The 280,943-nt window shown below is 52.2% G+C and overlaps 8 protein-coding genes, 3 long non-coding RNA genes and 1 pseudogene across 25 annotated transcripts; 3 read left to right on the top strand and 9 right to left on the bottom strand.

Annotated features, from left to right (window-relative positions):
- Positions 1-4,276: 4,276 nt before the first annotated feature.
- SLC5A10 (solute carrier family 5 member 10) lies at positions 4,277-65,179 on the top strand. Of its 2 annotated transcripts, XM_019753759.2 has the most exons (15): positions 4,279-4,437; positions 9,428-9,499; positions 9,746-9,850; positions 10,232-10,291; positions 10,985-11,089; positions 18,605-18,710; positions 19,042-19,122; positions 20,576-20,781; positions 24,321-24,456; positions 57,457-57,564; positions 59,905-60,055; positions 63,904-64,072; positions 64,210-64,425; positions 64,657-64,714; positions 64,832-65,179. In XM_019753759.2, the coding sequence occupies exons 1-15, from the start codon at positions 4,324-4,326 to the stop codon at positions 64,936-64,938; spliced, it is 1,794 nt and encodes a 597-aa protein (XP_019609318.1). In that variant the 5' UTR covers positions 4,279-4,323; the 3' UTR covers positions 64,939-65,179. The 2 variants fall into 2 exon arrangements, with proteins under 2 accessions (XP_074176983.1, XP_019609318.1); XM_074320882.1 differs by lacking the exon at positions 57,457-57,564 and having other exon boundaries at positions 4,277-4,437.
- On the bottom strand, positions 20,337-50,321 carry FAM83G (family with sequence similarity 83 member G). 2 transcript variants are annotated; one of them, XM_074320880.1, is made up of 6 exons: positions 47,979-50,321; positions 46,905-47,541; positions 33,439-33,606; positions 26,979-27,103; positions 25,199-26,225; positions 20,337-21,346 (listed from the first exon to the last, which is right to left on the bottom strand). In XM_074320880.1, exons 2-6 carry the CDS (start codon positions 47,424-47,426, stop codon positions 20,954-20,956), a joined length of 2,235 nt encoding a protein of 744 aa, XP_074176981.1. In that variant the 5' UTR covers positions 47,427-47,541; positions 47,979-50,321; the 3' UTR covers positions 20,337-20,953. The 2 variants fall into 2 exon arrangements, with proteins under 2 accessions (XP_074176981.1, XP_074176980.1); XM_074320879.1 differs by having other exon boundaries at positions 24,983-26,225; positions 47,979-50,319.
- Positions 65,180-65,182: 3 nt separating the features above from the next.
- On the bottom strand, positions 65,183-88,949 carry GRAP (GRB2 related adaptor protein). The gene is made up of 5 exons (XM_019753760.2): positions 88,745-88,949; positions 82,980-83,077; positions 78,400-78,522; positions 68,625-68,793; positions 65,183-66,635 (listed from the first exon to the last, which is right to left on the bottom strand). Exons 1-5 carry the CDS (start codon positions 88,820-88,822, stop codon positions 66,450-66,452), a joined length of 654 nt encoding a protein of 217 aa, XP_019609319.1. The 5' UTR covers positions 88,823-88,949; the 3' UTR covers positions 65,183-66,449.
- Positions 88,950-139,453: 50,504 nt separating this feature from the next.
- Positions 139,454-217,085, top strand: EPN2 (epsin 2). 4 transcript variants are annotated; one of them, XM_019753743.2, is made up of 10 exons: positions 139,475-139,612; positions 172,301-173,064; positions 174,961-175,131; positions 193,218-193,330; positions 195,533-195,625; positions 196,562-196,736; positions 209,282-209,440; positions 209,965-210,051; positions 212,009-212,224; positions 214,326-217,085. In XM_019753743.2, exons 2-10 carry the CDS (start codon positions 172,470-172,472, stop codon positions 214,622-214,624), a joined length of 1,908 nt encoding a protein of 635 aa, XP_019609302.2. In that variant the 5' UTR covers positions 139,475-139,612; positions 172,301-172,469; the 3' UTR covers positions 214,625-217,085. The 4 variants fall into 4 exon arrangements, with proteins under 4 accessions (XP_074176309.1, XP_019609302.2, XP_019609305.2 ...); XM_019753746.2 differs by lacking the exon at positions 174,961-175,131; XM_074320208.1 differs by lacking the exons at positions 172,301-173,064; positions 174,961-175,131 and having other exon boundaries at positions 139,454-139,612.
- LOC109459366 (uncharacterized) lies at positions 159,540-164,289 on the bottom strand. 2 transcript variants are annotated; one of them, XR_002139390.2, is made up of 4 exons: positions 164,168-164,289; positions 162,847-162,986; positions 161,694-162,199; positions 159,540-159,969 (listed from the first exon to the last, which is right to left on the bottom strand). It is a non-coding gene; the product is annotated as an uncharacterized LOC109459366 (long non-coding RNA). The 2 variants fall into 2 exon arrangements; XR_012492077.1 differs by having other exon boundaries at positions 159,540-162,199.
- Positions 217,086-218,668: 1,583 nt separating the features above from the next.
- B9D1 (B9 domain containing 1) lies at positions 218,669-237,443 on the bottom strand. 9 transcript variants are annotated; one of them, XM_074320210.1, is made up of 9 exons: positions 236,992-237,442; positions 235,308-235,376; positions 232,870-232,981; positions 232,565-232,666; positions 227,905-228,001; positions 226,268-226,330; positions 222,534-222,601; positions 221,551-221,689; positions 218,669-219,926 (listed from the first exon to the last, which is right to left on the bottom strand). In XM_074320210.1, the coding sequence occupies exons 2-9, from the start codon at positions 235,361-235,363 to the stop codon at positions 219,826-219,828; spliced, it is 738 nt and encodes a 245-aa protein (XP_074176311.1). In that variant the 5' UTR covers positions 235,364-235,376; positions 236,992-237,442; the 3' UTR covers positions 218,669-219,825. The 9 variants fall into 9 exon arrangements, 4 of the variants coding, with proteins under 4 accessions (XP_074176311.1, XP_074176314.1, XP_074176312.1 ...); XR_012492258.1 differs by lacking the exon at positions 218,669-219,926 and adding an exon at positions 219,938-220,953 and having other exon boundaries at positions 236,992-237,436; XR_012492257.1 differs by lacking the exon at positions 218,669-219,926 and adding an exon at positions 219,938-220,882 and having other exon boundaries at positions 236,992-237,436.
- LOC141568927 (uncharacterized) lies at positions 228,840-232,558 on the bottom strand. Its single transcript, XR_012492260.1, has 2 exons — positions 231,516-232,558; positions 228,840-230,930 (listed from the first exon to the last, which is right to left on the bottom strand). It is a non-coding gene; the product is annotated as an uncharacterized LOC141568927 (long non-coding RNA).
- Positions 237,444-238,987: 1,544 nt separating the features above from the next.
- Positions 238,988-241,099, bottom strand: LOC109459378 (tryptase gamma). The gene is made up of 4 exons (XM_019753774.2): positions 240,996-241,099; positions 240,043-240,193; positions 239,703-239,962; positions 238,988-239,178 (listed from the first exon to the last, which is right to left on the bottom strand). The coding sequence occupies exons 1-4, from the start codon at positions 241,024-241,026 to the stop codon at positions 238,988-238,990; spliced, it is 633 nt and encodes a 210-aa protein (XP_019609333.2). The 5' UTR covers positions 241,027-241,099.
- Positions 241,100-253,209: 12,110 nt separating this feature from the next.
- On the bottom strand, positions 253,210-253,309 carry LOC141569127 (U6 spliceosomal RNA; annotated as a pseudogene).
- Positions 253,310-254,094: 785 nt separating this feature from the next.
- LOC141568818 (uncharacterized) lies at positions 254,095-258,408 on the bottom strand. The gene is made up of 2 exons (XR_012492033.1): positions 257,402-258,408; positions 254,095-254,316 (listed from the first exon to the last, which is right to left on the bottom strand). It is a non-coding gene; the product is annotated as an uncharacterized LOC141568818 (long non-coding RNA).
- MAPK7 (mitogen-activated protein kinase 7) lies at positions 258,407-263,681 on the top strand. Its single transcript, XM_074319539.1, has 7 exons — positions 258,407-258,786; positions 259,074-259,310; positions 259,980-260,145; positions 260,773-261,854; positions 261,964-262,583; positions 263,004-263,137; positions 263,267-263,681. The coding sequence occupies exons 2-7, from the start codon at positions 259,079-259,081 to the stop codon at positions 263,418-263,420; spliced, it is 2,388 nt and encodes a 795-aa protein (XP_074175640.1). The 5' UTR covers positions 258,407-258,786; positions 259,074-259,078; the 3' UTR covers positions 263,421-263,681.
- Positions 263,682-263,861: 180 nt separating this feature from the next.
- MFAP4 (microfibril associated protein 4) lies at positions 263,862-267,009 on the bottom strand. Its single transcript, XM_019753777.2, has 6 exons — positions 266,905-267,009; positions 266,526-266,607; positions 266,103-266,257; positions 265,519-265,615; positions 265,264-265,446; positions 263,862-264,915 (listed from the first exon to the last, which is right to left on the bottom strand). Exons 1-6 carry the CDS (start codon positions 266,908-266,910, stop codon positions 264,668-264,670), a joined length of 771 nt encoding a protein of 256 aa, XP_019609336.1. The 5' UTR covers positions 266,911-267,009; the 3' UTR covers positions 263,862-264,667.
- Between the last annotated feature and the right edge of the window lie 13,934 nt (positions 267,010-280,943).

The raw sequence follows: 280,943 nt of genomic DNA, 5'->3' as shown, positions 1-280,943 counted from the left end.
TTAAACTTGGCAAGAGTGGAAGTGAAATCAGGGACATGTTAGTCCAAGTTTATGGGGATAATGCCACAAAAAAAATGGCAGTGAACAAATGGATTAAACATTTTTCTGAGGGGAGAGAGCGTATCACTGATAAAGAGAAGTCAGGGCAACCAGTAACGAGCAGAACTGATGAAAACATTGCAAAAATTAGTTGAATTGTGCGTCAAAATCATTGGCTGACTGTGAGAAGCATAGCAGACCAGGTAAACATCGATAGAGAAACAGTTAGGAAAAAATCAAAAACTTTGGCAAGAGAAAGGTGTGTACAGAAATGGTCCCAAAGGAGCTCACCGATGAACAAAAGCGAAGGAGAGTCGAAGTTTGCCAAGACGTTTTGGGCCGTGTTATCACTCGTGATGAAACGTAGGTGTACCAATATGACCCTGAAACAGAGCATCAAAGTGCACAATGGAAGTCAGCCAATTCTCCATGACCAAAAATGTTCTGTCAGTCTAAACCAAGAATCAAAACAATGTTGCTGACCTTTGTTGGTATCAGAGGGATTATTCATTATGAATTTGTACAAACTGACAAACAATTAAGTTTACTATTTGGAAGTGCTCAAAAGACTGCATGAAAAAATTAGACAACCTGAACTTTTCGCCAACAATTCATGGCTCTTGCCTCACGACAGAGCACCAGCTCACATGGCACTGTCTGTGAGGGAGTTTTTAGCCAGTAAACAAATAACTGTATTGGAACACCCTCCCTACTCACCTGATCTGGCCCCCAGTGACTTCTGTCTTTACCCGAAGATAAAGGAAATATTGAAAGGAAGACATTTTGATGACATTCAGGACATCAAGGGTAATATGATGACAGCTCTGATGGCCATTCCAGAAAAAGAGTCCCAAAATTGCTTTGAAGGGTGGACTAGGCGCTGGCATCAGTGCATAGCTTCCCAAGGGGAGCACTTCGAAGGTGACCGTAGTGATATTCAGCAATGAGGTATGTAGCAAGTTTTCTAGGATGAGTTCGCAAATGTAATTGTCAGACCTCGTACTGTTCTGCAGTTTGCTTTTTTCACTTAAAATGTATCATCCTTTGTATCACTATATAAAACCACCTCATCTTTCTAATGTTCACAGCATTCTACAGATGTAACATGATTCACTCTACCACCCCTTTGATGGCTATTTAGGCAATTTCCAATTTTCTGCTTGTACTTCCTTACATGTGTAGCTGGGGACACTTCTGTGTTTCTATAGGGACAGACAGGCAGGTGACATTTGATATGAATAAATGATAAGTCCTGTCTGCGTTCATTGCAAAAGCAGGAGCCACAGGTAACCAGCCAGATGGAGGGTTTAGTCCACAGGCTGGTGCAGAAGAGCTGTGGGCAAACACCACTCGTGCACGGCCTGTTTCAGTTCTTTCTGGCTCACCCACATGGTTTAGCTGAGGCAAGCCTCCTGCACAATTCTGAGGCACTAAGAAAGAAAATAAATTCTTAGATATCCCCTCTCCCTACCCCCCAAAAGAAAGAGAGGGTTCCAGTCCTCCTGTTTTGGCCCTGGCCAAACCCTCTCCCGCCCAGCCCCTAGTCCTTGTCCAGGAGATGTTTTTCATGAGTCTGGGACTGTAATAAATACAATAAAAAAATGAATCCAGTCATGTGCCACTTAATGACAGGGATACATCCTGAGAACTGCGTTATTAGATGATTTTGTCACTGTGCGAACATCATGGAGTGAGGGCACTTACACACACCTAGGTGGTGTACCCACTGCACACCTGGGCTCGATCCTATACCACCTTCGTATGCGCAGTCCATCCTTGATCAAAACGTTATATGGTGCATGACTGTCTTTGGTCTTTGTCCCCAGATTCTGGCACACAGCTCCTAAAAACCTTGGAATTTCCAGAGTGACAAGAGTGTCTTTTGTATGCTAATGAGACGACTGGCAGCTGGGGCCCCTAGGTAACTTAAGAATGGGAGATAGTCACCAGAAAAACCAAGGTAGGATTAGAGGGTGGGAACTTTCAGCCCACCCCCCATCCCGAAGGAGAGAGGGGCCGGAGATTGAGTTAGCTACCAATGGCATGTGCCTCAATGAATCACGCCTGTGTGAGGAAGCCTCCATAAACCCCAACACACTGAATGGGGTTCAGAGAGCTTCCAGGTCAGTGAACACACGCACGAACCCAGAGGGTGACGCACCCCAATTCCATGAGGACAGAAACCCCCGAGCTCGCGACTTCTCCCCACCCCAAAAAAGATAGAGACGGTTCCTGTCCTCTCTGGTCCTTTCTGGACCTCACTGTACATATCTCTTCATCTGGCTGTTCCTCTGTATCCTTTATCATATCGCTTATAATAATAAGTAAAGTGTTTCCCTGAGCTCTGTGAGCTGTTCTAGTAAATTATCAATCTGAAGAGGGGGTTTTGGGAACCCTTGATATCTAGGCAGTTGGTCAAAAGCACGGGAGGCCCAGGCCTTGCGACTGGTGTGTGAAGTGGGGTCGTCTTGTGGGAACTGAGCCCTTAAGCTGTGGATTCTGACACTGCTAACTTGAGTTGACAGTGTCAGAATGGAACTGAATTACATGACACCCAGCTGGTATTCAGAGTGGTGGAGAACTGGTTGGTGTGGGAAAACGCACCCATTAGGTGTCAGCATGGTGTTTGAAAACACCACACAGGCGCTTCCTCCTGGCATGGATGCAGCAAGCTCACAGGTGTGACATGGATGGCGCCTCGGCTGGGCAGGTGCCCGCGTTCTGTGCTGGGCTAGTTGGACCAGAAGAATTAGATCCGTGCGTGTGGTCATGTTGGGTCAGGTGGGGTGGGAATGTGGAACGTGACTGGAATTTCTCCCTCAGGTCCTCCACTGGGACATGCCCGCCCATCAGCTCCTGGATCACCTTTGTCCAGGACTTTTGATCAGAAGCGGGAGAGGGTGGGGGGTTCTCGCTAAGTGAGTCATTTCCTTCTGAGACCCGGGCTGAGGCGAGGGGAACAAATACTATTTTTTTCAACTGCTTTAGCTTCGGGAGACAGGTTTAATAAATCTGTGTCCTTCGACTAGTACAAAGTGACTTCTTGATTTACCGTATATTTGTAGCAATGGCTTAGGCAGTAAATGGCATTTGAGAAGCTGCTTGGTTGAAGGCGAGGGTGGTTGGGGGTAGGCAGTCTGAACCTGCCTGAGTTTACTATAAGCAGTGATTTAATTTCTTTTCCTCCTTTGTCTCGTCCTCCGTGTGAGGGGATTAATCTTTAAATCCTCCACCTCGGGTTACCTAATAACAGGCACACAGCTGTTTTTGCCAGCCAGCGTGTTCCCACTGACAGCCGCTCACTCATTAACACCTCTGGAAGGGCTAAGTGTCCCGGTTAAACTCCAAATGCACTGCAAAGCCACAGACCATGTCACCGAGACACCCGCCCAGCTGTGCACACTGATTTAATTAGTGAGCGGGTATCAGGGCATCCGATGGAACCAGATCCATCACTGCTACCAGTGGGGAGGGTCCAGGGCGATCTGAGCTAAATCCCAGCTTTGCCCTCAAGAATGGCTGTGAAATGACAGGTGGCTCAGCCTCCATTCCTGACTGGGATGTGATGTCACCAGCCTGAGTGGCTTGCTGAGCACAAAATGGGGCAGTGCAGCAAGGCGAAGGCAGGCACTGGCTAGGTGCTGGGTCCTCCCTGGTCCTGGGGAGAGCATGGGGGTCTGAACAGAGGGTCAAGGTGAGGGGCTTGGTCCTGTTTCACTGGTCTGGAGACAGAGGAGACTTGGCGACAGCTCTTTATTGCCCACATGGAGACCTTCTGGGACAGAACTGTCATGGCTGGAAGTGAACCACGTAATGAGAGAGTCACCATCCCAGGTCCTTCTCGGTCCAAACGCGGCCCAGTGGCTGCAGAAGGATGCAGCTGCTCATGAAGGCGGTGTACCCAGTGGGGAGGCATCTTCCCTAACCCCACACTTCTTGTAGGAATTAAATATAGGTCGAGTCACCATTAGGTGACTAAACCCTTTCTGGGAGTTCCTGGTTGTCTTTGGATCCATTAAACTCCCTTTCGTTTTTCCAAACCTCCTCTGAGTTTAAGGAGGCACCCCCCCTCCTCCCTCTTTCTCAGCTCTCCCCAAGGGGGCGGGTGGGGAGCAGAGGAGATGGAGACGCGCTTGGAAGCAGTTTCCTGCACGTGGCCACACCGTGGGCCAGGGATGCCTCTGTCCCGCTCTGTTTAATGATCAATTTTTCCCCGGCAGGAAGTCCGACACAGCCCGGTTTGGGCCCCATTCTCTGTGACACAGAGCAGGCACCTGCTGCAGGATGGCGGGGGACAACTCCACGAGTGACACGCACGCCCTTGGGCCGCAGCTGAGTGTGGCTGACATTGTCATCATCACAGTGTACTTTGCCCTGAACCTGGTCGTGGGCGTATGGGTGAGAGAACTGCGCCAGGGGACGGGAACCAGGGGGCATTCCCTGCTGCGTCTGTAGTGTCTCTGGGGGCGGCTGGGGCCCGCTGGGGCCCTGCTCCCAGCCCCGGGGTAGATTTGTCCGAGACCTTGACTCACCTCCCTTCTCTCTGTGGACAACGGTTTCTCAGCCCTTAAAGTGAGGAAGAAGAAGGTCTCTCTGAGGGGTAGGCAGTACAGGAAGCTCACTGGGCGTTCATACGGCTGGGGGCCCAGGCACAGCCTGTCGTCTTCCTGGCCTCCGTCTCTTGGGTGTCAGATGGACTCCCATGGAGGACATCTGCCTGAACGACAGAATCACAGAGGTTCCCGGCAATACCCCAGACTTGCTGGATCAGAATCCAGAGGGAGGGAGGGGCATGCAGGGCCTGGGTATCTTGATTTTTAAGAATCTCCCCAGGGTACCTGTCTCTGCCGCTTAGTCCCATTCATAAGCCAGTTCCTCTTGGTCTTGATAAGAAAGAGCCACGATTTGAGCCCATCACAGAACCCAGTGGAGTGGGGGCCTGCTATGCAGACACTGCACACGTCACCTGTCCTCCCATAGCCCTGAGCACAGACGAACCTCGGTGCAGGTGAACTGTGGGCTCAGAGTACTGGGCTTGTTCGGTGAGCCCCAGGTCCCCACAGACAGGGCAGGTGCTGTTGTCTATCCATGCTGCTGACCTCGGAGGCTTCCTGAAGACGAAGTGCATATAGCAGGCCGGCCAGCTTTGGGTCTACAGAGGTCAGGCTACCCTCCATGTACCAAGGGTCCCCAGGCCAGAGTCCTGGAGCCCTGACATGTTGTGGTCTTCATCTCCTAGGGAGAATGAAAATCCGTTCCTATCTTCCTGGGCCCCCAGTCTGATTCTGAGGGTTGAGGACGGGTCCCCTGCTCTGGCATCCTAGGAAGTTGCTTGACTTTCTGGGCCTCAGGGTCTTGATGTGTAAGATGGACACACCATGTATGTCCCTAATGCCACGCCCCTGAGATGGGGAGGTCTTCCCCCTGAGGGGCCCACCTGGGGCTAGACCCTGCTGCTGGTTCAATAGTAGGACTGGAAGTGGTGGTGGTGGAGGTTGTGGTGGTAAGAGCAGCAACGACAGCAGCAGTAATTCGAATTTATTCTTTTGTGGTCAAATAGTAAATCATAGTGGTGGCCATTGGGAAAGCTGGGTGGTAGTCCTGACTGGCTGTGTACTTGGAGCCCATTACTTAACCTCTCTGGGCCTCAGTTTGCTCAAACACACAACATGAATGTCTGTGCAGCCCACCTCCCAGGGCTGTTCCAAGGACCTCAAGGGGCAAGTGGATGTGAGAACCTGGTGCCAACCATAGTGGGCAGTATTCCTGGGAGAGCTGGTGGCTGGGGATTCAGAGGAGGGGCGTTCACACGGCACAGAACTGGCACCAGGGGCTTTCTGGATGAGATGAGGTGAGAGCCAGGCTGGGAGGTCAATAAGATCTCGTGCAGGAAGAGGAGGGGAGAGGCTTTCCCGGCCAGCACCAGTGGGGGATTTAGCTGGAAGTGCACACCTAAGAAAGGTGTTTTGAGCATCTGAGGCCAGGCCCTCTGCTTCCCAGGGACTCACCTCTCTTAGCTCAGCCTGGCTGGTGACCAGGCAGTGGGGTTGTGGGAGTTCTGACCTGTCCCTCCAAGAATGAAGCTGGGTGCAGCCAACAGAGAGCTGTGAGCACATGCAGAAAAGAACAGGGCCAGGTGAGGAGGGTGCAGGAGCCAGATCCCACAGGGATCAGATGCAGTGCTCATGGCCCAGAGGCAGAGAGAGCAAGCTCTGCAAAGCTGTTCTGATGGTGAAGTTAGGAGAGCCAGGGGAAGGCCTTCAAGGAGGTGTTAAACCTTTACATCCATCAGGGTATCTGTTAACAAGTGACAGAAAACCTATTTCAGATGTGATCAAACACTGAAGGAAATGTAATGGCATCCATACTGGAAAGTCCAGCAATAGGGAAGGCTTCAGGTACAGTGTGATCCAGGGGTTCGCAGTATCATCAAGGCTATGGCTGCACTTCCCTGTGGTTCTCTCAGCCTCCTTCCATGTGTGGCTTTGTCCTGAGCCCAGTTTCCCTCATGGAGGCAAGATGCCCAGCCTAATGGTTGAGCCTAGATTTAAATCCTGACTCTACCACTTACTTCCTGGTTGTCCTTTCACCTCTGAAAGCCTTGGTTTCCTTGTTGGTAATGTGGCAATGATCACGGTACCTACTGCATGGGGCTGTTTTGAGGACTAAACACCTCACACAGATAAAGCACTTGGAACCAACTCTGCTACAGAGGGGCTCTCAGTGGATATTAACATGGTTGCCGTCCAACTCCCAGGAGGCCAGGAGCAATCCCAGTTACACTCTGGCTACAACCTCTTAAGTCAGGGACTGTTCCTGAACCATGTGTGACAGCTAAGGAATGTGATAGGCTCAGGGCCCCTGAAGCTAGAGATTGGGTTAGGACCACTTGAGCCAATTGCTGGAAAAGACGGGCTCCTTTAGGAAGGAAAAGGGAAAGAAGAAGGCAATTTGCAACACCCACTATATCCTTGAAAGATGAGAAGGCACGTTAGGAAAAAGCATGGGTTAAGGCCAGAGCTGCTCTGGAGTTGTACAGTGCACAGACTACACAGCTGGATGCGGCCATGTTTGCTGAGGCTGTCAGAGCCCCCAGACTGCACTGCGTCAGTGTCGCTACTCACAGGGACAGAGAGGAAGTGTGGGAGTTGAGACTGGAGGGAGGCAGGGAGAAACCACACACAAGCTATGAATGGCAGGTCCAGACAATTTGGCTTAATCATCTTGAATACGGTATATGGGGCAATTAAAGTCAGGAAGAAAGAGGCTTATCTGGTGATTGATATTTTGTCATCCAGCCTTATGTTACAATACGTACGTTGTGAAAAAAGGAATGCAAAATATACTGGGGGTGCCAAAAAAATGTAGACACGTGGACACTTTGATCAACGTTGCTCAAGCAGTAGTTCGCCATAATCAGAAGTGTCTGGACGCTGATGGTAACCACTTTGAGCACCTCTTGTAATTGCAGAAGTCAAACGTGATTTGTTTTCATCTTTTGTTATTGGTATATATTGAGTATTACAATTTTAATAGTTTTTTTCCTTTCTTAAAATGTGTATACTTTTTTTTTTGTCACCCTCTGTATATACCGTGTTTCCCTGAAAATAAGACCTAGCCGGACCATCAGCTCCAATGCATCTTTTGGAGCAAAAATATAAGACCCAGTCTTACTTTAATATAACATAAGACGAGGTCTTATTTTAATATAAGACCGGATCTTTATAATAATATAATAATAAAATATAATATAGAAATATAAATATAATACCGGGTCTTATATTAATTTTGCTCCAAAAGACACATTAGAGCTGATGGTCCGGCTGGGTCTTATTTTCGGGGAAACACAGTATCTAAATTCACCACTTGTGTCCCTCTTTTCAAATATTTTCTGTTTTCAGTCTCACATCTTTTCAGTTTCTCTTGTTCAGATGGCACTAAATGAAAAAGGCACCTAATCACTGACCCTCATTGAACACTTACCAGGTCCCGGGCGCCGTTTCAGCATGGTACGTGTATTGACTCATTAAACCTCATAAAAACCCTACGAGAAAAGGAGTCCTATTAGGCCCACATTACAGAAGAGGAAACTGAGGCACAGAGGTTAAGTCACTCGCCCACGGTCACATGGCCAGGATTTGCTCCCTGGCATTCCGATTTTAGATTTTTTATTCCATACACATGGAGCACAAAATTCTATATTCCCTCCAAAACAAAAGCATACAGGAATACTTGAGCGATAATTTATTGAAATGTGTTACAAATATAAATATTAGAAGTAAAAGATCAAGGCCAAAGGGCTCTCAGATTCTTTGGCTCAAAGTCTTCGTTAAGAGACAAAACAGGAAAGCCCAGCTCAGCTGCTCACTGCAGAATGATCTCAGGGAGGCCAAAACCTAGACCTGACCTTCAGGGCGCAGTACCTGCCCTGAGGCTGTTTGACGAGCCAGGGATAAGAAGCACGGAAGAGCCTGATTCAGCCAGACACATAGCACCCCAGTCAACAGTGGCCAGCTGTGCTCAGGGTCACCGGCTCCCTGCTGTATCTGTTCTTGCCTCCCCCAGGCTGAGAGCGCCCTGAGGGGGAGCCCCCCAGGAGGGGTGGGTGATGGTCTGGAGTAGGCTAGAAATGAGTGAAGGCCGGGAGAAGCTGACCGCTGGACCCAGGAGCAAGGGGGGCAGGCTGGATGGGGAGCTGGCTGCCTGTTTTTTTGTTTTTGTTTTTTAAAATTTAATTGAGTAATATTCGCACAACGTAAAACTCACCATTTTAAATTAACCATTTAGAAATAAAAATATACAATTCAGTGGCATTTAGTACATTCACAATGTTGTGCAGCCATTATCTCTATCTAGTTCCAAAACATTTTTGTCTCCTCAAGAGGAAACCCCACAGCTATTAGCAGTCACTCCCCATCACCCCCTCTCTCCACCCCTGGCAACCACTAATCTGTTTTATGTCTTTATGGATTTACCTATTCTGGACATTTGTATAAACGGAAACACACCACATGTGGCCTTTTGTGTCTGACTTCTTTTACTTAGAATGTTTGCAAAGGTCTTCATTCCTTTTTATGGTTGGATACTATTCCATTGTGCAGAGAGACCACATTTTGTTACCCATTCGTCACCTGGTGGACATTTGGCTTGTCTCCACCTTTTGGCAGTTGTGAATACTGCTGCTGTGGACATTCGTGTATGAGTTTTGTCTGAACACATCAGTTCTCAGTTCTCTTAGGGAGGAACCTAGGAGTGGAATTTCTCGGCCCTAGGGTAATTATATGGTCAATTCTTTGAGAAACGGCCAGACTATTTTCGCAGCAGTGGCACCGTTTAACATTCCCCCCAGTGATGCATGAGGGTTCCAATTTCTGCCTCTGTTCCGTAGTCCTCCTGTCGAGCCAGCAGGAACACAGTGCGCGGCTACTTCCTGGCAGGCCGGGACATGACGTGGTGGCCGGTGAGTGTACCTGGACACCTCCGCCCCTCCTTCCAGGGGGACCACATCTGACCTCTAGTCAGCCAGCATCTGCATCCCGAAGGTCACCGCCCAGCCCAGCTCAAGCAGGTGGTGATGGGGCAGGCTGAGGTGTCAGGAGGTCCCCAAGCTGGGTGTGTAGGGGTGAGGTGGCTGGGTATTGTGGAACGGCGGGGATTTGGAGTCTGGGGGGCCTGCAGCTGATTCCTTTCGCTCTCTGCCTTCCAGATCGGAGCCTCCCTCTTTGCCAGTAGCGAGGGCTCAGGCCTCTTCATTGGACTGGCGGGCTCGGGTGCGGCTGGCGGCCTGGCTGTGGCGGGCTTCGAATGGCATGTGAGCTCCTAGAGAGTGGGTGCAGGCTGTGGGAGGGACGGCACAGCCACCTTGAAAGGCACTGGATGGGGGCTACATTGGAGTCCACCCCTCGATGGCCAGAGGGGCACCTCCCAGCAACTTGGGCCAGCCAATGTCCAGATGGTGGTATTCCTGTGGAAGTCTGGTCCTCAGAACACCGAAGTGCTGGACAGACCAGCAGGAAAAGAGCTGTGAGCCTGGGCCCAGGCCTCCTATTTACAGAGGTGCAAGGAGGGGAAGGGGCTGCTCCAGGTTCTCGTGGCAAGTCAAGCCCCCAGACCGCTGGTGCCAGCTTCATCTCTATAGCAGGGCGTGTGGGTGCTGTGCCCACTGTGCTCAGCCAGCCTCTGTCTTCCTCAGGCTACATACGTGCTGCTGGCCCTGGCGTGGGTGTTTGTGCCCATCTATGTCTCCTCGGAGGTGAGTCTGCTCCTGGGGACTCAGGGCAGCCTCACCCGGGTCTGGGCCGTGGTCTGAGTTGGTGGAGGTGATGGGGACCCGCTGGCTTCACTCACAAGTTGGGGAACTCTGAGAGCTGGATTTGTTACTAGTTCAATTAACATTCCTATCAACCTACAAAGGCAGGTCTGCTGGGACATCAGCCCAGGTACCTTCTCTGCTGGTTGCCACTGTCCTTGCATGCTCCATCTACCTAGGCACACAGGCTGCACGCCTGGGTGGCATACCTGGGCTGCACATGTTGGTGGCACACCTGAGCAACACTTGACTCTTCCCACTCCTTTGGTCCCAGCCGAGCTGTCACTAGTGCAGTGGATCCACTTCCTGGATCTCTCCATCTGTCCCCTGCTCTGGCCCTCACAGCGACCTTCCACATCCAGCCTCAACATGGCTCACCTGGATTTGCCACAACAGCTTCCAAACTTGTTCCTCTGTCCCCAGCCACAGCCCCTCCAATCCATTCCTCATATCAGCCCTGAAGAGCCAATGTAAGCTGCCACTCCCCTGCCTAAAACCTTCAGGATATGGTCAGAACCCTTAACCTGAAATTCACGGTCCAGTGTGGGGCTGGGCCTTGCCTGTGAGGAGCTCCGTGCCCTGCATGCACGGTGTGGTCTTGGAGGGTGCTTAGCCCCTGCCCCGTGTCTGCCTCAGATCGTCACCATGCCTGAATACATCCAGAAGCGCTTTGGAGGCCAGCGGATACGCATGTACCTGTCTGTCCTGTCCCTGCTGCTGTCTGTCTTCACCAAGATATCGGTAAGCTCCCCACCCCCACCTTCCGGCCAGCATTGCCTGGAAACGTCCTGCTCTGGGAGGCCCCTGAAACAGACTTGATATTCTCTCATCCATCTCTGCTGTGGAAACTGAGGCCCAGAGAGGGACAATGTCTTGCTCAGGGTCACACAGTGAGTTTGTGAGAGCTGGTCCGGGGGGCCCCCAGAATGTAAGTTCAGCACTTGCATAGTTGGGGGCAGATCATAAGTCCTGTGACTGCTGTTTCACTTCAGGTGCTAGATATGGGAGCATCAGGGGGTTTCTCTGTATCAGGGGTTGGTGGTGGGGGTCCCAGGTCCATCTCCCATCTTCCCTCGGCCCCGCTCCGAGGTGAGCCAGGACTGCCCACTAGGCGGTGTTGAGAGCCTGCAGTCTGGGCGGTCCAGAGGCTGCATGGAGCCCACCTCCTGCCTCTCACCAGTGACTGGTCACTGCAGGATAAACTGGAGACAACAGGAGAGCAGCACTGTCTTGGCATTGGGGCTCCCCTGCAGTGGGCATCTCCAGGCCTGTACCCCTTGGGGCTGAACCTGTTCCCGCTGGAAGGTTAAGAGCAGAAAGCACACCAGAATGTCAGCCAGGACTCGCTGATGGCTTGTCTTGCCCAAGCCCCTGATTTTAGAGATAGGGAAACCGAGGCCCAGGGAAGGGACTTCTCCCAAGGAAACTGGTGCCAAGCTTACCGGTGACTTCATGGCAATGCCAGGCCTTCTGGTTCTTACTCCCAAGCCTGTGGGCACTGAGCTTTTGGCCCCTGGGGCCATCCAGCCTCCTGCTCCAGCTTCTGACAGGGCTCTGGATGCAGGGGAACCTGGGCCTGAGTCCTGGGCTGGCTGGCTTCTGGCTGAGTGACCCTGGACTGGACCCTGAGCCTCGTTACTGAGTGTGGAGGACGAGTGCTGTGCCTGCCTTTCATGGCTTCTGTGGCGGGTGAGGAGGGCTGGTATACCTTGTCGGGCGGGACGTGCTCAGCGAGGCCCGGCTTTCTCCTCACGTCAGCTCCGGGACTAGGAAAACCCAGAGATGCCATCAATTCCACGGAGGGCTTGGAGGCTTAGAGGCAGGGCTCTCTGGAAACGAGGCCCTGGGAGAGTGACTGCTCCGCAGTGGCCTGGCGTCCACCCCAAGCCCTCACTGAGCCCCGACTGGGGGTCTGACCCGGCATCTGACCTGCCCCTCTCCCCACCTTGGGCGTGGGAACAGTGGCTGGCGGCTCCTCTGCAGACCCTGGGAGCTTTGACTGGGCCTCCACATGTGCTGTGCGCCCACAGGACGACTCCAGGGGGCCCCAGAGCATCTTGTTCCTCTGAGCAGGTTTCTGGGGGGACTTAGCAAGGAAGCATCACACCACCTTCCATTCTAGATGCTCTCAGAGTATCATCAGAGGTTTTCTTTCTTGGGGTTTCCCCTCAGAGACCACAGGGACCTGGCTGCGTGCTGCTCTTGAGTCCAGTTCAGAATTCCCCACTCGTGCTCTTCCTCCCTCGCGTACACTTCCTAGCCCCCCTGTACCAGCCACCCCCTGACACCACAGACACAGAAGTAAATAAGACTCGGTCTCTGCCCTCCAGGGGGTGGCACTACACAGGGAGGACACGTGTGGACCTCAGAAGCGGAGGTGGCATTTAAGGTTGGGCTTTAATGGAGAAGGGGACACAGACATGGGAGTGGGGAACAAATGCCAAGGAGAGAGGTGGGGCAGTGCAGGATGTGTGTGGGGGTGGTCGGCTCAGGAGGCCTAGACTGCAGGCGTCTCTAAGTCAGACACTTTTGGGCACCAGATAGGAAGCTGTGAGGAGGAGCTGGGAGCGAGGTGAGAGGGAGCGGGGAGGCCTGAGGCAAACCGGGGACTGTGCCCTGGCATTCATGCAGAACAGACCTGTGTGCCACGCTGGTTCTCACTCGGGCTGCAGTGAGGGACGAGGCTACCCAATGGCACTGGGGCTGTAAGCAGGGCAGTGACACTGGCAGGTTTCTCTTAGTGCCTCAGGCACTTCCCAGAGAATGGACTGGGAGGGAGAGAGGGGAGGGGAAGGAAGGCCCCCCTGGGGTCTGGTGAGGCCAAGCCTGGGCCTGGGGGTTCTCGTATCCCCAGGTTTGTTGTGTTGATACTCTGTGGTAGGGTTTATGTCTCACACTCAGAGCAAGCTAAAGTGGGTGGCTTGGCTGGCCCTTCCAGAATGGTGGAGGGTGACGCGGGAGGGCCTTTGGAGGCTACCGTGTCCTGCAACCCCAGTTTGTACATGAGACTATTGAGACCTAGAGAGCGGGCATCACTTGCTCAAAGTCATGATGAATCAGGCAGAAATCAGTTAGAACCCGGGCCTCTGCCTCCCAGGTCAGGGGCCTGACCCTTGCCCTGCTGTGCTGAAGCAGCTGGGATGTGACAATTCCACCTCCCTTGTGTGGTGGGGGCGACTCCGTTTACCCACCTATAAAATGGGGAGCAACCCACCAATGTCAGGGCTGGGGCTTCCACACCAATGCTGGGCTGCCTGGATGAAGAGAGAGAGAGAGAGAGAGTACTAATTGCTGGGCTGGGTTTGGGAGGGACTAGGGCGTCCTGGCGGATGACCCCGGGCTGAAGCTGTTTGCAGTGCATGTACCCAGCCAGCCCCACAGGCCCTGACCTCACTGGGCTGAGCCCCAGGAATACCTCATGTGTCTGCACTTCCAAGACCCAGCCCAGCTGCAGCCTGTCCGGACACAGACCACAGGGCCCACCTGCTGCCATCCCTCAGGTGGGGACACTGGTCCGCAGAGAGAACATGTGTTGGCAGGGTACAGACATCACCACACTGACCCTCACATGGGGTGGGAGGAAACCAAGGTCCAGCTCCGTCATTGTGTGGCTCTGGGCTAGTCCAACCTCTGGAAAACAGAGAGACCTGGCATGACAATCCAGGCCGCTCGGAGTAAAGGCCAGTCGTGGTGCACTTGCTGTGGCCTCTGCCTGGAACCTTCTTCCCTTGGACATCCACACACTTCACTCCCTGACCTCTCTCAGGTCCTTCAAATCTCACCTCTTCAACGGGGCTGGCCCCGCGCCAGCAGGCCCACACCCCTTACCTGCTCTCTCTTTCTCATACAGGTGCTATCTCGCAGAAGCTAATAGTTACTTGGAGTGTCTATTGTCTGTCTCCCCCATTTTGTCTCTTGTTCACTGAGGTAGCTCCAGTCCTATCTCATGGGACTGAACGAGATAATATATACCAGCTAATTTTTTGTAAAGGGCCAGATAGTAAATATCTGTACGTTTGCAGGGCACGTGCAAACTACAGTTCACCCTTGAACAACATGGGTTTGAAATGCACAGCTCCACTTATATGTGGATGTTTTTCAACATATATACAGCTGGCCTCTGTATCCCTGGGTGTTGCATCCACAGTTGGAGGTCCAGGGATGTAGAGGCCGACTGTACACATTGTTCTTGTGCCATTTTATACAGGGGACTTGAGCGTCAGTGGATTTTGGTGTCCACAGGGGTCCTGAAATGAGTCCCCTGCAGATACAGAGGGACTGTAGTTAAATCTTTGGGGAATCAGAAGTTACACTTGGATCGCTGACTGTGGGGGGTCAGAACCCTTAACCCCCATGTTGTTCAAGGGTCAGCTTTATTCAAGTTTGCTGCTGGAGTGTGGAAGAATATAGCAGTGCACGTTACTGGATTTGGTCTGGGGGTCTAGTGTGCCAGGGCCTGATATATAATGTGCCTGTGTACTGAGCGCGTGTAGTGTTCCAGGCTCTGATATATAATGTGCCTGTGTACTGAGCACGTGCAGTGTGCCAGGTCCTGATATATAATGTGCCTGTGTACTGAGCGCGTGCAGTGTGCCAGGCCCTGATATACAACGTGCCTGTGTACTGAGCATGTGCAGTATGCCAGGCCCTGATATATAATGTGCCTGTGTACTGAGCGCGTGCAGTGTGCCAGGCCCTGATATATAACGTGACTGTGTACGGAGCGCGTGTAGTGTGCCAGGGCCTGAGAGAACGCAGATGAGGAACATATTTCTTGCTCACAAGGAGCTTATGTTCCAGTCAGATAAGTAAACAGCCCAGTGCAATCACAAATTATAGAAGTGTGATGAAGGCAGCAAACGCAGGGCTGTAATCTCGAGACAGCAGGCATGCGGACCAGGCCTGCATTGGAGAGAGAGGTCTGGAATGAAAGTGCAGGGCTTGCTGTGGTGGGAGGAAACTGGTGGGGCTGCAGCAAGTGGAGCCAGGAGCTCCCGGAGAGGGTGAGGGATGACAGGAGGGCCGCCAGAGGGCACAGGGCCTCTGGGCTGGCAGGTGGATTTTATTGTGCGTGCAGTGGAGGTGCAGAGACCGCTGACTTTCCTTGGAACAAGCCAGTGCTGGAGGGCAGGTGAGGGGCTTCCAAAGGGATGGGCCCAGGGTGGGGACAGCGGGGGTGGGGGGAGGAGTATTTTGAAAAGAGAATCAACAGCAGTGGCTGGTGGGTCTGGTGCCGAGAGTGTGACAAAGGCAAGAATTTTCTGGAACCCCAAAGGGACAGTGATGGCCTTATGGAGAGGGACAAAGTTTGGGAGCAGGGGACACTAGGATGATTTATAGGGGAAATCACATGGTTAACTTGTGGTAAATTTCAGTGCAGGGACCACCCCACCCACAAAGGGAGGGGAAAGGGGGTTTGTGTCAGAAGGTGGCCAGTGCAGGGGCAGGGCAAGCACCGGGGAAGGTGTGGCACATGCTGCCGGGGAACCTGCGACTCAGCAGGTCAGCCCGGCCTTCAAGCGAGCTCAGCGAGGCAGCCCCTCTCACGCGTTCTCAGCCTCGCTGCCTCCCGGTGCTGGGCCTACGGTTTTTGCAAGCTCCATGAGATACTGGCAGGATGGGGTCTGCTCTCTCTGGGGACCTGGTGGCTCAGGCCCCAGCGTTAACCCAGCGGGAAGCCTGTGGCCTTGGGCCCCACGTGCTGACTGCAGGGCTTTGGGCTGTTTCACTTCGCAGTGGTGCCTCTCTGTGGGGGGGACTAGATCATGACACCCACCTCTAGGACGTCCACGCAGTGATGAGACACTGCGAATAGAGCTCAGGGCAGCATGTGTGGGTTACCAAGCACCCCAGTGGGGAGCTTCCTAGGGGAAGGGGACTTGGAGGTGGCAGGGTTTCCGAGTATGAGATGGACAGAAGTCAGAGCATGGGGACAGCCTGGGCCTCACGTACGGAGAAGAAGGCACCGGAGGTGGTAGGACAGTTGGTGAGGAATGGGTTCAGGGTCTGACCCTGCACATCAGCCTGCAAGCAGTGGGGAGCCACAGCAGGTGTCTGAGTGAGGGTGGGTCAGTGGCTCCAGCCCAACAAGGCCCCAGCTCGCCTGGTACCCTTGAGACTCGGTTCCCTGCTACGGTCCTTTTGATTTTCTTCATAGGGTTTGGCCACCATGGACAAGTTCTTCCAGCGTGGCCTCTCCATCTGTGCCCCAGGGGAGTTAGATTAGCCTCTGCAGCTACTCCTGGGCCACCAGGGAGACACAGAGGAAAGTTGGCTCCCTCAGAGGTGTCATGTCCCCTCTCCTGCTGGCAAGGTGTCTGCAGAGGCCAGAAGGGATGGAGGGGGCTGAGTGCTCCTGCCACGGGCACATGTGCCTGCGTTCTTTCCACAGCCACTCCCCCATTTTACAGATCAGGGCCACTGAGGCTCAGGGGGTGAAGTGACCCGCTCAAGGCCACCTGGCTGGGACACAGTCCACCAGGGACACAGGTCCAGGTCCTGGAGGCTCTGGATTTAGGGCTCTTAGCTTCTGCCAGGCTACAGCTTTCCTGGGCCCACAGGAGACAGAGCTCAGTCTGCAGAAGGAGAGGTCAGATCAGACCTGGTGATGGACCAGGTACCCCAAATTGCTTATCCGGGGACTCCCTTGTACCTGCAGGCAACTGCACACTTGCCGCTGCACCTCTAGCGGCAGCAGTGAGCCTTCACTGGGCGCTGTGTAGGATCCCAGAGCGAACATGGCCACTAGCGCCCCACCTCCACACCTTTGCCTGTGCTGTTCCTGCCGGCTGGCAGACTCCTCAGCACTCTTTGGTGCCTACTACCATGGAAGAGGGAAGGAAAACTGTCCGAGGAGTCGAGGGGTGAGGGGGCAGGGCACCTGGGGAGACTGAGTCTGGAAGATGAGGTACCGAGACTGGCTGAGCCGAGGCGGGAGGCAGCAAAGTGCTGGGTGTGGAATGGAGGCCAATCTGGTGGGACCAGTCAATTGTGCTCACAGGGAGGTGTGGCCAGAGCCTGAAGGTCAGGCACACAGACCAAGGCTGTGCCTGTTTCTGCTCTGTCTCATGGTGGCTGGAGGCAGACGTTTCCCCCCGCCCCCCCACCACCACACACGGTGCAGGAGCCAGGGACCAAAGTGAGGGGCCACTGTTCTCCTGAAAGCACCTTGTCAGTCTCCACACTGGCTGGGCTCCTCTCCAGAAGGTGAAGAAGGGTCCTGGAGGGAGGGGTGCAGGAACATGGGCTCTGGGGGGCTCAGTTTCTGCCTGGGCTTTGCGTCCCTGAAGCCTGGGGAGCAGGGGGTCCACAGCCTCGTTCCGAGCAGTGCTGGGTGGCTCCCGATTGGGCCATGTCCTGGGGTAGCTGGAAGGGGCTGGTGCCTCCTGGCAGACTGGCCCCATAGCATGCCCAGCCTTCTCAGGAACCTCTTGGCCCCAGAGGCTGTATTTTGGGTTATCTTTCCTCTACTGAACCAGCACAAATGGCAGGCTTGGAAACTTGGGGGGTGGCGCTCCGGGCTCAGCGCCCAGATCCTGCAGGGTGGGGTCCTGCCCTCCTGCTCGCTGGGTATCCACTTCGTAGTGAGGGAGGGCCTGGTCCAACACTCATCCTGGGGCTGATTGTTGCCCGTCATGCGTCCTGGGACAGCAGGGGCTGTGTCTAGTCCAGCCCGAGGACCAGCCTCAGCTTAACACAAGGTCCTGGCTTCAGTTCCAACCTCACGGGTGGGGTGGGGGGGCAGTAAGCAAGACTGACCCTCTGTTCCCCCAGCTCGCCCCTGGCACATGCCTGGTCTCTTCTCTGAGACCACCTGCCCAAAGGGGAGCAGAGTACAGGAGGTGGACCCAGGCAGACTGGACCTGGAGACCGAGATGGGTGCACCTGTTTTCTGAGTCCCCTTAGTCTTTGTGGGCCTCCTCCAGGAAGCCATCCTGGACTCCTCCTCATCAAGGACCCCCTGGGAGCCGAGGGGACAGGGCTCTGCCTATCACATCCCAGGCAGAGACCAGATTTAATAACAGCGCTGCTCCCTGGTGGGCATTGGCCTTAGGACTTTATTAACAATAGCCACGTCCCCTGCACACAGCCCATCCATAGCCAGGACGTCCTCCCACCCTCATCCAGTCCCTGGTGTGTGTGTGTGGAGGGGGTCTCCCCATCTTCATCCACTCAGTGAGTGGTGGAGTCGGGGGCTCACTCATGCTCTGGTCCTGCGGTACCGGGGGCCTCAGCTGGACTCCTTTCCCCTCCCAGATTGACCTGTATGCAGGGGCTCTCTTTGTGCACATCTGTCTGGGCTGGAACTTCTACCTCTCCACCATCCTCATGCTCGTCATCACAGCCCTGTACACCATCGCAGGTACGGCGCCTGGGCAGGGTTGGCTGGGGGTCCCGGGGAGAGCGGGCCTGACCACTGGACTGGGCATTGGTGCAGCTGGGTGGTCATGTGCTGCAATCTGACCGGCGAGGGGTGTGAGCAGGAGGCAGAGGGCCACCTCCTCCCACAGCCTGGGACATCGCCAGTGTAGTCAGGGATCGGCAGTTTGGCTCTGCGGGCCCAGCGGCATCATCCCACAGCTCACCCCCCTGTGACAGGGCAGGGACCCGGATGTGAACAGCCGGCCCTCCCTGGAGCTCTGGTGTTGCTTCGCTGGCCCTCCTCCCTCCAGCTTCTTGACTTCCTCCCACAGGAGGCCTGGCCGCCGTGATCTACACAGATGCCTTGCAAACGCTCATCATGGTGGTGGGGGCTGTCATCTTGACTGTCAAAGGTGAGGGCTGGGGCTGCAGCGGGGGCCGGGGAGGGCTGGAGGTCACGCCAGGAGGCAATCAGCCCCCTGCTGGCCTTCCCTGGGTGATGGATGGAGGCTGCCTGCCCCTCTCCTGCCCACATTGCTCAGCTGTGTTTCTGTCACCAGCTCCTGGCCGGCTGGGTCTGGTTGGGAGCTGACTCAGGAACACAGGGCTGGCTGCACCCACCTGGCTCAGGGCTTGAGGGTGAGGTGAGGCCCAAGGCGGGTGTTCAGACACACAATTAGGAGACTACAAAACTGCCTGCGTGTCTGCACCAGTTTAGAATAATGTACAAGATCCCAAGCAGTGCTGCTACGGCTGCTGCACAAAGCCAGGGAGGAGCGCAGGGGATTTAGATCTGTGAGGCTGGTCTGGGAACAGGCAGGAAGCTCAGAGGTCTGTCTCAAGAGGTGGTGAACTCCCTGTCCCTGGAGGTATGCAAGCAGAGCCAGGAGGATCCTACAGAGGGTGAACAGAGGCTTTAAAGTTTCTTCCAGACTCAGACTGTAGGATCCTGGGGCCCAGCCATTTCTGACCCTTGTGTGGTGTCTGTACTTTGCTCTGAGCACTTGCCCCAGCCTGGCCTGCAATGATGCTGGAGGCCCAGAGTCTGCGCAGCAGGCGTTCTGCTTGGGAAAGGCAGGAGAGCAGGGCCTGGGCTGAGACTAGGGTTTTCCTGTGTCCAGGTTTCTGTGTATCTGCCCCCTCTCAGATCAGGAGCCTGTGTCCCTGGAACCACTGCAAGGAAGGGACTCAGGCAGCCAGGCCCACTCTGGATGGTGGGGAGTGACTGCAGACCCAGCAAAAGCCACAGATGGGCCAGGGCTTGGCCACACAGGGCCACCCCAAAGTGGACAGGAACAGTAAGGGGGTGAACAAGGTCCAGGCTTGAGAGGAATGACCCCTGGCTTGAGCCCCAGCTGGCTGGCCGGGTAGCAGTGGTGGTGCCTCTGCCCCTCCTGGGACCTGTTTCCCTTCTCAGGTGGCATCACCCCCAGCCATTCTCAGCTCTGCCTAAATCACGTCCTTTAGAAACCCCTGGGTCAGGATGTTAACACTTTAGACTCCTTGGCAGGTCCTCAAATGCCAAAACAATGTATACTTCTGCTTCCTTAAACCGACAGTTTGGAGCGTGGCAGAGAACCCCTTGCCTGAGGCCAACCAGCATCCAGAGGCCAACAGGACACGGGGCTTCCCACGTGCAAAATGCTCATTTAATAGTATTATTTTAAATACAAATAAAATAGTCATTTGAATTCACCTTTTAAAAATACCCTCTACCCTCCATACCTTTCCAGACACTGGGAAAGCAGAAGTGGGAAAAAGTCAAGTTTGACGCATCAGGTAGTTCCTTGTGAGATAAGGGCAGTTGGGGCCGGGGGTCAGGGCCACCAGCCACCAACCAGTCCCTGTCCTGCCCCAACCCTACAGCTTTCAACCAGATCGGCGGGTATGAGCAGCTGGCGGCAGCCTATGCAAGGGCCATCCCATCCAGGACTGTCCCCAACACAAGCTGCCACCTGCCACGTGCAGACGCCATGCACATGTTCCGAGACCCCTACACAGGGGATCTCCCGTGGACTGGAATGACCTTTGGTCTGACCATCATGGCCACCTGGTACTGGTGCACCGACCAGGTGAGTGTCCGCATCGTTGCCCACACCACCTGCCTGCCTTCCAGGGTGGGCTCTGGAGGGTCTTGGTGGCCCATCTGCCAATCCCTGGCGTGGCCCCACGAACACCTGCACGGTGAGTCTGGGCGAGGGCAGAGGCCGCAGACGGGCTGGCTCCAGGCCCGGGGACACGGTGCTAGGGATCCTTGCGGTCCCGGGGGGCCTGGACCCTCCGTTTAGAATCAGATGAGGCCCACTGGCCGTCGCCCGTCTTGTCCTGCAGGAGCTTTGACTGGGACAGTTTGGAGAACGGTATTCCAAAAGGAGATAGATGTGCCTCGGTGGCCTTGCTGTCGGTCTGGGGTCTGGTGTTTTGGGCCAGCCTTGGACTCCCAGGATCTGGCAGCGGGCGGGGCACAAGGCCACCCTTGGCCTGCCAGTGATGGGGGCCCGCTTTCCTGGTAGAGCTCTGGGCGCCCTCGGCAATGGGGCAGCACTGCGGGGGTCTTGGGGTCTTCACCAGCTGAGCGAAGCCATCTTTACCCTTGGTTCCCGAGGGCCGGACTCCATGATGGTGGAACTGCTGGTCCTGGGAGAGAGAGAGCAGACAGAGTGAGATCCCGAGGAGCGTTTCCCTCCCTTTCCACAGGATTCTCACCGGGACGTTTCAGCCACCGCTCCTGGGTTTGCTCCCTGTCCCTGCCACTCACTAGCTGGGGGTCTTAGACGAGTTTGTTTTGCTACTCGTGTGGCATATGGAAATAATCCTGCCTTTGGCGGTTGCGATAAGGCAAGTTCCCGCTCTTCCTCAATGCCCCCGTTTCAGCCTCCTCCATCTGGAAACGGGGCTGGACAGGGCTGTCAGAGGCAGAGCCTCAATCTGGGCCCCGAGTTCTGGTGAGTGCAGGGGGTGAGTCTTCCTCTGGAGTCTGACTCCAGTCCTGTCTGAGCTGTGAATGTACCAGGTAACATCAGACAGCCACCTCCCCTCTCTGGGCAGAAGCAGATAATGCCCCCCGTCCTGCTCGCCGTGGAAGGCTGTGGGCAGTTTCAGGTAGCACTCAGGTGGGAAAAGCCCTCGTGAAGCAGCAGAGCCTCAGTGGACACAGGCCTGACAAGTGTCCTTGCCTCTGGACCCGTGCCCCTGATGGCCCCACCGAGGAAGTGAGGCAGCCAGGCACTAGGGCCAGCCCAGCCCAGCAAGTCACTGTGGGGTGAATGGGGACAGCCTCCCCTGTGTGTGGGGCAGGCTCCGCACCTCCATTCACACCAAGCGAGGCCCATGGGCAGGACTGGGCTCTGCACCCAGTGACCTCCCAATGGGGCCACGGCTGCCTACCCAGCGAGGGGAGTGCTCAGAGGGCTCCCCTTCTCCTGAGCAGTAGGTGCTCGGTGTGCATTTGACGAAAGACCCTCCCTGGGCTTTGACAGTGGGAAGTGATCCAAGTTGGGAGGCTTCAGAAAGCCTGAGAGGTTGGGCCTCAGTTTCCCCATTTGTAACACGGTGCCCCGAGATTCCCACATGGGCCGCGCCTCACACGTGGGCCTCCAGAGAACATGTGATTTCATAGCCCAGCTCCCCCCGGAGAAGGCTGAGGGCAAGCCTGGGTGGGCAAAGGGCTGGTTGAATGGCTGGCTGTGGAAGGTGTGCTGGGAGTCCCGGAACTGCCCTGCTGGCCCAGCCCACACACCTTCAGCCTGGGCACCGCTGTTTCCTCCCCACTCAGCACAGGCCTGGCCTGGCACTGGCATCTATGGGTGGGATATCATTCAGGAGATTTTCCCATGAAGACCAAGTGAGTCAGCACACTGGGCGTGGCCTCAAGGTCAGGGCTGAATGGCTAGCAGGGCTGCACATGATGCGTGTGGAGAGGAGGCAGCACACTGTTGATCCCGAGGTGGTCCAGAGGACCACCGGCATTGGTGGCCTACAGCCTGGCCTCGGCCATGCATCCCCGTCCTCCCCTCACCCAGGCAGGGGGAATGGGGCCTTGATCCACAGCACCCACAGGCAGGGCCGCTGCACTGGCTCCCGCCTGCCTGGTCCTTCTGGGCCTGCTCTGCTGTGACCCTCACTGGCAACTGGGGGCTCTGGAGGGGACTCGACTGAGCCCCAGGCCAGGGCGCCTCTCCAAGATGCCCAGTCTGGTCAGCACCGGGGCAGCTGTGTGTGCTGGGACCATGGGTGCTTCTCCTTTTCTCCTTTAGATTTGACTGTTTCCTAGCTCGTGCATAGGTGACACCTGTGATCAGAAACAAACAAAAGCAATGAAACAGGAGGCCTGATGGGTCCCGAGCCTCACTGCACCTGTAGAACAGGGCGGCAGCACTGGTCCTGCCTGCCTCCCCGGGCTGGCCACTGAGCACAGGATGAGATAATAGAATACAATGTGCAGGGTTTTAGGGAAATGCTTCTCTTCTGTCATGAAGAGTGGCCCCGGATCTTGTAATCACAGGACATCAGAGGGGAAGGTTCTAGAGAACCATGTCTAACCCCTCATTGTCCAGATAGGGAAACTGAGGCCCAAAGCGAGGCAAGGACTTGTCCCGAGTCATCAGAAGCTGGTGGAGACACAGGACTGAACTCAGCTTGTCCCACATACCCAGCGCTACCACCCCCGGCACCCTCTAATGCATGTGTCACCAAGGGCCAAGCCTTAGAGGGAAATGCTGGGGGCTATCCATGAAGCTAGCATGTTTGGGACATAGTTACGATCACAGATAATTCCTACTTCTGAATTGCTGGTAGTGATTTAAACTGCAGAACAGCAAAGGGAAAACACTTATATTTAAAAGTTATAGATCACACAACGCTGTGAACATACTAAAAGCCACTGAGACGTGCACCTCGTGTGGTTGAATCATAGGTGGATTATACCTTGGTAAAGCTGTTTTTAAAAAAATTTGTTGTTAAAAAAAAAAAAAGTTTGTTGTTAAAGTAGCATCATAATGTCGGAGTTTGGAGGGTTCCCAGATGCCACCAGCTCCCTCTCCCCCTCCCTACCCCTCCCATTCTGCAGACCTGGAAACAGAGGTCCAGGTAGGATCTGCCTAAGGCCGCCAGAGGGTCCCTCAGGCAATTCTAGCACCCCTCCACTACTGAACTGTACGCGTCCCCAAACCCCAGGTCTGAAAGCGCCCGACCTCTGCCAGTGACAAAACACAGCGGGTGCTAGTGTCTCCTCCTGGCACATGGACGAGCATGCCAGCCATCCACCCTTGTGAGGGCGCACAAGATGGGAGGGGTCCTCCTGATATTGTCCCACCCAGGGTCTCCTTCCAGTTGCCTGATGCCGGGCTGGGCAGCACACTTTCCCTATTCAACAGATGGGGAGACCAAGTCCCCAGAACGAGATACCTTGGCGCCAGTTGCTTGGCCAATCGGGGTGAGCTCTGCTTCTTGGGGAACCATTAGGTGTCACGCTCAGGCCGCGGTTGTCTTGGTGGGTCTGGCACTAGTGGGACAGCATCGCGTCTCCTGCCACACCCTAAGGCGCACAGGGAGCCATCCTGCCACAGGTGCCCCTGAGGAGGTGGGACTCACTCCCTTCTCGGGCCCCCAGGTCATCGTGCAGCGGTCGCTGTCTGCGAGGGACCTGAACCACGCCAAGGCGGGCTCCGTCCTGGCCAGTTACCTCAAGATGCTGCCCATGGGCCTGATCGTCATGCCGGGCATGATCAGCCGCGCACTGTTTCCAGGTAGGACAGGGGCGGGCTGGGCCGAGGCTGCAAAGGTCACCGGGAGGCGCCAAGGAGGAATGGGAGCCATTTCTTGGCTTGGTGGAGAGGGAAGGACAGTGGTCCCCAGGACCAAGTCAAAGTGACTGACATGGAGGTGACTTGGCAGAAGGCCCAGACAAGGACCAGTTACTGCTGTGTGGCCTTGGGAGTGTAAACGAACATCTCTGTGCCACTGCTGTTTCCTCGTCTGAAAACTAGGCGTCAGCTTCCCACAGCACCATGTGTCTGAAACCTCTGGGTGTGTTACGTGCATTTTCATTCAGCTCCCAGTAGCTGGCACAGATTGCCTTTAGGGCACACTGGGGCCGACGGCCTCTAGCACAGTCAGCGACCACCTGCCACATGTGTGGGTGGCCCTGGGTGCTCCCCACCCACGTCCCACTCCCCGGTCATCAGTTTCCCTATCTGTAACAGGAGAGGAAAGACCCCAGCAGAGGGCTGCTCTGGGCTCACAGGCCCTTGGTGCCCAGGGCCCCCGACCCACCTGTGCCTCCGTGTCCGTGGAGCGCAAGGCCTGCGTCCTCCTCAGAGTGCCCGCCTTTTCTCTGTCCCGACCCTGAGCCCACGGTGAGCCACAGAAGGGTCCACCAAAGGTCCCGCGGGTCGTGTGTGGGGCACTCAGCCTTCGGCGGGGGGGCCGAGTCTGCCCGTTGGCCGCCTGTTCTGAGTGGCGCCTCCGGGGGTCTGAGCGCTCCCTCACCTCGAAATACTCATCTGACACGGAAGAGGAGGCCACTGATGGCTGCCGGGGACCAGGGCCGAGGCCAGAGCTGCCCGAGAGGCTGTCCTGGTCACTGAGGGTCACATAGTCGTCGTCGTCTTCCTCCTCGTCCCCATCTAGCCCGTTGGGGGTCACCGACCGCCTGCCATCAGGGTCATCCTGGGTCATAGACCTCTGTCGCGGGGGTGAGGCGTGGCCTGCCTCGGGGGTCCTGGGCACCTCGTGGTCTGCCCCGTTCTGGGGCACCGCCTCTTTTGGGCTTTCCGGGGCCCAGCCAACACCACTGCCATCCTGGGCAAGCACGTCTGCCACGGGGACTGTCCGGGGCTTGGGCACGGGAGGCTGTGACTCACGGTCCTCCTGGGGGAGGCCATTCCTGGCGGGGACCCCGCCCTGGGGGGCGCTGGGCTCTGGGGTGCGGATGCCATCCTGGCTAGGCTTCCAGAGCTGGGCGCCATTCTGGGATGTGTCTCGGATCTTGATGCGGTTTATCTGGCTGGGCTGGGGGTTCCAGATATTGGGGTCGATGATGTTGATGTAGCCCAGGATGTCGCTGCCCGGCTCTGGGTCTGGCTCCACCCACGTGGGCAGGTATTCGAACATGTTGGCCCGCTCCAGGTTCAGCAGCCCCGGGTGAATGGGCAGGGCCGGCTCAGGGCCGTCTACTGGTTGCTCGGCCAGAGCCGGGCTCCGCAGCCCCGGGGGCTTCCCCACCTCCTGCTTCTCAGAGGAGATCTTAGCAATCTCCTCAGCACTCTTAGCCTTGACCAGCGCATACTTGGGGTTGACGAGCTTCTTGGCCACGGTGCCCGAGGGCACCAGCGGGACCACAGAGGGCAGCACGATGGGCTCTGGCTCAGGCTCCTTCTCCATGGAGATGCCTTTGAGGCTGACGCCATGTGACATGAGGTACAGCTCCTGGAACTGCCGGTCAAATGTCTCCACCACCTGGCCGGACAGCACTGAGATCACGTTCCGATCCGTCCTCGCAGCCGACCATGTGAAGCTGCAACAAAGGGGAAGGGGCTGCCTGGTGAGGCCTGCAGGGCCTGCCTTCTCCCTCAGGCCCGGGTCCCCCTGCAGTGGGCATCCGAGCGAGCCACTGTATACCCCACAGGCTGCTGTTCCTCAGACTATGGCTAAGGGACCCTGCATGGGATTGAGAAGGGAGCGGGGACAGAGGACAGGGCATAAGCCTCGGGCCAGACCTGAGTCTGGGACCTCAGGCACGTCACTGACACCAAGCCCTGTCCCACCTGTGTGAGACAGCACAGAGCCGCGTCCCTATGGGGTAACAGCATCCCATGAGGCCACTCAGAAGGCCCAGAGCAGCCCTGGACACCTGGTGTCGTTGTCACCACCAACATCCCACATGGCCGTGGGCAGCACCCCCCCACCCCCGGCTGCCCCTGCATGGTGGGGGGCTCACAGAGATGGGCCACAGCTGTCCTTATCCTGCCCTTATCCCTGAGGGTGGCATTCAGAGTGACCACCTTGGGAGCCTGGGAAGACACGGCCTGGATGGTCCACACCCCATGTCTAGGCTGGAACAACAGTCTCACAGACAAAAGCCCTCCTCTGCCTGCTTTTGGAGAAAGGTGGGTGGCGTGCGGGCGTGCCCCAGCCCCGCTCACACCTCAGCAGTTTTGGGACCAATGAACCGGAATAACCAGGGTGTCATAAGACAGTATTAAGTGCAGAAACCAGCTGGGAACTGGAGCCGCCTCTTCCCCCTGCTCCCAGAAAGCTGGGGAGTCACCTGTAGGAGCCACAGATGGCCCGGTCTCCATCCACGAACATGAACTTCTGGGCCAGGGTGCCCTTGAACTTGGTGGACGACCTCGTGAAGAACTCTGTTCCCCCGCTGCTCCGCACCCTGAGATTCTGTGTTGGGGGACAGGAGAGAGAATTACAGGACCATAGCACTGAGCAATAGGGCAGAGTGGGTCTGGGTGAGCGTTCCAGACGCAGGAACACGAAGGCCTACTGACAAGAGAAGCCATGTGTTGAAGACATACAAAGACCTGGAAGGAGGACAGAGCCTGCAGAGCCTGCAGAGCGGCCCGGCTGGATGCTGACGGCACAGTCTTATCTGCTTAAGGGCCTAACTGGGCCCTAGGGGCCGCGAGAGCCACAGGAGGATTCAGAGCAGGGAGTCGTGGAGTTGGAGGTGAATCTCAAGAGGCTGGCATCCAAAGGGAGGACGCACGAAATGAATGAGGAGCTGGAGGCAGGGGACAGGGAGGAGGCTGTTGTGGGTGGGGGGGGCTGAGCCAGGGCAGGGGCAACAGGGAGAACGGGCTAGGCCTGCAAGAGCCGGAGCCTGCGCTGTACTCCTGCCCATGCCCCCCCGGGCCCCCCTACTCAGCGGGCCCAGGACAATATCCTCAGAGGTTGAGGGGTGGGCCCCCATGGATCCCCCCGTGGCTGTGGGGTGAACAAGTGTGTTATTGTTGGGCCTAGCCCAGAAGGCAGATAAGCCTCTGCTCCCAGGACCAGCTCCCCCTGGCCCCCAGGCGCCTGTCTGCACACAGCCAGCTCAGCAGGAAGCTGGCCACAGCCCAGGACAATTAGTGCTCGTGACTTTGTACCCAACACAAAGCACGCTCAGGGACCAGAAGTCAGAGCAAAGATCCTGGAGGCGGTACAAGGCCCTCCCTTGTCACCTGTACCCAACCATAGCCGAGCTCTGCGGCTCATGTGGGCTCCTGGCCCAGCCCTGTGTGCTGGGTCCATGGGCGCCCCCTCGGCCTGGAAGAATAGCCACCAGTCTTAATCCCCTCAGCAGTGTCTGCTCCCACCCACCTCAAACCTTGTCCTGAGACGAGGGGCTCCTACGTGTCAGTGACTCAGCACCAAATTTGCTGTGTGACTCGAAGCAAGTCTCTGGCCCTCTCTGGGCCTTAGTTTCCCTGTCTGCACGCTGGAGCTGGCCTTGAAACTAAGGTCCATTACCCCTAGGGCTCAACAGCAGGCGGGGCCTTGTGGCAACTGCCACGCCCCCCACCCTCCCACCTCATGTGAGCTCCAGGCCTGTTTTCCTGGGTGGGCCCCACCCCATGGGGCCTGGCCCCGATGAGGTAATGTCTCAGGAGTCAGGGCTCGGGTAAGCAGTGGAGGCTTCCACAAAGCCACATTGTCTCTGAGTCCCACGCCACCCCTGGCAGAGGGCACAGCAGATAGGGGAAGGACTCCTAGGCTGGCCCAAATGGGGTGCCCTGGCGAATCCTTGGACCCTGTGGAACCCCCGTTTCTTCACACCTGAGAGGGGACTGTGATGAGAGGATGTCGGGAGGATGGCAGGCAGCATGTCACCAGCTCCGAAGGTGGCTTCTGCCCCAAGCGTGTATGGGGCAGGGTGGGGTGGACTAAGGGCTGGGGTAAAACTAGCATTCTGCCCCCCGCCCAAGCCTCCTGGGCTCATGCAGACATGCCTTGACCGTGTGCTAAGCCCACTGGCGCCCAGGCCTGGGCTGGGGGGAGGCAGAGAGGACAAGCCCAGGCTTCCCTGGGGCAGGGTGGGTCCGGGGCATTGTCGAGCGCCGGATAAACATGGCTCCAGTCCTGGCGCCAAATGACGCCGGCTTGGCCTCCACACCTCAGTTTTCTCATCTGTGAAATGAGCCTCCCTCTCCTTATGCTTCAGGGCTGCTGTGAGGACTGAATGAAGCCATGGTGCACACAGGTGGGGGCCAGAAGTTGCCTGGCGCTTAGTAGGTGCTCCATAAATGCAAAGCGACAAAGTGGGCTGTGACTGCGCGTACTAGGAGTGATCCCTTCTGTGGGGGCGGGGACAGGTGAGGGAACAGAAAATATCTGGCACGCTGTGGACTCAGGCTCAGGGAGGCCAGGACTGTCAGCGTACGTGACGGCCAAGTGGGCTTAGAGGGGAGGAGTGACTTGCTCACAGTCCCCCAGTGGGTGAGGTCCAGCCCCTGTGACCGAGGACAACCTTTCAGCTGTACTATGGAGGCTCTTTTGGGGCCTGCTGGCATCTCCTGGGCCCAAGGAAGCGTGGGGAGGCCCAGAGATGCATGCTGACCAGGCCAGGCCGGTGACAGCAAGATCAGGCCATTATGCAGAGCACATGGGGGGTGCCTGGGAGCCCATGTGAAGGACCTATTTCACTCTGTAATGGGGAGGGGAGCCAACGCTCACCCTGGCCTCCACACCAAGCTGTTGTGAAGCTTTGTGAACACACCTTTGTGAACCACTTTTGGGGACAGCAGACGGGGTAGAGCTGAGCCAGCCCAGCTCCAAGACCTTGACGGAGGGACTCCTGGCTCTTCCCCTAGGCTGGCCTTGGCAATGCTGACATCCTGGGCAAGGTGATTCTCTGCTGTGGGGCTCTCCTGTGCACTGTAGGAAGTTCAACAACATCCCTGGCCTCTAACCACCAGATGCCAGTCGGGACCCTTAAAAACGTCTCTGGACACCACCAAATGTCCCAAGCCAGGCAACCTTCCCTGGCTGAGAAGCACTGCTCCAAGGCTTGATCCATTACTGACTCAGGCCGGGGTCAGAGAAGCAAGGAGGGGAGGGGAGGAAGCCCCGCGCACCAGAAAGGGCTGCTGGGACCCGAGCTGCAGGCCAAGTCCTCCCATCCCCACCAAGCACCTTCCCATGGCTACCCTGGCCGGGATTCCTTTGTTCATCAGAAATGGGTCCGGCCTTTGCCCAGGTGGCTGCTGGTTTTTCCAGTTTGGCTGCACAAAGCCGATTACCTTTTCAGATCAGCCAAGCATCCCACAGCTTCCATCCTGACCTAAGCTATGAGCCTCAGGCCCAGCCTGGCTTCCACTGGCTCTGGGGCATCCCCTTGGCACCCAGTCTCACCCCCAAATGTGGCCTGGTCACATGGCCTGGCCCTGGGTCCTGGTGGGGGAAGAGCCTCTTGGGTGAGATAGGTGAGTCTTCTTCTTAAAGCCTATTCCCCATCTGTAATATGAGGCCATCATTCCCACATTCTCCGTCTGATGGGCCGTCAGGAGCCAGCTGAGCCGGCAGACCAGGGTGCTCAAGGGCAGGTGGGAACCTCACACCTGGGGAGGTGCTGGTATATGTTCTTCTACCTCAGCTGGAAACCAGGAGAGGGGTTGGCCCAAGCAATAGAGCAGCTGTTTCCAGAATGTGTTGGTAAGAGCACAAAGCTTGGGAGGCTGGGGAGGTGCTGCCTGGAGCGGGGGGGGCATGAAGGTGGGTCCCAGCCAGACCACAGCTCAAAGGGAAAGGGAAGCCCCTTGGCACTCAGAGCAGAGCTGGGGTCTCATGGGAGGAGCCATACCTGTCCCCAGCCAAAGACAGGATAGGAAGGGAGTGTCCTGCCCCCACATGGCCTCCTTTACTCATCACAGCAGCCCTGTCAAATAAATGATATTCCCATTTTTCAGACAGGAAGACTGAGGCCCAGAAAGATTCAGTGTCTGTGTCCAAAGTTACAGTGCAGGTGGCACAGCTGGAGATCAGGCCTGGTTCCTAGCACTGCACCCAGACTGGCACCCGACACTGCCATGGTCACCATGTGCAACCTGTACCCTGGGCCCGTGGGATAAGAAGGCAGGTCGTAGCAGAGCTGGGCAGGGGCGGCAGAGGGCAAGCCCAGGATTACTGGCAAAGGAAGTGCTCCCGAGACAGGTTCGGGCCTAGCCGGCTCTCGGGCAGGGAAGTGGGCTGTGTGGGCAGGCCCTTGACAAGGTGACACTTGGCCAGGGCTGGGCCCACAGGAGCCCCTGGCCAGCTGCCCAGGCTGTAGAGGGGACGGGCTCAGGTGAGAATGAGGAGACCAGCATCACACATTCTTTCCCATGAAGGGAAAGAGGCTGGCTCTTGGGCACATCCCCCTGCAGACCCTGCCACCTTCCCCAGTGCAGGGAGGTGGGTAGTGGAGCAGGCTGGGCCAGGGACGCCCAGTGCAAGCTGCCTGTGCCCTCAGCTATAGCGTAATTTTCAAGCTGAAGGCAGGGGGTGGGGGGAGGAAGCCTCACACCCACACCCCGGCCCTAGCCCAGGGCCTGGGGATTATAATTTCTTGTTATTGGCAGCACCTGTGTAACTCCCCTTAGCTCATGGAGCACTTTTACAACCACTGTCTCCTCTAATTTCATCCTCAAACAACTCTATGAGGCATCATTATGGGCATGAGGCACTGGAGGCTAGAGAGGCAGGGCCACGCGCCCAAGTCCCCTCGCAGCTGCATGGTGGGTGCCGCCTCAGCCAGGGACACTGGGCACCAAGGGTCTGTGCCCTCCTTGTCCATGCTGATTGGCTTTTAGGTTCAGCCCCTGCTTGGTGGAATGGCTCTGGGCACGTCACAGCCTCGGCCAGGCCTCAGTTTCCCCGTCTGTCCTGTGGGAGCCTAGTCTCGATGGCCTCAAGGCCCCTTCTGGCTCAGGCATCCCAGGCTCCCACAAAGCTGTGGGCTGCAGCGGGTCCCAAGGCCCCCACCTGCACTGGGGAGCAGAGGGCAGGGTGGGTGGGTGGGAGGCGCAGGGCCAACCTCACCGGGAGGGATCGCGCAGCCTCTGGGCTGCGTTCCCAGCCCAACTCCGCCTGCCTCTGACTTCTGGGAGCTCCAAACACTCCAAGGAGACTTGCGTTTGGGGTTTCCCTACTGAGAAGAGGCCTGGGGCAGCGACCCCAGGTTCAGGTCCCCACTCAGCAGACATACGTCCTCCTGCCTGAGCATTCCACACACTGGGAATGGCAGGGGCCTGAGGGAGGTGACATGTGTAAAGCCCCCACTGGGCGTGTGGCAGGGGCACATGGGAGTGGGCCTACAGGGCCTCTTCCCAAACATGGGGAAGGGGCTGGACAGAGAGCCCTGAGCTTCTCTGATCTGCTGCCCACAGCCTGAGGCCTCTCAGCCACCTTTACCGCGCTCTGGACCTCTCTGGTATGAGCTGTCTGCCCCGGGAGTTGATCCTCAGTGCTAATTACACAGTGGGCAGTACAGTGGGGAGCGTGGGGCTTGGGGGTCAGGCCACCAAGGAGACCACATTAAAATGTCCCAACAGCCAGAGACTCGCTGCCTGGAGAGCTCACAACCACTTGAAAGGGCTCAGTTGAGATGGGGTCACTCTTGACAAATGCTGATAAATTACAGGCGTGGGAGCCCAGCCATTTGTTAACCAGCCTGGCATCTCCCTTTCTCTTGGGACTGTGCTCAGATGACAGGCCTAAAGCCCAAGGAATTCTGACCTCTCATGGGCTGTGCTCAGCCAGACGGCTTTGGTGCTGGCTCCTACTCCCCTTCTCTTTAACTTTCTAGCCATGAGTGACACCTGGGCAAGTGCCTCTATTTCCTCATCTGTAAAATGGGAACAGTTGGGCTGTCCCGAGTAAATAAGTTAACCATGTAAAGTGCCTAGGACAGGCCTGGCACATGTCCAACGTTGTAAAAGTATTAGCTGCCATGATGCATACTGATCTGTATTCTCTGGGGGAACTGCTGCACACAGTGGGTGCTAAGCAACGGCAGGGGGGAAGGAGGCTAACCTCTACTGCCAAGCAAGGTATGAAACGCCAGCGTCTGTGCAGAAGAGGCCAGCCACACTGGCCCACATGCCCATCTCTCAGACCAGTGAGATCCTGGAGCCCAGAGAGGGGAGGTGATGTGCTCAAGGACACACAGCAAGCAGTGTGCTGAGAACCCAGGCCCATCATGATCCCCTCTCCTCTGCTCCACAGTGTCCCCGCTGGAAGGCTCTTTCTACTCTGCTCTCATTCCTCAAATCCATTTCAACTCTGCAGCCATCACCGAAGCCCTCCCTGGGAGCTTCCTTTGTCAGAGCCAGATACTAAAACCTGGGGGTGGATGCATAAAGACAGATTTTGGCTTAAACCTAAGAAAGAACTTCCTGGGAGTCAGAGTTCTCCAGATAAGACATAAGCGGCTGGAGTCAGGACAGTGAGCATGCTGTCACTGGAGGTGTGCAAGCAAAGACAGGTAACCAGTGCGGCATGTGACGTAGCACCGTGTGTAGGCTAACACCTAGACAGCAGGCCCTTAATCAATGTTTATCGTATCTCTGACTGTTGGAGGTAGTTACTGTCCTGTCCCTCAGGTCATTTAAGCAGAGGCCAGGTGACTACCTGGCAGAGGCTCCAGGATTATTGAACTCTGTGTGCCTGGCACAGGGCTCCATCCCTAGAAGGCAGGTGCGGACGTGTTTGTGGACCTTAGAGAGGACGAGTTGGTCATTCATGAGCAGCTTGCTCACCTTCAGGTGTCCTGGGTGCATGCGGGCCCGCTCACACATGTGAAGGAAGTACTTGACGTTACTCTCGTCCACAATGATATACACGGCCACCTTCCTCTTGAAGCCGGCGTCTAGCAGGTCCTTGAAGATGTCCACATCGGTGAACATGTCCATGACCACGGCTATCACCTGGGAGCAGAAGAGAGACCGGGGCTGTCAGGCAGCGCGGCAGTGGGGCCGGGTGCCTCGCAGGACGCCCAGGCCTCCCACACCCCCCATCCTCCATGGGTGCCACTCCAGCCCTGCTCCCCGCAGCCTCAAGACTGGCGGCCTCTCTGGCTCCGAAGTTCTAGGCTCCGTATTCCACATTCAGGACATGAGAGTCTCACTCGGTGGCAGACTGGACTCTGGCCGCAGGGAGCGGAGGGGAAGCACATCCAACGTGCCTGCTGTTTCCCTAACACAAGAAAACCCAGGCCAGTAACCTGGCAGGTGAGGAGTGTAGAGGGAAGAGTGAGAAAGCTGCACCAGGAGTCTGGGAGGAGCTGGCTCGCAAAGGTCTTGGAGTCAGGAAGGGTCTAGGTCCTGAGAGTCTCCTTCCCTGCAGGTGTCAGAGTCAGCTCAAGGGTCCTGTTCTAGTTTGTTCCTGGTTTGCATTCCTGAGCCAGGGCAGGTCCCCGCCCTCCGTGTGCTACCCCAGGGTGCTGAGATGAACCAGATGTGTCAACAGCTGGGGGCAGGGCAGCAGCTGGCGTGGTCACTTGCTAGGGTCGCGGTGTGGACTTCGACAGCCTCCCTCACCGACCAAACCAGCACATGTGCTCTTCCTGTCACCTGAAGACCTCTGCCCACAATAGCTGACCTCTACCCAACAGGACCTGGCTCAGGGCAGGGCCCCAGAAGTCAAGGTGCACCTACCCCAGTGCCACGCCTGACCTGAGGAGGGGAGAGGCGCAGAAAAAGGACAAGGCAGCGTGGACGAGCCCGCCGGTCTTGGGAGAGGTCAGCAGGCGCTTGGGCCTTAGTGGGGCCCACCAGGCGCTGGCCTTCAGTCCCTCTCATCCCTGCCCTCTAGGCAGCAAAGGAGAGCACATCAGACCAGGGCCCAACAGTGCAGCTCAGACAGATGTCCAGCCCCTCCCCCCCCCCCAAGGCCGGCAACACGGCTCCCTCCCGGGTCTGAGAACCTCCTGGAGAAGCCTTACAGAGAGGCGGGGAATGTGCTCTGGGCCACCCAGTGAGCGGGTGACACTCAGGCTAGAGCCTACCCAGGCCCATCAGGCAGCTGAGCTCACCCCCGGCCCCGGCATGAGGGTGGCCTGGCCGGCTCCTCTCCCTGGGATCCGTGGACACAGGGCAACAGGGGGGCAGCCTGGTGCCTGCTGGCGATGAGTCTGCACATTCCAGTGAGCGCACCCGGCTGGCGGCCCCTGCAGCCATCTAAGCTCCTCTGGGGCCTCAGGCCCCTGCCCTGCCACTGACATGACCTTTGTGTGACCCTGAGCAAGATACCGAGCTTCTCTCAATATGAGAAAGGGCCCAGCTTTCTCATTGGCACAACGGGTGCAGTGGAGCCGTGGGACCCAGACCGGGCTCCCTGACGGTTGAGGCCTAGGGTTCTCTCCATCTCTGGGAGACAACCGCTCTGTCTTTGAGTCTGCAGGGCTGTTCCAGGTGCGGCAGAGGGAGCGGTACAGCCCATGCAGGGGCTGGGACCAGCAAGGGGATGCAGGTATCAGCATCAGATGAGGCAGTCCTTTCTGACCCAATGTCAGGGAGGGGTCTGCAGAGGGAGTGAACGCCCCATCCCAGGAGATGTTTAAGGAAAGGCCAGATTACTTGGCAAGGGGGTGGTGAGAGGACAGATGACACACAATGTCAGAGCTGAGTGGATTCATACGGCCTCGACTAGACCAGTCGAGGATGACTTGACCCTGGGGTGGGTGGGGTGGCAGCAGGGACTTCCTCGCCTGGGACCCCACAGCCCCAAAGCCACTCCAGCCCTAGAATCCCCTTGGATAAGCGGCTCCTGCAGGCTAAGAGCCTCACGTGCCACCCTGGGAAGGGTGCAGGCAACACGCTTCTCCTTGGGGCAGCCACCACCCCTCATCCTTTTGCTCCCCTGCCGTACTGGTCAGGCCTGGTTCCAGGTTCTGCCTCCTGTGGCAGATGGGAACTTGCCCCGGGCCTGGGGGATGTGTCCCAGCAAGACCCACTCCACATGCATCCTTCCCCACGTCACCCTCAGGCAGGCAGGATGCCTGGTCCAGGGACCATCTGCTGTCGGGCGGGATCTGTTGGGGCCTGCTCCCCATGGGGGATCCCTCATGGGGTCCGGGGCTGACCACTGGCTCTATCCAGGCATTGACGTGCTGGAGCTGGTCAAATGAGGACTTGTAACAGGTACCAGCTAAAGCTAGGGAAGGGAAGGGAAGGGGATGCGTGGCACCCCAGGGCGGCCCTCCACAGCTTGTTCAGTTACAGCCCCAAAGGCTTCCTAGAGGCCCCTTGAGTCCTGCAAACCCTTCCCCATTTTGTACATGGGAAAGCTGGGGCCAGAAACTCAAGAACCCTGGGTCCCACACCCCCACCTGGAGCACCTTCTGCCCAAGATAGTACAAGCCAGCTTTAGTACAAGATAGTACAGCCTTACACTGCATGAGGGTTTGTAACAACCCCAACAACCTCTATCTGTTCAGTTTTCACTGAACAGGTGGCAGTTATTCCCATGTTACAGGTGAGGAAACTGAGGCACAGAGGGGTTCACTCCCTTGCGGCCCAGCTCACCTGTGACACTGTGAGCTCATCAAGGGCAGAGCCTCGGCCTGGGCCCAGCATGAGGCCTGGCCTGAGGAGGGCCTCAGGGAGCTGTTGCCAGCCGAGAATGGGACCAAATGGCTTGGACTACAGGAATGAGGGCAGCGGGTCCTCAACCCTCGATTTGCCATCTGCCAGTGGGGTGTCAGCCTGGCTCACTCCTGTGGTCTGTGCAGCTCACACATTCATGGCTTGAGTGCAAAGCTGCTGGCTCCGCCTAGAGGAAAACACCAGCCACTTCCTGTGGGCCCAGTCTACACGTACCCCACAGGGGTCTTAAGGCCAAGCCCAAGGCTGTGGAAAAGACAGAGGGGAGGCTGGACTCTGGAGACTGCCCCTGCCCTGATGTGTGTTAGGAGACCACACGGGACACGAGGCAGGTGCCATGGGTCCCAGCTCTGAAGCTCTGTCCTTGTGACCACAGGAACTGGCTGTGTCCATATGAGCACTGGACCAGCTCCTGGTTCCTATGGGGTGGGGACGGCAGGCAAGTGTGTGTCCCGTACTCTAGGCCTGGCACTGCCAGGGAGCTGATGAGGCAGCACCGGCCCCACAGCCCAGAGCCTGCACAGATGGCACAGGACAGTTCCAAGGGAAGGAGGGAGCCTGGTGCTCCCCACATCTTACTGACAGGAAAGCTCCCTCAAAGATGCAGCCACAGGAGTGGGAGGGGCCAAACACCATGACAACCGTCCTGGTTCCCAGCCCCAAAGAGCAGCAGGGTGGGGTCTGGATGATGCCTGGGGGTGTGTGGGAAGATGGCCATGCCAGGGCTGGAGTGGAGGGGGACACCGGCAGGGACTGGCATTGGCACTGGGCTTAAGTACACCTCGCTGTACCCACGTTTCTCGGGTGTGCTACAGGCGCAAGCTCCCAAAGCGCGCCCCTATGGGAGCTCCCACACCTCCCTTTCCCTGGCTGTACTCTTCCCCCTCCAACAGATCTGCATCCTGCCTCCTACTGGGTCCCCATGCCCCGCCTCTCTCCATGTGGCTAGCACTGCTCTCAGGCCTCCTTTAATCCCCCCACCAATCTCATGGAGGTTTCAGAATCCCTGCAATATCCTTGGGATGGGTGAACATCCACCCCCTCATGAGAGATGCAGAAACTGGCCCAGAGAGGGGAGGGGACTGAGTCCAGGTCCCACCTCGAGCCAGTAGCATGGTGGACAGGGGTATCTGGCCCAGGCCCCTGATGCCTCGCCACCAGCACCTCCATCTCCCCGGTTACTGGGGTGGGGGTGTTCAAGCGAGGGGGGCAGTATCGGAGCCAGGGATACTGGAGCAGCAACACCTTACCTGTGGCCACCACCCCCAACAGACAAGGCCTGAGGCCTGTAAACCTACTGCTGGTGCTGGTGGCGTGGGCCAGGGACACTGTAGTGAGTGTTCTCCCATCCTCCCTGGGCCCAGCAGCAGTCTGAGTCCCTGGGCAAGGACAGAGTGGGACCAGAGTTGGAGCTCTGGGCTCCAAGCCACAGACTGGCTTTGGGTGAGCTGTGTCCCTTTCTGGGTCTCAGTTTCCCTCATCTGTAAAATGGGCAAACTGTTGATGTGACTCCCAAGGTTGTCCCTGCTGAAGGATCCCCAACATCCTGTGCCCTGTCCGGGTGGCATTGTGGGTTCTAAACTGTCCTGTGGGAAGTTGTGTGACCTCGGGCAAGTGCCTTAGTTCCCTCCTGGGGTAATAGCAGTGGCCACTCCATAGGGCTATTGGAGGGTAAAGGGAATAAATGCAGGCACACAGCCAGTGCAGGACCTAAGAGTCCATGTTCAGCAGACAGCAGCTGCCACTTTCCTGCCACATCCTCATCACACCAACCTGAGAACTGTTCCACCAGACCCACAGCACCCTCCAGGTGGACAGGCCGGGAATTATCACCTGCCCATCTCCTGCTTCCCTCTGTGCCAGCTGCACGGTGGTGGAAGGCAACACCTCACCTTGAGGGAATGATGCAGACTGTCCTAAGGGTTGGGACAATGGCCATCAAGACCTTGGATTCAACTTCCTCTTCCTGCCATGACAGAATAACAGAGCCTGCACTTACCCTCCTGCCTTAGCAATAAAAAACCCAGGCAAAATCTATGAAATCATGGCCAACAGGCAGCACAGCAAGCATGCGATCCCTGAGAGAGAGAAGGGAAACAAGTGAGGCAAGCTGTAGGGTTGTCCCAACCCCCTCCAGGCTGTGGCACAGGGAGCAGGCCCTGGTGGAGGCCGGGAGTCTCCCTGGGTTGAGGAGACAGGGCTTGCTCAGAATTTGCAGGGCAGAGTACTAGAGGAGAGAGGGCCGCACAGAGCAAGTACCAGAGACCTGCAGAGGGCTCCCCCTTGAGCTTTCAGTAGGTGACCGGGCAGCACGTGCATGGGAGGAAACCAGAGAGGGGGAGAAACCTGCCAGAAAGGAGCGGCTAGAACAAACCCCAGTGCTCACACAGGACCAGAGAGTGCTTACGTCCCCACAGCCAGGGTACAGACTCCGCTAACACTCAGGGTTTGCAGGAGAGTCCTCAGAGGTTATTACGTAAGTAGTAAGTCCTAAACAGGAGTCACTATACTTTTTCTGTAAAGGCCAGGTAGTAAATATTTCAGGCTTCGCAGGTCCTATGGTTTCTGACACAACTACTTAGCTCGGCTGTTATAGCAGAACACAGCCGTAGACACCACATAAACAAATGTGTATGTCTGTGTTCCATTATTTACAAAAGCAGGCAGTAAGCGAGACTTGGTCCATAGTCTGCCAACTCCTACCCTGGATTAAATCTGCTCTGGTCCCACCTAATACAATTTAACAGCAAGCCTTTAAAGTGTTAAATTGTTTTCAAGCAACTTTACTGTATCCCAGAACAAAGCTCAAAAATAGTTAAAGGAAAAAAATCAAACTCCAGCACCGCACAACATAAAATTGTCTGCCATCCAATAAAAAATCACCAGATACACAAACAGGAAAAAAAATGACCCACATGAGAGAAAAAAAAACTATCAAAACTAACCCAGAATGGATATAAATGTTACAATTGGCAGATGAAAACAGTTATAACTGTGTTTTATACATTCAAAAAGTTAAAGACATGGAAGATATTTTTAAAATAACACCATATTGAACCTCAAGAGGTGAAACAATTCAGTATTTACGATGAAAAATACATAGGATGGGATTAATGGCAGATTAGACGCTACGAGAAAAGATTCGTGACCTTGAAGATAATCAATAGAAATGATCCAAAATGACACACAGAGAGAAAGAAAAAACAGGACCAGAGCATCAGTGAGCTGTGGGTCAACTGCGAAGATCTAATATATGTGCAATTGGAGTCTTAGAAGGTGCTGAAGTGGGGAGGGAGACAAAAACATTGAAAAAAGAATGGCCATAACATTTCCACATTTGATGAGAACTATACATCCACAAGTTCAGGAAGTTCAATGAATTCTGAGCAGAAGAGACAAAGAAAACTACATCAATGCACATCCTAATCATGTTACTTAAAACCAATGATAAAGAGAAAATCTTAAAAGCAGCCAGAGGGGAAAAGACCATTACCTACTGAGGAACAAAGGTAAGCAGGTTTCTCCTCAGAATCGATGCAAGCCAGAGGACACAGAGCAAACATCTTTAAGGTAGTAAGTGGAAAAACTGTTAACCTAGATCCCATACCCTGTGAAAACAGCGAAAACTCACCAAAACTGAAATCAACATTACAAATGCTGAGGAATTTGTTTCCAGCAGAACTGCGCTGCAGTTATTGCCACCTCCTGTACAGATGGCGTGGCTGAGACCCCAGGGAACTGCAGCTGTCTCCGTGGTGGAGGCACAGCCCCCACCCTCTCACTGGGGATCTGAAACAGACACAGGAAGTGCTGCTCTCCTGTCCTCAACCCCTCCTCCAGCTGGAGGGCTGGGGCAGACCTGGCTGCAGTGCCTGTTTCCCATGTTCTCGACATGGCTCCTCCTCCGGTGCTGGCTGGATTACTGAGATGCCATCTGAAAGGCCTGGAAGGTTCTCCAGGCATTGAGGGATGCCTCCTGGGAGCCCCTGGCCCTACTGTGGGCAGTGTCCCCCCGCCGACTCCCGGTGCTCCAAACCAGTTTGCCCATCCTCTGGCTCTAAAGGTCTGTCACCAAGTGTAGTCCTGCCTCCCTGGTAGACAGGGAGGGAGTCTGGTGACAGTAACAAAGCCTGACCCAAGCCAAGGCCAGCTCGCTGACACTTGTACGGGTGTCCCTTTTCCTGGAGCCAAAGAGGGGTAATGATGACCACTCAGATTTTCCAGAGGGAGAGTCACTGCCAGCTGGTGTCATCCTGTTTCCAGGCTCCTCTCCTGGGGTGGGAGGGGTCCTACCCATCTTCTAGCTGTGACTCCACTCTCCACCTGCCAGAGCCACTCTGGGTCCTGAAGCAAACCCCTGGCCATCAGCACTGCCCAGAGGGTAGATGCCCAGGGCTTCCTGGTTCTGCCACTCTTCCCCTGGGTGGCCTATGGCTGGGCACTTCCCCACTTGAAGCCTCAGTTTCTCTTCTGGGGAACATTGGGAGTTGGATTGAATGATCTGAGGTCTCTCCCCCCCCACACATTCATCAGCTCTGGCACGTTCCCCGCCCTCCACAATATTAAGCCAGAAGCCTCTTTAAAGCCAGTTAAAGAAAGCTCAGGCATCCTGATACCAAATGGCTGCAGCGGGATGGGGTCAGAAGTGGACCCTGGTGCTGCCCTGAGCCGGCTGCCTAGGAGGCTCGGCCCGCCCAGCACTGCGTCCCTGCCCTGAGTCTCCAGCCCTCCCCAGATAGACATCAGTCTCCTCAGCATGGTCAGGAATGCTGCAGAGACAGGGGCTGGCAGAGCATGGGGAAAGGCTCCCAGGTGACCAGGGCTGTGCCCTGCGGATGACACAAGAGGACAAGCTGCTCTCTTTACCCGCCAGCCTCAAGGGGCCTTAGAGTCCTCCGAGCTACCAGGCCTGCAGGTGCGGGGTCCAGCCAGCCAGACCACCCCACAGCTGTCAACAAATGGCACAAACTGAGGATTTGCAAATTGGAAAACCTCAGACAAATAAAATCGAAAGCCTTTACAACCTTAGCTCCTCCAGGGCCCAAGAGCGACAGACACCATGGAGTCACTGAGCATCTCAATCCCCCAGGAAGACCGGCCTGGAAAAGACTTGCCCGAGATCACACAGGCGAGCCAGGGCCGGGCTGAGCGCCAGCCCTGCGACCACCTGCTGCCCACGTCCTCTCTACTGCATCCCACCAAGCCCCTGCTTCAACTCCTCCAGGATGGGGAGCTCACCACCCCTCAAACCGGACTTGTCTCAGAGAGAGGCTGTCGAGAGAGGGGTGAGGGAAGAGAAGTGGCACTTCCTGAGGGCCAGCGACATGCCAGACACCACGCCACGCGCTTTACCCCTCTTCTTGCCATTTGCTCTCACCACGACTTTGAGGCAGGTGCTGCCATCACCAAGAGGATGGACAGGAGAGTCAGAGGCGAAGCAGCTGTCTCCGGGCAGATGGCCACATACCAGCAGAGTTGGGGCTCAGGCCTGGGTCTGCATAATTGCAAAGCCTGTCTTCCCACTGCCCCACACGGCATTTCACCTGGGGATCATGCGGACCCCACGAAGGAGGCTGGTGCAGCCCACCCAGGCCAGGGCCGCCAGGACGTAGGGCGTGGTCCTGGGGCATCAGTGTCTTGTGGGCACTCACGACTGTTACTGCCTGAAGACAAGTGTCACATCCCCATTTTACAGATGAGGAAACTGAAGCCCGAGATCCCGCAGCAAGGAGGTGGCTGAGCCAGGCACGGGTGCTGGGGCTCTGAGAGGACCAGACCCCCCTGCTGGCCCAGGGGAGGACCCTTGGCTTCAGGATGAGCCTGTCACACCAGGGAGACTGGGGCTCCGGGGAGCCCGGTGCAGGCTGGCCATGCCAGAGAGCCTGGTGTGACCTTCGGCAGGCCCTGGCCTGCTCTGGGCCTCGGTATCCTCATCAGTGACATAAGTGTGACAATAGGCCCCACCTCACAGTGACAGGGGAGGGCACTGCCTGCAGGTCTGAGGCTGTCTGCCTGAGTGCTCCTGGAGCCAGGCGTGTACCCAGCCCAGAGGAGCTGGTCCCCCTTCCTGGCAAAGGTGCTCCTGGCTCTCCCCAAATGCTCGGTGAAGATGCAAATGGCGATGGGTAGGAAGGCTTTGCCGAAGACGGGAGCCAATAGCTGCGATTATGTTATCAGATGGTTCCCCATCTGGCAGGTGAGGGCTCTGGGCCCTGTGCTGGCAGTTGCCAGAGCAGGCAGGAGGCAGCTGCCCAGACCCACTGTGTGCCCCTGGGAACAGCTGACTGGGCCACGCTGGGGCCTCTCGAGGCACTGAAGCTGTCCTGGTGCTGCCCAGCTCAGGGACAGTGACAGCCTTCCCTCCTGGTCCGCTGGGACCCGCAGTGGCCTCAGCCCCGTCCCCTGTTGTCACCAATCCTGTGGTCAGGCTGCTGCGCCCTCCTGGAGAGCCCAGTGTTTGGGAGCCTGATGGGGACAAGGAGCCTCGTGAAAACGCTTTTACTGCTGAGTCAAGCTGGGGGCTGGCAGCGAGTCTCCATTGCTCAGGAGGGGCCGGGCTCAGAAAGAACAGCCAAGACGCTGCTTTTCCTGGGAAAAGGGGGCTTAGAGCCTGCACACTGGGTTCTGGGCCCAGCTCCTCCAGTTATCAGCTCTGTAACCTTGGGCAAGTCATTTGCCCTCTCTGAGCCCTATCAGGCCTCAGTGTCCTTATCTGGACAGTGGAGACAACACCTACTTTATTCCAGTGTAGGTAAAGTGCGCACTCAGCACTTGGCGTGTAGCTGGTGTTTAATAAATGCCTCATTAAGTTGCTTTTGTTCTCCTGGAGCTGAGCCATGAGCCAGGACTTCAGTGTATGAAGAAGGTGGGGACCTGACAGAAAAGATGTGGGCTTAATCGGGCATCATGATGTCTGGTTCCTGTCCCTTCCTGCTGTGTGGCCCTAGGCAAGAAACTTAACTTCTCTGGGTCTCTGTTCCCAAGCCCTGGCCTGGCCGGCATGAGATCTGGGTCCTAGTCCAGCTTTCATCACTCATTTTCCCTCAGTTTCCTCATCTGTACATGACTCGTTCCTGCCCTTGGGCCGTCCGCCCCCCAAGCTGTGAGGCTGGTGAAGGGATTGTACTAGGAGCCGGGTCGCATGTCATGTATGTGTGCGCGCGCGCTCACGCCCTCCCCCGCCTCCTCCCCACCCAGCCCAGCCTCACCCCTGTCTCTCAGAGGCTGCAGCTGAGTGGGGCCGGGGCTCATCCCTCCTAGGCGTGATGCTACAGGCCCGGCCTCTGGTATGCAGCTGGAACCCCACAGCAGGTTTTTTCCCCAGATAAATCACTGGCTCCTGGGGGCTGCGGGCGGGGCAGGCAACTTGGTAAGTTGGAGCCCACTGGAACTGGAAGATATCTCTGAGAGCCCAAACTGCCTGCTCAGAGCCCCACAGCCAGTGGAGTCCTCTGAGACCCAGGACCCACCCATCTCTTGTCCTAGAGGCGTCTAGAATCACAGGGCAGCAAAGTGTCGGAGCTGAAGGGACCCTAACAGTCTTCAATGCCTGTACCCATTTTACAGATGGGATGCCTGGGGCTCAGAGAGGAGCTGGGGCTTGTGCCAGGTCACACAGTGGTGGAGGCAGAGCTGGGACCTGACCCCAGCACTCTTGGCTCTGTATACTGTGGCCCTTTAGTTCCATTCTAGTCTTTTGGGAAAGAGGGGACCTGGTGGTAGCCCTGACAGGAACACAGCTTCCCAGGTGGCCGAGTGTGTGCTATGTCACTTCCCTGCCCCAGGAGCTGCCTGCGCTGATGACAACAGGCCAGGCTGAGGAGGTGGTAGGCTGGACCACTCTGACTCGGCGACAGGAGCCCTGGTGGGAAGAGGTCCAGGGGTCGGGCCGGGCGAATGGACACTGGGATCTCCGTTCTAGAGCTGGGAAGGGGGCGTTTCCCCTGCATTGCTACCAGGGGTGAGAGGAGGATGCGGGGGCCAGGGGAAAAGAGGTGATTCATGAGGAGAGAGAAGGCAAGGAGAGCTCCCGGGTAGGCGGATCAGGCAAAAGGCTCCGTCAGCATTTGTCAGCATCCGTCAGCGTCACGGCCCAGCCCCTGCGAGCCTGGGAAGCAGCCAGAGCAGGGGAGATGGAAGGATTGCAGGAGCTTGGATGACCGGCCCCTCCCTGCCCGCCAAGGCCAGGCAGGATGGGCAGGGGACCACACAGGTCTGGTCCCCACCCCTCCACCCAAGAACTAGCTAGGTGACCTTGGTAGGGACTAACCAGTCAGGCCTCAGTTTCTACATCAGAGAAACGGGGCAGATAACGCTACCTGAGATTATAAAGTGCCTCACGCTCAATAAACAGTAGTCAATGTTATTGTAGATGGCCCACGAACACACCTCGGATCCCAGGATGGATGTGACAGGGAGGCAGGTGGGCTGGAAAGCAGGGCCTTAGTGTACCATGGTGCGTGGGGTGTGACTAAAGCCCTGTCTCCTCTGTGTCTCAGTATCCCCATCTGCAGGATGAGGTGCGTGGCCCCTATTGGCTCCGAGACCCCTCCTGTTGGGCCGGTGAGGCTCCCTGCCTGCTCTCTGAGAGGGCAGTCAGTCTCAGCAATGAGCCCCCATTCTTAGAGGGATGAAAGCAGGGGACAGTGCGTACCTGTTCGGGGACCTGCAGCAAAGCACCGACTGTGCTATCAAACAGATCGGGGTTCAAACCTGAGATGGACTTCTTCCTGGCTATGTCACCTTAGGCAGGTGATGCTGATACCCTTATGGGGCTTTTGTGGGGAACAAATGAAATCATGGGGTGGGGGTCCATGAGACTACATGGAGTGGCTGGGTCTCAGCCCCAGCCGTAGAGATATGGGGAGGCTGCCCTGAGTGCCCAGTCTGGCCCTGGACACCCCTATCTGGCCCCATCACTGGGCCAAACTGTTTGTCTTTCTGTCTGGGGGAGATTAGACTCCGGCTATTCCCATGCCACGCTGGGATCTGATGTCTGCCTCCTTCCTACTCCTGGTGGGGAGGACAAGAACAGATGAAGGGGAACCCTGGCTTAGCAGGTCATTTCCTTGGGGCTTAGTTTCCCCACTTTCAAAAAGGGAGTGGAGGCTGGGTAATGGGATCCGAACAGGCCCTCCCATGGGACTGGGTTCCATGATCTCAAGTCAGGCACCCACGTCAGCAGCACCTTCCTACCCCACAGCAAGTGTAAGGAGGGTTCTTTAGCCTGAAGGCTATGACGGCCCCTTCCTCCTCCCCCTTCTCCTCCTCTTCCTCTATCTCTTCCACATTCCCTCACCCAATTCCGTCTTCACAACAGCCAAACACGCAGCTTTTATCCGCAGCACCTCCATGTTACCAACCAGAAACCTGAAGCCCCAAAGCTTCCTGGGACAGGCCAGGCTCCTTGACACAGGCTCTCTGACTCGCCTGGCCCCTCAGGGGACAGAGACTCAACATCTCTGGAAACCTAAGCTGTGGCCACCTCCTCAGCTCCTGACCCACTTCTGGCTTCTTTGCCCAAGAGCTCCCCCAGGCCCTGTCTGTCAGCCAGGATGGTCCCCAAAGCCAGCATCCAAGTCTTGTGTGATTTGCTACCCTGCTCTGGGCCTGGAAAAATGAAGGAGTTAGATTCCACTAGAATCTAACCCAAGGCCAGGGCAGAGATTGCTAATCACTCACTGCTCTCTACTGAGCCCAGACCTGGCCTCAGAATCCTTCTCATCAGTTATGTCAGGATGTGCTCTGAAACCATGAAAGGGCACTTCCTATAAGCAGGAAGAAGCACCCACTCAAGGTCATGGCTGTCTCTACAAGCAGTGAGCTCCTCTTAGAATATGTGTCAGTGTGTCAGCCGAGAATGTCTATCCACATTGGGGACACTGCACAGCTTGGCTGGGGTTGGGAAGGGGAGTTCCAGACAATGCTTGAGGTCCCTTATAATGGTGAAATTCAACCCAGGTGGACAACCTTTGGCTGAACTCACGTGGCTTCCACCCTTGAAGAATAAGCCATCCCCAACCCCATCCCAGCCTGAAAAAGTTTTGCCATTGCAAAGCTCATGAAGAGGCTCAGAAAGGGAGAGCAACTGGCTCTCAGTTGGCCAGCACACCCCGGCAACAGGCACATTTGAACTCAGGCCTCCAGGCCAGCATCAGATGGACTCAGGTGAATTCTCAATCTCCATGTCTACTCCCCGACCCAACAAAAGCAACACCAGAGAGCTCATGGTGTGTGTGAGAGCCTGCACTTGTCAGGGGTGAATCACAGCCATCCCCAGGGACAGTGAGAGAAAGCCCCGCAATTCCTTCCTGCCCCACCCCATTGCAGAGCCTTCTCCTGGGTAATCTGCTCACCAAGCCTGGGGAAATCAGAAACACCCCCCAACAATGCACAAAGGCCCTTTGAGATGAGGCAGCCCACTGTTACCTGCCAGAGGACCCAGGCACCCTATCCCTTTGCAAAGAATGAGGGCCCTCACGAAGGCAGGAAGGCAGCCAGGAGACCCACAGGGGACTGCGGTGGACTCTCCGTGTTGGTCTCCGAGTGCACACGCACTGAGGTGGGGCGATGCTGGGGCGGGCCAGCATCCTCTCCAGGGACACCCACCAACGCTGGCTTACCTTCTGGGCCTGGCTGATCATCTTGCGCACCACCTCTTTGATGTGGGCCTGCCCGTCGATTGGGGGCTGCATGTAGACACTGGCCCGGGTCACACCACGGTAGGCAATGGTGTCAGGCCAGCCCAGGTCCAGCTGTGGGATGGAGCGGTCTGACTTCTGGGGCCAGTACTCCAGCGAGGGTGGCGGCTCGGCCTCTGTGAGGGCCCCGCCTGCCCCACTGGCCTCCTCACCGTTCCCGACTCCATTGTCCTCCGGGCCCTGGGGGCAGCTTGCGTCCCGAGGGTCCTGGGAGCCCGGATCATACACCTCGATGGTCTCCAGGATGCGCTGGAGCTCCAGCTCGGAGAGGAAGTCGCGGATGTTCTCCCTCTTCAGCACCTCGTAGAAGGCCTCGGGGCCCTGGGCCACCAGCGCCTCCAGCGCCAAGCGCTGCTCTTCGCTGTAGAAGAACTCGGGCTTGGACTCGCTGGAGCGCCAGTTGACATGACTGTTGTCCAGACACTGCACCTGGGAGAAGGCCATGATACCACCTGCCCAGTGCTTCTGCAGAGGTGGGCAGGAGAGGAAACACTCACAGCACGCTCTGGGGCCTCAGGGCTGCCGCTGCTCCTCAGCTTCTCCTCTGCCCGTAAGGAACCTGAAGGAGAGACAAGGTGAATCCAGGCGTCAGGTCAGAGTGCAGGTGGGCTGGGGAGGGGCGAGACAGGGCAGGGGTGAAAGAGATGGGCGGGACACGTCCCAGGGCCCAGTGTCCTGTATCTGTAGGGGACAGGGGACCCACATCCCAGAAGATTTCTGCAGCTGCCTGAAGTCCTAGGGAACTTCTGGGGGGTGAAGAGGGCTTGCAGGGAACTTCCCATAAGTTTCCAGTAGTGGGAAGCAGGAAACAGAACCGCCGGCCTCTGGCCCTGCTCAGTGGCGTCCCAGGGCTTCCGGGAACGAGGAGGGAGGGGAGCGGGGGAGGGGGTCTTAAAAAATCCCTGGGCACCTGGGGCGGCAACCCGAGGAGCCTGCGGGAGGAGGGTAAGGGACGCGCGGCAGGTGGGCACTGAGCGCGGGCCGGGACTCGCTTACCCGGCGATCGCGGGCGCGGCGCAGAACAGGCGAACAAGCCGCGCGGGCGGAGCGCTGAATACAGGCAGCGGCAGACCGGTGACTAAGTGCCACCCCGCCCACCCCGCCGCCGCCACCGCCGCCACCGCCTCCACCTGCGGTCACGTGCGGCCCCGGGGGCGGGGCCGGAAACTGATTCACACCGCCGTCGGACACAGACGTCCGGCGGGTGTGCGCCCGCCTCCTCTTCTGCCCCCGGTTCCGCGTAGAGCAATTCTGACAAGCTCAGGGACTAAAGTCCAAGAGCTGATGGAACATTGCTGCCCAGAGAGGGACAGTATTCTTCCTGAAGACACACAGCGAGTCCACAGCCTTGGCACTCCTCTACCCCCAGGGCCTGGGGTAACCTGGTCAAATACTCACTACCTGTGCCCAGTTTCCTCGGGTGGGATGGGAAGTACATGCAGATGCCCGGTTGTCTAGTTGTGGAAGTAGAGTTGGGCTACTAGGTTGGGAGTCCCCAAGGCAGGGATAGGGCACCATCTGACTCAACCTGAGGAGCCTTCACAGAGCTTGGTGTGGACAGAGCAGGTACCAAGTTCTCAGGAATCTGTTCCCTGCTGGGAGAGTCCCCCTCCCCCAGGACTGGTCCTATGTGGTGAGCAGGGCCCCACCTGAACGCTGGGGTGAGAAGAGCCAGAAAGGGCTGCTGTGGGCTGGGGTCAGGCCCAGCTCTCTGCTCGGCGTCCCTGGAGCTTGGGACCCCAGTTATGGGAGGTGTGGGGACCACATCTGAAAGCAGGCTGCCAGGGCGGGGACAGCAAAGCCCATTAAACTGGCTGGACAAACAGCCCCCACCCCATCGCGTGCCACAGCCAGTCAGCCATGCACCTGGCCCAGCCCTTCCTGTCCCCCACCCCCTGCCACTTGCCCTGGATGGGCCTGCTCTGTGCTCTGGCGGGGATTGGGTCGCCGAGGACAGTGTTCTGTGCTGCTGAGGGCTACAACCCTGCCCCCCCAGGACTCTCACGGCCATCTGTCCGCCTGTCAGTGGCTTCCATCTGAGCAGGGACTGTGCTCTCCCAACCCCAGCACCTCTGTCCTGCACTCCACCCTGGCCCTGGGGCACCACACTTTGTCTGAACATGGGCCCAGAGCCCAGGCCCCTGCACTCTGCTGAGTACAGTCCGACAAGTGCCCCCAGCCCTTCCCAGGTCGTGCATACGTACCTGCATCCTCCCCACCACGGGTCGTTCCAGGCGGCGGCCACTGCCCTGGGAGGCTTGAACCTAGATTTATTAGCCTCTGCCACTGGGGACCCAGAGCATGACCCTCTCTGGGCCTCAGCTTCTCTTCTCCTTTGTCGTTATCACAGCACAGAGGCCCTGGGGCTCATAAGGGAGTCCTGACTCTCAGGGCTTCAACCCCTAATTATACTTTCACAGGAATTTGTTTTTAAAAAAACCAACAGAGAGCTTGTATGCAGCCTTCACCCACTGCCCCCCATGGTATCATCTTGCTAACTACAGCACAAGACCATCACAGCCAGAAAGTTGATGTTGGTTCGATCCAGAGCTTGTTCAGTTTACACGAGCTCGTGTGTGTGTGTGTGTGTGTGTGTGTGTGTAGACGTATGCAACCTTATCACAGCCTTATTACAGATTTGTGTAACCACCACCACAATCAAGATGCAGAACTATTCCATCCCCACCAAGCTCCCCCTCTTTATAGCCACACCACACCCCTACCCTCGCCCCTGGTAGCCACTGGCCTGCCTGTTCTCCATCTCTGGAACTCGCCCAGGTGGCTGTGTGAAGCAACAGCTTGCTCCTTGCTGTGGCTGGCTGGCATTCCATGGTGTGGATGGACCACAGTCTGTTTAACCATTTCACCTGCTGAAGGACAGTTAGGTTGTTTCCAGTTTGGGGCTATTATGAGTACAGCTGCTATGAACATTCATATACATATACATATGAAATTATGTATATTCTCCATTCCCACCAACAATGTATGAGTGATCCAATTTCTCCACATCCTTGCCCACATGTGATGTTGCCACTATTGTTTTGTGTTAGCCATCTCAATAGGCGTGTAACAGTCTCTGATTGTGGTGTTAATTTACGTTTTCTTAATGACTACTGACATTGAACATGTTTTTATATGCTTATTTGCCACTTGTATATACTTTTTGGTGAAATGTCTGTTCATGTGTTCGGCCATTTTCTAATTGGATTGTTTGGTGTTTACTGTTGAGTTTTGAAAGCTCTGTATAGAATCTAGATACAACGTCTTTGTCAGGTGTGTGATCTGCAGATATTTTCTCCTAGTCTGTAGCTTTCCTTTTCTTTTCTTTTCTTTACTTTTTTCCCCCAAGTATATAATACAGTTGACTCTTGAACAATGAGAGAGTTAGGGGCACTGACCCCACCCCCAACCCCAACCCCCACCCCACTCCCTACACAGTGGAAAATCCACATATAACTTTTGATTCCCCCAAAACTTAACTACTAATAGCTTACTGTTGACTGGAAGCCTTACTGATAACATAAACAGTCGATTAACACATATTTTGTATGTTATATGTATTACTGTGTTTCCCCGAAAATAAGACCTATCCTGAAAATAAGCCCCAGTTAAGATCGTCAGCCAGATGGATGCATTTACTACATTATGATGATGTTCCAGAAGAAGATGACATGACTGTATCTGAATAAATGTAGATTGTTGTACATGAAAAAATAAGACATCCCCTGAACATATGCCTTAATGCATCTTTTGGAGCAAACTTAATATAAGACCTGGTCTTATGTTTGGGGAAACACGGTATATACTGTATTCTTACAATAAAGTAAGCTAGAGAAAAGAAAATGTTATCAAGAACATCATAAGAAAGAGAAAATACATTTATAGTATTTATTGAAAATAATCCACCTATAAGTTCAAAGCCATGTTGTTCAAGGGTCAACTGTACAATATTATTAAGTGTAATCACTATGCTGTACATTAGATTCCCCAGAACTGACTCATCTTATAGCTGGAAGTTTGTACCCTTTGACCAACATCTCTTTCCTTCCACTCCCCAGCCCCAGGTAACCATCATTCTAGTCTCTGTTTCTACCTTTGAATTCTGCATATAAGTGATATCATGCAGTATCTGTCTTTCTCTGTCTGACTTATTTCACTTAGCATAATGCCTTCTAGGTCCATCCATGTTGGTTGCAAATGGCAGGATGTCTGTCTTTCTCATGGCCAGATACTATTCTTTTTTATATATATAGTATATATATATATATATATATATATATATATATATATATATATATATGTTTATCTGTTGATGGACACTTACGTTGTTTCCATATCTTGGCTATTGTGAATAACGCTGCAATGAATATAGGAGTACGGATATCCCTTAGAGGTAGTGATTTTGTTCCTTAAAGATATATAACCTAGAGATGAGATTGCTGGATCATATGGTAGTTCTATTTATCATTTTTTTGAGGAACCTCCCTATTTTCCAGAGTGGTTGCACCAATTTACATTCTCACCAGCAGGGCACAAGGGTTCCCTTTTCTCCACATCCTCACAACATGCTGTCTCTTGTCTGTTTTGATAATAGCCATTCTAAGAGCTGTGAGGTTTAGATTTGCATTTTTCTGATGATGAGTGATGTTGAGCACCTTTTCATTACCTATTGGTCATCAGTGTGTCTCCTTTAGAAAAATGTCTATTCAGTTCCTCTGCTAATTTTTAAATCAAATTGTTTGTGGTTTTTTGCTATTGAGTTATATGAGTTCTTCACATATTTTTTTGATATTAACCCTTTATCAGATATATGGTTTGCAAATATTTTTTCTCAGTTTGTAGGTTGCTGTTTCATTTTGTTGATGGTTTACTTTGCTGTGCAGAAGCTTTTTAATTTGATGTAGTATCACTTGTTTCTTTTTGGTTTCTTTGCTTTTGCTTTTGGTGTCAAATCCAAAAAATCCTCTCCCAGACTGATGTCGAAGAGCTTACTCCTGTGTTTTCTTCTAGGAGTTTTACAGTTTCAGGCAGGTCTTACTTGTATGTTCAAATCTTTGCTCCATTTTGAGTTGATTATTGTGTATTGTATAAGATAGGGGTCCAGTTTCATTCTTTTGCATGTGTCTATCCAGTTTTCCCAACACCATTTATTGAAGAGCCTGTCCTTTCCCCATTGTATATTCTTGGCTCCTTTGTCATAAAGTAATTGACCATATATGCATGGGTTTATTTCTGGGCTCTCTATTCTCTTCCATTGAGCTATGTATCTGCTTTTGTGCCACTACCAGACTGTTTTGATTACTATAGCTTTGTAATACAGTTTGAAATCAGGAAGAGTAATGCGTCCAGCTTTGTCTTTCTTTCTTTCTTTCTTTCTTTCTTTCTTTCTTTCTTTCTTTCTTTCTTTCTTTCTTTCTTTCTTTCTTTCTTTCTTTCTTTCTTTCCTTTCCTTTCCTTTCCTTTCCTTTCCTTTCCTTTCCTTTCCTTTCCTTTCCTTCCCTTTTCTTTTCTTTTCAGGTTTGTGCACTTATTACTGCTTTATTTCCTAAGCTGGGCAGGCGGTGATCCTGGAGCAGGAGGTCCCTGAACAAAGGTGTTTGGAGGATGGCATGTCACTTAGTAGGGGTAAAGGAGTTGGAGGATGAGGAGCGATTCTTACGGGCAGAGGTGGTGCTGGTAGAGCTGGTGGTAGGGGGATGGCCCTCCACCTGCCTGTGGATGTGGTGAGGAGGTCCTGGGATTTATGAACAACCTGCAAGTCCATGCTCCTTGGTTTGATGTTGCTGGAATTCTGTCCCAATGGCTTTGAATTTTATTCCTGTTTTTGCAGCTCGTCTTGGTTTCTGAATTCTTCATTTTTCATGTAGTGACCATGACGAGCAGCAGTGTGAGGTCAGTATCAGATCTTCATCTGTGCTTGAACTATGGGTCCACCCACTGCAGCATTGCACCCACTCCAGATCATGCTCTTTGGTTTGCTTACAAAACTGCGACCTGGCTGAGGCCATGCCAGAGAGAAAGACCCGGTCCTCTCTGCTTCTCCTGCGGGGGCCTGCGGACACCACTGCTTTTCTTTCTTAAGACTGCTTTGGCTATTCAGAGTCCTTTATGGTTCCATACAAATATTTTGGGATTGTTTTTTCTATTTCTATAAAAAATACCATTGGAATTTTGCTAGGGATTACAGTGAACCTGTAGATGGCTCAGGGTAGTATTGCTGTTTTAACAATATGAGTTCTTCCAATCCATGAGGATGGAATATATTTCCATTTATTTATATCTTTTTCAATTTCTTTCATCAATGTCTTAAAAGTTTTCAGTGTACAAATATTTCAACTCCTTGGTTAAATTTATTGCTAGGTATTTTATTCTTTTTGATGCAATTATAAACAGGATTGTTTTCTTAATTTCTTTTTCTGATAGTTCATTGTCAGTGTATAGACACAAAACTGATCTTTGTATATTAATTTTCCTGCATCTTTACTGAAGTCATTTCTGTAGCTTTTCATTCCTTTCACAGATATCTTACACAGAGCACAAGTTTTTGATGAGATCTAATTTATCAATTTTTCCTTTTATGGATCATGCTTTTGATGTCAAGTCTAAAAACTCTTCAGCTTGCCCTAGGTCTCAAAGATTTTCACCTATTTATTTCCCTAAAAGTTTGATAGTTTTACATTTAAGTCTGTGACCTGTTTTGAGTTAATTTTTGTGTAAGGTGTGAAGTTTAGGTTGAAGTTAGCTTTGGCCTGTGGATGTCCCCAGGAGGGTTTTACAGTGGAGGAATAATTTCCTAGGATCCCAGAGTGAGGGGTTGGGAGAGCTGAACCCAGGTCTCTGTACTTTTCTTCTGCTCCCGACTGCAACATCAGCATCTGGACTGGCTCCCAGGCATGAGTCAGGCCTAGTCAGGGATCGGGAACATCTTGATTAGCCCTCAAGGTGGTATTTCAGTGGCCAGTTGGGAAAGGATCATTCAGTCAATCAACAAACATAGGCAGAGCCTACCATTCATTGGCTTGTGCTGGGTACTGCTGGGGCCTGGCTCCTCCCTGGGCCCCACGGTCACAGACTATAGGGAAGCAGGACAGACACAGGTCACAGAATTGCTGGTGCCATGGAGGAAGTCGTCCTGGAGCCTCAGGAACCCAGACATCCACAGAGTTGAGAGGAATGAATATGAGTTCCCTGGGTTTAGGCAGCAGGAGAGGGTGTTCCAGGGAGAGGGAACAGCAAGCACAGGGGCCCAGAGGTGTGTGTGAAATTGGTGGGAGTGAGGGTAGCTTGGTGGGTGGGGGCTGTGAATGGCGGTTAGAGCCTCATGATTCCTCCTGCAGGCGTGGAGGGCCGCGGAAGGGTGTGCGCAGGGAGGAGCATGAGCAGACGGATGGTTTTACAAGTTCCTTCTGCTGCTCACAGGGAGGGTGGCTTAGAGGGGCCAGGGTGGTGCAGTCAGGAGGTGGTGCAGTTTCCCTGGTCACGATGCCCAGTGGCTGGACTTGGCATTGGCCGCAGGGAGGGAGGGCTTGGGAGAAAGGAGAGGAGCAACTCCCAGGCTTCGAGTGTGGGCCCTTGGCTGGATGCGGGTGGTGACGCCAATGTGGTGACGCCAATGTGCAGCCCACAGAAGGCGGTGCTCTGGCAAATCCAGAAGCCCCTGCCCAGTTCCCTGGCCCTCACTGTCCCGCAGCTGCTCACTCCTGAGTTGACACATTTGGGGACTCTGTTCAAGTGGCAACACCTTTGCTGTTGTCATAAAGGAGAGGTTGTTTTTTCTTGCTGTTCCACACAAATACTTGGGTGGGCAAACTGAGCTCGCAGTGCCCAGAGGTGAGGGATGCTCCAGGGGGGAGCCTGGAATAGGCTGAATAAACTTAGTCAGAATCTCCTGACTCGGGCTTTCTGAGCCGTGATGTAGCTGTGACTCTTCGTTTGTCCCTCCCAAGACGGCTGGGTCCTCATGCCGCCAGAGGCAGCTGGTCCAAGCCCAGAACCTGTCAGGAAGGGCCCATCACCTAGCCTCTGAATGCTGGACCCCAGTGGCCACAGAGTCCTGCCGTGGGCTGTCCTGGGTCTGACTCTGAGATCCAGGCAACCTATGCCCTTTCTGTTCCTGAGTTCTCGCATCTGCACAACAGGTGGGGGTGGAGGTGGTCGGGTAGAACAGCTGGATCAAAGGGTGCCTGAGCTTCTTTAGGGTTCTTTCCGGGATCCGTTCTCCCTCTCTTTCCCTTTCTCTCCTCTGGTGCCTTTCTTTCCTCCTTCCTCCCAACTTTCCCCCTCTGGGCCCAGCCCTGGACGACTTGATACCTGGGATTGGGAGATGATTCAAACCCATTGTCCGCCCTCAGGGAGCTCCCAGTCTGGTAGGGGAGGTGAAATGCACAAGCACACAATTGTGACCCAACCCTCCGCCTAGAAGCCTTATGAGGAAGCTACTTTGCCCTGGGAGAGAATGGGGAGAGAGTCAGGGAAGGCCTTCGGGGACAAGCCCTTTGCAATGGGCCATGAAGCAGGAGGTAAACAGGGGGGGGCCGGAGCCCTGGGAGGAGGAGGCCTGGGTGTGTATGAGAAAATACAAACAGGTCAGGTTTGTATTGGCTGGCGGATGGGCGCCAGACGGGAGGACCTGGGATCCCTTGTCAAAGGCCATGGAAGGGATTTTTCTTCCCAGGAAGTTATGGGCTCCAGGGATGTGGGGCGTGCTGGGGGTTCCTGAGAAGTAAGTGGTATGAACAAAGCTGTGATTTGGAAAGGGTGGGGAGGACGGACGGGAGGAAGGCAGTGAGGAGCTGGTGCCCAGGCTGCATGCAGAGGAGATGGAGCCAGGGCAGGAGCCGAGTGAGGCAGGCAGAGCGATGGCAGGAGAAACCGTAGGACTGGGGGCGTGGGGGAGGTTGGGGGAGGGAGGGGGAAGGACAGGCGACCATCCCTGGGGCTCGTCCTGGAAACCTGGATGTCGAGAGGCTGGACCAGGCTGGAATGTGGGGTCCTGGGAGGAGGGTGACCTGCTCTAGCCTTCTTGCCTAGAGGAAGGGATCCAAGACACACAGCCCACCCCCATGGGCTGGCCATTGAAGGAACTGCCTTTCAGAAGGGGCGTTTGGAAGGGACAGTGCTTCACTCAGGAAAGCCCTGTCTCAACAGGGAGCAACGTGGCGTGGAAACATTGATGTCTGCCATGTGGGAACTTTACACCCCTCACCCAGACCCTCGAATAGGCCCCCGTGGCCCAGCAGCTCCATTCCCGTCCTCTCTGGGCACCATCGGGAAGGTTCTGCTTCTGAGCTTTCCCATAACTGCCATCTCCTCCTTTGCTCTGTGCTCCGTGGGCCTCTGCTGAAAATCCCAGAAGGACAGGAGCCAAAGGTGTTTAGAAAGTGTTTCCTGGAGGAACAAGTGAACATGGGATTGGCTCTGCCCATCACTAGAGTGTGCGGGTGAGCCAGGCAGAGGTGGGCCCCCAGCTGCCACGGCGGGTAGAGGAGCAGCCCCTGCAGGAGCCGGAGCCGGACTGAAGCTCTCAGGGGGGCTTCCCGCAGGGTGGCCCCTGCACAGCGCTGACAGGGTTTTGCTCCAGCGGTTCCATAGGGAGGCCTGGACTTAGGGCACAGTCCTGACTGGGCTGAGGTCCAGGACATTCATTAATTCCTCCATTACTCACCAAATGAGCAGTGCGGCTGCTCCTGCCACTGGGGGGATGGCCACGGCAAGACCAAGTCTCCGTCTTTGCCGGTCCCATGGGGAAGAGGCAAGAAACAAAGAAAGTGCCCAAGGCATCCAGGGGAGGAAAAGGGGTGTGAGGGAGGGGACAGGCAGGAGTGCAAAGGGGTGATTTCAGCTGGAGGAGGTGACCTCTGAGCCAGTTCCCTGAGAAGGCCTGAGCAGAGGGGCCACAGAGACCAGATGGGAGGGAGGCTGGTTGGAGGAAGGGCTGGAAGGCCAGCTGGCTGGCACCTGGGGGGAGGGAACCAAGGAAGGAGATGAGCCCTTCGGCCCTGGGCATGGGTCTGGGTGACAGAGGGGCCTGTGAACTGCTGAGAGCCTGAGCCACCGGAGAGCTCTGGGGAGGGGGTGATGGGCTCCCCTGTTGTTTTAAGAGTCATCTGGAAGTTCCTGAAGGCAGCTCAGGGTGGGGGCCAGGGAAATGCCTCTGCCCTGAAGCTACCTCCCCCAAGGGTGGGAGAAGGTTCCCCTCTCTAGCCTCCATCTGCCCCTTTGGGGCCGGGGGCAGGACGAGGGAGGGAGACTGGTCAGACCTTAGGGGACAGAATAGTTTGCAGAGGCTAGCTCCTTTCTTATGACCCAGACTGGGACACTGAGGCCCAGGGCCCAGCAGCAGCTGGTCAGAGGCAGTAAGACAGCCAGGGCAGGCTCCTACCCCAGCCCCGGTCTTGCCCAGCCCAGGTATTCACATCTGTCTGGAGGGGCACTGTGGGGCAGGTGTGGGACTCTGGGCCTCTCTCTCATGCAGATGACGTGGGTTGCGTGGTGCCATCCGAATGCCTGCGGGCCTGTGGGGCCGAGATCGGCTGCTCCAACATTGCCTACCCCAAGCTAGTCATGGAACTGATGCCCATTGGTGAGGCTCTGGTGGTGTCCGGGTGGGTAAGGGGGACCAACTAGGGTAAAGGGCCCTGAGGGCTGGGGTTGGGGCACTCTGGATGCAATGCAATGCTGTGTGGCATCCGGGGGGGTGTTCTGCTCATCAGGGAAGAGAGGAAAGTAGTAATAATAGAAAACACTCACATGGCGCTCACCACATGCCAGACACGATTCCAACGGCTTCACGTGTGAGTGACTTGCATCTTCCTCTCAGGAACCCTATGTGCTGTTATTGTCATCTCCATTTTAGAGACGGGGAAACTGAGACCCAGAGAGGTTAAGTGACTTGGCCAAGGTCACATGGCAAGTGAGCTGCAAAGCTGGGGTCTAAACCTGGAGAATCTGCCTCCAGAGCTTGTCTTCTTAACCTGTGCGGTCCCATCCCTTGAGAAAGGGCACAACTTTCTCTTCTTCCAGGCCTACTGGGTGCCAGGCCCTTTTGTACACTGCTTCTCCTTTTAGCTGTGAGTGAATTATTAGCTGCGTCTTACAGACAGGGAAAGTGATGCACAGAGAGGGGGAAGTGCTTCTCCAAGGCTACAGAGTGGCTGAGACACAAACTCCAGTCTGTCCAGCCCCCAGCCCACTGCTTACTCTGCTGGGATCAGGAGCTCAAGCCCCCTTGTGAACCTGCACCTTCCGCCTTCCCCTGTGACACTGTGGGCCAACAGATAAACTACGGGGCAGGTTTTGACCTTTTCCATGTTTCCCGTGGCAGTGGATATGGGTGGTGAGGTCCCAGTCCCAGAAGGTGTGCAAGCAGAACTAATATGGAAAGGGGAGTGGGAGGTCCCACCAGTGTGATATGCGGTGGTGAGGTCCCAGTTACAGGAGGTGTGCAAACAAATGAACGGCAAGGGCATGGGAGGTCCCACGTAAGCAAAAAGAGCAGACAGCTTTCTGAGACCCTCTGCAGCCTGGTTTCACCTCCAGATTCTCAGACGCTTGAGTGTCCACCTCCCTTCCTCTGGCCTCCCAGGTGGAAGCTGTCTGGCCTCACCCTGCTCTCCCTCCCTCCCAGGGAGCTGAGGCCCTGGGGACATGAGTGCACAGACTGGGATCAGAACTCGGCTCTGCTACTGGTTGGCTGAGATATTTGGGGCATGTCACTCTCCACTCAGAACTTCAGTGTTCTCATTTGTAAGTTGGAGACAATGACGCTTACCCACCCCTCAGCGTTGCTGCTGGGATTAAGCATCATAATTTAGGGAAATTGCCTGGCATAAGGCTTGGCTGCAGGTGTGGAGTCCCACCGCTGGGCCTTGCCTTCCCTTTCTGTTTTAGAGGGGCTTGCTAAGCTCCCAGGGCTGACGCCCAACCGTCACTGGGCCACACCCTCTCTCTAGGCCTTGAGCTCCCTGTCTGAAAAATGGGTGGAACATAAACCCTGAGTTAATCCACCTCCCCAAGCAAGATTAGGAGGGTGGAAAAATGTTTTGGGGAAAACACTTTTTGAACTCACTTCCCTTTGGGCCACATCCCAGTCAGACTGATCCATGAACAGAGAGGACCTGACTCCTACCACTCACACCGCTGGTCAGATGCAGAACCTGGGCCAGGCCACCGAGCCAGACAACAAATGGCACCCGTAAGGCTGAGTCCTCAGGAGGTGGCCCGGTCAGACCCACCTGAGGGTAGAGGTTGGAGGACAGACAGGCAGGGAATCTGTGGAAGTGGGTGGGTGGGGAGGTGCTTAGATGCTTGAAGAAAAATCGTAGGAGGCCTTGGAGAGAGACTAAGACCCAGAGAGGGGAGGTGATCAGCCTGAAGCCACACAGCACTGAATCCTCCCCACCCTCACTCCCTTTCCAGCCCAGGACTCCTGGAAGCCATTGCACAGCAGTGCCTCACCCACCTCGATGTGGACCCCTCACTCTTTTTCAGCCAATCAGAGGGAGGGTGGATTTTTCTATCTCCTCTTCCACAGAGCCAACACGAAAGGGGATTCCCTGTGCCTGCTGGGGCTTGCCATGAACAAGAAGGCCCCAGATGCTGGGCCACTGAGCCCTGCCCAGGGTGAGACCACCAAAGCCAGGGTCCTGCCCCAGGCCTTCTTGACTCCCCCACACCACCCCTGAGTCCTACCTCTGGCCTGCTGTGGGACCCTGGGCACCTCCCTTCCCCTCTGAGCTTCTACTTTCTCATCTGCCAAATGGGTCAATAATTCTTCTGTCAAATGAAGTTACGGGTGTGAAGGGGCCCTGCCAACTGCAGAAACGAGCAGGCTGAGAACGGCCCCCACGACAGAAGCAGCTGCAGGTGTGACAATGACTGCCAGCACGCCACAAGGCACGCAGCAGCTGTCCCTCACCCACAGGTCTGCGGGGGCTGATGGTCGCAGTCATGATGGCCGCACTCATGTCCTCGCTGACCTCCATCTTCAACAGCAGCAGCACACTCTTCACCATGGACATCTGGAGGCGGCTGAGGCCACGCGCTGGCGAGTGGGAGCTGCTGCTGGTGGGACGGTATGGTGGGTGGGTGCTGGCCCCAGGGAGGGGCTGAGAAGTCCCCAGCCACATGACCAGCCCGTGAGGCCCCACCAGAGGTGGGCTTTGAGGGATGAATAGGAGTTTGCCAGTTGGAGAGAGGAGGATGCCAGGAAGGAGAGGAGCGGAGAGGTCAGAATATCCTGTCCATCCCTCCTCCACGTCACTCTGTTGGCCACCCCTTCGTAGTCCCAGCCTTCATCTTGGATGCAGCTCTTACCCTGAGTGGCATCTCTGAGTGAGTCTGTCGGGGACAGCGTCCTCCCCTAGCCATCCCAGAAATCTCTCTGTCTTTCAAAATCTGAGCCCCTAACCCTCCGGATGGTTCCCAGCTGCCCCAAAGAGGGCCCTGAGCCAGAACTCAGGACTGGCCACAACTATCCCTCCAGCCCCCATACCCCTGCCCCCACTGAGCTTCTGTCCATTTTCCCCTAGCCCTTCTTGTCCCCTACTTATTACCTCGATGACTCACCACAAGTACCCCCTCTTCCATGCAGCCCTCCTTGATACCCCTGACCTAGGAATGAGCGCCTTGCCCCTCAACACCTCCCACAGGGGACTATCACCAGATTCCTCCACAGCACAGGTGGCCCTTATAAGTCCAACTTGTCTCCGCAGTGCTTTTCCCCAGGGGGGCGGGCAGGGGCTGTGTCTGGCCCATTCCTCAATCCTCTTGTTTGGCTGGGTACCTGGAGTCCTTGGGGGTGAACTCAGCAGTGGATGATGAGCTGGTCCCCAAGTGTGTGCATGTGTCTGTCTGTCTGGGCCCTCTCCCAGGTCCCGCCCCTCCTGACTCCCTCTGAGAACATATGGCCCCTACTCTGCTGGTCGAGGGGCCCAGCCCTCTGGTGCTTAGCTTGGCTAACAGTGCTCTGCCCGGGAGCCCATGGCACTCATTGGCAGGGTGGGGTCTCCCCCAGAGCTCCAGGCAGTTGTCCCAGCGATGCAAAGCAGCCAGCTTCTGTCAGAAGGGCCCTGTTGGGACACGCCAGACAGTAGGCAGGTGTGAGCTCATCTGCAGGCTCATAGCTTCCTCCAAAACAAGGCGCCTCTCCCTCCCGCCTTGCAGGACACTTCAGTGTCAGCAGTCCTCCCCCGGACCACCTCTCCTCCTGCATGTGTCCCCGCCCTCCTCTGCCCTGGCCTAGAGCCTATCCCCTCTGACAGACTCCTCCCTAAATCCATCCACGCTTGGCCATCCTGGAAACTGGGACGCACACGCCCTCCTGTACCCAATGTTTGCCTCAGCCCTCTGGCCTGGGACACTAGTAGCCGCAGTGCCCACCTAGTAGCCCTATGTCCCCTGCCTACTACTTCCCCAGCTCTTCAGAAGCAGGCTTCTTTCCTGCTGCCACCTGAAGCAAAGTCCTGAACGGGTCTCCCCTCTATGCCAGCTCACCCCCGCCACTTCCTCCAAGTGAAGCCCCGCCCCGCCCCTCCTCAGGCCCTGCCAGCCTCCTTCAGGCGCATGGCTGTGTGCTGTGGGGCACATTGCTCCCCTTCTCCAGGTCCCAGTTCTCTCAGCTGCCAATCTGGTGGAATGCAAAGGCCCAAAGTTGGGTGCTGGGCCGGGATTCAGCAATACCGCACCCCCTCCAGAAGCACTGGGGCCCCCGCTAACACCTCCTGCCTAAAATAACACCGCTCGAGCTGTGTCTCCTAGGCCATGTTAGGGCTTACATTTCTGCAGCCTCGATCGAAAGAGATATGGGATTAATAGAGAGGAGGGCAGCAGAAGGCACCCCGAAGCCTAGGGAGGAGGCCATCGTGGGGCAGAGACGAGCAGGGACATGCTGGGGATGCCAAGGTCTCATCAGGGTGGGGGTGGCCAGAGGAGCTGTCACAGGCCTGAAGGCAGGGACAACCCCAACTCTGGGGCCCTTTGCTAGCCCCAGGCCCACTCCCAGTCCTCCTCTTCCTTCATTTCCTTCCCCTGCACCCCTTCTATCTACCCTTCTCTAGTGTTTGCAAATAGTTCCCTAGGCCTCCCTGGTACCCTGTGTCAAACTGAGCAATACGGGAATCCAGAGAGATCAGAACGCCCCCAAGCCCCACCACCCCCACCACCTGAGGGTCTCCCATCTGACCACAGCTGCAGCCCAGGAGCAATGGAGGGGGCCAGTCATCCTGTGGGCTGTGTGTGTGTGTATGAGGGGGAGTCAGGAAGGCTTCCTGGAAGAGGAGGAGGAGGAGGAGGGCCTTGATCTGGGCCTTGGCAGATGAGGGGCTTTGCTAGGGGAGGAGTTGAAAAAGGCATTCCGGGCAGAAGGAACGGCCTCTGGTTTTGCGGTCCCTCTGGCAGCCAGGTGGTGTCAGAGTCGGAAGAGGAAACCCTAGAGGGCAGCAAGAAGGCCAGGGCCCCACTCCAGGCTGGTGTTGGACTATGGGAGCCTATGTGAGGGGGGCAGGGTGGGACAGGTGTTAGTGGAGTCTGCCTGTGCCTTTGAAGAGGGCAGCGCCTGCACCTACCAGGCTAAGGGTTAATTAGCCTTAATCAAGGTGGCACCTCCTTCCTCCCCCCCCCCCACCTCAGGCCTGGAAGGGAAGAAAGGGAGGTGGGCAGGCAGGCAGGTAGGCAGGAAGTAGGACCAACCCCAGCTGCACACGTAACCTTTGTTGCCCCTGCTGTCCTGTGCAGGATTCCAGGGGGTCTCACCCACCACCCACCTCGGGAATGAGGGGCACCCAACTGACACAGGGTCACAGGGTGCTCAGCTAGGGAGGAGCAGATGGAACACCTCGCCCAGGCTCTGTCCCCTTAGCTGAGTCGCACACCCTTCAAGGCTCCAGGGCCCTCTCCTTCTGGAAGCCTTCCTGGATTAATGCCTCCTCTGGGCTGGCCCAAGACTCTTCAGTCCCTTAGCCCAGCGCTGAGCTCAGGGTGACAGGCTCGTCGGCTTTCTTTGCTCAACACTGAGTGCTGGGCAGGGACCAGGGCCCGCTCATCACCGAGTCTGGGCTCCTAGCACAGTGCCCTATACTCAGGTGGGTTCTTAGTGAATAGTTTGTTGGATGAACAAGTGAAACATGTTGGTGCTGTGGACGGGCCCGCACCAAGAAGGGAGGCAGGCGGGAGCTGAAAGGCGTCCTTACAGGGTAGGGAGGGGCAGGGGGCTCACTCTCGCTGGTTGAGGTCTCAGGCTTTGCGGCTGAGGGGTCCAGGTCCTAATCCAAAGCCAGATTGCCTGGCTCCAAACCTTGCATTCTTAGGACAGAGTTCGCCCTGTGATGGGTGAGCCAACATTCAAGGGCTGCAGCAGGCAGAGAATGTGCCAGCTAGAGGTCACAGCTCCTGCCAAGACCCACAACTATGAGAGAGCGTGATGTGTTAGACGACCTGCCAGGAGGTCGGTCTGGCCTGAATGTGAGGGCAGCAGCTCATTCACATAGTCGCCAAATGTTTACTGAGTACCTACTGTGTGCCAGGAGAGGCAGCAGTGAAGTAAAGACCGAGACTTCTGCCCTTTTGGTGCTTTCAGCTGGGAGGGGGAGACAGACGGTAAGGAAGTAAGCATCCAAATATATGTGCACATAGAAGGTGGGACAAGTGCCTTGAACACAAGTGGGAGACCCTGGGGGTCACGGGGAGGTCTCTCTGAAGAGCAGACAGGCTGAGTCGGAGCTGTCCCTGCAGGTGGCCGGGAGCCATGGAAGGGTTTGGATCGGGCAGGACTGGCCACGTCCCTGGAGGAGTGGCCCAGGAGCCAAGGAGGAGACTGGAGCTGAGGCAGCAGGGCACAGATGGAGAGCAAGACTTAGTGAGCAGGGGACGTGGGGGAGGGTAGTGGAATGGCCTTGAGTGAAGAGCACCCACTGCCGGCCCGCAGGCTGGTCATCGTGGTGCTGATCGGCGTGAGCGTGGCCTGGATCCCCGTCCTGCAGGGCTCCAACAGTGGGCAGCTCTTCATCTACATGCAGTCGGTGACCAGCTCCCTGGCCCCCCCGGTGACTGCCGTCTTCGTCCTGGGCATCTTCTGGCAGCGTGCCAATGAGCAGGTGGGTGGGGACAGGATGTGAGGTCCCCCCTGGGGTGGGCTGCAGCTTGTCTGAATCTTCTCCTGCCACCTGTGTGCACCTGGGGGAACCTTGACCTTCCTGAAGCAGCCCCCGCTGCCTCACCTCCTCCTCCTCAGGGAGCCTTCTGGGGCCTGATGGCAGGGCTGGCGGTGGGAGCCACGAGGCTGGTCCTGGAATTCTTGCACCCGGCCCTGCCCTGCGGCCACGCAGACACGCGGCCTGCCATCCTGAGCAGCTTCCACTACCTGCACTTTGCTGTCGCCCTCTTCACACTCAGTGGCGCCGTGGTGGTGGCCGGAAGCCTGCTGACACCAGCGCCCCAGAGGGCTCAGGTGAGCCCGCCCTGAGCCCTGACACCAGACCCGTAGCAACTTCTGAGTTGGGTCCCATGCTGACCCCTTACCCTCTCTTACTCAAGAATTTTCTAGTTCTTGACCCCTAACCCGGCCTGCCCCAGCTCCTGGCCCTTTTTGAACCCAGCTACCCTCTTTCATCACTGACCCCTAATCCTGTATGGGTCCGCCCCCATCCGGTAACACCCCATCCCTACCCATTCCCTGCAGATCCAGAACCTTACCTGGTGGACGCTGGCTCGGGACCTGCCTCCGGGAGCCAAAACAGGTGCACACGTGACCCTCAGCACTCCCTCTCCCTCCCATCCTCAAGGGCTTGGAGTGTTGGGAGCTGGCTGTGGCCTTGGGACCCTCATCCATCTCTCTCCTTCTCCACCTCCTCCAGGTGACGTCCAAGCAGCCCAGAAACATGCTTTCTGGGCCCGTGTCTGTGGCTTCAATGCCATTCTCCTCATGTGCGTCAACATCTTCTTCTATGCCTACTTCGCCTGACGCTGCCCCCGGGCAGGAAGGTGGGAGCCCTCAGGTCCAGTCTTTTCCCCAATGAGGACACCAGGTCCAGAGAAGGGTGACACTCCCCTCCCCCCCGGCTACATGGCGGGTCAGTGCCCAGGGACTGGCTGAGCCAGCAAAGCAGGAACCCTGAAGAATTAGGGAGGAAATTAGAGAAAAAAGTGTGATACTTCAAAAATGGTAGTCATAATTGGAAAGAAAATTAGATTTCTGATGGACATCCTTGTATTTTATTACTGTTTTTATTTTGAGTATATGGGTCCAGGTAAGGAGCAGTACAACCTGCCAGAGCTCGGGGCTGAGGGGTCTCAGGCCAGCCCTGGGCAGAGGGAGAGCCCTCCCCAACTTGAGGCCGCTCTCTGGGCTCCTTCTCCCGTCCTACCTGCTCCCAGTGTCACAGGAGCCTCCTCTCCCTCCGTCCCTCCCCCTCTCACACACACCACCACCAGGCGGGCACTCAAAGCCCTTTCGGAGTTCCCCCCACTCTTCCTGCTCACAGAGGTGCCCAGCCTCTGCGCAGGTGTTGCTGAGAACCCCCGTGCAAGGTGCAGCCTCCACGTGGACACCCTGTCTTCTCTCAAGCTGGGGCCCTCCCCAAACCGCCCACCCCATTCTAAATGCTGCTGGGCCTCAGATTCCAGCTGTGGCCCCAACTTCCCACTTGGCCTGTAGCTGCCACCAATTCCCCAGGGTCTGGGCAGAACCTAGGCCTGAACAGACAAGAGCCAGCGCGGCCGATCCCCCCAGGTGGCTGCACCCAGGGCCCCCCAGAGCTTGTCTAGTGCATGGGGAGCAGCTGCCTCCATCCGTTTCGTTCAACACTGCAGCCCCTTCCTCAGGGCCTCAGGGCCTCCAGTCCTTCCCCAGTGTCTGTAGTGGGATGGGGGGTGTTGGATACCCAAGTGGAGGCTGAAGTCATTGTGGGGCTGCCAAGAAGTCGGTCTCCACCTGGAGTCTGTCCAGTGAGTCCAGGTCAGCAGGCGTGCAGTGTTCTTGCGGGTCCCTTACACCTAAGCCACCTCCCTAACAGCCAGAACACCTCACAAGTCCCTTTGAGGGAAGGTCAAGCAGCTCAGTGAGTCGTCACCCAAGGTGAGCCCACCCATCAAGCTCGAGCTGCCTTGGGTTGGGCCCCCAGTGGGTGGAACTTGGGCCTCAACCCTTGTGGAGGAGGGGCCGCTCAGGTTGGAGTGGGCGGGGCCTTTGTCAGCCCACCTATGACATCACAAAGCTGGTGACCAATGGAGAGAGGCTGGTGTGAAGCCCTGGGAGCTCGCCTTGCCTGGCAGGCACTGAGCGTCATGGTGGTTTTGGGCGCTGGGGTTGTCCCAGTTCACGGGGAGCAGCAGTGAGGAGGCCCACGGTCCCGTCCAAGGCCCTCGGCTGAGCCCCGTGGACCCAGAGAAGGGGGACGGCAATGACTTCTCCCTGGACCTCAGTATCGGGTAGACAGAGGGCTTGCCGACTCTGCCCCCTGGGCCCCACTCTGGTCAGAGGTGCACCGGCTGGACGTAGCTCCGTGGGAAGAAGCCAATGCGCCCACAGAACCGGCCCCGCCACCAGTGGGGGTCCAGGCACTCCAGTACTTCGATGATGTCACCCCGGCGGAAGCTGAGCTGTGAGGGGTCCTGGGCTGAGAAGTCAAACTGGGCCTGGGCAAAGCAGGCCCGGGGCGACTGCAAGGGAAGGAAATGGTTAGTGGGGTCCCTTCAGGAGGTCCCAACAAGAGACGCGATTTCCCACAGTTTGGGGAAGGCAGAATGTTCGAGGCAGAGCTGAGGTTGCACTTGCTTCTGCCTCCAAGGCCAGATGGGTGAGCACCACCCCAGGGGCCTCCTGCTGCCCACCCCATTGCACGTCTGCCGCCCGACATCGCATGTACACAGGACACCGTGACTGTCCTGCTGGCCCAGCTGGGACCCCACCTGGGTCCTGGTCCTCACGGAGGGACTTTGGTTAAGTCCCTGTCCCTCGTGGGGTCTCATTTCCCTGGTTCTGCAGCAGCCATGATAACTTTTGACTCAAAGCCCTGGAGCCACAGGAACCACAGGGCCTTACAAACTAAAGTGCTGTGTAGCTAAAAGCACAGCTTACTGCTGTTGCCCTTGGCCAGGCTTTGAGAGAGAGGATGTCACTTTGAGCTGCTCCCAGCTCTTAGGCCTGGCTTCCAGTCCTACCTGTGCCCCAAAGTGACCATGGGTAAGTCCCTGCCCTTTGTGGGACTCAGTTTCCCCACCTGGGAATGGCAGCTGGACAAGAGCTCTCTGCAGACACGTCAGCCTGGCGCCATGACAATTACGCTCAGCACTCTGGCCCTGCTTGCCCCACCAGGATCTCTGCTCTGAGCCTTCGGAATCTCATCCAGGATGGTGATAGGATCAGTGGACAGGCTGTAATTAGCGGTTCTCTGCCCATGAAGGAGGAGGTGGCATGCGTCCCAGGAGACTAAGCCAGCTCTGGAGTCACCCCACAGGGTGGGTGACCCCAGGGCTGGGCCAGAGTGAGAGGCAGTGGGTGTGGGGGAGCCCTCAGGCAGCCCCCTCAGCTCCATCCTGCCTCCCCTGCCTCACACTCTTCAGTGTCGGAGCTGGAGGTCTGGGACACAGAGCTCCCAGCCGACCTGGCCAAGCACCTGGTGGGACACAGCCGCACTAGTGGGGTCTCCTGAGGCACTGCTCCACTTTCCTGGCACATCAGATCTCAGAGCTCATCCGATTAGACGGAGAGGAAACTGAGGCCCAGCTGAAGGATGAACTGGCCCTAAGGTCACCCATGCTGAGGCAGCGGGGGTCTAGGAACATGGCAGGACTGGAGCTTCTCTGCAGCAGCCCCTCAGCCCCTCCCCAGGCCTTGGCCATGGCCGTGCTCCCTATACCCTCTGCAGAGCCCAAGTTCAACTGGGCTCACCTCCAGCCCCAGGCCTTGCCAACACCCCGCTTCCAAGGAAAATAGCATGTTGGGGCTAATAACCCCATTGGCTGTGTCATCATCCTAATGAGAATGAGAGCTGGTCCTCAGGGGCCCTTTGATGAAAGGGCTGGCTGGTAAATTGCTGTTATTGTGAAGACGAGGGGGGGCCAGACCTCCCCCTTCCCCCACACACCCTGTGTCCAGCTAGAACCTCACCCACGAATGCTCACACTGCCCCACACCCCACCCAAGCCAGCTCCTCAGGAGCAGAAACCAGGACTGAGCCTCTCTCCTAGGTGGCCTTGGATGAGTCACATCACTCTCTGGGCCTCAGTTTCCTCACCTGTGCAATGAGGACGATGAGCTCCCAGTGCACAGAGTGCCGCTCAGTGCACGGCACACAATAGGCTCAGTAGGTGGCAGTACCTTCATTCAACAAACATTTATTGAGCACCTACTGTGTGCCATGCACTGCTGAGGACAAGCCAGACGTGGTTTGTCCCATGGAATTTCCGGTCTGTTCCTTTTCTTTCCCTCTTCTCCTTTCCCACCCTTGCTTATCTCACTGCAATGCCGTCAGAATAGAACTTTACAACCTGGGCTGGACCCCTCCTCCTCCGACACGGGGCTGCTGGGGAAGGAAAGGAGGCCAGACCTGTGCCTGGCCCCCCCAGGGCTCATTGCCCCTGCAGATGGCAGCGGGCACAGGGAGGCTGCACTGGGCCAGGCTGCCGTCCCGGCCTCCGCTCCCCTACCTTGAGCAGGGGCTCCTCATCCCGCAGGAAGATCTGCCGCTTCTTGGCGATCGTGGTGGTGCGGTAGAAGTCGACCAGCTCGTTGAGAGAGTTGAACTTCTCCTCCCACAGGAAGTACTTCCCCGAGGCCTCACGCAGCACCTTGAAGTGCTGCACCTGGTCCCCATAGCTATGGGAGAGGACACACGGCCACCTCAGACCAGCCCGCAGTGGCCAGGGGCCGCTCCCAGCCCAGCACAGCCCTGGGGCCTCCCTTCTCACAACCACCTGGAATGGGCCTTGCTCTTTCCTGGTGACACCTGCTTGCAGGAGAAGGTGCAAGTGGGGGACTGGAGTCCCAGGCCTCACCGACCGGGCTTCATGTAAGACCTGGGTAGTACCCCCTGGCAGAGGAGTATGGAATTTAAGGGTGTGGACCCTGGACCAGGCCACTTTCTTACTGTGTAACCTTAGGGAAATCACTTAACTTCTCTGAACTTCCGTTTCCTCATAATACCCCTCCCCCTTCTAGGTAAGTGCTCAGAAAATGCTGGCTATTGTTTACTGGTAACATTAAATGGGTTTCTCTGAGAGGTGATCAGACAGCATCTCCTCTCTCCAACGTCCCCTCAGCCTGGACATTCTTCTCTCTCTCCTGGCCCCTCCCAGCCCTTGCAGGCCCTTGAGGAGTGAGTCCTAAGAGCGTCCTTACTCAGACCAAAGCCTGTGGTATGAAAGGAGCTTAGGCATGCTGAATGCTCCACGTCCTTCCCACTCACATGCACACCCTTCCCCCTCCCTCAAGAACCGTCTATGGCTCCCATTGCCTTCAGGATAAAAATCTTAACACCTCAGACTCAAGACCTGACTCAGTACAAGCCCAGCCTCGTGTTCTTCGTATGCTGTCTGATGCAACCAGTGAGCCCCTTTCTCATCTTCCAGCCTTTGCCTCGCTTTCCAACCCACAAATCCTCTCACATGCCTGCTAGCCCAGCTGAGGAGACAACCTGCCTCTCCAAACTAGCCAGCAGCAGCAGGGTGGAGCCTGCTCTGGCTGGGACGGAGCAGAAGGACCTGCCTGGTGCCTTCCCACATGGGGCATATCCCACGCCAGGACAGGCCATGCAGGATTGAGGCCAGAGGTGGTGCCAGTGTGGGTCAGGGCACTGGGCAGCCCAAACCACCGTGACTATCAACTCTGCTGCAGGGGTGGCCGGGCCCACGACGCAGACAGGAGGAGCAAGTCAGGCCCTTTGTACAGTGGGGAAACAGAGGCCCTGAGTGCAGCCATGAACTGCCCAGAGTCACACAGACACAAAGGCCAGAGCTGGGGTCACATCTGAGCTGCTACATGTCAAATGCTCTGTGACTGGTTATCATTGTATAACAATACTACTGATTCAATTGTGATATTGATAGTGTCCCAGATCTTGTCATTCCAAGTCCAGTCCTACTCTGCCGTGTTGTTACCTAGGCTGTGACCCCCAGGAGGCCCTCCCCCTCTGTCCTCTCTGTCTGGCCAAATCACAACCACCCTTCCCAGCTCTGCAGTCAACCCACCTGGACTTACACCCCAGCCCACCATTCCAGGCCTCCGTGTCCTCACTGGCCCAATGGGGGGCGCTGATGCATTCCCCACAAGTGAGGTGAGGGAGGCCTGGGACTCTGGACATTCAGATGCCACCAACAGGGCCACCCAGCACCCACCTGGCCAGGCTGGCAGCCTCGGGAGAACATAAGCCAGCAAGAAGCCAGTTTAGGAATCTGTCCGTGGGAGGGCGTCCTGACCAGGTGGCTGCTGGGGCTGACAGCAGGGAAAGCCTGGAGCCCCGTGGGCATGGCCAGGTGTGTGTGTTGGGGGCAGAGGATAGCCGCTGGGAGGGAGGGAGCCACAGGCTGTGTTCTCATTTTGTTTGGGACTAAATGAAACCAAACACTGGTCTGGAAACTTGATAGTAAAAAAAAAACCCATCTCCTGGATTCTAACTTTAAATTTTGTTAAACAATTCTGACACGGTGTGTTTACAAGCCAGGGTTTGCCCATAGTCTGAGCTCCTGCAGGCAGGCCCACAGCCCGAGTTCTCCTAGGACCTGAACAGGAGTGCGGGGCCTTGCCCCCTGCTGCCCAGGCCTGCTGCTCACTGCCTCCACCCGTCAGCCTTGGGTGCTACTTTGTTACAAGTTTAAAATTAAAGATAAAGAGTGGTTTAAGGTAAACTCCCTCTAGTTTGGGGGGCAGAGGGGAAAGTGGAGTTCCCCCACCCTGCCCAAGTCAAGGGGTCCAAACCACACAGAACCTCTCTCTCCACTTTCAAAGACACCTCCAGGCCTTTTCATATACGATTTCTTCCAAAGTCTCCTAGAGTTTAACTCCTACTCATACTTCAAGGCCCAGGCAAAATGGCCCAACCTCTGAGAGCTGCTTCAGAGCCCCTCAGTCAGAGTCAGGGCTCTGTGGGCTCCGTGGGCTCCTTAGCCCTTGTACGACCTTCTTAGAACCTGCTGCTCATAATGGCTTGCACACCAGGCACGGAAAAGCCAGGGAGGCAGGACTAGGCCGAGAGGGTCCAGCCCAGTTGGGAGGGCTATACCGAGGAAATGGCTTAAGTGCTCATGGGGGTGCTTTGTTCTTGAAACCCTCTTCTGTCAGCTCTAAGGCTCTAAGCTGTGATTCCAGCCCTCCAGGGGTCCAGGCCCTGACAGACCTGTCTTGCTCTCAGTTCACTCCACAAGAACTGAGGCTAGAAAGTGCCTGAGGCTCTGTGACCAGGTGGACCAAGGATCCCCTACTCTCATGTGCCGTCAGCAAGCACTGTTCCCAGGTGACTAAGCCATTGATGATGCTGGCTGTGGGACACACGTGTGCATGTTGCTGGGATGGAAAAGAGGGTGGGCAAGCAGATGGCGCCTCCTGCCCTGTCTGACCTGCAGCTCCCAGAGGCCATGACTCCCCTTGAGGCAGCCTCTGAGCCCAGTGACTTCCCAGTGCCCTGGCCCTGGGAGCACAGGGTTTCCTAGCTCCTGGATTTGGTGGTGGTGCACAGGAGGAGTGTGACACCGAGAGCAGAATGAGGAGACCAATGGCCAGGCAGGTGAGAAGCCAGGAATTAGGGACGCCGCTGACTCCACCCCGGGGCCACCTGGCGCAGAGGCAGAAGGCTCTGACTTGGTGCTGGCCCCAAGGAGGAGCCTGGGGTATGGTGGCCCCTCTCCTCTGGGTAAGGGGGCAGACGGTGTGGCAGTTTGAGAAAGATCTCAACCCCAAGTGACCACAACGTTTTGGTGTTTCAAGGTTATCCTCAGTCACCTAGAAAGTTATCCAGAGCAAAGCATTCCCTGATCTTATAAGAGGGTCAGGGAGTAGAGAACAGGAGATGAGAAAGGGGCAAGAGACCCAGGAATTTAGAACCTTCCAACCAGAGAATTCCAGAATTTTCCAATCTGGGAAGCCTGCCTGTCCCAGCCCCTAGCCTATGCACGGTACTCAGTAAATGGCAGGACTAGTTCCTGCTCCCCCTGGTCCGAACTTCCTGTTCAACAGTGAAAAGAGCAGGGCTGGGAGAGGAGAGGGGCCTGAGCTTAGCCAGGGGTGTGAGTCCTGGGTGTGGCCCCTGCCGCTGGGACAGCCCCTGGCCTAATCCGTAACAACACCTGTCAGGCCAGGCAGGGCCATGTCCAACTGAGGACCCCAAGGACTCAGCACCTGGAGCAGTCTCTCTCTCTCCCAGCCAGCCTGTCTCCCAGATGCCCCCGACCCTCACCCGGTACTTGCATCAGGAACGCTTTTTCCCTTTTGTTTGTGTGGTCTTGGCCTTAGCCATCCTTCAAGTCCTGGGGGAGCTTTGAGGTGTCTGAGAACCCCTTAGTCCAGGGGTTGCCCTCTGGGGACTCTCCAGACCTTGACCCCCACCTCCAGACCTGGGGAGCCGCAGAGTACATAGGGAGAACTGAGTCTGAGTCCAGATGACCCCTGAACTGGGAGGGACGGTTTGAGTGCAGACGGCCCTGCTGGGTGAGCCCTGGAGGAGGAAAGGTGTCTGAGCCCGGGCGTGGCCAGAAGAGGGGAGACCTGGAGCTGGTCCATGACAGTGGGCAGCGCCTGGGCATGTGTCCTGGCCTGCGTGTGCCAGCTGTCTGTCTTCATTGTGTCTGGGCATATGCGTGTGTCCCACGCTGCTCTGTGTGAGTGACTGTGTGTGCGTCTCTTTCTGAGTAGCCATGGCTGCATTTCTCTCTGTGTGTGACCCCCACACCCACCTACCCCGGGGGATGAGGGGCTGGGCTTGTCCCTCGGGCTGTCACAAGTTCCAAGGACCAGGTCAGGCCTGATGCTAGCAGCAGTCAGTCCTGCCCAGCAGGTTTTTCTGGCCTGGTGGCGGCAGCAGCAAAGGTCATAGTGGCAGCCCAGGGAGGATAAACAAGGCTGGGGTAAGGTCAGAGCCCCATGACAGCCCAGCGCAGGGGCCCGGGTGCTGACTTCCCACTGGGCGATCTTCATTAGGCGTGGTCCTTCTCTCTAGCCTCAGTTTCCCTTTTGTGAAAAGGGATGGGGTGGTATCCCTATTGCAGCAGATGTGAAAGAGAATCAAACTGACCTTGGGTGGGGGCCAGTAGAGACAGACTCCTGCTGGGTCTTTGGGTCTCAGGGAAGGTGGATGGAAGAGTAGACCAGGTCTGTCAGGGTACAGAGGGTCAGTGAACACCAGCTCTATTCCTTGCTGGGTGACCTTGGGCAAGTTACTGCACTTCTCTGAGCTTCAGTTTTCTAACCAGCAAACCGGGTTTCTTGGGATCACTTCTTCCTGTCTTTGCGTGCATAAAATTGTGCGCTTCCCCATTTCTTTCTTGCTTTATTTTCCCACGAGCCTTTATCATCTTCCAAGATTTTACGTAATTTACTAACCGTTTATTGTCTGTCACACCAGTAGAACGTGAGAACCTGAAGGACAGGGAGCTTTGTCCCATTTTGTTCATGGCTGAATCCCAAGCACCTGGTACAGGGCCGGGCACATAGTAGGTACCCAGTGACCAAAGAAGCAGAGCAAACACATGCACATTGATTCCAGGGCACCTCTAGCGTGAACGCATGCAGAATGCCTCACTTGGGAACAAACTGTCCTTTGCAACAGGGGAGTCCACACAGTTTGGATTGACGTGTGGGGCAAAAGTTACACAGCCCAAGCATTGCACCTCAGCCTTGGCCCCTGGCCTGCTGGCCGCCAGCTCAGACGTGCTCCTGGAGGCGGAGGGAGACAGCCCTTTGTAAACTCATAAAAGGCAGCCGGCCATAGCCACTGTTGCTCCATGAGGCCCATAAACCCCGCTTCTGACAGCTTTATGGGGCTTGGCATGAGCATGCCAGAGATGCCACGCGTAGTAGTGGGGTGAGAGTCCCCAAGAGCCAAGCCAGTGAGGGTGGAAATGCTCTCACTCATGAGTCTGCGCAGCCATCACTTTTCTGGGTGGCCACAGGTCACTGTCACCATGGTATAGATGAGGACATTGCAGCCAAGAGGGAGCGGGGTCCGCCAGAGGTTACACAGCAGGCCCAGAGCAAAGCCAGGAGGAGAACTCGTTCCCGCCTCCCCATGCCTCTGCCCCTTCTCTAACAGCCCTGGATTCATGAGGCACGGCCAGGAGGGTTAATATAATGACAATTGCTATAACTGGCACTTATTAATACTTACTGTCTGCTAGGCATCCTACTAAGCACTTTACATAGATGTTCACTTCACAGATGAGGAAAGTGCGGCTCAGAGGGTAACTTGCCCAGGGTTGTATATCTAGTAGGTATCAGAGCTGAGATTACTGCTCAAAAGCCCATGCTCCTAGTCACATGTGTCCTCTGAGTCTCAGTTTCCTACACTCATCCCTGCCTGGTGGTTCTCCAAGGGCCACTGAAAGGCCCCAATGAGAGCCAACGGACCCAGAGTGAGAGCAGGAGCTGGGAGCCCTGACCCAGCTGGAAAGAAACCAAAGGTGGAGGACACCACCTGGTGGGGCTGTGCACAGACCACAGCCAGTGGGCCCAGGAAGCTCCTGCTGGTCTTGGCCTTGGGGGTCTTGGCCAGGATGTCTCTGAGGGACGCTCCCAGACCCCTTCCCAGGACAACATCGGTGCCGCTCACGAATGGCTCCCTCATACTGCCCATCTCCCTCCTGGTCACACTTGTTGCTGCTCTCACTGGCCCACCACTGGGTCTTTGCACATGCTGTTCCCTGTGCCTGGCATACCCTCTTCCCTCTTGGTTCACCCAACTCCAATTCACGCTTCAGGGCCCAGCCCAGCTGTCACCTCCTTCACCGTCTGGAATATGTCTGCTGTCACTGACTTTCCCTTAGTCATTCATTTATCATGGACACCCCACCACACTCCTTAGGTTGGACTCCTGTTGCTGTCCTGCCTTGGTTCCCACACACAAAGTAGATTGAGATGATGGGGTCTGAACCTGTACACATGTACGGACCGGGCTGCATTTACAGAGAGCTGCCAGAAGAGGGCAGTGCAGGAGGCACTGATGGCGGAAGCTCAGGCGCTGTGGTTTGTTAGCAGAGGCGGGTAAGTCAGGTGGGGGTTGGGAGGACCACGACCTCCCCTCCGCTCAGGCTCCAGAAGCCATCCCAGTGACTCCCTTGTGCCCCTGTTTTGCTGGGTGGCCTTGGCCTTTGGAGTTGATTCCAGGAGTCATTTAAAGCCAGACCAGCCCGCCTGGCGGGCGCCATTCCCAGGAGATGACGGGGTCCCTGGAAAGCCAGCACATGGGAAAACCGCCATTTCCTGCTTTTGCAGGGAACCGGGTGGGAAGTGGGGGCTGGGCTGCGGAGGTGGGGAGGTGAGCCAGGGGCACTCCAGATACCCAGACCATCCTGGGAGGGGGTTAGGGCCAAGAACTCACCATATCTCTACCTTCCCCACACATTCACTGACAGTGCTCCCATTTTTAAGATGGGGAAATAGAGGCTCAAAGAGGGTAAGAACCATTCTGTTCTTACCCTCTTACCCAGGCTAACCAGGCTGTTCCCAGGGGAACAGAGAAGTGAAGAAAGCTGATGGCTGGCCACAGAGCTTGGAGGGGAACGAGGTGGGCAGGCTTCCTGACTGCAGTGACCCCCCTCACGTGGGTGCCTCCAGGCCCGGATGGGGAACTCAGCACCTTGCAGGGCTCCAGTGTGCTGATCACACAGCACCATGGGCTCTTTATGGAAATGGACAGCGAGCACAGCAGATGTCAGAGCTCACCGCAGGGCCCTAGGGAGTCTGGAAGGCATCACCCTGAGCTGCGCTGCTGCGAACAGGAGACTCGCGTGGGTCATTATGGTCTAGCCTGTTTGGAACTGCCGAGGGCACCATGAACCCTCCTTGTCTGAGTCTCTTTCTCTGCTTCACTGGAATTCTTGTGACACCTGCGCCCCTCACACTCAGCGCCTGCATTAACCATCAAAGTGGTCCCGTGTTCATTTATCCCTTGGAAGCTCATTGAACCATTGGCATGAACCAGCCCAGTCCCAGGCAAATGGACATCCTGGTGGAGCCACAGAACACAGTGAGCAGCTACCGCTTCCCAGAGGCCACGCTGCTAAGCTCCAGGGTCCACCGCGCGTCCCTCCCTTCCAGCAGGCCGCTTTGCCGCCACTGTACTGCTCTTCAGGATAGTAAAAGCTGGCAGAGTGAGCACCTCATCCATGTAGGGGTGTCCTCAGCACCCCTGTCAGTCGGTATTGCTGCTGGTGTCCACTTCACAGAGCCGTGCCACTTCCCTGACCCAGCTGCTTTTCATCCCCTCCGCCCCCACCGTAGTCCCGGCCGCCATCACCCCCACCTGGCTGCTCACTGGTCTCCCAGAGCGCCCGCTTACTCCCAACTATGCTTCCTCCACACAGCAGCCAGAAGGATTGGCTGAAAAACGGAAGCTAATCTCACCTCTTTCTGCCCAAGGCCCTCCATGGCTCCCTACTGTACTGAGATAAACCCGACCTTGTCAGGATCTGTCAGGCCCTTCTTTGACTATACCACTCACCTCTCTCCCTCGCTTCCTCTGCTCCAGTCACACCACCTCCTGTGGGCTCCAGAGCACTCCGAGCACATTCCCACCTCAGGGCTTTGGCCTCGGCTGTTCCCTCTGCCTGGAAGTCTCTCTTCCCAGGTCCTCCTTCCTGGGGACCTGGGCAGTCTCCACCGCCAGGTTCCGGTCTTTGCCCCAATGCTACCTTCTCAGACCGGCTGTTCCTGACCGCCTTGGCTCCTGCTGTATTCATTCCTTTTCTGTCTACTGTCTGTCTCCCCTACTAAGACAGAAACCCAAAGGGGTTTAGCTTTCTCATTGTCATCTCCCAATCCCTAGAATAGCTGGGCACTTGGCATGAAGCTCAATGAATAACCCTTGAATTTATGCATCTAGATCCTACTGGTCCAGGTGAAGGGGAGCAAAGATTGCCACCCCACAATTTGCTTCTTTGGGATATTGATTATTTTAAGCTGGTTATTTTTAAGAAACAAAAGACTCAGAGAGAACCTTGGGAGCACCCCCACCCAAACCCAGTCCCCCCAAAAAAACTGCCTAAAATAGAATTAAGATAGAGAATCTGCTCCAGGAGTCATCATCGTAGATAACTATATGCATTTAATATGAACTGGGTGTGGTAGGGAGGAAACTAGCAGGGCCCTTTGACCAAAGCCCTCTCTGTGTCCCCTTGTTAAAGATGGCCCAGCAAACATTTATGTTTCCTCTCCACGTGAATGGCCTTCCTCCCCTTTAAGTCCCAAACCTTCCTTTCTCTTTAGCTCAAGATGGCATATAAGCCTTAACTGCCCAACCTCTCCTTGGGTCCCATATTCTTATGGAACCCCTGTATGTACATATGGAATTAAATTAGATTATTTTCTCCTGTTAATCGGGCTCATGTCACCTTAATTATTTGACCAGCCAGAAGAGCTAGGAGGGGAAAGGAGATTTTCCCCCTCCCCACACAGGCACTGGGAGTAGGAAGGAAAGACCTGCCAGAGGACTGATCCCTTCACCCCCACTTCTGTTTCTACCCCTACCTTCAAGCCTGGATTCCTTCATTGCCCCCGTGGGGGCTTTGGGACTAGATTCTGTACTGCCCAGAGGCTGCCACACCGTGCCTGAGGAGCTGCTTTGTTACATCACAGCCATCCTACCTCAATGCCAGGCACTATTCTACTTGTTCTAAACGTATTGACTCATTCATTCCTTGCAATAACCTATGTTACATGTAAGGAAACAGGCATAGAGAGGTTAAATGACTTGCCCAAGGTCACACAGCCAGGAAGTGGCAGAGCCAGAATCTGAACCCAAGCAGCCTAACCGCAGCATCCATCCTCCCAACTATGTCGCCATATAGTGGGACCCTGTCCAGAGAGCAGCCTAGGCACCTGCCCTAGAGCCTCGGGGCTCTCCCACCCCAGTCGCTCCCATCACATCAACTGCCAGTATCCTTCTTCCTCCCCTGAGGACGAACCTTTGATAGCTCCTTACTGGTCCTAGGCTAATGTCCAGACCTGCCCTCCGCCCCACAGCCTAGAGCTTGAGGTCTTACAGTCAGCCCGAGCCTGCTTTCTGAGCACATCCTCATCGATCTGGGCCACACCCTGGTGTGCACGTCCTTCCCCAACCCCCACAGGGTCTGCTGCTTCCAGGCGTTTGCTCGGGATGCTGCTCTCCAGGGATCTCTTCCTGCCACCTCAGCCTGTTAGTCTGTCCCATACTTAGAGACCCAGCTCAGATGCCACCTCCCTGTCCACCCACCCCACATCCTTCCACTGGTCAAAACTCACTTCACAGAGATGGAGAACTCCCCTGGGGAGCTCTCGCTCTCCCGGATCAGGAAGGCTCCCAGGTGGTTCCGCTTCATCAGAATCTCTTCAGCCAGCTGCCGGGAAATCCTGCCCGAGTACCATCTGCAGAGAGAGGCAGCAGGTGAAGGCAGCAGGGAGGCCAGACTACCCCCTTTCCCATGCCCAGGCGCTCAACATTGCTGATCCTCACAGCAGTCCTGACTCAAGAGATATGATTGCACCCATTTTACAGATGAGGAATCTGAGGCACAGACAGGTGAAGCAATGGGCCCAAGGTTACACGCTGTGGCAGGCAAGAGCTGGGACCCAACTCCAGCACTTTGTCACCCGAACCCAATGCCAGGCAAACACATGCCATTAGGAAAATAGAAATATCAAACCTCAGTGAACTTCCACCCAGCCAACCTCAGCAGAAGTTTTCCGTTTTAGATGGCAGGTTCTTAAAAGTTAAAAAATATAAAAATGGATAACAAAAACAATAACAGCTTTGACCTGGTGAGGAAGGATCTCTTCCTGTACCCATTTCACAGATGCACAGACTGAGGCCACCTAGACTTTTTCTCACAGGTATAAGTCTCTTTTCCTGTTGACCAAACAGAACTGGATATACAGAAGGTGCCTGGTAAATGCTTAGAAACTTGCAAGATCCCCACTACCCCTAGGGCCTTGGAGTGAAAAGCTGGGATCCAGCTTCTCTTCCAGGCTTGCCCACCTTGCTGTGTGATTCCAGGCAGCCCCCGCCCCCCACGTATGTAGGCGTTGTCCACCCTCAGAGGGTCCAGGTGGTCTCTGACTGGCTCCCAGCTGTCTAAAACACTGGGTCATTGTTCAGATGGAGAAACTAGGCCCAGAGCAGCCGATGCCTCACGATGGGACCATGGCCAACCAAAGGCAGGGCCTGCAGCCTCCGTTCCCTGTAACGTTACCTCTGTCAGTAAACGCTTCCTGAGTCTGAGCTTGGCCCAGGGGGAGGATGTGAGGTGGGACTTTTCCTGTTCACTCAGGATGTTGATGAGCCCTCAGGCTGAGGGCATCAGTTGCATGGCAGACGCTGGTGTTGTCCCATCTCCCCACTTACCACTCATGCCCCACACGGCCCTCTGTGATTGCAAACACTGGGGATTCTGCCCAAGGGCTTTTCCTGGTGACTAATATGGTCGGCCTGTGTGCTGAGTCCATGGATCATTCTCAGGCGATGACTGAGGCAGCAGGTGGATAAACAGCCAGCTCCCTGCCCCCCATGGGACATTCTGGAGTGCGTGTGTCTCCCTGGCTTCACTAGCGGTGTCACCAACATTCCCCGTTGGCTCCTCCCTGCCACTTCCCAGTCTGAAGCAGTGCCAAGTGTCTCAGGCACTGCTTCTGGAGAGCCCGTACCCCTAGAAGTGGGGTTCCAGCCAACTGCTGCCCCCAAACTGATGGGAGCCCTGGACCCGCCTCAGGTGGGTGTCCCTGGGAGGGAACGGGTCAAGGCAACCATCTGGAGAGCTTGGCCTGGGTCTCTGGAGTGTGGGAGTCCTGAGCGGAGGCCCCCAGGCCAGAGGCTGAGCTGGGACGGGAGGGCCGGGGCTCCGGGGAGCCTGGAATCCCCAGGAGGACACAGGTGCAGGGCTGTGCTGAAGGAGCAGGGGCCCAGTGAGGCCCCAAGTGGGCGTTTCCTGAGGGCCTGGGTGTCTCTAAAGAACCCACAAAACCCCACAGGAGGAGGCAGTGTGTGGGTGCCTGTCACCCTCAAAGGGTGTTGCAACCGCACCCTCCGAGAAAGCCAGCCCTGCCCCCACCGGGGGAGGCAGGGCTGGTCCTCCAGTGGCTCGAAGGACAGGATTCTGGAGAAACAAACATTTCCTGCTGCCCCAGAACCCAGCTCTCTCCACTGCTGGAGCCATTCCACTGGAGGCCGCCTCACCCAGTCCCCCATTTTACTCGTATGGAAACTGAGGCACAGAGAAGGTCAAGGATCCCCTGAAAGGTTGCACAAGTCCTTGGCCTCAGACTCTCCCCTACCCCCAGCTGCTCTTATGGGGTCCCTGCCGCGCCTCCTGGCAGGCCCAGCCAGTGCCCACAGCACCCAGCTACAAATCCCACTCTGTCTCTTGCCAGACGTGTGACACTGGACAAGCCACTGACCCTCTCAGTGTCTGTGTCCTTGTCGGGGAGATGGTGACGACAGTCCCAGCTCGCAAGGCCCTCAGGACCATGAGAGCAGTGTTGCACGCAGTGTCTCCTGCTACTGCTGCAGTGAGGCGGGACAGTCCCCTCCACACCTCTCGGTGAGGCCTGCCGGCTGCCCTCCCTGACAAACTTCTCCTCTAACTTCCAGGCCCAGTGGACCATGCCCTTCTTCTGGGCAGTCCTCCTTGACCCCTACTGGACACACAACTGGTCAGGCGCCTCCATGAACCCTGTTCTGAGAGCACGTGGTCTGCCTCATGCCTCCCCCAGGGGCGCCCTGGGCAGGCGGGGGTGAAAGCGGGTGCTCAGGGAGAGAGTGGGTCTGGTGTAGGTACAAGGCCTTCTGGGACCCTAGCCCTTCCCCCGCCCCACACCCTGGGGCCTGATGGGCTGAGTCAGGCACTGAGCTGGAGTTTCCCCACTGCTGTTTTGGGGCTCGGGCAAGTGTTGAGGTTAGCCAAGCATGCACCTGGGCAAGGCTCTGGGCGGGTTGGTGGGGGGCCTAACCCCCATTCCTGCTCTGCCCCAGACATAAGTGTCTAGAGCTGATCCCAGGAACCCCGGGGGCATGGGCGACTGGAACCCTCCATGATCCCCAACTGCTGTGATGGAGACTTGCCTCAAGCAACGGCACTGCCCTGACAGGCCTGGCCCAGCACCACCAATTTTGTCTGTTTTTCTCCCCTCTGCTCAGGGCTTCTCAGCATCTGCGGGCCTTCCAGGTGTCTAGCCTCTGCTGAGCCATTGCCTGCACCGGGAGTCCTCTCATTGACCGGCCAGCCTGCAGGGATGGCTCTGTTGTCCTGTAGATGCCTGTGGCACCTGGCCCCATCTTGTGGCCCTGGGCTGGGTTCTTACAATCTGTTCCCCTCATTCTGTCCCTTTACTGATAGAAAGACTGTAAGACCAGAGGGGCAGACACCAGCCCAATGTCACATAGCCCAAGGGAATAAGATGTCAGCTAGAGGCTGCAACGTCTGTGGGGGAGGGTGGGGTTGCCTGGAGCCCAGGCAAAGTGGCTGGGGACCTGGGTGGGATGGAGCTTTGCCCAGCACAAGAAGCTGGAGGTGGTGGCAGCTTTGGAAATAACTCGAAGATGGATAAAGAGGAAATGCCCTCAGACCCCACCTTGGCTCTGTACCTCCCTCCCCTTCAACCTCATAGCCACACATACATCGTGGCTCCCAGACTGCCCCTTCAGCCTGCCTGGCCCTGTCCCCTGCCTCCATATTTGATTGAGTCCCTCCCCTGCTCAAATACCTCCATGGCTCCCCTCCACCCTGGGCCTGGCATTTGAGGCCCTCCTGGCATGGGTTCTCGCTCATTGCTTTCCCTGTCCCTGCTCCCAGGAGTGTTTTTCTCTTTTTCTACTTAGCTAACTCCTACACATCCTTCAAAACCTCACTCGTGGTCACCTCTTCTGAGAAGCCTTCCTTGGTTAGTTACCTCAGTGTTGATTACCTTCCTGCGTTGCACTTTCTTTATGTCCTATCTCTCCCATAGGGCAGGACGGGGCTGCTCTGACCCCAGCATCTCATCATGTATCTCCAGTGCCACCCAGGCCAGGCCCCTGGGACTGTGGCTGGTGTTTTGTCAATGACCGAGTAGGTTGGGGTACCTCAGCCATCATTTCAAGCATATGCAGTTGACTTTCCATAGATTCTTGGCCATGTATGCCTGTTCTGGGGCCGGACTCTGCCCCAGCCATTCTCAAGTCAGCAGCATTGGATACCACATTCTGAGAGCCTGACTGGGGGCTTCCCTGGGCTAGCAGATTCCAGGCCCCAGGGTACTTGCACCCACACATAACTCCCACTCTACCCTGGTCCCAGATTCTGCTTGGCCTATGTCTAGCTCCTCCTCATACCCCAAAGGCAGGTCCTACAGAGTCTGCTTCCTGCCTGCCTCTCTACCCCTCCATTTGCACCCATCACCCCCACCCTCATACAGGGCTGAGCTGGTCTCTTAGAGCTCCAGAATCCTCCCAGCTTGGAGCCGCAGCCCTCCTGCTACAGATAAGGAAACTGAGGAAGAGAGAGCAGGGACCTGTCCAAGGCCATGAAGTAGTCAGTGGCCCAGCCAGCTGAGAGCTGGGGTCTCTTCTCCAGGGCTCTCCAGGACATTCTCTCTTGTTCCAGGTCCTCGGTATTGTGGCCTGGGCTGGCCCTGACTCTGCCACCACTATCTCTGTCCCTTGTCCCTGCTTAGGGTAGAAACTAGGGCCCCCAGACAGATGGACGGAGGCTGGGAATGAGTGGGCCCCAGGCCCAAGGGATACACCGTGCAGCACAGCTCAGCTTGGGCCAGGCTGGCTGGGGACATTTGGCTGCAGGGGTGGGGTGGGGTGGGGGGCTTGAGGTCACACGGCTGGGGTGATGGCCACTCACGGGTGGGGCTTGACACGGATGTAGTTCTTGGGAATAAACCCCTCGGCGCCCCGGAGCTCGGCCTTGTACCAGTTCTGGTCGTCTTCCATGTTCAGGATCTGTGGGTAGGAGAGACATGGCCCCTTGGTCACCGAGGAGAGACAGCTGTCAACTGCTGAGGGCCCGCTGCTCAAGTGCTCTACAGGCTTCACCCAAGCCAGCCCTGGGGCCCAGTACACAGAAGAGGGGGTGGGGACCCGCCAAGGTCACAAGGGCCATGTCTGATTCCACAGTCCTGCTCGTTCCCTGGCCCCAGACAGCCTGTCCCCAGAAGGGTCACTGCTTCCCCGGGTAGGACAGTTGGGGACCCAGAGGAGGTTTAGGTCCATGGTTTGAGCTTTGGTGGGTCTGGAGCTGGACTCTCAGGTTCTGCCACCCAGACCCCCACCTAACCGGGGGTCTTGGGCGGCAGATCTGGGATGCGTCAGTTCCTGAGCTGTGACCCTGAGCATGGGGGTGCCACAGCATTCGCACACCAGGCAGTGAGCCATGGGCACAGGTCAGAAATCCCCAGGGACGTCAGGGAGCCTGAGCCTGAGCCTGAGTTCAGCACCTAGTGATGGTCACCTTGGGTCACTTGCATTTAAATATCTCTTACAGCCTGAGTTCAGGGTAATGATTCAGTGAGTGTGTGTGTGTGTGTGTGTGAGGGGGTGGCTGATGTTCAGACACCAGGGTGCAGATAAGGGAGAATTTGGGCTGGGCTGAGGTGGAGGCCTGCCTGTTCAGGCCACAGAGCTCCTCATCCATGGCGTGACGCTCTTGCAGCCCCCAGGTGGGCCAAGAGGAACTGAAACAGCCAGAGTGGGAAGGCAGCTGCTGCGCGTGAGCAACCAAGCGGCCACAGCGGGTAGGCCAGGCCGGCAGAGAGGCTACAGCATGAAGCTTGAGGCTCCTTCCTCTCTTTTCTGGACAGGGTTTCCATGCATCACCCCGATTCTCAGACAGCCCTCTGGTCACAGCTGAGGGAACGGAGGCTCAGAGAGGGGAAGTCAGCCAGGCCCACAGCAGGGGCGAGGCAGAGCCTACGCAGCAAGCCAGGACTCTGGGGCTGGGTGTCTTTGGCTCAGCTGCTCTAAGGGGGACCCTGACCCACCCATCTTCCCACTTTGCTGGACCCATGCCCAGGGGAGCATCTCTCCTGTCAGTCTGGCAGCAGGTCCCAACATTGGCTCAATCCTAGCAGGGATATTTGTTGAGAGAAACTGTTGGATGTAGAACAGCATCCCAAGTTGGGGTACTGCAGGACAAAGCCTTGGGGGCAGGCCGACACAAAGTTCAATTTTCTGGAGTAGCTGGCATTGACGCCCTTGGGCCCAAGCCTGAGCCCCCACCCGTACAGGCAGGCACCCTGTTGTCTATCCACCAGGCCCCATTGAGTCCCTTCCTTCCTGCCCCTGTAGCCTGGGCAAGGTCAGCAGCCCTGGGGACAGACGGAAGCAGGTGGCTGACTTAGGAAAACTTTTGCTGAAAACAAAAACTAATTCTCCCAACTTAATGAGAAATTAAAGCCTGTGGGCTACTTTCCATGGCCACAGATTCAAGGAAGATGCTCTGGAGTCTAGGGCTTTAGATCACTCTTCCCCTAACTCTCCCTAGCCTTGACTTCAGTTTTCTCATCTGCGAAATGGGCACATTTATGGCCTACTCTGAAGGTGGCAGTGTCTTGTGAACAACAAACTCCTGTGCAGACATGTGAATGTAATGTATCTAATCCCTGTTTTTTCCTACTGTCTTTACTCCAAGGACCCATAAATGTTCTCATTGTTTATATTAGCTGAATTGTTACTGTTAATGTTGTTCAAAAGCCCCAGCCTGTCTGAGACCTGGGAATTCCCACACACACAAAAAGAGAGCTGCTCCTCCTGGTGAAACTCACGCTCTGGCTGCCCCCAAGCCTTTGCCGCCACAGTGCTGTCTACTCCTCTGTGCCTTGGTCAATGTACTCACTCATCAGCTATTTACTGAGCACCTACTGTGTGCCAGGCACTGTGCTAAGCCCTAGCAATACAGCAGGGAACAAGTAGCTTGCATTCTAGTGGGCAAAGGTAGCAACAAACGACGAAGGAAACAAGTAAACAAGGTAACTTAATGTAGTGGTAAGTGGTCTAAAAATTGCGTATGCATTCTGTTTTTTGCCACTTAACATTGCAGCATTTTTACGTCACTAAGCGCCTTCTCCAAATAGCACTTTTAGGGCTATATATTATTTTGTATGCTACTGAACTAGGTTGATTCTACATTGCAAACTCTCACCAATATTCCCCATCCCCCACCTGCTTCATTTTTCTCCATGTACTACCTCCACCTGACAAACTGCGTTTTACTTATTTATCTGGTTTGCAGCCTATGTCCGCCACCAGAATATCAGCTGCATGAGCAGCAACTGTGTCTGTTTTCTCCCTGCTGATTCTCCAAGGCCAGGATCAGGACGCACTGCACGTTCCCAAGTCCTTCACAGCTGAATGCACAGACATCTCTGATTATGTCTCAGTTAACCAGCAGCAGAATTTCTGGGTCAAAGGGCGTGGAGATTTTTAAGGCTTTTTATATGTTTCCCAAGTGCTCTTCAAAATAACTGTCACTTCACCTGTCCATATAAAAGTGCATATTGCCTCACACCTTCAACAACCTTGAAGATTCTTTTTAAAATAAAATTTTGCTAATCTGGCAAATAGAAAATATACTTGCTTTAAGTTTCACGTCTTTTGTTACTGGTGAAATTGGGCACATGCTTGCATTGCTTCTTTGGCAGTCTTCCTGTTGGTATCCTTTGCCCATTTTTCTATTATGCTATTTTTTATTTTCTTGTTGATTTGTAAGGCACTCTTTACATATTAAGGACATTAATATTTTGACATTTTTATCATGTATTTTTTCTTAGTTTAAGCCACCTTCATTTCTTACCCAGTAGATTTCAACAGTCCCTCCCTGCTTCCATTCCTGTCACCTATGTTATCTTTTTAAAACATAAATCTGAGCAAGCCTTTTCCCTGATGAAAATCCTTCAGTGAGTGCACCTCACATTTAGAATGAAATCAAAATCCTTCACTGCTGCCTACCTACCAGCCTCATCCTTACCTCCTCCTTCTCACTCACTGCTCTTCAAGCAGGCTTTTCTCTCAACTCTTCAAGCATATTAATATGACCCTGCCTCAGGGCTTTTGCACCAGCTGTTTCCCCAGCCGGGTACTCTTGGCTCTTTGCATGGTAGTTTCCTGTTCATCCTCCGGCCTCAGCTCAGGGGTCACCTCTTTCGAGAGACTGCCCTGACCGCCCGCTGGTCACTGTGCTCCGTCTCCCTGTGTTGATTTCTTCCATTCACCTCGCATCTCCTGATGCCACTTGCCCTCTGGAATGTCAGCTCCAGGACTTTGCTTTGTTCTTTGCTCAGCACTTAGAACAATGCCTGGTACAGAGTAGGTGCTCCATAGCTCAACAGAGAACAGATTGGTGGTCACCAGAGGCAGGGGGTGGGGGAAATGGGTGAAGGCAGTCAAAAGGCACCAACTGCCAGTTATAAGATAAGGAAGCTCTGGGGATGTAATGTACAGCATGGTGACTACAGTTCATCATACTGTATTGTGTATTTGAAAGTTGCTTGGAGAGTAGATCTTAAAAGTTATCATCAAAAGGGAATAAATATAACTATGTGAGGTGATGCATGTTAAATAAACTAATCGTGGCAATCATTTTGTAATATAGACATATATCAAATCATTATGTTGCATACGTTAAACCAATACAATCTCATATGTCAATTATATCTCAATAAAACTGGAAAAAGTAGCTCAACAAGTGTTGAATGAAGAAAAAGACAGCCCCTCCACTGCCTTCATTCCTCCCTCATGTTTTGAGCTTTAAAGGTCCCCTCCTCGGTCTCCACGAACATGAGGTACAAGTCCCACTGGGAGGGTACCCCAGTTTCAGCTAACATTTTAATTCTTTCCTTCCTTCCTCCCTTCATCCCTTCATGCTTCCCTCCCTCCCTCTCCCCTCCCTCCCCGTCTCCCTCTCCCCTCCCTCCCTCTCCCCTCCCTCCCTCTCCCCTTTCTCCCTCCCTCCCTCCCTTCTCCCTTCCCCCCTTCCTTCCTTCTCCATGTCTTATTGAAAGCCTCCTATATGCCAGGCACTGTTTCATGTCTTGGGGCTCCGGCGAGGTCCCTGCCCTCATGAGTTCACTCCTTCCTTAACACACCTGGAGTTCGCTGACACTTCAGCAAAGGTTAGTGGAAAACCTGACTAATCTAGGGGTAGGGATGGTGGGCGCAGGAGCCCGGGAGGGAAGTGGTGATGTGACGTCTTTGAAATTGCCTTGGAGAATCCCCACTGATCCATTCCGTCCACTACGAGCTGATCACTCTGAGCCCATCCCATTCCTATTCCCTCACTGTTCCCCTCCCTCCCAAGCCTCAGGTCTGGCTTCAGAGACCCCAAACTGCTCTCAGACAGTAAGTGAGGCCTCTGGCTGGCTCTCAGTGTCGTGCCCTGCCTGGACAGTCCCGGTGCTAAGCCCGCCCCATGCCCAGCTGGGCACATGTTCATGGGGCCCCAACCAGCAGCTCCAGTGCACACAGGTACCAGCATCTGGCATAGAGAAAGGGGGTGGTGGTTTCTCAAGGGGACATGGTTCCTCTTGGGGGACATCAGCCTCCCCAAACCCCCAGCTCAGCCCATTCGGCCTCACAGAGGACAGAACACAGTTTTCAGAGTCAAAGGACATAGGTTCAAATTTGACCCCATACCAAGCAAGTCATGGCATTTTCCTGTGCCTCAGTTTAGTCAGCTGTGAAATGGGGATGCCAATCTTCCCCACCTCAACAGCTTAAATGAGACACAGATACATCATTGCTGAGCTTGGGACTGGATAGCGCAGGATGCCAGCAAATGGGAGTTCCTATCCCTTCTTGTGCTTGAAACTTCAGGCCAAGAACAGGGCCCAGGGCTCAGAGTGGAGGGACGTCCATGCTAATGCCCGCAGCTACAGTGCAGGGACTGAGGCCCAGGGACAGAGGGACTTTCTCAGCATGAGTTAGTGGCAGTTTCCGTGCCTAAGTCTTGCCATGGTCACTCCTGAATCCAGCCCCTGAGCTCTGCTTTCATATGCAAACTTGTAAGCAAGGACATTTCCAGAGAGAGACCTCATGGATCCATCTGTCTGGAACGCCCCTGGAAAGCTGCAATGTTCATTAAAAGGGCCCCAGACAAGGAGAAATGAGCTGTGGCAGGACTCTATTTTCTTTTTTCTCCATGGGGCTGGGAAGCTCGTTCCTGACACTTAAATCACAGCTATTTGTATCTTAATAGGTTAGTGTGTGTACTTATTTCTTTTCTAAGAACTTCCTCCTTTCCGCCTTCTCCTTCTCTGTCTCTCTCCCTTCCCCCACTCTCTCTTTCTCTGTCTCTCTCATTTCAACAACTGTCTTCTCAAATTCTCTGGAAAACTGGGTGTTGAACCAGCTCCTGCCAGGCACTGTGCTAATGTTTCCTTGAATCCTCACAATGGCCCCCAAACAACGGGTCACTAATTATCTCCCTGTTTCCTAGATGGGGAAACTGAGGCTCAGAAGGGAGAAGTGGCTTGTCCTGAACCACATAGCTGATGACTGGAGAAGCTGGGCCTGTCCTCCAGAGACTGGACTCTGTTCGGGGGGCTCTCCTGGGCCCCTGGTTCTTAAAGCCCCCACCCCAAGTGGGGCCCACTCAGCCTACCCCGGCCACCCTACCTTGAGTGTGTCCCCCTTGCTGAAGGCCAGCTCGTCGCTCTCCGTGGCCTGGAAGCTGTACAGGGCCACAGACTCCATCCCGCTGTCCCGGAGCCCCAGCACTGGGCTCAGAGCAGGGCTGGCAGCTTCCTGCTTCCTCCGCAGTGGAGGACCGTCTTCCTTTGTTTTGAGAGCTTGTTTGTTCTTTTGAAGCTGAGACTGAAACTGCCCCTGACAGGGGAAACAGGAAGCAAAGATATGTCACAGAGCAGGGAGCGTGTGGGAGCAGGCCTGGCCCCACCTCAGACCCCAGACTCCCCTTGGGGAGTATCCAGGCAGCCCTGGGAATGGGTCTCCCTCCTTGCACCCATGTTACAGATGATAACACTGAGGTCTCCTGAGGATAATGCTGCAAAGCCATCCTGCCAGCTCAAGCATTGTATCTTGTGGTCCCAGCCACCCCCACCGCTTTGCCAATCTGTCCATCACATTTCCTAGACTTTGATACCTCCTATGACTCCCAATGTCCACAACATCAACCCCAATCTCTTTTCCTGGCATTCAAGGCCCTTCCAAGCCACTGCCTCCACACATCACCACACACTTCTCCAGACTCGACTCATCCTTTGTTATTCTCCTTCCTTCTAAACAAATCTTGGGCTCAGCCCCAGCTGGGGACACACCACACTTTCATTTCATTCCCTGGGCTTTTGCCATGCATGTCCCTCTGCCTGGTGTTCTCTCCCTCTTTCTCCTCCCAGAGAAAGACTCCTATTCATCCATCAATGCCCAGCTCAGAAGGTGTTTCTTCTGGTTTAAACACAGGGCATCTTCAGTGGGATGGAGACCCTACAGTGAAAAAGAACTGCAAATAAATCTTGACCTTTCCTCAGTAGGTTTGTTATGGACAGTGGTATTGGTATAGCAATTCTGATTACGTGAGTATTGTGGCAAAGAGCATACACAGATAAATACGGTGATGTTGTTCTCTCCAGGAAAGAAAGGAGACACAAAACTGGAAGTGGAAAGTGAGGAAGAAGCCTGTGGTGTTAGATGGGAAGGGAATGAGATGGGCCAGTGTGAAGCAAGATTAATTTTTTCTGTAAAATAGAATTTTTCCTCTTTCATTATATCAGTATGGTTATATTATACTTTCATATTTTAGTCAATGGATAATAATCCGTTACTATCATTATTTATTTTTGATGCTTAAATTGTCCCTGATTTGGGCTGTGGAACCCCCTTCAAGCTTCCTCCTTGTCCTTTTGACAAGACCCCATCGTTCCCTGAGCACGTCCTCACTTTCTGACAACATGTTTCAGGCTCACCCAGGACCTTTTTTGCCCCAGCCCTGAAATCAGCCATCTCTCCAAGGAGATGGAAGATGTTTGGAGGAGGATGGTGTTTAGAAATGAGGATTGAGCTGGAGTTAGGTGTGCTTATTACTACGGTGGTGTCATTGTGTGTGGGCCCTCTCTGCAGACAGAGCTAGAGAAAAAATAAATATGTATATATTTTTATACATATAAAATAAAAAATTTATAAAAATATAAAAGTATATATATATACTCATTTATATAAACATACTCATTTTTTCATATAAATTCATTATATATGTGCTTTATATAAACATATATATATTTATATATATATACACACAAACTCATTATATATACAAACTACAAGTATGTATACATATGTATATGATGAGTTTTTAGAAGAACTGTATTTCCTAGAGGACAGAGTGTGCCCGTATTTCTATACTTATTTCTATGAGTGTGTCTACGGTTATGGATAATAGACTGAAAACCATGAACTCAGTCAGACATGAAGTAGCGGACCTCGGTGAGGGTGCCTGGACGTCTGTGCCCCGTTCCTACAGACTTTCTGAGGATCTGAAAATTTTCTCTATAAAAAGTTGAGAAGATATATGTGAATCTCAAAATAGAAGGTTTAGGTTGTTGTTGTTGTTGTGTTTTGTTTTTCAGTTGCAAGGAAAGAAGAGGAAGACGGCAGAAACTCGTCGCCTGGAGCCCCCAGGTGGCCCGGCAAGAGCCGCCCAGGCCTGGCTGGGCCCATCCCAGAGCCTCACAGGTCTCAGCTCCCAGCCCCTTCCTGTCTTCTGCCGGCCCCAGACCCCAGCGGGACAGGATGTAATATGGCTTCTCTTTCCGGCTCAGTTTCGGCTGAGGTTTCAAAGCCTCAGAATGGTGCTGGGGGGGGGGGGGGGTTGAGATGTACTCCACCCTAAATCTGAGGCACCGGGAGGCGAGCAAGCAGGGGCTCCCTTTATGAAGCTGAGCATGTGTCCTCTGGGGCTTGTGAACCAGGTGGGTGTTTTATTCTATGTAGGTTTTTTTTATTTTTTCATTCTATGTTTTTCAAAGTACTTATTCTGTGCAAGTCATGCATAAAAAGATCGTAAAGCTAGTGAGTGGCAGGGCTGGGGTTCAAATCCAGGCTGATCTGAGCCCAGGCCCATGACATAGCCCTGTGCCACGCGGCCTTTGCCTGGAGCCTGGGCTGTCTGTCACACAGTGACAGTGAGTCAAGATAGCCGTGCGGGACTGAGCAGCAAGTCCTCATTGGCGGGCCAATGGGCCCAACTCCAAGACCACACAGGACCCCACAAATCAGACTTGACTGAGAGGACCCTTCAGGGGTTCAGGCACCCAAACTGAGGGTGGGTGCTGGGGCCTAGAAGGAGGGTGCCTCAGAGCTGGCATCTGGGGGAGCATCAAGCCCCATGACAGAGCTGCAGCTGGGGTCACCATGGGAGGTCCCTCAAAAGCTGCCACAGGAGGAAAAAATCAGCGTTGGCCATTGGTCACTGGCCACAGCAAACCTGCCATGCCCTTAGTCCCTAACCCCTGTGCAGGCTGATGAATGGTCCAAAGACATCCAAGTCCTAATCCCTGGAACCTGTGAACGTTCCCTTAGATGATGTGGGGGTTCAGAACAAACCACCCCAAGATGTGCCTCAGTGGTATGCAGATTATTTTGAACTAAAGGCAATTTTAGCTTTGGGTTCAAGAGAAACTTCTGCCCTTCCCTTTAACTACCTAGAAGAACTTTTATTAGGGGTCTTGCCCATAATAAAAGATTGTCAGGGAATATCTTTTTGATATTCTATGGCAGAGAAAACTTTTATTTACTAAACACCTGCTCTTATTATAATCCTGCAATGACCCTTTGCAGCCCCCAAGGTGCATTGCCTCATCCCAGGCTCAGAATGTCTTACATACCTAGATCCCCCTTCCTGTCTGTGAACCTCTCCTGTCACTGACTCTCATATATGCGGTGTTCCCATACATAGGTTTATATTCAACTTGGTATTTTTCTCTTGATAATCTCTAGACCAGCCCAAAGAACCATGAGGGTAGAGGAAAGTTTGTTCTTCACCTACGATGACAAGGTCAGGGTCTTGAGATGGGGAGATGATCCTGGATGATCCAGGTGGGCCCTAAATGTCATCTCAAGTGTCCTCACGAGAGGAAGCGTGGACACAGAAGAAGCAGGTGATGTGACTGAAGCACAACGCTACACTGCTGGCTTTGAAGATGAAGGAAGGGGCCACGAGCCAAGGGACGCAAGGAACACAGTTGTAGAAGCTGAGAGAGGCATGATGGGCCTCCCCTGGAGGCTCCCGAACGGCCAGCCCTGCGACGCCCCGACTTTAGCCCAGTGAGAGTGGTTGTGGACTTCAGAACTTCAAAGTAGATAATCATTTTTGTTGTTAAAACCACTTACACTTGTGGTGACTTGTTGCAGCAGCCACAGGAAAGAAAAACACCCCCTCTCCTTTGGGCTGAGCCTAAGGGGGTGACTCTCAGAAATGGCAGCTTGAGACTAGGAAATGGAGACAGAAAAGAAATTGACCATGACTTCCCATTCCAGGACCAGAGCTGAGGCGGAAGGGTGGGTGTCAGGGACTGTAATTTCAATGAAGGTTGGAGTTCTGTAATTGTTAGATGAAACTAGACCTTTGAACACTCCGAAGAGGCTGGTGGGTGAGTATTTTTTATCACCTAGATTGACTGAAAATCTTAGGGACCTCCCTAAGTTTTCATCCTGGGGCAAGGAAATTCAATAAGAGAGTGGAGAGAGAATCTAAAGAACAGAATAAATGAACAAACAAATCACAAACAGGCACATAGATACAGAGAACAAACTGATGGTTGCTAGATGAGCAGGGGTTGGGGGATGGGTGAGAAAGGTGAAGGGAATAGGAAGTACAAATTGGCAGTCACAAAACAGCCATGGGCATGTGAAATCCAGTATGGGGAATACAGTCAATAACATTGTAATAGCGTGGTACAGTGTCAGGTGGTTGCTGGACTTATCATGGTGATCACTTCTTTAGGTATATAAATGTTGAATAACTGTGGTGTACCCCTGAAGCTAATATAATATGGTATGTTAGTTATATTTTTAATAAAAAATTAAAAAAATAAAGTTCTCCCTAAGTTCCTTGACCATCCTTATAACCATTGTTTTGAATTCGGTATCTGGTAGGTTTCTTGCCTCTATTTCATTTAATTCGTTTTCTGGAGTTTTGTCCTGTTCTTTCATTTGAGACATATTTCTTTGTTTCCTCATTTTGGCTGCCTCTCTATGTTTGTTTCTATGTATTAGGTAGGTCTGCTATGTTTCCCAGTCTTGCCCAGGTGTTCTTATGTAGTAGGTGCCCTGTGGGGCCCTGGTGCAGTCTCCCTGGTCATCTGCTCCAGGTGCTCCAAGAGTGTCCCTTGTGTGGGTTGTGTGTGACCTCCTGTTATAGTTCAACTTTGATTGCTTTTGGCACATCAGTAGGTGGGATTGACCCTCGGGCTGATTGGCTGTGGGGTTTGGCCACGTCCACAGCTTACGGGCTGCTGTGTGTGGGGGTGGGGCTTAACCCACTCAGTTGGATTCATCCCATAGGGCTCTGGTGCCTGTTGAGACCACCTTTTGTGTGTGCCACTTGTGCGGCTAATTGAGTGGTGCTCTGCTGTGGTCTGAAACCAACCTCCAAGTATGTTGGTTCTGGTGCCTCTTGGGAGGAGCTCCAGTGAAGGCGCAGGTCACCCACTGCCTGTGACTGGTGGGAGTACATGGTAGGAGCTACATAGCAATCTGTGGTTATTCTCTGCCTGTGCTACAGCTGGAGGCACTGGGGAGAGGATGAGAACCACGCTGCGAACTGAGGATGCCTGCCACCAGTACCAGGCCTGGGGTAGTTCTGCAAAAAGCCAGGACAACCCAGACCTGCTGCCACCTGCTGTCTCCCTTAAGGTTCAACGACTGATAAAGCCTCAAGTGGTATGCAAGTTGGGTGAGGCAGGGCCTCAAGTAGTCACTATAGTGGGAAGAGTTGTGGCCATCAGGTTAATGTAGATTCTTGTTTGGTGCCAGTGCTGAGTCAGAAGCTACTCAGCAAAAGTTGCATGGCACACTGAGGCCAGTCGCTGTCTGCCTGGGGCCCCTGGACACCAATAGCTTCCCAAGAAAAAGTGCAATGTGGGTGGGGCTGGCTGCTCTCTGAGAAAGTGCCTGCAGCAGTGGAGGAGTTGTGTGAATCGGGTCTCATCTGAGCTCATCAGATCAATTCAGATTCAGATATGGCCATGGGCATGGAGGAAGGGCTCAACTCAGGAAAGATGTCACCTGTCTGCCAGCTGCATGGGAGAAGGACTCCATGTGACTGTCTTTCAGCCCTCACCCCAAAGCCACACACCTCAGTTTGCCTCACATATGCCTTCGATGCCCCCTGAGTCACCATCCCTCTGCCATAGACCAGGATGAGTGCCTGCAAGTGAGTGAGTCTGTGCATGGGCCCTTTTAGAGGACATCTTGTTTTCCCACAGCCTTCCAGGCCAACCGGAAGGTCAGAATCCCCACTGTTTTTCACAGGCTGATGTGGGGACTCCTCTTCCCAGCACCATTACTCCAGGCTGGGGAGCCTGGTGTGGGGCTGGGATCCCTCACTTCTCTGGGAGGAACCTCCACAGCCAAAAACCCCTCCTGATTCTCAACCCACACACGGAAGTTTGGGGCCAGCCTGTTTTGTGTCTCCACCCCTCCTTCCAATCTCCACGTGGCTTCTTCTTTATATCCTTAGTTACAAAACTTCTGCTCAGCTACACTTCAGATAGTTCTCCAGGTTGATTGTTCTATAACTTACTTGTAATTTTAATGTGTTCATGGAATGAAGCAGGCACAGTGTTTATCTACTCTGCCATCTTGGATCTCCCCTCTGCCTTTCAAGACCAACATTCGGCATGTCCAGGATGAGAAGCCCTGCTGACAAATTCCCCATAAAACTCATGAAAATTAACAAACAGCAAATATTTAATGCTCGTGGAAATGGTCCTAAGATGGGACAGAAAATGGAAAAACATCTATTGAAGAACACTTATGAAACTTTTGTAAGAAAGGCAAGTTTATGGTATTTGAACCAAAATTTTTCCCTCCCTTGACCCGCCTCCTTGCTCAGTGAGGCGGACTCTATTCCAGATTGCTGTGGCCAAGAACACAGGGCTCTCCTCCGAGACCAGGAACGTAGGGCACTCCAACCAGAGAAGAACACAAGGTCCCTCCACCCAGACCAAGAACATAGGTCTCTGTACCCCGAACCAATAACATGGCCCCTCCCCCCATGCCAAGAACACAGGGCTCCTCTCCTTAGACCAAGAACACAGGGCCCCTCCTCCAAGACCAGGAACGTAGGGCACTCCATTCAGATGAAAAATAAGGAGCCCCTTCCCCCAGACCAAGAACACAGGCCCCCCTTCCTAGACCAAGAACACAGGGCTCCCTCTCAAATCCCCTGACTAAAGCACAGGACTTCTTTGCCACCTACACCATCTACCTTTTGATGAGACTAAGTCCAGTTGAGTGTAGTCGAGAGGTGGGGCCTCACTTCTTCTGCCAAGCCCCGACTCATGGGCTAGAGGCTCTGCCTTGGGTGCAGTGTGTTGAGAAAACTGTGGCCCTGATCACCATACCCTGGCTCTGAGGCAGTGATTTCACACTAGGAGAGGCAAGCCAAGATCTCAGGCTGATACTGACCCCTACTCCCCACCAGTGCTCAGCTCCTAAAGGAAGAATATCACTCAGAGAGAAGTTTGCCATTGTCCCACTCCCAGCTCCAGAGCGCTGGCTCAGAGATTTGGCCTGGTGATAGGGTTGGGGTTCAGAACAAGTCACCCCAAGACGTATATCTCTCATATGCAGATTGTTTTGAGCTAAAGGCAACTTTAGCTGCAGGCTCAAGAGAAACTTCTGCCTCCTCACCATTAACTACCTGTGAGAACTTGAATTTGGGGCTTTGCCCTAATAAGAGATTATCAGAGATAACATGTCGACCTATCGATAGAGCAGGACAAACTTCTATTTACCAAACAGCGGCTCTTATCATCCTGCAATGATTCTTTGGAGTCCCCAAGGTACGTTACCTCCTCCCTGGCTCAGAATGTCTTACATACCTATGTTCCCTTTCTGTATCTGAACCTCGCGTGTGTGGAGAGTCTCTGACTCTTTCAGGACAGAGTTACCATACATATGTATGTATTAAATTTAATTATGTTCTCTTGTCAATCTGTCTCAGGTTTATTTCATTATTAGATCAGCCCAAAGAACAGTAAGGGTAAAGGAGAGTTTCCTCCCCCCCCCCAATAGAAACCAGCCACAATAGAAACCAGCCATAAAACAGATAGCTCCTACTCTTTTGCCAAAAGGAACTGACCTCATTTGCAACAGAGAGTGAAGAAGCTCAAGCTTAAAGCTGTTCTCAAGAATAGTGGAGGTTCTGGAGAAAGGCATTTGGAGGATATTCAAGATACAGGCTAACCTGTAGGCTAGATAGCTTCCAGGAGAAAACAAGGGAATAATACAAGTAGCAAGAGCCCTCCTAGGGTCAGAACAAATATTAAATACGGACCTCACACACTATTCCTTCAAAGGAGCCAGAAGTTGATCGGATTAATTTGTGGAGAAATTTATGCCCTCAGGTCATTGTTGAAAACAGTAGACAAATCAGAGGGAAATTAATAGAGCTTAACTGGGTGTGGCCAAAGAAAAGAGAAGAGAACCCTGCCTAAACCACTGCCATCCCTGGGTGTGGGTATACCCAAAGCTGAGCTTCTCCAAGGAACAACAACAGAGGCTGGACTTCACAGGGAGGAAAGACTTTCCTAAAAGAATCCAGTCAGTCACGAAACAAGTAAACAAGAAAATAACAATAACAAGCCCCAGGGTAGGGAAATCCGTACCTAAAGTTACTACAAGGTATTATCTGAAATTCTGAAGTGTCCAATTTCTGAATATGTATATTTACTTGATATATATTTGCATTATATATATATATATATATATATATATATATATATATATATATATATATATGAAAGAAAAAAAACACAGGAAAGCATGACCCATTCCATTCCATATACTGGGGGAAAAAATCAAGCAACAGAAACTGCCTGTGAGAGACGAGATATTTGAATATTTTAAAAAAAGAAAAGACTTTAAAGTACTATAGTCATTTAAAACATGTTCACAGAACTCAAAGAAACCATGATTAAGTAAGGAAATTATGATGACATATTTCATCAAATAGAGAATACCAATAAAGAGAATTAAATTATGAAAAAGAACCAAATGGAAGTTATGGCGTTGAAAAGTATAATAACATATATTAAAAAATTAACTAGAAGAGCTTGACAATAGATTTGAACTGACAGAAGAAAGACTAAGTGAACTTGAATATAGATTGATAGAGATTATGCAAATTGAAGAACAGAGAGAAAAAGGAATGAACAAAAATGAAGAGAGCCTCAGAGAAATGTGGGATACCACTGAGCACATCACCATTCACATAATGAGATTACCAGAAGGAAATGAGGGAGGGAAATAAGCAGAAAAATATTTAAAGAAATAATGTCAAATTTACCGAATTTATTGAAAAGTAGTAAACTACACATCCAGGAAGCTCAACACATTCCAAGTAAGATAAATACACAAAGAGACAAAATACACAAAAACAGACACATCACAGAAAAATGCTAAAAGTCAAAGACGAGAAAATCTTGAAAGCAGCAAGAAAAAAACAACTAATTACCTGCAAAGGAACCTGAATAAGACTAATAGCTGACTTATCAACAAAAACCATGGATAACAGACAACAGTGGGAAAACACAAAAAGCACTTAAAGAAAGCTATTAACCAAGAACCAAGTATCCACCAAAGCTATCTTTCATAAATAAAGGTGAAATAAAGACTTCCCCAGATAAACAAAAAAAATGAGAGAATTTGTCACCAGCAGATTGACTCTACAAGAAATATTAAAGGAAGCTCTTCAGGCTGAAAGCAAGTGATTCCAGATGGCAATTTGAATCCACAAAACAAATAAACAAACAAAAAAAACACAGGTATGCAATTATAAAAAATAAAAGTGCATTTTTCTCCTTTCTTCTTCTTATTTATAAAGCAACTGTATAAAAATATGTACATAATGTATTGTTGGGGCTATAACATGTAAAAAGGTAATATGTGCAATATATTTGCAAATAACAGCACAGAGAAGGTAGGTAGGAGTAAAGCTGTGTTGGGCTAAGGAAATGACTACAGATGGCAAAGTAATAATTATAACAACATATTGTTGGTTTTTAAACATTAATAGATGTAACATAACAATACACATCATAATACAACAGAGGAAGAGGAATAGGAGTACCATTTCTACATGTCACTGGAATTAAGCTTATCTAAGTCAGAAGCTGATTCAGATAAGCTAAGATGTATATGGCAAACCGTAAAACAACTACTAAAAACCTTTAAAAAATAATTAAAATGCTGCATTAGAAAATTTTCACTTAATGCAAAAAAAGTCATAGAGAGGACTAGAGGATCAAAAAAGCATGAAACATATTTAAAAATAAGTAAAATGGCAGTCTTAAATCCAACTATAACAATAATAACACTAAGTGAATGGATTAAGATACCTTAAAAAGTTAAGACTGTCAGACTGGATTTAAAAACAAAATTAAACTATATGCTGTCTACAGGAGACATGCTTTCTATTCAAAAATGACAAATAAATTGAAAGTAAAAAGTAAAAATAAAAAGATATGCAAACAATCGCCACAAAAAAGTTGGAGTGTCTATTGAGATAGCAGACAAAATAGATTTTAAAACAAAACAAAAAATAAACATTACTAGATAAAGAGGGATATTTTATAATGATAAAGGACAAATCCATCAAGAATGTATAATAATTATAAATAAATATGCACCTAATAGCAAAGCACCGAAATACATGAAACAAAAACTGAGAGAAATGAAGGGAGAAATAGACATTTCGAAAAAAATGGAAACTTTAATAACCCACTTTCAAAATGGATAGAACAACTAGATCAATTAAGAACTAGAAGACAACACTAGTTGTCTAGACAAACCAACTGTATCTAACAGATATCTATGGAACACTGCACTCAACAACAGCAGAATCTACATTCTTCTCAAGTGTACACAGAACATTCTCCAGGATAAACCATATGCTAGGCCATAAAACAGACTTTAACAAGTTTGAAAGAACAGAAACAATACAAAGTATGTTTTCTAACCACAATGGAATGAAATAAGAAATCAATCGCAGGAAAAAAATGGGAAACTCACAAATATATAGTAATAAATAACATACTCTTAAATAATCAGTGGATCATAGAAGAAACTAAAAGGAAAATCATAAAATACTTTGAGATGAATGAAAATGAAGACACGTTATATCAAAATTTACAACTAAAGCAGTGCTTAGAGGGAAATTTATAGCTGTAAATGCTTATATTAAGAAAGAAGAAAGATATCAGTAACCTAAACTTCCACCTTTAGACACTGGAAGAAGAAGAGCAAACCAAACCTAAAGTAAGCAGAAGCAAGGAAATAACAAATATTAGAGCAGAAATTAAAGTAAAGAATAGAAAAAATAGAGAAAAATAATTGAAACAAACAGCTGTTGTTGTTTTTTTTTTAAATCAACAAGGGAATTTTCATGTATATGTGACTTCCTCATGCACATGTATTTTTTAATGGGAGAAAAATTGATTTTCCCCCATTAAAAAATCAACAAAATTGATAAAACTTTACCTAGACTGACCAAGAAAAAAAGAGATGACTCATTATTAGAATCAGAAATGAAAGAGCAGACATTATTATTGACTTTAGAGAAATAAAAAATATGATAATGGAATACTATGAACAATTGCACATCAAAAAATCAGATAACTTAGTTGAAATGCACAAATTCCAGAAAGGCACAAACTACCAAAATTGAATCAAGGAGAAATAAACAATTTGAAAGACCTATAACAAATGAAATATTCAAAGTAGTAATTTAAAAACTAAAACAAAAACTATCCACAAAGAAAAGCTCAGATGGCTTCATCATGGAATTCTATCAAATATTTAAAGAAGAATTAATACCAATTCTTCACAATCTTTCCCAAAAAATAGAAGAAGAAAAACTCTTGACTGATCTCTCCTCTGAGCTCCAACTGCCTCCTGGATTTCATGCCCTGGACGCTCCTGAGATGCAGCACAGCCAGCGAGAATGCATCACTTTTCCTTCTTCCAGCTCTCTCCCCCAGATTCTCCAGCTTTGAAGGCTCCTCACCCACCCAGTTGCTCAAGTAGAGACCTAGACACCCTCGTATGCTCCCCTATCCCTCCATCAAGTGGTCACTATGCCTGAAACCTCACTAACTGAACATGATTGAGTCTTGGTTTGTTCTCAGCACCCCCATCCCCCTTCTTTCCAAGAACGATGCTAGGCTCTTAAATTACCTTAGGGCGGTTTTTGAGGGTCAAAGCCAGACAGTGGGCTCTCTTCCTGACATTTGGATCTGTGCAGGAGCTTATGATAGATATCTAGAGAAAAGGAAAGAGGTCAGTGCATTTAGTGGTACAAGCAGGAAGAGCAAGGGTGGGAGAAAGCACAGCTGTCTATGCTAGGGGAGGGGCCAGGGGAGCTCGAGTAAGAGTGGTGATGCACAGCTGTCCCTCTCAGGCTCAAGATGGTGGAAGGATCTTTCCCTACCTCACAGTGGAGGGGGAGGGATGTAGCAGGAGACCCCCAGGGAAGTCAGATGGAAAGTTTGCACAGAGAAAGACACTTATGAGCAAGATGAAGAGAAATGGCAGAGTTACACAACCAGGAAGGGTGTACATTATCAGTCCCCAACCCAGAAATTAAAACAAGAGAAACAAACACAAAACCTATTAGTCTGAGAAAAACAACCTATGAAAAGCAGAAGATTCTCCATGAATGCTTTGTCTAGAAAATAAGTTAATAAGAATATGGACAAGATGATTACATGACAGACAGGATGGAAAGGGAGATGGAAGACAAGGAAATCAACTGATACATACATACATATATAGGAAAGTATGTTTTCTAACATATATATATATATATATCAGGGATGCCAAAAAAATATATACACATTTTAAGAGATGTTATCTGGGCTCAAGCAGTAGTTCGCCATAATCAGAAGTGTCTGGATGCTGATGGTAACCACTTTGAGCACCTCTTGTAATTGCAGAAGTCAAATGTGACTTGTATTCATCTTTTGTTATCAGTATATATTGAGTATTACAATTAATACAATTTTTTCCTTTCTTAAAATGTGCACACATTTTGGCACCCCCTGTATATTAATATACACAATGGAAGTTCAGCCATAACAAAGAAATCTTTTCATTTGTGATAATGTGGATGGACCTTGAAGACATTATGCTAAGTAAAATAAGTCAGACAGAGAAAGACAAACACCATATGATATAATCTATCATGTGGAATCTAAAGCAAAACAAACAAACAAAAAAACCCAAGCAAAAAAACAAGCAAACAAAATACAGAGAACACATTGGTGGTTGCCAGAGGTGGGGTGTGAGAAGGTGGGCAAAATGGGTGCAGAAGGTCAAAAGATACAAACTTCCAGTTATAAGATAAATAAGTCATGGGGATGTAATGTACAGCATGGCGACTATAATTAATAATACTACCATGCATATTTTGAAAGTTGCTGACAGTAAATCTTAAAAGTCCTCATCACAAGAAAATCTTTTTTAAAGAAAGAATGCCCTCGTAAGTTATGTAAATGTCTAATAACCATGTTGTACACCCGGAACTAATATAATATTGTATGTCAACGTTAATTGAAAAACAAATATAAAAATTAAAAAAACAAAAGAGTGCCGTCTTGTTAGCCAAGGAGCTCTAGACCAGTTCCAGTCTGGCTAAACCAGAGAACTTCTCTGTTATCCAGTGGTTGAACCACAACTTCCCCAATGAGGTCTGAACCCCTTCCAAGTTTATCCTCCTCGAGTACTTTCCCTCAGCACTAGGGGATCTACCGTATACAGTTCCATTATATTATAGTTACACTTTTATCATTGTTAGTAATTCATTACAGCAAACTTCTTCTGTTTAAGCTATGGTGTCCAATGTCCTGATTAGACACAGACTGCTACATTCAGTAAATACTGCACCCTTCAGACCTTTTTGAAAATATGACTCAATAATAAAATCTGGCTAACCTACAGAGGAATTAAAATAAAGAACTCAAAAACAGAAAAGCCATGTTGAAAGGACTGGATGTGAGTATTGAATCCATTTCTACACAGAACTAAAACTAAACTGGAGGACTTATGACTGCAGAACAGAATGTGAATATATTATAAATGTTAGCAGAGTTAAAAGCAATAGAAATCACAAGGGCTCAGTGTAAAAACAAACAAAAAAACAGTCACCTTATCTTTTGTTGCAGAGAGCCATTGACATTATCTAAATTTTAAACATATGGTTAAAGAAAAAGACTCCAACTTCTTAATGACTTTCATGAACTCTATCTTAACTGTATAGGGATTCTTTGAAAGGAACTCAAATTTTTGTGGTTAAAAAAGTACCTCAAATCCAGGATTTATTCAGTTTCACTTTTACTCTTTATCTTCCAAATTCCAATAAAATTATCTTTGAGGCTTTTATTTTTAAGAACAGCATAGGCTGAATTCTGGTCCATAGTTGGGCACGTAAGGAACTCAGAAGTCATCACTGTCACACCTGATCTCACAACAAGAAAAAAGATGAACAAACTGCAAATCAACAACTCTTTTTAGATCCATCAGAGGATTGAGGTCACAGGAAATATCATGGCCCTCAAAATTGAAGAGATAAAGAGACAGATACAGAAAACCACAACTTACTGGAGCAGAAGCTGGGGAGCAGAAACCTTGGTAGACCCACTACAAAAATAGGGAAACTTGAACTGTAATTGATGTATTGCTGGAGCCCAGTGGACAAGTTTGAGAATTCAAAATTCCACGGGGACCTGGTCATCAGGGGGCCTCCACATTTTTATGAGTTTTACCTCCAGGATATTGAACGTGTTCTGACAGTGAATATTGGAGAAGAATTGCCTCGTGCGTCTGGTAAGAGGGTAAGAGAGCAAAGCAGTCATTTTGAAATATGCCAGAACGTTCTGATCTTCTTGACAAGATAACTTGTTATCTTAACAATGCTTTATCACTTATAAAAAAGGCTCCTGTATAATAACAGGGGATTGCAATGGAAAGAACTGCACATCTCAGACCTTATTTAAGAAGTTTCTAGGGAACCCTAAATACAACAGAGAAGAAAAAAACAAGGAAATTTTAGCCTCTGACAAATAGAGCTACAGCACACAGTAAACACAGCTTTAACCCCTAGCCAAATAAACATAAAACCTCACAGAGAAAACCTATTTGCCTCAGTTCCCTTTAGCTAGTATATCATGTCTGGCTTTCAACAAAAAAATCACAAGACCTGCTAAGAGACAAAAACACAGTTTAAAGAGACAAAGCAAGCATAAGAACCAGACTCAAATATCACAGAGATGTTGGAATTATCAGACCAGGAATACAAAACAACTATAACTAATGTGCTAAGGGCTCTAATTAAAAAACAACAACAACAACAACAACAACATGAAAGAAAAGATGGGTAACATAAGCAGAGATGGACACTCTAAGAAAGAATCAAAAGGAAGTGCTAGAAAGCAAAAACAATAAGAGAAAGAAAGAATGCCTTTGATGGGCTCATCAATAGACTGAACACAGGAAAGAATCAGTGAACTTGAAAAATGTCAACAGAAACTTCCAAAACTCAAATGCAAATAATAAAAACACAGAACAGAATTTCCAAGAACTGTGGAAAACTACAAGAGGTATAACATACACATGATAGGAATGCCAGGAGAAGAAAGAGAGAAAGGAAAGAAGAAATGTTTGAAGCAATAATGTCTTGAGACTTTCCCAAAATTAATGACAGATGGAAACCACGGATCCAGGAAGTTCAGAAACATGAAGCAGGACAAACACCAACAAATATACATTTAGGCATATAACATTCAAATGGCAGAAAAATCAAAGACAAAGTGAATCTTGAAAGAAACCAAAGACAGTGGGGAAAACATCTTACCTATACAGAAACAAGTGTAAGAATTACATTGAACTTCTCTTCAGAAACCATGCAAGCAAAAAGAGAGTGTAGTGAAATATTTAAAATATCGAATGAAAAAACCCACCAACCTAGAATTTTGTATCCAGTGAAATTATCCTTCAAGAGTGAAGGAGATAGAAAGATTTTCTCAGCAAACAAAAACTGAGGGAATTTGCTATTTCAGAAACGCTAATTCACTTAGTCTGCACTGGGGTCCAGGCATGGGTATATTTCAAACACTCCCCTGTTGATTCTTCCCTGCAGCTGTTCACGGCTCCATGGGATACTCATAAACCCTGCTCCGAACCTTTGCTCAGCAATGATTCCCATGCTTAAAAATGTTCTCCTTCATCCTTTACACAGACACACACACACACACACACACACACACACACACGAGTTATGACAATTAAGTTCACGAACTCATCCTAGAAAAAGACCTACATACCTCATTGCTGAATATCACTATGGTCACCTTCGAAGTACTCTCTTTGGGAAGCTATGCACTGATGCCAGCACCTAGTCCACCCTTCAAAGCAATTTCGGAACTCTACTTCTGGAAGGACCATCTGAGCTGTCATCGTGTTATCCTTGATGTCCTGAATGTCATCAACATGTCTTCCTTTCCATATTTCCTTTATCTTCAGGTAAAGAAAGAAGTCATTGAGGGCCAGATCAGATGAGTAGGGAGGGTATCCCAATACAGTTATTTGTTTACTGGCTGAAAACTCCCTCACAGACAGTGCGGTGTAAGCTGGTGCATCGTCATGATGCAAGAGCCATGAATTGTTGGTGAAAAGTTCAAGTTGTCTAACTTTTTCATGCAGCCTTTTCAGCGCTTCCAAATAGTAAACTTAGTTAACTATTTGTCCAGTTGGTACAAATTCATAATGAATAATCCCTCTGATATCCAAAAAGATGAGTGGGGCCGGCCCAGTGGCTCAGGCGGTTGGAGCTCTGTGCTCCTAACTCCGAAGGCTGCCAGTTCGATTCCCACATGGGCCAGTGGGCTACAACTAAGATTGAACATGGCACCTTGAGCTGAGCTGCCGCTGAGCTCCTGGATGGCTCAGTTGATTGGAGCGCGTCCTCTCAATCACAAGTTGCCAGTTCAATTCCTTGAGTCTCACAAGGGATGGTGGGCTGCGCTCCCTGCAACTAAGATTGAACACGGCACCTTGAGCTGACCTGCCACTGAGCTCCCAGATGGCTCAGTTGGTTGGAGCGCGTCCTCTCAATCACAAGGTTGCCAGTTCGATTCCTGACACCCACAAGGGATGGTGGGCTGTGCCCCCTGCAACTAACAACGGCAACTGAACCTGGAGCTGAGCTGTGCCCTTCTCAACCACAAGGTTGCTGGTTCAATTCCTCGAGTCCCGCAAGGGATGGTGGGCAGCGCCCCCTACAACTAAGATTGAACATGGCACCTTGAGCTGAGCTGCCACTGAGCTCCCAGATGGCTCAGTTGGTTGGAGCGCGTCCTCTCAATCACAAGGTTGCCAGTTCGATTCCTGACACCCACAAGGGATGGTGGGCTGTGCCCCCTGCAACTAACAACGGCAACTGAACCTGGAGCTGAGCTGTGCCCTCCACAACTAAGACTGAAAGGACAACCACTTGAAGCTGAACGGCACCCTCCACAACTAAGATTGAAAGGACAACAATTTGACTTGGAAAAAAGTTCTGGAAGTACACACTGTTCCCCAATAAAGTCCTGTTCCCCTTCCCCAATAAAAAATCTTAAAAAAACAAAAACAGATTAGCAACATTGCTGCAACAAGTTCGCAAACTTAAATTGTCAGAATATATATATATATATATATATATATATATATATATGTATATATATATATATATATATGTATATATATACACACATACATACATACACACACACACACACACACATGGTGCCAAAACATGTATACACATTTTAAGGAAGGAAAAAACTATTAAAATTGTAATATTCAATATATATCAATAACAAAGGATGAATACAAGTCATGTTTAACTTCTGCAATTACAAGAGGTGCTCAAAGTGGTTACAATCAGCATCCAGACACTTCTGATTACGGTGAAGTACTGCTTGAGCAACACTGACCAAAGTGTTCATTTGTTTGATGTTTGTTTGGCATCCCCAGAGTGTGTGTGTGTGTGTGTGTGTGTGTGTGTGTGTGTATATATATATATATATATATATATATATATATATATATAGAGAGAGAGAGAGAGAGAGAGAGAGAGAGAAGGGGGGAGAACTTGCCAGTAGATCTGCTCTGTAATAAATGTTAAAAGAAATTCTTCAGAATAAAGAAAAATTATGTAGGTCATAAACTTGGCTGTGCATAAAGAAAGGAAGAAACTTACATAAGGAATCAATGAAAGAAAAATAAAATATTTATTTTTCTTATTTTTGATTAACAATAATAGCAACAATGTATTCAGTGATTATAGTTTATGGATAAGTGAAATGAATAACAGCGATGTTATAAGGGGTGGGAGGGAGGAATTGGGAATGCTCTGTTATAAGGTTTTGCACTACCGATAAAGTGATATAGTGTTATTTGAATGAAGACTTGGATTCATTGTAAATGTATATTACAAACTCTAGGGCAACCACTAAAAAATAGGTTTTAAAAAAAAGCATAACTAATACGCTGAGAAAGAAGAAAAAAAATGGAATCATATAAAATCCCTAACTGGGAAGTCCTAGCTGCCGCAATCAAACAAGAAAAGAAAATAAAAGGCATCCAAATTGGAAAAGAAAAAGTAAAACTGTCATTATTTGCAGATGATGTGATATTATTTAGAGAGAGTGCTAAAGAGTCCACCAAACAACTATTAGAACTGATAAATGAATTCAGTAAAGTAGCCGGACTCAAAATTAATAATCAGAAATTGGTTGCATTTTTATATAGAACAACAAACTGTCAGAAAGAGAAATTAAGAAAGCATTGCCATTTACAATTGCATAAAAAAAATACCTAAGAGTAAATTTAACCAAGTATGCAAAAGACCTGTATTTAGAAAATTATAAGACATTGAAGAAAAAGATTGAAGACAAAAATAAATGAAAGCATATACGGTGCTCATGGATAGGAAGAATTAACATCATTAAAATGTCCATACCACCCAAAGCAATCTACAGATTTAATGCAATCCCTATCAAAATACCAATGGCATTTTCCCCAGAACTAGAACGAATAATCCTAAAATGTATATAGAACCAGAAAAGCCAAAGCAATCTTGAGAATGAAGAACAAAGCTGGAGATGTCATGGTACCTGATATCAAACTATACTACAAGGCAATACTAATCAGAACAGTATGGTACTGGCATAAAAACAGACACAGATTAATGCAACAGAATAGAGAGCTGAAAAATAAACCCATGCCAATATGATCATTTATTCTATAACAAAGGAGGCAATAACATACAACGGGGGTAAAGACAGTCTATTCAATAAATAGTGCTGGGAAAACTGGACAAATACGTGCAAAAAAAATTAAACTAGATCACTTTCTTACACCATACACAAGAATAAACTGAAAATGAATTAAAAACTTAAATGTAAGACCCAAGAGCACACAACTCCTAGAACTAAAAATAGGCAGGAAACTCTGACATTGCTTTTAGTTATATATATATATATATATATATATATATATATATATATATATATATATATATATATATATATGATGGAATATTACTTAGCTTTAAAAAGAATGAAATCTTACCATTTGTGACAACATAAATGGACTTAGAGTGTATTATGCTAAGTGAAGTAAGTCAGACAGAGAAAGACAAATACCACATGATTTCACTTATATGTGGAATCTAAAAAAATAAAATAAACAAACAAAAGAGAAACAGACTCATAGATACAGAGAAAATTTTGATGGTTGCCAGATAGGAGGAGGTTGGGGGAGGGGTGAAAATGTGAAGGAATTAAAGGTAAAATTGGCAATTATAAAATAGTCACAGGGATGTAAAGTACAGCATAGGCAATGTAGTCAATAATATTGTAATAACTATGTATGGTGCCAGGTAGGTACTAGACTTATTGTGGGGATCCCTTTCTAAGTCATATAAATGTCTAACCACTATGCTGTACACTTGAAACTAATATCATATTGAATGTTAACTGTAATTGCAAAAATATACATACATACATATATACATACATATATACATACATACATACATACCCAATTGGAAAATAGTAAGGGAACAAAGAAGAAAGATGACAAATAGAAAACAGTAACAAATACAGTAGATATTAATCCAACTTTATCAATAATCATCTTAAATATTAATGGTCTGATATATTAGTTAGAAGACAGAAGCTGTCAGAGTGGATAAAAAAGACCCAAGTATATTTTGTCTACAAGAAATCCATTTAAATATAAAGACACAGAGATATTAAAAGTAAAGGAATGGATAAAGATACCATGCTAGCAGTATCAAAAGAATGATGGAGTGGGCATACTAATTTCAGACAGAGCAGAATTCAGAGCAAAGAAAATTATTGGGAATAAAGAAGGACATTGCATAATGATAAAAGGGTCAATTCTCCAAAAAGACATAGCATTCATTGATGTGTATGTACCTAACAACACAGCATCAAAATACACGAGGCAAAACCTGATAAAACTTCAAGGAGAAATAGATGAACCCATTATTATATGGAGACTTCAACACCCCTCTGTAAGTACTTCACAGATCCAGCAGGCAAAAACATGGGTAAGGACATGGTTGAACTGAATACTATCACCAATCAACTGGATCTACTTGACATCTATAGAATACTTCATCCAACAGCAGAATATACATTCTTTTCAAGCTCACACAGAACATTTAGCAAGATATACGACATTCTGGGCCATAAAACACATCTTGACAAATAGAAATCACACAATGTCTGCTGTTGGACCACAGTGGAATTAAAGTGGAAATCAATAATGAAAAATAGCTGTATAATCCTTAAAATACAGGATATTAAACAACAGATTTCTAAATAACACTCAAAGAAGAATTCTCAAGGGAAATTTTAAATATTTTGAATTAAATGAAACTATAACTCATCAAAACATGTGAGGTGCAGCAGAAGCTATACTGAGAGGGAAATTTATAGCATTGAACACATATATTAGAAAAGAAGGAATTCCAGTCAAGATGGCAGAGTAGGTAAATGTTATGCTCACCTCTTTCCACCACCACATCAAAATTACAACTAAACTATAGAACAACCACCATTGACAACCACTTGAAGTCTAGCTGAGCAGAAGTCCTATAACTGAGGATAAACAGAAGTCATCATGTCGAGACTGGTAGGAAGGGAGGCAACATGAAACAGGCTGGTCCCACACCCATGTGTGGCAGTTAAAAATCAGGAGGAATTTTTTGGCTGCAGAGGTCCCCCTTGAGGATCGAGGGGTCCCAGCTCCACACAAGGCTCCCCAGCCCAGGGTTCTAGTGCTGGGAAGAGAGGTCCACATAATTTCTGGATGTGAAAACCTGCGGGGATTGAGTGAGATGGAAGGTTCATAGAGATCCAGGCATCCTCTGAAAGGGCCCATGCCCAGACTTACTGGCTGACAGACTCACTCACTCTGGGCTCCAGTGCTGGGGCAACAGCTCAAGGAGCACCAGAGACATACTGGAAAGAACTGAACTGTCTGGTTGCAGAGCGAGGTTTGGAGGGGTAGCTTTCTCTAAGACTGAAGTGCTGACAGAAACTATTGTTCCTTTGTTGAGCCCTCCCTCCACTCAACCTGCAAGTGACCACCATATCTGAGTCTCCATCAACCTGGCTAACACCACTCGTCCTGCCCTAGTGACCCCACCCAACTTGTGGGACCACCCAAGCTGCTTTTAGTGCCTTTTCCATACAAATGGCCTGTCTTGGCTTGTGCTGATGACTTTCGTAAAATCTCTCAAAGGTTCACAAGCCCCAAACAAGCAACATCTGGCCTCAGTGTGTCAGGTACCTCTTGCTAAGCAGTCCTACACCCTGCACTAATGGCAACTGGCCTTGGCTTCCAGTTTAGCCTCTTCCAGACACCTCCAAACCCAGCACAAGTGGCAACATTTGCAGATCACTTTGTAGCTCATACCAGGTGGCCCCAGGCAGGGACAAGCAGGGCTGACCTTGGCCTGCACCAAAGCCCCTCCCAAGGGTCCCTAGAATGAACACATCCAGTGGCCAGCTTCAGACTACATTAGCGCAACACCCAAACATCTCCACAAATGAAAGCACCAAAAGGGCAGACTTGGCTGGCACTAGAGCCCCACTAAAGTGAATCCTGCTCTGTGGGGTCGTCTCCTGCACAACAGCTCCTTTTCTGTGGTCACAGCCAGTCCTCACAGTCCATCAGCCTGAGGGTCAGTCCCTCCCATTGATGTGCAACAGCAATCAAGTTTCAACTACAACAGAAGGGACACACCTGAAATACCCAGTTCAGGTGACCAAGGAGACTGTGCCCCTCGGCCCCATAGGACACCTTCTACATAAGGCCTCTCTACCAAGACACATATAGCAGTTTTACCTAATATGTAGAAACAAACATAGGTTGGCAGGCAAGCGGAGACACATCCCAAATGAAAGAACAAAACTCCAGAACAAGAACTAAACAAAACGAAGACAAGCAATCTACCAGATGCAGAGTTCAAAACACTGGTTATAAGGATTCTCATCGATCTCAGTGAGAACTTCAACAAAGAGATAGGAAACATAAAAATGGAGATAGAAAACATTAAAAACAATAGTCAGAAATGAAAAATACAGTAACTGAAATGAAGAATACATTAGAGGGAATCAACAGTAGATTAGATGAAGCAGAGGATCGAATCAGCTATTTGGAAGACACAGTAGCAGAAAACAGCCAATCAGAACAGAAAAAAGAAAAGGAATCCAAAAAAATGAGGATAGTTTAAGGGGGCCTCTGGGACAACATGAAGCACACCAACATTTGCATCATAGGAGTATCAGAAGGAGAAGAGAGAGAGCAAGGAATTGAAAACCTATTTGAAGAAACAATGACAGTAAACTTCTCTAACCTGGAAAAGGAAAGATATACAATTCCAACAAGCACAGAGTCCCAAACAAGATGAAAACAAACAGGCCCACACCAAGACACATCATAATTAAAATGCCAAAGGTTAAAGAGAAAGAGAAAATCTTAAAAGCAGCAAGATAAATGCAGTTAGTTACTTACCAGGGAGCTCTGATAAGACTGTCAGCTGATTTCTCAACAGAAACTTTGCAGGCCAGAAGGGACTGGCATGAAATATTCAAAGTGATGAAAAGCAAGGACCCACAACCAAGATTACTCTATTCAGCAAGGCTATAGTTTAGAATCAAAGGACAGATAAAGAGCTTCCCAAACAAGAAAAAGCTAAAGGAGTTCATCACCACCAAACCAGTGTTACAAGAAATGTTAAAGGGACTTGTTTAAGAAGAAGGGGGGGAAAAAAAACTAAAAATGTAAATAATAAAATGGTAATAACTATGCACCTAACACTAATTACTTTAAATGTAAATGGATTAAATGCTCCAATCAAAAGGCATAGGGTGACTAAATGGATAAGAAAACAAGACTCTTACATATGCTGCCTACAAGAGACACACTTTAGATTGAAAGATACACAAAAACTGAAAGTAAAGGGATGGACAAAAATATTTCAAAAAAAAAAAAAAAAGAAAGAAAAGAAAAAAGCTGAGTAGCAATACTTATATCAGACAAAATAGACTTTAAAACAAGAGCTATAACAAGAGACAAAAAGGACCATCAATTCCACTTCTGGGTGTTTACTCAAAGAAACCCAAAATACCAATTCAAAAAGATATATGCATCCCTATATTTGTTGTAGCATTATTTACAACAGCCAAGGTATGGAATAAACCTAAATGTCAATTGATAGATGATGGATAAAGAAAAGGTGGTACATATATGCAATGGAATATTACTTGTCCATAAAATACAATGAAATCTTGTCATCTGTGACAACATGGATGGACATAGGGGCATTTTGCTAAGTGAAATAAGCCAGAGAGAGACAAACACCATATGGTTTCACTTATATGTGGAATCTAAAGAACAAAATAAATGAACAAACAAAAGAGAAACAGACTCATAGATACAGATAAAATTGTGATGGTTGCCAGATGGGTGGGGGTTGTAGGGAGGGGTGAAAAAGGGATTAAGATGTGTAAATTGCCAGTTATAAAACAGTCATGGGGATGTAACATACAGCATACAAGGTATGATCAAATAATATGGTGAATGTTTAAATTTAAAAAATTATTACAGTAAAAGACACATTGCCATTAGTCCCCCTCAAAATACTCCCCCTCGCTTCTAACACACTTATCCCATTGTTCTTGCCACTTTCTGAAGCAGTTCTGGAAGTCTCTTTCATGAGTGTCTTTAGTTGCACTGTAGTGGCTGCCTCGATATCATGAATCGATTCAAAACCTTTTCCTTTCATGGTCATTTTGACTTTGGGAAAGAGCCAGAAGTCACACGGTGCCAGATCCAGTAAATAATGTGGATGAGGACACACCGTAATGTTTTTGACAGAAATTGCCATATACCAGAAGCAATATGTAACACGGAGTGTTGTCATGATGGAAGATGAAACTGTTTGCCCATTTCTCAGGCTGTTTTCTACACTTATCATTTCTTAAATGCTCTAATAAGCCCTTATATTATAATATTCAGAGTTCACCCTAGTGATCCTGGGTACAAATTCAGCTCGCACAATTCCATACAGGTCTAAAAACAGAATTAAAATCACCTCAATGCTATAAGTAGCTCTTGATTGAGGTAGTGATTTCTATTGAGAACTCTGAACTGTCTGAGGATCATAACCATAGACCCAAGTTTCATCTCCCACGTCTTAAAAAGCTGGACTCTGAAGTGGTACAATCGCACAACTCCAATAAAATTGACAAATGCTGTTGCTTTGTTCGACAGTCAAAACGTGGAAAAAATTTCACACTCACTTGCCTCATGTTCAAATCTGTTGTTAAAATGCTTTAAACAGAACCATAAGAGATATTCAGATCCTCAGAAATTTCCCTGTTTGATCGAATCATTTCACTTACCTTTTCAACATTCTCTTGGGTTTTTGAGGTTGAAGGTCATCCCGATCTCTCCTCTTCTTCAATTGATTCACAATCATTATGAAATCGCTTGAACCACTTGTATACCATTTTCATGGTTGCTGCAGCATCACCATAAACTAGTTTTAACGTTTCCTGTATTTATTTAGCACTTTTTTGCAGTTTGAAACAAAATTTCATGTTAATACATTGTTCGGATGTGGCTCACACTCAACTGACTACACCAAACAAGTTGAAATTTGTCACACTGTTACCAAGGGTAGACCCGCCACTTCCTGTATTGAAGATCTCTGCCTTTCCGTTGGATGGCACTCGGAGCAGCATTCACTGTATTTTTTTATTGTACCTCATAGGGAATATAGTCAACAATATTGCAATAACTATATATGGTATTAAATGGGTATTAGACTTATCGAGGTGATTGCTTTGTAAGTTATATAAATGTCTAATCTCTGTGTTGTACATCTCTAAATAATATTGTATATCAAATGTAATTGAAAAATAAAACGTTATTTGAAAAAAGAAGATCTAAAATCAATCATCTAAGCTTCTACCTTAGGAATCTGAAAAAAGAGGGGGTAACTTAAATCCAAAGTAAGCATTAAAAAATAATAAAAATTGGAGCAGAAATCAATAAAATTTAAAACAGGGAATCAATAGAGAAAAATCAATGAAACTGAAAGCTGGTTATTTAAAAGTATGTGTAAAATTGATAAACCTTTATCCAGGTTAACTAAGAAAAAAAGGGAAGACAAAAATTTATATTAGAAATGAGAGAGGGGCCATCACAACTGATCCCAGGGACCTTAAAAGGATAATAAAGAAATATTATGAAAAACTCTATGTCCCCAAATTTGATAACCTAGATGACATGAACCAATTACCCGAAAGACATTATCAAAACTCACATAAGAAGAAATAGATCATCTGAGTAGGCTTATATGTACGAAGGCAATTGAATCGATAGTCAATCACCTTCCCAAACAGAAGGCATCAGCTCAGATGCATTCACCGGTGAAATCTACCAAACGTTTAAGGACTAAATTATATCAATTCTCTACAATCTTTCAGAAGATAGAAGCAGAGGGAACACTTCCCAACTCATTCTGTGAGACCAGCATCACCATAATCCCAAACCAGACAAAGACAATACAAGAAAAAAAAGAAAAAAGAAAAAGACCAATATCTCTCATGAACATAGATTCAAAAGTTCTCAGCAAAATATTAGCAAATCAAGTCTAACAATGTGCACGAGGAATTATACACCATGACCAAATGGGATTTTTTCCCTAGGTACACAAGGTGCTTCTACATTCAAAAATTAATTAATGTAATTCATCATATCAATAAGCTAAAGAACAAAAATCATGTGTGCTGTGTTAGTTCCAGGTCTTGTAAGTACGTAATAAGCCTGTAAGGTGTCTTGCAATCGTTGTAAGAACTACAGGAGTTCATCCAGCTGCAGCATTGGTTTAGAAAGCGGGGATGTCTGAGTGAAGCTCACTGAGGTCCAGGTGAGTGCCCGTCCCACCTCCAGGTATTTCTAGTCGATACTGTTACTATCAACAGACTGAGACTGGCACAAAACAGGAGAGATATTCCATGTCCATGAATAGGAAGACTCAATATTGTAAAAATGTCAGTTCTTACCAACTTGGTCTATAGATTCAATGTAATCCAAATCAAAATTCCAGCAAGTTATTCTGTGGATATCAACAAACTAATTCTAAAGTTTACATGGAAAGGCAAAAAGACCCAGAATAGCTAATACAGTCTTGAAAGAGAATAACAAACTCAGAGGGCTAACATTATCTGACTTCAAGACTTACTATAAAGCTACAGTAATCAAGACAGTGTGGCATTGGCAAAAGAATAGACAAATAAATCAATGCAACAGAATAGAAAGCCCAGATATAGATCAACACAAATATGGTTAACTGGTCTTTGACAAAGGAGCAAAAGTAATTCAGTGGAGAAAGGAAAGTTTTTTCAACAAATGGTGCTGGAACAACTGGACATCCACATGCAAAGAAAAGAAAAGAAAAGAAAAGAAAAAAGAACCTAGACACAGACCTTACACCTTTGCCTTTCACAAACGTTAACTCAGAATGGATGATAGATGTACATGTAAAACGTACAGCTATAAACTGCCTAGAAGATATAGGAAAAGAATCTAGATGACTTTTCCAATTATATGACATTCTGGAAAAGGCAAAACTATAGAGAGAGTGAAAAGATCAGTGGTTTCCAGGGGTTCTGAGGGAGGGGGGGATGAATAGATGGAACATAGGGGGGTTTTAGGGCATTGAAACTATTCTGTATGATACCACAATGGTAGCTACAAGTCATTACACATTTGTCTAAATCCACAGAATGTACAACACAAAGAGTGAAACCTAATGTTAACTATGGACTTTAGTTAATAATTACATATCAATATTGGTTCATCAATTATAACAAATGTACCACATTATAATGTAAAATTTTAATAATAGGAAAATATGTGTATGAGAACTCTCTATACTTTCTGCTCAGTTTTTCTTTTTCTTTAAACCTAAAACTGCCCCCCACAACGTATTAATTTAAACACACACACACAAGCAAGCCACTAACTGTACATAGAAAAAAATAGCATCATGATCCCAGTCTTAATAATCATATCTGTGCATCTATCCACTTACTCTGTAGAGATAAGACAAGGCTGTGTAAAGAGAATTCTATAGTGATATTCATGAAATATAAAATCCCACTTATGATGACCTATTGCTTATTTTCTTTGTAATTTGTCAGTTGCTCGGATTTTTTTCCTGTTGAGCATGTATGAGTTTTATAAAAGCAACAGTCACTATTTAAAGTTTACAAAAATTGAAAATGAAGTAATGTGACATTTCTTGTATCCCTGAGTTTGTGAGCAAATATTCATATATTTATATTTGTATATATGTGTTGTCAATGGGAAAAAAACGCACGCACCAGACTGCAGAGCTTTATACCAACACCCACTGTGGTTATTGACGAGGAATAGGATTATAGGGAGCTTTTTTTAAAGAGCATTTTTTTCTTTTTCTTTCTTTTCCCCCGCCTTTTAAATCATATCATTCCCCTGCTGACAAGCTTTCCGTGTCTCGCACCTGCTAAACAAAAATTCACTAAGTTCTTCTAGTTCATTAAATGGCCCCAAGCCCTTGTGGGAGGCCCACAGTTCCGATCTGAGACGAAGTTGGGGGAAAACGGGCTCATAAACTAGGTACGTTATATTCACATTATTTAATCCTCACAGTAACCCATTTTTCTCGGGACAGGGGGTGTGGAGGCAGCCTAGGCAGTGGAAGAGAGAGTTCCATGCCACGTCGCTGCGGGCTCAGGACGCGAGGCTCTTCCCAAAGGCTCCCCGGTTCTTTGCCAGGGTCCCCAGTCAGCGCCTACGAGCAGACTCTCAGCTGGAGGCCGCCTCTGCCCTCTTGCGGCGCGGCGCGGAACTACAGGTCTCCTCGCTGTAGGAGAAGTGAGGGGTCCGCGGGCGAGCAGGCTTCGCTGGGAAGGAAGGATTCCTCAGTGCCCAGGCCGCGCAGACACAGAACCCAAGAAAAGGACTGAACCCACCCACTCTCCGCTTCCCATATGTTCAGAGACTGAGGCAGAGAGAAGAAGAGATCTGCCCGGAGGCCAACTGCAAGCAGAGCCAGAGGCAGGTCTGGAACCCGGCCTCCAGAATCCTGCTTCACTGCGTGCGGGGTGCGGGGTCGGGCGAACGCTGAGCCGCAGGAGCGGGGTGGGGGCTCCCGGACAGAGGCCCGAGCCAGGCCAGGGCCGGCAGCCTTTCCCTCACTCCATTCTTCTGCGGCTCTAGGATCTTCACCTCACCTCCCTGAACTAATACTATTTAATAACACTAAAAATTGTTCTACGGACAGGAGTTTTTGAGGGGACGTCTTTTAAAATGTCAATAAATGCATTTAAAGGAAGAACTTGCCTATCGCTTCTCTTAAGTGGAAAATTTGTGTCACTGTATACATAATAACATTGAAACTACAAAAAAACAAGACGTGTTACTAAATGCTTCTCACAAAAGCTGTGCGTGGCCTGCTCTTTGTTTAGAAGGGAGATTAGCCGAGTATCAGAGGACAGTTTTCCAAACACATTTACATTCCCACCCAGGAGACACATATAAAGATGAAACAGAAATTTCACAAAATAATACCCCCGTTTTTCTGATGTTTTGTATTATATTTTATTCAATCTATGTTATTTTTAAAAATACGCAAATGCATGTATATGTAGAAGTATAAAAAATGTTGGTAGGGGGTTGAAGCTGAGTGACAGTACATGGGGGCTTATACAGTACTTTTGGTTTTTCTGCATGTTCAGAAGTTGCAAATTAAAAAGAAAAAAATTTTAACTACCAATTTGGATTCAGTACATTGATTTTATAACTCACTAAGGGGTCACAACCCATAACTGGAAAAACTGAGATTTATAATCGCCCTGATACCATGCAGAGATTTCACCTGGACATCAACAGACTGAAGAATTAAGAAGGAAATGCCTTCCCACTGTAGATTATCTCCCAAGACAGCCATCAGCAGTTTTTCTCCTTCCTGGGCACACGTGCGGTTCCCGCATCAAGAGGTGAAGACTGTTTCCCTTCCCCTTAAATCTGGGCTTGACCAGACCAATAGAACGCACCAGAAGTAATGTTCTGGGACTTCTGAGTCAAGATATCAAGAGAACTAAAAGTTTCTGATTTCCGCTTCTTGAAATGATCCTTCTTGGAATGAGCTGCCATGGTGTAAGGAAACCCAAGAAGCCATGTGGAAAGAGCCACATGACAGAAAACTGAGGCTGCTAGCTAATAGCCCCAGCCAGACCCGACTGCTAACATCATATTTCCCACACACTCGTATGGCTTCCCATCTCAAAAGGTTGTCAGATGAAACACAGGACACCCAGATAAATTTGATTTTCAGACAAACAATAAGTCATTCTTTAGTATGTCTCAAATATTGCATGGGACATACTTATACTAAAAATTATTCATTGTTAACCTGTAGTTCAAATTGAACTGGGGGTCCTGTATTTTTATTTTCTATAGCCAGCACCTGAAGGCTTCCTCTGGCTGCAGGAGAATGCTTAGCCCAGGGGAAGGGCAAAAGAGCAAACTTCAGCCCGTGAGGACAAATGCCACCCTCGCAGCCCTCGATGCAACGATTCTGAGGTGTGCCGTACTGGTTTCTCGGGCCTCCAGTGGCACTGAGACGCACGTGCCTGCAGCAGGGACCTGCTCCTTCTGTGCTCTCCTGCCATCCTCATCTCATCGCCCCACACCTGAGGGTCACCTCCCAAAGAAACTCCTTGCACCCAAATTCTTGTCTCAGGGTCCATCTTAGGAGAACTCAAACTGAGACTAACAACTCAATGAAGGTTAACTATAATAATAGTTGTAATTATCCCCCCACATTTTCTCCCTGTGGAGGAAAGTAAACCTGAATGTAACCATCACAGCTATCATTTATTGAACATGTACTGGATACGTGCTCTAGATGTCCTTGCTCATCAACATCCCTCTGAGGTGTCATGACGTCGATTTTATAGGTGGGGAAACTGAGGCATGGAGTGGTCAAGTCATTTACTCAATATTTCACTGCTGGTAAGCAACCGAAGCTGGATTCCCACCTGGGGGGATGGGCCTCAGTGCCCGTGTGCTAACCACTAGGGTGCAACACATCTCCAGCCCCAGGACGAAATCTAAGCCCTTTGGCCTGGTCCCCAAGGGCCTCATCCTGCCACTCGCACTATATTCTCCAGCCACCCGAACCGCTTGAAGAACCTCGATGCCCCATGCCTTTCCACTGCTGTTCCTTCTGCCGGGAACACCCTTCCTCCTTGTAGTTGCCAATTTCCAAGTCTTGGGTGCATGTGTGCTGCCGTCTCTAGAAAGCCTCTCCCACACCCGCCCCAGGCTTCGGACTCCATGGCCTCCCAGGTAGCCCCCCTTTGATCCGTGGTGTCTCAGAGGGTGGGGTCCCCCATGGGACCAGCATGAGAGGGCCGTGCAGGGCACAGCCAACATCTGGATGTGTCTGTGGAGGCCTGGGTGGCTGAGTGAGAAGCACCACTCTGCCCAGGCCTGGCACTGGCCGTGGCCAGCTCAGACATCTATAACCCAGCACTCATGGGGCCCCTACTGTTTGTGCAGAAGACAGATGGATTCCCTGCACTCACAGGGATATCTTCTCGCGCGACAGATGGACCATAACACAAGTCAGATGTTGGCAAGGGACAATAAGTGCCATGGAGAACTGTCAAACAGGGAGAGGAGGTAAGGAGAAGGGGAGGCTATAATCGTAAATAGGGTGGTGAGAGAAGGCCTCACTGCAGAGGTGACATTTGAGGAGAAACCTGAAGGAGGTGAGAGAGCCATAGAAGATCTGGGGAAGGGTGTTCTGGGCAGAGAACAGCAGGTACAGTGGCCCTGAGGTAGGAGTGTACCTGGCAGTTTGAGGGGCAGTCTGGCTGGAGCAGGTGCGGGGGAGGAGGGGTGAGGGTGGGAGATGGAGCCAGCAGGTGATGGGGCACATTCACTGAGAAGCTAGTGAAACTCAGCTGCAGTCCACTCACCTGCTCAGGTGTCCAGGGCACTGGCGGGAGCCTTGCAGTGTGGTCACATGGTCACACGCTTTTGTAAACGTGAAAAAAGTAAGTTAATCCTTTTCTAAAACTCCATGTGGTTTATGCCAAACCATCAGAAGGCCAATTTAAACATCTTCAAGAAACATAGGTCAGTTATTGAGATGTAATGGGTTTCATTTCATTTCATACCATTTCGTTAATTTACTATATTTAATTCATTTTATTCTCTTAGGAAACTTTTTTAGTGAAGTATAATATGCACACAGAAAGGGGCGCAATGAATTTTCACAGAGGAACTAGCGCCAGATCGAGAGTCAGACTCTGACCAGCTCCCTGACACCCCTCCCAGCAGCACGCCTCAGGGATAACCACTCATCCTGACTTCTCACAGCCCACGTTAGCTCGTCTGGTTTTGACCTTCACACGAGTGGAATCACAGTGTGCACTTGTCCCCTTGCTGGTGTCACTCGTTCCTGTTGCTGCATCATCTGAGGTATGAACTGGCCACCACCCACCTGCCCTCCTCTGCTGATGGGTATTTAGTTGATTCCGGTGTGGGGCTATTCTGAGTAGTGCTGGGAACATTCTAGAACTTGCCTTTTGGTGCACACACCTGCACATTCCTGTGGGTGTTGACGCAGTAGAATTGCTGGCTCTGGGGGTGGTGGCCACGTGCTCTATCTACTTCGACAGGCTGCTTTCCAAAGTGGTCACACCAGACAAACAAGCTATCTTATTCACGATTGGTTAAGACCACTCTCTTCAATTCTGACTGCCCTTCACTCCAGATTTCTCATTTTGTATTTGTAAGGTTGTATTCTTTTTTCTCAAAGGGGCCTCCTACATTACAGAAGCTTTAGCCACTTGAAGCTTGGCTCTGCCCCTGAGGGGTGGCTCTGTAGACCATAGTAAGGCTGTGAGTGAGCAGGGAGCCCTAAGGGTCCTGAGAAGAGGAGGGACGTGGGGTTGGGGTGGAGATCAGACTGGGGGCAGGGAGGGAGGGAAGGCCGCGGGTGAGGAGGGGGCTGCACTTGCCCAGGGAAGTGGTGTCAGGGGTCTGGAGGAGGGGCGGGGGCTGGGGGTCAGTCGGGGTACATTCCAGAGGTAGCCAACAGGATTTGCTGGTAGATCAGATGCAGAGAATGAGAGAAAGAGAGATTTCTTGCCCTAAGAATTGGAAGGAGGGAGTTTTACGGAGATGGAGAAGACGAAGGGTGGAATGAGTCTAGGGGAGAGATGGAGCTTGTTTTCAGATGTGGAGATTTAGGAGCATGAGCTTGGAGTTGAAGGGTGACAGCAGGTCTGAGGATGAAATTTTAGGAATCGCCAGGGCATAGCTGACGTTTAAAGCCTCTAGATTGAGGCCACCCTGGGAGTTAGTGTAGACAGAAAAAAGGCCCAGGATGTGCCTAGGGGTGCCCCGACATTAACAGGTCAGAGAGGAGGAACGGGCCGAGGAGCCCCCGGAGAACTGGGAGGAGCGACCCCTGTGAGGTGTAAGGGGCTGCGTGTCGCACACCCATGCCACCCGACGGCAGCCCACTGGAGGGACACTGATGTCACCACGTCCTGGTCAGGCCACTTACAGCATGCCACCCAAAGTATCACTTCCAGCTCTCTTGGTCCCTTCCCAGGTTATTTCTTTACAGCACTCACCCTGTGCAGTAGGACTGACGTTATACTTCGTTTTTATTTGTTTGTTGCCTGTCCCCTCCGTGTCTGCTTCCTGAGGCAGTGACTTTGCTCATGCCTGTCACTGCTGTAGTCCCAGTGCCCAGTTCAGTACTTAGCACACAGTAGAGACTCGGGAAATTGTTGGGGAAGACATTTTGCAGAAGTGGAAACAGGCTGCGAGGGAAGCTATTTGCCCGATTCCACGGAGGAGACAAAGCCGGACCGGGATTTGGGCCAGGTCTGTGGCCCCAAGGCCGAGGCCCTCCGACGCTCTTCCCGGATTCCCAGCCTTCTTCGGTCGTCTGCACCCTCAGACGCCTGATGGGCGGCGCCCCGGTCAGGGATGGGCCTTCAGCCGCGGAGACCGCGCTGGGATCCGGGCGTCTACAGCAGAGGGCGCTGCCGGTGCACGAACCCCGAGCGGGAGGAGCCAGGCGGGCGCAACTCGGGAAGGAGCCGAGCGGCCGCGCTGGAGCGGGGGCGGGGACAGGATGCAGAGACCGAGGCCAGAGGGAGAGCTTTACCAGCCTGGGGCGGGAAGCAGGATGAGGGCAGGCTTCCCAGATGACATTTTAACTGTATCCTGAAGAAATAAGTGGGAGGGGATCTTATTACCTTCAACTCCAAGCTCATGCGCCTAAATCGCCACATCTGAAAACAAGCTCCATCTCTCCCCTAGACTCATTCCACCCTTCGTCTTCTCCATCTCCGTGGTGGAGAGAACAGCAAAGGCCCCCGCAGGTCTCCAGGACCGGTTAAGTACAACTCGGGCAGGGGGCAGTGATCTGGTCGGGACCGCACGTGGCCTCCCTGGGCGAAGCACCGCGAGGCTTTGAAGGGCATCAGGCCAAGGAGGAGATAACAAGGGTAAAGGCTGGGCGGCTCCTTCAGCCTGTCCACCAGGTGCAGCACTTCCTGGGAGCATCAGCATTTAGCCGCGCCCCAGTGCTGATGTATCTGACCTGCGTGGGGGACCGGTGCCTCCCACAGGGGGGCCTGCCTGCTGGCACTCCCCGTCCCGCCCCCACCCGCGCCCCATGTCGCAGCTCCTCCCACCCTGCTCTGAGGCCATCTGAGCAAGGGTCTGGACGATCCATCCCGTGTCCCATGGAGCAGGGATAAGGGCAGAACTGCTGTCACAGACTGGGGTCAGAACCTCCAGTCCCTACAGGTGGGAGGTCAAGGCCTGCACTTCTAGGAGGTCTGTGCGGTGCAAGAGAGGCTGAGGCAACGTTATCCTGAGAGGAGAGATTGGGGGGAGAGGCGCCTGTGGGCCTGGCAGGGGGGCAGCCACCCTGGATGGAGTGGCCTGGCCCCGGGGGCCGCCTCTCCCCAAGCGTCAGTCTTGTCACCTGTGGAACATTTGAGTTGAAAAGGAGATAGGAGGATAGAAATTATAGGTAGATTTGCCTATATGTGCATAAAATCTATAGTTTTTAACAAGGGATTGATTACCTCATTTACCCCTAGAAAGGAGAATTGGGTGCTTAGGGTCTGTGGTTGAAACTTTTTGCTATGAAATACCTAAAAGGGATATTTTTGTGTGTTAGCTTCCTGAAATGAGGGCAGGGAAAGGGAAATAAATACATTCATTCAGGGGTTCAAATTGTAGCACCAACAAGGGCCAGGCAAGAAATGTGAATGACTGAAATAATCAACTGTGAGACATTAGGGAGTGGTGGCGACTGAGGCAAACCGTTGTGTCCTACCTAAAGGGGCAGCCTTATCCTGTACTGACAGATTATTGCCCTGTAGAAGTGCAGGCCTAGAGTTCTCAGAGCTTCTGATTGCCAAAGAGAAATGGAAATGGGGTTGGATGAGGGAGGAGGTCGAGTGACTATGGAGAGCATGGCCTGGGGATGGCGGAGCTCCAGGGAGACAGAGGGGAAGGCGTGGCAGATGCCACTGGCTGACTGACCTGGCTGCCTTCCCAGTCCCCCTCTCCCCAACTGCCTTCCACTACAGAGGCTTGAAATGAGAAATAACTCACTTTCCCAGTCTCCCTGGAAGTTAGGAGTGGTCTTGTAATACAGGTTTAGCCAATTAGATCTACGGAGTCGGGGTGGGGGTGGGGTGGGGGGGGTAGGAGGCCCTGGGAAATTATTTCTCTTCATGATAAAAGGGACAAATGCTTCCAGTTAACCCTAAACTTAACCGTTCCTCTTCCTTCCTGTCTTTAATGTGAATACAGATGCAATGCTGGAACAATAGTAGCCATCTTGCAAGCCAGGGGAAAAAGCCAAGAGAATTGCAGAGGCACAAGCCCTGACATCTTTGGCCTTGTGAAACAATGCCAGCAATTGCTGATTTCCAAGCTCACTGGAATGGGGGGAAATAAATTCGTATTCGTCTAAGCTACTATAATCCGTTTTCTATTTTTTGTAGTCAAACACATTCTTAACTTTACAGAAGATGGGTATTTGATAGAATTGAGAAGAGGAGGGAAAAGGAGAGGCTGGGCAGGAGTCAGTGGAGGGTAAAGGTCAAGGGGAGAGACTTTTGGTTTGAAGGTGGGGGAGGCCTGAGCCTGTTTCTATTGTAATAACCAACATTTACTGAGAACACACTATGTGCCGGGCACAGTAGTTTACACCGATCAACTTATTTCTCACCACAGTCTCCTGAGCCAGGCGCGGCCTTATCCCCATCATGCAGAAGAGGGAATTTGGGTCCAGAAAAGCAAAGCAATTTGTCCAAAAGTCCTACAGCTAGTAGGCAGTGCAAGCAGGATTTGAACTGGGGCAGATGGAGTCCAGCCAAAGATGGGCTCTGACTTCTCAGTCAACATACTGGGTGAGTAAGTATGAGAATAAATGAGTGTCCCTGATGGTCTTGGGCCTTAGTCTCCGAAGTGTGAAATGGGGCTGATTGTCTCACCTATGTGCTGGGACACAGAGCACCTACCTTTCTGTGGCAGCACCCTTGTGAGGGCTGAGGCCAGAGAGGATGGCACTGCAGGGAGAAGGGGGGCTGAGATGTGCCAGCGCGGTGGGCTGCCATCTGCTGGTCCAGTGGTCAGGCGTGGTGGTCTGTCCTTTATGGGGTTGGAGGTCAGTCCGGTGACCACCTCCCCTTCAGTCTCCACTTCCACGCCCATCCTCCCTTCCAGGAACCCTGCCAGGAGCAATAGCCACCACTAGGACCGAAGGGGTTTGTGGGTGACCAGCCCTGATGGGGGCCGGGGACCTGGAGGGAGCAGCCTGGTCCTGGAGCGTGGGTCGCTGAAATGCTGGAAGCAGTGTAACCCCGCTGGTCCGCTCTGTGCCTCAGCTTTCTTCCTCGAAAGTGCAGATTGAACAGCACCTCCAAAGCCTGTTTAGAGGGTTCAAAGGGGTGACTGCAAAGCCCCAGCGGGTGCTGGGGTCGGGGAGCCACATAGAACCACGTTGCAGGAAGTGCGTGGACCATTGGTGCGCTCCCTCCCAAGGGGGATCCCACACCATGTCCACCCTCCTTCCAGCCCCACCTATTTCCGGGCAGGCCTCAGGAAATACCAGACCCCCCACCTCATGCAGTCCCCGTGGGGCCTTGTGTCACTGTCCAGGCGGGGAGCTGCCGTCCAGTTCCTTGCCCACCCCGCCTCCACCTCCACTAACCTTTGCTTAAATCTCTACCCAAGCGAAGTGCCAGCTTTCTTGGGCGGGGCCTTCGAGACTCACCGGCCACCACTGAGCCTTCCAGACCCATTGAAGGGGAGATGCTGGGGTCCCAGTGGCTGGGCTGCTACACTTGTGAAGCAAGGTGATTGTAAGCAGAAAAGTTCTGGAAACCCAGAGGAGGAATCACGGAAGGCTGCCTGGAGTAGGTTATATTTAAGTCTGGACCGGGAGAGCAAGGAGGTAACCAAGGACAAGTGTTTCAGACAATAATTCATTTATTCAACAAACACTTATTGAGCACTTACTTTGTGCCACTCCCTGTGCTAGGCCCTAGAGTTTGGGCAGGAGGCAACATAAGTTTGTGCTCTAGTGTGTTTTGCAGCAGAGGAGTCAGAGGAGGAGGCAAAAGAGTGAATACCATCTCACCAACTGGACTCAGAGCTACTGAGGAACAGTATCGTGAGGGAGGCAAACGGGTCCCTGTGCTCTTCTGAGGGAGGTGGTCAGTAAGGGCTTCCCTTCCTTGAGAAGAGGGCTTTGAACTGGCTGCTGAAGCATAAGCTGGGGTTGCTTAAGCAGAGGGAGAGGTGGAAAGGGGTTCCAGATGGAGGGCACAGCAAATGCAAAGGCTGACAGTTAGGAGGATACAGAAGGAGCTGCTGGAGCTGAGCCCACCAGGGACAGTAGACTAGTAGCTCCATTTGATCAATGTGGCCAGTGAGAATCAGGGCAGTGAAGTGACTTGCCCAAAGTTACAAGGGGTGGAGCTGGGAGTTGAACCCGGAAAGCAGGGTCATGAGCTCCTAGCCACATGGCTTTTTAAAACAGACCCACTGCCGTCCATTTCTCCAGGAACTGCTGCCAACCTCCCCTGAAGCAGCCAGGTTGCCGGACAACCAGGGGGAGGTACTCACAGAGAGGGAACAGCCAACGGCTGGTAGAAGTTGCTGCCCTGGGAGAGGCAGCATCGGAAATGGTCGTGGGATGGTGGAGACTGTGGTGGCCATGATGTGGTTTCTCCAGGGTCCCTGTGGTAAGAACCTGGGCACTGTGCCTGCCTCATGTGGCTTCTTCACCCGCAGAGACCTCACTGGGGCACGTTCCTGTTCCCAGAGCTGGGAGGGGGCGGGGGCGGGGGCGGGGGCGGGGGCGGGGGCGGGGGCGGGGGGGGGGGGGGGGCGGGGGCTGGGGCTGGGGGCCCAGACGAGACGCTTCGGGTTCCCTGGAGTCCTCACACTCGCTTTCTCTCCTGGGAGGGCGGAGCTGCTGTCACTGCTTTATAGAAGGAGAAATTCAGGCTCGGAGAGGGACAGTGGCAGGTCCAGGACTACTCAGCAGATGGGCTGCATGAAGCACCCACAGTTATTGACTCCTCCCCTTCTGTCTCATTTCCTCCAATTCCGCTAAAGGTGATTCCTGGGGTCTCATCCAAATAAGCAACTTGCACTTGAGTCCTTCTCAGTGGGCTTCTGGGGGTGCCAAGTGAGAACATTCAGCCAGTCAGTCTTCAAACATGATTGAGCCCCTGCCCTGAGCCCTGCCCCCAGCACATAGGACGGGCTCTGGGTGTATTATTTATAGGCGCCATCTAAGAGAGTTGTCCGTATGTGGAGGGAGTAGACTCTGGGATCCAATCCCTGATCTACCACCTACCCAATCTGAGCTGTGTCATCGCCTTTCTGTGCCTCAGTTTCCTCACTAGTGAAATGGGATCATGATGGTACCTTCCTCATTGGATTGGTGTGAAGGTTAAATGAGATACATAGGGAAGTGCTTAGGCGAGGGGCTGCGTGGTGGTCTCTATGGGGCATCGCTGTTATTGGGCACCTTCCCAAAGCTATGACCCTACACAGAGAAGTCAACCTGCGAGGCCTGCTTGATCCTTGCAGCCACCCCACCTGATGAGGCAGGTACTTTCACACCTCTGCTTTACAGATGCCAGACGGAGGTTGGGCAGGGTAGAGAGGTTGCCCAGAGTCTCACAGCTGGTAAGGGGTGGTCTTGGGACTGGAACCTGGGCCAGGCTGACTCAGACATCCCCCGGCTTCCACCCACCCACCCTCCCACACATACCTCCCCCACAGGACAAGGCAGCTGTGACTCAAGTTTACAGGAAGAGGGGGAGGAAGGTAAGGTAAGCAGGCATGGAGGGGAATCCATGACCTCTGTTTTCTCAGAAATGGAAGTGCACTTGGCAACGGTCTGTAGTCTGTACATGGTGTGGTTGGGCCATTGCAGCCAAGAAGCAGCCAATGACAAGGCCCGGGAGCCACTTACCACAGCCAGTTTGATAAGACTGTGGGAAAATGTGTAGCATCTGCAGCAGCAGCTGGATTCCAACCTGGACCTTGACACCTCTGCCTGGCCACAGCTGCAACTTGGACTCAAACCTTGGCAGTATAGGGGGTGCCAAGGCTGGCACAGGCGTCCCAAGTCCTCTGGTTCTGGGAGAGAGGCAAGTGGCTGGCACAAGTGGGTCCCCTGGCCCGCTTTGTCTGGCAGTCCGTGGACTCAGAATTTGGAGGGCTCCGGGTGAAGCCATAGCCTGGGTCAGAGAGGGCCTGGACCCCCAGGGCTCATTGGTGTCTGTGACCAGCGAACCCTCTAGCTGTAAGCCAGGCCGGGCAAAGCACACATTGTGCATAGGAGCTGGTGGCTCTTCCCTTTCCCAGAGCCTGCACACCCCGAGCAGCAGGGACGTCCCCTTGGTCCATCTGCCTAATGAGTGGACATTTTCCAGCCCAGACCCTGGACTCCACCCATCAGAAGGATCCTGGACTCCTGGGTGCGGCCTGGACAGAGATCAAAGGGCGTGGCCTGGGGCACTTCTCTGGACCGTTCATCGATCCATTGGTTCCACAAATTTTTGCTGAGCACCCGTTGTGTGCTGGGCATGATCTAGGTGCTGGGACAGACAGACAGAAAGCCCTGCCTTCTCAGAGGGGACAATTCCCCTGTCTTAACAGTAATCAATGCTGCAAAGTCCACAAAAAGCAGGGAGGATGCGGAGAGGGCTGCAGGGGGAGGGGAGGGGAAGGAAGACACCATCTCAATGGGCAAGAGATGAACTGGAGGGAATGGAAGGGCAACTGCATGACTGGGGAAGGGCATTCCAGGCAGAGGGAACAGCAAGTGGCCTTGTGGGGGAGGCTCAGTGTGGGGTGGGTGGGGCAGGGTGAGCAGGGTCTTCTAGTCATGGGACAGGCTGCGGATTTGATGCTAAGTGTGATGCAAAGTCCTTGGAGGGTTTGGAAAAGGGTGACACGGCCTCATTTGGTCTTCCCAGCAACGTGCTCTGCCGGCACGGGACAGCACCCCCCGGAACTGCAGCGGAAGCTGAGACCGGGTAGCCGCCCTGCCCACGGCAGAGTCTCACCACCAGCATGGAGCCGCAGCTTGAACCTGGCTCCCACCCACCTCCCCGTCTGCTGTTTGTGTGAGATGCTGCAGCTACTTGCTCCTCCCCACCGACCATACTCAGTAAACCAGGGGCTGACAGAGTGGCTTCCTCCAGGGATGTCTTGTCTTCCATCCTTTACTCAACAAACATACGCCAACATTGTGCTCTGTGATCAGAACCTCGCAGGGGTGGGAGACAGAGATAAGTAAGGGCCAGTCCCAGCACTCGCTCAAGAACTGCCAGACCACAGGGGGCAGGACCTAAACTGTCAGTCACCATCCAGGAGGCAGGTGCTGGGATGGTGAGCAGCCAGAGAAGGCCCTGAACAGGGCCATCAGAGGAGGCTCCCAGGGCAGGATACCTACGGAATCCTCCAAGCCTGTTAGCAATAGGCTGGGCCAACCGCTGGCACAGGCCTGAGGAGTGGAGAGGGAGCTGCAGGCAGAGGGAACAGCACTAACAGAAGCTCAGAGGTGAGCACGGGCAGGCCACCCAAAAGCCCCCAGGTGATTGGTGGGGCTGCAGTGCAGGGCGGTGGGGGTGCAGTACCAACACCTTCGTCCAGAGAGGCCAGTCCCTTCCCCAGGCTGGAGCTCACTTCCCAGGGTGTTCAAGGGGTGACCCCAAGGAAGGCTGAGACCAGGGATGGGAAGGTGTTAGGCTGGGCCCCGCTGGCCGACTGCCCCTCCTCCCTTTGTCTGAGGGTGTGGGAAGCTCAGATCCAGCAGTCTGGCGGAAGCGACTAGAGATGAAATTTTGTTCTCATCTTTCTTTTCAGTGCCTGTCAGATAAGCCCATTTACAAACTGTATGACAATATTTGCTTTATGTCCTCAACTTGTATTTCCTTTGGATTAAAGAAGGAAAGAAGGAAGAGAGGGAGGTAGGGAGGAAAGGGGGGAATAAGGAAGGGGAATAGAGGCAGAAAAAAGTAAAAGATTTGGGGAAATAATTTTATTTGCCTTTTTCTGGACTGAAATGTCCCCAAACTTTGCATTTTCTCACTCCTTGGAGTCTCTGACCTCCTGCCCTCTTTTGGGGCCCCCACGTCTTGGCCTTTTAATGCCGGTGTCTGTGTCAGCCTCCCCTGTAGCCTGGTGGCTCCTGGGACAGTCCTGCTTCAACTGCAGTCCTCAGTATCATGCAGTAGGGGCTCAGGAAACCGGCGATTGAATGAATGAGCAGAGGCCAGTGGGAGGCAAAGGAGGCAGGGAGAACCAGTCTGGAGACACATTTCAAAGTCTCTGGAAAGACTGGTAGGTCCCGATACTCCACTCTCTCAGCCCTTGGCCTCCAGCCCCTTCCAGACCCCAGCTGGCCCTCTTGGATTCTTCCAACAACACTGAGTTATGAATGTATGAGCGTGTACTCTGTGCGAGGCCCTGGGCTACCTGCTTTCCATTCATCATCTCAGTGCTGTGATGTGGTGTTACTGGCCCAATTTTACAGACAAGGAATCTTGAGGCTCAGAGAGGATCAGTGACTTGTTGGAGGTCACCCAGCTGAGAAGAAACCAAGTCTGGATTCAAACAAACCCAGGCCTCCTGCCCCCAGGATCTGTATTTTTGACCACCGGTCTGGGCCCTATAAGGGACTAGGCACATCTCTGCAAAAGAAAGAGCATCCAAGTTGAGAGGCTGGAGAATTCAAGCAATTTTCCTAACATATCAGAAGATCCTATTCTCCTTCCCTTTCCAAAAAGTCCTGGATTCTTTAGGGCTTTGACTGTTTCACCTGTGAGCTAGGCCATAACCCCAAATGGCCTCCTCCTCTTGTGTGAGAACACTTTGGGCAGGGACAGCCTCCTGAGCATGATGGGTGCACCTGATTCTCTGGGGATGAGCCAGGGGTGTGGGTCCCAAAGCCCTGCACAGCCCAGCACAGCCCCACACAGGCACATGCACTTCCTGGCTGCACAGACCTTCGTATCTTGTACAATCTGGGCCTCACTACCGCCATTTGAAGTCGACAAGACAGGAGTTATCACCACCGTGTCCATTTCATAGCCGAGAAAACTATAGCCGAGGCTCAGAAAGGCAGTGATGTGCCCTGAGGTCACACGGCTGCCACGCCCCCTTGCACTCTGGCCTTAGGTGTTTGAGTCTCTGTGGTTTTGCACAGAGCACTGTGGTGTCAACTTGTCTTCAGTCTCCTCAGCCCCCTCCCCACCAGGTTGCTCTGGATTCCTCTAGGCTACAGGTGTTCTACTCTGGCCCACCTATTTTTCCTCTGGGAGGATGGGTGGGAATCGGGACTCTGGAGACAGAGCAGAAAGCCAGGAGCAGAGTGATAGGGCAGCTGAGCACCTCCCCCCATTGCCCTCACATGTCTCTGGCAGAGACGGAAGGATGGGCGCAGCTTTTGGGTTGAGAAACATACATGACAGTGGGAAAACTTAGGCCCTCAGAAAGGTGAAAGTGCTTCATGAGTGGAGGAGCTGGGGTTTGAACCCTTTCTTTCAGACTCCCAATTTCATGCCCTTGGCATCGGAGGGGACCATGCACCTAGAGAGTGGGCTGTCATCTCAGTCTCCATCTGGACTTTTTGCCCATGCCCAGCTGACGCTGACAGAAGCATCTGTGATGCAGACCAGGAGTGATCAGCATGGTGACACGTTTTCTATTTGTGTCTCTTAGTGTCAAAGACAGCAGCATGTTTAGAATACAAGCAGAAAGTGGTTTGCTATTACAAGTATAGGATGGTTGGAGGGCACTGTGTGAACAAAGCTAAGATTTAAGCACGACTTCAACAAATATTTATCCAGAGTTGAATCGATACAAACAAATAATAGAGAAGCACTCAAAATGGGGAGGGGATTGCCACAAGTAAGAGTCTTGTTACATTCCTTCCTCAATGAAGTCACAGGGTGGTGACAGCTGTTCATTGATCTGTGCATGATGTACAGGATGGAGAGGTTTCAGGTAGGGCTCTTTGGTGAGAGCAATGGAAATGCATTCTGGTTAACTAAAGAAAAGAAATGCAAGGAAATTTAATGGAAGAAAATTTAAATCTGTGGGAAAAAAATGGAGTAGCTCAGAGCATCAAAGGCAAAGTGTGGAAAAGCCACCCCCAAGGCAGCTCCAGGATCTCAGAAGCAAGAATCAATGAGCAAGCTGTTGGGGTGACACTGCTGTGGGTGGGCCGCAGAGGAGGACAGATGCGAAGCAGTTGGTCCATGGAGGGCCTTTCCGGGCGCCTGGGGTGTTGGCCCACAGCATCGAAATCTCCAGAGATCTCACCCACAGCTAGCCGGTGGGACCTGACTGAACGAGAAGTAACTTTGCTGAAGTGAGCTGCAAATCTTGTCGTTGAGTCTGAGAACCCTGTGTAGGTTGGGGCTACCTGGCCTGGCAGTAACCTATAGGCAAAACTCCGCAATTGCTCTTCGAGAACCTGTATACGGAAACTGCAGGTAAATTTGCACAGGCATCAAAGTCATACGTATGACAAGGATATACATTGTATGTAACATTGTTTCTAGAAACAGGACGCAGGGGATCATGTCCACCATTCATTGAGGACTGGTTAACTGCAGTAAGCCATTACCAGTGAGGCAGTTCTCTTTACGCCAAAGTGGAAGAATCTCCAAGAAATGCACTGTTAAGTGAAAAGAGGAAGTTACCATTTGTGTAGAACAGGGTGGGGGTAGATACATATAAGCCTGCAAGTACGCATAGAATCCCCATTACACTGTAACAGTGTTTTTCTCCAGGGAGGGGGACTGCAGGCCTGGGGGGACACTTGTTTTTCACTCTATGTCTGGATGTACTGTCTGAACTTTTTCTGTGCATGTATTAAAAAAAAAATGAGCTTTTACTCTGGAGTAATTTTAGATTACAGAAAAGTTGCAGATATAGCACAGAGAGTTCCCGTCTACTCCTTATGCCCTCGTTACTATACATTACCATTGTCCCTTTGTCAAAACTAAGAAATTAAAATTGGTACAGTACTATTAACTAAGCCACAGAAATTATTTGGATTTCATCAATTTTTCTACCAACCTCCCTTTTATGTAATAGGATGCCATCTAGGGTACCACATTGCATTGAGTTGTCTTCTTAGTGTCTAGTCAGTGACAGGTTCTGGATCTTTCTTGTATTGCACGATCTTGACAGTTTTGAAGAGTACTGGTCATGTATTTGTAGAATGTATGCGTGTATTTTTTAAAGATTATTTAAAAATAAATAGAGAAAAAGAGATATGGAAAGAAAGAATGAACAAACGAAAGAAAGAAGGAATATGAATAAACGAAAGAAGGGAAAAAGGAAACAAAGGCTTTGAGGTTTCTCTCAAAAGATAACTTTGCTTGAGCCAGTAGTCAATGTGTCTTTCTAGAAAACTGGGATTAGGCTAGCCTGACCCATCAGCTCTGGTCACCCTTTCTCTGGGCTGGCCTGAACTGGAGGTGTTAAAAATGGTCTCTGTGGGGTGAAAAAGACGGTTCTTGGCAGCTTCAGTCTTCCATAGTCTATGGCGCCCACAATCTCAGAAGCAGAGAGGGCCAATGTCTTGATGGTTTTAGCTAAAATCCTGGAGAAAGCTCTTATTGGCTGGGCTTCGGTCATATGCTCATCCCTGAACCAATCACCATCGCCATGAAGACGCACATTCTCAATGGCCAGCCAGGGATATGCCCACCCCTGGACTGCTAAGGAGGAGGGGTGCTCTCCACAGCTGTAGAGCAGGCATACACATATGTCCACAGCACCTTCCAGATAGTCTTTCCTGACTTACCCCTTGCTTCTCACTTCTGTGCATCCTGCAGCCCAGCTGAACTGCACCACTGATCTGTGATTTCCCAGCCCCTGGTCTTCGCTCGGCTTGTCTCCCAGCCTGGGTTGTTCTCCTCTACTTTCCGCATAGCTAATAATTAGCCATCGTTAGAGACTTAGTGCAAATGCTGCTCTTCTGGGCAGACTTCTTTGTATTATCATTTTGAGTGGTTATGTTTCAACTCTCAACCCCAGCTGAAAGCTTTGTGAAGGTGGAGTATGTCCAACTTGGCTGTAAATTTTTTTAAATTGGGGAATGTTGGGGAACAGTGTGTTTCTCCAGGGCCCATCAGCTCCAGGTCATTGTCCTTCAGTCTAATTGTGGAGGGTGCAGCTCAGCTCCAAGCCCAGTCGCCGTTTTCAATCTTAGTTGCAGGGGGCGCAGCCCACCAGCCCATGCGGGAATTGAACCAGCAACCTCGTTGTCAAGAGCTCACGCTCTAACCAACTGAGCCATCCAGCCACCCCTCCTGCAGCTCAGCGGCAGCTAGTTGTCTTCAATCTAGTTGCGGAGTGTGCAGTTCACTGGCCCGTGGGGAATCAAACCGGCAACCCTGTTGTTCAGAGCTCGCGCTACAACCAACTAAGCCACTTGACCGCCCTGTCTGTAAATTTTTTGAAGAAGCAAGCATGGTGCCCTTCTGAGGCCAGAGAGATGCTTTGGCACCAGGTCATGCCTCAGTTCTCAGAGAAAAGTAGGATGCGTAGTTTTGAGGAGGAGTTCTCTGAGGGGGAACACAGTGGTGTGCCCGGGGGAGATGCCAGCCCCTAACTCCCACGGACTTGCGTGCAAAGCTCAGCTCTGCTGCTTGCCAGCTGGGACAGCAGCTATTTTACCTCTCTGTGCCTCACTTTGCTCGTCTGTAAAATGGTAACAAGTGTACCCATTTCACATGGTGGTGGTGACTGTTTCCTGAAATAACGCATGTAAGATGTTTAATCCATGTAGATTCAAGAAAACATTTAAAAAACGGTGTCATGCAGAATGTCAGGCGGGGTCTCTGGTCCCGCTCCCCACATAAGAACGCAGGACATGGTGAGGCCAAAAAGGCACACCCACGGAGCCATAGGTAGGGGAGTCACACCACTATAGTCTGACTGGAGGCTGGCTCCACACGACCTGCAACCTGCTGTCCGCTTCTCTGCCTGCCAACCGACCAACTGACCAACCAACGCAGCCGCAGCAGTTATATCAGTGGCTAATTGGCTAACTGGTTACAGCTGATGGTCAATTAGCCACAGCTGACAGCCATCTACTACCCGAGCCAGCACCTGTCCACATGAGGCCGACAGCCTGGAAACTGCTCTCTGGGACTCTGTCCCCACATTGGGAAAGAAGGCATTTATTATGTAAATTCCAAGCAGAATTATCAGTTTATTGATTGAGTTAGTAAATACTGTAGGTATAAATCCTGCAGCTGTCAAAAAAATTAAATGAAAACTCTTTGGAAATGGGGTTGGTAATCGTTATTGTTAGGAATCTGGGTACCGGGTGACGAAAACGTAGGTCAACTGGGTGAGGGAGAAGAGGGAGTTTATTAGAGTGGTGGGCATTGCTGCACAACTTTCAGCAGTTGTTCTCCTCCCGTAACTCTGCCCCCCCACCACTCCAGGAGTGAGCCCTGATTGGCTTAAGCCAACCACCCTTGTTCTTCACATCACACTCCCCATGGTTGGCTCAGGGATGGGCAGACTGTCCAAGATCTTCCAATTAGCACAAATCTCAGGCTTTAGTTTGCTAGTTGGGAGAAAGAGACAGTCTGCTTCTGGGTGGTGTGGCTACAGATGTGAGGCATGGATCTGCTGCAGCCAATTTGCAGCCAGTGAAGACACCAGCCAAGGAAAATGATGACATATCTAGGAAGCACATGTCAAAGAAATGGAGCCAGGACCTTGATCATACTGCACCTGAAGCCTGACTCTGGAGATTTTAGTTAAATGAGCCACTTGATTCTAATTGTCACTTAAGCCAGTTTGAGTTGGGTTTCCTATCAAAGCAGTTCCACCTGACATATTGGCTCATGTGCTAAACAGTCCAGGATGAGAGCTTCAGGCATGACTGGTTCAAGGTGCTCAATGTCAGCAGAAATTGGTCTTTTCTCTCATCGCTGCCCCTCTCTGTGTTGGATTTATTCTCAGCCTGGCTTTTCTAATGTGGAGCTGCCCCAGGCATATATCACACTAGCTCAGCACCCTAATGGGAAGAGAAGTGTCTCTTTTTCAATGATTTCTTCAGAAGTCCTGGACTTGAGGCTCACTGGCCTGTCTTGAGTCATATGCCCATTCCTGAACCAATCACTGTGACCAGGGAGCGATGTTGTGATTGGCTCAGCCTTGGTTATACACCTGCCCTTGATTGGGGAAAGGACTGAAGGGGGTAGGGAATATGTCCCCTCAGCCTATTCAAGTTCTTTTCAAGAGTCTGGCTTTGAAATCAGACAGGAGGCCTGGGTTTTCCAACATTGCCATTTTTGAGCTTTGTGATCATGGGCAAATAGTTGAATCTCTCTGTAAATTAAGAATAATAATGGTCTCAAATTCAGGGTTTTGATGAGGAGAAAATTAGATAATCCATGCAAAGTGTTTGCATAGTGCTCACTACTTTGGGACCTCCACTTCCAGGAAGTCTGCCCTAATCACTCCATCCCCACAAACTAGAAGGAAACATCCTTCTTGAGCTCTCACAGCTCTTCCTTTTGTGATTTTCTATGTAATTTCCATGTTTTGGTTTCTGCTCATGTTCATGACTCCTCTGCCTTTCTAGATTTCCAGTTCCAAAGGGGCTGGGATAGCTTCATCTGTGTATCTTAATAAAAATCACTGCTGACACCTGTCCAGGGCTTCACAGTTTCCAAAACATTTCCTCCTCTGCTTTTTCATTCTGTACTGAAGTGCAATCCCACAAGGTGGGAGGGATTGTTATTCCCACTTTGCAGATGTGGAAACTGAGGCCTGGAGGGAGCAGTGACATGGCCAAGGTCAAGCAACAAATCAGTGGACAAGAAATTAGGTGTTTTTGGAGTCCCAGCACAGGGCTCTTTCTGCTGGACAAATGGTTTTGAATCTCAAGTTCACCCCTGGGACCTCCTTTCCTACCTTTACTCAGCAATTCTTTTTGTTCAATACACCCTCTCTCTCTCCCTGCCCAAAGTGCCTCCCCCCTTGAAGCCCTCCTTCCCTAACTCCAGAGATATCCCTGGCCCACACAGCCATCTCCTTCTGCTTCTGAAACACACCACTCAAGCCAGCCCCAATCACTCTGCCTCATTATGCCTCTGGAAGCAACCTCCAAACCCTAGGAAGGGCAGATGACCTTGTCTGTTCCAGCACTGTGCCCTGGGACTGCTTTGGGCTTGGGCAAAATGTCTGGCTTATCCTCTACCCTCCTCTGCAAGACCGCTTACATGTTGTGGACTCCGCAGAACCTGGGTTTGAATCTCAGCACTGCAGTGCGCTGCCTCTGAGTTTCATCTGTACAATGGGAATAGAGCTGCTGACTTCAACGGCTCCTCATGAGGATGCATTTGAGAGAGAGAGAGATGAGAGAGGGTGACATGCTTCAAAGCGGGGACAGGAATGAGACATGATTTCAAGAAATGCAGGAATGTCCCCTCTGACCTCGTACATGCTGATGGTCTTCCCACTTCAGGAGGCCTCCCTCACTCCCCAGCCTGGCTCAATCTGGCGCATGCCAGCTTACTTCCTGGGCTGTAGTTAGTTCATCCTCTCTTTATCTGCATCCAGTTCTCTTTCCAAAGCATGCATCTTAGCTCTATGACTACACAGACTTGCTAGCTGGGTGGGGAAAGGAGCGGCTCAGCATGCAGAAATATTGGCCTGGGTGACCAAGACCTGGCATCTCCCCAGGCCTCAATTTCTTTGTCCATAAAATGTGGACATTAGAACGCTCACCTTATGGGGCTGTGTTGAGGTTTTAGGCCAGTGGTGTTCACTGTGTCAGCATCTAGCCACATGTGGCTATTTAAATTTATTAATTAAAGTTAAATAAGGTCTTAAAAATTCAGCTCCTTGGTCACACTAGTCACATATCAAGTGCTTACATGTGGATGATACAGCCAGAGAACTTTTCCATCATTGCAGGAAGTTCGATTGGGCAGCGCTGGTTTAGGTAATCTGTATAAAACACTGAATCCTACACCAGGTACCCACTATGTCAGCATAATTCATCTGAAGCTGCAAACTCTTTGAGGCCGGGGCCATGATTTCATGCTCTCCTGGAAGGCCCAGGGAGGCCCAGCAAAGAACTTTTAGCTCACCAAGAGGGTTGCACTGGTTGAGGGACTTGTCTGGGATAGGGGTGGACCAAGTTCAAAGCAGGGAGCTCAGGTTCCTGCCACAAGGCGGGCAACAGAAGGCTTAATTCACTCCCCTAGTGGAGAAGGGTCACTGAGCAGTGGGAGGCACATGGCGCAGTGGGAGGGCAGCACACTGTCAGGAGGGGTTTCTACAATAGCATCTGGAACCAGTGTGGGGCTTTTCAAAGAAAAATATGGCCTGTGGGTTTGCAAATGCGTTTCTCTCTCCTGTCTCTTCTCCCTCCCCTCTCCTTCCCTCCTGTCTCTTCTCCCTCCCCTCTCCTTTCCTCCTGTCTCTTCTCCCTCCCCTCTCCTTCCCTCCTGTCTCTTCTCCCTCCCCTCTCCTCTCCTCCTCTCTCTTCTCCCTCTTATACGCATATTTTTGCCAGAGAAGGGAAGTCTAGATCCCAGCTTGTGAGAACAGAAGGGATGACTTGCTCCATCTGGCTCCTTCATGGGGAGGAGGAAAGAAGGCTCAGACAAACGCAGTGACTTGCCTAAGGTCCTTTCGCGAGTGAGGGCACAGTGAATGTTCCAGACACAACTTCCCTGAAACCAGAGTTTGGCACAGTGTTGATGTCACCACGGCAACAGGGATGGTGCTGTGTGACAGCCTAGTAAGACCTGATCCAGTCCCCCAGACCCGGCTGTGAGGGAGTCTCTGCTCAAGCCCCCCCTGACTGGAGCAGGTTAGTCAGCTGGGAGGCCCTGGGAAGCGCTCCAGGCTCTGCCTCTCCTCCAGCTTTGTCTTTGTGTCCTTCTGTGCCAAGCACTGCGTGCTCGGCACATAGTAGGTTCCTTATGGGAACTGGTTGATCCAGAGGGAAGAGACGGTCCCTGTTACTCTGGTGAGAGTGTGAGGACGCGTGAAGGCGTGAGCCTGCACCTCCGGTGTCTAATAATCCCTCATGTCAGGGCTATGGTGAGCCAAGGAGCCCCATCTTTTTAGTGCCACCACCCCTTTGGCAGTCTAGCAAAGCCTGTGCATCCCTTCTCGGAATAATTTTATTGAAGTATAACACACGTACATTAAAGTGCACACAGCTAAAGTGTACATCAGTGCATTTTCACGAAGTCCACACACTTGTGACCCGAGCACCCAGCTCAGGAAACTGAGCACGACCAGTCCCCAGCAGCGCCGTCGCCCCCTCCCGGGGCCACCTCCCCAGAGGAGCCCCAGCCGACTAAGGTTCACAAGTGCGTACTGCGAGGGTAAGAACGGGAGTTTTAGCTGAGGAAGGGTTGGTCCGTGTGTGCAGAGGGCGGTGAGGTGTGTGAGAAGTTGCGGGATGTGTATGGGGTGGGGGGCACTTGTGCGGGGTCTGAGTGAAGGTGGTCGAGTGCTTGGGTTCGGGTATGAATTTGCCAGGTTTGTGTGGCGGCTGGGGGTCGCCGCGGCCCCTGTGGGGGGCTTGGGAAGTTGTTTAGGGAATTCCGGCGTTGGTCGCCGGGCGTGGTGGGCAGGTTGGGGTGGACGCCGCGGGAGGCGGGGCCTGGGCCGGGCTATGGGGCGGGGCCCGGGCTGGTGGGGGCGGGGCCCAGGCTGGTGGAGGCGGGCCCGGGCTGGTGGGGGCGGGGCCCAGGCTGGTGGGGGCGGGCCCGGGCTGGTGGGGGCGGGGCCCAGGCTGGTGGGGGCGGGCCCGGGCTGGTGGGGGCGGGGCCCGGGCTGGTGGGGCGGGGCCGGCGGGCGCGCGCACGCAGCCGGCGCGCCCCCTCCCGGCCGCCATGTTGGCTGGTGTGTGGGTGTCAAACGGAGCTAGACGCGGTGGCGACTCCGCGGGCTCGCGTCGCTCCCGCCTCCCCAGAGCTACTGGCGGCCGCAGCCACGCACCTGGGCCGGCCCGGAGGAGCGGAGGTGAGCCGGGGCCCGCGGGGCTCGGGGACCAGAGCGGGGCCCTGGGGCGCGGACCCTCCCCGCTCCCAGGGGAGGACGCCCCCAGAACACAGGCTTCCCCACAGGCAGCCCCGCGCCGCGTGCACCCCCGCTGCCCAGTCCGAGTCTGCACCTCGGGCAGGACCCCCTGCTTTCCACCCGGGCCCCGCCCCACGGGCTGGAGCGTGGCTCCTCCGCATCTGGGTCCCTCTTTCCGCTGCAAGGACCACCTCCTCATCCCCCCATTTCCCGAGCTGGGAGCTCTTTTTGGTGTATATCCTCGGAGTCTGGGGCTCCCCTTACTCGCACCCCGGATGCGGGAGCCGCCCCAGGCGCTCGCCCTCCACCTGAAAGCTTGGAAGAGCCCCAGCCGTCCTCCCCGAGCACTTTGCGCCCTCCCCGGACCAGGCGCCCCTTCCCTCCGGAGCCGAGCCCGAGCCCCCCCGCCCAGGCGCAGCCCCCGTGCCCCCCAGGAGTCGGGGCAGGGCTGCCCTGTGGCCAGCATCCCGCCTGTCCTTTGGGCTGGAGCGGGGCACCCTTCTCCTCCCCAGGGAGCAGGTTCTCCCTCCCCCCCCCCACAGCACAGCGGGGACGGGGGCGGCAGAGCCAGGCTCCAGCTGCCTTTTGTTCCGCGTGGGGTGGCAGAGACCCCGCCCGGCGGTCCTGCTCGGCTGATCGGGTAGGTGTATGGGTGCGTGGGAGCCGGCCTCTTCCCGAGACCCTTCCTCTCTTTCCCGGTGGGGCGGCTCCCCAGGAGCCGAGCGCGTTGGGAGAGGCTGGCCCTTCCTACAGGAGTCGGTGCCAACAGGTTTTTTTTTTTTTTTTTTCGACCTGGAGTTGGCCAAGTGGCTTTGCGGGAGGGGCAGTTTTTTTCTCCCCAGAAACCCCAGCAGGGGCCGGTGAAAGCCTATTCCTCCACCCGGAGGCTCCGTGTGGGGCACCTTCCGAGTTTTGCTCCCCTAGGACAGCACCTGAAGTCTGTGCTTGAAAAGAGGATGGGGCTTAACCATCAGATGGGGAAACTGAGGCTCAGAGATGTAGTGATTTGCTCAAGGTCACACAGCAATATGTGTCAGTGCCGGAACTGGAAGCTGGGTCTCCAGGGCCCTCTCCATGACATGTTAGAATTTTTGTTTTTTGGAGAGATGTTCAGGATTATCCCCCTCCGCTCTCATTTTTAACATTCACTCAATGGGCAGGAAAAGATGAGAAGTATGAGTTCTTTATTTCCATTTCCAGAAAATGCTCTGTAAAGAAGGGATTGGAATAGGGGTTAAAATGATTTTAAAGGGTGAATTTGACTTATCCATGCCGTCTTCTCCCCTTCCCAGCCCCCAATTACATAAGATAACGAAGATTTGGCAGAAAACTTGTGCATCTTACAACTCTAGATACTAGATGACAGACAGGTGCTGACAAAAATCATGTACTGAATCCTGCACAGCAGTGATTGAGTTTGCACTGATAATTAGGTTTTCATCTGTAGTTAAATGTGCATCAACAGGAACTACAGTTATTTCTGAATAGTACTTGTTCCAGTGATTATGTTGGAAAAACCACCAAAATCTTCTCATCTTTTGTTTATCTGTATTTTTGTGTTTACAGTTCAAAAGTTTATTTGTTTCTTTAGTTTTAATATTGGGTTAGTCATCCTTACCAGTTTCACTGGGCTATTCTTTTGTAAGCATTGAATGAGATACTGGATATTAAAGAGTTTGGTTAAGTGCAAAAGACTCTAAATCATGATTCAACACTGCATCCCACAAGTGGCTGGACCAGAAGCAACTTTGGATAGTCCTGTGGCATGTATTGAGCGCTTCTGGTTTACACAGGCTTTTTGCCTCCCTGAACCTTGAGTCTGGCAGGTGGGGAGCTCTGTGGAGAACTGTCTCCTAGCAATGTGTGTTGTGCCAAGCACGTGTGTGAGGTGTGAAGAAACGTAAAACTTTCAAGTGGTGATACCTAGCGTGGTGTATGCAGTCTTGAAAAATGGCCCATCCTTTGTAGAAATTCTCGGTAGAAATAGTAACTTCTTTATGTGTTCTGTAATAAGGTGTGAATTTCCTGAGAGTTGGGATTCTGATGAGTCCTGCAAAAGTAGTTGAAAACTTTTGGGAGCTCTGCTTTAATAAATGTGGCTTTTCCTGAATTTAAAGGGTATATGGCGGCGGCTTCTTTTAAGATTTCATTAGGAGGAGTGGCAGCTTTCAGTTCTTTGTGGACTAAAGTGCTAAGAGATTCTCATGCATGGGATTGTCATTGTCATATCAGTGCTCTTGGAAAATGCATTGAAGTTCTCAAAGTGTTTTGGCAATTGTGCTCACTGTTCCCCAGAGCCTTCCTGTCTGCATGGAGGTTGTCATTTTATGGCATGAGTGCCTGATGACTCTGGGCCTTGGAAAAATCAGAGGGCTTGGATTTGGGGAATTTGAGGTTGGGGAGGATATGAGAAAATATCTAGTCCTACTCCCTGTTTTCTGCTGGACTTCCAAGTCATGTCTTCAGTTTAAACAAACTTGTGTCAAGCCTTTGCCGGCCAACTCCACCAGTGTCTGGGCCCCTCTGACTCTGCTCTCTAAGCCTCACCACCCCAGGCTTTTGGAGCATTTATAACGTTGTCTATGTATCTGGGGCTCTTGCGACACTGTGACAGTTTGAGACTAGTGATTGCCCTGTCTTTCTTTACTTCTCCAGCACCCAGCTCAGTCTCTACCTGACACATGGTAGGTGCTCAGTAAAGGCCTGGCGTGTGAATAGGTAGTCCTGGAGGCCAGGGGACAAACTTACTGATCTCTTACCACAGGCTCCACCGTTCTGTCTCTTCTTTGCAAAAACCACTGCTGTTGGTTCAGCAGTCATATGTCAACCACGAGGGTATTATCCCTCTTCTGCAGAAGAGGAAACTGAGACCGAGGGGCTTAACTCATGTATTCAAGGTCACACACCCAGGGATTTGAACAGGCCTGCTGGATTCCACAATGGTAGTATACTCGTTACCTCATTTGCAAAGCGAGTCTCACAAGGTGAAGACTTGCTAGAGCCCTACTGCAAATTGCCAATGGACTGAGGACTCTGAGATGATGTTATTAAGATTGGTGAGGCTGGAAGAAAGTACATTTTTGTTTTTGTCAGACGCATTGTGAAATGACTTTATATCTATCTGTTGAGGTTTTTTTTTTTTTGGAAATTGACAAGCTTTCTGATAAGTTTGTCGATGGAACCTTTTTTGGATCTTAATTAGCTTGTTCAAGGTGTCTAAAACAGAAACTTAGAAAACAAATACAGTGAAGGAAGGGTCCCTGTGGTTAAGTGAATGTGTTCAGTGGCACCCAGCTATACCTACTTTTCAGTCAGGCAGGTACGTTTTTGATGTCTTGAACTGCAAAGCGGTTTCAGCAGCCCCCCCCCCCCTTTTTTTTTAACATAAAATTTTATTTTGTCTTCACATTGATGTATAACATAGGGATTACCATCCATCCGTGCGTGGAAAACCTGAGGTCCAGAGAGGTTACGTATCCTTTGAGGAACTGGCACAGCCAGGAGTTAAATGCAGGTCTGTGTGAGTCCCAAACCTGGGTTCCCCCTACTCCACCAGCTCCTTGTAGGAAGCCCCACAGTGTAATAGGTACTCATTTAAATTACAGGGTAAACTAGTGATCTGAAAATCACCACCAAGTTTATTTAGAAGGCTGGGAATTGTGAATGAGGAAATTTCTGTCTTTCTCCTAAATCTTAGGATCTGTGAAAGCACTTACTGTAGAATTCAGTAGACTGCTTGAACTGACAGATGCTAGACTTAGGGTTTGATTAAAAAAAAAGACTTGCCTCCTTTGAACCCGATCTGCAACATTGTTAAAATGCTCCCTGGACACCCTTGGCTTCTTTCTGGTGACTCATTCTTAGCATTCCCAGGGACGGAGCCTGCTTTGTGCCTGGGCACGGAAAAGCCTTCCTGTTGGTCCTGGTCTAGCCAGTGTCTAGGCTGCACTTGCTAGCCCTCTGGACACAACAGGTCATTTAATTCTTCTGTTGGGAGCTGGGTGCACACAGGACTGTAAATGAAGGGGCACCCCCATGTTCTCTCCGTGGCGGCCTGGCTGCTAAGTGATCAGGGAGCGGCGGCCTCATCCTGAGGGGTGGCTGGCCGTCTCGGGCTGATGCCTGATGTGGACTTAAAAGCATCTATAATTAATCACTTCTGAGTGCAGGCTTCATCCTTCTCACTCCCGCTTCTCTGAAGGTAGCGTCCTGGTTGTATCCTCGTGGCTCAGTAGCTGAGAGCAACAAATGGTGCAGACAATTTGGCTACAAAGCCGCGTGACCAATAGCTTTGGAATCTGATGTGGGCACATATTGGCCTCCTGGCTGGGGCCTCGGGCGTTTACCCACTGACCTTTGGTTTCCTCGCCTCTAAAGTGGGGCTAATAGCCGTTTGACAGCAAAGCAGTGGTGTTTGTCAGACTCCAGTGCACTTGAGAGTCACCCAGAGAGTGTGTTAGACACAGGACTGGGCTCCACCCCAGCGTTCCTGGTTCAGTGTGTCTGGGGGAGGCCTGAGAGTGACCAGTTTCCAGGGGCTGCTGGTGCTACTGGCCTGGTGCCTGGCCCTGGGAGCCCTGGCCCAGGGCACTGAATGAGAAGGTGTGTAAGGGCCACATGGGCGGCTGTGCAGGGGAAACGCCTTTTCTGTCTCTGACATGCTTCTGAGGGTCGCTCAGAAGATGGTGGCCTGACCCTGGCCACGGAACTGGGTTCTCAAAGAGATGTTTTCACTTTGTTCTTCATGTGCTTCTGATTTGGACAGTGGTCACAAGCCTTGTCACTGTGTGGGTCAGTCTGTGTTTTCCTCAATGAAGGGAAAGAAAATGCCAGAGCCTTGGGAGGAGGCCATAAATCTAAGATCCTGTTTGAAAAGCCAGTTCAGTCCCACACATCAGGCAAGATGTTCACTGTCAAGGCCTTTCAGAAATGCAGCTGGGAAAAGGCAAGGGGAGAGAGGTTGGTCTCTGAGCAGATGCCCCCAGGGTCAGGAGGGTGGCCATGGCTGTTCATAGAAGTCACTCCTCCCCCTCCGACAATTCAGGTTGATTTAATATTCTTTAGTGTTTAGAGTTTGGCAAAACTTTTTTTTCCTGCAGTGGTGATTATCAGCTTGTTCGTCGAGACCAAGCACGTGGGTGTGGGTGTGTGAGCCCTGACGTTTTTTGTCTCCTGTGTATCAGGTCCTGTGCTACTCCTTTGTGCACAGTATTTAATTGCCATCATGCTTCTGCAAGGCCTGTCACCATTTCTCTTTCCATGTACGCAAAAACTAAGGCTCAGAGGGGTTCAGCAGCCTGTCCCCGGCCGCAAGTCAGTAAGTGCCCCGGCTGGTATTCGCTGCTGCCTGCAGCAGATTCAAAACCACATTATTTCCACTACCTCACTCTAGCCTTCCCAGGTGCTCCCATTGCCTCACTGTCCCCGCACAACAGCCCTGGGAGGTGGGCAGCGCACAGATGAGCAAGCTGAGGCTCAGAGACGCCAACCTTGTTCACACGCACCCACCCTGAATTCAGTCACACGCCTGTGATTTTTGGAGCCTCATGAAAGTGTTTCTATGACAACACCTCACCTCCCTGTCCAGGGCCACAGGAGTAGATTCCAGGACCGCCAGCTGCCGGGATGGAGGAGTACAACAGGGACCTGGGGGGGGGGGCAGCTGGGTTGGCTGGGAGGAAGTCTGTGTGGGCTGGTAAGGGTTTTCGTGTTTGCAAAGCTCTGTTAAAATAACTGCCTAAATTGCTCTTTGAGGAAAGGGGCCATTTCTTTTTGCTCTGTAATCCTGAAGCTCTGCACATTTGTTCTACAAACATGACCTGTGGGAATTAAGGACCACAGATCGTCGGGTCATGCTGTGCTTATAACAGGATCGAATTCATACAGAACTTGATCGTCTTCAACAGTTACGTGTAAATAAAAATATAAAGCACCTCTTTCCTCAGGAGGCAGTTAACACATGACTTCCAGCAGATGGGTCATTTTGCTGGTCTTACAGTGGAGGAGGAGGCTGGGGTGTGAGCACTTTCCCAAGGTTTGATAATTGCCTGCAGCTCCCAAGCCCAGGGATGGTAACCAGCTACCCGTCAGAACCTGCCCTCTGCTCCTGGGAGGCCCTGGAGGTTTGGGCTCGAATGTGCTGTTTCGTAAACTGTTTAAGACTCGGAGGTGAATGAATCATGAGCGCTAAGAGTTGCTATTCAAGGTCTGCCCCCTTCTCTGCCCTTCCCCCCCAAATAATCACAGCAATAAATAAATACTGACAGGCTAGAAAGTCACATTTTTACTTGAAAGCAAGTCCTCCCCGAGTGCCGGTTTTTGATACCCAGAGCTGTCCTGGGATATAATGACTATACTTTGGGTCCAAAAAGTTGGGAAACATGATCAGAAATAATTTTTACACCACTTTATGAGCGCCAGTCCAGTTGATGTAGAATTATGAGCATCAAATCAAAGACAGTTTCACGATAGTGGGGCAGAATATTTGAGATCAGTGTCAGCTGGGAAAATATGCAACACATGAACTCTAGAGTCAAAACGATGGGTGTAAGTAAAATGCCATGTTTCTTGCCACCAAGAACTTAGTCTAATTGAGAAGACACAGGTAACACTTTTGAGACAATTAGAAATTGGTGGTTTGTTGACCTGTGATTTTGATTCTTTGTCAGATCAAGAATGGAGAAAAGTCTAGAAGAGTGAGGGAAGGTGTCAGGGAGAAGATAGGGTTTGAGCTGGACCTCGAAGGACAGGGAGTAGTTTCAGGAGCGGAAGGCAGATGGGAAGGCATCTCAGATGGAGCGAACAGCGAGACAAGCTGGGGGTGGCCTGGGCCCGCGCCTGCCAGCCTGTGGCTCATGCGTGGTGCAGGCTCCGGGAGCGGGAGCGGCTCTGCCTGTGGATGCCTGCTGGGAGCAGGGAGGACCGCGGTGGCCAGACACCCTGGCTCTGAGGAGGCAGAGCCCTGGCAGCAGGGAGCGCACGGCTTGGGGAGGGGCTCCCTGGCAGGGGCCTTGCAGAGTGGCATGATTTGTGTGGGCGAGGCCTGGCTGGACTGGCTTCATGAGACAGGCTAGGTCGCAGTTCCGGAGGCAGCAACAAGGGTGTGTGTGAGAGGGAAGGCCTCCCCCCCCCCCCCCCCCGCAGTGCTGGCGGAGGTGTGGCTGTGACACCCCGTGAGCTGCAGTTCTTGCCCTTGGCTGCACCTGCACATCGCACGCCCGGCCGGCAGGCCAAGCTTTTTAAAACGCCTGTGATGGGCCCCACCCCAGACCGTGGAGGAGGGGCCGGTAGTACTTTCAGAAGTGCTCCAGATGATTCTAATGGCTGTGTGGGCTGAGAAGCTGAACTGTGTGCTCAGGGGAGCCTCTGGGAGTGCAGGATAGGAGGTGGGAGAGAACTGGAGCCAGAGAGAGCAAGAAGCCCTCACAGAAATGAGGTATGGGTGCTGTGGAGGGAGGGGTGGCAGGTGAGCGGGAAGCAGAGGGCCACCTGGGCTGCTGAGGTTGCCTCAGCAAAGAGTGGGGGCAAGAGGAGGTGTGACCCGTTTGGTAATCCTTCAGCCTGATTTGCAGCCAGGTCTACAGGGCAGGCCCAGCACGTTCTCATCTGTCCATTCAAGCCTGCCGCCAGGGTCCTTCCTGTGCTCCCAGTTGTAAGGCCTGCCCCAGACACTGCTTGGAAATGTAAAACTACATTTTCCTTAAAGTAATTATGTTGTAACTTAGAGTTCCTAACTTAGATAGATTCACTTTATTAGCTAAAGAGTAATGTTTTACTTGGTACGTTGAATGCATATTCCATACCGTAATTTATAGTAGTTACAGAAGAACATTTTTATAGGCTAATTCATTCAGTCTTTATTTAATATTTATTGAGCACATGTGTATTATATTCTATAGGTTGAGAACACACAGTGATAAGATGTAAATTCCTGCCCTCAAGTGGTTTACCGTCTGCAGACTGGCTGCTGACGTAGGGACAAGTAATGTGAGTCCCTGGAGAGAGAGGTTTAGGAGGTGGTGTCAGGCAGGGTGAACCTGGGGGTCGGAGAAGGCTCCGAGGGAAGTAGAGCCCTGAAGGAGAAGTGGGAGTGCTCGGTGACAGAGACAGGGCTGCAGGCTGAGGGAACAGAGCTGTGTCCAGAGGGTGACGCGTCGGGCTCGGGCTGAGAAGGAGGGAGGGCTGGATACACGGCAGAGGCCCAGCTGCAGGCTGCCAGGCAGGGAGCCCGGGGAGATTGAGTTGGGTTGTGGTTTTCACGCAGTCTTTAGTGGTGAGTGGGCAGGGCCGTGGGTCCCCCACGCTGCCTCTAATCAGAGCAGCTCTGCTCTGCTCTGAACATGGGGAACTAAAAAGAGCTCATTCGGAAAGTGTCCCTTGCTGTTTAAAAAAACCAAAGTGAGGTCATTGCAGTGGGCGGCAGGAGAGTGCCCTGGGGGCCGTTGGGAAGGAGTCAAGGCCGCCATGGACCCGAAAAGCCCCCCCTTCTTTCTGTCGGCATGAGAAGGGGGGGTTGAGAAGGATTCGTTCCCTCCTTTACTCCCAGCCGGTTTCTCAGGTCCCAGGGTAAAGCGTAGGCAGCGAGCTGATGCTGTGGTTAACAGTCCCTGGGGAATAGAATTTACAGCAAGCAGTGCTGTTTTCCAGAAATCCCTGGAGAATGTTATGACCAGGTCGTAAAGGTAAGGGGCCTAGTAGTTAACTTGCGCTGTGTCAGAGAGTGATCGTGTGCCGGGCTCTGTGCTGGGTACCCAGGAGATGCCCCTGCCCTCAGGTCTCCTCAGTGTGGGCTGCACAAAAGTGGTCCATGCCCGATGCAACCTACACATGCGTTTTGTTGGGCTGTACTGTTTTTAAAAATTAATATTGGTTGCTATATTAGAGTCCTATGGCTGCTATAAGAAATGACCACACGCACAGTGGCTTAAAACAGCACAGTGTATGGGTTAGGAATTCAGCATGGGTCTTAGCAGGCTAGAACCGTGGCGTAGCCAGGGCTGCGTTCCTCTGGGGCTCCAGGGGAGCTCTGTTTCCTTGCCTTTTCCAGCTTCTAGATACGCCCACATTCCTTAATCCCTGGCCCCTTCTGTCTTCGAAGCCTGCAATAGCCAGTCCTGCTCTTCTCACGTATCACTCCGACACTGACTTTTCTGCCTCCCACTTCCACGGTTAAGGACCTTTGTGATGACCAGAGCCCACGGGGTAATCCAGGGTCGTCTCGCTCTTTTAAGGTCAGCTGATTAGGAACTTCAATTCCATTGGCTACCTCAGTTCCCCTCTGCGTGCAGCCAGGATTACGATGGGGACCTCTCTGGGAGGCCATTATTCTGTCGACCACAATTGCCAACATGAAAATCAGGAACTCGTACATAGCACTCCAGACTTGCAGCTCCATTGACAAATGGGAACACTTGGCGACTGGGGGCCTGCACTGTTGCCTGGCAACACTGTGTCAGCACCAGTGATGGGGGGCTCTGGATGGGGTTCCGCGCACCAGTTCTCCAGAGCCCCCACCCCTCCCAGGGTGCCTGGTCAGTCACCCCAGTTGCCTGGGCCCTGCTCCAGGGACCCAGGGCCTTATGCAGAGCGCGCATGGCAGTGTCGGGGGTTCAGGGTGGTGAGCTTGCCGGCCTCCCTGTTCAGTGCCCTCCTCCTTGCTCCCGTGCCCCCGCCCTGGGCCACACACTCCTCGCCTGGCACACACCTGTCCTTTCCCTCCATGCTCCCCTCTCCTTGACCCGGACTCTGCATTCCAGAGCATCTCTGGTGCTATTTTAGGTGGTATTGTTTGTACGTCACTCCTCGTCTCCTGTCCCCTCCTTTTCTGGCACCCAACACTAGTCCGTTCTGGTGTCTTCCATTTTGTGTCTTGCATTGGCATTTGTAAAAAAGCAAGTCTTTATGATATACCTTTGGAGCAGTATCCATCACGAATCAGGCTCACACAACATTTAGGCGGGTGTGTGTGTGCCACGTACTTTCCTAGACAAGACGATGGGGAGTGAGCTGGAGACCCCTGCCTTGCCTCGCCTCCCTCACACCCGCCAAGCTAATTCTAGAACAGGGAGGAGAAACAATAGGCGATCGCAATATAATCTCCTGCTGCATGTAGGCGGAGTCTGGTGGCGTCCTGCTTCCTCGGACCCTGGCCTGGAGGTGAGCTGTTTGTTGTGGTCGGGGGCTCTGGGGGCTGTTAAGACATTTTGGTGAAAGGTTCCCTCATCTGCAGGCATTGCCTGGACCCCAGCTGACAGCTGATTTGGGGGCAGGCTTCTCAGGCTCAGATAGCAGACTGCTGTGCAGTGTGAAGGAGCAGGCCAGTCATCTCCATGTGCCGCCGATTGGTGGCCCGGACGGGGCCGGGTTATTTTCTGAGGGCCCCTCTGTGTGGCCTCTTATGGATGGACCTGCGCTGTGGGGCTCAGGTGGAGGGCAGCAGGGCAAGTCCCCAGAATTTGACAGTTAAAGGGCATCCAGGTCTTTAGCCAGCGTGTTAAAGATCTTTAGAAACTTGCTTGAAAACGAAGCAAAACTTTTCATTATGGAGGATTTCAAACATATAAAAACAAAATGTTCAGTGAACCCCACCACTCAGCTTCAATAATTTCAATCTTGGTTCGCGCCTCCCCTCATTGGGTTACTTCAGAGCAAGTCCCAGACTTCACGTCAGTGATTGGTGCCTTGGTGTGTATCTAACAGGCGTGGACTCGGGAACCTGCTCTGTCAGTGAAGAATGACCGCCAGCCACCCTGATTCTGATTTTCACATGCTCTGGGCTTGAGGCTGGCTGTTTTCCGTTGTGGAACGCTGAGCTTAATTTCTGTGCTGCTGCTCTCGTATCCTATGTGCGGGGCTGGCGTTTCTCCCCGAGGCCTGTTTGTTTTGCTCACATAGTTTGCAACTCTGCTGTCAGGCTCACGCACAGTAAGGTCATCTGTATACAAAGTCTTGATTTACGTTGAATTTTATTAGCATTTCTATTAGGGCAAAACAAGGAAAGTTCTGCTATTTTAGTTTTTTCATTGTAAAATTAATACATAGAATTTACCGTTTTAAAATGTAAAATTTAGTGGCATTAAGTACATTTACAATGTTGTGCAACCCTCACCGCTGTCTAGTTCGAGAGGTTTTCATCACCCCTCAAGGAAACCTGTACTCATTTAGCCGTCATTACACCCCTCATTCCCTGGCACCCACTGATCTGCTTTCATCCCTGAGGATTTGCCGATGCTGGACATTTCATATAATGAAATCACACAATATGTGACCCTTTGTGTCGGCTTCTTTCACTTAGCAGAGTGTTTTCCAGGTTCATCCACGTGGTTGAACCTGGAAGCATGTGTCATTATTGCATTCTTTTTATGGCTGAATGATATTCCACTGTGTGTCTAGACCGCACTTTGTTTCTCCATTCCTCTGCGGGTGGACACTCGCATTTCCACCTTTGGCTGTTGTGAGTACTTGCTACTTTAACTCACACAGGGCTTACTTTCACAGGTGAGGGGGTGCATGGATCAGATAGAAAATGTCATGTATGGGGGGGCAAGAGGCTGACTTTCTCTTTGTTTCTGTTTTTCCTTGTGAATTTGTTTTTATTGGGACACGGGTTGGGTGGGGAAATGTCGCTATAGGTGGTTATGCCCACAGGGTACTGTCCGTTGTGGTCTTCCTGGGACAGCTTTCGTAGCTTCTGCTTTTTCTTGGAGCTGCTGCTCTTGCTTCCAGCAGCCTCTTCAGGTCCACTGCTGGGTGGCTTCTCCTTGGAAGAGAGTTTGCTCTTGGGGACACTCCTGTTTCCTGCCTCTTTAGGGTCACTAAATGGTTCCTCTTTGAAGAAAGATTTCTTCCTCTTGATTTCATTGATTTCAACACACACAGTTAAAAAGAACTTACTACTGAAGTGTAATGTATGTGACAGGAAAGCACGTGGTAGGTACATAATGTCAGCACATAAGGGGCTCGAGGCATCTTCTGGTTGTTTTTTGTCATCAGTGGCTGTGAGGCCTGCTGAACAGGCTGCATCCGGGGAGAACCCTGCCCTTCTTAGACCTGAGAGGCCACAGCCACGGGTCTGAGGGTGGCAGTGGCCCTCCTGCACGCTGGCGTCCAGGGAAATGCTCAGCAGTCTCTGGGACCTCGTCCTATCCCGGGACGTGGGGACAGATTTGGTGTTAGTAGTGTTTTCATGACAACAGTGACAGAAGAGCTGGTTTTGCTGGACACCGAGTCAGTTCCTTTCTTTACACAGTCAGTAAAATAGAGTCTGTGCCCTTGTGTTTTGGTGACAGCGTGCTGGAGTGCAGGATGGCAGGTTAGATACGTTGTTGTCAGGGTGGCAAATGAAGTGGATTTGGTAGCATGTTTTATATGCAGACACTGATTTTCATCAGTTTCCTTCCAACGGGGAGTTCGTGGGCAGCCCCACGTAGCCAGTGCTGACGGGCGGGCACCCTTCTCGAGGGCGGCAGTGGGGTGAGTGGCCTCGTTCCACTTCTCAGGTGGCTACGGTCTTGCAGTTGGGAAGCGCTCTCTGCACTGCAGCATACACACCGGTGGCCCCTGTCGGAGGGCGTGAGGCAGGAGTTCCTCTCAGGCCCGGGACAGAAAGAATCTCCTCCTGTGACCCCGTTTGCTGCCTTGCGACAGGGATCCTCTTTGCTCTGGTCACTGGGAAGCTCAGCTCAGCCAGCAGCTCGTCCAGCTCTCGTGTGGCCTGCACTTGGGGTTCTGACTTGGCTCCCCCCTTCCATTTCCCTATTTTCTGTGTTGCTTCATTTACTGGCTTTTCATCATGTTCTCTGGGTTTGTGTAAGCCAGTGATTCTCAACGTGTCTACTTTACTTTGATCAGAATCACCCGGGGAGATTTGTTTTCAGTGTCAGTGCTTGGTCCCCACCACCTTTATTTTGATTGTGCTGGGATGGGACCTGAGCCTGAGTATTGTTTCCAAAGCTCCCCAGAGATTCGCACGTGTGGCTCAGGTGGAGAACCGCTGCCTTAGGCCATTTCACGTCTTTTTAGCCATAAAGCAGGGATAAATAGATGAAAAAGAGGGAGTCTGGGAGTATGGCTGACCCAAATGACAGTGGTCTGAGTTCAGAGAAGCAGAATAAAGAGGATGATGTAGCTGCCAGTGCTTTCCTTGCCGGTGGCACCAGTGGGAAGCTGCGAGGGCCTCCTCTTGGCCAGGCCCGCGGAGGAGCCGGAGGAGCCACTGGTGAGTTTGCTCTGAAATCGTGGGCCTGCGTCGTGGTAGTGCAGCCTTATGGGAAGGTCTTGGGGGCTATTTAGGACCCACGTCCCATACTTGGGACCTAATTTGTGCTTAGCCGTTTACCACAAAATGGAATTGCTAGAGAAGACCCGGTGTATGAAAGAGAAAATTTCAAACATGGTTTTTGCAACTAATCTGATACCTCCTGCACTTTAAAAAAACTCTCTCCCTGCTCTAAAAAGAAACAGGAAATTATGAAAGAAAACACATTCTTTCTTGATTTAAAAGCATGTATTTTATTGGCAGAAGAAAATGGCAAATAGCACAAGAAATCACTTTGTAACCTGATTGCAAGGTGTTGGGCAGATTTTAGCATTTGAAGAAACAAATGTTTCTTTAAAAAAACCAAACCAAACCCTTTATTCCCTCCCACCACCAAAAAAAAAAAAAAATCCCAAACCAGATTATTTTCACTTAGTTCTTTTGCCTTTGAACAGAATCTTACCTTTTTTCTTCACCATCTGATTATCAGTAATTCCTAAAGACTATGTAACGTTGGCGCTACCAAACTAGACTGTGTATAATGTAGTGTTTCCCGGCTGCTGTTCTTTGTTTTGTACTCTCACGGAGAATGCTTAGGATGCCTGTTTTGATGGTCATCAAAGAAAATTTAGAAAATTCGTATAGGTAAGAAGGACCAAACTAGAACCTGGCCTATTGCCTGTCATTGTAGTTGCTCTTAGTATTTTGGTTGATTTTCTCTAAATTGTTGGGTATTTGTTTAGTACCCATGGGTCTTCATGGCCGGTGATGTGACTACCGTGGGATGGCTCAGAGCTTTCCTTTGCATGGCAGTACTGGGAAGAGTCGGCCTTCCCACAAGACCGCGGGGGGGACAGGGAGGCAGCGGTCCCGCTGTGTGCAGCTTTCAGTGCCGGGGTGCGGACGGCTTACTGCGGACTTGTCAAATGGGCGTTTGTGTTTATGTGCCACATTACACTACCAACTGGTGGGTGTTTAAGAAATCCTTTCAATAGAAATTTAAAGGCGATTATGAAGGCTTTTATTCATCTGGAAGAAAAAATTGGTTTAAAACTTGAAAAGGGAAATAAATGTCTTCTTTAAAAGAAAAAATTCATTCGTTAACACACTAGCTTCTGAATCAAGGTTTCAGAAATAAGAGATTTAAAAAACCTGCCCTGGTGGGGCTTATGAGAATGTAATATGGAATCAGCCTCGTTCTCTCTTTTCAGTAGATGATGCGGAAATCTGGTTTTGCTGTTGTTTTTCTTAAATAGGAATGTGGTGCCTCGTTGATTTGTTGTCTTTAGAACATTGAGTCACTACAGAGGGAAATTTCAGATACAAGAATGGCACCCCTTTGAGGGTGGAAGCCTTTCCTTTGCACATATAGCTTTTGTCTTTCCTTTTTACACTTTGTTCCCTGATTTCACAGAGGCCAGGCCGGCTGGACGAGCATGTGCGGGTGGGGGGTCCAGGTGAGAGGCCAGATGAGCCTGGAGTGAGATGGATGAGAGCGCGGCTCCCCGCACCCCTCAGTGGCTGGACGAAGAGTCCCAGTTGTGTCACTGGCACCCAGGGCCCATCGCTGTTTGGCCTGTTGTCTTCTTTTCTGGCCTCACCTCTCACTGCTTTCTCTCTTTACTTGCCAGACTGGCTTCTGGAATGCGTTTTGCCTGCTGCTGTCCACCTCAGCAGTCCCTTGCACGTTCCAGGCCTGGCCTGTACCCTTTAGGCTTCCATTAGAGGGGGTCGTCCGTCTGGGTTTCTCTACCCCCTGTAGGCTGTGCCACGGGAGCTGTGCAGCTGGGTTGTGGCTGACTGACATGCATCCCCAGTGCTGTGCCACTGCCCCGCTGCTGCACAAGTGGCAGCTCAGAGCTTGTTCTTCCCTTCCCTGCCCCTGATGATTGCAGAGACAGATCTGCTCAGGGCTGCACTGATGGGGGGGGGGGGCCGCGCATAAATCCGTGGGCAGGGCAGGGGGGAGTGCCAGGAGCAGGACAACTCAGACCAGCTGGATGGCAGGTTGGATAGGGGTGGAGACTGCTGGGGAAGCCACCGCAGGCCATTCGTAACCTTCCAGGTATGACGTCCGTGGGCTGGAAGGGACAGACACAGGGCTGTCCAGTGGTCTGTGCCTGCAGCTGTTGGTGGAGGGCGCTGACCCAGTCTGACAGGAGGAAGGAGAGGGGGCCTGGGCTGGCAGTTACGCCTGTGCGGCCTGCTGCATGGGTATGAGACCCGTCTGCCAAGCCTCCTTTGTGGCTCTGCTCTATTTTCTTTTTAATGAGGATGGGACTTTCTTTCTAAGTAATGCTTTTTGAATAGGCAGTACATCCACACAGTTCTCAAGTGAAAAGATACTAAAGTATGCTTTGAGAAATCTTGCCCTTCACCTCTGATCTCCTCTGCCCCATCCTCTCTTCTCTCAAACAGATAACCTTTTTTAGTCGTTTGAATAGCCTTCCAGGGTTTCTTTATGTAAATAAAGCAAACAAAAATTTATATTCTTATTTCTTCCTTTTGTGAAATAAAAAACAGCCCACTATGAAACACATTGCTTTTTACTTATCAACATAGTCTAGAGATTTTGCATGTCAGTATGTGGAGAATCACTGTATGTGGCCTTCGCTCTCTGGCCTATTGGTATCATGAAGTTGTTCCTTATTTTGCAGGAACAGAGGTTGTGCCTTTTGTTTTGTTGTAAAAGCCATCCCCTATTCAAAGGCATTGGGGCATTGCTTCCATCACGTTTCCTAACACCCCTGCAGGAGTAGTCTGCTCTCGGCACCCATCCCCACATGTGCAGGTGGCTCTGTGGGGCGGCTTCCCCGGGGACGTGCTGCGTCGAGGGGAAGCACGTTTGTAGTTCTGATAGAGTTTGCCAGGTGCCGTCCACAGGGTGGTTCCATTTTGTACTCGCACCAGCGAGAGGAGCGGGAGTGTCTGCGTCCTCACTGCCTCGCGGCAGGTGTAGCCGAGTGTTTGCAGTCTTGCCAGCCTGACAGGTGTAAGGACGATCTCAGTGTAGTTTTAATTTGTGTTTTTCTGAAGTGTGAGCTGCTCATGCTGTCCTGTGTGTAAGGATCATTCACATTTTTCTGTGGACCGTTGTTTTCCCGTTTTTCTCTTGCGTTATTGGTTGCTTGTTTCTCAATTCCTGTGAGCTCTTCATATTTTTGGAAGGGTAGTCCATTGGGTCATGAGTTGTAAATATTGTTTCAGGCTAGGAGTTATTCTCATCTAGTCAGATTCTTTAAGTTACCCTCTCCCACCCCTCCACCCCACCCTGCACACACACCCAGTCTCCCGTCTTTAAGGATTCAGACTGTGGCCTTGGGACAGAGTCTGGGCCCTGTTGGGACAGAACCACAACCTTGGCCTTTTTCCAGGAGTTTTAGTTAATTGTCTACAGACAGGTTTTCAACGTGAACATGAAACAGCATGGCTGTGTTTGAGTGTGTCGGGATGGGTTAGATGATGCTGTGAAAACAACCAGCCCCTCGCGTTCAAGTGGCCCAAACACGGCAAAGGCGTATTTCTCCTTCACGCTGCATGTCCGATGTGTGTGGTCGTCGGAGTTGTTCACGGACCCAGGCTGATGGCGGCGCCGTCTTGTGTTGGGTGGTAACAACGTGAATGATGTATACGTTGTACAGTTACACCGTGCGGTGCACTTCACGCTTCTGAAATGCACACGTTAATAGCTTTTAGTACATTTAGAGTTGGGCACCCAGCAGCCTGCTCTTACTTTAGAACATTTCATCACCTCAAAAATAAGTTTTATACCTATTACGCAGTCATTCCCTTTCCTCCTCTTGCCCCAGCCTCTGGTAACTATCAGTCTCCCTTTTATCCCCGTGGGCTTGCCTGTTCTGGATACTTCATAGAAATGGAGTCGTGTGATGTGTGACCTGTTGTGTCTGGCTTCTTTCACTCAGCGTGTTTCCGAGGTTCATCCATGGTCCAGCCTGTGCCCACACTTTATTCCTTTTGAAGGCTGAGTGGCATTAGTTACATGGACGTATCACACTTTACTTACCCAGTCACCTGTTGATGGACAAAGTGATTTCCGCTTTTTGGCTATTGTAAGGAATGCTGCTCTGAGCGCGGGTCACAAGTTTGTGTGTAGACACGTGTTCCTTTCTCTTGGGTTGATAAGAGGCTTCCATCATCACCACCACATTGGGAATGTGGAGAATTACACATGGGCTTTTAAAAAGTTTGACAGAAAGCGACACACATTGCTTCTGTCACATTTTACTGGCCAATGTCGTGGCTGACTTCAGAGGGCTGGGAAAATGCAGTTTTGTCACAGGCAGGCCCAGAAAGAGGTGAACAGGAAATATTTGGTGTGAAGTAGAAGTAATGAGAGGAGAAGAGAAATGGGCATTCTTGCAACCCAGGCGAATGATTCTGTATGGATGGGTCACTCTGAAAATGTTTATTAATAAGGTGGGCATTCCAGGGGAGACATTACCTAGAACTAATGGGGCAACCTTGAAAGCTGGTTGGTAGAAAGACCTTGACTCTTTCAAGGAACAGCTTAGAAGTGTGTGAAGATACTGGCGAGGAGCGGGGCAGTCCCGTGGAAGTAATGCTAAATTGGTTCAGGACTGGGCTCACATGAGTTTTCACTGGAGGCCTTGCGGCTCGGGAGGGTGCACAGACACCCCCCCCACCCCACCCCCGGCTCTGCGACTTGCTCCATGTTGCTCACCGTCTCTCTGTTCACCTGTAAAATGCCTCCCTGGCAGGATTGTAGCACATAGTAGGCGCTAAGTACACTATCCCTGTCCCCTTGGTGAATCCAGCCAGCAGCCATCCGCCTGTGGCCCCTGAAGGAGCAGTATGGCCCGCCCAGGGCTTCCTTCCTGTTTTCCTTGTGAAGGACAGCCGTTCTCACGGCCGGTGCTCCTGGGGTGGCTGAGGAGGGTGGTGGCACTGACGCATTTGGTGAGCATTCCTGGGCAGATACACAGTTCTCGGCCTCTGGCACAACGAATTTCTACGTTGGAGCGTTTTCTGGGCAGTGGAGACATTGAGCAGATATGCACACACACGCTTAGTTGTCGGTACTGGAAACGCAGCCTTTATTATTATTTTTCTAAACAGAGCAGGACAATGGCAAGATAAACATTATTTGAACAAAAGCGTTTGGCTATTAGAGATAAAACCAAAAGGAAAATAACAACTTTAATTTCTGTTTAGTGTTTGTGTTTTGACATTTGGCAGCATTCTAATCTTTTAAGAATTAAAAAAAATGATATGGTATGCAAAGTGCTCTTTCTGCTTGTGGAACTTAGTGTGACATCGCCTCAGAAATCCCACGCCCCTGTCAGCTTGCTCCCATTTTGCTTTACTTTTGGAGGGAGGGAGTGGTGAGAGGTCCAGCGGGGCCTAAAGGGCCCGGCAGAAGCAGGCGGGCAAACGTGCGCCCTGTCGGAGCGTCCCCGTCTCACCCCATGCGCCCAGCTTCCTCATGCCCGTTACCTTGTGTGCCTCGCGGCGGCTGCCATGCCCGCTTCCCAGAGGAGGAAACGGATTCATTTGGGCGACTGACTAGTGGTGGGGAGAGCAGCCATCTTTCCACTCTAGCGAGGTGTTATTTTTACACTACGACAATATTGAACGGACGTGTTTTATACTCCTTAAGAGCATTTGTGGGTCCTTGATTTGGAAGTTTGGTGAGGGGATGGAGAGGAGCAGAGAGATAGGGTGCCTGTAGCAGGTGGGGGTGGACTCGGCTCCCTGTGAGTCATTCCTCCCTGTGGCAGATGTGTGCAAGGCACCGCGCCAGGCGCTGTGAGGCAGGCCGCAGTCAGAGACAGTGGGGGCCTCTGTCCCCCCAGAGCCTGCAGTCCGGAGGTCGTGGGAGGTGGAGGGAGAGCCGGAAGGCAGGCGGGCAGCAGGTGGTGGGGCCCCCAGCGGAGCACCCTTGGAGGAAAGGGGACAGGGGCCGGCGGGCAGTTGGGGGGGTGGGTTCACTTTTGTCCTGAGACTGGAGGTGGAGATGGTTTGCCACAGAAGTGAAGTGCGGCCTTGATCGGCCTGGGAAGCCCCCTGGGGCCCCCTCCAAGGGCATCTGCGCTGTTCATTGGGTCCCTAGGAGAAGGCATGGCACTCCAGCTGCCCTCCTGCTCCCGCTGTGCATGGCACCTGAGAGCCTGCCTCTTGCCACATCCTCTGCACACTTCTGTGTTCCTGTGACCCCCGTCGCTCCCTGAAAGCTCTCCACCACCCCTCCTGACCCTTCCTGGACTTCGATGATGGCCGCTTGCCTCCTCCTGACGAGCATCCTTGCCCGGTCCTCCCACGTTCTCCCAGGGGAACATGCTGGACCCAGCAGTCCTCTCCGGCCTTATTCCATCTGCCACTTGGCCTCTCCACTCTCCATGCCTGTCTCCAGCCACATTTGTCTGAAATGAAACTGCCGATCTTGCCTCTTTCCTTTTCCTGAGACCTGCACGCCCTCCCCACCTTTACTTTCTGTGAAAGGTGTCTCTGCCCTCCTGGCCACCCCCCTCCTTAGCCCTCCCCACACTGACATTGGCTGTCGGGTCGGTTCTCTCGCTCCATGTTTATGTCTGTCCCCCGCCTTTCCCCTTCCCTGCTGCACCTGCATTCAGGCCTTGGGCTCCTCTCATTCCCCCTGTTGCAGGCTTCTGAGCAGCCTTCCTGCCTTCCCACAGGCCTCTCGCCCCACTGCGCTGCAACCAGGATTTCAGAAATGCCGTCCCCGCGGCGTCAGTGCTCTGCTCCTAAACAGAACAGAAACCGACTGGAGTAGCTTCGCCTTCAGCAGTATTTCCTGAAATAAGTTTAAATGGTACACGGTTCAGTGTCATTCATTTTAATAGTTCTTTATCTTAAAAGTGCCACAGTACTTAGCAGTTCCTCGGAAAGCTAAACATAGAGTTATCACATGGCCCAGCCATTCCACTCCTCAGTGTATACTTGGGAGAGCTGGAAACAGACATCCACATAAAAGCTTGTGCACAGAAGTTCGCAGCAGCATATTCATAGTGGCCCCCACAGTGGGAGGCACCCGCATGTTCTCCACCTGACAAATAGAAAAACCAAATGTGGTGCATCCATACAGTGGAAACTTATTCAGCCGTAGAAAGGAGTGAAGTACTGATACATAACGTAACATGGATGGACCTTTAAAATATGCTAAGTGAAATAAGCCGGACACAAGAGGCCACATATTGTATGGTTTCATATACATGAACTGTCCAGAATCCAGAGTAGGCAAACCCATAGAGACAGAAAGTGGATTCGTGCTGACCAGGCGCTGGGGGGAGGGGCATGGGTCCTGACTGCTGACGACACAGGGTTTCTTTCTGGGGTGATGGAGACGTTCTGGAATTGGATGGTGCTGATGGTGGTACAGCGCTGTGAACATACTCAGCTGTGCGTGTGAAGTACACACTTTAAAATGGTGAATTGCATGCTGTGTAAATTGTATCTCAATAAAAATAAACAAAAAGACGCTCCCCCCATGCCAAGGCCAATAATACAGGCACTTATAGTAAGAATTCACTGAGATAATTCCTGGGGCAGTGCCTGGCACATAGAAACCCCCTGAGTGAGCCATTGTTGTTATTTGGAGGATATGGACACATCTTGAGGGTTAGCAAGTCCAGATTTCCCATTGTGCTGAGGGAGGCCGTCTGGTGCAGCCTCAGCGAGACTGTGCCTGTCTCCCCAGACCCTGCACCCCACGCACCTCGCCATCTCTGTGCTCTGCCTGACCGACCGCCCACCCTCAGACACTGCGCTTTGCTGGCGTGGCCTCAGGTGTACTTGGCAGCCCACTGCTGTGATCTTCTGGAGAGCTGCCTGCAGCACCACGTGTGGACTCTGCTTCTGACGTCCTTGGGGGTTGCTCTGCCCCCAGCCCAGGCTGGAAACCCTGTGCCTGCTGCATCATTCTTGCCACACCAAGTGTCACACCAGTATGAGCTAAGCCACTGATACGTCCTGGCGCGGTAATGATAAAATGTTATAAAGCAGGACAGCAAAAATATTTTTAAAATACAGTGCACAGAACATCTGTGTACCCTGTAAATGAGCAAGTCTACTCCTGGGCACATACTCCAAAAAACTGTGGCGCATGTGTCCCAGGACACTCTCACGTACATACCAGCACTGTTTGTAATAGTGAAATGTTAGAAATAGTCCAAGTGTCCATTGACAGGAAAATGAGTGGGAAAACGGTTAAATGTGAACATAGTCAAAGGTTATGCAGCAGTGAAAATGGATAAACCAAAGCTAGCTATACACAGGCACATGGGTGAGTCTCAGAAAAGTCATACTGAGTGACAAAAGCAATTGCAGAAGACCAGGTGTTGTTTAGTTTTACAACACTTTTATAAAATTATTTTCTTTTTTAAAAAGCACGGGACCAGAGATCCCAGAACCTGAGCAGTTTTCCTGGGGCAGAGGGCAGGACCCCGTAGGTGGGCACTGTGGTCATGCGCTAGGCCTAGCAGGGGCCGTGGGGTCATGGGCACATATATGTGCCTCACGTGTGGTTTGCGCTTACTGTTTTTGTATGTACCCGATAGTACATAATAACAATTTAGAAAAGAGGAGCAGTGAGACGCTAGGGTTGGCTCAGGCCTTTTCTGAAGCAGACTCTGACATACAAGAGTTAGAAGGGACATTTCCTCCTAACGCAGCCAGTCAGTGTGGCAGAGTAAATAAAACACGGGAATGTCTCCAGCAGAAGAGGAAGGAGGGAAATGATATTTCTATTCTGTACCAAAAAAGGAACTTTACCTTTCAGCATCGAAACACATTTTTTTTCTGAGTTGTGTTTCAGATGATGACAGCTATTTCAAAGGAATGCAGGCTTCTTGGGTTGTTCATGTTGATGTGACTGATTTAGTAGAAGACATGGTTGTATCCAGAGAGACGTCATTTCTTAAGGATGTGAGTTCTAAAGAACACAGTTTTAAAAATAGTTTTGGAGCCTCTGGTATTTCAGCCTTCTACCCTGACTGATGTCACTGGATTGCCAGTCTGTAGAATCGTACGCGTTTCAGGCTGAAGTGTTCCCTGCAGCACTGACCCTCTCCGGCCTCAGCGTCTACACGCGGTGGGTCCTTAGGCCTTCAGTGCCAGCGACTTTTCCCTGCCCGCTTGACTGAGTGAACTGTGGGGAAAGGGTATGCTGTGGCCAGCTAAGCAAGGAGGGAATAGGAAAATGCTTCTGCCACCTTCTCTGCCGCTTCCTGCCACCTCCTGGCCTCTTAAACATCCAGACAAGAGGAGCCTTTCTGGACCTGCAGATTCAGCAAGGAAAAATTCATTGTCCTTATGACTTTGAGCACTGGATTTGTCTAAAGTCAGACAGAATAAGAAATAGTGATTAAGACGATGGGACCAGAAGCTGGAGGTCTGGGATCAAATACTGGTCCTGCCACTTGCTGGCAGTGTAGCTTGGGCCCATTACATAACCTTTCTGTGCCTCAGCTTCCTCCTCTGTGAGATGAGGCTACTAATAACTCCCTGTGGGCTTGTTACGAAGATGCAGTGAGTAGACTCATGTGAAGTCCTTAGAACACGCCTGGCGTGCCATCAGGGATCAGTGCTGGCTAGCTGCTGGTTAGAGAGCCTCTTCTATTTTCTGTTACTCTTCTAAGTCTATCCTGTTACAGTGACTAGTATCAAAGAGTTAGCACATCCGAGAGACCTTTCTTGGAAGTGCCAGCTGCGAAGGAAACAAGCTGGAGTTGGTGACCATGCTTAACAGCTTGTATGTTGGGCAGGAGAGAGATGCTTGGACGATCCCACCTGCCAAACTGGGAGGCGATGACCACCCAGCACGTTTTTCACGGAATGCTTCGATAGGCTTTCATCTCCTGCCTTGGAAGTTCTCTTTGAGTTGTCCTAGGGACATGCTGAGAAACATCCTTCTAGATGTACTCACCTTGATGGGGCCAGGTAGGGGAAGTAGATATTTGGACACCTGTTACTTCCTGGTCCCTCTTTAGGCACCTCTTCACGGCAGCCCTCAGGTGTAGAAATAGAGGTTCAGAAAAGCTCATTGACTTGCCTCAGATCACCCAGCTGAAAAGACAAATTGTAGACCCGTGTGGTCAGAATAAGGAAGACCCATTTAGCCCTGGCTTTGCTCCTGAGCCCCAGCTCTCAGGGGCATCCAGTGGTCTCTGTGCTGGGGCACGTGTGCCGCCCAGTGGGGCCCAGGCTTCGGCAGCTCTTCATTCGTGTGGTGAACATCTATTAAAGATCAGGTATGGACAGTCCGTGTCCTCAGATAGGTGTGTGTTGGGCTGACAGTAAGTGGAATACAGCTGTCGTTTTCAACTCAAGTGATAGAAACCAAAAGGGAAGCAGGACCTAGGAGAACAGCCCCTACGGCGTTCACTCTGATGGTCTCCAAGTAGACAGGTGAAGGATAATTTTTTAATGTTTTTTGCCTCTGTGTTCATTCACTCAGCAGACGTTTACTGAGTGCTCCCTGTGTGCCAGGCTCTGTTGTAGACACTGAAGAGACAGTGGTGAGGCAGGCAGGGCCCTGCTCTCGTAGAGGGCATGGGGGGGATGGGGGCCTAGGCCATAAACAGACAGGAGCATGAAAAGAAGGACATGTCCGGTAGAGAGATGGGCTCTGCCGAAAAGTAAAGCTGGTGACTTGCTAGAATGACTGGCTGGTGGTCCCAAGGAGGCCATGTTGACACTGGGATCTAAATGACAAGAAAGGGCAGGTCTAGTGACAGTCCCTGGGAAGGACGGCAGGCAGGCAGGCAGAGGACACGGGGTGGAGTGTGAAGCGGGAGCCAGTGTGGTGTGCTGGCTTCCCTGGATTGTCCCAGTAATAAGGAAAGTGGCTGGAAAAGAGCGCAGCTCGCTGGTGGCACAGAGAGAGCTGACCTTTCAGTCTCATCCTTCTTAAGCGAACCCCTGGGCCCCCATTTAGGAGAATTTGGCTTATCCTTTGCCCTTTGGGTGCCGCTAGCCTGTCCTCTGGCGCTCCACCTGTGCTGCCCAGGGTGGGGGTGGGGGGCAGGACCACCCAGTGAGGGTCAGCGGAGACATCGCCCATCACTCCCTCAGCCATCACTCCCTCCGCTGCTCACAGACACCCCACCCCACCCCCACCCCAGCTGCTGTGGGGAAAGTTAGACATGACCTCCTGGAACTCCTGGTTTGAGGCAGAGGTGAGCAAACTCATTTTTCTCATGGCTTTGGTTTTATACTCACATAGTATGGAAACACCTGCTCCTTACCTGCGGGGTTCCTCTTGGCAAGCATCCTGAGCTCCTTTTGAGTGAAGTGTTAGGTCACTGCTGTGCCTGAAACCAAGTCAGGTGCCCCGGCCAAGGGGACCCACAGCTCACCCTCCCTTTGCTTCCTCTCTCTCACTGGCTCCTCAGGAGATGGTGACAGCCCAGCACTTAGCGCCACCACAGTGACCAGCCAGGTCTAAATTAAGCATGAATTCCTGGGAATTCTAAGTTTTCCCATGCAGCTCTGCCTTTTTTCCAAATGTCTCATGCTGGAAAACTGTACCGATCAAATCGTAGCCTGCAGCTGGGCCTGCCCATTGGGGTGGGGTGGGGAGGTGGGGTGGGGAGGTGGGGTGGGGGGGTGGGGTAGGGGGGCGTAAAGCCATCAGATGCCTCATTGCATGGTTCCCCGTCTCCGGTGGCATTGCCATCTGTCATTACTGGGTATTTCTAGTAGCCGAGTCACAGCGTGTTAGAAATGGAGACTCGCTGGCCCACAAGCTGCCGTCCTCGGAGGAGGGCAGTGTCCTGAGGGCTGCTCTGCGTGCTCCCAGAGGCCCAGGGAGGTGCTACCTTTTTGCCCCTCCCCCTCCTCCCCCACAGAGCTCCACAGGCCAAGAGACAAATCGGCTGCTAGAATGCCACCTGTGGCTAGAATGCCACCTGTAGCTGGGGCTGGTTGGAAGTTTGGGCTCTCTGTGACACCCCGGATACAGCAGGGGATTGAGCCATTTATCAGAAAGGGGGTCTGGGAATTAGGGGTGTGGGGAGAGGATTGGGTCCGCCTGTCATCGTAGCAGTGGGGAGCCTGGTCACTGGCGTGCCTGCTGCCGCAGACGGTCACAGCTCTGGACTTAGATCCCTGCTTTCTTTCCTCCTGATTCTGTGCGCTGTACCACACCATACTGTTTGCTTTTGGGCATGGTTTTTAAAGAATACTGTCCATGATTGGTCATTTGCGTTAAAACTACTTTGAAGAGTGGAAGGAGGGGAGGTATTAAAGAATTCTCTGTTCCTTTATACATGATTATGCCTCCCCTTGGTCCAGGCATCAGGGCCTTTGAGCCTTGACCCTGTAAGGGACTCGAAGCTTGTCACACCCCCACTTCCTAGATCAGGGAAGTAAGTCTAAGTGACTGTATCAGATGGCCAGCCTGCAGCCGAAATGGCAGAACCAGGTCTCCTGACCCTGGTGCTTGCTTCACGTGACTTTTGAAAATGATTGCATTTCTGCCTCTTAAGCATTGAGCTTTGAGCCTCCTGAGCCTCGCCTTTGCTCGGGGCCGCCCCAAACCCTTTGCATCCCGCCAGGTAAGTGTACTTCTTCTCCTAATAACGCACCTTGAGCCTTGAGCCACATGTCTGTGCTCGGCCGCTCCTAATTCTTTGGAGTGGACTGTGTTTTCTAATAAACTTCACATCTTGCCACTCAAAAAGAAAAAGACTGCATTTCAACACGTGAGTAGTCTGCGCCCACAGACTGCTCTTCCCAGAGACTAAATGGTCAGCTCACATGGCTAAAGAAAATGGAGATTCCTTATGTGTACTTCCTGCTTTTAGAAAAATGAAGGACATGTACAGTCGTAGGAGGCGGGCTGACATTTAATTTGAGCTCTGCTGTGCTTGTTCCAATGACTGTCATGTCCTGGGAGCAGCCGCCCAGCTGGCTCTTTGTGGGAAGACCTCCTGCCTTGTGGGAAGGGTGGCGTTTGCCCGTGTGGGGGCAGGCTGTTGACTGCCAGGCGTCTTTTACGTCCCCACCTGACCCCGGGTTAACGACAGCCCCTCAGGGCTCTTCCGCCCCTAAAGGGTGACAGGAGAGTGCATGAGCAATTTAACTTTACCTGCTTTGTTATGTACAAGTCAAGTCTAAAATGTTTGTTCTCCCTGGAAAGTCTTTCAGCATATGAAGGCAAACATTTTTTTTTAGCCTACTTTTTGGATAGTGATATAAAATTTGATTCTCTGCCCAACAAGAAGTCATTGGGATTGAGATGTCCACACCACATTCAGTTCGTGAAGAGGATTTTTTTTTTTGGCTGAATGTCTCTGTTTTTCTGGTATGTGCAAAATAAAGGATCATTTTTTCTTCCTTTTTCTTCTCCCGTCTGCATGAGGAGGAGTTACAGGCTCTAAGTCACTGCCAGCTTGGCCGGTGCGTGCCGTAACTGTCCTTGCTCTTTAGGCTGAAGTGATGGCCATGGAGAAGACAGTGGCACTGTCTGTGCTGTCCTGAGGGGCCCTTGTCTTCTGCAGCGCCAGCGCTTTGGTCCCGCGTCCCCCCGCTGAGCCTCCTCCTGAGGCTCCTGGTGCTCTTTCCCCAGGAGGAGGGTGGAACTGTGTCCTCACTCAGGGACTCAGGCGCAGGACTATGACAGCCGACTCATCAAGCCTTGCAACGCTTCTCACAAATGTCGTGTTTGTGCAGGTCACGCAGTGATGCGTGGCACCAGTGTGCCCACAGATCACCACGGCAGCTTGGTACGAATGTCGTGTGCCCGGTTCCTGTGTGTCTGCAGTTCTGCACAGCGTCCCTAGGAGATTCTGGCGTGTGCAGTCCGTGGGCCACTCTCGTGTGACGCTGCAGGACAGGTGGCTGTACGGTGTTCCCACAACTCTCCCTGTCATCTGCCTTGAGAAGAAGGAAGTCCTGTGAAGTCGCAGGCGGCTGCCAGACACAGAGTCTGAGTGCCATGTGGAGTGAAGATTTTCAGTTGCGTGCACTTGGTCATATTTTTTGGTTCTGACAGCAGTGCTGCAGTCAGTATGGATTGACCTGTGACTGCGAGGTTTGGGGGGAGGCAGAGATGATTACCTCTCTATGCTCTCATCACTGGTCTTGATCCCTGATCCCTGAAAAGCCACGGCCAGAACCTCCTTCGGGATTTGGTGTAGAGCCTGGCGGACGGGTGACCGTCTCCGCAGCACATGGTCAGCCATGTGCCTTGGCGTCACGGAAGCCCATTGGCAGAGAGACACGTGGGCGTTGAGCAGGGACCCATCTGGGTGGCTCACAGCCACGAAAGCTGATGCTTTCTACCATAGTGGGAACTCCAGACTTGGAAGGAGTTTCCCCACCCAGCTCCGGAAGCCCTTGGAGCACATTTTTGTGGAATTCTTCTTGCCCCAGGGGCCTCACCCTAGCCTTGGAATTTTTTGTTTGTTTGTTTAGTTTTGTTCTGTTTGCTGTTTTAGTCAGTCTATTTCCAGTCTCCACCGTCTTTCAAATTCTCATGTGTTTTCATATATACCGGAATTTTCTTCCCCAGTTTGTCCCCTGCCAATGTCACCACATCCAGCTATTACTTGATGGCCACCATCATAAGCCATTCAGAGAAGAGCGATCATCCCAGGCTTTGGCTGCAGGTGCCTGCATTGTGAGGAGTGACTCGCTTCTCTGGAAGGGACACAGCCCCTCAGTCAGCCTGGGCCCGCGGGTCAGGTGGCTGAGCACAGCCTGGCTGGTGACTGAGCACGTCTACGGGAGGCGCTGTTGAAGGCTCTGTTGGAGGCTCTGGGGAGGTCTCTGCTCTCTGTGTTGCTGGCTTTCCTTGCACATGAGCTGCGGAGATGGTCACCCGTCTGCCAGGGTCTACACCAAATCCCGAGGGAGATTCTGGCTGTGGCTTTTCAGGGATCAGGAATCAAGACCAGCGATGAGGGAATAGCAGTAATCGTCTCTCCCTCCCCCCAAACCTAGCAGGGCTCACTGCTGCGAATGACAAAAGCACACAGTGCTGTAGGTTAAAATGACCACGTCAGCTCATGCAGCTGAGCAGCCCACAGGTTAAAGGCTTCAGGCACAGGCGGACCCAGAGGTTCAACAGGATGTCCTGTCTTGCTCCTCCTTCTCTCGGCTCCTTGCTTGCTTCTGCGTCGGCTTCAGTCTTAGTAGGTAAACCCTGGCCCTGTGGTGGCTTCCAGCAGCTTAGCAGCCCTGCTGGTTTCCTAGGAGTTTCAGGGCCCATCCAGAGAGGTCTCCAGGTGGTCCAGCTGGATGGTCAGCCCGCCTCTGGCCCAGGCCCTGGCTGGAGGCCCGTGGCCGGCCTGTTCCTGGCTACTTCTTCCAGGGAAGACCGAGGCTCTTCCCAAGACCAGGGGACATGGATGCTGCACAGGCAGAAACAACAGATTCCTTTCCAGGAAATATTCTGGCTTGAAGAACCTTCCCTAGCCGTGGGGACTAGCTGTAGAGAAGTGAGTGTCCTCTTCCATACTGAATAGACTGTGGCTTTTGACCTGCGTCTCTCTAGTGTTCCCAGGGCCCTTTGGAATGCCTGCCAGCAGTGCTGACTGCCCACTGTGACACTTCCCCACACCAGCTGTTATGTTCAGTTTCTTTGCTGTTGGTTGGATTTTATCAACTCAGTGTAGTTACCAGTGGTTATCTCATGTGCATCAGAAACCCTGATTCTTAAAATGAATTATTAATACAGTTTCAAAACAGGCTTTTTCAGGGCTGGGGCTGGAGTGGGGTGGTGTGGTGGGGGTTGTGGTGGTTGGGAGCCCCTGGTCGTCTCATCCAGGGAAATCAGTAGGTGTCCTGTGCTGCCTGTTCCAGCTCCCTTTGGTAGGTGGAGAAAGCTTTGTTTGCCTTGAATAAGTAAATCCCAACTTGGAGTCATTTTGCTGTCTCCATTCAAAAATATTTAAAGCTGTAACAGAATTGTACAAACTCACATGCTTCATTTACCCCTTAGGTGAAATATTTCTAAGTAATACCTGATAACAGAAATAGATTTCTAAAGGCGTTTCTAGTTACTGATGTTCTAATGGCAGTTGTCCCTTCATTTGTCAGTATGTATTTTATAAAAATGAGTCCTCCCATTTTTTTTTTTTTTTTTTTGTCTATACTCTAACAACATTTATTTTTGCTGCTTGTTTTGACAATGTCCGCCTGCCTCTGTCCTCCCCATATCTGGCCTGGAGGAGGTCCTTAATAAATGATTAGATGTTTATGAATTGACCACATTTCCCCAGGCTTGAGTGAAGAGCCCAGAAGATAACAAATTATCCTGTTTTAGTTGCTTTTGTACGTACATTAGTTCAGGCTCAGCAAGTTGGAAACAACAAAACCAGCAGATTGAGAAGGAAAGCTCCGGAAAGCGGGACATGCAAACTATTCAAAGGGCAGTGAGAACAAAACAAAACTCAGATACTAGAAATGACACAAGATGTGTACTTGAGGGTGGTGTATACCTGGGGCTGGCTTTTGTGGGGGGGAACACCTGGCAGAGTTGAAGTGTTGACCGCCCAGACTTGAGGTTGAGGAGGAGAAGTTTTAAAATGAGAAAAGGAGGTGTGACATCCACAGGGACAAGTGTGACAGAGGCATGGAGGTCCCCGTCTTCAGGGGCAGGAGGCTGGGGGAGCCGCGTGCCCAGGCTGGCACAGCTGTGGTCCTGCAGCCCACTCACGCATCACCACGGCCAGAATTGGAGGTTTCGGTCTGCAGAGTCTCGCGTGTAACCTAGTTGGCCTTGAGAATAGTTTCTTAGAGGTACCTTTGATGCCCTTTCTCCTATCAGGACTTTCTTATCTCCAGATCTCGGCCTTCTTACCATTTGTTCGTCCTGAAAGCAGCTTTTGTCTATAGCTTTAAGAAAAGGACAGGCAGCCATTCAAATCACATAGACTTTATGTATTTTTTTTCTGACAAATATTTTATTAGCTTTTTCCTTCTTCTGAAAACCTATTTCTAATTGCTAACAGATGTCTTTGCAAGTTGAGCCTGTAAGAGAAAGCCCCCTGACTTGGTCTGTAGCCTCCGTTTCTAAATTGTCCGGAGTTCCTGTCCCAGCCTGTATCAGGGAGGGCAGAGGCGCCCCCCTCACTCACAGGAATCGCTGCCTTTCCTTTGCCATCAGAGACCTGGGAGGCTCGTGGGTGCCCTGGCGTCTTCCTGGGAGACCCCAGGTGCAGTTGTTCTAACCCGCCGTCCCCCTCTCCCCAGGTGGCAGGACTAGAGCAGGGTCAGCGGAGCCCAGTACATCATTTCTCCCTCAGGAAATTGTGTTTTTTAAATTATATTCTCAACCCCTGGGCCCTTTTTACCCGGACTGTTTGCGCTCATGCTTAATTGCAGCTGCTTCCTGACCTGGAGGAAGGTGGCCCAGGGTCTCTTTAGGGGACGGATCCCAGCTCCACCTGCTTCTCCAAGAAGCAGAACAGTACCTGCTGTGCACCACATGGAATGACAAATGGAAGTGCCTGGTGCTCCTTGGCTTTAAGTTCATCCGAATGTAACTTTTGACGAGTATTTGCGCTTTGAGCTGGGAGATGCCCGTTAAAAATCAAAGTGTTCTTTTTCCCTTTTCGAGGCCCATCCCATCTCTGCCAGCAGGGAGTGTTCCTGTGAATGAAAAACCTGATGAAACCAAACGTGCAGGTCACCTGAAAGTTTTTCTCCCTGCTCCTCTGACAGGCTTGAGAGGACTGACGAGAGCCGGCCACATAGTGGAGAGGCAGGCAGGGTATGACTGCTTCCAGCTGAAGCCGCGTTCTGTGGAGGCAAACTCTTGTCAGGGTTCAGGGCGCAGAGAAGGCCTCGCTGGCCAGAGCAGATGCATTGATTGTCATCAGGATGAAATCTGATGAGCTGTCTCTTTCTTACTGGTATGGCTGGTGTGGTGAGTGACCCGATTGCGTTTCCTGTGGCTTGCCCCCCTCCCCACACCTTCTGTGGACGGATTTGTTTGACATGCCCATTGCCTGCCTGAGGCTTTAGGTGAAGGTGGCTGGGGGCCGCTCATTGTTTCTCAAGCACAAGCAGTGAGCAGCTTGGCAGAGTAAGGGCCGCTGCAAGAGGAGGAAGGAGGGCCCTAGCCCGGGGACTGAGTGCTCCAGGTCTCAGGTTCCTGTCTGCACCAGGGGAAGAAGGCTCTTTACACAGGAGGTTTTCATGGGCACAGAGCAGCCTGGCCTGCGAAGCCCAGCAGGTAGCTGGGGAGGGGCCGCAGGTGGTGAGGGCGCTTTGTGTCGGAGCCCAGCTGTGCCGCTTTCTCTTTGGCAGCCTGGAGTCTTCTGGGCCTGTTTCCTGATTTCTAGAGAAGGGGTAGCCTCCGTCACTCCTCTTTCATCCCTGTCAGCAGGTCTCCTCAGCTTTGAAGACCATACTGAGGGTTGTTTCGGGCAGAAGGCCCTTTCCGAGCCTCCCCTGCAGCCCCCAGCTGCCAGCTGGGCTGCTTGTCGGCTCTGTGTGTTCAGATCCCCGTGTGCAGCGCCGTCCCCTGCCAGACGGTGGTCTTCCTGAGGAAAGGCACATGGTCTTTTGTTTTGTTTTATCCGTTTCATAAATTTATTCAAAGAGTTTATACCCATGTCAGGCACAGTGCTAGGTGCGGGGTGGTCCTAGGGCACGAGGCGGCGTGGATCTCACTCCGGCTTGCTCAGCGTGGGAGGGGAGCAGATGTGTCTGTGGCATAGGGCTGGGTCAGCCACTTGATGCAGGACCCTGAGCCTCAGTCTCCTCCAATGCAGCTGCGGGCGGTGCGCTAGGACCACATTAGTTCTAAGGTGCATCACACAGCTCAGGTCAGGTGCTGCAGAATTTTGAAAGCCCAGTGCAGGGCCTTAGCTGTGCCCTGAAAGAGTACGTGGGAACCGTTGTAAAAAGTCAGGAGAAAAGCCGCGCTCGCGGAGAATCCCAGTTAGAAGCACTGGACTTAAGCCAGGTGTTAAGCAGTTTTAAAGGTGTAGCTAGGCATTTTTGCATTAAGATAGACCTGAAATGAGAGGCTTTCCTGCTCTCAAAGATAATTTAAAACGTGTCAGGACCAACCTCCCCCAGTGTTACGAATCTTCCGGAACTGGCTTTGCTGTGCCATGAGAATGCAACCCGTAGACGAGCCATTCCAACGGAAGCAGTTTGAAAACAGAAAAAGAGAAAATAGTCATAATGTTTACTTTTTTCCAAAGGCTTAAACTTGCGTTTAAATTTTATTCAGTATTAACCTGTAATATTGATCGTATCTTTGTTTTGAAGGAAACATGGAATCTCTTTCGCCCCAGGGAGGCTGGAGTGGGCCCATTTATTACCTCCCTGACACACCTGCTGTTTACGAACTGTCTGCGCCAGAGTCCCCGGCTGTGTCCGGGGAGCTCGTGGCACAGTGATTGGTTTTCTTTCTGTAGGTCATGGCTTCCAACTTCTCGGACCTGAGGCTGCAGCGGAAGAAATGAGTGTCCGGGATCTTGCCCCAGATCTGTTCCGAAGGCGAAGCCTTTGCGCGGTGCACACTCTCCCGGGACAGGGACATTTCTCTCTTTGAAGGGCTTTACGTTTGTCACGAAGAAAACAAAGATGACGACTTCATCTATCAGAAGGCAGATGAAAAACATTGTGAACAACTACTCAGAAGCCGAAATCAAAGTCCGGGAAGCCACCTCCAACGACCCGTGGGGCCCGTCCAGCTCCCTGATGACGGAGGTCGCGGACCTGACGTACAACGTGGTGGCCTTCTCGGAGGTCATGAGCATGGTGTGGAGGCGGCTGAACGACCACGGCAAGAACTGGCGGCACGTGTACAAGGCGCTGACGCTGCTGGACTACCTCATCAAGACGGGCTCCGAGCGCGTGGCCCAGCAGTGCCGCGAGAACATCTTCGCCATCCAGACCCTGAAGGATTTCCAGTACATCGACCGCGACGGCAAGGACCAGGGCATCAACGTGCGTGAGAGGTCGAAGCAGCTGGTGGCCCTGCTCAAGGACGAGGAACGGCTGAAGGCTGAGAGGGTCCAGGCTCTCAAAACCAAAGAGCGCATGGCCCAGGTCGCCACCGGCATGGGCAGCAACCAGATCGCCTTCGGTCGCGGCTCCAGCCAGCCCAACCTCTCCACCAGCTACTCGGAGCAGGAGTACGGCAAGGCCGGGGGATCGCCAGCCTCCTACCATGGCTGTGAGTAGTGGGCGCACCCCCTGCCGCTTGCCAGAGCGCGCTGGCTGCAGGCCCAGTAGCTGCGCCACAGGTAGGGTGGGTGCCCTTGGGCTAGGTGAGGTGTCGCCTCTGTCCTTTGTTCTCAGCTTCTGGCAGCCCAGGCAACAGTGCCCTTGGTCTATCAAGTTACTGTTACAAAGGGACGTTCAGCCCCTTGGCTGCCCTGCCTGGGGGTCTCGAGACCCTCTGCTGCTCTGTGGTCTGATTCTGACACCTGGGCAGGACTGGCCCTCGGGGAGAGGCAGGCATAGAGACAGGTCTCCTGTTTCCTCCTAGGAGAAGGGCTGCAGTGAAGGGGTTGGCTGGCAGCAAAAGCAGTGTATTGGGTAGCCAGGAGGAAACAAATGCTCTTTCTGGATAGTCTTGTTTCTTTAATGTCATAGCAAATTATTTCCTAATAAGTGGGCTGCAGGTTTTCTGACTGGCCCAGTCATACCCTTCAGCTTCACGGGGCACGAGATGGTGAGTGTCTGTCTCACTGAAAGAGGGAGAAGAAGGTCAGACCTCGGCAGGTGTTGTGTGGCGAGGCCTGCTGTCCCAGCATGTGGGCGGGAGTTGGGGGTGGTTTGGTTGCATGGCTGGGTCTGTGCTGGGTAGGGCTGCTCTGTTTTCTTGTGTGCACGTCGGATGCCTCGGGGTCTTTGCCCCGTGTTCAGAAGAGAGCTCAGGGGACAGAAGCAGAATTCCGGGCCTGCCAGAAGCTGGTCTCCCAGCCACGTAGGCATCCTGGTTGCTCATTGAAAGTGGTCCCGGGACTGGGGCGCCTGCCTTCCCAGCGCAGTGCTCACACAAGTGGACCTGGCGGCCTGCGGTGTGTGGGGGGGACATGCAGAAGTTGTGTCTTCTGTCCATGAAAAGGAAACGGGCGGGTCCTCCTACCCTTTCTTTTAGGAATCAGTGACACTGTGTCCCTGTAGCAGTGTTTCTTTTCAGGAAGTTGTTTATAGTTTGACAAACCCCTGTCAACTTTTGCTGGTGAGTGGTTCCCTTACCAGACCACTTGCTAACATTTCCTGATTTTGCAGGTTTCAGTTTGACATTGTCCAGACACCAGCAACATTTTGAGAAATGTGTCCAATGGGAGATTTACATAGTAAAGTCAGACTTCCTACCTCTAGGAATTCTAAATGATTATCAGGCTTAGAGAGGTTAGTGTTTTTTCGTCCCATTTTTAGTTCTTGTCTCCTCACTTAGTTTGCACTGCTCTGCGTAAGCAAAGGTTGTGACCTTCATGAATGCACTTGGGAAAAGATAAAAATATAACCTAAATCTCCAGAGGTCTTCCTTTGGGCTAGGGTGCATCATAAAAATGAAGACTGCCCTGTAAGAAGTGAAGGTGTTTGTTTCCCTCAGGGAGCCTCTCTCCGTCCCCCAGAAAGGGCCCTGTGGGCTGCGTCGGTCTCCACCCTCGTGGGCCTGTCTTAGGGACGCGGGTGGCTGTGCTGTGTGGCCACAGGGAGCTGCTCCTCTCTCTGCCTGCCTTTGGCAGTCGTCATTCTCCAGGAGCCAGTGGATCCAAGGCGAGGAGCTGGAATAGTGTCCCATTTCATCCGAGTCTGTGGGATGTCCCAGGTGCAGGGGGAGACCGTGGGGTACAGGAGTCCTGGGGGTCTGGATTGGGCCTAGTCGTAGGTCCTGCCCGGCGTGCGCTGCTGACTGGTGCTGCCATGGCCCCAACTCTAATAGTTGCTGGTCCCCTCAGACCTGAGCTTGAGCTACATGTTCAGGGTCAGAATGTGGTCAGCAGGCCCTTCACTGCCTCCGCGCTGTTCCGCGTCGGCCTTGGCGCAAGCCTATGCTCTCCCTCCCCCTCTAATGGCATGTCTTTCTCTGTGTGTGTGTGTCCCTGCCCGACAGCGCCTGAGGCCTCGCTGTGCCCCCAGCACCGCGCAGGGGCCCCGCTGGGTCAGAGTGAGGAGCTGCAGCCGCTGAGCCAGCGTCACCCCTTCCTGCCGCACCTGGGGCTGGCCTCCCGCCCAAATGGTGACTGGTCCCAGCCCTGCCTCACTTGTGACCGCGCAGCCCGAGGTGGGACGGCGGTTTGCTTTTCTCCTTCCTAGAAATGCTGGGCAGCTTGCTGGGGGTGTGCTTGTCGTGTCAGTACAGCCAACTCTCTCCCTGTCTCCTCGGGGCCTGGTGGTCCAGCCTCCGGTGGACCCAGGGCCCCTTTCTTGCTGCCTCCTTAGGAGCTCGTGTCCTGGCCACGCTCCCCTCACCGTCCCACAGGACTTGCTAGAAGCTCTGCTGGAGGATTGACAGGGGAGCTGCTATTTGGGTGGTTGTCTGTGCTCTCCTTGCGTTCCCACGCCCTGGAAAACTGGAGGGGGCTCTGCTGTCTGCCAGACCAGGCGTGGTGGAGGCTCAGCCCACTGGCTTGTTGAGCCAGAAAGGTGTGGTTTAAATCTCACAGCGCCAGGCAAGGCCGAGGGCCTCAGTGCACAGTGGCTGGGAGTCGTCACCTCGGTGCAGTGACATGTGCCTTGCTGAGGACAAAGTGGGATTGTTGTTGCTTCTCAATTAACCGTTGTCCTGCCTGAAATGCCCATTACCATGGTGAACAGAGAGTTAGCTGTACTGTCAATTCTAGGTCACGGGTTTGAAGAGACCTAATTCAATGGGTAACTAAAAATGGGGCTTCTCTCTTGACTGATTGATAATGTGTCCTCGTCAGAGTCTGCAGCTGTTGCAGGTGAACTGAAAACAGATTTCACTGTTGCCACAAGAAAATGCTCGCAATCTAATTTACTGTTGGTCCCCAGTGGGGCCCTGCGACAGAGAAGAAGGGGCACCAATGAAGAGCCTTTATGGGGCTCCCCAAAAAGGTGGCCAGCCTTTCTCCAGCCCTGGAAACAGTTACTGTTCATTCATATCTCATTAATGTTACAGCTTGTTTGACTTGGACATTTGTCGGTCACTATGTTTAACTCGGGGATATTTTCCTTTGTGTTCCCAGCTTCTCCTAACAGTTTATACAGGATTTTGTAAGGAGGGACCAGCCTTGCAATGTACAGAATGCAAAAAGGTCAAAGTGTGTTTTCAAGGAGCTCCCAGAGGTACTGAGTTACTTGCCCGTTTCTCCCACTAGATTTTGGGGGCTATTTCCTGGCAGGTTCTCAATACTCCCCAGAACTCCAGGAGGAGCTCCCCCTTTGTGTTTCCCAGGTTCTACTTATTTGGTAACTAGTAAGGTCTGTTCTGAGTCTGGGTAACTTGGTGTACACCTGGCACTGCCACTCTCCTGGGACATTTGCATAGTAAAATCAGGCACCATGTTTCCACCGTCCTGCCACTGCCTCCCACTGTGGCCAGGACCTGGCACTCCGCTCCCCAGCTGGTCTCCTCCACCTCTGCTCCTTTGCCGTGCAGTCCCCTGCACTTGGGGGCGTCCCCTGAACATCTGGCAAGTTTCTCAAGGTGTATCGCACCTGTGGATTTCTCTTCTTCAGCTCTGGTAGAAATTAAGAATAAAAATGAGTTGGCTTTTTATTTTTTGGGTTGTTTTTTTTTTTCTTTTTGACAATTTCTCATGCCCTAGATGAGTTCTGGGCAAACAAGTGTTACATGGTGTCACGTTTAATCCTTTAATCATTTAGTATGTGCATTCTTTTCCATAGTTCACACTCTCCCCATGATGGGGGGCAGGACCCCGTCCACTGACTGCTTTCTGTTCTTCCTTAGCACCTAACGAAGTGCTGAGTGTAAGGTAAATGCTTTATCTGTGCACATCAGCGGATTTGCTTTGAACATACTGGCTTGACGTCCCGCAGAGGAGAAGTCAGGCTGACGCCAGCTATCCAGAAATGGTCATGTGAAATGCAGGCTGTGATTCAGGGGAGACACCTGTGAGGGGCACGCCTAGGACCCCAGACCTCGCAGTGGAGGCCTGGTGGGCACGGGTCAGGCCACCGCCGACAAGGCCCTTCCCGGGTCGCCAGCGCTGTGGGGAGGCTTTAGGCTGTTGGGACGCAGTGGTCATGGTGAGGGGGGAGGGGAGCTTCCTTTCCTCACCGCGTGCGTCCTGCGTCCTCCCTGTACCCTTCCCCTTTCACCTCCCACATTCATCTGCACATCTGACCTTGGACACCTCTCAAGTGCTGTCCGTCTCCAGTTCCATGGCCGTGCATCTGTGCCCGCTTTCTGGTTGGTTTCCTTGTGAGGCTCCCATTCTTCCCGTGCACCCTCCACGGGTGCATTTCTGAGGATGCCCTGATGCCGGGCTTCAGAAAGCTCTTCTGGGTCCCTCCAGAGCCCAGCCCAGAGCTCTGACACGGCAGACAGCTCCCTCCCCGGTGTCCTCGGCTGCAGCCCGCCAGCTCAGGCCTGCTGCTCTGCCTTGGGCAGCGCCTGCAGTGAAGCCGCCCCACTGCACTCTGGCGCCCACGTTCCCTCGTTCATTCACCACGTGTGTATTGAGACCCATCGTGTGCCAGGCACTGTGCTAAGCACAGAGCAGAGCCCCGTCACTATTACTGGGAAGAGAGACAATAAATGTGAGACATTATCGTGTTACGTGACAGTGCTCTGGAAAACAGCCAACAGCCCAGGACAACCCAGCTGGTGTGAGGAGCAGGGAAGCTGGTCCGTGCAGTGCTAAGGGGGTGTTAGAATAAGCCTCTGAGCAACGGATATTGAAGCAGGATGGGGGGGAGGGGAAGGAGCTGTGTGAGGGTCTGGAAGAGCATTTCCGGGGGAGGATGGGAGCAGCAGTGCAAAGGCCCTGAGGTGCGGGGCTGCGCAGGGTGATTTCCGAACAGGAAGAGGGCCAGGAAGGTGGCCAGTAGCCGGGGCTGTGTGAGGGAGCGTGGCAGACAGTGGGCCGGAGGGACGTGTGTGGCTGCTGCTCAGACTGACTGGCAGGGAGCAGTGTTTCCCATTCCACCTCAGACTGATACTTTGGAATCAGTGTTGAGATTTTGTAGCAATGTCAGATTGCTGTGCAAGTCTGTAAAAACTTTATCTCGGGCTCTTACCTTGTTGTTATCATGCTGAGTAGACTGGTGTAGGGCCTTGGGGCCACTGGCTTTTAAAACTCGGTGAGCAAGGGAGGGTCTGGAAGTGAGGAGGGACTTGATGTGATTTAAGGATGAGAAGGCATGCGGGGACCCTCTGGCTGTGTTTGGAGCAAGGCGGGCCCAGGGAGACCAGGGAGACACGACTGCCCGTAGCAGGTGGTGGGCGACGTCCCTGGACCTGAGTTTGGGGCAGTGCAGGCGCAGTTAGTGCACAGGACAGCGACAGGCCAGGTCGGAGAGAAGTGGACACAGCTCTGACGGCTGCGCGGCACCTGGCGTGAGGGAGGCTGTGAGTGGCACGGGTTTGAGCAGAGCTGGGGGTACGTTCGGACAAGTTGAAGTGTCTAGTAGACGCGCAGGTGGAGATGTGGAGAAGGTCTGAGAAGTGGAGGCTCAGCGAGAATTCTGGGCAGGAGATGCCTTCAGCACTTTGGCCTCACCTGCACTCACGGTCATGTTTCGTTGTCTCTGGTGCACGGGCTGCCCACCCCACTGCGGCAGGGCCCTTGGCTCCCCTTTGTCGGCTGCCTCACGTGATCCTGGGACATAGTTGGTGCTCAGGACGGCTGTGGGGCCCAGAGGCTGCTGGGGCTGGGGTGGGTCGGAGGATGGCCAGCAGCCCTGCAGACAGGGCAGCCGCCTGTCCCCCCACCCAGGGCTCTGTCCGCCCTCCCACATGTGCAGGGCCAGTCACAGCCTGTAGCAGGCTGTGGAGACGTGGCAGGAGCCCACATCCAAGGTGCTACAGGCGTCCTAAAGATCACTGCTGTCCTTTGTCCTGGTGCTTCAAGGTCAGGCGCTTAGACCCCATGCCCTGTGCCTGGTGGGTCTCCGCGGAGAAGGAAGCAGTGCCAGCTGGCTCTTGGCACAGCTCCCTCTGCTCAGCAGCCTGAAGCAGGACGCAGAGCCAGAGCTGCGCTTGCCTTGCTGCGGCGTGGTTCTGTCCCGCGTTCTGGGTGCCTTGGATTTCTGGGTGGGAGGTCAGTTGCCAGCATTCCCATGCTTAGAAAAAGAAACAAAAAGGAAGGAGGACAGAGAATAGAAATCCTCGAATCTCTGACTGCTTCTGGTGAATGAGAACCAACCTGAAGTCCCAGAACCAAGGTGGACAGTGACATGCTTTGCACGGGGTGGGTGCTGCCCCTGTGGCTGTCCTGCTGGACTCCCGCCTCGGTGCCCCTTCAGCACCACAGAGAAGCCATGTGAGGCTCAGGGCTGTTCCCAGGGGCACTACAGTACTTCTTCAGGCCAGCTTTCCCTTGGGGCTGGGAGCGCATATGGAGGGCTGCTGCCCCTCAAACACCATCAACAATGATTCACCAAGTGATTACTGGAGATTACAACTGTTTCATTTATTTGCCCTGCTTCACTCTAGAAAGGATTGGAGTTGGCTTACAAAACACATGCAATACCAGAGGAGGAAATAGATACCAGGAAAAACTGGGGCAAAAGGGAAAAATGAAGGTAAGAAAATAAGATAAGGCCAGGGTCACTTATAATTGCTGGAAATGAATCCAGATTTGGCTTTGAACTTCTCAGTCACTGGCACCAACGAGGACAGTTCCCTTCAGTTGCTGGACCAGAGTCCAGGACCCAGCTGAGGTCCGGGAGGCCAGGTGCTCGCTGTGCAGGAGGAAAGGCAGGGCCTGAGGCTGCACAGGCCTCCCGTCCGCGGCCCTGCTCTTTGCCGGCCTGGCCTGAGTCCAGGGCAGCGCTGGCTCTCGCCGGGAGGGGACGACGCATGGCTCTTCCACTCCCTCCATGGTGACCAGCCGTTCTTAAACGTATTTGAGAGTCTCTGGAAGCTTCTGTGTGCAACACTTCTTCAAATGTGTTTGGGAAGGCCCGGAGACAGCCGGCCACCCTACCCAGGAAAGCTGGTTCCCTACAGCAGGGAAACGCAGGGGTAAGTAAGAGTCGCTGTGGCCCCAACCCTGCCAGCCCGACCAGGGGAGTGGAGCTGGAGCATGTGTACACACGGAAGAGAACATTTTCATAAGAATTAGGCATTTGAGAAGAGAGTCTTACGTAGGTCTATTTTTGAAAACTTGAGGATGTGGGAAAATGCATTCGTTGTTTAAAAAAAAACCACACCCAGCCAGCACGTGCCTCGGGAGCCCTTCTGGGTGTGGACTCGGAAGGAGCCTGGGTCAGTTGAAGCCTCCAGAGAATGTGGGAGGTGGAGGGGAGCAAAGCTCTGAGGTGCAGGACTCAGTGACCCTGCCCAGGAACAGGGTCGGGGGACACGAGCGGAGCTAAGAGGTGGTTGGTGGCTGCCAGCCAGGTGACGCGCCAGTGTCGGAACGGCTGGGGACAGCCAGCCTTCAGGGGCCGTCCGCCTCTCTTGGGGCTGCGTCTCAGCAGACTGTTTTCCGAAGGGGGTACACTAGGGATTTGGTGGGAGACGGGATTTGTTTGATGCCGCATTTTGCTGGAACAAATATGTTCTGGAAGTCAAGACCCCTGCATGTTTGGTGGACAGTAAGTCCCAAGGGTAGAGGCAGGTGCTGCGCTGGCAGCATTAGTTTAGTCTGGGGCAGTTAGTTTCCTCAAGTGGAAAGTGGAATCACAGAGGAAGCGCCAGTGAGGCCAGCAGACTCGGAGCTGACAGTTTATTGACACATCTGTCTAAGGGCCACACATAAAAGATGCTGGTTCTTGCCACAAGGGCTGGGGACTTCGGTGGGCTCTGAATGTGCCACGGTGAGGCTGCTGCCTGGCCGAGCTGCTCAAGGGGGTGGTTGTCCATGACGGCCAGCAGGCGTAGCGAGCGCCCCTCCTGTGCTCTCCCTTAGGAGGGGTCCCCCTGCTCCTCACACCTGCCGAGGAGGTGGGCACCACAGGTGTAAGGACAGTGGGGTCCACCCCCTCACCCAGGTCCACTCAGTCACAGGTGGTGACGGCAGAATTGGAAACCAGGTTTTCTAGAACTCTGGTTCTCTTTCTTCTACTTTTCTGTAAAAGAAAGTTTCTAAATTGTTTTACAGAATGTTTCAATATACAGTGTACACCTGTTGGAATTTTATGATTGAGAGGTCCATCCATCTCGTGTAATGCTTTTTTAAATTTTTATTTAACTTTTATGGTTTTTAAAAGCAGGAATACCTATTTAAACTGTTACTTAATGGGGACCCAGATCTGAAGGTGCTCCTCGGATAGTCAGAGTAGAGAGTGCGATGTAAGATTGAAACAGTTGTCAGCATGGCTGATGGGGGCAGTGTTGACCGTTATTAATTAAGTGATTGACATTGACTTGTACCATAGAAAATTGAAGATATGAATGCAATATTTTGTATCTATCCATTTGTCTTTAAAGCATTCTTTGTAGGATAGGTAAACAAACTATTTTTTATAAACTGTCGAGAGTGGAGTATGAAAAACGGAAAAGGGGAGTTTAAGTCAGGTTCCATTACACAGTCACACGGCTGTGAAAGTGTTTGATTCATGGCTGTTTAGTGGCTAATTTTAAATAGTCAACTTCAAGGGGGCACTTAAAAATTACGTAAATAAAAATAAGAGGGAGGGTCTAAAGATTTCTCTTTGTATGGGAATACATGGCGCATAATTTACAGATAGTCTCTATCATGTCATTCTGTTTTATTATCGTCACAATACTTTTTTAAATTAGTTTCAGGTGTACAAAGCAATGTAATAGTTAGACATTTACCCCCCTCATCACAAAGTGATAACCCCCCAATCTACTACCCCTCTGACATCCTGTATAACTCTTACTATGCCATTGACTGTATTCCCTGTGCTGTGCTCCACATCCCGTGACTGTTTATATTGAATTATAGGTGACACACAATATTATGCTGCTTTGGCTTCGGGCGCACAGTGCAGTGGTCAGGCACCTACCCCGTGTATGACATGGTCCCCCGATAAGTCCAGTGTCCATCTGACGTGCGTAAACTTCACAGCATCATTGGTTGCAGTGCCCACACTGTATTGCACGTCCCCGTGATCATACTGTGGCCACCAATTTGTGCTTCCTAACCCTTCACCTGCTCCCCATCCCCACCCCCCTCCCATCTAGCACCCATCAGTTTTCCATCCCCATGTCTCTGAGTCTGTTTCTGTTTTGTTTGTTCATTTATTCTGTTCACAGAGTACTTGTCACTGCCTGCGATGATCACTTAACTTCGTTTCCTGTCTTGCTGCACTGAGACCCACTGCAAGAGCAGGGACCTTGTTTGTGCTCAGGAGAGGTGTTCAGCAAACACTGAATGAATGAGTGAGTGAGTGAGTGAGTGAATGAATGCGTGAATGCATGCTGAACCAGCCTTAGTGGCGGGGGCGGGGGCGGGGGGGACGTTTATGTGATGTGCCTGTCGTCGGCGTCTGCCCGGCATGAGCGTTAGTGTTTGGAAAGTACACTGTGGGCTTCTCCAGCAGCACACGCATTGCACATCCCTGTGTAGGTTCTCCATGCTTTAAAGCTGAGTTTAGCAACAGTGTGACTCATCGTTGTTAGTTGTTGTTTAGTAATAACATGCTGTTCATTTGCCAGCTTCCTTTCCTCTTTTCCCTAAGTCACTGCCCTCAAGCTGGCTGCCCAGGAGCTGTTAAATGTCTCAGAGCCTGGGCCACATGTCTGACCAGTCAGGTCGGAACCTCGGGGATAGGCCCAGGCATCACAGAAGGTTTAAGCTCCGGGACTGCAGTGTGCGCCTGGGCTGAGCACCTCTGCCCCGCGCTCAGTCCAGTGTCAGGACTCGTTCAGTTGAAGGCTTCTCCCTTCAGTTGGTGACCAGTAGCGGTGCCCTTTGAGAAAGTTGTACTAGTCAGCAGGATAGTCCGGCTGTCAGCACCTTGAAATTCGTGCAGCCGACTGGACTAGTCCCCTCCTGCCGACTGCGAGTGGAAAGCTTAGCCCAGAATCACTGACGCCCTTCGGACGGGTTCACGGGGGTTCATGTCCATGTTCCTAACTGGTAAGTGTGGTACGGATAGGAAATAAACTACTGGCTTTTCATTATAAAAGTAATCCATGGCCATTCATGATGGTGTACAAAATGCAAAAGGAAGATGAAAGAAGCATCCCATCATCTTATTGCACAGAGACAGCTGTTGTTCACATGTTCGTGTGTTTCCTTCTGGACTTCTTAAGCATTGTCTTTTTCAGGCTTGCAGTGACATCGTAAATGCAACTCTGCACCCCTGCTTTTTGTCTCAACATTGTAACAAGCATTTTCTCGTTTCTGCACAATCCTGCACATTTTTTAACAGCGACACTGAACATTCCACTGGGTGACAATCCCTGATGGACAGTCTGTCCGACTGTGTCAGTGCTGGGCCCTGGCTGCCTGCACCATGAGCTGGGCAGTCTGGAGCTCCCGTTCTGAGGTTTGGTCGTGGCCGTCATCTGTGGGCAGAGCAGCCGCGTCTCAATCTGGGGAGGAGGCGAAGGCTGGGCCAAGACCGCGTCCTCCAGAGGCGGCTGCACTGGCCGACCTGGGCCACAGGTCTGACTAGTGAGTGTTCTATGGAATCAGAACCAGTTGAATGTCTTATTTTATGCAGATAATAGAACAATATTGTAAGTGTCCTTCATAGCCACGCGGCATTTCCATAGCACACTTTTAGTTTGTTCATTTGCTTATGTTGTGAGTCCATTGTGCCAGGGCTGACGCTGAGCGGTGAGAGCTCACATGGGCTGCTGAGGCCTTGCCCTTGGTGGGCTTCCAGCTCAGGAGAGGCAGTCACTGTGATACTCTGCCAAGTCCATGGAGGGGGCTGGGCGGGCGCAGCAGAGCTCTGACCTGCACACTGTGGGGCAGCAAGGGCTGGGCCAAGGTGGGCTCTGCCGTGGCTGCAGAGGTGGCCCTTCAGCTGACTGCTGGGTTCCCACGAGAAATCATGCACTTACGCAGTCTAATTTTGTTTACCTAACTTTCTAGATGCCTTTTCCATGCTGTGTCACAGTTATACTTCATTCTGAAGGTTAAACCCTGGGTAGATTACTAACTTCTGCAAGTTTAAGTCTTTTTTTTTTTATTACAGTTTATTGAGGTGACAATTGTTAGTAAAGTTACATAGATTTCAGGTGTACAATTCTGTAAAGTTTAAGTCTTTTAATCTCTAAAATGGGGGTGAGGGTAGCCGTCTGCCTGGGTTCTGCTGTGAGTGCCAGGCTAGCATGTGCACCGCACACACCGCCTTACACAAAGGAAGGCTCCCTAAGCGCACGCTTCTCATCATCGGGCTGATCAGAGCTGCTTTCAGGTTCCCCCCTGGAGATAATGCTGTGCTACATGTCTTTGCTTTGCTAAGGATTCTTCAGGTTATGTCTTCCATGTAGAGATCCCAGAAGGGAGACTAGTAGGGCAAGTGTGTGAACATCATTCTGTCTCTTGGAACCTCGCAAATGCTTTCCAGATGGCTTGTGCCCCTTTGCAGCGCCCCCGCCATGCGTGCAGCGCCCCGTGGATAGCCCTGAGTGCAAAATGGGTACTGCACATTTTTAAGAGGTCGTTACTGATTTCATAGATGGAAATTGCTATCAGAACACTGATTTTAAAGGTGAGTTTCCTGTTTATAAATATTACTCCAAGTAATGGCTATCGGCATTTAAGTGCTTTATGTCTTGATTGAGTTAAAAAAAGCGACTTTGTGTTCGTTGGACTTGGTGCCCTGCCCATGCCTGCTGGCAGGTGTGGGTGCTAGGTTCAGAGTCCCCTCCTCCCTCCCTGACCTTGGCTGGAGAGCTGTGGGTGGCCCCCAGCTGTGAGAGCCCCTCGCCCCGTGCTCCACCCAAAGAGCAGCTTGCACAGCAATGAGGGGCCCCTTGGGAAAACAGCAACGAGAAAAAGCTGCTTAAGGGATTGGACAAGCCCTCCCTTCCCCACCACACACGCTGGTCATCTGGTAATGGAGACGGCTTAATCTGTAGCCCAAAGAGAACAGCCCAGTCTAGTTCTTTGATTTCAGATAGATGACGGGCTTTTGAATCACACAGACAAATAAAAGGGCTACCTTTTGTCTCTGCTCCAGCCTCCTCCGTTTCAGTCCCCAGCCCCGTGCTGGCAGGGTAGGGATGCGGGCAGCGCTCTGCCTTCCCCGTGCTCCCTGGTTTCCGCCTGTGTGTCAGTCAGTGTCTCAGGGTGGTGCTGACGAGGGTGTGAGGTGAGTCCTTGGAAATTGCAGCCATCATGTTCACTGGAAACCAAACTTAAAAAGGAACCACCAGGTGTTTGAACTCCTGCTCTGTGCCTGGAACAAAGGTGGCCCTGCCTGTGTAGATTTTTGGCCAAGTCGGGGAAATGGCCGACTGCAAACAGGCCCACAGTGTAGAATGCTTAAGTGCCGAGTGTGAGGGGTGGATGCAGGCGAGCAGGTGCCCACGGTGTGCTCGCAGAGCCCCTGGGCCTGCTCTTGGTGCTCGGGGATGGCTGTCCGTGGTGAGTGAAGCCCGTGAGAGCCTCTGCCCCGTGGTCCTGCTGGCATGGCGGGAAGGGCACGCTGGAGAAGGCGGTGCTGGAGCTGATGTGAAAGAGGACATGTTTCTCTCTCCCATTTGAGGGATGGAAGGAGAATGCATAGTCCAGAGGCTGGAAGCACTGGGAGGATTCTAGGAACTGAGTGGAGGCTGGTGAGGCAGGTGTCCTGGTGAGGACGGGCCTTGGGGAATGGAGTGCTGAGCCAGGGGGCGCTTCCGGTCCCTGTGGATGAGGGTGTCCACTCGGTGAGCGCGGGCGGTGGTTGGAGGGCACCGCCATGTGCCCTGGGCAGGGCTTCCACCTGGCAACTCCCTACTGCCGCTGCAGCAAAGTGCCACACACCTGCCAGCTCAGAACGCTGGAAAGGATTGTGTCACCCTTCTGGAGGCCAGAAGTCCAATGTCGGGCCGTCGTCTGGGCCGTGATCCCTCTGAAACCTGCAGGGGAGAATCCTCCCTTGCCTCTTTCTAGCTTCTGGTGGTAGCCAGCCGTCTGTGGCGTTGCTCGGCTGGCAGCTGCAGCTCTGCAGTCCCTGCCCCCGTCTCACATGCAGTCTTCCCTGTGAAGCGTCCTGTGACGCTTCCCCTGTAAGGACACCAGTCGAGACCGTACACTGTCTCTTCCAGTGTACGGACACTGGATTAAGGTCCACGCTGTTCTGTCTGATCCCATCTCCACTAATTGCGTCTGCAACGACCCTGTTTCCAAATAAGGTCACAGTCTGAGGTCCTGGGGGGTCAGGACTTCAACACGCCTTTTTGGGGGACCCAATTCTGCCACAACCCCTGGTCAGAAGAAAGCACTCAGCCGCCAATGCTGAGCCTGCACCTTGTGGCAGCAGCACACGCCGCGCTGTTTGTGGGGGACAGGTGAGGCTGTGCTGCTGAGGGTCAGCGTGAGCCAGGCCTCGGGCCAGATGGTCCAGGAACATGTCCAGGGATAATAAGTAGAACCTCAGTTAATCCAGAATCTGGCCACTTCTCACCGCCCTCAAAGCTCCCATCCTGGCCCAGGCTCCCACCTGCCCCCTGGCCTGGTCAGCTTGCATCACTGCTCTGCTTTGACCTTCCCACAGCCCCCCAAGCGTCCCTGCTGCGGCCCTTCCGTTGTGACCCAGCTTCGGGGCTGTCTGCCCAGGAGCGAAGCTCCCACCTGCCCCCTGGCTGGCCTCCCGCCTGCCCCTCCTCAGCGTTGGCTCCTGTATCCCCGTTGGAAAGGCTTTCCCTGACCTCCGCACACAGAGCCACTGTCCTGTGCCCTGGCCCGGGCCCGCTGCATCACCTGTCCTCACTGCAACACAGGCTCTAGGACAGTGGGCTCTTCTCAGGCCCACGGAAGTGTCAGGCATGCCGTGCGGAGGGTAAAGGGCTGCAGGTGTCTGAGCCCTGAGGGGCTGGGAGCAAGCCTGAGATTTGGCTCTAAGACGTGGCTCTGACTTCCACCTGCTGTGACTGAGTTATTCACCTCCCGGGATCCTCGTGACCTCCTCGTGAAAGGGGCTGAGAGTAAGAGCAAGACCCTTAGTCAGACTGTCTCTCACCGGCTAGGGGACCTTGGGCAAGTCTCACCCCATCTCTAATCCTTCAGTTTTGGGGGGGGGGCAGTGCCCCGCCTAGACTGGGGGTTCAGAGATACCAGTAGTGTTGTACAGGTGTCATGGGCCAGGCACTGGGCTGAGTGCTTTTCACACATGAACTCGTTGAATCCTCACAGTCCCTCTACGAGGCAGGTCGGCACTCCTGCGGATCGGATGGCAAAACTGAGGCAGAGAGTTACCTACCTGGGCCAAGGTCGTGTGTTGAGAGGTGGCAGAGCCCACATCTGAGCCCAGACATTCAGACTTATCCTCTACGCCGGGCTGCCTCTCTTATGCCAAAAAACATAGCCTAGGTCAGGCCAAGGCAAGCCACACACACACGCACGCACACACGCACACACACGCACACGCACACACACGGAAGCACGCGCACACGCGCACACACAGAAGCACACGCACACGCGCACACGGAAGCACGCACACGCACACACGCGCACACGCACGGAAGCACACGCACACGCGCACACACAGAAGCACACGCACACACGGAAGCACGCACACGCGCACACGCAACAAGGAATGGACGTGGCTCCCTGTGGACAGACGCCTCAGAAGTGCACCCACTCATCCACACATGGAGTATGAAGTACAAAGGGTTTTTCTGGATGGAATCACAAGAAAATGTCAACAGCTATTTCCTCTTGGGAGAGGAGTGGCCCTCACTTCCTTTTATGCTGAAGTATTTAAAAATAAGTTATGGGACCAGCACATTCTACACGTCAGCGCTTCAGTATGTGTCTCGTTCTGAAGAGTGAGTGACAAAGCCATTAGCACACTTCACAGAGTCAGTCATACTACCATGGTCTGGTACCGAGTCCACATTCAGTTTTGCCAGTTGTCGTGAAAGTCTTTCAGCTGATCTGTCTAAACCGAGACCACCCCGGCCACGGGTGCAGCTGGTTGTCCTGTCCCTTTAGTCGTATTGCAGCGAATTCCCTGGTCCTCGTGACCCTGGTATAACGAGACCAGGCCCCTGGTCCGGGTTTCTGTGTGCACTCCGTGCCTTGTGCAGCGTTGGGCCCAGTCCTTGCCCTCTGCTCCTGGGAACTGAATCAGATCTAAAGTCTGGATTGGAGTCAAGTCCGAGGTGTTGCCAGGACCGTCATGGGTGGTGGGGGACGTCCTGTGGCAGGCGGGTTGGCTGTGGTTTGTCCCTCTGCTGTGAAGCCGCGCCCGCCGCTCCTTGCAGCCTGAGAGAGTCAGGCTGTGATGGTATGGCGTGTTTCTCATCTTGTACACTTTGGGCTTTTTCACCATCTATTTGTATCTTTTTTCTCTTTTAAGTTTACCTGGGGAAATCTGAGCTTATTTTCTCATCATTTGCCTCATTCAACTAAAAGCAGTCCTTCCTGCCTCTCCCGACAGAAGTTGTAAGGTGAGGACCCTGGAGGTTCTCCCGTGGGGAATGAATTTAGAAGCCTCAGCTGGGTGGGAGTGTCCTTGGGGGCCATGGGGACTGACTCAGGAAATGGCCCATGGAACCACAGGAAGATGTCGCCACATTGAGGAAGACCCAGTGAGCATTTCACTGTCATTGAGTAATGAGGAAGGAACTTAGCTGGACTGAGGAATTTAGCAGTCAGCGTCACCGGAGGCAGATGCTGGCCCTGGGCTCCATGTGGGCTCCCCAGCCCCTCCTCCAGGGCCGCAGCAGCAGAAAGGAGGGTGGAGACCATGGCCTGGCTGGAGCCACAGCCCTGTCTCCGCCTGTGGGTACCCGGTTATGGTTTCTGCTGCATGAGATGGAAAGTGGGAGCGCCCACAGAGCTCCGGCCCCCAGGGGACTGGCAGTAGTGAGATGAGGCTTAGAGCAGTTACCTGGGGAGAGCTGTGCCTTAGGCCCTCCTCACCTTCCACAGCCCCATTTCACAGATGTGGAAACGAGAGTCCATTGAGGTCAGGCCACTTGCATGTGGTCTCATTGCTAGTGAATGGTAGTGGCAGGAACAGGGCTATTATAAGTGGCAGCAGTGCCTGAGCCGAGATGGGGTCTTCTCGGACCCCTCCGGCCTGACAGCCTTGCCTTCTTGCCAGGATGTCAGATGTGCCTGTGTGCCCAGCCTCAGCGGGGGACACATGGAGATGAGACCCTCACCCTGCACGAGCCCCACGTACCACAGAGCTTTACCAGAAGTCATGCTGGTCACCTCACTGAGCTGTTTGCCTGTAAATCATGTCCCACAGGCCTGTTCCTTTTAATCAGCATATGTGATTGCAGAAGCTGCTTAAGTACTTTCTAGGAAAATTGCAAAACATAGCCGATGACAAGAAGCAATTTCCTGTTTTTCTGTTACCTTGACTGCTTTGCTGTCTTCTTTCAGAATTACCGCAAATTGGCCAGCTGAAGCAACTTTGTTAGGACGTCTTTCAGCCTTAGTTGTGGGAGCACATTTGGGAAAGGGGACTCTCTGTAGCACTGGGTGAGGGCATGAGGGTTCAGCCCAGGGGGCCCCTGGAGCAGGTGGAATGTAGTGAATGCACGCGGAGGCCCCTGTCTGCCTGTGTTTTGAGGAAATGTTGGGCTTTTACAGGCTCTGTTCAACCTCTCCCCTTAGGCCTTCTCAGGCCAGATAGCGGACTGGAAAGGGTAAAAACGAGGCCCACTTGTGTTCATAGTGCTCTTCCAGGGGCAGCGTATGCAGAAGGGCATCTTAGGGGTCCTTCAGTGATTAGCTTACGCCAGCACTTCCTGCTCTTCCCTCAGAGGGTGGCGGGTTGGAAAGCAGCAGCTGACCCAGAGCCCGCAGTCTCTAGGGCACTTGCTTTTTCCAGGGGTCCCTCTGAGCTTCAGCTCCTCGGAGCAGGGCCAGGGCCACTCTCAGGTGGTCAGAAGGGTCCGTCCATTCAGGCCCAGCTCACAACCCCGGCTGTGTTCTCTGTCACGTACACCGGCACAAAAGGCCCTCTGTAGGGCCAAGATGCTGGAATCTTCCCTCACAGCTGAGACCTCAGTGTGCATCCCTGCTGATGCTCGGGGCTAGTGGCTGTGAATTCTCCGTCTGTGGAACTGAGAGGTGCACCTCCGTTTATAAAAACCACAGCACATAGGGGAATATCCTTTGTGTCTAATGTCCACGTTGATGTGGTAAGCGATGTCCGTCTGTGCTGGCTATGTGTCGTTCTGCCAGCATTGGTTATGGTAGATACAAACGTGTACATTTACATTTAAAGCCAGCCTGGCCTTGCAGATGTGCTGAAGGGCTCAGAGGACGAGGGAGGGAGGCCTTGTTTCTCCAGAGGCCCCTGCTCAGAACCCTGGCCCATTCATCCCTGGCCTGTCTGAATCAGGCCCTGTGGTGTACAGCCAAGTAGCAGCCTTCCCTGCCAAGCTGGGCTCATTTTTCAGAGCACTTTCTGTGGGGTGGGGTAAGATACGAGGTCTTCTCCTTTATTCACTCATGATTTCCATTTGGTAGTAAATGAAGGCTGTCAGATGTGCTGTACTTGTTATAATACAAACTGAGGGTTTTATAAAGCAAGCCTCAGAGAGGATTTCTCAGGAAAGTGGTGGGAACGGGCGGCCTGAGTCGTCTGGACTGGGCAGTCCCCAAGAACCATCCCCCAGAACCGTCCACCAGAAACATCCTGCAGAACTGTTCCCCAGAACCGTCTCCCAGAACCGCCCCCCAGAACCGTCCCCCACAGGCGTCTCCCAGAACCGTCCCCCACAGGCGTCTCCCAGAACCGTCCCCCACAGGTGTCCCCCAGAACTGTCCCCCACAGGCGCCCTGCAGAACCGTCCCCCACAGGCGCCCTGCAGAACCGTCCCCCACAGGCGTCCCCCAGAACTGTCCCCCACAGGCGCCCTGCAGAACCGTCCCCCACAGGTGTCCCCCAGAACTGTCCCCCACAGGCGCCCTGCAGAACCGTCCCCCACAGGTGTCCCCCAGAACTGTCCCCCACAGGCGCCCTGCAGAACCATCCCCCACAGGTGTCCCCCAGAACCGTCCCCCACAGGTGTCCCCCAGAACTGTCCCCCACAGGCGCCCTGCAGAACCGTCCAACTTCCTTTGTCTCTACCAACCTGGATGGTGATGTGTTTGCTTCTAGAGCACAAAAAGCCCAAACCTAAGTCCTATGGTGAACACAGGTGATGTTTGAGACAAAACCAACAACAACAAAAATGTACATTTGTTTTGGCATATTATTAAATCAAGTGATTAAGATGGATTTGAGGACATTCTGTTACCATCTAGCTTTATTTCTAAAAAAATGTTTTGAAAAATGTAATTGTAGTGATGTACTTATTAGGCTGGGATTTGACTTGATTTCATTTAGAAAAATATGTTTGTGTTTTTTTATAATGGCAGCATTTTTGCTGTTTCATGTTGCTTAGAGTTGAGATGAGGCAATTGGTTGCTGGCTTTTTTTTTTTTTTTTTTGATGATTCTTTGGTTGAAAATAGATCATAGCAAACACACTGTGCTTCACATCACTGAATTGTTCCAAATGAAATTGTGCTGCTATACGTGTTATGTGTTTTTTAAAAATTGTGGGACAAGACAGTGCCATTGACAACCTCCTGCCCTGCCCCGCCCCAGCCTCTGCCCAGAGCAGCCGCTGCAGCCTCACCTGATTCTGTGGGTTACCCCTGTGTCTCTAACTATGTCAGCCCTCTCGTCCTGTCTTATTCACTGCAGCCAGAACCCAGCCTTCTAGAAACCTAGTCTGTCAGGAGTCACTCCCCACATTTTGCTTTCTCACAAAGAGGCAGATCCCGAGAAGCAAATTACGATTGGAGATTGAGGCAGAAGCAGGACTTGGTGAGTCCTGACAGTTGGGTTTGTAGAATGGACACAGTGACAGAAGGAAGTAAACTAATACACAGTTAGAGCATTTTCAAACAACTACCCATCAACCATGAAATTGAATTCTCCATTTGTCTCTCCGTCCGTCCATCTCTGCATATATGTATCCATTCATCCATTCAGCAGGTATTTGCCAGCTGCTCTGTCAAACTTCGGGGTTGGGGTAGGTGCAATGGTGCAGAGACAGGCCTGAGCCTCCCCCAAGGAGCGTCCCTTCTGGCATGACCTACCGAATTGCAGACGGGGGTGAGTGCTGTGAGAGAGGAATGCTGACCCAGCGGGGAGGGTGTCCTGCAGACCTGGACGGGAGAAGCAGAGCTCAGAGCAGAGGAGGAGCCGGGCAGCTGAGGGAGGACGTGCGCGGAACCATCTGTGACGTGCTTCCACACTTCCCGATGGCAGACCTCGCTTTGAGAATTTCAGAGATACTCTGGACCCTCTCTTGGGGTTAGGGCACACACTTAGACATATGTTCCCAAAGCCTCAGGCCTATTTTCTGGAGGCACCAGGTTCCCTGGGGCACACACATCTGATGGCCTGTACGCCCCCAGCATTTTCACGAGGGGGGGCCCAGCCTGCCTTACAGTGTGATAGTAATCACTCCTTTCTTTGGGGTCTGTCACATCAGCTAGGAATTCACATCTCATCCCTTTCATTGAAAGCTCTTTCCAGGAGCTGTTTACAAGTGTTTAAACGAGCTAACTACTTACAGCAAAAAAATGCCTGCATGTGTGGTTTTTGTATTTCCAAGTCAATGTGCAGTTTTACTTAAAAAACGAAAACTTTCCGGGTTCCTGCAGAAACGATTGGCTTCACTTTCCGTGATGCTTATCACCACGCGAGACAAAGTGGGGTTCTTAAATGCCGGGGAGTCCTGAGTGGAGTTCTTGGTCACAGGTGCCCTGCACTTGTCTGACTGATGCTCTTTGATCCAGCTTTTCAAGAACTGTGCTCTGAATCGTTAAACAGTGATCTCCTGTCTTTGAAGCAGTGCAGCTCTGCAGTGAAGACTGAGCTTCTAATCCTCTGAGGCCTGACCCCTGGGCATGTGCCCTAAGGCGTCTTTTCTAGGTCGGTGCCACGTGGCAGTTATGAAAGCACATTTGACGTTACTTGATTTTAACCTTGAAATACTCAAAAGCCTTTCAATCCCCCTGTTGTTGGGCTATTGCCAGACCTTGTGGGTGTGAGATGGGGAAAGGGTGTGGTTTGACTGGGTACCTCCTTTGCACGCGGTGACTTTGCCTTCCCCCTACAGCCACGTCCCCTCGGGTGTCCTCCGAGCTGGAGCAGGCCCGGCCCCAGACCAGCGGAGAAGAGGAGCTGCAGCTGCAGCTGGCACTTGCCATGAGCAGAGAAGTGGCTGAGCAGGTTGGTGCCCACGCAGGTCTGCCATTGTGTGACTGCCCTGTGTGAGGGGCAGGCAGGGCACCGATCAGAGGGTACACACACGTGTGTCCTTCCTCCACATTTTGGATTTGGATGTGACTCATGTTGCCACAAGTGTGTTTGTGTTACCGTACTGCCCCCAGTCAGGGAAGGGTCCTATGCAAAGTTACATGTAGAAAAGGTTTTCAGGGAAGTCATTGCCAAAGGGCAAACCAGTCAAAAGTGCTTTCCAGAAATACTTTTGCAGACATGGCCAGGCCTCGTGAATGAGAAGAGTGCCCACAGCCTCCTCAGTGCACAGTGGGCAGTTGGGCTTAGCCCTGGGAAGCTAGGTAAGATCAATCAACAGCATCTGAACACTGAAAAAAAAAGAAAAAGAAAAAAAGGCTACCAGGAAATGCTCCAGGAAATGAGTGCTTATAGTTATGAGGTGTGATCAGAAAATACGGTGACTGTTTAAAAATAAAAAAAAATTTTACAGTAAAAGACACATTGCCATTAATCCCCCTCAAAATACTCCCCCTCGCTTTGAACACACTTATCCCATCATTCTTGCCACTTTCGGAAGCAGTTCTGGAAGTCCTCTTTTGTGAGTGTCTTAGTTGTGCTGTCGTGGCTGCCTCGATGTCTTAAATCATTTTAGCTTTGGGGAAGAGGCAGAAGTCACACAGTGCCAGATCTGTGAATAAGGTAGATGAGGACACACTGTGATGTTTTTGTTTGACAGAAATTGCCGGACCAGAAGCGATGTGTGACATGGAACCTTTCCGATCTGATGACAAAATACAGTGAATGCTGCTGCCGAGTGCCATCCAACGGAAAGGCAGGGATCCTCAATAGGGAAGCGGGGCATGGAACATTAGTAACAGTGTGACAAGTTTCAGCTTGCTTGGTGCAGTTGAGTGCAAGCTACAGTTGAGAGAAGATGTGGTTTAAAGTGTGCCGTAAATCATCCTCCATCATGACAATGCTCCGTGTCACACATCGCTTCTGGTCCGGCAATTTCTGTCAAATAAAAACATTACAGTGTGTCCTCGTCCACCTTATTCACCAGATCTGGCACCGTGTGACTTCTGGCTCTTCCCCAAAGTCAAAATGATTCAGGGCATTGAGGCAGCCACGACAGCACAACTAAGACACTCACGAAAGAGGACTTCCAGAACTGCTTCTGAAAGTGGCAAGAACGATGGGATAAGTGTGTTCAAAGCGAGGGGCAGTGTTTTGAGGGGGGACTAATGGCAATGTGTCTTTTACTATAATCATTTTTTTTTAACCCAAACATTCACTGTATTGATCACACCTTGTAGATGACAGAAGTGTGTGGTGTGTGTAGTTTTATTGTTTTTTTTTTAGTTTCCATTTTTCTTTAATAAACACGAATTTCTTCAAAATGGAAAAGGAGTGATTGAAATGACCTTTCACAGTTATGAGCCCTTTAGTTTCAGTTATTAGGTCTGTCTCCACTGACCTTTGCTTCAAAGTGGTAGATGGAGTCAAGCGTAGCATGGGGCCCCCTCTCACTTAGAAGTGGTGTCCAGAGACAAGTATTAGAGACGGTTCAGTGGAAGTACAGATGGATGGTCTGAGCCCATTTTCATTAATAACTCATGTCTATGATTTATTATATTTATAACAAATAAAATATAATTAATATATTTATATTTAATCATACTAAAAAGTTAGGATGACCCAGTCTTTTGCATATGGTAGCTTTGCCTTAAATAAATATAAATTAAATATAATGAATTATTTTTGTTATAAATCATAGAAATAAAGCTCATTTTCTGGAAGCACACACGGTGGGAGGTGGGATGACATGATTTTCATATTCTTTCTAGCTCCTTTCTGGGTTGTCGGATTTGTGAGTTTTATAAAGAGACATATTGCTTCTATAATTGGAATTGTACAGCCATTTTCCTTTTGAGAAGAAGAAGTATTCCCTTTCCTCAGTTTGGTGGTGCCTGGGCGCTGTCCGCCTGGCGGGACCCCAGGCAGTGGGACTACAGGGGGTGGAGGGGTGGAGCAGGGGGTTCCGGAGCGTGTGTCTCAGGTTGTTTCCCAGCCCTCCTCTGAAATAACCCGTAATACAGTCTTCCGTTTCATGCTTCTGGCCAGGGTTGCTTTGTTCTGTGTGGTGATGTCATTGCAGTTGCCACCAGCTTCAGGTCCCATTGTCCTCTGCAGGAAGAGCGGCTGAGGCGGGGCGATGACCTCAGACTGCAGATGGCACTGGAGGAAAGCCGAAGAGACACCGTCAAATTTCCAAAAAAGAAAGAGGTGAGTGCTTTGCAAAAAAAGAGGCGTTGTGAGGCTGCCCCGCAGTTGTGCTAGTGGCCCCAACCCAACCCACAGTGTCCATGTGACATGCGTGGGAGCACATACATGGCGGTTGCTTCCTTCATTCAACAACTAATCCTGGGGCCTGTGATGAGCCAGAGTGAAAACACACCTGCCTCGGCCATCGTCGGCCTCTCCTGAGACCACCCTGGGAGAAGGTGGGCATGGGCCAGGGGCCCGATTGCCTGGTTTCACTCCCCCACTGACCGCTACCTCAGTTTCCTCCAGAAAACGAGCAGAGAGTAGGGCCCGCCTCCTGTGGTTGTGGCGGCTGTTCCGTGGGCTGAATGTTCTATGCTCTGGAGCAGTTTCCTCGCACAGGGTCAGCGCTCACTGGTGCCGCGCTGCCGCACCGTCATCGTGACTCTAGGCCAGGCTTCCTGGTGGGACCTCAGAGCGACCAGGACATGGCTCTGCTGCTGACAAGTCGTCATCCAGTGGCCTCCCAGGTTACAGGGCCGCAAGGTGTCCCTGAAGGCGACCATAGGAGTGGGAGCGTGAGGCAGCCCACAGGACAGAGGGCCCGGGTGAAGCTGGCAGCTGGGGGAACAAGGCGGGTGTGGGGGACAGCATCCTGGAAGGAGGAGGGAGCCAGGGCGAAGCCTGTCACTCCTGGAAAGCCCCACGGACTGTTTGAAAGTGGGCAAGGCACGTGACACATAGTAAATAGCTCGGTGTGACTCTAGTGACATGGGAAGGTGGTGGTGGGGGGGCATGGACAGGCCGGGAGATGGAGCGGCTTACTTTCCAAGGTACCCTTGGCCCCTCCCAGAGTGCCTCTACTCCAGTGAGAGGCACGGCAGTTGTTTACGGCTAACGTGTATTTGCTGCTACTGCTGCAAAGTAAAACCTGTCCCCTTCTCTTTGTCTCAAAAGCCTGGCTCCCACCCACAGCAGACCACTCTGTTGGACTTAATGGACGCCCTCCCCAGCTCAGGCCCTGCTGCCCCGAAAGCAGAGCCTTGGGGCCCTGCAGCCTCAGCTAACCAGACCAACCCCTGGGGCGGGCAGGCAGCCCCTGCCAGCACTTCGGAGCCCTGGCCGTCGTTCGGTAAAGTTCCACCTTGTTTGTCTCCCATGCCTGCTTGCTGAATGGCTGAGGGGCAGCAGGCAGAACTTCCTGCTCTCCCCCCTGGCAGAGGAGGGGTGACTGTGGCCAGTGGGAGTGGGTGTCCGGGCTTCTGCAGCCCCCGACTGGAATGCCACCAGGCTGCTGCTCGCCTTCTGAGGGCTGGTCCAGCGCTCGCTTTCATGCATGTTGAATGGTTTTCTGCTTTGGTAGAGGGAAAGCTGACTTCCTCTCTGCTTCCCATGAGCAGCAGTAATGGCTTGTCCCTCCTCGGGGACACCTGTCAACTGTCTCAGCCTCAGAGTGGCACCCAGCACCAGGTTAAGAAACAGTAATGCACAGCATGAAACGTAAGTCAAGTTGCTATAATTAGCTGGGAATCATGATGTACCTAATACGACTGCTAATGGGAAAAGGGGGTACATTTGCTGTAATTCTTCTGACTTATTGTTTAAAGCAATAGTAAATAAATTTACTAGGCTCAGTGAATATTTTAAAGTTCTGTTTACATGTGAGAGAATTTGTGATAAGAGATTTGAAATATGAATGCGATCTGATCGATTTCATCTGGGTGGAGATCTTGGGTACGTGGGTTTCCGGATTGCTGGACATGGGGCTTGGCCTGCAGGCTTCGTCGTGGCTTCCTGCCCAGCCTGTACTCTGGGAGGACCCTCTGGGTGCACTGAACCCTGCCGACCTTGGGTTTGTGGGTTTTCTGTCAGGGAACTTGGAATTGTATGTTTTGTGGCAACTTGCCTATATCTCTTGGGGCCTCTGTTTCCCCAACGGGAATCATCTTTGGTATTCAGCTTGGTTCCCTGCATGTGTGGTGAAGTGTCCCACACGCCAGGCTCTGTCCTGCCACAGACAGGTGATGGTCCTGCCCTCAAGGTCCTGGGCAGGTGTGGGCAAGACAGGGACAGCCGCATAGAGGCAGCGTGTGTGGGGTGGCCTCCATGGCAATGCTTGGCGAGCGTCCCGGGGCGGGGCTTAGCTCAGGGGTCCAGGGGGCGTGAGCAGGCGTCGTGGAGGAATCTTCAAAGAATAGCAGGAGTGTGCCGGCCAGGAAGAGGCAAGGGTGTTCCCAGCAGAAGCCTCAGCTGATGGTGCAGTGGGCACAGGTCCGGGGATCTGCCCTGTGGGAGTGGGCAGCAGGGGAGCAGGGTGGGTGTGAGGGGGACAGGGTGCTGGGAATTAGGGTGGGGAGGGGACACGGCCTGGTCACTCAGGGCCTGGCAGCCTTGCCAAGTACTTGCACTTGTCCAGAGGGCAGTGTTGGCCCCATGTGTCCTAGGCTGTGCTGTTGGCCTCAGGGAACCGGGCAGAGCCCCACACCTCCTTGGCAGGAGCCCTCGGAGCCTTGGGGCAAAGTCTGGGCCAAATGGTTCACAGTTGCCACTCACTGCAGGCCTGCACGCGGGCTGCCGGGAGCTTGGGTCACGTGGTCCGCGGCCTTGTGCTGTGCCTCAGGGAGCCTGCAGTGTGGGGTTCTGCTGAGCACAGGTGGGGGCGCAGGCAGGTCCACCCGCTCAGCAGTGTCGAGGGGATAGCAGGTCCTTCCAGAGAGTGGCTTTGACTTGCTTTTTAAATCTGGAAAGCGATCCTTCTGTAAAGGGATGGCCACCTGAAGTTATGGATAGAATGTTCTTCAGGAAACACTGTTGGTCCCTTTCAAATTGGTAATTGATCATTAAACTGATGGATCGCGTGCTCAGTGCCGAGGAAAGAATGTGGTCCCTCCGGGAGCCAGATGAGATTAAGAAGATTGAAATATGCTGACCCAGCTGTTGGTTCTGGGGAGGGCTTTTGAGGGCCAAGGTAGTAGGAGGGAGACAGACTGTTCCCTCTCCACATTTTTACTGCTTGTGTTACCTGCTCAGGAGAGGTAAATAAATATTTCTTAAGTGAACAAGTTTGCCCAGTCCTTCCTTTGGCTGGAGGACAGGGCTGTGCCCTGGAGCTGAGTCTGTTGAGTGACACGACCCTCCTCCAGCAGCTGGGGTTCTCACACACCTGCGGGCGTCAGAGAGCAGGAGCTGGCCAGAGGCGGGGGCGCAGCTGGGCAAGGCAGCTGGTGCCCAGAGGCAGATGGGCGTCGTGTGGGAGTGCTGCCCACGTGGGTCTGCTCTTCAAGTCACATACCGAAAAATTCACCATGTTGAAGTGGGTCGTTCAGTGGTTCTTAGCCATTCACACTGTTGTGCTGTCATCAGTCCTGATTCCAGGCAGTTTTCATGGCCCTGCTCCCAATGAGCAGTTACTCCCTGCTGCCGCTCTGCCAGCCGCTGGCAGCCACAGTCTGTCTTCTGTCTCTGGATTTACCTGTCTGGACATTTCATGTGTATAATGGCATCATGTAGCATGTGGCCTTTGTGACTGCTTTCTTTCACTTAGCATGTTTTCAAAGTTCACTTACGTAGTAGCTTATATCCCTACTTCCTCCCTGTTTATGGCTGAATACTACTCCATTTTATAGATAGCACCACATTTTGTTTTATCCGTTTAGCATTTGATGGACATTTGGGTTACAGCCACTTCGGGGCTATTATGAATCCAATTTTTTAAAGACAAGATTGAAAACTGAATTTTTTTTTTTAATTTTTAAAGTTTTATTGGGAAATATTGGGGAACTGTGTGTTTCTCCAGGTCCCATCAGCTCCAAGTCAAGTCATTGTCCTTCAGTCTAGTTGTGGAGGGCGCAGCTCAGCTCCAACTCCAATAGCCATTTTCAATCTTTAGTTGCAGGGGGCACAGCCCACCATCCCATGTGGAAATTGAACCGGCAACCTTGTTGTTCAGAGCTCACGCTCTAACCAATTGAGCCATCCAGCCGCCCCGAAAACTGAATTTTTGAAATCTATTAATTTTTAAATGTTGGCAATGAATTAAAAAATTAAGATCGTGTTTGGGACTAATCTGCAGGTGGCCGCATGTGGTTCATGGACTGCCGCTTGTCTTTTGCCACTTGTCCAACCTGGGGCCCTCTCCTTGGTTCTGATGCATTTGGCATTTTTACCGGTGACTTGGAGAGAAAACAGGCCACCACAGCCCAGAGAGGCTGTTCATCCTCTGGGCTCACACAGCAAGTGAGAGTCAGGCTCAGTGCTTGTGGCCCCCAGTGCTGGAGTCATCACACCATCCTAGACTGCTGCAGAGACTGCCTGTGGCCGTGCATGTCCTGGAGAAGTTACCTCAAACGCCAGCCCTGAGAGATCACTAGTGTTACAGTGTTAGCTTATCTGCTTCCGGGTTTTTCTGGGCACTTATGTTTCTGTGTAGTTGGGGTCATATTGTATATACAATTTTGTGTGTGTGTGTGTGTGTGTGTGTGTGTGTGTGTGTGTGTGTAGAGAGAGAGAGAGAGAGAGAGAGAGAGACTTCCGTTTGTACTATGTGATGAGCATTTGCAGGTGTTAGACACTGACCAGTGTGTACCCAGGGGTGGCCCGGGGCCATGCCACCCTTACCCAGCGGCCTCTTGTCATACCAGGTGCTTTTGCACGTCCAGCACTCTGCTTTCAACTGCGCTGCAGGACACTAGCTGATACCACCTCCCAAGCTCACTGGAGCCTGGTAACAGTCCCTTGCCTTCGTCTTCCAACACACAGCTACAGAGCAAGATGTAGTGTCGGGTTACCAATTAGTCTCTAGTAAAATCCATTATGCGTGTTTTCAGGGCCACCCCACTGCCCCGAAACACGTTCATAAATTAGACAGATTAGAGAGTCTCACTAGTTGCACCCTCTGGATGAAAGAAACGCTGTCTTGAAAGCCACTGTTTGAAGCCCTGTCATTACCAGTTCTTTCCAAGCAGCACTGGGGCAGCTTGGCCAAGTGGCCTTGGGAGGAAATGCTAAGTGCTGAGGGGGAATTGGAGCCTGCCAGGCCAGCGGGGCACTTCCTCCACTGTTCAGACACACAAAGAAGCCACCTGGTATGAGCAGGGCTCACAGCCTGGTGATTCAGAAGGGCCGGCCAGCTCCGTGCCTCTCTCGGGCCAGGACAGAGGCGTCTTCCGCTCTGGCCGCAGCAGGTGGTGCTGCTCCTTTCTCGGTGACACCCCCTCCCCCGTGGCTCAGTTCTGGGCCGGCCTCCCTGAGTACGTGAATATTCATGTGTGAGGCTGAGGATGCAGCAGGCCCGGGTGAGAGGCTGCGCTCCCTGTGAATGGGCCCACAGAGGAGGCCGGAAGCTACTTGATCTGTGCGCCTTTGGTTCCATCCTCCTTTCCTCTCATTCACTCACGCTTTCAACAGGCACTTATTTATGGGCTGTGTGGCACGGTGTGGGCCCTGTGGGGGATGCGAGGCAGCGCACAGAGGAGCCTCGCAGCGTGCCTACTGTTCCTCCATGGAAGGTGCTGGCGATCCGGAGCGTCCTGGCCCGCCCCGCTGCCCACTTTCCCACGGCTGGCTTACGAGGCCACCAGCGCCCATGGGAAGGTGGAGGAAACATCTGTCCCAGGTTAGGTTTGAGGAAAGTGCGGTGCTGCGGTGCGTGGTCTCCTGTGACGCCTGCCGCCATGCACCCACGGAGCAGGAAGTTGGCATCATGTCCTATATGCACAGACATCCCCAAACACCACGTGCAGGATGGAAACCCGACGAAGCCACTGCGGCTAAGCAGCTTATCCACAGTCGTCCGGCTGATGTAGGGGTCGCCAGGGTCTGAGCTGCACGCATCTTTCCTTCCCAGCCCAGAGCTGCCCGAGCTGTGACCGGCCTGTTCTTGTCCTTGCATGGCGGTGCAGGCGGTGCAGGAGCAGTGCTTCCTTCCCCGCCCAGAGCTGATTAGTGTGAACATTGTGCGTCAGATACGAGGCTGAAATTTAAAGTTCTTCGCCATGCTGTTGTTTCTGTTGTTTCAGCAGATTCTAAAGGGGAAGCAGGGTGCATGAAAATAACTGGGGGTGTCAGGAAAGGCTCTGAACAATTCAGGGCACACAGCAGTGGGGGCGCTCCGGGTGGAAGCCTTGCTTAGGAGCCTGGGATGACTACGGCTCAGCATGATGCTCGCTCATGGAGAAAGCATTTTCACAGCTTCGCGGGTCCTAGCCTTCATACAGAAGGAGCCCTTCCAGAAATACTGCAGTGCTTGGTTTTAACTCTTAGTGACATGAGTTTATCAGTTTTCGGGGAAACTGGTGTGTTCAGATCCTCGTGACCCAAGAGTAGGTCTGCACAGAGAAGCGAGTCTCCGTTTGTTTCTGCGTGTGCACGCGCAGACACACAGACACTTGCAGTGGCTGCGGGGTTTGCCTGATGGAGGTCAGGAGGGCAGCGCTGAGGCCCAAGGCCAGTGAGTGGCTGAGGAGAGCCGCACGACTGTGTGTGTGGGGGGGCAGCCTGTGTTCCCTTAAACGCCTGGTCATCCTGCGCGTCACGTCCTGTCATCTGCCTAGCAAACCTGTTTGTTCTTGAAAATGTGGCCCAGACGCTGCTGCTCAGGGAGGCATGGCACCCTGTTCTCAGGACCGCGTCACCCCATCCTGCGGGCGCTGGCTGCCCGTGACTCCCACGCTGGGTGCGGTCACTCAGGTCCGTATCTCTCTCTCAGAGGAAGGTTCTTGGCCTGGGCCTGGTGAAGGCTGTCCAGGTGCTGCTCACATGGAGCGTGGTGGCTCCAAGGGAACCTGTCTGTGGGAGGCGGGACTTGACCCCAGCAGGTGCTCCATTCAGGCCTGTGTGTCCAAGCTGGGCCGTCCGACGGTGGACCCTCACCGAGCAGAGGTCGGCCAAGTCCGGGGGTGCTCCAGGAGCTCTGGTTCTCACGCGTCCTGGCTGCCCATTCCAGCCACTTGGGGAGCTTCCAAACATCCAGATGCCCAGACCCTCCCCAGAATCTGTGCAGGGGGTGGGGAGGGGACAGCATTAGGGTTTTTCTAAAATCCCCTAGGAGAGTTCAGGAACAGCTGCAGTTGAGAACCACTGGTCCCGTGCTCCCTAAGCTGCGTGGTGAGTGACATCTCACGAAATCTAAGGTATTTGAAAGCTTCCTGTGCAGACTGTCAGAATTTAGGAATAGCTCTTATCTGTCTGTATATGTTTCTAGCAGCTGAATCAGACATTTACCAGGAACCTTCTAGAGGAGGTCTTTGACCTCTACAGGTGTTCAAAGGTACCTCACTGGAGGCCATTAGAGCAGATAAACTGCAAAGCTCCTTCCAGCCCTGAGGGCCTGTGGTTGTCTTGACTGCACCCCACACCTTCTGTATATGAGGCTCACTTCTGAGCTCTAGGGGGCAGCGTGGACAACGCAGACCCAGCCCTGCTCCCGTGGAAGGTGCTCCAGCGGGGGAGACGGGCAGATGCTCACATGAGCAGGAGCGGGGTGAGTGTCTCGTGAGGGCTCTAGGCTGGGTGGAGGCTGCAGGGTGGGGACCGTGCCCTCCCTGCGAGCCCCTACACACACAGACACTGACACACACACAGACACAACACGCACACACACGCAGACACACACAGACACACACACACAGACACGCAGACAGACACACACACAGACACGCACGCACGCACACGCAGACACACACAGACATGCATACACACAGACACGCAGACAGACACAGACACGCACGCATGCATACATAGACACACGCACAGACACAGACACACGCACAGACACAGACACTCACACACAGACACACGCGTGCACACACGCACGCACACACAGACACATGCATGCACATACAGACACAGACACACGCACACACACACACACTCATGCGCACACATGCACGCACACAGACATGCACGCACACAGACACACACTCATGCACGCACACCTCCCACAGACACACGCACACACACAGACGCACTCACACACCGGGCCCAGGTCTTCCTGTGGACTAAATCCGTGTCTTTCCGTGCATCTCGGGCGGCTCTGAAGACACTGCCCAGCTCTTCTGACTTGCAGTCCAGCTCTCCTTGGTGCAGTTTGTACCTTATGACTTCCCTGCAGTTGAGATGGAGAACTGAGGCCCCGTCAGGGCCCATCCTCACTGTGGGATTGCAGCCAGGACCAGGTTGTGTGTCCTGATACGCCCTTTGTACAGCCCACAAAAGGGGGCCTGGGGAGAGCGGTTTCAGTCACAGGGGAGGTAGTTCTCAACGAGATGCTGGGAAGACCGTGAGTGAAAGGTCAGGGGAGCTTCTGGAAGGAGACAGGTGTTTCTGGAGGCCCCTGGAGCATTGTGGGTTTGGGGGCAACAGCAGGAGAAGCCCTAAGCCCACACAGAAGTTGGTAGACCATGAGTAAATGACAGGGGTGCATGGCCAAGGGGTGGTGGGAATAAAGCTTTCATGTCCAAGTCTGCCCTCGTCCATCTCTAGCTTCCATCTAGTTGTCGTCGCCGTGGCATGCTGGGAAGTAGTGAAAGCAGCACTCTCCTCCCCTTCTCAGCTGCTCTGTCAGCTGACCCTGCCAGAGTTGAAAGGCAGTCAAGGCAGTAGCTGGTATGAGCTTGACAGCCCACTCTGAAGCCAGTGAGCATGTCCCAGATGAGCAGTGACGGAGCCAGCGTGGTAGAGCAACTTAACAGAGGCTTCGTCCCTCTGAAAACCCGGGAGCATGCTGCCTACATGCCCGTCCCTGTGCACTGTCTCTAGGGCTGCTGAGAGGGGCATGTGTGGGAATGGGGGCCCTGGAGTCTTAGGGGAGCATTCCCTGCTCTTGTCTAAGACTTCATGGTGCAGACGGAGGAGATAGCCCTAGCCCCAGGTCACAGTCCAGGGCAGACTCTTAGGCACGTAAGTAGTTATGGTGCATTATGATAAGTGCTCTAAAAGTTAGCCAAGCGGAGGAATCAGGAAGGCAAGAGGAAGAGGCGTAAAATGCAGGGACTTGGAGGCCAGAGGTGGCAGGTGGTGGATGTGTCGTTTGGTGTGCTTGGGGAGCAGTGGGGAGGTCGGGGTAGCTGGGGAGCATGGAGGCAGAGTGAGGACATCTAACACACACATCTGTTCTAGAGAGGTTAATGTTTGGAAAGATGATAACTGAGGCTTTTAAAGAATTGTGTCAGGTGCTACTTCTCAGATCCAGGAAGCCTAGTGAATCATAAGCAGGATAATAACAGAAATCCCCACCTAGGCACATCATCAGAAAGCCAAAGGAAGAACATCCGAAATAAACTGACAGGGGACAAAGGAAGGGCAGTCAGACTGACAGCTGACTTCTCAACAGCGCTGACAGATGCCAGACTACGGCAGAATGACGTCTTCAGTGCGCCGAAAGGAAAACTCTGCCAACGGAGCAGTCTAGCGAAATCATCTTTCTTCCAAGAATGATGGTGAAATAAAGACATTTTAAGTTTCAAAACAACAAAAAAACTGTCATCTTCCAGAATTCTAGACTCAGAATTCTAGACTAGTTCTTCAGCAATGAAGGTGAAATAACAACACTTCCAGGTCACAGAAAACTCAGAGACTCTGTTGCCAGCACACCTGCCCCATAGGAAACGCTAAGAAAAGTTCTTCATGCTGATAGGAAAAATAGCCAGGTGGAAATTCAGATCTTCAGGAAGGCATGAAGAACCTCAGAAGTGGGAAGTGATGTGGGAGAATAATTTTAAACTAATAAGAATATAAGAAATTCGAGTAATGCGATTCATGAGCTTGTGAACGCGTTGTTCCCAGCAGTTGCAGAATACGCGTTTTCGGTCATATGCAGAATACTAAAAAAAGCTAGTCTCCACGAACTTCAGAAACTCGAATCATCTAGAACACTTTTTCTGACCACAATACCCTCAAGTTAAAAGTCAGTAACAAAAAGATAACTAGAAAAACTCTATACACTTGACATTTTAAAAATACTTCTAAATTCCTGAGTCGAAGAAATTATAAAAATCAGAAATATTTAGAACCACATAATAATGTAAGTATTTTCATATGAGAATTTGTGGGACAACTAAAGCAGGAGTAAGAAGGAGATTTATAGCTGTAAGAACTGACATTCGTCTAGAAGAAAAGCACAGGGTGAGTGAGGTACCGCAGACGTTACAACAGCATTCCACTCACATCAGTAGTAGGGATGAAATGATAAGGTTAAGAACAGAAATGAATTAGAACAAATAATAATATCCACAAAGACAGAAGTTAGTAATTGATGAGTTAGTAATAAAATAGTTACTAATAAAATAGACAAATCTTTGGCAAGATTAATTTTAAAAAATGGAGGAAAGGCACAAACAGTGTTAGGAATGAAACGACATAACTGCAGTTACTGCCTAGATTCAAAGTAGAGTAGAGACTATTTGATCAACTCTGTGCTTACAAATCTGAATGCTTAGACAACTGGGTAAATGAAAAAAAGACAGCTTAGCAAAGCTGGCTGAAGAAGAATATGAAACCTATAAATAGAGACAATCTTATCATTAAAGAAACCGAGTCAGTTACTTAAAACCCCGATCACCTCCCAAATCCACCCAGAGAGCTTTACTGGCAAGTTCTAATGCCATGCAAAAAACAATTCCACTTTTATACAAACTCCTTCAGAGGATAGGAGAATGGAGTATTCCTACGCATTGGATGAGGCCAGCATGACCTTAACACCACAACCAGACAGAAGATGTGTAAGAACAGATATGTCAGACCAGTCCCGCTTAGGAACGTAGACGCAAAAATCCTAAGCAAAGAAACAATTGCAAAACCAAAATGAGAAAAATACGAAGATGATATGGTGCATCATGAAAAACTTGATTTGCAAGGCCCAAGTCATTAGAAAATGTATTAATGCCCCATACTAACAGATCCAAAGACAAATCATGTGATCATCTTAATGGAGACAGAAACAGGTTGATAAAAGTTATCAGCTATTAATTGCAAAAGTCTTAGCAAATTTGGAATAATAGTGAACTTCCATAACCTGATAAAGAGCTCCTAAAAGGAAAATAAATCTATTATGGAAAACGGTACCATTTAATGGGAAAATATTGGAAGTTGTTGATGCTGTAAGAGCAAGACAAGGCCACGTACTCTCCGCACTCCAGCTTATGTCCGGACTGGTGATTGCAGCCAGCACAGTGAGAGGGGAAAGGAAAGGAAAGGGTCAGGACCACAAAGAACGAAACCGTCGTTATTTGCGAGTGATATGATCATATACATAGAATATCAAAAAATGTCTACAAATGAGTTTATTAGAATTAAGAATTATTAGAATTATAAGAATAAATAATTAGGATGAATTTCAATTAAGTAGAATTAAGAGTGGCAAGATTTCTGGATACAAAAATCAGTATGCAAAATTGTGTTTTCTGCATAACAATAAATACATAGAAAATGAAAAAATTTAAATATACCAGTCCCTAGGAATAAATTTTACAAAAGTTTTATAAATCCTCTGGAAATAAAGGGTAAAATTTTTAAAATTAAATTTTATTGAAAGATACTCAAGAAGACTTAAATGGGGTGATATCCTGTGATTCGGGTTTGGACGACTTGCTATCATAATAATAACAATTTTCCTCAAATTGATCTGAGATTCAATGCAGTTCTGATCAAAATCCCAACAAGGGTTAAATTTTTATTTTGTTTTTATATTTTTTTAACTTAACAAGATGATTTAAAAATGAACATGGAAGGGCAAAGGGCCAGGAATAACCAAGACCCTTCTGAAGAACAAGACCAGGCTTGGGATTTGCTGTATCCGATATCAAGATTTATTATCTTAACAATAACTGTGAGGATAATCTGGAAAGTACAAGGGTGGAGACAGAAATGGGTCAGTGGAATGGACTAGAGAGCCCAGTAATGAATCCATGAAGACTTGACTTCTGATAGTTATGGGAGGTACTTTGTGAGTTCATCATTCATATAGGAAAATGTGAGATAATCCTTATTTTATACCATATACAAAAATCAGTTACTAATGGATCAAATATGGAAACCTGACAGGCAAACTATAAAGCTTTCAGACATTACTCTAGAGGAATAGCTTTGAGGCCCCAGTACAGGGAAGGATTTCCTAAATGTCAGGAAAAGCATAAATTGCAAACGAAAATACTGATCGGTTCTTCTCCGTTAAAGTTAAGAACTTATCTTCATCAAAAGGTACCTGAAGGAGAGTAAACGAAAGGCCCCAAACTGAGCGAAGATATTTGCAACACAAGGAAATGGTCAGTATTCAGAATATGGAAAGAACTCTTGTAAGAAAAAGGTAAACAATTCCAAAGGATAAAGACTAAAACAGTTTTTATAGGCGAGGAGTCCTCAAGGGCCCACAGAGAAATACAAGACGCACAGCTTCATTAATGAAGGAACAAGGAGATGTAAAGGAAACGAAATAAACCACGATGAAATAACATTTCAGACGCCCCAGATTGGCACCCATGAAACAGTGAGATGGCGCTGAGCGTCCGTGAGGTGGTAAGGCAGCTCCTAGAGCACCAGGGCTTGCATCCGCGGCCGCTGGGTCTGTAAGCTGGGCTGACCCCGTGGGGACCACCTGGCCTTACTCCGTGAGGGCAGGTGCGCATGTGCACCTGAGCCGGAGCCAGAACAATGCCGCACGGCAAAACCCAAACCAGGCCAGTGCCTTCTACATACTAATCCACTGTGGCCTTCCTTTTTCATAGAATAAAATATTATACAGCAGTAAAAATGAACCCATTTTAGCTACACCTCAGCACAGGTGCATCTCCCAAATAAAATGGGAAGTGAACACAGCCAGTCACAAAAGAATGTGTATAGTATGTTGCCATTTATATAAAGTTTGGAAAACAGGCATATCTAACCACTATTGTTTAAAGGTACCTCTACATGGTAAAACCAGAAGGAAAACCTAGAGCAGGGCTAGCAGAATCCACAGTGATGGGGGTCGGGTGCCACTGGGGAAGGCACTTATCCCTGAAAAGCAGCTTTTAACATTTCCTGTGATGCCCCCAGAAGAAAGCAGATGTGCGAGGCGCTACGTGTGCACGCACATGTGCACAGATGCACGTGTGTCTGCATTACCTGAAGGGGATTCACACGACAGGGTGGGCACCTTAACAATTCGCCCAGGTATTAGCCTTAAACAACCAAAAAGCCCGTGGTGGGTAACCTACCTAATTGATTTGTCACTCACACTTCGAAGGCGTTTATTGCTTAAGCGGGGAGGTCAGCACACAGGTGCTTGTGTTACTATCATTCTTTATGCTGCGTCCACCTGCGTTAGCCATCCTTCTGTCAAAAGCAGAAACCATTCGAAGCCTGCGGACGCAGCTCAGGGAGACTGCTGCGTGAGGCGGAAGCCGGGGGGCTGGGGCGGGCTTGAGTTTAGCCTGGGGAGCCCTTTGCAAGGCCCGCGTGTGCTGTGTCCTCTGGCCCCGTCCCAGCCAGGCCCCATCCAGTGCTCTCCCAGGTGGAAGATCCCAGTGGCTGTCGGCCCTGGGCTTCAGCTCTGTGCAGCTTTGCCGCTGTGGGACAGCACCCTTTGGGGGGCCGCCTCTCCTGACACAGGGCACACATGGCCCACAGTGTCTTTTCCCTTCTCGCCCCAGCTGCCCAGAACTTTCTGAGGGCATCTGTGAGCCCTACCCTGCCTTCCTACAGGTGCCCAGCCAGCTGCCTCTGTCGACCCGTGGGGAGTGCCCCCTGCAGCCAGCACACACTCCGTCTCCAGGAGCTCAGATCCCTGGGCAGCCCCGCAGCAGCCTGCCCCCAGTGACGCCTGGGCAGCAGCCTTGGCCAGCAAGCCCGTGCCCACCTCTGGTGAGACCTCACACTCCCCGGCTCCCGCCACCGTCCCCCTTGTGGCTCATTGTGTCGGCCGGCCCGGTTTGCCTGCACTTGGCCGCCCTTTGCCTCCAGCTCCCTGTGCCACGTACCCAGTGTGGGGGCTGAGCTCACGCGCCTCCAGAGGAAGCGTCCCCAGGGCCCCTGGGCAGGCTGCCCTCTGGACATTCCTCACGTCACTTCCTGCGGCCGTACCCTAGTTTCCAGACCCAGCTCAGATGTGTCTCTACCACCATTAGCCCCTCCAGTTTGGGGTAGGGATGGTGGGAGCAGTGGGAGGCCAGCACTCCACTCTGCACAGGGAGGCCAAGGCCCCCCTCACCGCCCCCCAGGTGGTTCCGAGCCCACGCTGTCCCCGGGTCTCAGCATTCTCCCCCAGGACACGGGATAGTGGTCTGCCCTCCTGCCCATTGCCACCCCCGCGGTTGTGGACTGGGAGTAGAAGCGTGGGGCGGTCATGCTGCACCCGCCCCTGGTCACTGGCTCTCGTGTTCACCCAGGCGCCTTTGAGCTCTTCAGTAATTTGAATGGGACAATTAAAGATGACTTTTCTGAATTTGACAACCTCCGAACTTCAAAAAAAACAGGTACGTAAAGATGGTAGTGTATGCATTTGACCAGCCCAGTGATTGCAGAAATAATAATCAGCTTTCAGAATCTAGCAGTTTCATGTATTTTCTTTGCATTTTGCGCTTGGGAGCGTAAGCGTCTAATTGCAGGAATCACACGTTAACAGTGAAGTCATTCAGCTGAGTCTCCCTTCCCCTTCACGCGTTGGGCCCCGTGTTTCTTGTCTGGGTCACTTCTGTGTCTTGGCCTCATTCCCCCCAGGGCCCATGGCTGCCCTGGCCCCCCAGCCCGGACCCCCAGGTCTGAGCCATGATTTCTGCTCACCTTCATGTTCCCAGCTTCCCGCTCCCCAAGGTGCCACCTTTTCTAGACCTGGCTTTGGGCGTGGACAGGGCATCTCTGTCCCATTTTCTCTCCCCAGGTAGCGGCTCCTGCCTGGCTCATCAGAGCCCCTGGGCTGGGAGGCTGTCAGGGTGGGGCTCAGAGAGACGGCCTGAGGGAGCAAAGGGAGGCAGCCTGGGACGCATTCGTTAAGTGGAGCGGGGACAGCCAGGCAGCCTCTGTCCATGTCAGAGCTGCTCCTCCCAGTCACACAGAGCAACTTCTCTGCTTTCTTTCCTCTCTCGGCTTCTCTCTGCCCTCCCCATTCCCACCACCTCCTTCCCCCCACCTCACCTGCCTCCCCCCGCAGCTGCAGCCACAGGCCTGGCTGGCCCTGGTCAAAAGGTACGAGCAGCCGGCCCCCTTTCTCAGCCCAGGGTTTCAGAGGCAACTTAGAACATGCTGCTTCTTGGGGTCTTTCTTTTGCTGCATTAAAAAAGCAACAAGTTTCCAGGTGTGTCCTCTGTAGGCCAAAGTACAACCTAACTGTCCTTGCCCGCCCTCCGTGCCTCAGGGAGAAGGCAGCGTGGCTTGTTACGTGAACATCTTTCTGTGGATTTGCACAGTGTTTTCCCCCAAGTCTAGAAGTATTGCCATTGTAGGAAAATTGGGAAAGCTATAGGAGGAAATGAAAATCATTGATCATCCTTCCACCTGCTGTCAGCCACTGTTTGCTTCCAGTATTTTTTCTGAGCTCTTACTGTTCAGCTCATACTGTCAGAATTGAATCCTGAACCACCACCTCCCCCCGCCCTTTCATGGAATAACAGATTGAAAACATTTTGTCATGACATTAAAAATTCTTTAGAAAATATGTCAGAGCTATATGGTATCTCTGCAGCTCAGCAACAATGACTCTAATTTTGGGAGGACATTTTAGGTTGATTTCAAGTTTTGCTAAAGTAAATAATGCTGTGGCGGACATCTTTGTGCTTAAATCCTGCTCATGTTTTGCATTATTTCCTGAGACTGGATTCCTAGAAATGGGATTACCGAGTGGAGAGTATGACCATTTTTAAGAACCTCTGTGCCACATCGCCGCCTTGTATCTTGGCAGAGCAGACACATTCCTACCAGCCTGTCTCAGCACACCTCTGTTGGCTGAATTTTTAAAAATAATTTGCTTTCTTCTTACTATCAAGACATTCATGTTCATTGTAGAAAATACAGAAAAGTGAAAACAAAAAAAATGTGAATTACCCGTGCCTAGCCACCAACCCAAAATCACATCTTACTATGTTTGAAGGATTGTGCTGTACATACGGTTTAGTCCCTGCTTTTCTCATCTGATACACGGATACAGCCCTTTCCTCCTCAGCTAGTGTCTGCCCCTGTACTCGGGGGTGGTATGGACAGTGGATTATGTCACCTGCCTAATGGCTGACTGCCAGTCTCCAGTTTGGGGCTGTTTGAAACAACACTGCAATGAACATCCCCACCCTCTGCAGCCTCGGAGGGCAGTGTGGGGCTCAGGGGTCCAGGAATGTCTGTGTTTTGCTTGGGATGCTTGGGGGTTGGCTGGCAGCGCTGGATGCACTAGTCTCGGGGCCGCCCGACACACTAGCCACAACCATGTGTGTCCTTGTCTTGTAGCCGAGGTGGTGGCCTCCCCGCCACCCCAGAACAATGGAACTACAAGCCCTGATCCCTTTGAGTCTCAGCCCCTGACCATGCCCTCAAGCAAGCCCAGCGGTGCCCGGAAAACGCCGGAGTCCTTCCTGGGCCCCAACGCGGCCCTGGTGAACCTGGACTCGCTGGTGACCAGGCCAGCGCCGCCGGCGCAGTCCCTCAACCCTTTCCTGGCACCAGGTATGCTCGTCTCCCAGGGCTGCCTCGGCTGGCTGCTCTTCCTGAGAGTGGGTTTGTGCTGCGCTCTGGGCCCTGAGCTCTCACCCACCGTGCCCCTCGTGAGCATCGTGCGTGAGAGATGCCCGGCCTCAGGGAGCCGGCTGGGATGCTGATCAGAGCCTGGGGTGGGGCCAGAGAGCTGCTGTTCAGTTTGGGGGAGGATGGAGAACAGCTCTCCTCGCCGCTGAGACCACTGAGTGAGGTGGCCCGACTTGGTCCCTCGGCCGGGGAGACTCTCGAGTGAGCGCCAGCCCTGGGTCAGCTGGAGGGGTGTGGGGCGGCGGGCTCTGCCGCTCCATGTCCCAGACACTGTCACGTGGAATGTGACGGCCCCGGGCTGTGCCGTCCTGCAGGGACCCAAGGTGCTGGATTCGGCCTTGCCTGGGGCCGGAACTCCATCCTTCCTGCGGCCGGGCTCTGCCCAGAGACCTGCTCTCCACCCTCCGGCTGCACTGGGCTGTGGGACAAGCCCCAGCCCTTGCTTTAGTGTCTGTGGCATGTGGCCTGCCCCGCCCGCCCCCTCTCTCCCTCAGCTGCACCGAGCTCCCAGCATTCCTCATGTGTGCACATTCTGTCCCCTCTGCTGGGAACGTCATCCCTCCTGGGAAATGGTATCCGTCTTTCAGAACAGCCCAGACGACCTCCTTCCTTCCTCACAGGTTTCCCAGCAGGGCCCAGGTCTCCCCAAGAGTAGGAACGTGTGACATTCACAGTGTTCAGCTGCAGACCTGCCCCACGATGAAGGGGTCTCATCTGGACCGTTGCCCCGATGGGGCCCAAGGACTTGGGGGGGACCCTCGGACAGAAGTGGGGTGTGTGGAGAGCCTGGGTCCTGCTGAACCTTACAGTCTTGAGATAGGTGGGGATGAGGTCACCCCCAGGGAGGTTGGCTCCATGGTTCCTTGCTCCCCGGGTGGGACTTGGATCAAAACCCAGGTCCCTAAACCAGCGTGGAGCCCTGTCCCTCACCCAGGCGGCTCCTGCCGCCTCTGCCCGAGAACCCAGGGGCCCTGCCGGAGTCCCACGGGCAGGCTGTGCCCACTGGCAGCTTCCTCCAGGCTTCGGGGCTGGGGGCATGTCAAGGCCCTGGGGCCGCTGTTCTGTCTGCAAACAGGTCCTGGTCCCTGGGGACTGCAGCCAAGACAAGGCTCAGGCGGGCCTCACAGGTGGCTCCGTGCTGTCTTTTATTTATGGGGTCCTGGCTCTGACCCTTCCAGGCTGCGGGCCTCAGGCTAGTCACTGCCCTGCTCTGTAGTCTCAGTTTGGTCATTCTAACGGGGGGTGATCTTCAGAGCCTGCCTCCTAGGTTTGCTTGAGGAGGAGGGGCTGATGCAAGCATGTCGTGTGTGCCCTCGGCAGTGAGGTGCGGACAGCACAGCATCTTCTGGTGGCCCTTGCTGGCAGCCTTTGTGAGCAGGGGCTGGGCTGCACTGGACACTCAGTGCTGGCAGCTCCCGGTTTTTATTTTTTTGGCAGAGTACTAATAGATGTTTTTGCACAAAGGGGTAAAGGCTTTCTGATGTGACATAAATTCTGGAAATACTGTGTAAGGCAGAGCTGCATTTGCTTCTTGACTGCAGGACTTCTCAGTGCCTTTAGGGTCCCAGGGTACAGCGTGGGGACTGCCACTCAAGCCACACACTACAGCTCCCACCTCCGCTTTTGCTCTCCTCTCTCCCAGGCACCTGTGTTCACAGAATGTGGGAGCAATGCTGGTTGTTGGCTGCCAAAGGAGTCCTAGGGTGCCAGCCCTGAGGAGGGGCTGGAGCCCTGTGAGCCTGGCACGTTCCTGGCATTGCCTTGTTCAGGCTTTGTGACCCTGCACACGTCACCTGGCTTCTCCGAGTCACAGCCTTAGTCTCATCCACCACACAGTAGAGATCTGAGTCAGCAGACGTGTCTGGCGCGAGCTGGTTGGCACTGCCGTGGGCTGTGGCACAGCGGGGATCAGGACGCACTGCGTCCCGAGGGGCCATGCGCCTGGTGGCTGTGGTCTGCCAGCCCTGGGACGTGGGGCGCATGTGGTGGTGACTACCCACTGGCCCTCCTGCTCTTTCCACAGGTGCAGCCGCGGCCTCGGCCCCTGTGAATCCCTTCCAGGTGAACCAGCCCCAGCCACTGACACTGAACCAGCTGCGGGGGAGCCCAGTGCTGGGGGCCAGCACGTCCTGCGGGCCTGGCCCGGGTGTGGAGCCCATGGCGATGGCCTCCGTGACCTCCACAGCCTCGCACGCCGCTCTGGGGGCCAGCGGTGCCTCCCTGACCCCACTGGGCCCCGCCACAATGAGTGTGGTGGGCAGCATGGCCATGCCCCCACCGGCAGCTCAGGCCACCGGCGCAACCAACCCCTTTCTCCTCTAGTGCCTGGGCCAGGGGGGGACCCTGAGCATGCGCCCAAGGACGCCGAGCAGGGACTCTCGTCGATGGAACGGTGTCTGAGAGCCGGGGTGGGCGTGAGGGCTTTCCAGTTCCGACTTCCTGATACAAGAGTTGTTTTCCCAGCCCAGCCTCAGACGGCAGCCGTGGCAGCCTCGCTGCGACCGCACACCCAGCACGTGGCTCTGCGAGCCCTCCGGCCGCCTGCCCGTCCCCTGCCTGTAGCCCTGCGTCTCGAGGGAGCACCTGCCCCGGCCTGGCCGCCCTCGCCGCCTCCTCCCAAGGGCAGGGTCCTGGCCTCTGTGGGAGCAGCCAGCTCTCAGGGGCCATGGATGAGGAGGTGGGACCCCTCAGTGTTGCCCTTGCCCCGAGCCTCAGCCTGAGGTTGCGGGGTCACTGCCTCGCCCAGGATGTGGCCTGCCTGCCTCGTCGCTTCCCCTCATCCCCAGCCCTGGTGTCACCCAAGCAGTCCCAGCTGTGGGCAGAATGAAGTGCTGGCTCCATGACGCTGACCTTCTGGGGAAGTAGTTGTGCATATTTTATTTTTCTTTGACTCGTGTGTGAGTTCAAAGTGAACACTACCACCGTGGAACAACTCTTGAATTAAATCCACTAGAGCAAGCTTTAAACTAATCTAAGCATAACCCTGCCACGTGGCTCTATGATTGTATACGTTTGCACATATTTTGTTTAGTACAGTTTCATATTTGAGTTTGCAGAATTATCTAATAGTCTTTTTTTGGCTAATATTTTTATAACGTGGTTCTTATTTAACTGTCTAGTTTTGATAGAATTTACCAGGTCTGGCTGAATTAAGATATTGGCACATGTCATGTTAGTAGTTTAAATTCTCTTATTTATGGTTTTAACTCTGTAAGAAAATTTAAGTAAGAAGAGACAAAAAAAAAATGCCTTATGGAAAAACTGAAGCAAATTCTTTATAGAAAAAAATATGGGAATTTGATTACACTTAAATGATGTTTATTTAAAAAAAAAAAACAAACAAACTACAACAGGAACAAAAAAAAGAAATCCTAGCCTTCAGTTGCCTTTTCCTTTCTTTAACTCCCTTTTTTGGTGAATTACCAAACTGATCAACTTTTAGCCTTTTTGGCTAGGACCTAAGAGAGAGGCTATTTTTTCTTACTGATAACACCAACCTCAAGAAAGTTGAAGAAAAAAATCTAATGTATGAATGCGTCCCACCAGTTTTTATCAGCTAATTCCTTTTTGCAACTGAAGGCATGCACGGATTAACCAGGACTTCTGTTTACGATGGAATCTGAAATGGAAGCGACACCTTGGACCTTGTGTGTCTGTAATCTCCTCTGTCTTAATCCACGCTCAGGGTAAAGCTGGGGACAGTGTGGATACGGCAGTTGTCTTGGGGCCATGTTATGTCTGTGCCCCTGGAGCCTGGGGATCGCACGGCTGAGAAGGGGGAGGGACCAGGTCTGGCCCTGACCCGCCCTCCTGCCAACTCCAGACACACACACAGCAGACTTAAAAATCTTCTCTCACTTTGGAGAGAAAGAAAAAAATCCTCACAGGGAATAGATTTTAACAACCATGCACTAATATTACCTCCCTCTCCCCACCTCCTGTTTCCCCCACACACACACACTATAAAAAAGTATTAGGTCGCTAATCAAAGACCAGAAAAGACTAGCTTCTCCCTAGGGAAGGGACATTGCCCCTGAACCTTGTGTCCAGTCAGCTCACCTCTCGTTTCACCATGGACTTCTCAGCTCTCACCCCCAAAGCAGCTGACCCCCAAGTGGTCCCTGGGCGGAGGGGGGACAGGGCCCCTCACTCTGGTTCTAGGAGGAGAACTGCCCCTTAGCACTGGGCACAGGAGAGAGAATGCCAGGAGGCATGCCGCCCAGGCCCTTCTCCTTTTCCTGCTTCACAGTGCTCACCTGCAGGCATCCTCCGGCCCCAGGAGCCCCTGCCTCTGCCAGAGCCGAGACCTGGGGCTGCACTGGGCTCCGAAGGCTGCGGCCCACCTCTCCCGGCCTGGGGGCCAGTGGTGCTTGCCCAGGGAGGTGCTTTCACTCAGACCATGTGGCCCAGCCACCTCCTGGTCGGACCAAACTCGACTTCTTAGGTCAGTGATTCTTTTGTAACAGTCTTTCCTGCCATGACTTTGCGGCCGCAGCGTGACAGACATCGGGCCACCAAGGCTCAAGAAGACCCCCGGCCCACTCCCCAGCACAGGCCCGTCCCCAGGTGCCTCATCCCTGTTGCCCACTGCACTGATCATAAAGCCACCGGCCACTGCCACGCGCGTTGTACACATGCCACCGTGCTCCCTCCTATGGGTGCCCTGGTAGGGGGTGTCACCCAGCCATTTTCTCAGTCCCAGGGGCCGGTGGCTGGTTTTGAACTTGTGTTGACTATTGATACTTATTTACTGTGTAAATATAATTTATCATTTGTATCATGATGCGGTCTCTGGCTGTGTCCTTCCCCACCCTGTCTTTCAGTCCCACGACACGAGAGGGGTGGGCCGGCGAGGGAGCTGCGTCCTGCCTGGAACCCAGCTTGGCCTGTGGTCGATGAGGCCACTGGCTTGGCCCTGGGGCCTGAGTGAGCCTCTGAATGTCAGGGAAGGACGGGCCGGGGGCAGCCTTCACAGCGCCGTGCCCGCTGGGCTGCAGGGCACGGGGGTACTGGCTGCAGCCCCTTACCCCTTGCTGTGTGCTTTGGGCTTACCTTAGCCACAGACCTGCTTTGCGTGAGATGTGCCAGCCTGCTGGGTGCTGCTTCCTCTCCTGGATCCGTGCCCCCAGGAGAGCTGCTCCTTGAGAAGCTCCCTGGCCATCCTGCACGTTCTCAAGATAGTGATTGTCACAGCCGCTGGTCCTTGGGTGGCATGTGCATCTTTACTGTGGCAACAGCTGACGGGGCCCAGGCCCTGTCCCCTCGGAACCTGTGACCAGGAAGTGAGATCGCAGCTGAAGGACCGAAGTTCCTTTGCAGGCAGAGGTGGGAATGCTGTTCTGACTCCAGGAGCATGTACAGCAAAGGCAGAGGGAGATGGGAGGCAGGCCTGCAGCTTCTCCTGTGAGGCCCGAGTGCCAGCCTCTACTCTGAGGCTGCTCTGCCACCCATCTTTCGGTGCTGAAGACCTGGCCTCCTGGTGCCCGCTCAGGGATCAGGGCTTAGCGGGGTTCGAGGAGGGTTTGCCAGAGCCTGGAGCAGCCAGGGGCATACTTTCAGGTCAGGTGGGGTGTGTATTAGGGTGATCTAGGTGACCGGGGTCCCCAGCTGCTTTAATCTTGTGACACTGCCACATTCAACACAGCTTTGAAAGTTGCTGTGAAAGGGAATGAGTGAGCAGAGTAGTTAGTGTGTGAGATTTCTTAGGGGCCAGGCCTGGAAGGGCATGACTTCCACCCTTGTCCCAGTGCCAGAACTGCTCCCTTGGCTCCAGCTAGATGCCCAGGGATGAGGAAATGCAGGCTTCCCTTGTGCCCGGGGGGACGGGAAGTGGGTTTGGTTAACACATGGTCAGTCTCTGTTACAGCTGGCCCTCAAGTCACCAAATACTGATTTCACTCTTTTCCCCACACACAGACCATATACCCAACACCCACGGGAGACATCCGTGGGGTCCCATTCAGTCATCTATAGAATCATAAGAGATAGTAAATGATGCGTAAGCTACAAAGTCTTGGGGTAGTTTCTTACACAGCAATACATAATGAGCACACACACACAATTCTTCCCTGTATAAGCCTGCTTTGTTTCCCTGCTGCCCTGTCCCCATGCTTCTTTCAACTTAATGGTAGCTCCTGTGAGGCCATTTGGAATCATGGCGGGAAGGCCATCCTCTTCATCTGGTATTTACCAAAAGGCTGAGCTGCCTGTCAAAATGAGATGTGTTAATGGTCCTTTATGGATCAAACCATTCTTCAATCGTATCCCTTTCCATATGAGTTTCAGAAAGTTTCCTTTTCCAGCCTTTTGATGACCAGTATTTTTGGATTCTCCGTTTCTTGTCATTTCTGCTTGCAGACTGGCCAGTTCTTTCCTAAACTCATCTCTTTACTGCGATAGCTTTCCACATGGCAGCCAACAGTAGATAACATACACCACACCTCCCAGCAGCTGTCCCTTTTCCCTGGAGCTGATGGCTCAGCAGGCACGAAGCTTCCCCAGGTCAGCACAAGTGTCTCACCTGACACTCACGTGATGGGGCTGCCTGGCTGGACAGCCTTCTATCTGTGTTCTTCCTGCCTGCTACCCAGCCGCTCAGCCAATGCACAAACTCACTTCTGATACCAACTTCCGTATCAGAATAGACTAGGTCCCACAGGCACCAACCCCAGCGCTGGCTGAATGTAGCAAGTCTCTCACAAAATGCCCAATGGGGATGTTCCTAGCACGTCCCTTACGACTGGCAGTCTTCAGTCTTCGCCACCTGGCCTCAGGTGCTGCGGGGAAGGCAGAGCAAGAGGATCATGTTTCAACCCACGTTTCCTTAACCAGCTAGTCACATGGACCCACTGAGATACAGGGGGCAGGCAAATGCAGTCTTTCTGCAAGCCCCAGAGAAAAAGGAGGTGGCCTGTGACACAGCTTTGTCACAGTGGAGGACAGAATGAACCAGGGAAGGGTGGGCGTGGGGGCTGTATGCCCTGACTGTTCTTCAAGAAGATGCTCACGGGGCCCCACCCTGCTGCCTGCTTCCCAGGAACAGCCGCCATCAACCTCCAAAGTTCCTAACTACCGTGTTTCCCTGAAAATAAGACCCAGCCGGACCATCAGTTTCAATGCATCTTTTGGAGCAAAAATTAATATAAGACCTGGTGTTATTTTAACATAAGACTGGGTATATAATATAATAATATAATATACCAGGTCTTATATTAATTTTTGCTCCAAAAGATACATTACAGCTGATGGTCCGGCTGGGTCTTATTTTCGGGGAAACACAGTATGTTCTGTTGCTTCGACGGGAAAAGGCAGAGGGAGCTTCCGAGGTGATGAAAGCATTCTGCACCATCATAGGGGCTTGGCCATGTAGTTATCAAAACTCAGCGTGCGATACACTTAAGATTTATGCATTTCATTGTATGTAAATGTCCCTCAGAAGATAAAACACCTAAAAACAAACTCTAGTTAAGGGTAGGCATGCGGAGCACCGGCGTCCTGACATCTGCGGTTCATGCTGAAATGCTCTAACAGTCGACGGCTTGAGGGAGCGGTAAAGAGTCGGCAGATGTGAAAACACTGGGGAGTGGTAATGGCAGGCTCCAGGTGGTTGGCATATGGGTGCTCACTGTAAAATTATTTCAATTTTTCTGTTTATTTTAATGAATAGAAACTTAAACAAAGGTGCTGACAGACTGGCTACCTGCAACCTGAGACTTGCACGTGGACTTGACAGGATGGGGTTTCCGGGCCGTGACGGGGAAGAAGGCCGAGGCAGGAGAGAAGCATGTGGCGGGGATGTGGGAGGGCTGGGGGGTCCATAATACAAGCGCACACATGGGGGTGTGGGGTGGGCTGTGGGGGGACGCCCAGGAGAAGGCAGAGGGCGTGGCATCACGTACACACGTCAGGTGGCCTCAGGCAGGACCTGGGTGTCTGGAGCAACTGTTGGCTGTGGCCAGATGTGGTGGGAACGTGTGTGCTCTGGTCATTTCCATTTCCTCATGAGCACTTCAGGTGAGGGGCAAAGGGGACTGGAGGTTTGAGTGGAGGAAAGGTGTGAATGAGATTTCTGAGAACGTATGAGGGGCTGACTAAGGAAATAAGGGGGACTGCTGGGCAGCACTGGGGGAGACCTGGTCATGGGCTGCACACTCTGACCAGGCCCTGGGCCTCAGCAGATGGTGAGGTTTCCCGGGGCTGAGGTTGACCAGGCATAGAAAAAGCAAGGGACGGCACAGGAGCTGACAGTGAATACCGAGAAGGTACATAAATGACTGCTGAGTTGTAAATTGGGCAGGAAGGAAAGGTAACGGCTGACGGTTAGCACAGAAGGGGTTGGTCAGTGGCTGGGAGGACCTGGATGGAATGAAGGACTGTTGGAGTGGGAACCACAGCAAAGGAACTGCACGCAGGGAGCGAGGACGCTTGGATGCATGTTTTGGAGACGCTGTTGTCATTGGTCATAAGAAACAGGCTCTGACCATGTGAGTTGGCGGCTGTTGAGGCGCACAGGTCAAGCTCATTACAAGGGAGAAGGAAGCAGCCAGGTTGTGGGGCGGACGGCGAGGTCGCCGTGAACAGCTCCAGAAGACAAGGCAGTCAAGGGTTTGATGGCCTTACAAGGTGTAGTGTGATGCCCGGGCATCAGGGAGCTGGATGGGAAAGGAGGAAATGCTTGTGGGCGCCAAGGAAACAAGCCCCAGCTCTAGGCCCATGGTGATGGCATGTGGCAGCCAGACAGCTGCAGGGGACAGTTTTTTAAGGGCCAGAGGTCGAGGGAACGTTCCAGCTGGAGAGGGTTGGAATCATGGATTTTGCTGACAACAAACCATGAGTTCCAGAGCATGCAGTGAGTTGGGGGCAGGGGTTTCGGGGGGCACCCTGAGTGGCTAAACTGCTGGCGCTGAGAGAGCTGAAATAAACGGCAGAACAGGGTTAGCGCCTATGGTGTCTTAGAGCAACTTCTGGTTACAGCTGGGGCCGCGTCGTGGCCGGACTGACCAGGGGCCCGGGGCAGGTGCTTTGTGGCTTCCCTTAAATCCTGTGCAGGTTGGAGAGGAGAATGGGCAAGCTCTGGGTTCCATCCCGAGGGTTCACCTGAAGCTACAGGTGGGGGGACCTCACCTCTGCCCAACCCAGGGTGCGCGTGGGGAGAAGGTAAGAAGACGGCCCCGCCTTGGGCTGAGGCAGTGACCCCACCATGGCAGGGCCATGGGACCGGAGTGCAGGGTGTTGGCCACAAGGCTCACCTTCCTTTCCCGCTGAGAGACTTGCCAGAAAGCTGGAATTCCCGCGGCCTCCCTGGGCTAGGGGGTTTTCAGCCCTGTCCCCTGGGCTGTGCAGGCTGGGGGCAGGCAGAGGGCTGGCGGGGGCCTCTCCATCCAGCTCCTGCAACAGGATATTCTCCGTGAAGCGAGGCTGCTGGTCATGGAGCATGGCTGGCAGGACAAGTGCTTCCATCCGCCAGGCAGTGCTGGCAGTAGCAGCGTGGAACACGGGCAGGGCCTGCCCCAGCTCAGGGAAGGCTATGGGCCTGGTGGTGGCCCGCTCCAACAGGGGAGAGGCTAAAGAGAGAGGGGGCAGCCCCAGGCCTGGGCTCTGTGAAAAGGCGCCATTTTTATTTTATGAAAATACTCTTCCCACCCCAAGTGCACTTCAGTCAAGCCGAGGGATCGGTGGGCGACTCCGGGCATGTGGGCAGCCACGGGGCCTGCACGGCTCTCAGCATCTTGCTGGACGGTGGAGCTGCTGGTGCCTTCACCCGGGGAGGCCCTGGGGTGGGCTGGGCCCCGAGACAACCTGCGTATCCAGGGGCCCAGTGTCGTAGCCCAATTTCCTCATGTCCTTGGTCACCACGTTGAAGAGGAGAGTGACAAAGCCCTGGGAGCGGACACGGGTCACTGGGGACAGAAAGCAATGTCAGCTGGGCTGGGCAGAGCCAGAGCCTGACTACTCTGGGAATCTCTCAAGCTCAGTGTTCTCTCCTGTAAAATGGGGACGCTAGTGCCTGGCCCGTACCCCTCACTGCAGCGGGGACAGACGGACATGGCAACCCCTCTGTGTCATGGCAACCAGGCCCGTCTGTGTCTGGGAGACGCTCCCACAGCACAGGTGCCTGCACGCCTGGCAGGGTCTGGCACCCACCCAGTCTGTTTCCAGGGGCCCACCTAGTCCCTCCCAGGCTGCAACCTGCCTGTGGGATGGCAGGTAGGGTTGGGGAATCCAGCTTTACCTTCTCGGCCTTCACCCTGAGCCACCACCTTGGGGTCTGTGTACTCGGGCCGCCGTCCCATGAACCAGCTGGGAAGACAGGACAAGAGTGGGTGAGTGAGGTCCTGGCCTAGTATCCACCAGACAAACACGAGCCATGGGCTCTCTCCGGGCTTCAGAAACCAGCAGTCCCCAGGGCCAGGCCCTGAGCAGAGCCTCCCCACACCACGCCTTCGGCCAGTTGGAAAGGTGAGGCCAGGCGCCACGGCCCTGGTGCCCGTGAGACCTGTAGGACCCTGCAGCCCCATTCCCGTCCGTCATCCATGGGGCTGATGCTCTGGGGATGAAAGTGGGGGGAGATTTTGGGCCGGAGTCAGGATGGGGCTTGTCCTGGGCCCTGGAGAAATCCCAGAAAGGTGACAGCAGCTGAGGTGGGAGAGGGGTGGGCACCTGAGGCCGCTGTGACCCAGGAAGGAGGGCCCCATCTCAGAGTCCAGCTAAAGAAGGGCCAGATCTGAGCTACCCACTGTCCTCATAGTAGTGTGGGATCTAGCACAAGTCACTTCCCATGTGTGAACCCCAATACTCTCAACTGTAATGGGGATGATCATGGTACATACCTCATGGGACTCGGAGGTGAAGGCACCACCAACCGCCATGGAGAACCGCACCTAACTCTCTGACCCCTGCTCTGGGATACAGCCAGGCTGTGCTTGCTCTGCTGCTGAGCGCCATCCTCTAACCCGTCCCCTGGTGAGGGGTGCAGCACTCAGCAGGGTGCCCTGACATCCCGCAGACACTTGCCAAGGCGGGTAGGGGGCAGCCCAGCTGGACATGACCCCGCCTCCACTGTCCCTGTCCTCCGGGCTCCAGGCCCTACCCCTGAGCAGGGCAGCTCCTTCCAGCAGCAGCCTCGCCTCCTACACACCCACTGAGCCTGAAACAAACATGCTACACTATCCTCGGCTGGGTGGGTCAGGCAGACTAGGGCTGCCTCAGGGATCACCGGGGCAGTGCAGGCGCTGGGTGGCCTCGGGACCACCCAGGTGGAAGAAGCAAGGTGCATGAGCCGCAGATTCCTGCGTCCTGGCGCAGCCCGGCTTCTGCAGCTGGGAGTGCCACAAGCACCCTCCTGGCGGAGCAGCTGACCTGCAGGAGGCTGGGTGGGTCTCCCCCTGGCCCAGCCACCCTGACATGCCAGGCCCCCTTTGAGGAGGGCATCAGCACCCACCCGTGTGCCGGCCCCGGCTGCTGGACAAAACACCCAGTCTGTCCGCAAGCTGCATGGAGACACAGTGAGGGGCACCCAGACTCCCAGCCCTGAGGAAGGGGACAGGGAGGGCAAGGGGAGCCCAGGTTCCAGCCAGGGCTGGATGGGGAGTCACCGCCTGTGCTCTGCCTCATCTGAGGAGGGGGCTTTAACAGCACACACCTCACAGGTTGCTGTGACGCCTGAGGCAGGGGAGCAGCCCCCACCAGCCTGCACACCGCAAGCAAGCGTGAATACACACAGCGACCACGGCGAGGGCTGTTTGCTTGTGGAGCAGGGTGGAAGCGGCAGCCTGTTCAGAGGACAGTGTTCCAGGCAAGGGCCCAAGGCAGGGAAGGACCCAGCAGGCAGGGAGAGGCGAGCAGGGGACAGGGCCTGAGGCCCGTGGGGCCAGAGGACACAGGCCTGGAAGCCTTCTAGTTGAACTTAATCCTAAAGCAGGGATGGGCCTGAGAAATTCCTCAAGTTGTTTTAGCAAAACCCGTTTTGTTGTTATGTGAAGACTAGATTGCTGGCGCTGCCGCAGGCTGAGTGACATCGGGAAGGTAGCAGGTCGTAGGTCCCGGGACCGGTGACTGACCTTTTTGGAAAATGTGATTAAGGTGAAGACGCTGACCCTGGGTTGTCCAGGTGGGGCCTACATGCCGTCCCAAGTGTGATGTGGCACCCATAGGGGGGGCCGTGACCACAGACACAGAGGGAGTCATGCAGCCCTGCGCCACGGCAGGCCACGGCCAGCAGCAGCTGGGCCAGGCAGGGACGGCTTCTCCCCCGGAGCCTGGGGGAGGCGTGCAGCCCTATGACAGCCTTTGGGCTTTGGCCTTCAGAACTACCAGAAAATAAATTTCTATTGTTTTAAGCCATCAGTTTTGTGGTAATTTGGTACAGCAGCCACAGGAAACTAACACAGACAAGAGTGGAAATGGGCAGGCCAATTAGACTGAGGAGGACTGGGGAGGCAGTGGGAGAGCAGAGAAGGACGCCTGGGATGAAGGGAGGGAAGGCAGGAGGGGCTGCGGTGACCCCAGGTCTCTGACCTGACAAGCAAAGGGGGCCCCGGAGCCAGTTACTCAGCGGCCTCCACGGACCCCTTGTCTGGGAAAAGTTTGTTGCTCAAACTGCCTTCACTCACAGAGCTTTCCCCAGTGTCTGGAACCCAGGCACGGACCGCCGTACCCAGTGGAGAACCCCTGCAAAGGGCAGGAGACCCCTGCACTGAGGCACTGGCAAGGGCTTCGATGCTTTGCAAGCTGTAAGGTCTCATTTCTTCAGCGACAGAACCCTTTCCTCAGGGAGACCCCTGTGGGGCCCCAACTCTTCCCTCGGAGCCGTGGGATGTTCAGTACAAATACCCCAGTCGGGGTGGCGTGTGGCCTGCCGGCCCTTGACTTCCCCTGTGCCCACTGACGGGCACTGCCCCCACCCCCAACAGCCCCGTGGGGTGGGTGTTGTTACCTCCAGCTTCCACTGGCCCAGGGCATCTGGCTGATAAACCCCTTCCGGTCAGGGTGGCCTCCCAGCGGCCTCTAGAGCAGCAGGCACTCAGATTCCCGCCCCCCCGGCCTCCATGAGGCTTCCTTTGTTCAGGCCCAACACTGTCCCTATGCCCAGGTCACCCCGACGTGGGTCAGGCTGGCAGGGGGCTGCTTGCCAGCTCACCCTGGAACCTCCATTTTCCCTGTCCTGGCTGTGAACAGGGTGCAGCGCCCACTGCTGGTGACCTACTGGAGAGAAGCGCTGGCCTGGAGCTGAGCTGAGCTGAGCTGAGCTGACGGAGGCTTCTGTCCCCAACCCCCGGTCAGTCAGCGAGGGCCCAGCTGTACTCCTGCTGACTCCCCTTTCCTCAGTCTCCCCTTTCATCTGGCCACACACTCCCTGTCAGCCGGTGTCCTGGTCCTCCTGCTCCCTGCTAGCCCCCCCACCCCACGTTCCCCTTGCTCCACTTATAAGCCACGCCCACCTCCTGGCTGCTCCTAACAGGGAAAGTTCATGCCCTTCCCGCCTTGCACGTGCTGTACCCTGTGCCTGGAATGTTCTTCTCCCAAATCACCCATGCTGGTCCCTTACCTCGGCTCGAGGCTGCTCAGATGTCATCTCCACGGCATTTAGCAACTGACAGAAGTTACACACTATGATTATTACTACTGTTTTAAGCTGTTTGGCTCTTACTGCTGTATCCTCTTATATCTCACCATTTTAATGTCACACAATGTCATGAGCATTTTCCCATCTGACGAGTGTTTCCTGCGTTCTGTCTGACACACAGACTTTTAGGGCACACAGTAAAACTGCACAGCCTGACGCTGCTGGAACCATGGGTAAAGGGAGCCCAGTGACCCCTCAGCAACCCATCTGTCCCCAAAGATGGCGCAGCTTGAAGGTCTGGCGAGGTTAGCTGGCACCAGGAGGGTGCATGTGACATCTCTCCCTCCTCTCCAACTGCCCAGGTCAGAAGGAGGGGTTGGGGTGATGTGCAGAGAACTCACCTTGTAAACTTCTGCAGCGTAGATGCAGACTCTGGGACAAACATGGGAATGGTCCTTTTATGCCTGAAACAAATGTTTTCCCAGACAGGTATGCTGAGTAACAGAAGTGACAGAACTCCCCACGTCTCCAGCAAGCAGTGGCAGGCGAGCTCACAGACCAGGTGGTGCCCAGTCAGAGGCCAAGCAGACCAGCCGCTGGACCGAGCTGCCGTGCCTGGGCTGGGGCTACGCGCTGGGGGGCGTGGGGGGCGCCGCAGACCAGGCCCACCGTCAGAGTCCTTTGAGACTTCTGTTTCTTTGATGGGGTCAGGAGGATGCTGAGGCTTATAAACCTCAAACCTGAGGTCCGGGCTCCCAGTGTGCTCCTCAGAGGGCCATGTCCTTCTCCACATGTCCAAGTGCTCTGTCATCTCAAGGCCCAGCTTGGATGCCCTTCCTCCAGAGAGCCCACGGCAACTCCCTGGCCTTTACCCCTGCTGTGGTCACCCACTCCAGTCCAGTCTCCCTCAGAGCCTGGGGTCCTAACTACCCCTCCCCTCACCCCACCTCGACCCTTCCTCCCCTCCCCACTCCCGCCCCTGGCATCTTGCATTTTCTATTTCTTTCCTTTTTTTTTTCCTTTCTTCCAATCCCCCACCCCCCAACTCCGGTTCAAACCGTCGTTTCTCAGTCTAGGACACAGTTCCCTGGCCCATGAGCCTTGAGCTCCCCCCAACTCTGGCCGAGACAGTCCATCGCCAGCTCGCAGCAGCTCACAGCGGCTCTTGGCGGCTACCGGCCACTCACGCTGGCTACCGGCCGCTCCTGGCAGCACACGGCAGCCCACACCAACCTCCGGCTGCTCACCACAGCCCAGCTCCAGGGAGATCCATTATACACAATCTTAGCTGTAGAGGGCGCAGCTCACTGGCCCATGTGGGAATCGAACCAGTGACTTCAGCGTTGGCACGGAGCTCCAACCACCTGAGCCACGGGCTGGCCCCGCATTTTCTGTTTCAACAATACTCAGAGCATTCAGTCCACTGCTGCTCCTGCTTCTCCCTTTGCCTTCTCTCGATGGATTCCCATCCTTTAAAGGCCGGCTGACCCAGGCCCTCCTCTGTGCCCCAGAACACCATGTCTGTACCCTGTCAACCATGCTTAACAAAGAGCTACGTCTCTCCATCTGTGTCCACTATTCTGGGGGCTTTTGGGGGCAGGGCCCACAGAGTCAGAGATGTGTCTGACACATCCGTGTCCTCTGATGCCAGTAGAGCCGGGCACAGAAGACATTGGTGAGGACGTGCAGGACATCAAGGGAGGGAACAGATGAAGGAATGAGTGTCTAAACTCAGACCCTAACTGCCTGGGACTCTGCAGCGGACACCCCGCTCAGGATGCCCCCTAGTTCCCTGTTGGGTCCTCTGGCACGGCACTCCTTCCCACCCACCTGGTGTTTGGGTGGCAGTACGAACCTCACCCACTGAGTCTCCCACCCAAGCCAAGCTGCCCGGGCCCCTGAGGACCCCAGCACATTCCTGGCCTAGAAGTGAAGTGTCTTCAGGAAAAGCCCTGCTGAGGATGCCCAGACCCCTATGCCAGCATGGCCCAGGGAGGGACGGGCTGTGGCCCAGGGAGCAGGTCAGTGAGGACCTTACCTGCCAGGTGAGAAAGGCACATGCACTGCCCCATAGCCTCGGACCACGTCGTTCCCAAACACGTCCGGTCCGTACACACTAAGCACAATCTGTGGCCCTGGGGAAGGAGAGGCAGGAGTCAGCATGTGGGAAACTCAGGGCAGGGAATGGAGGAAGGGGCTCAAAGCCCTAGGGGCAGGGGCTTGACAGAGGGCAGGTGGGGACATCGGACCCCCTCTGTACCGAGGGCTTCTGCCCAGAATCCAGGGAGCCGGGGGAGAAGGAAACGGGGAGAGCCAGAACCTGTGGGCCAGGCCCCGTGCTCGGCCAGGACGTCTGGCGGTCACAGAGCCAGGATGCTGCATCAATTCTGTCACTGGACAAACACAGGCAGTACCTCCACAGGCTCTCACCAAGGTATAGGACCCAGCCGTGAGCTGTGCCAAGGGCCTGCTCTGGGAGCTTCCTTTGTGATGGAAGCAGTCAGACTCAAGTGCACAACACATGGCTGCTGGGCCACAGGGCTGCTTTGGGGTGTCTGTGGGAGAAAGCAAAGGCCTTCCAAGCACCTTCCTTTAAGCTAGTAACAATTAACCTGTTCCCTGCTCAGTATACTTGTCACTTGGATGCAGGGGAAGGCTCATCGGCCCAGGTGATGGATGAAGTGGTGAGGCCCTGGGAGGGCTGCAGCCACGAGCACTAGCCTCACCTCTGCTCCTCAGTTGCTCCATCTCTAAGTCGCTTGGAATAGGGCCTGACGCAGAGTAAGTGCTCAGTAAGTATTAGGGAGAGGTACGTACCTTCCCTTTCACCATCCCCCCAAAGGTAACCACTATTCTGGATTTTATGAAACCACTTGTTTTAAGGTTTTACTGCCAAAGAATGCATCCCAAACAAATGGGTACTTTGGTTCTACCCATTTTTTGAACTTTATATAAATGGAATCACACAGTACATGTATTTTTGTATCCAGCTACTCTAATTCAACGTTTGTGAGATTCATTCAAATTGTTTCACATACAGGGTTTGCCTGTTTCATTGCTGGACATCAGACCTGTGGAGAGGGCACAGGAACATGGCTGATGTACGCCTGCGCAGTTTCTCCTCTGGGGCTTTCACAGGTGGGGAGGCCAGGGGCACGTTGCTGCTCTTGGACAAGCTCTTGCCACACACATGCCCATGTCTGTTGGGCACACATCCGAGGAGGGAACTTCCCCAGGCACACACACGTTCAGTCTTCAAAGGTAATGCCAAGCTGTGTTCCGAAGGGGCGGCAGCCCCCTGGCTGCCCGTGTTACCTGAGTCCTCACCAAAGCTCGCTGTCTCAGTGTAACCTCAGTTATGCTGGGGACTAGGGCGGCTCACGTTAGGTTTCATTTGTGTTTTCCTTGATTATAATTGTTCTTACTATTAGAAAGTCAACTTGAGACCTTGTCCTGTTTCTTGGTCACTTAGAGGTCCTCTCTTTTGAAGTGGCTGCTCAAGTCTCTTGCCCCTTTTTCTACAGGATGGTCTCTTTCTCACAGATTTGTAATGTGTGTGAATTTTGTGGCTTGTCTTTTCACTCTTAATATCTTCTGATAAATAGTCCTTAATCTTAACAGTCAAATCTATGAACCTTCACCTTTAAGAAGCCTTCCCTTACGCTGCTATGGCTCTAGTCTCCCAGGCTGTCCTCCTGGAACTTCATCAGTTTGCTTTTATACACCCATTTGGAGCTGACTTTGTATGGTTGACATGAAGCACTTTGATATTGTCCCCTGTGCGTCTCCGATTGTCCCAGCACCATTTATCAAAAGGCCCTTTCCTCTGCTGCTTGGCAGTGTCCCGCTCATGTCATGAATCAACTGTCTACACAGGCTTAGGTCTGAGCCTCTATGGATCAGTTTCTCTGTCCTTGTGCCAAAACGACACTCTTAGTTATTGTGCTTTATAATTAGGCTTGCTATCTGGCAGAACAAGTTATATTTTGATATTATAAGAATTTATTTTTAAAATACCATTTTCTATTTACCTTTTATACATAATACATAAATATTCTATTTACTCTTATACAGAAAGCAACTGATTTTTGTATATGAATCTTATATCCAGCGTTCATGCCAATGTATTAATTCTAAGACTTTATCTGTAGGTTATTTTGGAAAATGCTACATACTCATGTCACCTATGAACAATGAGTTTTGTTCTTCCTTTCTAATTTTTATACATTTATTCGTACAATGTTGGTGGTGATAACAAGCATCCTGATCTCAGAGGGAAATCTTCTGATAGCTCACTAAAAGAAAGTGGTTTGCTCTAAGTGTTTTGTAGATAGACTTTATCAAATTAAGGAAGTTTCCTTCTAGTCCTAGTTTGCTAAGTATTTATCATGAAAGGATGTTGATATTTTTAAAAAGAATTTGCTAAAATACAGCTAACATGCAATATTATACAAGGTCTGAGAATTAAGTTCGCAAACTCGTTGCCTTGATGTTGCGAACTTTTTTTGATATTAGAGGGATCATTTATGATGAATTTGTACCAACTGGACAAACAGTTAACCGAGTTTACCATTTGGAAGTGCTGAAAAGGCTGCGTGAAAAAGTTAGACGACCTGAACTTTTCACCAACAATTCACGGCTCTTGCATCACGACAGTGCACCAGCTCACAGGGCACTGTCTGTGAGTGAGTTTTTAGCCAGCAAACAAATAACTGTATTGGAACACCCTCCCTACTCACCTGATCTGGCCCCCAGTGACTTCTTTCTTTACCTGAAGATAAAGGAAATATTGAAAGGAAGACATTTTGATGACATTTAGGACATCAAGGGTAATACGACGACAGCTCTGATGGCCATTCCAGAAAAAGAGTTCCAAAATCGCTTTGAAGGGTGGACTAGGCGCTGGCATCAGTGCATAGCTTCCCAAGGGGAGTACTTCAAAGGTGACTGTGGTGATATTCAGCAATGAGGTATGTAGCACTTTTTTTAGGATGAGTTCTCAAACTTAACTGTCAGACTTCGTATTAGTTTCAGGAGTACACCAGTTATTCAGCATTTATATACCTAAAGAAGGGATCACCATGATAAGCGCAGCAGCCATCTGACACCGTACCACACTATCACAGTATTAGTGACTATATTCCTTATGCTGTACATTACATCTCCATGATTTACTCGTTTTATACCTAAAAATTTGAACCTCTTATTCCCCCTTCACCTTTTTTCCCTTTCTAATTTCTCAATTATAGTTGACATTCAATATTACTCTGTATTAATTTCAAGTGCTCAGCATATGTTTAGACATCTATATCATTTATGAAGTGATCGCCCTGATGAGTGTAGTACCCACCTGGCACTATACAGTTATTACCGTTTTATTAACTATATTTTTTACATTACTTTTTTTTTTATATTACTTTACATCCCCATGACTATTTTGTAACGATCATTTTGTATTTTTAAATCCCTTCACCTTTTCACCCTGTCCCCAACCCATCCCATCTGTTGTCCCAATAAATCTAGTACCCATCTGACACCATGCATAGTTCTATTATTATTGACAATATTCCTTATGAATATTATGAATATTCCTTATGAGTAGTCATGGGGAATTTCTGAAATAAACACTACTTGCTCATGATGTATTACCATTTTTTTGCATCTTCCTTGATTCAGTTTGCAAATATTTTGGGAGTTCTGCAATCATGTTCAGGCTCTGGGATGGTCAGGAGCTGCACTGCAATCTCTGCTTGTCCCTCACTCCCATGGCATAGCTCTTTGCGGTCTGAGCCCACATTGCAAGGATTTCCCTAAGGGCCGCCACCCAACCCCTTCCAGAGTTCTGAACAGCAATTCTCGTGCTGAGCCCAGAGAGGCTAACAAGAGTCTTGATCCTCCTCTTTAGTCACCTCTGTTGAATTGCTTTTCCTGGACTGGTTTTCTTCCTGGATCCTGGCCTGGTAAATTACTACTTTGCTAGTTCTCTGATACCCTCACGTAGTTGTTTTTGTTTTAACCTTTTAATATTTTATTTGCTTCTCCTAGATGTCCTCAGCAGAAGGAAGTTGGTTGTTATCTAGTGGCCCATTCCAGGAGGCCTGTGGAAGTTTCTTACTCATGGAGGATGACAGTAGCATGGCAGTCCCTGCCCAAGAAGACACCCAGGTCACACCTGCTCCAGACCCTGTGCACCCAGGAAGCCTGGGCCTGACCATGTGCAGCAGAAAGGCCAGGACTGTGAAATCGGATGATCCTGAAATCAAATCCATGCTCAGCTACTAGGTATAAAGCTGAAGCAAGTGATGCCTTTTGTTTTCAGTCTTAGTTTCCTAATATGGAAAAAGAAACGGAAAGACATCTCCACCAGACAGGAGTAAGGAGCTGGGACAAGCCCACGCAGGAAGAGTATTCATAGCCCCTATGGAGCTAATCCCAGGTGCTGCATACAGTAGGTGCTTATTAAGTGAGTTGAAGAATAACTAGCAGACATGGTAGAAAGTAAATACTGCAAGCAAGGAAAGCTTTGGGAAGGAGGTCAGAGGTAGGATGTGGGACGGGCATCCTGGGCAGGGGAATGGCATGAGCCACAGTTCAGAAGAAGGATGGGTGTCAAGGACTCGCACAGGAAGACCAGGTGGTTGGGGTTTGGCACGACATGTGATGAAAAGTTGAGAGCCATCAGGACCAGCTCTCCAGACCTGCAGCCCTGGACACCAGGCTCTGCCCTTCACAGGCACGGGGCTGTCCAAGGCTTCCGGCTGGGGCCTCAGTGGACCCACTCGTGGCTCCCAAAAGGTTATCTGCACAGCATGGAGAGGAACTGGGGTCGGAGGAGCAAGTGGAGGGAAATGGCCCGGTGGGGAGAGCACATTACAAGGCTGGTGCAAGGGCCCGGGTGATGGGCCATGAAGGTGTGAGTGCGCCCGTGCTGGGCAGGCCGAGGCCGAGGCCGAGACCGACCCGGGGCGCCTGCCCCCCACCCCGTAGGTCCCTGCAGACTCACAGCCATAGGGGTTGGTGCTCTTGAAGGTGACGTCGATGGGGAAGTTCCACACCAGCGCTCGCCGCACGTCCCGGCTCTTGGATGTGATCTGTGAGAGCCCCTCCTCCAGACCCTGTGAGGACAAGGACACGCACAGCCCGTGTCCAACTCCAGGGTGCCGTGCTTCCCCCCGACCTGGGCATGCAGTGAAGAGGACCGTTTTCTTCACTATCTTCTCCCAGACAAAGGGAAGTAACAGACACCGGAGAAGCTCTTAGGTCTTTGAATGTTTTACTCCGTTAGAGACTGGCACCTTCCAGAGCCAACCTCTACCTGCTCATGAGGCCTCGTCTCCTCTCGCCTCGCGGAAGGAAACGGCTCCCACAGGGTCTTACTGTCTCTGTAGCACCGCTTTTTCTCACCCTTCCCATCGGCATAAATGTGTATGCTATTTTCTCTACTACAAACTACTACTCGATGGCCTCTACTTCTCCCTCCCCCCATCAACCCATGCTTGCTCCCCTTTAGAGCAAAGCTCCTTGAAACAGCTGTCAATACTTACCGGCTCCAGTTCCTTCTTTTTCTCCCATGAACCCACTCCAAGCTAACTACTGGCCCCCACTCTACCAAAGCACTCCTGTATATAACACCAGTGACCTCGGCGTTGCTATGTCTATGGTCACTTCTCCACCCTCATTTTCCTTGGCCCACCAGCAGCATCTCCCACAGCTGACCACTTCCTGACATCCCTCCTCCGCCTGGTTTCTGGGGGACCTCACATCTTTGGGTCTTTCCTCCTCCCGGTGGCTCCCGCTCTGTGGCTCTTGCACATTCTCCTTCACGCAGAAGCATCAGAAGCTGTCTCTGGATGCTTTGCTATCTGCACTTGGGATCTCATCCGTCTGCGGGCTTTCAATGTGGTCTGTGTTGACAATTCCCAAACTTGTAACTCCAGCCTGCTCCCCACTTCTGAACTCCAGAGCAGCACTGCCAACTTCGTGTCTTCACTTGGCTATCTAGTAGGAACCTCGACCTTAACATATGCCAGGCCAAGCTCTGGGGAGTTCGCCCAAACCTGTTCTAGCCACAATCTTCTCACTAAACAGCAACTCTACTTCCAAGTGCTCAGGCTAAAAAGCCTGGCATTAAATTCCTACCTCCACTTTCTCTCAGTCCCCACATTTGTCCAACAGGAAAATATGCTGGCTCCATCTTCAAAATATACTTGAAATTCAGCCAGCTCTCACCATCCTGCTGCTGTACCTTGTCCCATCTGTTTAATGTAACAGTCGATGGTCTCCCTGCTTGGATCCTGCTCCCCCACAGTCTACTCTGAATACAAGAAGCCAGAGGGATCTTTTAAAAACACAAGTCAGATTACCTCTTCTCTCTGTTCAAAACTCTCTGAGGGAGTCCCATCCCGCCTCCAGTAAAGGTCATGGCCCTGACTGACCTACCACACCGTCTGAGACCTGCCTGTCTGTGACCTCCCTGCTTCACCCCCAACCACTCTCCTTGCTCACTCTGCTCACACTGGCCACACTGGCCTCCTCGCTGTTCCTCAGACGTGCCAGGCGCACTCCTGCCTCAGGACCCTTGCACTCTCTGCTCCTTCTACCTGACAAATTCTTTCCCCAGATTTCCACATGGCTTATTCCGTCCTTTCCTTCAGGTCTTTACTCAAAAGCTACCTTCTCAGCAAGGCCTTACCTGACCACCTACCCACCATACCTTCCCTTCCTGGCTGCTTTCTCCTCAGCACTTACTACTAGCCAACATACTGGAATGTGTCTGTCTTCCCCCAAGAAGAACGTGCACTCCAGGAAGATAGAGACTTTCGTCTGACTTTGTTCCCCACTGTATCCCCAGCACCCAGAAGACTTTCAATAATTATTCAGTCAAATGGGTGTACAGAAAATAAGAACCGTCATCTCACCCGCACAGACGAGGAAACAGAGAGGTTAAAGGAGTTGGGTCTCCATTTCCTCAGCTGCTGTGAGGATTAAATAAGAGCTCTGCAAACCATAAAATGGGATGCAGGCCCGAGTTGTCACCACAGTCCTGCTCCTGCTGGAGACTGAGTGCTCCTTGGGACGTCTGAAAAGGAGAGTGCCTGAGTCCTCCCCACACGCTGAGGAGAAGCCAAACAATGAGGAGACTGACCCAGTGTCTATGAGCTCAGCCGCTTCCAGGCTGGCTCTCTGGGGCCTGCCTGCACTGCCCACGCATTTCTGTTTGCTGCCACGTGCAGGAGGGCACGTGAGTGAGCACAGCCTCAGACCACGGATCAGTGAGCCCAGTAATGTTTGTGTTTTCCACTCCAGCTTTACCAGGAACCAACTCATGTATGGGTCCCCTCCTGAACTGGGTTCTAAACTGGGAAGAGAAGGGTACGACTGACACCTTCAGAAACCCCAGCAGTCATGACGGCTGTACAGGAGGCCAAAGGCCCAGCTTACCGCTGTGGGGGCCCAGTCCTGGCCGTACACAAAGCAGTACTTGCAGTAGAGATCATCGCACTCAGGGAACTGTGGAAACAAGCACACACAGGGTCTGTTTATGGGCACTCGTGTGAGGCCAACGTGTTAGCTAGGCAGGTGTAATTCCGATAGTAATTCCGAACGTGAGACCCCTGGGCTGGGATCTAAGCGACAACCAGGGATGTGGACATGGAATTCTGCACTGGGGCTCGAGATGTGGGAGTTCCATGGGTCCCGAACTGTTACCGCCCCTGGGCCTCAGCTCAGCCTCCGCCTTTTGTCTGACATGCCCTTCCCATTCCTTCCTCTGGCAAACTCCTGCTCATCCTTCAAAACGTACCCTTCAGGGAGCCTGCCTAACTTCTAGGCTGTCTTAAGGACCACGTCCCAGCTCCTTCAGTCCCTGGTGCTTCCCTCCAGCAAAGCACTTGCCTGTGTTTATTCCTGTCAACCCCATTAGACTGTGAGCAAGGAACAAGTCTGATGCCTTTCTGTGTCCCCAGCACCTGACACAGAGGAGGTCTAAGGGAATGGTGCTGAAGTGAAAGGTCTGACAATCCAGGGTGCTATCAGGACACCGAGCTTAGGCCTGAAGAGTGGGAGGGGCCCAGAGCTCTGAGAGGGGGAGGCAGAGTGTGAGGGGGCTGGGTGCTGAGAATGCATACACCTGACCCAGTCCAGCTGAGAGCCCCAATTGAGACAGAAGAGGGACAATGGTCTTGGGCACTAGGCCAAGGGGCAGGTGGACAGGGTGGGAATATGCAGGAGCATCCCTGATGAAACAGGAAGGCAGCAAGACACCTACCTAACAGTCAGGCCCTGGCAGAGCTTTATCTAAACCATCTCCATTAATCCTCACAATAATAAAATAATAAACACCATCTCCAACAGCCTGGAAGGGCAGTGTCGGAAAGCTTTGGTGTCAGAAAGACCTGGATTCAAGTTTCCAGCTTTGCCACTTCCTTTGGGCAAGTTTTCCCATCTGTAAAATGGGGAAGTAAAATGAAGTAAGCTCTACTTCACAGGGTTGTGAGAATTGAATGAGCAATGCTGAGCTTCGAGTATGGCACACAATGAATACGTACTTAGTCAACTTTATACACCACACAAACACACACACAAATGGTTCCTATACAACGTAGGAGGATGGATAATGGCGAGCAGCATCCCCTAGCGTCTGACAGGCACACCACCACCATCGTTGGACCAATTAGCCTAGTCATCTCTATTCCAACCCAAGTTCAAGGATCCGCGGGTTCAGAGTGCGGGGCACTCGCAGCGCACGGGACCGGGGCAGACAGACGCCTCGAGCTCCGTCACAAGAGGACAGGCCCAGGGTGCTGGCCGCGCCTCCGGTGAACCCCGCGTGAGGCTCGCGGTGACGCAACAGGATGCGCACGCACGATCCACGCCCGGGGCCGCAGGCTCGGCCGAGCGCGAGCGCGGGCCCAGCGCCGTCTCCCCGGGCCTGTTTCTGCACCCGGACGTCAGGGCGGGGGGCTCCCAGCAACCTCGCGCCAAGACTCTCAAAGGCTGGCTCCCTTCCGCCGCAGAACCGAGGAATGACAAGCCTCTTTGGGGCTGCACAGCAGCCCAGGTGGTTGCGGGGTGGGCCCCAAGGGGGCGTGGGGGTCGGACCGCGGCGGGGTCCACGGCCGCTCACCTGGGCGCTCTCCACCTGCCCGTTGACCATGAGTAGGAAGACGCTGGGGCCCGCGGCCGCCATGGCAGGGGGCCCACGGAAACCACGCACGTTCCGCGCGCGATTGCTCAGAGGCGCCGGGGTTGCCCTGGAAACAGATGGCGTGGCACGCAGAACACGTTTCCGGAAAGCCCGACCTCCGAGAAGGCGAGCGTCGTGGGCGGCGGGGCGCAGGCGCAGGCAGCGGCGCCGCCCTTCTCCGGGAATGCTGGGAGAGTCCACGCGAGGCAGGGGCGGCAGTGGGGGCCGGGATGCGGAAGCCCGCCCCCCGCCCAATCCCGGTCCACCCGCAGCCCTGCCCCGCCCGAGCGCGGAGCGCGCCCCTGACTCAGGCCTTCGGAAGCGCTCGGCCGGGAGACGGCGCTGCGGCTTCGTCTGCAGACGGCGGCGGGGGCGCGGAGGGAGGGGCGGGCGCGGAGGAGGGAGGGGCGCGGAGGAGGGAGGGGCGCGGAGGAGGGAGGGGCGGGCGCGGAGGGAGGGGCGGGCGCGGAGGGAGGGGCGGGCGCGGAGGGAGGGAGGGGCGCGGAGGAGGGAGGGGCGCGGAGGGGCGGGTGCGGAGGGAGGAGGGGCGCGGAGGAGGGAGGGGCGCGGAGGAGGGAGGGGCGCGGCGGCGCGAGGCTCAGAGCCGCCGGCTTCTGCAGAGGCCCCGGCTGGGCCGGGCAGCTCCCCCGTCGGGTCGGGGGGATGCTCCCGTGGGGCTTTTGAGATCGTCGTCTCCAAAACGTTTATTAAACAAAGATGGAGGAACCTCAAAGAATACTTAAAAACAAGTCACCGCTGCTCAGTGTGAAGCGAGAAACCCACGGCTCTGTCAGGACGTTGTTCAAATGACAGTTACTCCGCGGCTGCCCTGCGTCGGTCGCAGCTACTGTTAACACGTTGATCCGTTGCTCTTAGCTCTCATGGTTTGTACTCACACATTTATTATTTATTATTGTCATAACTCGGACTAACGCTCGCCTCCCCCCGCCCCCCACTCAGGGCCACCCTGATCTGTGGCTCCCTGGCACGTCTTGTAACAGCTTGTTAGCGAGGTGAATACCTGAATCCATCTCCATCACACAAAGGAAGCAGATTCAGGAGGGGAGGCGACTGGGACACCGTCAGCAGGTGAGTTTAGGATTCAAACCCAGGACTCCACAGGCTGAAGACCCTCACTGCCTCTTCCTGGGCCTGCGGCAGGCCCAAGGGTGCCTCTTGGCTGAGCTGTAGAAGCTGGTGAGGTGGCGTTAGGGACCTTCTCCTGGACCCAGGAAAGGAAAGGATACACAGGACTGTAGACTTCTGGGAGCCCAGGCCCCATGCAGGGACTCCAGGTCATCACGCCCTGCAACCACCAGCTGCCATTTTGGGAGCAGATTAGGGGAGTCCCGTCAGACACCGGTGTGGGAGAGGAAAGGACAGGCTACAGCCAGCGCAGACCCACTGACCCCTCCCTCCACGTGCGCAAAGACCTGACTGGGGAGCCTGGGCAGCCAGTGTTCCTACCTCGGCCGGGAGAGGCTGAATGAGTGGGGCTCCTGGGCACCACAAGGCTCTCAGGCAGGGATTTCTGCTCCCAGGGACTTGCATATTCCCTTTCCCCACCCTTCACTGTCTCTTCCCAGTTAAAATGCTTCCCCCCACAAATTCTACCACTGTCGCCCAACTTTTTCCTCCTCGTAGCTTTTGAGGCTCAGTATTACACAAAAGTCAGTTGTCAATAAAATGCTTGTGATTATCAAATAAGCAGGGGGCTCCCCGTCGTTTACAACCTGCTATGTCAGAGGCTGCTCACATTTGGACAGGACCTAACGGGGGAGACACCCAAGGGTGGGAAGCTCGGGGGTGGCCATCAGGGGTGCAGGTAAGCCGGTTCCCTGGGTTTTGTGGAATGAGGGGGTAACCAGGCCTAGCTCGATCAAGTCGAGTGGGACTAGGAGGGACTGTGGGGCGGGGAGCGGCACCTCAGGACCATCTAGCGCCAGGCTGGGATCCTCACCACCAGTTTGAGGGCCCCGGGGAGGGGCCTGGAGCACTGGGAGCCTTTGGGCAGGCCGACGTTCAGGTCAGGGCAGTCGGGTCGGAGGCGAAAGGCATCTTTGCAGGTTCTGATGTGGAGCGGTCTCAAGGGGACACTGTGCAGTTCTTGGGGTGGCACGTAGGGATCTGCAGGGGGGTGGGGACAGACCCTCAGCCCTGATTGATATCCAGCAAGTTTGCAGCAGTCCTGCCCTGCCAGTTGTTAACATACTTTCCTCCTGCCTCGTCTCCCCCCCACACACCCTCCTGGGCTTCCAGGCCTCCCCACACTCCTCAGCCCCACCTCTCTCTTAAACACTCCTCTGTTAGACTCTCACAGTCCCCTCAGGAAAGCTTCAAGCCCACTGAGATCTGGGACACACTTCGGCCTGGGGAGGGGATGGGGACAGTGCCCAGTGCCAGCCATCTGGGCTGGGTGGAGCTGGAAGCTGACTCAGGCGAAGCAGGGTGTCAGGGCCTCGCCTCTCCCTCGCACATCTGTGTCCGTGATGCTGACCAGCGGCTGGCCCGGGTCAAGGTTGTCCTCTGGGGCTCAGGGACTCAGGAGTACTACCTCTGCAAGGTCCCAGCAACACGCTGGCAGTGCTCCTCGTCCAGTCCACCCTCCCCCACCACCCTCGACCTTCCCAATCACCTGCTCCCATCCTTACTGAAATCAGACTCGAACCCTTGCGCCCAGCAGAGCTGCCACTTGAGTAAAGGTTGAGGCCAGGTGGCCAGAGGCACAGGCTGTACAGCACTGCTGAGCGATGGTGGCCTTGCCAGCCGGGCTAGAGCCAGGCCACTGGACCCAGAGCCCTTGGGCCCTCCTGGGGACAGCAGCAGCTCCTCCACTCTGGACTTGCTCTTGCAAGTGTCCAGTGCCAGTCGATCTGGGCCCAGGGTCACACTGTAGTGGGACTGAGGCCAGCTGTGGAGAGTGGGAGGCAATGAGGCTAGGGTCCTCCCTCCTGGAGCCCCGCTCCACCACCTCCCCGGCCCTGCACACACCTGCCAAAGCAGTTGGCTCCTGTGAGGACCCACTCTCGGGAGATGAGGGCCCCCTCGCAGCGGTACCGGGTGTCCAGGAAGATGCTTGCCTGCCAAGGCCACGTGTCTGGGCCCTTTCTGCTGTAGGTCTCAGCCAGCCTTGGCCCTGCACCTTGGGAGAATGAGGCCTCATAGCTCAGCTCTGGGTCCCGGCATCCTGGACGTCTACCATTCATCTCTTTCCTCTCTGTCCCCCCATCTTTCCATCCAGGCCTCTGCTAACCTCTAGAGCCCCAGTTCCCACCCGTTGCCATGCGCCCCCCCACCCTGCCCCTGTTTGAAATCACACTGCCTGCAATGGAATCCTGTGTGACTTAGAGCAAGCTACTTAACCTCCCAGTCTTGGTTTCTTCGTCACACCCACGGGGCTCTTGTGAGGATTAGATGTCATAATATATGTCAAATATTTAAAACAAGCTGAAGTTCAATACCTTTTTAGCTGTTTTTCTTATTAAAGGTAGTTCTTGGAATACTCATGCTTTTTTATGCCTCCAGGTGTACACATGCTGTTCCTTCTACCTAGCATATCATCCCCCACCTTCTCCCCCTAGACAACTCCTATTCAGTCTTCAAACCTCACCTTTGTGACGTCTTTCTTGATCTCTCCCCATCCCCCCACAATCTGCCCTCTGGGAGGATTTCCTCCCCTTCTTGCCCAGGAGCTCATTATAGGGGTCCAGCTCTTCTTGCTTTTCTCTCACGGGATCATTGCTAAGGCAGCTGGGCCTCCCCCCACCTTGTTAATCTAGAAGGTCAGGCCCCATTTACATGGAGCTCTTCCTTGCAGGCCAGACACCCCCACCACCTGTCACCTACTTTGTCCGGCACCCCGGAGACCTGGATTCTCAGCCCTCAAGGGATGGATCCCTTCCCCCTCTACTCCCTGGGCTCCCTACCCACCCACAGCTCCTTACCAAACAGCAGGAGCAGAAGCAGTGGCAGCATTTGTAGAGGAGGCCAGAGTCTTGACTCCACTGGGTGTGGCCTCCTCCCTGTCAGCCCAGGAAATTTAACCACCCAATGCCCCCTCCCTACCGTACCCATGCGGCCCACGTCATGGGGCACAGGGGAACTGGCCTGGGGAAGAGGAAGCTGCGAGGCAGGGCCTGAACCATGGTGCAGACATCCTGCTTACAGACCTTGACCCCTCCTGGTTTGGGGCCAGGGGCCTCCTAGCTCTGGCCTGCTTTCTCTCTCAGGTGAGTGTCAGAGAGACCGGCTGACCGAGGTCGACAGCAACAATAATAATCCTCCCCCCACCTCTTCCCATCCCACAAAGCTCTGTAGCATCCATAGGACAGGGCTCCTTACAACAATCCACAAGAGCAGTGCTACCACCCCCTTTTACAGGTGGGAAAGTTGAGGCTCAGGGAAGTGAAGTGACTTCCCAAGATCACAATGAGTTGGAACCAGAGTTGGGATTCGAAGCATGGCTGCTGTGACTCTTAAGTTCCCAGATTATTCCTCTCACAGCCCTTCCAAGTCTTTCTTCCTGGCTCAGCCTCTCAGCTCTCCAGTAGAGAGAGCTGGGGCCACCCCAGGAATGCCTGTTGGTTCCCTGTAGAATGGGGCACAGGCCAGGCCCACAGCTGAATTTCACAAGTGACACAAAGCCAAGGCCCTCCGTGGCCTGCCGGGTCCCTCGGGTCCCTCCTGCTGCTGCCCACCTCCCTGCCCCGCAGCCTTGCAGTACTAGACGCTTGCACACACGCTGTCCAGTTAAAAGTCGTACCCATTTGTTTTTGTTGCAGTGGAATTCACATGGCCTAAAACCAACCATGTTTATGTGCACAATCCAGTGGTGTTCAGTGCATCTTGTTGCCTTTACACACACTCTTGCTTCGCACCTGGAGGACCCCTTCCACCTTCACTGCCTGAAAGCTTCTTATTGAACTTCAAAATCCAGGTAAGTATCTCCTCCGCCAGAATGCCTTTTTTCCACCTCCTCCCTCCACGTTGGTCCAGGGCCTTTCTCTGAGCCCCTCAGTCCCCCAGTCACAACTCTACCAAACCACACTCAACTCCCTGAGCACCCACGGAGGACAGGCATGTTGGAGCCACTTGCTAAATGCTCAAATGCTCGTCGAATGACAGCATGAGTGAGTGAATGAGTGAGTGGGGGTCTTTGGGAGACACTTGGGGGATTGAGTCTCCCGTGCCCTCAGATTCCAGCCAGGGGGAGGGTCTAGAGTTGAGGAGGGAGAGAAGAAGAATCGGGGACTCCAGCCTCCAGCAGTACAACAGAATAACCGGGTCTGGGTCTGGGGCAGAGCCCAAGATAGGGGGAAGGGCCCTCAGTTTCCATCACCAGCTTGTGTCCAATTTGCAGTGTGACCCTGGGTTCTGGCCTCAATGTCCACATTAGGAAGAGGAAGGCATTGCCTGGACCATGTCATTTTCCCATTAAGTCATTTGAAGGTCTGGGGGAATCCCTGGCCTCTCCAAACCGGCCTCTAGATCAGGGCATGCTCTCTCTACTCCTGAAGTTCAAGGGAGGAAACGCCTAGTAGAGCAGCTTCTTCCTGGAGTTAACCAGCAGAGGGAGCTGTAGAGAAGTGAGTCAGACAGCCCTAGGTTCCAACCCAGGCTCTGTCTGTGTGACCTTGGGCCAATGGCTTAACTTTTCTGAGTCTCAGCTTCTAGGAAACCCCTACGTAACAGGGCTCAATAAATGGTACCAACGGTCACCACAGTGAAGATGATGACGTGATTAGAGTCTTTGTTTGCAGACAGGCTAGTTGAATTGCTAGCCAAATTCTGGAAAATACTGTAGGTCTTTAAAAACCATTCATCTTTAATCCAGAGGACACACATTCAATGTAAGCCAAAGCCAGGCAGGTAAGTGAAGCATGCCAGGAGTTCACATGTTGGGCACATGGATGGCAATTAGGCTGCATGTGACAGAAAACCCAATTAGGGCTTAAATACATAGGGTCATTTGTGTCAAACATCAAGGCAGTCCAGAAGTGACAGCATGGCTCAGCTACGTCATCAGGGCCCAGGTTCTACCTACCTGCTCCACTTCCTTCATATGCGGCTTTTGTCCTCATAACCACAAGGCAGGTGATGCCACTTCCCAGACAGAGGAAGGCAGGAGAAAGCAAGGCTTCCTGTAGGATGGGATGCCCTACACAATCCATTGATTAAGTGGGGACTTTCATACACAACCCATTAACCAGAACTGAGTCACGGGGCCACTTCTAACTGCAAGGGAGTCTGGGAACTTGAGCATTTTTCTTCCCAGGTTCCGCAGGATGAAACAACATGGAAAAGGCAGTTAGAATGAGAGTTGAGCTAACCAGTGCTTCATTTCCGTTTTTAAGTGCTTAATTCAGTGGCACTCAGTACATCACATTATCTTTGCACACGTTGTTCCTTCATACCTGGAACATCCTTTCCGCCTTTTCTTATTTGCTTCTGTTAATCTTTTGTTTTTGTTTTTGTTTTTGTTGGGGAATATTGGAGAACAGTGTGTGTCATGCAAGGTCTCAGCTCCCGCTCCTGGCACAAGAACGCAGGACACGGCTAGGCCCAAAAGGAACACCCACGGAGCCATAGATAGAGGAGTCATACCACTATATTCCCGCTGACGGCTGGGTCGGAGACATAGGAAGCAAGAGCCACACGATCCGCAACCTGCCGTCTACTTCTCTGCCAACAAACCTCACTTGCTAACTGCAATCCGCGCTTGCTAGCTCAGCCACGGCAGTTATATCAGTGGCTAATGGCTAACCGGTAGTAGCTGATGGCCAACTAGTCACAGCTGATGGCCCGAGCCAGCACCTTTCCACATGAGGCCGAGAGCCTGGAAACTGCCCTCTGGGACTCTGTCCCCACAGTCTGTTTCTCCCGGGACCAACAGCTCCAAGTTGTTGTCCTTCAATCTAGCCATGGAGGCCACAGCTCAGCTCCAAGTCCAGTCACCATTTTCAATCTTAGTTGCCGAGGGTACAGCCCACCATCCCATGCAGGAATTAAACCAGCAACCTTGTTGTTGAGAGCTCACAGTCTAACCAACTGAGCCATCAGGGATGCCCCGCTTCTATTAATCTTAATAAGCACATTTCCACATCTAGCTTTAGTTTCCCTCCTCTGTTGAAAGACATAGCTACCAGAAGTGTTTCTCTGCCTTAAGAAAACACAACAGTTCAGGGATGAAAATTATCAAGGGAACAATTGGGCAAGCTTAGCCCTAGGCAATTGGTGAGGATATGAGTGGTATTTAAAATACTGAATAATTCACGTGGCACAGGCACCAACCAACCTGATAAGATGGCCAATTGATCAAAACATATCCCCAACCGATCCTCATGGGTGCCTGCTAATGGGCTGGACTGCCATTAGCAGTCTGCTGGAATGGGCCAGCAGAATACCAGCCCTGGTTGTAGGCATTTGAGTGCACACTTGCCTGAACTTCTGCTTCTTAAAAGATGGCTGGGAAATCTCCGTTTTTCTTGAGCTCTCTTAGTTTTGTCGTGTTGGTTGAATTTTTAGATGACACTCTGTAGGTCAAAGAAAGCCCATTAGTGGCTGTTCACGTTTAATCCCTTATCTTTGGGTCGGGGTTGGTATAGACATGGCCTGACTAGCAGCTGGGAGGGGACCGCACATGCTGGCCACTCTCCATGGTCCTGGACAGATGGTTCTCTTCCTCTGAGACACCACTTTCCCGGTCTCTCTCGGGAGTTCCAGCCCAGGAGAGAGACAGGTGGTGAAGGGAAGGGAGGAAGGGGTCAGGAGATAGTGGAAGAGAGGCTGCTGAGAAGTAGGAGAATTAGAATGATATTTTAAAAATTGAGGTGACATTGGTTTATAACATTATATAAGGTTCAGGTGTTCAATATTATAATTTGACATCTTTATATGGTATATAGTGTGATCACTACCAAACGTCTAGTTCCATTGTCAGCAGACAACTGATCTCCTTTATGCATTTCACCCTTCCCCACCCCCCAACCACCAATCCACTGAGAGTGACATAATTTTTAAATGGACTGAAGTCACCAAAGCTGGGAAAAGGGACAACAGGAAGATGATTTTTTTCAGTGTCACAGATGAGACAAAGCCACTTAAATGTTGGCCAAGAAGAATCTAAATGGAGATTGTGTCATCAACGTGACTTCCTCAGTTTTCTTTTCTACTTGATGAACATTTGTGATATTTTCAAAATGCTGTTATAGACTAAACCCAACAAAATGTAATTCAATATTTGTTTATTGGCTCTTTTGACAGATGGTTTAAATTAAATGAATTGAAAGGGAGGAAAAAACCCAATACTGTGTTATGTTTTTACACCGTACGTGGCTGATTATAAATACTTTTGACAGTTCTAGGATATTTCTAATAGCTCTAAAAAGTTTTTTCCCTCTGAGAAATGGTGGGGTGAATGAGGTTCCTGGTGCTACATTTTGGGGCTATAGATAATGCAAAGTGCTTTCTCATCTATTCAGCTACACGGTCCCCACAATAACCCAGGGGGGTGGAAGTTAATAGTTCCCTCACAGGGGGCAAAACCACCAGGCTCAGAGGTGGACAGAGCCTCACCAAAGTTGCACAGCAAAGCAGGAATGGAGCTGGATTGGAATCCGTGTCTGCGTCAGGCTGGCTTCTGTGGGGAGAGTGGCCTTGGTGGGGGGTGCGAGTAGAAAGAATGAACACCTCAGATGGGACTCTCGTAGGTGTACTGAATTGCTCCAATCAGGAATAAAAAATAAACATCAAGATCATGAGAGCCAAGCTTACTGAGCCTAGAGTTATCACTCGACGGGTATTTATTGAGCACCTACTGTGTGCCAGTCACTGTGTAGGTGCTCAGGATAAAGCTGAAAACAAGACAGACACAGCCCCTGCCCTCATGAAGTTGACTTCCTGGTGAAGTAGACAAACAAGTAAACAGGTGTTCAAAATACTTTGAGATCGTGATAAGTGCTATGCAGAAAAAAATGAAAGTGGGAAAAAGGGCTGGAGAACGATGGGGGTTGGGCGGGTTATTATAGATGGGTGCACAGAGAAGATCTCTGAGGAGGCTTTGAGCAAAGCTCCAAAAGAAGTGAAGGGGTGAATCATGCAAGGCTCTGTGGCGAGCTCTTCCGAACACAGAGCACAGTAAATGCAAAGGCCCTGAGGTGGAATATGCTGGAGGAACAGAGAGGCAGACTGGAACCTGCTCACACTGGCTTGCACTGACTCACAGAAGACAATTGTGCCCAACTCTGCCTTCAGTCATGTCATGTGGTGGCTTGGAATCAGTCATGGAGAGGATATTTACACCGTGGAAATCAGCAAATGCTAAAACCAGGGCTTTCGAATGTATATATATATATATATATATATATATATATATATATATATATATATATACTAGGGGTGCCAAAAAATGTATACAAGTGGACACGTTGGTCAACGTTGCTCAAAGTGGTAGTTCCCCGTAATCAGAAGTGTTTGGATGCTAATGGTAACCACTATTTTTTTAAAAAATTAGTTTTAGGTGTACCAAACAATGTAATTAGTTAGACAATGTAGTTAGACATTTACATCCCTCATAAAGTGATAACGCCCTCCCCCAATCTACTACCCGTCTGACATCGTATGCAGCTGTTACAGTTCCACTGACTATTCCCTATACTGCACTCCACGTCCCGTGGCCATATATATATATATATATATATATATATATATATAATTATAGTTGACATACAGTGTTATTCAGCTTCAGCTTCAGGTGAACAGTGCAATGGTCAAGAATCTACACCATTGATGGTAACCACTTTGAGCACCTCTTATAATTGCAAAGTCAAATGTGACTTTTCATCTTTTGTTATCTGTATATATTGAGTATTACAATTTTAATAGTTTTTTCCTTTCTTAAAATGTGTACACATTTTTTTAGTACCCTCTGTGTGTATATGAGATCTGACAATTAAGTTCGCGAACTTGTTGCTAGCCGTTTTTGATATCAGAGGGATTATTCGTGATGAATTTGTACCAACTGAACAAACAGGTAACCAAGTTGACTATTTGGAAGTGCTGAAAAGGCTGCGTGAGAAAGTTAGACGACCTGAACTTTTCACCAACAATTCATGGCTCTTGCATCACGACAATGCACCAGCTCACATGGCACTGTCTGTGAGGGAGTTTTTAGCCAGTGAACAAATAACTGTATTGGAACACCCTCCCTACTCACCTGATCTGGCCCCCAATGACTTCTTTTTTTACCGGAAGATAAAGGAAATATTGAAAGGAAGACATTTTGATGACATTCAGGACATCAAGGGTAATATGATGACAGCTCTGATGGCCATTCCACAAAAAGAGTCCCAAAATTGCTTTGAAGGGTGGACTAGGCACTGGCATCAGTGCATAGCTTCCCAAGGGGAGTACTTAGAAGGTGACTGTGGTGATATTCAGCAATGAGGCATGGTAGCACTTTTTCTAGGATGAGTTCGCAAACTTAATTGTCAAACCTCATAAATATAAAATAAATATAAATATAAATACCATAAATATACATATGAATATAAATACAGTTTGTTTGTTTTTCCCGAGAGAGCCACTTTACCAGCAGACAGACCATGGGGGAAGGAGATTGGGAGGATGAGACGGGGCTAGAAAACTCACCAGGCCCACGTCAGCTATGGCCTCAGAGTGGCTGGAGGGTTTTGAGTTGAGGAGAGATGTGAAGCAACAGGGTCTTCCCAGGGTCTCGGGCCGTCGTGTGGGGCCAGGGGAAAGCTGGGAGGCCAGTGAGGAAGCAGATGTGGTTATCCAGGTAGGGTTGCCAGATTTAGCAAATGGAAATATTGGATGCAGGCAATATTTGGGACATAATAATGAAAAAATTATTTGTTTATCTGAAATTCAAATTTAACTAGGTGTCCTGTATATTATCTGGCAATCCTACCTATAGGTGCCAGGTGAGAGAAGGTGAGGTCCATGAGTGTTTCTGGAAGGCTTGCTGCTTGATTCTGCCTCCCCCCACCCCCAGTGCTTGGGAGGGAGCCTCCCCCATGGCCACTCCCTTTCCCTGGGGTGTTCAGAGCAGGATCCATACCAACCCCACCCCCACCACCCAGCCCACACCTCAGCTGAGCCTGGACCTGCACACGCCCCTCAGCCATTTCCTCTGGGAGAGGAAACCAGGCAGGGGGCAGATCACAGATGGGTGAAAAGGATGATTTCACAGGAAACCAGATTAGCTGGACTTGTGGTCACACCCAGGACTGAGCGCCAGAGAAGCTGGTCCCTTCACTGACTGAGACCTCCTTTATCTCCCCTTCATTCTTCATGCTGATGCCTTGCAGGCCTGGGTGACGGCCTTTATTCCCTGAGATGGGGCTGTTATTGCAGGCAGACGATCTGATTTGTGTTTTTCGAAAGATCACTGTGCAGAGAACGGGTTATAGGAGCAAGAGAAGAAGTCAGGAGGATGTAGGAGGCAATTGTGACGGTCCTGGTGAGAAATGATGGGGGCTGGGACTAGGCAGCTGGCAGTAAAATTAGTGCTTGTCCTACCCTGTTTTCTAGACTCACTGTACTCCAGCCACAGCCTCATCACTGTTTCTCAAACACACCAGGCACACTCCCGGCCTCAGGGCCTTTGCACTTGCTATTCTCTCGCCCAAAATGCTCTTACTCTCAAATCTCTCTACAGAGCTCACCTCCTCTCCTCCTCTGTCAAGTCCTTGCTCCAATGCCACCAGCTCTGTTGTCCTTTCCTGATCATTCTATTTAAGATGATAATCACTGCCCCCCCAACCCCATCAGCACTTCCCACCTCCACTCCCTGCTTTAGCTTCCTGCACAGTGCCTGTCGGCTTCTAAGACACTGTGTAATTGAGTGATTTCTCTTGTTGCTCTTTCCCAACCAAAATCTCAGTTCCTCCAGGGTGGATATTTGTGTGTTTATTTCACTGCCGAATGCCCAGCACCTGGAACAGTACCTGGTACATAGTTCATCAGTATTGTTGGATGAACTAAAGATTTGGACTTGGGGTCTACTTTGGAGGAGGAGGTTGCAGTGGTATATCAGGCAAGCGTGAGTCCCAGGTGCCTGGCTGGGATGGAGGTGCCATTTACTGAGATGGCGCCTGAGGTGGGGGAAGCTGTGACCGTGGGATTTGTCACAGGAGTCGGAGCGCCAGGTGGGAGATGTCTGAGGTGCACTCGGTGTTGGATCTGGATCTCAGGAAAGGGCCAGGCTGGAGCAGGGTTGAAAGTGGTCAGTGCAGACTAGCGGAGGAGGAGCAGAGTGAGGAGAGGGCCCCTGGCCATGCCTCGAGGTACTGACATTCCAGGGAAGGGCAGAAGACCAGGAGGAGGGGGATCAGGAGAGGCTGGGGCCATGTGGCTGGCACCCCAGATGCCGTTCATGCTGTGTCAGTCTCCCTTGCGGACCTGGGATCCTTCTGAGGATAGAGAGCAGAGTGAGTCTCCACCCTCTCACCCCAGGCAGTACGAGCAGGCCTCAGCAATATTCAGGGAAGGGCAATATCAACCTCAGTGTATTTGCTCAGCTGGTGGGACCACAAAAGGCTGCAGCACCAATGGTGGACGTCCAGGCACTGTCACAGAACATGACCGACCTCCCCGCCCAGGTTTGCGGTGGGCCTGATGTGCTGGATTGTGGAAGCAACATTGAGAGGCTTCCCGAAAAACCACAAGTGGCCCCAAGCTGGAGCCTTCTGGCCATGAGGTCAGCCCACCCACCCAGGCCTCTGGCAGCCAGTGACAGACACTTCCCAGCAGGCTTCCTGCTGTCCCCTCCACCAAAACCACACTCAACCCACAGCCTGGCTTTGCGGTAGTTGCTTTCCTGTGGGGACACTGGCACACAAATGCTGCTGGCCGGACTGAGCCACCACCAGTCTGAGTGCAGGGAGGCCTGGCTCTGCCACGTCCTGCTTCCTGTGGGCAGGTCTGCCCTGCCATCAAACCACATGGCTTGGCTGCTGGGTCTCAGGCAGCAGTGCCCGGAGCCCCCTCCTGACTCCCCGAGCCTGGGAGTTCCTAAGCCCCGCCCCCTCAGCAGGCCTTGGTCTCTCGAGGCTCAGCATGGCCCATGCATGGTCTCCTGCGTGTTAGGCACCTTCAGGCAGAAATCGCTCCTTCTTTTCCTCAGTGCTGTGGGGATGAGGTTGTCACTGCCACTCTGTGTGCTGAGGCAAAACAGAACAAGTAGAAGCAACGGAGGGAGGGAGGAGAGGTGGTGTGTGTTGCAGAGTGTATGTCCCAACAGCTGAGAACAGGCAGTGTGTATCTGTGTGTACGTGTCCCTGTGTGTGTTGTTCTGGTGTGCCCGTGTGCACGCCCATGCAAATCTCTGTGCACGTTTGTGTGGAGTATGTAAGAGTGTAGTCCGTGTGTGCCTGCAACCCTGTGCATGTGGCTGTGTGTGCATAGCGGTGCCAGCATTTTGTGTATCCCTGTGTGCTGTGGACATAGCGTGTCCTTGTGTGTATGAACCTACGTGGACTGTGTGTACGTGACATTGTGGGGTGATTGCACAGTGGACAGGTTGTCACGAGGGGACTGTGTGGCCTGCTGGGCTGGGCAGGGCTGGGTAGAGAATGGAGGGGCAGGCTGAAGCTGCCAGCCAGTACCTGCTTCACAGCCAGTCCTGGCCAGGCTGTTGTCACCTGGGAGACACCAGGCTCTGGGGTTGCCCTGGGGAGATGGACTCTGAGCTAGGGAATCTAGCCCCCCCCCCCCCACGGGCTGCCAGTCTTCAGGGTCCCCTATAGGAGACCTGTGTTGGTCTTGGGCACTAGGGCACCTCCCACATGCCCTCTTGACCAGTAGATCTGGCTTTGCCTTTTACCCGTGAGCTACCTACTTAATATTTGTTCTCCACTTCCTAACATTCTGATTTGGGTGCAATGTGCCTATATAAGCATATTCTGGGCCTCTCTTGCAGCTGACGGCGGCCACATGACATGCTTCTAAGGAGGGGTAAGTACATGTCTGCAGGGGGCTGCCAGGAAGGTTTGCTCTTGTAATGATAGGGGGCAGATGTAGCATCATGTTTTCTCTCCCTTCTTTATCCTATCTGGAGCATGAATGTGATGGCTGGAGTGCTGTAGCCATCTTGCAGCCATGAGTTAAGAGAGGTCAAACGTCATTAGGATAATGGCAGAAAGCAGAAAGATAGAGCCTTCGTCCCTGACAAACATTATTGAGCAGCTAAACCAAAGTCGACGGTCGTTGGATTTCTTATGATGAAATAGAAATAAGCCTTCATGTGTTTAAACCATGGTTGGCGGGTTTGTTACTTGCAGGCTGATGCAGTCTTAACTGATCGATCCAGGTGGAGGGCAGGGAGAATAGGTTGCCGGGGCCTGCCCTCCCCGCCCCCACAGCCACGGGCTCCCCCAGCCCCTGCCATCCGTGTGGTTAATAGCAGGATCCATGTTCAAATCAGGCCTGGAACCAGTCATAATGTTCACCGACTCCCTATTTCCAGTCTTGAGGAGACTCTTTCCTGCATGACGGGTAACACATCACTACCCTCATTTCACAGAAGAGACCAAGGCTCAGAGGGGGCTGAGGCTTGCCGAAGATCACTAGCTGAGGGAAGCACAACCCAGTCCTTGCCTCCGGCGAGTTCTATGGGTGCGTGGAGGGAGTTCCCCTTCCCAAACTCCCCTGGCCAACCTGTTCCTCTGGCGTCTAACGTGCCCCTGTAGAGAACAGGCAGTGCCCTTTGCAGATTCATCCGTGAAACTGGCCCCCTTCTTGGGAAGGGCCCACCTGTCTGACAGGTGGCACCAGGAGCAGGAGCGGGAAGGCCCGCCGAGGAAAGCAGAGAAGGAAAGGGGCCCCGTACACTGACAAGTGCCTGTCCTCGAAAGACCGAGGTCCCGGGAGCAGCTTCTGTCGGCCTCTGCAGACGTGGGTGTGAGCTGCGGTCTGGCCACACGGGCTTCCCCCCGCCTCCACTGGGTGCCCCAGCCACTCACTGGGTGACTGAACCAGATTACTCATGGCTGCCAATGACAGAGATGTGTGTCTTTGTGTTAAAAATGGGCACTGACTACAGCGAGTGCTGGAGGCAGAGGCAGCCCATCCCCACACCCAGAGGCCTTGGGTCTCTCACTGTCTCCCTTTCCTGGATGAGCCGGTATTCTCAGCTGCAAACCATGACAATGACTCTCTAGAAGGTGAAGGTGGAAGTGTTTAAACGCCCAAGATGCTACTCAAACACCTCCAGGTGGGGGGGGGGAGTCCACATGAGTGGATGTGACGGCTGGTCCAGCACCTCCAAAGGGCCAGGCTTGTGCTAGGTGCTTTCCTATCATTTCTTGAATCCATGAAACAACTGAACCAGGGATACCTCCACTTTGCAGATGAGGGTATTGAGATCAGGGTTGTCCCGTCACAGGGTCATGCACCATCAGGCCTCTGCCTACCTCTGCAGCCCCTTCCCTCCTCCACTCTCCTGGCTTGTTCCCCTGGCTGGCACGTGCTTCTCCTTTAGGTCCTGATTTAGATGTCCGTCCTTGACCTCCCTGGCTGCTCAGTGCCTGCGCACCTCCCACCTTGGCACCTACCACAGGGGCCAGTAGCTGCCTGGGTAAGAGTTGGTGTCCTTTGTGAGTGGGCTGGGACTGCACGTTCATGCGTGACCCCAGCACACAGCACAGACAGGAAAGCATGCCTTGGCCGCAATGTGGCAGAGCAGGATTCAAACCCAGGGGTTTCCGACTCCAACTTGTGTCTTCTTCAAACAAAGGAGCTTTGGGATGGAGGGGACGCGGTAACATCACCATAGCAGCTTCCCCGGATGGAGACCCACATTGTGGTCCTCAGACTTTAACTACAGCTCCGCTGGTAGCAGAGGGGTGCCGATGCCATTTCTTCTCTTTCTTTTTTCATCATGAAATTAAAAAGTAGATATGGTACTTGAAAGGGCAATTGCACTGTTCTTACACATATTCACTGAGAACGTTAAAAATGCATTACAACTTTTCTGAAACTCTGGCAATAAAAAATCATTTCTATACGTTAATGGGTAATGGATATACAACAAAGTTTTAAATTATTTGAGCTTCCATTTAAAAAATGATCTCATTGCTTGACAATACCGATAGATATTTGCTTTTAATCTCTTCCATTTGGAGCATTTCCTATTTTAAAAAAATGGAACGCTTCATGAATTTGTGTGTCATCTGGAGCAGGGGCCGTGCTAATCTCTGTATCGTTCCAATGTTAGTATATGTGCTGCCAAAGCCACTATACACATCTGCTATTTCCATTGGCCCTGTATCCATCCCACTGTCCGTAAAGCCCAGGTTTCCATTGGGAAAATGGCCCTCAGCCATTCCATCTGCAGAATTTGGCTGGGCTTGGAGTCCCCCCCATTTCCAGAAGTGGATAGGTGACTCAGGTCTGGCCAATCAGCGTACTCCCTCCCCTTGGCTGAGCCTGTCCAATGAGAGGCCACCTTTGCTGGAATTATTGACAAGGGGGCCTCCACAAGGTTGTTGGAAGGAGTCTGACAGTGAGAGCTCCCTGCTGCTCCTGAAATGATGAGGGTTAATAAGCTCATGGAGGCCTCCAGGGTGACGAAACAGCCTCAAAGCACCGACCCCTGAGCTCATCGCCCATTGCCCAACCTGGTTCTCTTTTGGGGCCCCCATCTTGGTGACATCTCCATTGTCGACCCAGAAATTGTGACACCACCCACACTTCCATGCTCCGTAGTCCTGCTGCCACAGCCTAGTCCAGGCCCCTTGCAGGGCTGTCACTCGGACGGTCACAATCACCTGCTTGCCTCCAGTCTCTCTCCCTCAAGTACACCCTCCACACTGTTTGCCACAATTATTTTTCAGGAAGTCAATTCTGAAGGGTGTTTTCCTACTGAAAAATCTTCAGAGGGTCCCAGGAGCCACAGTGGTCAGGCAGGAGACAGGAGCCTAGAGAGCCAAATACTTGTGTGTAACACACGGGAGAGTCTTCATTCCCACAGAGATGTGCTTGTGCTGCACCCTCTCTTTCTGAGACACATGTCCTCTCAGCCTCTTTTGTTTCCTTGCTTTTAATAATATTTAGAAAACAGTGGTGTAAGTACAATGACAAATGGCATCTGACACTGGGACGTGCTGGGAGCCCTGAGGGAGGGTAAGGGAGTGCGGTGAACTGCAGAGCCCACGCCCTCCCAGGGCAGGGCTACTGCTCTGTTACAGCCCGTTTCTGCTGCGTGGGAATGGAAGGCTGATGTTGACAGATTTTTCCAATTTTCTGAAAGAAACCAGAAATCAGGACTTTTACAAGCTATCTTCCCATTTTTAACATAGACAAATGATTCCAAGCTTTTAAAAAAGGCTTGTGTGAATCATTCCCCCATGCTGCTGGTGGGGGTCTAAACTGGTACAATCTCTAAGGACAGAAATTTGACATTAACTATTAAAATTACAAGTTCAATATTCTTCAACTTGGCACTTCCACTTCTGGATATTTATCCTGCAAATATATTTGCAGTTTGCAAAATGATGTGTTCAAGATCATTTATTGCAGCATTGTTTGCAACAGCAAAAATTCTGAGCTAACCTAAATATCCACCTGCACGGTGCTGGTTAGATTACATTCATAAAGGGATACTATAAAATTACATTCATAAAGGGATAGCTGTAAAAAAGAATGTAGTGGTTTCTTAGATATGACATCGAAGGCACAAGTGACAAAAAATAAAATAAAGTGGAATTCATTGCAATTAAATAGTTCTAAATTTTAAAAAACTTTGTGCTGCAAATGATACCATCAAGGAAGTGAAAAGACAACCCATAGAATGGGAATAAATATTTGTAAACCATGTATTTGATGACACTTACATCCAGAATATATGAAGAACTCTTACAACTCAACAAAAAGACAAATAATGCAATTAAAAATGAACGAAGGATTTAAATAGACATTCCCCCAAAAGACAAATGGCCAATAAGCACATGAAAAGATGCTCAACATCACTAATCATTAGGAAAATGCAAATCAGAACCACAATGACATACCACTTCACACCCACTAGGATGGCTATAATTTTTTTAAAAAGGGGGAAGAATAACAATTGTTGGTGAGGATGTGGAAAAATTGAACCCTCAAATATTGCTAGTCAGATTGTAAAATGGTGCAACCACTGGGAAGTTTGGCGGTTCCTCAAAAAGTTAAATATAAAGTTTACCATGTGACCCAGCGATCCCACTCTTAGGTACACCAAGAGAAACAAAAGCATGTCCACACAAAAACTTGTGCATAAATGTTCACAGCATCATTACTTGTAGCAGCCAAAAGGTGGAACACCCAAATGTCCATCAACTGATGAGTGGATAAACAAAATGTGTATCCAAATCCATTTGGTATTAAAAAGAAATGAAGTTCTGCTACATGGTACGAGGATAAACATTGAAAACACGCTAAGTGAAAGAACTGACACAAAAGGTCACATATTGTAAGATTCCATTTCTACGGAATGTCCAGAATAGGTAAATCCACAGACAGAAGTACGTCAGTGGTTTCTGGGGGCTGGGCGAGGGGAAATGAGGAGTGATTACAAACGGATGTCTTTTTCGGGGTGATGAAAAGGTCCTAAAATTAGGTAGTGGTGATGGTTGCACAGCTCTGTCAACATAACAGAAAAACACTGAATTACACACTATAAAAGTTTTAGGGGCCAGCCTGGAGGCTCAGGTGATTGGAGTGTCGTACTCCTTCTAAAGCCGAAGTCGCCAGTTCGATTCCCCTATAGGCCAGTGAGCTGCTCTTTCTACAGCTAAGATTGTGAACAACAGCTCTCCCTGGAGCTGGGCTGCCGTGAGCAGCCGGAGGTTGGCGAGAGTAGCTGAAGGTTGGTGTGAGCTGCTGTGAGCTGCCAGGGGCTGCTGAGTGCTGCCACCGGCTGCTGTGCAGTCTCGGGCTACTGTGTGCTGCCATGAACAGCGGGTGGCCAGCGTGTGGCCGGCAGCCAGCAAGAGCTACCGTGAGCTGCTGTGAGCAGCCACCAACAACCGGTGACCGACTGCCTCAGCCGGGGGCACACAAGGCTCATAATACCAGCAAGGGCCAGGGAGCTGTGTCCTACACAACTAGACTGAGAAACAACGGCTTGAACCGGAGGGGGGCGCAGGCGGAAGAAGGGGAGAAAAACAAAGTTTTAGAATATGAATTATATGTCAAAATAGCCGTTACTAAAGGAAAAAAAAAAAAAAAGAGGGACCTCTCTGGTTATTGATACTTCTGGTAAGACATTATAAAAGTGGCCACCTGGGGGTGGGACCAAGATTTTTCACTTAAACCTTTTGAATCATGTGAAATAATTTTTTCTTGAAGAAGCAGTCAGTTGTGTCATATGCAACAGAGCACAGTAAGGCAAGGACTGGAGTGTCTGTTGTCTATAATATAGTTAGATAACTGATGACTTTTCCAGGACAGAATAAAGACCTGGTGGGGGAAGAGCAAAGCAGCTCATGGTGGATTGAAAATTAAGAGAATTAGCAAGCTTTTGCCCGAGAGTGTTGCAGTCTGTAATGTGTATACCAGGCCTAGCTGAAATATTCATAGAGAATTTAAAGAATACAGTTTCTGAGTTTCTTCTGATACTGTGTTTTATTCCTGGGCCAGGCAGGACCACCACACAGCTTGTCCAGTTGGTCCCCTAAAAAGATGTGCTTATGTGTCCTGCTTTTGTATGCCCTCTATTTACAGTAGGAGACACCGAAGGCCTTATAGCGCACGTATTTCAGAGTTAGGGGAAACTGTCTTTCACCTAAAGGCCATCAGACCTCACTGATAGAAAATGTTCTCTTCCCACGAATACGGTTTCTTTATTCATGTTTAGTGCAAATCATGTAATAGATAATTTGGCTTTTTATTATGCTCTCAGGAAAATCAGGAACAAATATCATAGTTCAACCTTAACTCAGGAGGCACATATGGTTTGTATGTGTCTAAATACGAGATATCTATTTGTCCTAATATTGACCTAATACTCTTAAACGTATTTTTCCTTATGCTGAGTTTTTAAAAATGCAGTATCACAATGTATGGATCCCGACTAATCTCTTAGTATCAGTGCAGAAAAAACAAAGTATGGAAAAGAGTTAATAGAAAGAACTATCACCACTGGAAAAGAGAAGGTTCTTCTGAAGTGCTGGTAATGTTTTTCATCTGAATCCAATACCCTGGTGTACTAAGTTTGTGAAAATCAGTGGAGCTTTATGCATCCTCAGTAAAAAGTAGAAAAGCCAAAAACACAACAGTGGGGAATATACACAGAACAAATTTTTTTTTTTTTTTTTCCAGAACAAAAATTTTAAGAAGTGTGTAGTCTTACCAAAATTCATTCCTGGTCTGGATCCACTTTTCAGCTACTAGTTTGCGACGTAAGGCATAAACCCACAATCTGGCACTCAAAGACTTTCTTGGGTCCCACCAACCGGTCCTTATTTAGGGCAAGGGAACAACCCCCAGAGCCTGCATTGCTCTGCTTCTCGACCTCTAGACCTTCAGTCTGTTTCCCCCGCTGTCTTCTTTGCTCACTTGGTGAGAACACAGCCAGCCATCTGCGGAGTCGCAACTCCGAAACCTCCTACCTCGAATTCCACGAGGTTGAAAACCTTTTCTCCCAGCTCCCACCAACGACCACGTGCACCTCTGCCTCCTCAGCACTGAGCCTTAGAGACCCGGCGCTCGATACATATTTGCTACATGAACGAACGAGCCACCGGGCTCCGGAGTGGGCAGAGCACCCGAGGCCCAGGGCCGGCTCAGCCCAACGGAGGGCCCCGCAGGGTGGCGGCTGCACGGCCCCGCCCGCCAGCCCAACGCCGCTGCAGCACAGACGGCCCTCGCGGACTTGGAACAGAGCCGCCCAAACAGGGAACACGCCGGAGACCAACAAACAACCAGCGGAGGCTCAGCGATGCCGGAAGCTGGGCAGAGAGGACGAGCCATCGCGTCAGTGGCGCCTTCAGGCTCGACGCTCTAGAACCGGGAGGACCGGGAACTCTGTGGTTGGACGTGACGGATCACCCTCTTCTGGGATGATGCCTTCCCGGAGCCGGGCTCCCGGGGCCGATCGGGAAAATGGCGGGCACAACCTCCCAGCGACAGGGACTGAAAAGGGAAGAGGGGCCTGAGGTGGGGGGATTTCGCGAACCGGCCGCCAAGCTGAAAGTCCCAGGTGTGTTAGCCCCTCGGAGCTGCCAGGACCAGCGGCGATTTGCGGGAGGAGACGCAGCCGCTCAGTTGAGATGCGCGCGAGCACGCGCGGGGGCGTTGCCTTCCATGCAGGCGGCGCCCGGGGCAGCCAGCGCGCATGCGTCGGAAGACGGCGCGGGGCACCGACTGCACCCCTGAGAAGCGCAGAGCGCACTTTGGGCGGCTCCCGCGGGCGCACTGGGCAGCGGCGCGCGCGGGCGCGCGCAGGACACAGGCGTGGCTTCCTCTGCAGGTGGGCTCGGATTGGACGACGCGAGCACAAGGGGCGAGAACCACCTCAGAGACCGCCCAGCGATTGGCTGGAGGCTGAAAGGAGCGTGGTCTTGGGAGGCGGGGCAGGGGGGACCGGCGGGGCTGAGCTCCATGCTGAGGTGGAGGCGGCGGCCTTAAACACGTGAGCGAGTGACTCCTAGCGTCCCCCTCCACTGGGGACGGGAGGCCAGGGGCCCCGGAGACCCTCGAAAGCCCCGACGAGACGTCGGGGTGAGGCGCGAGTCGGTGAGTGTAGACCGAGGAAAGCGAAGTGCCCCGCCCCCTCCCTTTCTTCCTGAACCCGCCTCGCTGCACCTCCCCCACCTCCGACCCTGCGTTGCACCGGGACCTGAGCTTCGGGCTCCGATTCCCTGGTGTGGGACATGTACTACGTGCCAGCCGCCGTCTTTTGCCCCCTACCTGGTCCCCATCGGCTTAGGGAACTTGGAATTACGTGGTCCTGCTCCAGCCTCACAAAGGGGAAACTGAGGCCTGAGCGGGTCGGGCCCCTGCTCACCAGCGTTTCCACACAGACGCCATGGCCGAGCCCCTGAAGGAGGAAGACGGCGAGGACGGCTCTGGAGAGCCCCCGGGGCCGGTGAAGGCGGAACCCGTCAACACCGCTGCCTCTGTAGCGGCCAAGAACCTAGCGCTGCTCAAAGCCCGTTCCTTCGACGTGACCTTCGACGTGGGGGACGAGTATGAGATCATCGAGACCATAGGCAATGGGGCCTACGGGGTGGTGTCCTCTGCGCGTCGCCGTCTCACTGGTGAGCTTCCCTGTGTGCACCGCTCACAGATGTGGAAACTGGTTTCCCAAGAGTGAGAAAGCTGCCCCCGCTCAAACAGCCAGGAAGGAAAGCTGGGACGCAAATTCTGGTTCAAGTCAACAAATGCTGGTTATGTGCCATCGGGGTGCCAGGCACTGTGTCGTGCACAGTTCGCAGAAACTCTGGCATGGTGGTTTTGCCAGCACATCTGCCTACTTCCTCCTTAGAAAAATGACAGTCCCAGTGAGACCAGATGGAGATCTTATCTTTGTTTCTAACAGAAGTGTGTTCTGGAGCCACAGACTAGTACAAGGGATTGGTGGTGGGATGGGTAAGGTTTGAGATGGAGAGACAATGTAGGGAGGTAGGATGAGCACAGTTTAGATTCGACCAACAAGCTGCGCAACCCCCAATAAGTTCTTGTGACAGGGTTTCCTCATCTCTAACTTGGAGCTATTAGTACCTGTCTCTGGACAGGTGTGAAGTGTATGTAAAGTGCTTAGCACAGGGGTTGGCACATAGTAGGTACTCAGTATATAGTAGCTGTTGTTATTCAGTCTGTGGTGGCTATTATTTGCATCGTAGACGGGAGATGTTGAAAGGGGCCTTGTGCCACTCTGCAGCTGCTGCAAGGTACCTCACGGTATCTGCCTTTTCTCTGCCCCTCAGGCCAGCAGGTGGCCATTAAGAAGATCCCTAATGCTTTTGATGTGGTGACCAATGCCAAGCGGACCCTCAGGGAGCTGAAGATCCTCAAACACTTCAAGCATGACAACATCATCGCCATCAAGGACATCCTGAGGCCCACTGTGCCCTATGGCGAGTTCAAATCCGTGTAAGAAATGGGAATGGGAGAGGGAGGCAGAGTTGGGAGTTTTCTGAAGGTTAGGACCATATTGCTGAAGTTCTGGAAGGACCTCTGAACCTAATGTAAGGCCCACGGGGGAAATTCCCATAATTCCAGGACCAGTGCTCCCTTAGGGTTTTGCCAGGGACAGCTGGTTCTCAAGAAGAGTACAGATGTTACAATTTGATAGAATGTCAGTGCAGAGGATGGTAAATGCAGCACACACACACTAACTACAGCTGCCTATTCCCATAGCAGTCATCACTAATCAATCACAGAACGCTTACCGACAGACAGTGGGCAAACCGCCACAGTGTTCAGCAGTCGTTCAAGTGGCCATTACCAAACAATGCAGACAGCCCCCAAACTACAGCTATTTGCTAGTCCTGATTTGGTCCGCCCTCATTTTTTCTCTGACGGGGAACTAGATCTGGAGAGAAAGTGATGTAACTTCACTTAAGTTCATGGAAAAGTTGTAGAGAATCTAGACTCTTCATACTATGCTGTTGGCCCTTCCAGAGTCTGAGAGTAAGGCCGCTTCCTATCTGGAGCCAGGTTGGGGCTGGAGTTTGGACAAGACAAGACAGCCCATACCTCTCTCCCTGTCCCTTGTAGCTATGTGGTCCTGGACCTGATGGAGAGCGACCTGCATCAAATCATCCATTCCTCGCAGCCACTCACGCTGGAGCACGTACGCTACTTCCTGTACCAGCTGCTGCGGGGCCTCAAGTACATGCACTCAGCTCAGGTCATCCACCGCGACCTCAAGCCCTCAAACCTGCTGGTGAATGAGAACTGTGAGCTCAAGATCGGTGATTTTGGCATGGCACGTGGCCTGTGCACCTCGCCTGCTGAGCACCAGTACTTCATGACCGAATATGTGGCCACGCGCTGGTACCGTGCCCCTGAGCTCATGCTCTCACTGCATGAGTACACGCAGGCTATTGATCTGTGGTCTGTGGGCTGCATTTTTGGCGAGATGCTGGCGAGGCGTCAGCTCTTCCCAGGCAAAAACTATGTACACCAGCTGCAGTTGATCATGATGGTGTTGGGCACCCCATCACCAGCTGTGATTCAAGCTGTGGGGGCTGAAAGGGTGCGGGCGTACATCCAGAGCCTGCCACCCCGCCAGCCTGTGCCCTGGGAGACAGTGTACCCTGGAGCTGACCGCCAGGCCCTCTCACTGCTGGGGCGAATGCTGCGTTTTGAGCCCAGTGCCCGCATCTCTGCGGCTGCCGCCCTTCGCCACCCCTTCTTGGCTAAGTACCATGACCCCGATGATGAGCCTGACTGTGCCCCGCCCTTTGACTTTGCCTTTGACCGGGAAGCCCTCACCCGGGAGCGGATTAAGGAGGCCATTGTGGCCGAGATCGAGGACTTCCATGCGCGGCGTGAGGGCATCCGCCAGCAGATACGCTTCCAGCCTTCCCTGCAGCCTGTGGCCAGTGAGCCTAGCTGCCCCGACATTGAAATGCCCAGTCCCTGGGCTCCCAGTGGGGACTGTGCCATGGAGTCACCTCCGCCAGCCCCACCGCCGTGCCCTGGCCCTGTACCTGACACCATTGATCTGACTCTGCAGCCACCACCCCCACCGGCCAGTGAACCCGCCCCTCCAAAGAGGGAGGGTGCCATCTCAGACAACACCAAGGCGGCCCTCAAAGCTGCCCTGCTCAAGTCCTTGCGGAGCCGGCTCAGAGGTGCCTTGCGGAGGCCGTCACTGACTGGGGAACGGGCTGGCACAAGGGGGCCTGCGGGCTCGGACAGGGCCACAGACCTTTACCTTCCCCCTGTTCAACTTCCCTGCAGATGGCCCCAGCGCCCCCCTGGAAGCACCTGAGCCTCGCAAGCCCGTGACAGCTCAGGAGCGCCAGCGGGAGCGGGAGGAGAAGCGGCGGCGGCGGCAGGAGCGAGCCAAGGAGCGTGAGAAGCGGCGGCAGGAGCGGGAGCGCAAGGAGCGGGGGGCGGGGGCCTCGGGGGTTCCCTCGACTGATCCCCTGGCTGGGCTGGTGCTCAGTGACAACGACCGCAGCCTGTTGGAGCGCTGGACTCGCATGGCCCGGCCCCCGGCCCCCGCCCCGGCCCCAGCCCACGCCCCGGCCCCAACACCCCCTCCAGCCCGGCCCACCAGCCCTCCCACCGGCCCCCCGCTGCAGCCTGCAGGCCCCACCCCTGGCCCTGCTCCCTGCCCTGCCGGCCCTCCTGGGCCAGTCCCTGGCCCTGCCCCACTCCAAACTGCCACCTCCTCCAGCCTCCTGGCCCCTCAGGCGCTTGTGCCACCCCCTGGGCTGCCTGACCCCAGCACCCAGGGGATTTTGCCTTACTTCCCATCTGGCCCACCCGCTTCAGATCTCAGGGGGGCCCCTCAGCCCTCCACCTCAGAGTCACCTGATGTCAACCTGGTGACCCAGCGGCTGTCCAAGTCTCAGGTGAGAGAAGAGGCCTAGGCTGTGAGGACACCTGAACCTGGGCCCAGGGATAGTGGGTTTGGGAAGTCCTTGCCGTTTGGTGGGGACGGGGATGAGAGCGGCTTTGGTGTGTCCTTGTTCCATGAAAACAGCCGCAGGTAGGGCTTTATCTCTGAACTTGCCCCGTTGCGCGTGGAAGGAGCATCATGCTGATAAAGCGGGTGGTTGGGAGAGAAACAGGATGCCTCCTGGGAAGTGCCTGGCCTGGAGATGGGCCCCAGCTGCTCTGTGACCGTCGCGGCTGGCCCTGAGCCACGGGTACCCAGGAGAGGCACCAGCAGCAGCATGCTCAGCGGGGAAGCTGGGGCTGGGGGTGTGCCCGGCATACCTCAGCGTGCTCTTGGTGGTGCCTGTGTAGTAACCTGCCATTATCCCCTACAGGTGGAGGACCCCTTGCCCCCCGTGTTCTCAGGCACTCCAAAGGGCAGTGGGGCTGGCTATGGTGTTGGCTTTGACCTGGAGGAATTTCTAAACCAGTCTTTCGATATGGGTGTGGCTGACGGGCCACAGGACAGGTAAGATGGCTGGACTGAACTTGTAGAATGGGGCTGTGGGTAGTGGTTCCTCGTGCAGGAGGAGCTTAGTGGGCTGGGCGAGGGGCCAGCCTAGGCTAACAGCTCTCCCTGCTCCCCTTTCCCCTGCAGCCAGGCAGACTCGGCCTCACTCTCAGCCTCCTTTCTTGCTGACTGGCTCGAGGGCCACGGCATGAACCCGGCGGACATCGAGTCCCTGCAGCGTGAGATCCAGATGGATTCCCCAATGCTGCTGGCTGACCTGCCTGACCTCCAGGAGCCCTGAGGCCCACAGCCTGTGCCTTCTGCCAGGGGCAGGCCCAGCTCCACGGCTCACACGAGCGTTCTCAAGGACTGGAGCCTTGGGCCCAGCAGGGGAAGCTCAGCTTGGATTATTCTGCAGGTTCATCTCAGACCCACTCTTCAGCCTTAAGTAGCCACCTGAGCCACCACCGAGCCATGGCAGGATCGGAAAACCCCTACTCCCAAGTGATCCTTGTATTATACTTACTATTGTTGGTATTATTATTACACAGTTTTATTACTAGTCGGTCTTCTTGCCATCAAAATGAGGTCTATGAAATATCATGTTCCCTATAGCACCTAACTCCAGGTGTCTGTGGAGTGGAGGGCAAGGTGCTGTCAGTAGGGGAGCAGGGCAGAGCCAGGTCCCCACATTTGGGGCCAAGCAAACGCATTTTCGTGCACAACAGCCAAAGCCAGTTCATTCAGGTCCTGAGGTTTATTGAGACCTCCACTCCCCACCTGCTCAGCCCCACAGAAGGTGTCCTCTGCCCCCTCACATGGTCAGACCTCAACCCTGGGGTGGGTGGGAGGTATCTATGCCTACCTTGATTGTGGCTGTTTACGGGTGGCATGCAGTAGCTGTGGTAGAATACAGTTTGCCATTGAGCTTTGGGGGCCGGGGCAGGCAGGTCGGGGAAACAGTATGACAGTGAGGTGGGGCTCGGGAGTCCATGGTGCTCACCACCAGAGAATAAGTTGGTGGGAAGGAGGTGAAGGGTGAGAGACATTCTGAGGACAGCCCGGGGGTGCTGGGGTGTGGCAGTGGTGGCCACATGCGCTGGGTGTTGGTCAGACCATGCCAGCTCGGAGTAGCATGCTGGGGAGGCCCCAGATGGAGCAGTGCAGAGTAAGGAAGCTGACTAGGGTGGAACACAAAGCCTGAAGGCTGGGAGAGCAGCTCCTGGCTCTCAGCCTCTGGGGTGGGGTGCAGGCAACTAAGTCACGTGGCGTCCAGCCAGGTCCAGGCCAGCTGTGCCTTTCAGAGGAGGCCTGAGAAGCTGCTGGCAGCATAGCCTCAGGTGGAGGGGAGCAGAGGCCTGGCTTAGAGGAGGGTGTGACAGGGTCCGCTGGGGCTAGAGCCATAGGCCCCCTGTGAGAAGCAGGTGTTAAGAGAGCAGCAGAACTGACATGGGGGTGGAGGTGTGGGGGACACAGGCACAGCAAAGGGAACACTCATGGAGACCCCGAGCAGCCAGGGCAGCGTTAGGGTCTGATGGGGCCAGCCCCTCAGGCCCGGCGGATTTTCATCTCAGTGCGCTTGAGGGAGTAGTAGAAGCCCTTCCATTGGGCCCAGTTGATGCCATTGGCATAGGAAAGGTGGGAGCCACCCAGGTAGAAGCCATTGAGGTTGGCGAAATGGCAGCTGCGGAACCAGAAGGCTCCCGAGGAGAGGGCCGCGCAGTTCTGCACAAAGAGGTCCTGGTCCCGGTCGAAGGTGGAGAATTTCTGGCCGCTGTGGTAAGACAGGGAGTCACCTGGTGGAGAGGAGAGGAGTGGGTTCGCTGAGGCGGAGAGCTGAGCCCCTCGCCTGGCGGGCGGGAGGGCACAGCAGTAGTGAGTGGTGTGTGAGAGAGACCACGTGTCAGTCTGCGGGGATGAGGCGCCCTCCCTGCGCAGATGTTGGGTAGCTGTGCTTCTGCAATGAAGAGAAACAGCTGCTCCTCACAGGGCGGCCTGGAGTGGAGTGGCCGCGGCTGAGGCCCAAGCTGGTTGGGAGCCAGGAGGGGAAAGGAGGGGCCTGAAGAGGGTCAGGGACCGACTGGGCCGTGCCTGCTCTGCCTTCCCCCCCACAGCCCTTCATTCGGCTGGCAGGAGGCTGTTACCTGCCCCGCCGTCCTCGAAGCCTGCCACATAGAGGGTGTAGCCGTCCTCCTCAGCGCTGATGGCATTGGGCGAGATGGAGAAGTCGATGTACTTGGCGTAGGCCGTGTTGTTCTCAAAGTCCTCCAAGTCCACTCGCAGCTCGTACTTCTGCTTCAGTGTCAGGAGGTGCAGGTTCTGCAGCCCTGGGGGGGGGGGGCCTCTGGTCAGCGAGGACCTGGCTCGGCCGCCCCCAGCCCACCTGGGTCCCGCCTTACCCAGCCAGTACTCCCCGTCGGCACGGCCGAAGCCTAGCTTGTAGTCATTCCAGCCCCGGAAGAAACTCACTGAGCCATTGAATCTCTTCTGGAAAACCTGGAGCAGAGAGGACGAGCCTGGACAATCAAGGGTCCAGTGGACAGGGGCTTCACCCAGGTGTGGACCCTGTGATGCTCAGGTGGTTTGTTACAGGACTGAGCTGGAGGCCTAGACTGGCTCACACGCACCCCCTGAGCAGCCGCTGAGCGCGGGAAGAGGTAAAGAAAGCGTTCTTGAGGTCAAATGCTGGGGGCAGGGGGGTAAAGGGGTGGGGGTGTCTTGTGCTGGTTTGTGACCTTGAGAGAGTTACTTCACCTGTTGGCTTCAGTTCCTCGTCTGTGAAATGTACTTTCCTCCCAGGGTTAGTGAGCATTATATGCACTAATGTGCCTTAAGCGCCTAGAATTCAGTGTTGGCAGAAGCTCACAAACTATGCTGTGGGCATTATCCCCATTTGAGAGATGAAGAAACTGAGCTTCCCAGAGGAAGCTTGGTCACACGGCTGGGACTAGAACTGGGCCTGTGTTCCCCTCCTCCCACTCACCGTCCACTTCCCCCCCTCGGTGGTCATGTCACAGAAGACAGGCACGGGCACGCTGGGGCCCAAGGGGTAGATGAGGTACACGCCGTCTGCCTGGTAGCCCTGCGTGTAGATGTCATCACAGTCCAAGGGCTGCTGAAGGCACGACTTCTCCAGAGCTGGGGGAGGGTGGGGAGGGTGAGGAGAAGGGGTCTGAGGCACACCACACACCTCAGCACCCCACAGTTTGTCTCTGTCACAGGAACTTGTAAGGTTTCTTTTACAGGGGTGATGCTTGAAGGTCATTTCATCCACCTGCCCCATTTTATAGAGCAGGAGACTGAGTCCTGCCAAGCTGGGGCTCAGCCCTGACTCCCAGAAAAGGGGGCTCAGGACAGTTTTCCCAGCCTATTGTCCAGGCTGCATTTTCAAATGTGGGCTGCTTACCATCTCCCCGGATCCCGGAGACCTGGGGGGCGCAGGGGGGAGTAGAGAAAAGAAGCAGCAGCAGGGGCAGGGCCAGGAGGGCCTGGTGATAGGAAAACAGGGTTACCTTAGCACAGCCCCTCTTTCCAGCCCGAGAGCCCCCCCACTACTTTCCCTGCACTCGCCGGGACACACACACCACCCACTGCAAGAAACCCCTTGCTTGCCTTCTTTCCTCTCCCAAGAAACCCCACTCTCTGGGAGGCTCAGCACCCTCACAGCTAAAGAATTTCTACTGGATCTCAAGAACCCCCTGTGCCTTCCTAGCCCCCTCTGTGGTCAGTGCCCTCTCCACAGAGTGGGCTCAATCCCCTAATGCCATGAGTGCCCCGCCCGGTACCTTCATGCTGCCAGTTCAGCTCAGAGTGGCCGGGTGTCTGCGGAGTGTCTGCTGCCCCAGACTGCAACCGCCCAGAGTTATGTGCTGGGCCCCCGCCAGCCGCTTCAGCCCCGCCCCCTGGAGCTGCAGAACCTCCCCCCCCCCCCCCCGCCCCCTCCCAGGCACTGAACCAGCATCTGCTGGGGCCAGGGCACCACCTGTGTCTCATTAGGCCTGTCAGGGGCAAAGTACTGTAGACGTTAACTGGCTGGCTCAGACCGCTCCCTGGACCCCCTTCACCATCCGCGCCCTGGACTTGGGGGCCCCATGGCACCGGCAGCCTAGGCCCTGCTTCCTGACCCCCACCCCACCCCACCCCGCAGATGTGTGTTTATTTTCTCCCCCTCCTCCCTTGGTCTGTGCCATCAGCCACTGGGGGAAGGCTGAGGGTTGGTGGGGAGGGTGTGAGTATGCCTGGGTTCTGGGGAGGGGAGGCCCATTCTGGGTGGGGGGCACAGCTTCAGAGCTCCTGGTGTCAGGGCTGGGCTGGGGTTGAGGGGGGTGAAGAGGCAGCAGGGGCCAGGCAGGCTGCTGGCAGCGCTGGGACATTTCTGAGCCATGAGCACAGCCTGCCGGCGTCCAACTGCCGTCTGCCCCAGCCCCTGCTCCAGCCAGGGCCCCTCTCCAGCCCCTTCCAGCCCCCCTTGCTCTGGCTTCCTCAGGCCCCCTTCGTTCACTTCCCAGACTCCCCTGGGGATCTGTCTGGCAAGCATAGGGCCTCTTTTGTTTTTCTTCACCCCACCCCCCTTCCTTCTTCCAAACCCCTCACTTTGGCCTCCACCCAACCTCAGACTCTCCCCTCCCGACCCCTCTCAACCAGCGTCCCATTTCCCCAGCCTTGAAAGCCCACCTCTTCCCTTCTTGCCTCCATTGAGCCGAGGTGTTAACCTGTCCGCCTCCCAGCCACCCCTGAAGCCCATCTGTGCCTTTCCTCACTCAGGTCACATCCCTCCTTGGGGCCCTCGGACTAGGGTGCTCATCCAGCATCTTCATGGATCTCCCTGCTTCTGGTCTCCCCCGCCTCCCATTCTCCGCATGGGCTGCCAGAAGAGTCTTTCCAGATGGCTGCTCTCTCACCACTTGCTGAAAGCCTTCTTTGGCTCCCTGTCACCTCAGAGCTGAGGCTAAATGTCTCACCTTGAGCTTGAGAGGAATTTTAAGTCTAGCATACCTTAAGAACCTTATCCCTTATTGCTTGTGACTCATAAAGTACAATCTATCCGCACCAGACCTTCCCCCGGCCTTTGCCTGCTCTGTTCTCTGTGAGGCCCACCTGTTGGGCTCTGCTTGGCCATGAGTGCTGACAGCAGGTCTGTGTCACATTCCTGGAGTCTCGGCAGCCATCACAGAGCCCGGCACAGAGTAGGCCTAGCACATGCCCTCAGAGAAGTATCTTCTGAGCACCTACTCTGTGCCCCCAAGGAGTGGCAAACACAGGCCTTAGTTAGTTCATTGCAAATGTACTAAGCAGAAACTTTGTTGAACCGATGGAAAAGTGAAACATTCAGAGGCACAAAGTAAGAAAGCAGCTCTCGCTCAGGTCTCCTCTCCTTACTCCTGAGTCGATCAGCCCCTTAAATAAGTCTCGCTGGCCTTCTTGGGTTGGTTCTGAAGTTGCTGGTAAGAGTTGCCTCTCTTCGTGGTAGCATTTTGTCCTGGGGGTTCTGGAGCCAAGCTGCCTGCATTCAAATCTATGTGTGGGTGACCCTGGACAAATTACCTAGCCCCTCTGTGCCTGTTTCCGCTGTGAAAACTGAGGATATTAATAGTATTTCCTTCAAAGGGCTGTGGTAAGGATCACATAATCTTATCAAGTGCCCACAGCTGGTAACTTGACTGAATATTAGCTATCTTCATCACAAACAATGATTGCTCTTATGAGTGGATTGTCTTCAGCATGATTTTTATACTTGTCTATGGAAGAGATAGTTGCCTGCCTCTCAATATCCATTCTTACCTTAGCCCTGAGTAGTAGGTGCTGATCTTTAGCTAGATTAATTGTCCAGCCTCCCTTGGTGAGGCCACATGTCTGAATTTTGGCCAGTGAGATGCAAACAAGTGTAACTGTAGGCAGCTGTTCCCTCTTTTCCTTGCCCTCTGTCCTTTTGTTGGGCATGATGGCTGGAACTCCAGCTTCCACCTTAGATGGTGAGGAAGAGACCCCATCAGGAGATGGTGGAGGGGTGACCAGGGAGGATATGGGTCCCTCATAACTTCATGGAGTGGTCCAAGGCCAGTTCTGGACTGCCTCTTAGATCTCTCTTATTTGGAAGAGAAAGAAGTGTCTATCTAGTTTAAGCCTCTGTTGTTTTCCTGTTACAGCTGAATCTAATCCTAATACATCTCCTTTTCGCAAATGCCAGCTAATTTTAGCACAGGCTACAAAAAGGAAAATAATGAAAAGTCAGTCGTCAAAACAAATAATAAAATGTGTTCTAACTCAAGTATCAAAGTCTTTTGCAGACTACAACTAACAAACAAACATAGGAAGCAAAAAAAAAGCAATAAAGTATCAATCATATTTTGTCTATTAGTTTTTTAAAACAACTTAATGTATGTGGTTGTGCAAAGTAGGCACTGTTCCTGGATGTGGTTGTGAAGGAGTTTAACTCTTTAGGGAAAGAAACTTGGCGTTACATACCAAGAGTCCAGAGTCAGTGGATACTGACTTCGGAGACAACGTCTGAAGGAAATACTCCAGTATTGAAAAAGTACTTGTATTAGTGGACATTGTTGGCTGCCCAGCATGTGATGTTTCTTCCCATGTTTGGGGGTTCCCCCCTATTTGGAATGTGGGGATGTTCACTTTCCCAGGCTTCTTTGCAGTTTGGTTGGAGGCACATGACCTTGGTTTAGCCAATCAAATGCACTGCCTTGGGCATCGTTTTGGGAGATGTTGATTTGAGAAGCAGGAACATGAAGAATCCATTCTTGGGGTAGTAGTAACTCCAGGGGTGTCTGGGTTCTAGGATCTCTGGCTGGTTGGTAGTGCATTGACTTTGCAAGTGCACTGCTGAGTGATTCTGGCTCTGGCTTTGGCTGCACAGCCCTGAGCTGGGTGCTCAGCCCTCCTGGTAACTGGTTTGCTCTGCCTGTTATCTGTTTGAAAAGACCCCCAAATCCTATGGGTGAAGATGTTGACCAATTCTGACTGGCTCTCTCTGGAGGCTTTCAAGGCCTCGGAGTTGCTGAGAGACTGGAGAACTCGCTTGAGCAGGGGTGGGTGGAAGCTGAGGCTGCTGCAAGGCTCTGGGGAGCCCTCAGGAGTGGCTTGTCCTGGCCCAGTTCCAGGTGCTGCTGTGCCCTGTATGGGCCGGGGCTGGGTCTGGTCAAGAGCCAGACTCCAGGTGGTGAGAGCTCGCACCGCGTCGGCCTTGCTGGGGTCACTTGCCCACGCTCGGCGTTTCCCGCTCCACGCCCCCTGTCTCTGTCCTGCTCTGTCCCAGGGCCCTGGCTTCTGGCTGGATTTGGCCAGTGGGAGGCACTGGCAGGAGATGGGAGAATAGGGAGGCTGGGGTATATTTCCCCCTGGCTCCCACCTGCCCAGGACTGCAGTTTTGGCAATGGCTGTGCCCCCCCATTATAGCTCCTGCTGTAACCCCCTTCACTGGCCCTGATAACCCCGTTTCCTCCCCTTCCCCCTGTAGCCTGGGATGGTCAGGGCTCCCGCCATCGCCAGTACCAGGTGCCTCAGCACCCCATGCTGGGTTCCTGAACACCCACCCCCAAATAAACAGTCCCTTCACTAAATTATCTTAAAAACAAACAAAACCGCTGAGTCTGCCTTTGTTTCCTGCCAGGACCCTGATTAATACAAGGTCTTTGGTTTTGTTCTGAAAGCTCAGCAGCCTGTGGAATGTCTGGAACAACAGCGAAGGACAAGACCTCAAAGGACTCCTCTGATGATCACCCCACCTTCAGCCTGAGCTGGAGGACACTGAGGGGGGGTGTTTTGGAGGGAACTCCTAGGAGCAGAGAGCACTCAAGGAGGGGAGAGGGTATGTCCCCCAACCCAGGCCAGTGAGGGGGCTCCAAGAGAGATGGGACTGTCTGCCAGGGGGAGAGACTGGCTGAGCTCCCGAAACCCAGGCTGTTCCCTAGAGGCGGCTGCTGTAACAGGTAGAGAGGGGCCATGAGGAAAACAGACAGGCATGAGCCCGGCTGCCGTGTGGAGGTCAGGGGTCCGCCTGTGCAGCCGCTGGCAGGACACGGAGGGCTTTCCGTGGGGCCCAGTGGCTGCTGCGTGACATCAGGTCAGGTTGGGTTAGGGCCCACCCTAGGGGCCTCATTTTAACGGCCTCAGCTCTTTAAAGGCCCTGTCTTCAAGTAGAGTCACATTCGGAGGTTCTGGGTATTAGGGCTTTGACATGTTGCTTTTGGGGACATGTGTCAGCCCACAATAAGCACCTACCAGGACGCTCAGGCATGCTAACCCCTTTCCCGGCAGTAGTGAACAGGCAGACACAGCTTCCCGCCCTCCTGGAGCTAGAGAGGGAAAATAAAGTGATGACAAGGGCTGTGAAAATGAAAGGGACAGTGGGTGGAGTGGGAGGGACCATGGTGAGGAGAGATAGTGGCTGACAGGGGTCCAAGGCCCGGCATAGGGTGTTTCGTGTTGGGGAAAACATTCCCTCCCACTGTTTTCCTTCTTTGTAAAAGGGAGACCAGGAGGGACTTGGTGTTTCTCTCCACTTCTTTTTGTAGTTTGGGGAAGTTCAGTTGATGGAGCTCAGAGTGTGGCTGAGAGAAGTAGCAGGTTGGTGATGGGAGGGCACGGAATGCCAGGCTAGGGCCTTTGGGGTTGACCCTAAAGGCCCTTGGGGTTAAGGCATATTGAGATATGAACTCCCATCCCGTTTACCATCTGGGATTTATGTCACACACGTGCTTGATTTTATTTTGATGTGTGAGATCTGTAGATGCTGCATACTGGGGAGAAAACATACAGATGAAAGGTTTTCGGTTTTTTATTTATTTATTTTTTATTTTTTATTGGGAAAGGGGAACCGGACTTTATTGGGGAACAGTGTTTACTTCCAGGACTTTTTCCCAAGTCAACTTATTGTCCTTTCAGTCTTAGTTGTGGAGGGCGCAGCTCAGCTCCAGGTCCAGTTGCCATTACTAGTGGCAGGGGGCGCTGCCCACCATCCCTTGCGGGAGTCGAGAAATTGAACTGGCAAACTTGTGGTTGAGAGCCCACTGGCCCATGTTGGAATCGAACCGGCAGCCTTCAGAGTTAGGAGCATGGAGCTCTAACCACCTGAGCCACCGGGCCGCCCCGTTTTTTTGTTTTTTAAGTAATCAAATGAATGCAGGAACAGAGTTGGGAAAAAAGGGTACTGAAAGGCCCTATTTTGAAAAACAGTAGTCCCCTGCCTGCTGTTTGAGGAGGCCTGGGGGGGGGGGGTGTTTTCCGTTCGATTGTGTGGCACTTTGTGGCCCTTACACTCTGGAGGCTTGTGTCTTCATTCTGAGAAAATTCTTTTCTATTACCGCTTTCTTAGCTGCTTTCTTTTCCTCCATTTTCTCTGTTCTCTTTCTGATAGTTTTACTAGTTGGGTGTTCGACCTCCCAAATTAAACCTTTATTTGTTCTCTTCTCTGACATTTCCCGTCTCTGTGTTTTTAAAACTAATTTCTGGAGCACACCCTTTACGTCCAACACTCCTATTGATGTAACAAATTGGGGTTATGATTTACATACTGTAAAATCTACCCACTGTAAGTGTACAATTCAAAAATTGCTCCTTTAAACAAATAGACTTTATTTTTTTAGAGTACTTTTAGATTCACAGCAAGTCTGAGACGGTTTTAGATTCACAGCAAATCTGAGAAGGTATGCAGCCTGACAATTAAGTTTGCAAACTTGTTGCAACAAGTTGCGAAACTTTTTTGATATCAGAGGGATTATTCATTATGAATTTGAACCAACTGGACAAACAGTTAACCAAGTTTACTATTTGGAAGTGCTGAAAAGGCTGCATGAAAAAGTTAGACGACCTGAACTTTTCCCCAGCAATTCATGGCTCTTGCATCACGACAATGCACCAGCTCACAGCACTGCCTGTGGGGAAGTTTTTAGCCAGTAAACAAATAACTGTATTGGAACACCCTCCCTACTCACCTGATCTGGCCCCCAGTGACTTCTTTCTTTACCTGAAGATAAAGGAAATATTGAAAGGAAGACATTTTTATGACATTCAGGACATCAAAGTTAATATGATGACAGCTCTGATGGCCATTCCAGAAAAAGAGTCCCAAAATTGCTTTGAAGGGTGGACTAGGTGCTGGTGTCAGTGCATAGCTTCCCAAGGGGAGTACTTTGAAGTTGACCTTAATGATATTCAGCAATGAGGTATGTAGCACTTTTGCTGGGATGAGTTTGCGAACTTAATTGTCAGACCTCGTACTCCCATATACCCCCTGCACCCACAGAGGCACAGCCTCCCCCCACTATCAGCATCCTTCCCCAGAGGGGGACATTTGCTACAATCAATGAACCTACATAGTTTACCTTTTCCAGAGTATTGTGTAGTTGGAATCATGCAATATGCTGCCTTTTCAGCTTGGCTGCTTTCAGTTAGTAACATGCATTTAAGTTTCCTCGATGTCTTTTCATGGCTCCATAGCTCATTTCTTTTTAGCACTGAATAATATTCCATTGTCTATATGGACCACAGTTTATCTATTCACCTATTGAAGGACGTCTTGGTTGCTTCCAAGTTTTGGTAATCACGAAGCTGCTATATTTGGGTAAATACCAAGGAGTATGATTGCTGAATTGTATAGTAAGAATGTGTTTCATTTTGTAGGAAACGGCCAAACTGTCTTCCCAAGTGGCTGTTCCATTTTGGATCCTCACCAGCAATGAATGAAGGTTCCTATTGCTCCACATTCTTGTCAGCATTAGGCGTCAGTGTTCTGGGTTTTCAACATTCTGTGTTCCCTGAGAAAGAAGATACCTACTAAGAAGGGTTCCTGGTGGCTAACTGGGCTCAAATTAAACAAACAAACAAACAAACAAGCAAACAAATAAAAACAGAGCCTAGCAGCCATTTCTACGCAGAGGCCTCTCCCGCAGACCACACTTCAGGGGAGAAGCCTGCACTGAGCTGCTTGCCTGCCCTGTGCTCCTGCCCTCTGAGCCAGCCCTTGTAAAGGAGTTCTGGAATCGTATTTTGACCAAGAGGACTGAGACTTTCCCTGTCCAATTGGAGCTGTGCAGCTATAGCCCAGCAGCATCTTCATTGATCAATCAGAGTGGCTCCATTCTGACCAATCAGGACAGATCCTGACCAATCAGGATCAATGAAACTGCAAGGATTTGGAGTCTTCATTTGCATGAGGCTGGACTAGTCAGGGACCAGCGGTAGGGGCTTCTATATAAGTCAACTCCCCTGTGGCTGGGAGCGCATATTTTCCCCAGACTGTGTTTCCCCAGTGGAGCTGAAAACACTGAAGATGAGACACTGAAGCTGTCTCCCCAGAGCAGGCTGGCGCAAGGCAGAGCAGGGCAGAGCAGAACAGAGTTGAGCTGTGTAGCTGGCGAGGGTCCTCGCCCTGGGGCCGCCTCACAGCCATGCTGCTTCGTGATCGAGCTGTGACACTACTGAGCTGCTCCACAGCTTTGCTGTATCCCACTTGAGCTGTTTACACAGAATAGTTTCTCTCTTCACCACACCCCAAATTGGGGATTCCTGTTGGTGTTGAGTTGGCACCAACAACCATCAGTTAACAATTCTAATACGTGTACAGTTTCATTGCTTTAATTTGCAATTCCGTAATGACAACATGTGGGGCATCTTTTCGTATGCATATCTTTTTGGGTCAGGTGTCTGTTCAGATCGTTAGCCATACATTTTTATATCAGGTTGTTCACATTCTTGTTGTTCAGTCAATTGCTCCTTCCTAAGGCCACACGGTATTTTTCATTTGTTTTGTCTTATGGATGCGTGTTGTTTATTTCTTTGAGGATATAAATTATAATCTGAATTTGTCTTCTGTTTCCTGCATTGTCTCCTTTACTTTGTTTGTTTGTTTGATTTGTGTTTGAGGCTTTCTTCAAATGCCTGCTGCTTATTTGTTCAGACTTCGGAGGAGGCTCGGAACCTGTTAGGGGCTCAGGTGAGGCTGAGCCGCACTGTCGCTGATGGGTCAGAAGTGTGTTCTTCACAGAACAGGAAACCTGTAGCCTGACCAGATGGAGGTGTTTTGTTTTTATTTTCACACAATAAACAAAACACAGTAATGGGAAGAGAATTTATATCTTTATTCACTTCCTTACTATCCTTTTTAGTGGGTTTTAGAATGAAGAGGAAATAAACGTGAGCGATGAGTCCACCAGATGTAACCCCCTGGGTTATTTACACACTTCGTCTTGTTCTAAATAATTTCCTTTGTAGGCTCAATGCTCTGCCCTTTATAAATGAGGAAACTGATGCTCAAAGGAGCAGCAGAAGCGGGGTTAGAACCTGAAGTTCGTTCTTTGTGCACCTTCCTGGGAGCCCTACAAGCCTTCTGATCCCATGGGACAGGAGGACAACAGGTCCTTGGGAACGCTTGTGGGCGCTCAGCAGGCCACATGCAGTGAGGACACGGTTAGAGGGAGATCCAAGCAGGAAGGAGAGCAAGGGCCCCCAGCCCACGTTCTGGGAGGCTTCTTGAGGCTGCTGGATGACTGACATGTCACAGGCCCATATGGTTGGGTACACATGGCACTTTCTGTGGTGCCTGCCCCACAGTGCCCCTCCCTGACCCCCAGTGGGCCAGGTTCTGGATTCTGTTGCCTTGTTTCCTGCACCTGCCTGCCTGTCAGCTCCTGAGGGCAGCCGCTGGCTCTGAGCCCGTTCCCCAGTGCTTGGCACACACCAGGGAGCCACCCTCAGGTGCTCATGGTTGGGTGGGAGCCGCTCTGTGACCAGATGCCAGCACCTGTTGAAGGAAAGAAGCCTGGGTTGTGGGCCCCGAGGAAAAGAAAGGAGCAGTGCAATGGAGGGGATGGAGGTGCAGGGGCTCAGCGGAAGGGAGGGTGAGGAAGGAAAGAGCAAGTGCAGGGCTTGCCCGTAGCTCAGGGAGGCTGGAAGACTGGGAGGAAAGTTACGTGGCTTTGTAAACTGTAACGTGTCCTACATGTTCACGGGCTCCTTCCTGGAGAGCTTTTAGCAAAAGGCAATAGAATGGAAGAGCGTACATTTGGGAATCCCGAACTCAAGTTCCAAGTGTAATTCCACTGATGTAGAGACTGAAGGGCTCGGAAGTCTGTTTCCAACAAGTCCTCTCATTACCAAACTGTGCAAGACATGCACACGCACATCCGCCTGCACACGCATCCCTTCATCCCTCACCCCTTCAGTATGCGGAGCACCTGCCATGTATCAGTCACTGTGCCAACAGTGGGGTTACAGCACTGAGAGGTGCTTATGATGCTGAAAGGTAGGAAGACAGAAATGAAACAAACAGTGCTGCACATGCAGACCCTCCGTCATTCATTTTACTGAGCCCTGACAAACGGCCCCTCTTGTGGCGACGGGAATAGACCAAGGAACACAACAGATGAAATCACCTGCCCTCTTGGAGCTGGCATTTGGGTTGGAGGACAGACAATAAACAAGACACATAGGTCACTTCCATAGCTTGCTGGGTGGTGATGAGTGTAATGGAGGGAAAACAAAAGTGCAAGCGGAATTGATTGAAAGGGACTGAAATTTTACCTAGTTTGATCCAAGGAGGGCTCAGTGAGACTGTAAGATGGGATAAAAGCAGGGGTCAGCAAACTTTTTCTGTAAAGTGCCTTATTTTAAGCTTTGGGAGCCATACAGACGCTGTTGCAACACTTCCGCTCTGCCGCTGGCCCCAAAGCAGCCCTAGACAATCCATAAGCACCTGAGTATGGCTGTGTTCCAGGAGAGTGTTACCCACAAATAATGGGTGGTGGGCTGATGTGGTCCCTAGTGTGCCAACCTGCGGAACAAAGACCTAAGGGAAATGCGACAGGGGCCATGAAGATCTCTCAGTGAAAAACAGTTTGAGCAAAAGCCCTCAGATGGGAGTGTGCCAATATGTTTGAGGGACAGCGATTCAGCTAGCATGGTTGGAGACAAAAGTAGGAGAATAGTAGGAAAGTTCATGAGAAGAGGGGACAGATTCTTCAGGGTCTTCTCGATGTAGGAAGGACTTTGGCTTGTGTAACTGAGCTGTGGGCAGGAAGGGCTGTGGAGGAGTCCGAGGCCTGTGCATCGCTCTGTGAAGCTCGTTCTACCAAGACTAAATGTGTAGTTCCTGCCTGAGGTAGAACTAAGAACAGGTTCCTTTTCCTGCCAAGACAGTTGGTCATGAGTCAAAGAAGAGATTCAGCAGCATGAGAAAAACCAAAGCCAGTGTTAATGCCCTCTTCCACCCTGCAGACCTGGTAGGGGCACAGGGCAGACACCCCTGCCCAGGACCGAGCAGAGTGGGCCCGGGCAGGAGTGGGGAATGGGTCCCGCAGGGCCTGGGTCTCTCTGATCCAGCGGTGGCATTGCAGGTGGGTGTCCTGTGACCTCTGAGGTCTGCCCTGGCTGGATGAGGATAATCTTGGCTCTTATGGGGAGAGGTCATGCCCTTGGCGGCTGGGACACCCACAAGTGACCTCTGATCCTCACAAGCTAAAGGGCAAGTGCATCCTGGCATTTAGCTGAAGCCAAGTTCAGCCTGATGTTATTATGTTTCTGTTTTGTTGAGGTATAACAATGGTATGGGAAAGGGGACAGGGTGTATGAAGTCAAGTGTGCAGCTAGGGGAATTACCACATGGGTAAACAGCTGCGCCCGCCACCACCCTTGGTCAAGAAATAGGACATTTCCAACACCCAGAAAGTTCCCTTTGTGCCCCTCCAAGTCTATATGCCCCAATGCCTACCTGAGGTTGCCCCTATTCTGACTCCTCTCATCTTACATTGGTTTAGCTTGGTTTTGAACTTCCTATAAATGGAATAATTCAGTATATACTCTTGGGGGTCAGGTTTTTTTTGCTTAACGCAACAGCTTTTTTTTTTTAAATAAACAACATTATTTTGTATAGTGGTTCTCAAAGTGTCATCTGGGGTCCCTGCGGGTCTCCCAGACCCTATCAGGGTGTCTGAGAGATGAAAGTGATTTTCACAATAATACTCAAACACTACTGGCCTTGTCCACTTTGGTTTCCTCATGAGTGTACTGTGGAGCTTTCCAGAGGCTGTACGATGTGTGTCACCTCAACAGACTGAACAAAGAAGCAGGCAAGAGAGCCCCGCTGTTCTTGAAGCCAGATAACAAAGAGATTTGCAAAAGTGTAAAGCCAATGCCATTTTTCTCAGTACTGTTTTTTTGTGTTGGGAAATATAGTTATTTTCATAAAAACATGTTATTTCTGTAAACATGTAATGGATTTGTTATTGTTACTTTAAATACATTGATAAAACAATGTTTGAAACGTTCCTGTTAATTTCTGACCTGGTCAATGTCAGTGGCTACAGCCCACGTGAATGAAAGCTCTACGTGGCCCATGCTAATTACCAGGAGTGTGAAAGCGTCCTGAGACCAACATGTCGGAGAACTGCTGCTGGATAGCATTTCATGGCATGAATGCGCCATGATTCATTTCCGTGTTCATTCTCCTGTGGGTGGGCATTGGGATTGTTTCCAGTTGGGGTTACCATGAATAAGGCCGCTGTGAACACTCGTGCCTCTGTCTTCTGTGGACATGTGCCCTCACTCCCTCAGATGTTTGCCCAGGCATGGATGGGGCTACAGGGAGCATGCCCACAGCGCTGCGACTGCCTGCCACACTCTGGCCACAGTGGCTGCACCAGCTCACAACCAGCGGCGACTCAGGAGAGTCACCTGATGTTTACCCCGGCTAGCCCACTGCAGCTAATTCAGTGCAGTCTGGTGGCCAAAGCTGGGGCACCTCAGCATACAGTGGCTCTGTAGGGGAGATTGTCGGGGTGTCCCACCAACACACTCAGTGGAACTAGCCTGAGGAGCAGGCCCTGAATTGTCACAAGTGGTGACAGAGGGCTCATCCTCTAGTAGGTGGCCCCGGAGGGGCTGCTTGCTGGGAGAGAAGTGGGGGGCTGTCTGTGACTGGAAGGCCAGGGAAGGGCATGTGGAGAAAGGGAGATCTAAGCAGAGGCCTGAAGGATGAGGACGAATGGGTCAGATCCAGAGGGGAACAGCACCCCAGGCTCGGGGGCCTCCCGTGGGGCTGCGTGTGGTGGTTGAGCAGCAGCCAGGAGGCTCATGTGCTTGGAGCAGAGTTAGCCAGGGTGGAGGTGCTGAGAGCTGGGAGAACACGCGTGGTGCTGGGCAGGCCACGTGGGGCCTTGGCAGCCATGGAAGGAAGGTCAGACCGTCCTAAAGACAGCATAGGGCCCCTGGAGAATTGAGCGGAGCACGTCCGGCACCGCACGGGCCCTCCTGCTGCCCCTGCACAGCTACATTCACTTCCCTCCTCCCCCAGCGCGCCTTAAGCCCTGCCCAGCAACCGCCAGTCGTTCTCCATTTCCAGAATTTTATGGCTTCAAGAATGTCATATAATTGCACTGTACACCTGAAGCTGAAGCTGAACAATAATGAATATCAACTACAAGTTTATGTGTATATATATATATATATATATATATATATATATATATATATATATTTACAAGAAGCAGAGTACAGCATTAGGAATAGAGACAGTGGAAATGTAATGGCTGAGTGCCATGTCAGAGGGGTAGTGGATGGAGGGAGGGGGGTTGACACGGGGGGAGGGAGGTTGACACAGTGTGAGGGATATAAATGATAAACGTCTACTACTTTGTTTTGTGCACCTGAAACTAATAATAAAGAAAAAGAATGTCATATAAATGGAATCATAGGACATATAGCCTTTTGGGATTGGCTCTTTCATTCAACATGCTTTCCTGGACATTCATCCAGGTCATTGTATGTACCAATAGTTCATTCCTTTTTGTTGCTAAGTGGTATTTTATGGTGTGCATGTAGCACTTGTTGAATCATTTACCTACTGAAGGACATCTGGGTTGTTTCCAGTTTGGGGCTATTAGGGATAAAGCTGCTAGAAACATCATGTACAGGTCTTTGTGTTAACATAATTCTTTGTTTCTCTGGAGTAAGCACTCAGGAGTGCAGTTGCTGGGTAGTATAGTAGTTGCATGTTTAGTTTTTTAAGAAACTACTAAAGTGTTTTCCAGAGTGGTTGTATCATTTTACCTTCCTACCATCAATGTGTGAGCGACCTAGTTTTTCCACATCCTTGCCAGCATTTCGTGTCATAATTATTTTTCATTTTAACCATTCTGATAGATATATAATTATATCTCATTGGGATTTTAATTTGAATTTCCCTAATGACTAACAGTGAACATCTTTACATGTGCATTTGCCATCTGCATATCCTTTTCACTGAAATAACCATTTGTCTTTTGCCCATGTTGTAACTGGATGGTTTGCTTTTTCACTGCCAAGTTTTGAGAGATCTTTATATATGCTACATAGTGGTCCTTTGTCAGATATGTGGTTTGCAAAAATGTTCTTTCAAAGAACAAACATTTTACATTTTGACTAAGTCTGATTTATCATTTTTTCCTTTTATGGATTGTACTTTTGGTGTCATGTCTAAAAACTTTTTGCCGAATTGTGTGTCCCAAAGATTTTCTCCTATTTTTTTTCCCAAAAGTTTTATAATTTCACATTTAGGTTAGTGATCCATTTTGAGTTATTTTTATATAAGGTGTTATTAATTATTATTACTTTTGCCTATAGATATCTAATTGCTTCTGCATCATTTGTTGAAAAGGGTGTCTTTTCTACACTGAATTAATTTTATACCTTTGTCAAAGTCAGTTGGGTATATTTATTTATGTTATCTATTTTGTTCCATTGATCTATGTGTCTATCCCTTTGTCAATATTACACAGTCTTGATTGCTGTAGTTATATAGTAAGTCTTGAAGTTGGAAAAATTAATTTATCTCACTTTA

The sequence above is a fragment of the Rhinolophus sinicus genome, linkage group LG15 (assembly GCF_036562045.2).
Source record: "Rhinolophus sinicus isolate RSC01 linkage group LG15, ASM3656204v1, whole genome shotgun sequence".
Lineage (NCBI taxonomy): Eukaryota > Metazoa > Chordata > Mammalia > Chiroptera > Rhinolophidae > Rhinolophus > Rhinolophus sinicus.
The sequence above is the reverse complement of the archived record's forward strand: the minus strand, read 5'-3'. Positions and strand labels throughout refer to the sequence as shown.

Coding starts and splice junctions, on each gene's coding strand:
- SLC5A10 (XM_019753759.2), top strand. CDS start 4,324: ATGGCGGGGGACAACTCCACGAGTGACACGCACGCCCTTGGGCCGCAG. Junction 4,438..9,427: donor ACCTGGTCGTGGGCGTATGG/GTGAGAGAACTG, acceptor TCTGTTCCGTAG/TCCTCCTGTCGAGCCAGCAG. Junction 11,090..18,604: donor CTGTCTTCACCAAGATATCG/GTAAGCTCCCCA, acceptor TTCCCCTCCCAG/ATTGACCTGTATGCAGGGGC.
- LOC109459378 (XM_019753774.2), bottom strand. CDS start 241,026: ATGCTGCCACTGCTTCTGCTCCTGCTGTTTG. Junction 240,194..240,995: donor GCTTCTGCTCCTGCTGTTTG/GTAAGGAGCTGT, acceptor CATTCTCCCAAG/GTGCAGGGCCAAGGCTGGCT. Junction 239,179..239,702: donor AGGGTTCGAGTCTGATTTCA/GTAAGGATGGGA, acceptor ACCCCCCTGCAG/ATCCCTACGTGCCACCCCAA.
- FAM83G (XM_074320879.1), bottom strand. CDS start 47,426: ATGGCCTTCTCCCAGGTGCAGTGTCTGGACAACAGTCATGTCAACTGG. Junction 27,104..33,438: donor TGCACCCAGGACACCTGAAG/GTGAGCAAGCTG, acceptor CCCCCAACACAG/AATCTCAGGGTGCGGAGCAG. Junction 21,347..24,982: donor CCACGGACACGGAGGCACAG/GTGGGTCGGGGG, acceptor TCTCTCTCCCAG/GACCAGCAGTTCCACCATCA.
- GRAP (XM_019753760.2), bottom strand. CDS start 88,822: ATGGAGTCTGTGGCCCTGTACAGCTTCCAGGCCACGGAGAGCGACGAG. Junction 83,078..88,744: donor GCAAGGGGGACACACTCAAG/GTAGGGTGGCCG, acceptor TCCTACCCACAG/ATCCTGAACATGGAAGACGA. Junction 78,523..82,979: donor ATCCGTGTCAAGCCCCACCC/GTGAGTGGCCAT, acceptor CTCTCTCTGCAG/ATGGTACTCGGGCAGGATTT.
- MFAP4 (XM_019753777.2), bottom strand. Junction 266,258..266,525: donor CTCCGGGATCCGGGGAGATG/GTAAGCAGCCCA, acceptor ACCCTCCCCCAG/CTCTGGAGAAGTCGTGCCTT. Junction 265,447..265,518: donor CGACGGGGAGTACTGGCTGG/GTAAGGCGGGAC, acceptor CCCCCCCCCCAG/GGCTGCAGAACCTGCACCTC.
- EPN2 (XM_019753743.2), top strand. CDS start 172,470: ATGACGACTTCATCTATCAGAAGGCAGATGAAAAACATTGTGAACAAC. Junction 193,331..195,532: donor GCAGAGAAGTGGCTGAGCAG/GTTGGTGCCCAC, acceptor TGTCCTCTGCAG/GAAGAGCGGCTGAGGCGGGG. Junction 212,225..214,325: donor CAACCCTTTCCTGGCACCAG/GTATGCTCGTCT, acceptor CTCTTTCCACAG/GTGCAGCCGCGGCCTCGGCC.
- B9D1 (XM_074320210.1), bottom strand. CDS start 235,363: ATGATCTCTACTGCAAGTACTGCTTTGTGTACGGCCAGGACTGGGCCC. Junction 232,982..235,307: donor AGGACTGGGCCCCCACAGCG/GTAAGCTGGGCC, acceptor TTGTCCTCACAG/GGTCTGGAGGAGGGGCTCTC. Junction 228,002..232,564: donor CCTGGTGTCCAGGGCTGCAG/GTCTGGAGAGCT, acceptor CTCCTTCCCCAG/GGCCACAGATTGTGCTTAGT.
- MAPK7 (XM_074319539.1), top strand. CDS start 259,079: ATGGCCGAGCCCCTGAAGGAGGAAGACGGCGAGGACGGCTCTGGAGAG. Junction 259,311..259,979: donor TGCGCGTCGCCGTCTCACTG/GTGAGCTTCCCT, acceptor TCTGCCCCTCAG/GCCAGCAGGTGGCCATTAAG. Junction 260,146..260,772: donor TATGGCGAGTTCAAATCCGT/GTAAGAAATGGG, acceptor TGTCCCTTGTAG/CTATGTGGTCCTGGACCTGA.